This window comes from Rhipicephalus sanguineus, chromosome 5 (genome assembly GCF_013339695.2).
Source record: "Rhipicephalus sanguineus isolate Rsan-2018 chromosome 5, BIME_Rsan_1.4, whole genome shotgun sequence".
NCBI classification, from domain to species: Eukaryota; Metazoa; Arthropoda; class Arachnida; order Ixodida; family Ixodidae; genus Rhipicephalus; species Rhipicephalus sanguineus.
In genome coordinates, this window is record NC_051180.1 from 188,702,730 (window position 1) to 188,991,087 (window position 288,358).

General features: G+C 47.7%; 2 protein-coding genes, 1 long non-coding RNA gene and 1 pseudogene across 4 annotated transcripts; 3 read left to right on the top strand and 1 right to left on the bottom strand.

Moving 5' to 3' along the window:
* Nucleotides 1–19,300: 19,300 nt before the first annotated feature.
* Nucleotides 19,301–24,974, top strand: LOC119395147 (uncharacterized). The gene is made up of 4 exons (XM_037662435.1): nt 19,301–19,679; nt 20,102–20,267; nt 20,365–22,440; nt 24,935–24,974. The coding sequence occupies exons 1-4, from the start codon at nt 19,301–19,303 to the stop codon at nt 24,972–24,974; spliced, it is 2,661 nt and encodes an 886-aa protein (XP_037518363.1).
* A 5,742-nt stretch (nt 24,975–30,716) lies between these two features.
* Nucleotides 30,717–148,245, bottom strand: LOC119394531 (prohormone-3). 2 transcript variants are annotated; one of them, XM_037661854.2, is made up of 5 exons: nt 148,107–148,245; nt 103,745–103,889; nt 98,046–98,201; nt 78,106–78,194; nt 30,717–32,921 (listed from the first exon to the last, which is right to left on the bottom strand). In XM_037661854.2, exons 1-5 carry the CDS (start codon nt 148,188–148,190, stop codon nt 32,778–32,780), a joined length of 618 nt encoding a protein of 205 aa, XP_037517782.1. In that variant the 5' UTR covers nt 148,191–148,245; the 3' UTR covers nt 30,717–32,777. The 2 variants fall into 2 exon arrangements, with proteins under 2 accessions (XP_037517782.1, XP_049271767.1); XM_049415810.1 differs by having other exon boundaries at nt 103,745–103,885; nt 148,103–148,228.
* A 69,626-nt stretch (nt 148,246–217,871) lies between these two features.
* Nucleotides 217,872–219,286, top strand: LOC125758498 (uncharacterized; annotated as a pseudogene).
* A 64,905-nt stretch (nt 219,287–284,191) lies between these two features.
* Nucleotides 284,192–284,830, top strand: LOC119393051 (uncharacterized). Its single transcript, XR_005183830.2, has 2 exons — nt 284,192–284,592; nt 284,778–284,830. It is a non-coding gene; the product is annotated as an uncharacterized LOC119393051 (long non-coding RNA).
* Nucleotides 284,831–288,358: the final 3,528 nt, after the last annotated feature.

Sequence of the window (288,358 nt, forward strand, 5' to 3'; positions counted from 1 at the left end):
GCGATTCGTGAAAATTCCTTGACGAAGCGTCTATAGTAGGCGCACAAGCCGAGAAAACGGCGTACGGCCTCTTTGTCAGTGGGTGGCGGGAAGGCAGCGATGGCAGCTGTTTTCCGCGGGTCTGGGCGAACACCATCCTTGCTGATCACGTGACCCAAAGTCAATAGCTCCTCGTATGCAAAGCGGCACTTTTCAGGCTTCAAGGTGAGGCCTGAGGTCTTGATTGCTTGTAGTACAGCGTCAAGGCGCCGGAGGTGTTCGTCGAGGCTTGAGGCAAACACAATGACGTCGTCCAAGTACACGAGGAGATCTGCCACTTCAGTCCAGCCAGCACGGTGTCCCTAACGCGCTGGAACGTCGCTGGTGCCGAGCAAAGACCAAAGGGCGTGATATTGAACTCGGAGAGGCCGTCTGGTGTTATAAAGGCAGTCTTCTCTCGGTTTCTCTCGTCGACTTCGATATGCCAGTAGCCGGTCTAGAGGTCCATCGACGAAAAGTACCTGGCGTTGTAGAGTCAATCCAGGGTGTCGTCTATTGTGGGAGAGGGTAGACGCCCTTCTTCGTGATTTTGTTCAAGAGGCGATAATCGACGCAGAAGCGTAGGGTTCCGTCCTTCTTCACTAACACCACGGGTGACTGCCACGGACTCTTCGACGGCTGGATGATGTCGTCGCGTAGCATTTCGTCGACTTGTTTCTTTATGGATTCGCGTTCTCGCGTCGAAACTCTGTACGGGCTCTGCCGGAGTGCCCTGGCCCTTTCCTCTGTTATGATGCGATGTTTTGCGACTGGTGTATGGCGGGTTCTTGACGACAACGAAAAGCAGTCCTTGTATTTCAAGAGCAGGGTTTTGAGCTGTTCTTGCTTATGCTTCGGAAAGCTAGGATTGACGTTCAAAGCTGGTTGAGGAGCTTGGTTCCTCGGTGTGGGCTCGGAAAATCGGCGAGGGCCAAAGCATTGGTGGCTTCCACAATTTCTGCATTGTAGGCGACCGTCGTGCCTTTGTTTACGTGCTTATACTCGTTGCTGAAATTTGTGAGCATCAGTGTTGCTTTCCCTCCCCGCAACTCCGCTTCCGAGCCTTCAGGAATGTTCTATTCTGCGATTTCGCGACATTTTGTAGTGTTTATAGATCATTGGAGACGGTTGAATTGTTGATGAGAGAAATAAGCTTCTAGCCTTCAGAAATGCTTTATTTTGCGATTTCGCGACGTTTTATAGCGTTTGGAGACGATTGGAGGCGGTTAAATTTCTGATCAGAGGTATAAGCTTCTATCCTTCTGAAATGCTCTATTCTGCGATTTCACGACGTTTTGTAGTGTTTTAAGAAAATTTATGGAGGTTGAATTTCTGATCAGAGATTCACCACGGAGCCAATGACACGGAGTGAAGCAGACGTATTCATAGTACCTCTGGGGCAAGGCATGTTGTTTGTCTAGTCGGTTCATAGTTTCAAAAAGGTTTTAAACTGCGCGATGAAGACGGGACGACAACAGGGACACGTACACTTGTGTGTGTGTATGTGTTCCTGTTGTCGTGCCGTCTTCATGGCGCCGCTTAAAACCTTTTTGACACCTCTGGGTTTGGCGCACAGTAGTTGGAAAGAAAATATGGCTAGGCGTAGACTTCTTGCGGACGGGGATTAACAGCAGAGAAGAGAATAAGGAGACTGTGGCTTGCATGAGTGCGGATATTAAGGAATTTGGTAATGGGGCCGCAATTATCCTTCTAGAAGACACGAATGCCCTCATACATGACCTTGACGGATATTCAGACACAGGGCGGAGAACTGGGCAGAGCAGAGAACCCTGCAAAGACAGGGTAGAGAACTACAGAGACGGGGCAGAGAGCTGGGCTGTGAATTCACGTTTTTTTTTTCTGTAGTAAGATAGGTCTGATCAAATAGAGGCATAAGGCCAACATAAAAATAAGGAAAAAAATTCGGCAGATCCCACACGCTGTGGGAATTGGTTTCATGCGAAGCAGACAGAGAGTACTTCTACGCTGTATTTTATGGCATTGAGCCAAGCGTTACCAGGTTGATCGACGTCTTTTTGTAAATGTAGTAGCTGTGTGCGCAGCGTGGGCTTACCAGGCACGTCGACAACACTGGCGTTTAAAGGGTAACTCATGGTGCGACGTAACGTGAGCGCTCACGTTAAAATGCATACGTCAGTATCAGTGGCGTAGCCAGAAATTTTTTTCGGGGGGGGGGGGGGAGGGGGGCTCAACAATACTTGATGTATGTTAGTGCGTGCGTTTGTATGTGTGCATGTATATATATGCAAGCAAATTTGAAAATTTTGCTTGCGTAGCCAAGTGGGGTGTTGGGGGGGTTTGAACCCCCCCCCCCCAACACCCCCTTTGGCTACGCCCCTGCTAAATGCACATTATGGTGCAATCATATGAATATCACGCGTAACTTTCGTTAATGTATTCCTCCGCGGTCGAGCAATGCTTCAGTATTGTTTGCTGAATCATAGAATACAAAATGTAATGTTTATTAGCCTGCTGTAAAAGCGGAGCCAACACTGGAACCGCAGACGTTAATCTGATATGACGCCATATGTAGTGTTTATTGCTTTCTTGTAAAATTAGACAGCCAGCACCACAACCACAATTGACGTTCCACCGACATTAAGCCTTGCATAGGCTGTTTTTCCGACCCAGTTTATAGGACCTGGGCGTGGTTCTATGGTAGAATACCTGATTGTCACGCAGAATGCTTGAGTTCGATTCCTGCTGGGGTCCTAATTTTTATTCTTTCCATTCTTCGGTAAACGCTGCCGATGTCGGTTTTCTTAATGCCCTCGCATTTAAATTAGCCAATGTTGAAAAAATCCGTAAACAGGGGTGGGTGCTTGAGCACCCACCCCCTGTTTACGGTTTTTTTTCCTCGCAAGCTTCCATCTTCTCCTTCCTGCCGTTTTTTCAATGTATGTTCTTGCCGTTCCTGGATAGATATAAACTGTCAATCACCTGTGGCGCATACCCGTACACCGGGGCCCGTGGTAAACGGGTATGTGCCTACACGTGTCTGGAGGAAAGGGTTTGACGACGTACGCGAAAGGATTTTCACGCTATTCATGTCATGACCCAACAGTCATATTTGTCATATTTTCTTGCCTTGCATGCCAATTTTGGTCTACACCAAGTTAAGGAGGCGATCATGAGAGCACCCAGATATAGGCGGCTAGATAGATACGTAGATAGAAACGCTGAAAGTGCCAAAGGTTCACTAAGAAATGCTTCGCATTTAATGTCGGTGAAGGCAGAGATCACTGAGATCACTGAGGCAGCTCGCTGATGAAGACTGCACAGCCGTGATTTGAAAGAAAGATTTGTAAAAGTCGACACCAGCTACTGGTTTCAGTTATGATAACAAAGCTCTTCTCTAATAACTACCCATGGTAAAGATGGTGTTTTATGGCTGTGCATTTATATTCTCGCATTTATAGGTTTATACCGTTGACACAATTGACTGCTTCGCGCTGTTTCTTCTATGTTAGCTTTGATACCTGGCCAAAAAAATACAGAAACAAGCGAGTGCCTTCATTTTAAGTGCGAAACATTTCTTATCAAACCCTAGGCACTTTGAGCGTTTCTATCTACGTATCTATCTATTTATCTATCTAGCCACCGACGTCTGGGTGCTCTCGTGATCACCTCCGTAACCAGGTAAGCCCACGATGTGCACACAGCTAGCACACTTATAAAAACACGTCAATCCACCTCGTAACGCTTGGCTCAAAGCTATAAAATACAGCATAGAAGTGCACGCTGGCTGCTTCGCATGAAATCGATTACCACAAAGCGTGGGATCTGCCGAATGTTTCTTTGCTACGCATGGTTTCTCAAGTCCACTCTGCAGGGCCAATGGACCGCCGTTTAGTAGCCAACAGCTACAAGACTTCATCAGCAGGATTGGGTCAAACCATGTTCGATCAAGTCCATTACATCCTCGCTCGAACAGCATGGCCGAGCGAGCAGTGCAGGAGGCTAAGAAGCTACAAAAGAAGTGTCCTTTCGGCTCTGTTGACCTCTGTGCCGCCTTACCAGAGTGGCGGAACTCTCCGTGTGACAAGTGTTTAGTCTTCTTCACAGCGGCTCATGGGAAGGCTGACCACGACTCTTCAACCGGTTCCGGGTGCTCACCTGCAGCATCGGATGATGGAACCAAAGGGCTTCCAGCAGCGACTTCGAGATATCCGTCGTAAGCGACTTACTTTCTACAACAGGGGCTCCTAGCCTCTGCCACCGGGTGCCAGGGTCGCTGTGCATAACGTGCCCTCGGGAACATGGTTGCCCGCTACAATCGACCAGAGAGGTGACAGCCCGCGCTCTCACATACTTGAGGGCGAGGAAAGACGACAGTTCCAGTGGACGAGAGAACACCTCAGGTCATCGGCCGCCCCTCCAGTCACCGGGAGAACTGGAGGGACAGGCATCAGACGCGTCGTCCACCAATGAGATACCCTGAGCCAGAACTTCATTCAACTTTGGGTACTGGCTCAATAAACAAAAAAAAAAATCTACATCCTAAATTATTGCACAAGTTCTTTGCCATACTAAAGAACGTATTCTTGGTTGGCTGGATATCCGACTTTCTTTCGCAGCTTTCACACTATGTGTGCTTCAGCTCTACTAACTCGCCTTCGATGCCTGTTTCATCAGGTGTTCCCCAGGGTTCTGTGCTGGGCCCCCTCTTATTCCTGCTTTATATTAATGACCTCCCCTTGCACACCCCTGTGAAAATACGCCTTTTCGCAGATGACTGCGTCCTATATAATACTGTTAAATCTCCGCTGGATCATGCCACTCTCAACAATTCCTTCTCTCACTTTTGTAGCTGGTCCAAATCTTAACAAATGAATATTAACTTCTCCAAGGCCGTCGTTATGTCCTTTACCCGACGTTCATGCCCCTTGACTTTTGACTATGGTTTTAACAATGTTAGTTTGTGTAGGCTGAACGAATTGAAGTACCTCGGTATCCTTAAGACACACCATCTCTCATGGTCTAAACACATTGATCTCACATGCAACAACGCTCTTAAGAAATTAGGCTATTTACATCGTACGTTATTGTAGGGTATGTGCGCAAAGCTCGGACGAACACAGGAAAAAACGATGTAGATACACCGTTCTAAGATACATCGTACGCTCCGTCTTGCTCCTCAAGAAACCAAACAGCTTACCTACAAAGCTCTCATTCGTCCCATCCTCGAATATGGTTGCGTGGTGTGCAACCCACATAAGAAATGTGACATTAAAAAAGTAGAATCCGTTCAAAAAAGACCTGTGCATTTTGTATGCAAAAGATATGACAGGGATTTTTCTCCGTCGAATTTTCTTCCTCAACTAGGTCTCACTACACTTGCGAAGCGTCGCCACGTTGAATGCCTGAAATTTCTTTGCAACCTAATCAATTCTCCCCGCCTCGACACTCTAGACAGTTATCTTAAGTTCTCCAGACCTTTATCTACGCGGAACAACCACGCCCTTAACATGAGAACTTTTTCATCCGCACTGACATGTTCAAATATAGTTTTTTTCCTGCAACTATAGAAGCCTGGAATTTGTTGCCCGGAAGTGTGCGTTCCTTACCACTCAAAGAATTTCTCGAAGCCTGTTCAGGAATGTTGATTTGCTGTTATTGTTTTGTTTTCTCTTCCCACTCCTGCAATAGCCTCATTGAGGCTGCAGTATGTAAAAATAAACAAATAAAATAAATAAATAAATATCCACGGGGTGAATGATGATGAGGGGGGCGAAGCTCCGGAGACAATCATCGGTAAACCGTGAATACTCCGAGTAATTCGCCCAGTATATGATCAAGTAAACACGTGAGAAACACCGTGTATATATTAAACATCAAACTTTTATTGTGCTGTTGGTTTACGTGGTCCCTTCGTTACAACGGTCCCCCTAGCGTACGTCGCCGCACTAAATCGAACGATTGCCTTCCACCAATGAGACGTGCCATATGTGAATCTTCCGTGAATTCTGTCCAGTACATCATCAACGACGTGAGACCGGGCGCGTTTATACTAAAGGGTCGATGAGAGTGTAGACGTCCGGGGCGTTGGTTGCGTGATGATATTGCGCATTCACAAGTAAAGCAAGACAAAGGCACGTCTACAATACGCCCCGGACGTCTACAAGAGTCATGGTGACTTGCAGCTCACTTTAATTTTACATGTACGCTGTGAATGTTTATTGTTTAATCACGCACAGGAGAGATCTCACACAGGCACAACCTTGGAGGTCAAAATCCAGTGCCTATATATACGGGGTGGTCAGTGAACGGTTGTGCAGCGCGAGCAGTCGGTTTTTTCAATCAAGAAACTCGATAGCAGACGCTGCCTGCGTCGGCCTCGCGAGGCGAGAGAGAGGTGGGGGGGGGGGGGGAGGACTAGAGCACGCATCTGCAACGCAGCGAGCGCGGAGCGTCGGCGTCGTGAGGCGAGAAAGAGGGGGGTGGGGGACTAGAGCACGCATCTGCAACGCAGCGAGCGCCTCCGCGCCATCTGGGGATCCTTCTGAGAACTAGAGGTGGCTACGACAGTGCCATCTAGTGAACACTCCAAGAACTAGAGGTGGCTACCTACTACTACTACTACTACATACTACAGAGGAGGGACAGACCCACACCCAAAGGATCTCCGCCCCTAAACAATTGAGATGCGACGTAAGGATGACGGTGTGCAGAGTTGCGCACACGCTTAAGTGCAGCATTATACGCCCCATGTTAGATGGCTATATAATATAAAGCTTCATGAAATAAAGCTTTCTTTCCACACCCGCACCTGTCTCGAGCGAGCTACACTCCTAACCCTCACATCACTCCTCCTCCCCCTCGCATGTCTTTCACACCCCTTGCTATATTTAACTGTACATGTTTACGCTATGGCTTCCCCTCTCACCTCCTCCTTTTCCTCCTCACTATCACTTTGCCATTTTCTTGCTAAACTATACTTACAAGGCTTGCCATGCGTTAGCCTATCCCCCTCATCCATCCCGAAACTCCTCCTCGCCCTGACTTCCCTTTCCCACCTCTCTAATCTATAACTATGCTATGCTAGGAGCTCCTTTGCACATACCAGCTTCGTGTGGCGCATACCCGCCGATTTTTTGAACGAAGAAACAGCGCTAGAACAGGACGAAGACGAGAAAACAGAAACATGGCTCTGAATGACAGCCATACTTTATTGCTTTGGTATGTCAATATATTCCGGAAAGAACACAATCAATATACTTATCGGGGAACAAGATATCGCGGTAACAAGCCATATCAGTTTTAAAAGATACATAAATTCATTTTTGCTGAGCGATAGTGAAGCTACGCTGTCATAACATTCTCCACTTTTCTAGAGGCAAAAAGTCTCAAAGATTTCAGGTTAGCGTTGCTCTGTATAAGTGCCTACTATTTCGCAATTTTTATAAGCTGGCTCGCAATCGCATTTCTTAAAAAACAAGATGACAGCTCACGGACCCTTTTAGTCAGTGCGCCTGTTCTCGTAACCTTTTGTGGGATGCCGTGTCGATAGAAGGACGCATCCCAACATAAACGTAACAACCGTTTATTAGTGAAGCAGCAGCGGGGTGAGCATACCGACGCTGCGCTCAGTCGGGTAGCGAAGGAAGGAAGGGACACTTCCGAGCTTGGCAGCTTGGTTTTACAGCCACCGTCGGTGACGTAACCCTCCGGTGACGCTGCGGTGGCGCTGTCCCTTATCAGAGGCGTGGTGTAGCATGCAGCCGTGTCACGCCGGGCTAGATAGTGACGAGGCGGAGGCTGCGCCAGTTTGTGCGCAGTGTGTTGCCACATCACCCCCCCGCGGAGTGCAGAGCCCTCAGGGTCTGTAGAAATCTGGGAGGCGTACCAGATGTCCAGAGCGTGTCGTGACCGGAGCGGGCTGCGACGTCGGCGGCTGTGGGTAGACGCCTGTGGGTGGAGTGGCGCTGCCCGGATCGTTCGCAGCGATGTATGCGGGCTTGAGCCGGTCAATCGAGACGCGGACGTCGTTCCCGTTCAGGCGCAGAGTGAAGTTTTTGTCGTCGCGATGGACGACCAGGTAGGGTCCACTGTAGGGTGGCTGGAAAGGCCTGCGGACGGTGTCGTCGCGGAGGAAAGCGTGCGTGCACGATGCTAGCTCCTTGAAGACGAAAGGTGTAGGCTTGCAGTGGTGGGCTGCAGGTGACGGGCGTAAGGCGGCGATGGTGCGTCGGAGCCGGGCGACGAAGTCGGTGGGATCTGACGTCGTAGTGCTGGATGGCAGTGCAGCGAGAAATTCCCCTGGGAGACGGAGTGGTTCCCCGTAGACGAGTTCTGCTGGTGTAGCCTGGATGTCCGGTTTGAAGGTGGCGCGAATGCCGAGGATGACGGCTGGGATGGCCTCGAGCCAGGTTGAGTGCGGGTGGCACATAATGGCTGCTTTGAATTGTCGGTGGAACCGCTCGATCATTCCGTTGGCGCAGGGGTGGTAACTGGTGGTCCTCAAGCGTTCGAAACCGATGGTCAGCCCGAGGAGCCTGAATAGGTGCGACTCGAACTGTCGTCCTTGGTCAGTGGTTACGCGGCGGGGGAAGCCGAAACGGGCAATCCAGCCGGTGAAGAAGGCCGAGGCGACGTCTTCCGCGGTGATTCCCTCGAGGGGCCATGCCTCGGGCCATCGAGTGTACCGATCGATGGCGGTGAGGCAGTAGCGATAGGGTCCAGCCGGAGAAAAGGGTCCTATGATGTCGAGGTGGACGTGCTCAAACCGACCAGAGGGCCGAGGAAATGTTCCGAGTGGTGACGTGACGTGCCTGGTTACTTTAGCGCGTTGGCATTGAATGCAGGAGCGCGCCCAGGTGCGACAATCCCGCTGCATAGAGGGCCAGACGTAGCGGTCAGCCACGAGGCGTGTCGAGGCGCGTATGCCGGGATGGCTGAGGTTGTGGAGCTGGTTGAAAAGGCCACGGCGATGAGACAGGGGCACATAGGGCCTGCTTCGTCCTGTCGACATGTCGCAACAGATTGTGGTTGTCGACCCTGGGATGGGGACTTGTTGCAACTGAAGTGAGGACCTGCCCTTGAGAAGTTGCTGCAGTTCGGCGTCTGTAGTCTGAGCCTCGGCGAGGACGTCCGCTGTTATCTGCACAGAGCTGATGGCTGCTACACGTGAAAGCGCGTCGGCGACCACGTTGTCTTTCCCGCTGACATGTTGGATGTCGGTGGTGAACTGTGAAATGAACGAGAGTTGGTTCTGCTGTACAGGCGGGAGTTTGTCGCGACGTTGAGAGAAGGCGTAGGTAAGAGGCTTGTGGTCGGTATAGATGGTGCAGTTCTGCGCTTCGAGGATATGGCGAAAGTGTTGCACTGCTTCGTATATCGCCAGAAGTTCTCTGTAGTAGGCTGGCAAACTTGTCGGGGCGGTGGTCGTGGTTTCATCAGTGGAACTGGCGGTTGAAGGGGTCGTTTTCCGAGCTTCGAGCTTCTTGGAGAAGAACGCCAAGGGATGCCAGGTGTTGTCCACACGTTGCATGAGGGCGGCGCCGATGGCGAAGCTAGATGCGTCCGTGAAGAGTCCCAAGGGAGCGTCTGGCACGGGATGGGTGAGAAGCGTGGCGGTGCAGAGGGCGGCTTTGCAATCTTCGAAAGCTTTCGCTAACGTCGGTGTCCACGTGACGGGTTGGTTCCCTCGTAGGCCAGCCAAAGCATCATGGAGGGAAGCCTGGTAGTCGGCTGCATGTGGCAAGAAACGCCTGTAGAAGTTCAGCATGCCAAGGAAACGGCGAAGGTCTTTAGCGGTGGTGGGTTGAGGGTAACTTTGCAGGTCCGAGATGCGTTGGGGCAAGGGCCGAGTTCCCTCAGATGAAACTTCGTGGCCGAGGAAGCGGACGACGGAAGCGCCTAGCGTGCTTTTTTGGATATTGACGAGTAGACCGTGCTCATCGAGGCGTTGGAACAGCAGACGAAGGTGCCTGTGGTGTTCTTCGGCGTCGCGGGAAAATACCAGTATGTCGTCAAGGTACACGAAGCAGAAGTCGAGGCCGCGGACGACTTCGTCGATGAAGCGCTGAAAGGTTTGTCCAGCGTTCCTCAGGCCGAAGCTCATGAAGGGAAACTCGAACAAGCCAAAAGGAGTGATGATTGCCGTTTTCGGGACGTCATCCGGATTGACGGGTATCTGTGTGTAGGCCTTCACCAAGTCTAGTACGGAGAACACGTGGCAGCCATGAATGCGATGGGCGAAGTCCTGTACGTGGTGGACGAGGTACCTGTCCGGGATGGTGCGCGCGTTGAGGGCACGGTAGTCCCCACAGGGCCGCCAGCCTTCGGTCTTCTTTGGAACAAGGTGAAGTGGCGAGGCCCTTGGACCGTCAGAGCGGCGGGCGATTCCTTCGCAGAGCATGGCCTCGAACTCTGCTTTGGCTATGCGCATGCGGTCCGGGGCAAGGCGACGGGCGCGGCAGAAAACCGGAGGGCCTGATGTGGTGCGGATGTAGTGCACGGTGGTGTGCTGCACTTTGCGTGGCAGTCCGCTGGGGCGCGTCAATCCAGGAAATTCGGCGAGGATGGCGTGGTACGGCGAATGATTGTCAACACTGAGTACCTTGATGCTTGGCTGTTGGGCGGTCGTTCGCTGGCCTGGTGTGGAATGTCCCGTTGTCGCGTCGATGAGGAGGTCGTTGCGGCAGTCTGGAAGGAGGTTGTAGTGGGCCAGAAAGTCTGAGCCGATGATTGGCTCGGCGACGTCGGCGATGACAAAATTCCAGCAAAGGTCACGGCGTAAGTTTCTGAGCTGGATGTGCAGGCGGAGCGAGCCGTACGTCTTGATTGTGGAGCGGTTTGCCGCACTGAGCTCGAAAGACGTAGGCGGACGAGGACCTTGAAGATGGGATCGCGGGTAGCAGCAAATGTCGGAGCCGCTGTCGACAAGGAACCGCTGCTTCGTGATTTGGTCGGTGACGAAGATGCGACGGCCTCCGGGTTGGCAGCTTGCGGCCGTCTCTACGAGCTGCCGTTGGCGTTTTCCGCATGCCCAGCGCAACACGGTGGTCGACATTGCCGGGCTCTGTCCCCGAAACGTTGGTGGTAGTAACACGGGCCATTATCGGGTTGCCGCGACGAAGTGATGTTAAGGTCGCGGCTTTGCGAGTGGCGGCGCTGGTGCATCGGAAGACGTTCCCCCAGGCGTTGTTGAATGGAGGTGAGCTGTCGATCGATGTCGTCGATACGGCGTGCAAGCTCCGCAGTGTTCAGCGATGCGGCGACAGCCTGGGTGGTGGGCGACAGCTGCGGCAAGGAGACCTCGACGACGCGATCAGCGATCTCCGCAAGTTCGTCGTCGAGGGGTAGCCTAACCTGAGCCTGCAGAATTGCCTGGACGTACGGCGGGAGTCGTTGGAGCCAAAGCGCTCGCAGGAAGGAATCCTGGACTTGCAGGTTGCCCGCGAGCGCACGCATGTGGCGCAGGAGCTGCGAAGGTTTGCGCTCGGCAAGCTCTGCGGACTGAAGTTGTCGCACCTTCTGTTCTTCCGAGAGCGACAGGCGGCGGATGAGTGTGGTCTTCAGATGTTCGTAGAGGCTGGCCGTTGGTGGGTTGGCCAGTATATCCCGGACCTCGCTGGCATAACGCGCGTCCAGGTGGGCGACGACGTAATTGTAGCGGGTCCGGTCTTGCGTGATGCCCGCCAGGGAGAACTGGGCCTCGACCTGGGCGAACCAGACCTCGGGCGAGTCCGCCCAAAACGGTGGAAGCTTGAGAGCGACACGCCAAGTGTCGTATGAGGCAGCGTGCGGGGTGCCTTCTGCAGGGGCTCTGACATCCTCAGCGGCGCCGGCAGGTACGGCCAGGGGTGCGGAGACGTTGCCGGGATGTTGCTGCTGCAGGGCCTGCAGTTGATGTTGAAGTTCTTGAACGTGTTGGCGAAGAGCGGCAAGCGCTTCCAGGTCGGCCATGGCGGTGCGGTGCGTTCGTTTTCCGGGTCACCAGATGTGGGATGCCGTGTCGATAGAAGGACGCATCCCAACATAAACGTAACAACCGTTTATTAGTGAAGCAGCAGCGGGGTGAGCATACCGACGCTGCGCTCAGTCGGGTAGCGAAGGAAGGAAGGGACACTTCCGAGCTTGGCAGCTTGGTTTTACAGCCACCGTCGGTGACGTAACCCTCCGGTGACGCTGCGGTGGCGCTGTCCCTTATCAGAGGCGTGGTGTAGCATGCAGCCGTGTCACGCCGGGCTAGATAGTGACGAGGCGGAGGCTGCGCCAGTTTGTGCGCAGTGTGTTGCCACACTTTCATTATACATCGGCCGGTTTGGCCGATGTAGCACAGTCCACAAGTAAGGGGAATCTTATAAACAATGTTCCCTCGCCATCCAACAAATTGTTGCGCGTACTTCTTTTTGCAAAGAATTTGTGCTTGTTCACCATCAATCTCTCCAGAGGCTGGAAGCTTATGACGTGCGCTGAAAACGATCTTAAGTGCGAATTTTTGTGCCACTTTCTTTAGGTTGTGTTCACTTTATGAAAATATGGAATGATCATGGTACTTCTATGAGGGCCCTCGTCTTTCTTTTGGTTTTTTCGTGATATTAAAGTTGCGGTCATTTGCTGCGAAACATTATAGAGCAAGGTCAATGGAAAAGCTGCTTTAAGTAGCCTCTGCAATTGCGCTTGAAAACTTGCATTCACTTGGTGGTAGCAAGACCGTCAAAGTGCTGCGAACAAACAAGATATTGTGACGCCACGTTTTAGCAATTTAGAATGTGAAGACGTGCAAGGAAGCATACCTACGTGAGTAGCCATCTTGTAAATCACTGTAAGAAATGTGACTGCGAGCCAGTTTTTAAAGATTGTGAAATACTAGGCACTAGCAACGCCAACGTGAAATCTTTGAGGATTTTTGCATCCAGAAAAGTGGAGAATGTCGTGTCAGCGTATCTTCACTATCTCCCATCTTTGCACAGCGCACAAAATAATTGGATAAGTCCGAAGTCGCCCGCCTATCAGTCCTACTTCAGTTCACTATCACTTCGCAAAAAAAAAAATAAAAAAGGCAGATCCCACCGTATTGTGAGAGTCGATGTTATGCGAAGCATGCGGCGGGAAAGTGACTGTGGCGTAACTTTTTTACTGAGCGAAACGTTACAAAGTGACGCTAAAGATTTGTATAAATTTTATACGCACACATATACGTTGAAGAGCGCTCGCATATGTGTTATATAACGAGTTGTTTACAGTTGGGTAACGCTGCCAACGACAACGTGGGTATTACCAACACCAGAAGCAGTAAGCTGATATGTAGTGCTTGTCCTTATGATGGAGAACGTACACACGTTTCACGAACCCGTGTGCATGTGTGGAAGAGCTTCCTTACAGTTCTTGAACAAGGTAATCATCACCGTGGTCAGTGAGCACCAGCAGCTGGTCATGACTTGTTATTGGATCTAGTCGTGATCGCGGTGACGAGGGGCCCATGTGTAGTGAAGTATGAGGTATAGTGCAGCTGTTGGAAATCACGGATGCCTCGGTCATTTCGTCGACAAATTGTCTGTCGATAGAGCCGGCGACATGTCGGAAACTGAAGTCACCCTTCGCGTTGGTGAGGTATAGGTAGTCGAGGATGGTAGGCCTGGATAGTGCTACGTAGACCCACATCAGTGGATGGCGCTTGTCTTATTCGTAGACTACCTTGGCGTATGTGGCCTATGTAGCGTAGTCTACAAAGCGGCTGTCAGTCAATCTGGCATCATCCTTGGTCAGCATGAGGCCATCGCCCAGCCTCGTAAGAAATGATGAGGAGACTGCGCCGTTCTGGCGGACTAAGTGCACTTTACGGTGCGATGCTGTGAATATCACACGTAACTTTCGTTAATGTATTCCTCCGGGGTTGAGTAATGCTTCAATATAGTTTGCTGAATCATAGGAATACAAATGTAATGTTTATTAGACTGCTATAAAAGCTCAGCCAGCACCGGAACCACAGACGTTAATCTGATATGACGCCTGTATCGTAGGAGTATCATGCAGTGTTTATTGCTTTCTTGCAAAATTAGATAGCCAGCACCATAACCACAACTGACGTTGCACCGACATTACGCCTGCATAGGCTGTTTTTCCAAACCAGTCTTTATACCTGGCGTGGCTCTGTGGTAGAATACCTGATTGCCACGTGGAATGCTTGGGTTCGATTCCTGCTGAGATCCCAATTTTCATTCTTTCCATTCGTCGCGTCAACGCTACCGATGTCCGTTTTTCTTAACGCTCTCCCATTTAAGTTACCAATGTTTGTTCTTGCCGTTCCTGAATAGAACCAACCCCTATACATAGCCTTCATAGATTACGAGAAGGCAGTTGATTCGGTGGAGACATCAGCAGTCATGCAGGCACTGCGGAATCAGGGCATCGACGAAGCCTATATAAACATAATGGCAGCAATCTACAGCGGATCCATAGCCGCTGTAGTCCTCCATAAAGAAAGCGACAGAATCCCAATAAAGAAGGGCGTACGGCAGGGACACACGACCTACCTCTCCAATGCTATTCACCGCGTGTTTCCAGGAGGTTTTCAGGGCCCTAGATTGGAAAGAATTACGGATCAGAGTTAATGGAGAGTATTTCAGTAACCCTGCGATTCGCTGATGACATTGCATTGATGAGTGTATATATATATATATATATATATATATATATATATATATATATATATATATATAGAGAGAGAGAGAGAGAGAGAGAGAGTGAGTGAGTGAGTGAGTGAGAGAGAAATGCGGAAGAGCAAGTCGGGCCCCCGCCCCCTCCGGTAAGATGAAAACTCTCCGCCTATGCCCGCTAACGTGAACCATGCAACAAGCACTCAGCCACTGACACCTGCAGCAACACTGGATAGCCTGCCAGGGATAATCACTTGCTTTGTCCTGCGAAACTAGCGGCCATAGTGTGATGGCATGACTTCATCAAGCCACTCCTAAAGCATAGACTGGCCTCCCTTGTTTAATTAGCTTTGAATGCGTTGAATTGTACTGCAGGAGAGGTTTTTCTGGCCGTGGTTCATAGCACCAGCACGTATGTCCTACTGAACAAAACAGACGAAGGTCAAGAAACCGGATAAATTCTTGCGGTATTTCATACGTAATGTCAAGGGGAACCAGACACTCCTTAATTGTGGACAGAATTTCTGCAACCTGACGTTCAACGTCGCCTGAAGCGAACTCAATAAAAAACAAGGAATCATCAACATAACGAAAAGCTTTGCGCACTTTCGTCTGAGTGAGTTTATCGGACATAATGACATCGAGTCGGGATAAAAAAAGATCGCTGAGTACGGGTGCAATGCACAATCCTATACGTACCCCCGTTTTCTGTAGATAAACGGCATCATCCCCTTTAATAAAAGTACACAAGATAAAAGTTTAAAAGCTCCAAAAAATGGCTGCTAGATATCAAGGCGTCATTCTGGAACTTGATGGCACCATATTTAATAGACTGTTCCACTACTTCTAGCAAGTCTTTGTGAGGAATCTCGTGTACCTTTTAATAATTGCTATGGTTTTATTAAATTGCGCCCATGTCTGCTGGCAGTATCTCCCAAGATCAATTAAACCTATCCTGGATTTCAGATCCAGTCGCTCCAAGCTGGTAAAAATAGGCATAGGCACATCATACTTGCAGTCGGCTCTATCGAAATCTTGCATTCACTCCTTGCAAGCGAGCGCGATGTCGCAAATCAAAAGACTGAAAGACGTGGGATATCCCAATTCAGTCATTTCAATGTCTTGTGAAAAAGTTTTAATAAGCCTCAAGTCAGTAGAGTGCGGGGAAGCCATTGCCAAGGTTGATACGAAGCAAGTGGCGGCCATTCCCTATGTTCATGCTCTGTCTCACCGCCTGGAAAAAGTGGCCAGGAATTACAAGGTTGACGTGGTTTTCACGTCGCGTCGTAAATTAGGGACAATTTGCGCTGCAGTTTCTAGAAAAGACCGTGACAATTCATCCGAGTGAACCACATGTAATGTGAAGCACAAAATGAAATTTGTGCCTTGTGAGTGCGGGGTGGTGTATCGCTTGCCCACCAGTTGTGGGAACGCATGCGTAGGCCAAACTGGCAGGTGCCTAAATATAAGATTACGTGAGCATCATAGCTCACTGAAGGGTGCACCGTATTCTCATTTGGCCATGCATTGCAAAAGTTACGGCTGCGTACCGGTCGTGAAACTTCCGTGATCTTTTGTCATAAAAAGCAGAGCGCACGTGAAGTGGTGGAGGCTTACTAGATAAGTAAACATGGAAATTCATGCATCAGCCAGTCGTGTGTGGCACTGTTGCATAATGAAATACACTTGATGGAAAAAGAGTCGGCACGCGCGTGGTGCAGCAAGGTTGTTTGCAAAGGGACACGTCGCCCTGGTGGTGCACTTTCCTCTCCTGTTCAGATAGTTGAATGTGTTGCTCGTTCTTTCATTATCAGGTTGGGTTTAGCCGTGGTTGCTTTGCTTGTTAGTTTCCTAGTGTGTGATTTCTGCGATTAAAAACCAGTTGAAGTGTAGCGCCTGTCTTGTGTCGTTCTCCTCTTTTCCGTCTACGTTTCTTGCGCTTCGCCCACAATGAATCCTCACCATCTAGCCCAATTTACCTTTCTGTTAGGCTATCCAGTGTTGCTGCAGGTGTCAGTGGCTGAGTACTTGTTGCATGGGTCATGTAAGCGGGGATGTCTGCAGAGCAATGGCGTGCCCGATGCTGGAAATACCAGTGTGATACCGTATGTGAATTAAGTATCGCACCATTTGAAGACGATATCCCTGAGAGAAAACGCCCGCGTAATGTTCTCTGCTCCAAAGAAACTAAGTCGACTATGCAAGCTGACGAATCCTAAGGAGGAGTCGCAACCCGCCTTGGCAAAAAAGCACGTGAGGGTTCACGTGTGGAGATCTTTTGGTTGCGGATGTGTGAGGACTGGCTCCCGCTTCTGAAAATGATTTCGGTGTTTTAGTTTGTGCCCAGTTCGACACTTTCGGTACCAACGGACTCGTAAAGTTGTGGCGATCACGTCGATACTCGATTTTTGGAGGTGGGTGAACTTTTTGCAATATTATCGCCCTTTTTCGTCCGGACCATGCCGCTGCCGAGCAAACGCTAACCGCGTTTCGGCTGACGCGGCGAGGTGCGGCTGCGTCCGCCTCTTTTCTCGCTTGTGCGGACACTGAGACTGTGCAGTGATGGAAGTGGAAGTGGGGCTTCTGACTTCCGAAGAGTTTTCCAAGGATTCCGGATGGCAAACAGTAGCTGCCAGGCGCTCCCGAGCCAAATCAGCGCCCGTCGAGCGAGCTGGCGCCATTTCCACCACTGCTAACCCAAACGACGATGTGGCCGCCCAAGGTCGTCGAGACCGCGGCAGAGCTAAAGCCAAGATTGTTCGGGGTGGAAGGATGCCTCCGCTGCCTAAAGACGACGCGAAGATCATCGTCAGGCCGAGGGGAGGTCTGAACATCAGCAAGGTGGGCCCGACCGTTGTGGCCGAGGCCATATGGAACGCGGTCGGCATCGACTCGGCGACGCGGGACTCGGACACAATGGGCCCGAATTTTCAACAAAACATCATGGTCGTCAGTACCCCCAGCAGAGAGAACGCGACCCGTTACGTCAAGGTCGAATGCATCGCCGTTGGCGGTCGGCAGCACGAAGTCAACGCGTACGAAGCGGCGCCCCACTCCACGTGCAAGGGCGTCATCCGTGGCATAGCACCAAGTGACGGCCCGGAGGAGCTCGACCGCAAGATCGTCAACTCGAAGAAAGCGCAGGCCCTGGGGGCCAAACGAATCAAGAACACGGGTACCGTGGTTGTGGTCTTCAACAGCTATAAGGTGCCAAACTACGTCTCGTACGGCGGTACGCTCGTCAGGTGTACCTTGTATCGAAAGCAAGTAGAGGTGTGCTACGCCCGTGGCCGCCTTGGGCATCGAGCAGACGTCTGCCCTTGTCCAGACGAAGCCGTGTGCAGGGGATGCGGTATCGTCAACCCGGACGAACAACACAAGTGCGACCCCAAGTGCAGACTGTGCGGCGGTCGGCCCCTCACCGCCGCCAAGGAGTGCAAGGAGAGGTACCGTACACCGTACCTCGTCAGACGCAGACGCGGAGAGCGATCCCGTGACAACAGAAGCAAGAAGCAAGTCTCCGGCCTTCGCCAAGGACGACCGACAGTTCTCGGCCCACGCCAGTCGCTCCGCGTCCTGCGGAATCTCCAGATCCAGGATTCCCTCTCCGCCGGCTACCTCCGGGCCTTCCGAACGCCGTTCTAGGCCCAGAAGGAGATCCAAGTCCAGGGGCAAATCCGGATCCAGGGGAAAGTCCAGTTCCCGGAGCCGCTCCGTCTCCAGGACCCGATCCGGTTCCAGCGTCGGCCAGCAGAAGAGGAAGTCGAACCTTACCTGGGCCGATAAGCTTCGTGGCGGCTGCGAAGCGGGACCCTCTCGGGGCCCAGGCGACCCGCTCTCAGAGCAAGCTAGGGACGCCGAGGTAATGCGCCTTCAGAAGGAAAACGCAGAATTAAAGGCAATTATCAAAAAGATGGCTAGCGAAATGACAGAGATTAAGAAATTGGTTATCAGTCAAAGTTCTTTGGGGAAAGCGTCGGTGCCCACCACCACCGAAGTACCGATTCCGGCTAGCGACTCAGTCGAGGCCCCCAAGCGCAGGGCACTTTCCAGTAAGGAAGAATCAGGCTCGCAAACTAATGAGATAAAAGGCATGTTGACCCCACTCACTACAAGTGTGCAGCAGTTACAGCAAAGTTTAGCACAAGTGCAAGTCGCCCCAGGGGACCCTAATAGAGGCCTAGGTAAGCTGGCCGATGGCATGGACGCCCTCGAGCGTCTGGTAATCCCAAGTGATACGTTTGCAACTCCAATGCAGGTCGTTGTTCTGGACGCGTCAGGGAATAGAATCAGGGCTACGAGCACATCAGCGCATCAGAGTGGGGGGCACGTTTTACGTGCGGCGTCGCTTACAGTGGGCAGTACAGAAAATCTGCCTAATCATGGATAGTTCCAAAGAAAAATTCAGAACTTGGCAATGGAACTGCAGGGGGTACTCCAACAAGAGGGCTCCGTTGCAGCAATACTTTATATCGCTAGTTAACAAACCACGGGTAATAGCATTACAGGAAACCCTCGTTTCTGCCGCATCCCTTTCCGGTTATCGGGCTGTCTCCGGGCGGCCTGCCGGTCGGGGAGTATGCACGTTAGTTGATAAGAAGCATACGCACTTGTCTCATGATCTGAAGCTGGTCAGTTGCACGGTCGAATATGTCATGTTGGAAGTTCTGCTGAACATGCGACAGCGCAACCAGCGAAGAAACAGCGTGTTTATGCTCAATATTTACAGTAATCCCAGGGACTCCCGACAGCAGTTCAAGACGATACTCAAGAAGTCCGTCGACCTGGCCGGCACCCATCCCCTTGTCGTCGTCGGGGACTTCAATGCCCCGTACGGACTATGGGGCTACGTCTACGACACGAGCAAGGGCCGGCGTCTGTGGCAGAACGCCAACGAAATGGACCTCACGCTCATCACGGACAAGGCGCTCCCGACCCGAATCGGCAACTCAGTGACCAGGGACACCACCCCCGATCTGGCGTTCGTGAAGAACGTTGACGGAGCCGAGTGGAGTAACACCGCAATGGATTTTGGTAAAGACCATTACGTGCTAGAGACTCGCTTCGACGTCGCCCGAAGTAAAACCAGAGTTCACCGTCAGAGATTGGGATCATTTTCGCAAGCTCCGCGACAACGAAAATGCACCGGCTCCCAGAGACCTGGAAGACTGGTGCGAGGGAATCAAGAGTGACGGGGAGAGGTCTACCAAGAAGATCGTCACCGACCTGGAGGTAGAGATGATGGATAGTAGGCTAGCCCATCTGCGAGCGTAGCGATGTGGGCTTGTTGGTGCATAATGGAACCAACCATAATATAATAACCATAATGGTGGTTTGTTTGTTGTTCGAAGCGATCAAGGAATAAACTTTATTGTTGTGAGTAGCGCCCATGTGTCTAGTGTCTCTTCCTTTGTGTCCTCGTCTACAACAGCGCTAAGAAACTGCCTTTCCATTAGCCCATCTGATTGAGGCCAAGCAGGCGCTGCTCCTCCGATGGAAGGGACAAAGGTTCAACCGCAGACTGCGGAAAAAGATCTCAGAGCTCAACAAGACCATCGAAGATCACTGTCGGACCCTGTGCAAGCAGCAATGGGACGAGGTCTGCGACTCGCAAAGCCTCGGGCTTGCTCAAACATCTCCTCGACGAGGGCGGAGCGAGATCCAACCAGAGACACACTCTCGCCAGAGCCCTGCACGAAGCTACCAGATCCTGTTTCAGGGACGAGCTGGTTGCCAAACTCATGGAGAAGTATCTGCCCGTAAAGCACGGCGATGAGGAGTTCCAATTTCCCGAGTACCTCGGCCCGGCCCGTCCGGAGCTGGACGAAGACTTCACCGTGGCGGAAGTCAGGCAAGCCATTTTTGCACTCAACAGCAAGTCGGCGCCGGGTCCCGACGGCATCACCAATAAGATGCTGCGGAATCTCGACGACCGTTCGATCGAATACCTCACCGAGAAGATCAATGAGACGTGGAGAAACGGCAGTGTTCCAGAAAAATGGAAGATGGCCAACACCGTCCTGATCCCCAAACCAGGCAAGGCTCCGAATGTTGATAACCTCCAGCCCATCTCTCTCACGTCTTGCGTCGGGAAAGTGGCGGAGCACGTCGTCCTCAACAGACTACGCAGATATCTCGAAGACAACAACGTCTATACCCACAACATAATTGGCTTCCGAGCCGGCCTGTCGACGCAGGACGCCATGAAGATGATCAAACATCAAATCATCGACCACAATACCAGGGACACCAGGGCCCTGCTCGGACTCGACCTCGAGAAGGCGTTTGACAACGCTCTCTATGCATACATCCTGGCTTCTGTCGCGGACCTCGAGCTGGGCCCCAGACTGTATTACTACGTCCGTTCGTTCCTGACCGGAAGGAAAGCGAAGCTGCGATTTAGCGACTTCGTCTCCGACGAAGTGCTCCTGGGCCCACGGGGTACGCCGCAAGGCTCTGTCATTTCGCCCACTCTCTTCAACATCTGCATGGTCGGACTCTCGAGGAAGCTGGCCCAAGTCGAAGGTATCAAACATACTATCTACGCCTATGACATCACGATCTGGTGCACCGGCGGTAGTGAAGGGCAAGTAGAAAGTGCCATGCAAGAGGCCGCAGACGTCACGGAAGAGTACCTGCTACCCACCGTACTAAGGTGCTCCCCGACCAAATCCGAGCTGCTGCTTTACAGAAAAGAAAAAGGGGGCAGACCCAAGGGCTGGAAGCCCGTCTCCGAAAGTGACATTCACCTGTTCACTCGGAGCGGCGACCCGATACCCAGGGTCGACACGATCAGAGTCCTGGGTATGTTCATCGAATCGCGTGGCGGCAACGGCACTGCGTTGCGCAAGATCATCGAAAAAACCGATAACGCTTTTCGCCTCGTTCGAAGGGTCACGAACAGACGTCGAGGCCTCAAGGAGGACAACCTGCTTCGGCTCATAAACGTCTTTGTGCTGTGTCACTTCACCTACACGGTGGCCATGCACAACTGGCTCAGAGCAGAGCGGGACAAGCTGAATGCCCTCATTAGAAAAATCGTCAAGCGAGCACTCGGGCTGCCCATCAGAACGCACACCGAGTACCTCCTCCGGCTCGGCATACACAACACCATGGAGGAAATTGCCGAGGCTCAGGAACGGGCCCAGCTAACTCGGCTGTCCACCACGCCGGCCGGTAGGCGGATTCTAGAGATCCGACTCGCCCCCACCAAGAACTTGGCTAGCAACACCCAAATCCCCAGAGAAATAAGAGAGAAGCTTGTCGTCGCTCCGCTGCCCCGCAATGTGCATCCTGTGCACAACGCAGGTCGTCGCAAGGCAACAGCGTCAAAGATACTAAAGCAGATCGCCAATGACAAGACTGAAGCAAGCTTCGTGGACGCCGCCGCGTACCGAGACGGCAAGGCTTTTGCGGTTTCCGTCGTGGACACGCTGGGCAAAGTCATCAACTGTGCCTCGATTCGAACGACGGACCCCGAGGTGGCCGAGCAAGTGGCCATTGCACTCGCCATGCAAGATGGTCGGAGAGACAACGTGTATAGCGATTCGAAAGCGGCCGTCAGGGCATTCCAGAAAGGCCGGGTTGCCCGGCATGTAGTTGAAATTCTGAAAGGCTGCAAAAACAGCGACAGCTCCACACACTCCATCTTTTGGTTCCCTGCCCACGTCGGGCCGATCGAAGGGGTTCCTCTGAACCTCAACGAGTCTGCCCACGAGACTGCGCGTGGCTTTACCGACCGCGCTGCCCTCGGATCGGGCGACTTTCCCCCCGGACACAGGGACGCTCCTAGCACGCACAATGAAATTACTAAATTCTTTTACTTAGAGAGAAGGGTCTTCCCGCGGCCTCATTCCAAGCGAAGCAGGCCGCAGGCAGTCACGCTCAGACTCCTGCAAACTGACTCCTACCCAAATCCGGCGTCCCTTAATAGCATATATCCGGAAATTTACCCGAATAGTTCTTGCGCAGCCTGTGGCGAGGCTGCTACTTTATCTCACATGACCTGGGAGTGCTGGTCGTGGGGTCCGAAGTTCACCAAGGAAGAGTGGGACGCGCTCCTACGAAGTCCCGTCTATGAGGACCAAATCCTGGCCGTCCAGCGCGCACGCGATCGGGCCGGCAGGCTAGACCTGTCGGTCCCGTCGTGGGATTAGCCGGGTGCGCGATTAATCGCGTTTTGCTGGACCGCGTTTTGCGGATTAATCGCGTTTTGCTCACTCACTCAAGCACGTGACTAGGTTTGTTGAATGTGCCCTAGCTGTCGTGTATATGTTCTCTCTGTCGTGCGACGCGGTTTACATAGGACAGACGGGTAGGTGTATCAATGACCGCCTGCGAGAGCATTCTTACAATAAAAAACAAGGTTTCCTCAGGCAGCTTCCCGGCTATCCATTGTAAGACGTGTGCATGCACTCCAATGTTTGATCGTTGTGTCATTTTGGGCCGCAGTCGTAATCAATTGACACGTGAGATCATCGAGGCGAATTCTATTGAGAAATGTGCGAAGCTGTGTGTGAGTACGCCATCTATAGCCTTATCTGAAAAAGAGATCGATTTTATTGAGCGTGTGCAGTGAAGTGAGCCATATAATGTGCTGTAGGGCAAGGCTTAAAGTCAGGGGGCGCCGGCCGCCCCTCGGCAGTCCAACGGCGGCACTGCGGCACCCATTTGACAAGTGCTGGAGTTGAATTTTCTGGCAGTAGTGCTTTGTGCGGGGAAATTATACTGTGCAATCTTCCGAATAATGATTTAATCGTGAACAGTTGGTTGCCAAGGTGTCGACGAAACAGAAGAAAACAGGTATCGTCGTACTGCTGAGTGCAATTCACTGAGACACAACACCACGGGCAACGCGTCCTGAAACCACGGATCACCACCCTGTTCGACAGAATGTCTTGGCACAGCATACTGTTTCACGAGGCACCTGAGTGTAAAGCTACCTGCTCGTGAATCAGTAATGATATCACATACCGCCAATATTTGTGACGTCATAAGGTCACGTCACATGATGACGTCACCATATGACATCGTCAGTTTGCAGTGCCTCCCTGATCGGTGGGTCGAACACGGAGGCAATGCAAAACCAGGCGATGTATAAAAAGCTTGTAATGCCTCCAATCCTGGAGGCAGCGCAAAACCACGTTACGTCCAAAAAGCACTCGGAAGGAGGCAGGAAACATCGACTGAACATCGATGAACAAAAAGAAGATGGATTTCGCCTTCGAGTCATCTTAGGCAAATGCATAAGGGACCCTGCGAGTCTTTTCAAGACGATGGTCTTTGTTTGGATACTTCAACGCAGAAATTTTGGTCTGTCTGTCGGTCATTCTGCCTGTCTGTCTGTATGTCTGTCACACGATTCAGCCCTCTGCACAAGCTCATGTTTCCCGACGTATTTCCAGATGACGTCCATATCTCACGCAGCGCCTCCTCTATCGCCTTTCGACGACATTTTCAGCGAAGCACGCAGATACGCAGCCAATTTTGTTAGTACAGTTACCGCATCATGCCCTGTCAGAAGTCGACCGGCGAGAGTTATTTACACTATTTTATTGCAAATACATCTTACTACGACTTTTTATGCGAAAGCTTTGTATTTATCTACGTTAGTATGATTACACTAATTCTGTTCAGCATACTTTCGAACGACCGGGAACGAGTCAGCGAACGTGGATTTATTAACGTATAGGTTAAAATATGCTGCGAAAAAAAAAACTCCGCACAACGTACGAAACATTTTATATCACCGTCGTGCATCTCCTTTTGACGCGTGTCTGAACCTTTTCCTTTCTTGTTTAACTTCAAGTACTTACGACGCGCTTACATGGCAGCTGCTGAAAACTTGAATTTAATCAAAGGTTTTTGACTGTAACGACCATTTAATTTATTTGAATGACATCGCACGTCGCTTATCATGCGCTTAAAACTCCGAACAAAGGAATTGAATTGAAGGAGCAGGCTTGGTAACCGAACACGCGCAGCACGTGGTATACGTATATTGCGCTTTAACGCATACACGGTAGCCGAAGCCCGAACGCTGAAATCAGTGATTGAAAGTGGACCGGAAAGTTATTTTGAGTGCGCCACAGCCATAGGACGGTCGCGAAAAGAAATTGTCGCCGTACATGCAGATATACACATTGATGGCTAGCAGACGACACCGGGAGCAATCCACACTGAACGTGCTCCTGACGACAACTCCACACGACTTCGCTGGGAATTTTGCTTGAACATTCAGTACAAATTGTTTATGAACTTGCCCACTAATGTTTCAATAACTCGAGCAGGACAGGCTCGGCTATCCACACGGCTATCCAGGCACGCTAGCAGAGCCTTGTATAGTATAGTGTAGCAAGGAGGTGGGAAAGGGAAGGAAACATAAGGAGGATAGATGTAATGGCGAGGAGGAGGGAAAGGAGGAGGCGAGAGGGTAAAGCGTACCGCAGAAATAATGAGAAAGAGAAAGAAATGCAGAAAGAAAAAGAAAGACAGACAGAGAGAACATCAACGAAAGAGAGAGAAAAAAAGTCACAGTTTCGCCGCAAGGTCGAAGCAATGAATGCGATAGCAAGCAATTGGAATGTCACACCATAGTATTGAGGGACCATGGTCACACGAAGAACGATCGAGAAGAAGCTCGATAGTTGCAGCGGCTGTCACAGTTGTTACGTCTTTGTGCTTGAGCAACGCGCTGCAAGTGTCGACAATGTAGAATCAGATGCTCTTAGATATTTTGACTCCCTGCGTTTATTGCCACACGGGGGCGTCTGATGCAAGGTGTGCCTAAAGTCTCTGATTTGGATTTAGGTGCTGTTTGTTTTTTTCTTCTTCCACATTACGAGTGGGTACAGAAAATGGCTACTTTGTCGTGCGCGTCTCAAGGGCAGTTTTCAAATTGAAAGAAAATTAGGAGCGTTGCGTCTGCAAGTGTCGAAAATGGAGAATCAGATGATCTAAGATATTTCTTTTTCTTTTAAACTGCGGCGCGTGAAGTGACCCCCTGCGTTTCTTGCCACCCGGGGGCGTCTGATGCAAGGTGTACCCGGTGATCTTTGTTTTTTTTTTTTTGTTCTTACACATCACGAGTGGGTACAGAAAAGGGCCACTTTGTCATGCGCGTCTCGTAAGGGCAGTTTTCAAATTAAAAAAAAAATTAGGAGCGCTGCGTGGTAGAAAGCACGCTCAAGCTCCTCCGATATTTGCTTACCACCAGCGGTAAATTCTGCATATAAATTGCTCACCGCTACTTCGCCGGCGCATGCATGGGGCATGGGTGAGTTGTCCAATGCAGCGGGCTGGGGAGCGAGAGGTCGATGGTTCGAACCCCCGGGCGGGTGCTTCAGAATTTTTTTCTTCAGCTTCATTTTTCTTTGTGCATTTTTATATATATAAATACATATAAATATCCGGGGCATGACGAAGACGGCGACGGCAAAAGTCAGCCGAGAGTGTCTATATAATTGCTATCGCAATAAAACGCCAGGCCTGTGCGGAAAGCGCAGCACAGTCACAGCGAAAGCTGGAAGAGCGATATTTCTAGAGCCCGTCATAAACACTCTTGTCGCTAGTAATACAAGTACACAAGCAGCATACCCACTACACCACAAATCATAATTTTTGTGAAGTTGGGAAGCACCCACCACGGCATTATTCGTCATTCTGCGGAGAAGCGAGGTACCATCTGTAAGGCATTATGTGCACTTTGTTGATGCGACGGCTGATGACGATGAAGAATTATGGCTGAGCACTTTGTAATGGGTGGGAAGCTTTAAACGAACCACTAGTTACGTTATTAGCATTGTGTGAGGCCTGGTCCTTATTCAACTCTCCCACCACGCTTTATAACATACGTTAACGTGAGAAAGAGAGACAGACAGAGAGAGAGAAGGAATTAACTTTATTGAGTCCCTGAGGAAATGAATCATGGGAGCCTTATGGGCTTCCTTGGTAACCAATAAAAGTGCACTTGCGAGGAACCCACTACGCTATAAATCATCATAATTTTCGTGAAGTAGGGAAGCAGCCACTATGCCATTATTCGTCATTCTAGGGAGAAGCGTAGTAACCGCCAAACACCTGTAAGGCATTACGTGCACTTTGTTGATGCTGTGCCTGATGACGATGAATTATGGCCGAGCGCTTTGTAATGGGTTGGAAGCATTCAACAACCGACTCGTTGCGCAATTCGCATTGTGTGACACCTGGTAGTTATTTTGCTCTGCTACCATGCTATATTACATACGTTGTTACATATGTATTACATATGTGGTTCCTTCCCGACTTGAAGCCTGTATAGGGTCCTTTTATAAAGCAGTTTCAAGCACCGGCATGGCTCTGAGGTAGAATACTGGGCTCCCGCGCAGTGGGCCTATGTTCGAACCTCGTTCCATCGTGGAAACTTTTTCTTATTAGCCCTTGTTGTTTTTCAAAATCAGCCCTTGTTGTGATCTCATAACAGCTTTCGCTGTACAAATTTCAAAAGAGGAAGCAAGCATCGCTTCGTCTAGCGACCACATACCGCACCACCTGGCCAAGCCGCGCATGTGCAATAGCTAAGCCACGGCCACCAACGGAGACATGGCGCCGCTCTATTAGCCCCGAGAACGAACACTGGCGTCGCTGCAGTCGCGGCGAAATGACGTCACGGCAAGGACTCGCCTGCTCCGCCCCCGACAGTCGCTTCTTTCTGCGCCCGCCGTGTGCCCACTGCTTCGCTATACGGTGGCGATTACTCCTAAATTTCACGATGCAAATCAGGAAAGGTACAAGGTTGAAGTATTTATTACTAGCGGAAGGTAACTAAGCTGGACAGGGGTGTCAATGCAGGCTAGTTGGTATTTCATTACAGGTTTTTGGGTGTAGCGCCGCGTACGAATTGGTAAGAAAGAAGATGACAGGAAAGAGGCGCACTCGCAACTGAACTTTATTTTGCGTCGATTGCAAATATAAAGCTATGAAAAGCACCACATGTTACCTCTAACACTGCCACATAGTAAAACCAGATAAAACCAGATAAAATGGCCTAACGCACTAATCATCGAGATAGTCTATTTCACATGAAATAGGTCAAGAGACGGCTTGCTGATGCATCTGCTGCCCAACTTGTTCTTCTATATCTTTTAAGTACTCGCGTCTTCTCCAGCTCAGGTGCGCAGTGGGCTAACGCGCACTGTTTTATGCAATGAAGTGCCAAGTTGCTTCCCGTACCACTCTTTAACGTTCGGCTACGTTCGTAGAAAGTTCGGCTAATATAGCTTAGGATGGGCAAACTTCTGTCCGAACAGAAGACCCACTGTGAAAATGGTAATGCAAGACCGCAAGACATTCGTTGTTATCACCGCGTACTCCAAGAAATCGGTGCTAAGAAAATACTAATGCTAAACTTCATTACAGCGATGCATAGACTCCAAGGTTAAAATATCTGGGCCGAAGTATTACAAGTTAGAAAGTTTTTCGTTTACTAACTACGTTGCGGTTTATCGTGCAAGTTAATTTGTCTGCCTCTGCAAATGATTTGACAGAACAGGCTTTCTGCTATACGAGGCTTTACATGCAGGTGTCTGTCGTACACAATCACTTATAATATTTGGAAAATCAAACAAAATAACACTGCCACACACGCAACGGTTTCGGAAATGCCGAGGTGTCGGTACACTTGGATCATATGTTCAGGTTTCTTCTCAAGAGCCGTCAGGGATTATGTAGTCGCATACCCTGATTTGGTCCGCCACGGTGGTGTAGTGGTTACGGTGCTCGGCTGCTGACCTCAAGGTCGCGGGTTCAATCGCGGCCACGGCGGTCGCATTTCGACGGAAGCGAAATGGTTGAGGCCCGTCTACTGTGCGATGTCAGTGCTCGTTAAAGAAAACCAGTGGATCAAAATTTCCGGAGCCCTCCACTACGGCATCCCTCATAATCATATCGTGGTTTTGGGATATAAACCCCGGATATTAATATTATACCTCGATTTACGCGAACTGCTGGTCCGATCTACCGCCGCGTAACAAATGGTAATGTTCACTTCACGTGGGAGCTGTGCTAGTAACCGTTCGCAAAAAAAATGCCAGAAATTTCAAATGAACTGTTTCGATGGTGTACTTAGCGGCGTGAACCACGTGATAATGAAACGAGCTTCACCTCAATGAGGCAACGATTGGTCTCGTACGTCAGGTCCACACACAGGTTGATGCTGCTCAGGGGTAATCAACTGCGAGGAAAATTAATTTATGAGGTGGCTATCTCAACTATACTTACGAGCGTGACAGAACCATTGCTACGATACTTCAGGAAGACAATCTGACAGCAATAATAGTTTCGCAATCACGCGTGCGCGGGGCTTGAAGCACCGGCAAAACGCTCTCCACAGTTGCGCGGATGCGTCCGATACAAATGACACTTGTGGAAGCGAAACCAGCATATTGCTTAAATAATCGCCTGTCAACGACGCATCTCAATAATGCGAATATGGTGTATTACGTGTCAAAACCACTACATGCTATGAGGCATGCTGTAGAATAATTTTTACCACCTGGGATTCTTTAATGTGCTCCTGTATCTAAGCACAGGCATGTTCTTGCTTATCGCCTCCATATGAATGCAGCTGCCGTGGCTGGGAGTCGAACCCATCCTTGGGGTTAACTGCGGGGTACAACAACAAACCTGATCACCCCTTTCAAATTGTTCACGACAGGGCGCGGGCACCGTTGGCGATTGTGCAGAAAAAACGAATAGTTCCTCACTGTTTTACCAGGAACATTATCGCTGCTGTTTTTGTCGTTTATCTTAAGCGTGAGACAAGCAAAAAGCGAACGCTAACAGCGCAACAGCCTACGAAGCGGGCGCGTGTTTTGTAGGCGCGCCACGGCAGGCGACGAAGAGTCCGTGCCGTGACGTCACCCAGGCCGCCCGCCAGGCGGCGCCACTCCAACTTCTCGGGGCTAATAGTGCATATAGCCTGGCTGCGTACTCCCGAGGAGGAAGCCGCGCATCTCGAAGCTAGATGCCTGTGTCGGTCGACGGGGAGTGGCCCATGCTTCGCTGTGCAAAGCTTTGCGCCACTTAGTGCAAACTGTCCGCAATTTTTGCGGAAAGGCACTGGAATAACGTTTGCGGACTTGTAATGGTACGGAAGAACAGTCATGATTTATCAATGATTTATTTATAATGGTACATGGCCAGCCATTACGCATGCCGTTTAAAAACCACGGGTTATTTTATCCGGGCTCGATTCTTTTTAATAATAAAATAATATCTGGGGTTTAACGTCCCAGTACCACGATATGATTATGATTAGAGACGCCGTAGTGGAGGGCTCCGGAAATTTCGACCACCTGGGGTTCTTTAACGTGCACCTAAATCTAAGTACACGGGCTTCACACATTTTCGCCTCCATCGAAAATGCAGCCGCCGCGGCCGGGATTTGATACCGCGACCTTCGGGTCAGCAGTCGAGCGCCATAACCACTAGACCACCGTGGCGCGGTGGGCCCGATCCTTTTTTAATGTCCAGCTTTAGGCCGAGGTTCCGTACTCCCGCCTCCGTAACTGTTAGGGGGCTAAGTATGTCGTTAACAGGTATGTCGTTTTCCGGTCTTTTCCCGTCATCAGTTGTTAACACGGAACAAAAATATTATTTAGAGAATTAGCGCGACCTGGAGGCGAAACTAAGGAATCACTCGGTGACCTTGCTTTGAGGTAGCTCCAGCATTTGCTTGGTGAACTTCTTGAGAAGCCTGTAAGTGTGTTTTTGTAAAAGTGTATATTGCCTGCCTTTCGGTTTCGTGTCTCGAATAGCAAGAGTAAGCTTACTGCGGGTAGTAGACTTGGGTGCAACCTTCCCTGATCTTCTACGACGCTTGACATTGCGCTTGCGCGAATGATATGCCGTGAAATACAGGGGTTGTGCATCCTTGTTTTTTTTTTAGCTTTAGATGGTACTTAGTTCGAGATACAATGAAAAACTATCGTTTTGAATTTATTCTACGGCATTTCAATATCTGTGGTGGGATGTATGTATCATCCTTCAAACACTGCGAAAGACCGTGTAAACCAAAAATATCTAAGAACAACATGAATTCGAATCGGTTTTATTTCAAGGTGCTCTTTTATTGAAATATCGACACAACCGTTTGAAGGCGTGTGAGCGAAAGTGTGCACATCACGAGGCCTCGGGCAAGTAGACACAGTGATGCCATAAAGCCACGAGTTGAATGATTGTCGTATGCGCCCGCATGACCAAAAATACATGCCTTGTGGTCGCACTAAGATCCAGACAACATGAATCGCTAAGAGATTGTACGCCGCAAGAAAAACTTGTACGATGTGGAAATTTGATGGGTTAACAATGGTCGCCGAAGGTCTAGACAATGGGCTCAATAAATAAAATGACGCTAAAGATTGTCTCTGTAAAACACTCGAACAATAAAGCGCAACCTAAAAAGTAAGAGAAGGTGCAATTGTGGATTCCTTAGGTCAAACAGTGCAAAGACGCCGGTTTGGAATAACCATGGCGTTATAACATTTAACCTTCCAACCTGTTGCTGCTTAGTGCATGACAGACTGCGCCATTTTGCACGAGTCCGCGATACTGCTCGCAATAGCACAGCCTTACTTGCAGCCTGAGGGGTTCTGACCTTATCTGACGCGCTGTACGGTCTTGTAAACGTGTAGGGCATCTTTGTCGCTATCTAAAGTTTTCATCAGATATGCGTGTGCGATTGCTGTCGCAGTTGTTCTGCTACCAGATATACCACGAGACATACCATAATTCACTGCAATGCGCACATGTATATTTATAGAGCACGCGAGGGGACAAGGAGTTTAAGAAAAAAAAAAACGCTGCGTTTTGTATTATTATTGCATTTAGCGTAGCGTCTTTAGCGGCTGCCTTCCTGTTCATTTGTGAGCTCACATAATTTAAAAGCATATTGTCCAAATTTTAGATTAATGTAGAGTCAGTTGAAACAATGGGGGGCCTCTCACAAGTACAGTGGATGCGGTGGTAGTTGCCTGAAAATTAGGCGCGGTTCCTCATTTCTCAACACAAGGCAGCAGTTGAGTGCTTTTTCCTCCTGCCATTGGCCAAAATGAGAGCGCTGATTTGAGTAATGTCGTGATCACTAAAAAAAACAGGTGGCCATTGGGAGAAGACACAAACGTTATTTTCTCTGCGACGGTCGCAGTCCTAGTTTGTCTTTTGCGATGAACAAAAGCAAAAAAACTTAAGCAAAACATTAAGCAAAAAAACTAGGCCTTAGTCATCTAAAGTTACACACGTTACATTAAACAATATGTTGTGTCGTTGTTACATGACCTGGTCACCTGACCTAACGTGACAGCGGATTATGCTGCACTTTAATATACGCAGCCCAGAGGCTTAGCGCAATGTTGTCACTCCTTTAGGGAAAGTGCTTCCATTCCAAACATATTTATCAGAGCGAAGACTGCTCGTTCGAATAACCTCGGATGCTGGGTACACTAGAGGGCCTTGGGTTAATTTGCCCCTTCATCTTTCAATCCTCTTGTTAGAGGTTATGTGCAACAAACAAGCCACAGCGCGGAAAAATATAGTTCTAGATGTACCGTCCTGGCCGGTTCTCAGTAGTTATTGCTTATATTCAGTGAAACTCTCACTTATAGAAGTGAAAAAATTTTTTACGGCAAAACAGTTTTTAAACAACCACTCATTGTGCCGGAAGCTATCTGGCTCAAATAAATCTGCGGAAGAGACAGAAATAAGTTTACGACTGCTTCAGCAGCGTTTGCACATTCGTTCAAACTGTGACTGCCTCAGAACGCTACAGATACCTGCAATTTTCTCTCGTTAATGAAAGCCTCGTCTAATTTGCCGTTTAAGCCGAAAAGATTGTAGCAGCCATATGATTTGCGGCAGTAGCATACGCAGAGTGAAGGGCAGGGTCGGCTACGTTAGGGGAATTGTAGCGCAAAACAACAGAAGGACCGACAAAGAACACGGGACTGGCGCTAACATCCAACAAAGTCCCGTGTTTTTTGTCGGTCCTTGTGTTGTTTTGCGCTATAATTTTCGTACAGAAATCATGAACCAACGCCAAGAAAACGTTTTGCTACTCTAGGGTTTTGACGATGAACGGGACATCGGCGTCAGTCTGGTTTAGCCCATACGAGCCTTGAATAACGGGTTGTGAAAAAAACTCATGGATTTGTAAGGCCTGTAGCTCGGCGAGTAGAAGTCCATCATGGGGGCTGCGGCTACACTGCCAATGCAGCTCTTGGGATCCGTGAAGTAGTAGCACACCTGCGAGAAAAAAAAAAAGATATACGTTCAAGCTTATCAACGAACACATTTCATTCACACAATGTTTATCATCCTCGGACGTGCAGAAGGTGGCCAATTCCACGACGAGCGCTTGAAAAGAGCTTGACATCCACGGGAAAAAACTCACATCCAAAGAAAAATACCGGAACACATCTTTCATGCGCTCGCCGCACTTGTTCATGTGAGCACCTTTTTTTTTTCGTAGGGCTGATTGAGTTTGTATAAACTTAAATCACATCATCTCCCGCTAAAGGGGACCATGAGGCGATGCGAAGCAGCGTTTCAAAATGTAGAGCACGAATTTCAGAGGGGGAGTGGAGAGGGGAAGTGGAGAAGGGGAGGGGAGAGGGGAAGTGAAGAGGGAGGGGAGAGGGGAGAGGAGGAGGGGAAAGGGGAGGGGAAGAGAGGAGGGAAGGGAGTGGGTGAGGGCAAATGAGAAAGGGGAGGCGAGAGGGAAGTGGAGAGGGAGAGGAGGTGTGTGGAGAGGGTTTGGGCACGCGCAGTAAGGGTGGTCACGCCGCACACACCACCACCGGATTGAACTCCGCTATAAGATGCTTCACATCTAATATACTGCACAACAATAGAATGTGGCCGCAACAACGTAGTCATTATTAGTGAGTAATAGCTACGCGGCTCAGCGGACCGGCGTGCCAGCGGACGAAGGGAGAGGGCAGCGGAGCGCAAGACGAAGAGTAATAGCTAAGCGTCGCTCTCTCGTTTCAGCGGATCGCATTGCTGCGCCATCTGTTGAACAAGGTTGAAGTTACTCTCGATCGAGCAGAGCCTTTGCTGCGTCACCTGCCGAATAAAATTGAAGTTACTGCGAAAAGAATATTACGAAAGGCATTTTTTTATAACATCGCATGTGTTAAGTAGAAACACATTTTCGTTTTTGTTACATAGCTTGATGTTTGCAGTGGTTAGAATGCATGACGGACTGTTCTACGTTCGAATAAAACAGTCGGCGCTGAAAGGTTGCAGGTGAAGCCAAGCCAAGCAATCAAGTGTGCGTTTTTAGTGGCATCGTTGTTGCAGTGTGTTTTACTAGTTTTGCTCTTCATTGCCGTTAGCGCTATGCCGCGAAGCATACTGCAAGACCATTTGCTTCTCTCTGAGCTAAAATGGTCAGAGATAGAAGATCGACATGGTCCTTCAGGCTCCTTAGCGTGAGCTCCCGGCCAAGCACACGTTTCAAGTTTTCGATCACATGAATCCACTGCAAGTCGTCGTTAAATGGCTTGCTCGCTGCCACTTCTCTTAAAATGGCTAGGTCTTCTTCGGTATTGAAACAGCGCCGGGGCCTTTTCGCCTGCAGCCGAACCTGCGCCGCGCTTGGAGGTGCCGCCGAAGACATGCCGCCGCCGCTTGTGCTGGGGGCTGCCATCTTGAAAACGCTCGTCCGCTCGTCCGCTGGGCGCGCTTCGCTGAGGAGACGAAATGAGCGGGCATGTGAGCGGGTGAGCGACTCTCTCCGTAAAGACGCTCGCTGCCCCGGCGTGCCGCGCATGCGCAGTTCGCCTTTCCGCTCGTCCGCTGGGCGCGCTGGCCCGCTGAGCCGCGTAGCTATTACTCTCTATTGACATTGCTCAGTAACATTCCTTGACTAGAGGAAATTTTGAGGTCCGTGCCCACAGCGACTGTGTCACCGATGGAACCAGCCGCCAAATCAGCCCATCGAGCAATGACTGATATGCAAGACGAGGCAGAGCAGAAGAGAGTAAATTATTCTGATACGGCATCTTCGCCATTCTCCCTCCCCTATTGGTGAGAAATTTTCTTCGAAGAAATTTTAAGTCTACGCTAATTATGCCTGTCTGTTACGCGAAGCCACAAAACGGTGAAAAACAACGACACCAAGCAGACGTGCATGCGCTGACTAGTGATGACGAACAAAACCTACGAAATCGACCATTTCACAGCAGGGCTGTGCCCACTACCGAACGGAATAAAAAAATCGCCCGCAGCTTCCCACGGCGGGAACTCGAGTAAATGCGTCGCACAGTGGTGGGGGTATCGCGTGAATGTTGCGTAATTGGGTATGGTTTGGGAATGCTTAATTGTTACACGATGCGCACACCAAGTACGACTTGAACGGCTCCAGCGTGCACGAAGTTCCGGGTCCACAGCTCGCTTCAAACGCTTGCGTTCAGCGTCGTATGCTCGTCTCTTCGCAGCCTTGTCTTCTGCGTTGCTTGCTGTTGTTGACGCCGACGACGGTCAGCGTGGGGTAAAGTTGCCTTCAACGAATGGTGGGACGCTGATTGAAGGTACTGTTGCTTCCATCGCATCTACTCGAGTCAAGCAAAGCGTCAAGTCAAGCGAAAGCGAAGTAAAGACGCCCTTGACTGAATTCCGAACGCGCGCTCCGCCGCTTATATACACAGCGCCCGCGTTCGAGGGAGCAGAGGGAGGGAGGGAGAGGAGAGGAGAGGCTTGCTGCCGGCACGAGACGAGCCGAGCATGCGCAGTGGGGGTGTGGACGGCGCCGCCGACGCCGCAGGTGCGACTAAGAAATGCTCCGCATTTAATATTGCTGTCAGCCGATCATTTTAGCAGCGGTTCCTCGCAGCTGCTGGGTAAATCCATTTAGTTTCGTACAATTATTAATTGCAGTAGAATTACAACGGCGTAGAGCCATCATTGCGCGTTCTGCGAACTCTTTCTTGCAGAAATTGTGTTTTTCTAACGCAAGCTGCTGCGACCACTGCAGTGCACCGCGCGATAAAAAAATTGAAAGCGAATATGTCGAATATGCGGGCGAACCCTCGTTCCACGCATTAATTCACAGAGCGCAGCCCCATCCTGTCCACTTGATGATGATGATGTTGATCATCATCATCATGATCAGCCTGTCTACGCCCACTGCAGGGCAAAGGCCTACCCCATGTTCCGCCAATTAACCCAGTCCTGAGCTTTGTGCTGCCACGTTATACCTACAAACTTCTTTATCTCATCTACCCACCTAATTTTCTGTCTCCCCCTCACGCGTTTGCCATCTCTTGGAATCCAGCCTACGGAGCATCTACCTCCGGAGCAGAATCCTGGAGACTTACAAAGAGGGTTCAACTTAAATTGAGGACGACGCAGCGAGCGATGGAAAGGAAAATGATAGGTGTAACCTTAAGAGACAGGAAGAGAGCAGAGTGGGTCAGGGAACAAATGGGGGTTAAGGATATCATAGTTGAAATCAAGAAGAAACGGATATGGGCCGGGCACGTAGCACGTCCGCAGGATAACCGGTGGTCATTAAGGGTAACTGACTGGATTCCAAGAGACAAGTAATGTCAGCCACGTAACAAATCACGTCAGAGCAAGCAATGCTATTCATTTTCTAGGAGAGCGCTTGATTGGGCTCTGTAGAGATTGTTGTTCGGTTGTGCTCACGCTTGCGGTGGCGTTGACGCAAATTCAAGCTTTTATAGTTAGTGAGCTCGTGTCGCATTATGCCTTAAAACTTTATATGTTATACGGGTGTTTCAGCTAACTAGCACCAAATATAAAAAAAAAGCAGACGCTACGCGTCTCGAATTGACGCAGTATTGTCCAACGTTTCTAGCACTACTTCAGTTTGAAAACTCGGCTCTGTTGCGCGGCTCCGCCGCAAGCGGAGGCGGCGAGTGGCGCTGTAGTCGCGTCAGGCTAAGGTCTCTAGATAAAAGAAGATTTTATATAGGGACCTTAGTCATGCTTCAGCGAGGTGCACCGGTGCGGCCGCTGCTACATTTGCTACCGTATCGGCGCACCGGGTCAGACGCGTCAATGCGTTGTATGGACGAAAAGGGATTCTGGATTTTGTAATATGCAGCAAAATAGATTACACGTGTTACGCGTTCACAGTGTCGACTTGTTTTGTGCCGGCAATAGGACAGACAAATGACCGCGGCACTCTTGGGCTCAACATGATCAGGCGGGATAAAAGGCTGCCAGACAAATCGGAAGGTAATGAACGAATGTGCTGTGGAAGTTCTGCATACTTGCTGGGCCAGTTCTGCATACTAAACTTGAGAAAACCGCGAAAACACACGAAAACATTAGGTCAGGGCAAATCTGATGCATTATCTTTTTTTTTTTCTTTGTACTCTGCTGAGAGCATATGGTACATGTGTTGGTTGTTTCGATTGTTTGAGGCGAATGTGGTTTTCAAGTATACATCAGTTGTAGGTCCAGCGTGGTGTTGTGATTTCTTCATTAGTGTGTGCGTCTTTTTTCGTTGGTTTTCTCAAGTATCATTATTGAGCAATTCATGAAAGCCAGAATCGAAATGGCTCGTTTTTCATGAAATACTTCATAGATTGGTCTGTAATTAATGTAAATACAGAAGTAACCCGCAAGCATTTCAGTTAAACACGTGACTTATGCGCATTTTTTGACATGCACTACTGTGCTCCATAAATGTACCACGTACTTATCAGTTTCAATAATTGAATTCTTGTGATTCTTTCCAGCCAATTCCGAAGCACCGAGATCGGGAAAGCTGCTTTATTGACAGCAGGGGCTTGGCCAGAAGATATTCCCGAGGAGAGGAAGAGGGGTAGAAATACCGAACACACCCCTGGCTACGCCACTGATTTACAATCAAGATACATGTGAGTAACAATTGCGGGAAATGTTTATTCATTGGCTTATAGGATTTAACGGTTCCAAAGCTACTCAGACTTTATGAGAGACGCCGTAGTGGAGGGCTCCGGATAATTTAATTCGACAACCTGGGGTTGCTTAACGGGCGCCAATATAGCACGGCTCACGGGCATCTAGCATTTCGCCTCTATCGAAACGCGAAGGCTGCGACCAGGATCGAACCTGCGTCTTTGGGCCAGCAGCCGCCGAACAGCTTTAACGCCCAGGAGCATAGTCAGAAACTTTTTTTCGGGAGGAGGAGGAGGGGTGGGGGGGCATTCAATGATACTCTATGTATGTTCGTGCGTGTATATAAACACAAGCAAAACTGAAAATTTTTCGAGGGTCTACACCCCCATCCCCTGGCTACGCCAGTGTTAACCACTATTATTGCGGCGACTTCATTGAATGGAAAGGTGAAAAATTGCAGGTCCTAACGAAGAACGTGCTTTACGATGCTGTTAAGCATACTATGACAAGGAAAAATATAACTAAATTAGTTCAAAGTGTATCATTTCAAAACAGTAAAAATATTATTAAGCTTGAACATAACGGTGCAATTTTAATAGTTTAATGCTTTAAAGAGAATAAAATTGTTTAAAAAGGAAAAACAGTACGTGCACTGAAATTTAAAAACATCTTTATGAAGGATTAAATTATACGTAACATTCGGCACTTAAGTGCGAATTATGTCGTGTGAGCTGAGGGCAGAATCGTACTTGTTAAGGCCATTTTTGATCTCAGCTCGTCGCGGCCGGTTTGTACATAGTTTATATTGAGCGCGACTGGCTCCTTTCCGCAACTTGCACCGAAAGATTTGACCCTGGTCACGCTTTATCGCGATCAAATTTCATCGAGTGACACATGAATAACTTTCTGTACCACGTGCTTTCGAGACTGAAATTTTATAAGCGCGCCCTACAATTACTGGATACTGCTTTATATCGACATGAATAACGCCAACGCACAGCAGCGTTTCCCGGTATTCTTGCCGTTCCTTGGGCACTTCACATAAGTGGTAATCCGAATTGCTATAAAACCTGTAATTGGGCAAGGCAAAGGCTGTCAGAGGAGGGACAGCACGAAGGGATTCCCTCGTGAGCCTCTGACAAAATTATGCAATGACCTATTTGTTTCCAAATACCTACGAGAACATTCACAGATTCTTCCGGTAGTCAGGCAAAAAAGGTTTGTGAAATCAGCTGTACTGGTGTTTCAATATTGCACTTAGCCAGTGAGCAACGCTAATGTCTGTAGGAATGAGCATGAGAGCAGCAGCGACGGCCGTGCTCACGGTGCCTGCTGTCATTCGCGTAACTCAGAACACGAGCAGACCTGGTCTCAAATATCGTTAATGACAATCGTGATATTGAACACTATTACATAAACGGCAAAATAAGACGTTTTCGCAATTCTGTTGATAAGCAATTCAATATTTGCGCGGACAATAGCAGCTGCCGCCGCCTTCACTCGCGTTTCGCCGTGAGCTACGTAGAGACTGTTGCTGCAGTAGCGCCACCTGTACCGGAAGTCGGTTGCGCGCCGTTTTCAGAGTACGGCGGAGGCGGGGAGTTTGGCAACTGAAAGAAGTTCTATAAACGTTGGTATTGTCGACCTTGGTATTGTCATATATGTAGAGAACGTCAGGATATTGTTGTAGCGTTAGCTACACTTGCCTAGCCGGAGCCGATTTCGCGTGGAGGGTCGTGAGCCATGCTGCGCATGCGCGAGGATCAGTGATGTCACACAGCTGGGTCACCGGAGCTGGTATCTCACGCGCTCTCCGACACCACCGCGCGCGGCTCGCCGCTGCTGGTCTGCGCCGCATTAGAAAGGAGTGACGTCGTAGACACAGTGGCGCCGGCGCGCGCGCAGCTATTCGCCTTCGCTGTGCAGTCGCCCTCTCACACTGAGCTGGGGCCGCTTGATAGCGCCTCTGACTGGCGTTTGCAGGTGGGTAACGCCATGGAGAAGGAGAGCGCAAATGCTGCTCGACGGCGTAGAAGCGCCGAGAAGCTTATCTCATCGGATCCCGAAGTAGTTGCCTGGCAATTAGTGGTTCAGCGTACGAACAATGAGCAGAAGAAGACTAAACGTGCTGCGGAGACACTGGAGGAAAGGGAGGAACGTAAGCATGACAATCAAGCTAATCGTACACAATCTGGAAAGCTAAGAATAATCAGCTGAACCTTTGCTAACGCTACGTATATCCTGGCATAGCCGAGCAAATTTTTTTTCCAATCTCCCAAGCATGGTAATGAACTTTTTGAATAGTAACTATAGAGAAAATCTCCAACACAAAACTTGTAGTGCGCGTTCAGAAACATCAAATTTTCTAGCTTATGCTAAGATAACTCCCCTGATTAATTGTTTTCCAGCCTTTCTTTAAAGCGTGCAAAATTTTAAAATACCACGTGACTGTCGCCTAACGAGCGGCGCTTTTAGTGCCCTAAAATGTAAGTTGAACGAATTATCAAAGCTGCTCCGCGCACAGCGGTCGATTGAACAGGCTATCTGGGCATCAGGGCTTGTTGCTGAGCTAGTTGGTTCATTACTTGAGGAAAAACTGGTATGGCGCAAAGAACACGAGGACGAAGCGAAGACACGAACTGACAGACACGGGTACCCGTGTCTGTGAGTTCGTGTGTTCGCTTCGTCCTCGTCTTCGCGCTATACCAGTTTTTCCTCAGATATCTGGACATGGACGTTAAAGGGACACTAAAGGCAAATGTTAGGTCGACATTAATTGTTGAAATAGCGTCCCAGAAACCTCGTAGTGCTTGTTTCGTGCCAAGGCAATGCGTATTTTCAATGAAAATCATGTTTTAGTGGTCCGCACAGCGTTAGCGCGCTTCAAATCGCGCCTCTGAAAGTGCCTCCTGACATAGCATTTGCCTCGCCCAACGTTGCCCGCCTTTACTGCCCGGCAGCCGACGCTGTGGTTTCTGCTCTGAAGGGCTCATGACACAACATCACATAGACATGGCATTTTCTCGAACTCTCCGTTAGAGAGACTATAATGAGCGTGCAAGGCGCACGCAGCAGTACGCTGTAACGAAACACTGAGACACGACCGCGCGAGCGGAGCGCAGCGCGGTGAAAACGGAACTTTTGCACAACTCGGGCCGTTCTCCATTGCAACGTCAAGCTATTTTTTCCATGAATAAACAGATACGCACAAGCAGCATTTTATTACCCTTTGCAATGCTTGAATTGTCCTTTTTTGATCATAAGTAACTTGAATATTTGTGATAATTTGTACTCGGGACCCTTGACGTCATCGGGATTGTTCCAAAACATCCCACCGGTGGCGCATATATATCCTAGATTTGCCTTAGTTTTGAATTAGCAGAGCACCGTTGTTGATAATACTGACGTTGACCTTTTACTCCGAAACACTGACCTTTCACTCCGACATAAATTGTTCTTTGCCTAGCCCTTTCAGTCCTGAAACATTTATTTTAGTTGGAGAGTTTACTTGTGCGTGTTTTCCTAATAGTTAGGACCACAGAAGGTCACAAACAAAAAACTGAACCTGTGGTCCAAGTATTTATGGATTTACAAACATGACGTCAACTGAGGTCATCAGGGCTCAGTGGTTGTGAAATAAGAGAATTACTACTATAGTAGTATTTCTGTCGGTACTTAAAGCATGTGCCTGCGGACCGACATTCGATGTAGCATACAAACATCCCAGTGCACACATTGAGATCCACCTAGAAATGTGTTTACGAAAATACGGTGCTTTTACGCGCCTAAGCGTCACCCATGACTTCGTTCAAGCTTCTACTTTGTGGCTCCCATTTTTGCGCAAAAATGCCACAATGGCACCGTCGATCGCACTCGGGATCCTTGAAGAAGCATTCCCCCAAAATTAGCAGCTTTGGTTTTGGTTCCGAGGTGCTAGGGGAAACTTTGCGTGGTGTCGTGAATTGACGACGCCAGGACCAAAGTAGTTAAGAAAAAAATTCAACAAAAACGCAGCCACCGGAAGGTGCCATAAGAAGACTTTAGTGACGTGTTTCCGTCCCGAATATGACGTTGATAATGGACGAGAAATAGAAAACTGTAGGGAAATATTTCCCCGCCAGGAATCGAACCTCCGACGTCATCGTCCACGACGACAAGCGCTCGGCACTCCACCGACTAAGCTACCGAGGCACATGAACGACACTCCACAAACTCGCCTTATATCTCGCACCATGGAGGAAGGAAAGAACCCAGGAGAGGCCATCACTTGCCGAGCTGCATTGGGAAAAGTGTGGCGGAAGTCACGTGCTTTCGCAAGGGCTACTGGGATTCTTTGGTCACGCCGTCGACTCGCGTCGTCCGCGCCACCACCGATATGACCGCGTTGTTGACAGAGCCGGCTGGAGTTGCGAATTCATATTTACGAAACAGCGCCACGAAGTAAAACAAAAACACGAAGCAGCACACGAAACACAAGCGCCGAACTCTCAAATGAACCTTTATTCACATGCGCGGAACATAAATATTGTTACGTCCACGAACGGGGTTTATTGAGACGCGACGCAGCGGCCTTGAGTTCGCACCGAGGTTGTCGCTATCCCAAGGCACGTCATCTTCCTCCTCACCTCTCTCTAGCCCGGACCCACTACCAGGCCCGTAGCCAGGGGGCGGGGGGGAGGGGCTAGGGGCCCGGACCCCCCTGAAATTTTTGGTGAAGTACGTGTTTTTACCAAAAATAAATAATAAAAATAGGTGTTTTTCTCAAATAGTCAAGGTTTTCAGCAAGTGCCCCCCCCCCCCCCGAAAAAGTTCCTGGCTACGGGCCTGCCCACTACAAACAGGTGCACATACTCAAACTAAGATTGTGACATCTCTCCGCGCGCTGACGAAGCCCACCGGGCGAGTCAAACAGACTCTCTAGGAATGAACAACTTTAAACGGGCAATATGTGAGTGTTCAGCCTTTGCAGCACGTCGGCCATTGGCGTGGAGGTGAGCATCGCGGTAAGTCATTTCGCTTATGCGGTCGAGAACAACACAGGGTCCACATAGTGTGCCAGCAGTTTTTCACATAATCCACGTTTTCTCACTGGTGTCCAAAGCCACACCAAGTCACCGGGTTCATATGTGACGTGTCGGCGTCGCCGGTCGAATCGTAGCTTCGAGCGTTCTTGCGAAGCAAGAGTGCGCAAATGAGCGAGACGTCGGGCCTCTTCCGCACGGCACATAGTCTTGGAAATGCAGAGACCATCGTGGTCTAAATATGGGAAAATCGTGTCGAGTGTATAGCATGGTGGTCTAGCATAAAAAAGAAAGAAGGGACTGTAGCCGGTAGTTTTATGCTGTGCGGTGTTGAATGCATAAGCAATGAAAGGCAAAACATCGTCCCAGATCTGATGCGACGTACAGGGTCGACCACATCTAAGCTGAACACCTCATTAGTATTCAAGACCTCATTGAAGCTGTTGTTTAATACATAATTTGGAAAATCATTACTGTGTTTGTCGACACCATGATTAGACGTTCTATAACGGGCATTGCACTCGTGAAGTGTAAGAAACGTTCTAGTTTTAGCGGTTTGAATACTAATGAGGTGTTCAGCTTAGATGTGGTCGACCCTGTACATGGACAGCATGACCGTGAGAGTTCTGTTTGTGCGTTCAGTAGGACCGTTCGTTCGAGGGTGATAGGGCGTAGAGTGCCGAAAATTTGAAGCACATAGACGAAGCATCTCTTCGACCACGTCTGCCGTGAACTGGCGTCCACGGTCACTAATAACGACTTTGGGAGGCCCGTGCCGGAGAATCACAAAGCGTAGCATGAAGAGGCACACGTCACGTGCAGTAGCCGATGGTATAGCAGCCGTCTCGCAGTATCGTGTCAGATGATCGGTGTATACGACGGTCCAATGATTTCCGTTGGAGGACCACGGAAAGGGACAAAGAAGGTCGAGTCCAACTTGCTCAAATGGAGTTCTTGGTTGCGGCAGAGGGTGTAGTCGACCAAGAGGAGTACTTGTAGGACGCTTGCGACGCTGACATTCGTTGCAGCTAGACACGTTGCGCGGTGTGATGCATCTTGGGCCAGTAAAACCTTTCCTGAAGGCGGTAGAGAGTCCTCGTTGCTTCTAAATGGCCAGATGTTAGATCGTCATGCATGGCTCTCAAAATGTAAACGCGGAGACTCTTCGGAACTACCTGAAGATATCGCGAACCTGTAGTAGAATAGTTCTTGTATAGGAGCCCGTCGTGTATAGGAGCCGTCGCGTACGAGTGGCCGATGAATTTCGTCTGTTAGTAAGAAGTTGCTGTAAAGTACTGTCATTTTGCTTCTCAGTCCTAAATGTATACTTTTAAGGAAATCCTGGCTCCGACGACGCGATGTACCCGTCGAAGTTGTCCGCGTCGCAGTCCGTCGTGGGAAGGGGCAGCCGCGAAAGGCAGTCTGCATCAGCGTGCCGGCGACCACTTTTATATGAAACCGTAAAGTCGTACTCCTGTAGACGAAGTGTCCAACGTGCAAGTCGACCAAATGGATCGCGCAGATTTACCAGCCAGAACAGAGAATAATGGTCTGTTACGACGGTGAAGGGGCGTCCGTAGAGGTATGACCCGAAGCGTTGTACTGCGAAGACCACTGCAAGGGACTCCCGTTCCATAACGGTGCAGTTACGTTCAGACATGCTTACGGAGCGACTCGCATACGCCACGACATGTTCTTTGGTATCCACGCGTTGAACCAAAACAGCACCTACACCAACGCCGCTAGCATTCGAGTGTACTTCTGTGGGAGCCATAGGGTCGAAGTGTCGGAGAATCGGATGGGACGTCAATCGGAATTTGAGTTCACAAAAAGCGGACGCACAATCCGGGGTCCATTCTAACCGTACGCCTTATTGAAGCAGGCACGTCAGTGGGTGCATGATATTAGCGAATGCAGGAATAAAGCCACGGAAGCACGAACATAGTCCCAGAAAGCTCCGTAGTTCTTTGACTGAGCGAGGCCGATTGAAGGCTTCCACTGCAGCCGTCTTCGCTGGATCAGGCCGTATGCCTTCTTTGTCTATCACGTGGCCTAGAACCAGTGTTTGGCGCTCTCCAAAATGGCATTTTTTGAAGTTTAACACCAAACGTGATTTGCTTAGACAATCGAGCACAATGTCGAGACGTGTGTTGTGCTCACGGAACGTGCGCCCAAAGATCACTACATCGTCGAAATAACACATGCAGACTTCCCATTTGAAACCGCGCAAGATGTTGTCAATGAAGCGCTCGAACGTGGCTGGTGCATTACACAGCCCGAACGGCATCACATTAAATTAGAAAAGTCCGCCTGGTGTTACAAACGCCGTTTTTTCCTCATCCTCCTGGTGCATTGGTATCTGCCAATATCCTGACCTCAAATCGACAGATGAAAAGTAAGAAGCCGATGAAATGCAATCTATAGCACCATCGATCCGTGGAAGAGCATATACGTCCTTTTTGGTGATAGCATTGAGGCGACGGTAATCAACGCAAAATCGCCATGAGCCGTCTTTCTTCATAACTAGGATTACTGGGGCTGTCCACGGACTGCGCGATTGCTGGATAACATTTTAGATGCGAAGCAGCTGTTTGACTCACGTGTGTAATGCCGTACGTTACGTGCGTCCGTACGAATGCGCCGCAACGCGTTCCCCTCGCCGTAGGTGTTGGAGCGTTGCCAAGTAGGTCACGCCACAGCTTTGCGTTGACGTCCCGCTCCCCTCGCACGCTTCCCTCGCAGGTGCGCGCTGACGTCACTCTCTCCCTCACCCGCAGCCTGCTCGCCGTAGCGCCCGCAGCTGCCGGCTGCTCCGCCCGCTCGCAACACATCTGAACGTGTCACTTCTCTCTCGCTTCACCCGTGGTAGTCAAGGCGAAACGCGCGCCTGCTCCGGTCCAGCGCCTGTGTCTCGACTCTGAAGAAAGAACGACTACGAAGTCTTGCCAAACACTTTAATGAAACTTACAGGAAACCCAACCCGCCTCCCGTGTCTTAATTTTGCGTTTCAAACAAACGTTTACTCGAGTAAACGCTACATCGAGTTTCGCTTCAAACCGTTCTTCCAGCACCCGCGTCGACGCCCGTTTCAACCGGGTCAACGCCGTGCGCACCGCTGCTGCTTCGCATCCCACCAGGGTTCCCTTCGGGGAGATGGTCCAAGTTTTAAATGCGAAGCATTTCTCAGCGAACTTCTGCGACTTTGAGCGTATCTATCTATCTATCTATCTATCTATCTATCTATCTATCTATCTATCTATCTATCTATCTATCTATCTATCTATCTATCTATCTATCTATCTATCTATCTATCTATCTATCTATCTATCTATCTATCTATCTATCTATCTATCCGCCTACGACTTTGTGCTCTCCTGGCCGTTTCCTTAATCGGATGTATACCAAAATTGGTGTGTCATAACATGGCCCTATTTTTTCTTTAGCGTGACATGAACTTGTTCATGGATAACCTTGCTCTCCGAAGGTGACACACGATATGACTTCTGTCTCATAGGAGGATTACATGCCGTATCAATGCCGTGCTGTATGCGAGGAGGAGGAAATGATAGTGGATCCGCCTTCTGGGCAAAGTCGAAAACTCTGGAGTGTTTCGTGAGAATACTAGCCAATTCACGACGCTGGTTTGTGCTTAGCTCTTTGTTGATCATAGCCATAAGTGAGGAGTCTATATACCCACACATGGCTACACACACATAATTCAAATAACAAAAAACAAACAAAAACCTCTACTCATTCAGGTGCAAGATTTCTGTGTGCTGCAATGCGATAGATGGGAAGCTGACGCATGACTCTTTTTGATTATGTATATTGTCACGGGGTCGTGATGTCGACGAAGGCAGCAGTCGGCGTGTCCAAGTTGGAACTCTTTCTTTGGCCTATCTTGTGGCCGGGAAACGTAGAGTCAAACTACAGCGATACACACTGTACACTGATAGCAGCGAACAGAGCGTCGGCCGTCGATAAACTGAACATCGCTGGTATGCGCCGTCTTTTATACTTCACGCATCGAACTTTCCAGCTTTATCACTGGTGGTCGCGCAAGCTCTGGAATAATCTTGACTATTCGCGTCATGTGCGCAATCTTCACAAAATGATCTACTACAATCTGGAATCTTCCTAGACATTCTTGCGCGCTTTGCGCAAGGCAGCAGCTACACGGCCGGTAACAGAAAACATAAAAAGGAGAGTGTGTGGCATTGCCCCTCTCTGAAAAGGCATCATCCCGATGCTTGTAACAGAACAAGGAAGGGGAAAACAAGTGCATACACAAGGGAAATACTATAATATACCAAGAAAGTACAGCAAGCAATAAGTACAAGCAAAATTACAATAATAAAGTATAAGGTACCGTCCATAGAGTTTTTTCTGTTGTTTTTTAGGCTTTCATGCTTTGACGTTTCTTAAAAAAGCACTGACATCAAATTCACGCATGTCAAGGTTTTTGCATCCCCGAGTAGTTATCGACCTCCTAGTAGCGATTCGCGACCCAAAATGGCACTGAGGGACGAATAACTATCTGTTTTATTGATTTAGATCACCGGTATCTAGCACGATTCAAAACGGCCGGCAAGCCCGCCATTCTTTAGCGCCGGCAGCGCCACCTCCAGACCGCGCCCTAGCAGACCACTGGTCTACAGAAAGGAGTGACATGAGGCTCAGCTGCTCAGCTAACATTTCGTCTGCTAGGCGCACACGTTCAGTCATGCCTTGTCACCAGCATCGTCGTCAAAAATGTCGACTAGTGTTGAAGACGACATTCTGGAACTTGGAATCGCCGCTATTCGCGACTTCGCGGACCATTTTCGCTTTGAAGCTTTGCAAAACAGCGATTAAAAAAATTCGGCAGATCCCACGTACCGTGGGAATCGATGCTATGCGAAGCATGCGCGGGATGGTGACTGTGTCATAATTTTTCACATTGAGCGAAATGTTACGGATTGACGCTAGAAAAATGTGAAAGTGGTATACGCACACTCATATGTTGAAGAGTCGCATATGTATTACATAACCAGTTGTTTACAGTTACGTAACGATGGCAACAGCAACATGGGTGTTACCAACGCCGGACGTGGTAAGCTGATATGTCGAGCTTATATTCTTCAGTACTGGACAGCGCGAATCCCAACGGGACAAAGAAGGAACACAGAGGAACAGGACAGGCGTTACTCACAACTAAACTTCATTCAGGAAAGTTTCCCTAGGTAAATACACAGCCGAGTGGCACGCGCAGACGCGCTACACGTACGTTAGTCACAGTTACAGTTATTACGCTTATACTTGTCCGTTCTGACGGAAAACGCACCCACGTTTCACGAGTTCATGTGTATGTGTAGAAGGGGTTCTTGACAGTTATTGAACAAGGTCATCATCACCGTGATCAGTGAGCACAAGCAGTTGGATCGGACTTGTTAATCGGACCTGTTCACGATTGCGGCTATGAGGAGTCTAAGTGTAGCGAAGTGCGAGGTTAGCGCAGGTGGTGGAAATTCTGGATGCCTCTTACGATGAAATGATCTTAGATGCCTCCTTTCGTGGAGGCGGTAGCGACATCCCAAGCAAACTTGGCCGACCATCGCTTTTTGGCCAATGTCGCCCCTTGCTTGGCTACAGGTGCGGTGCCGACCTAACTGGCCGTGAAAGCATGGCCAGTAGACGGGCCGACCTAACCTGCTGACCACAGCGGCACATATGGCTCACTGCACCGGCACTAGCTTGGTCGCCGACGCTGGCACTAGGTAGCAGGCCGGTGTAGCACCAAGCGCGCGGTTATTGGTCGGCCGGAGAGGCCGTGTGTACGTTGGGCCAGCCTTAGTGGCCGAGCGCGCTTGCGGACTACCGTTTCTTTCTGTTTTTTGTTTTTCTTTCGCTTCGCGGCCGCCATAGTTTCGCCTCTTCGCCTTCTATGCAGCGCGCAAGGACGCGGGCTTGCGATCACGTTGTTGCAAAAGTAAAGGTCTCTCTGGTTTGAAATTTGCAACATGGATCACATGGAGTCAGGTGTGAGAATCACCGGTTCCTTAAACAAATTCTAAACGCATAGTGAGCCCAAAAGTTTAGTCATATTTTTTTAGCCGCGAATAGTTTTCAGCACGATTTCAAAGAAAGAATAGCGGGACGAAACATTCAGTTTGCGTGGCCAGCGCCGCCCGGAAAGTACGACTATTCTTCCGTCTTGGCCTATGACCTAGTACTGGCAACGTGGTATTGAAGTTCCCGCGCATAAAAGACAGAGCACGTCCTCCGTTGCTCAGAAAATGCATACTTCATATACCAAACGAATGTGTAGTGCACAAGTATATTCCATGGCACTATGCCATGCTTTTCGTGCGCCAAGAGCATAGCAGGAAACACATTTGCGTTATCTTAAAGGAGCACTGACACAAAAATTTTGCACCTTGTTTTTTTTTTTTGTTGTTGCAATAGATAGCTTATGATCCACTTATCACGGCTGCAAACCTCGTTTGCGCGAGTGCGCGACGGTTATTTATTTAGAGACGTTTTTAGAGCGCCCAGTCGCAGTTTCGGTTTCAAAGAGCACCGAGCTAGGCAGCATCCTCCGGAGGACGAGCAGACTCAGCTGGCCACGTGAACACGCAAAATTGTGACGTAGGCGGCGCGCGATCGTGGGTGCGGTGGGCGCCGAACATGGAGGAAGGAATACTAAGGAGAGGCTATAGTGCCTAGAATATACTGGCTAGTGTGCTGAGCGCGCGCTTTGGCGTGGCCACCGCGCTGATGCCTTCCCATAGTCACCGCATGGCGGCGCTGCGACTCGCTAAGGTCTAGAGTCACTGGAAAAATTTCAGAGTATCGCATCTGTTTTCCGCGCGCCGCCGCCGACGCGATTGGCTTACTCGCATCACGTGACCTCTCGCCGCCATATCCCTTCCAAGCGCTTTGGGTGCAGGCGCGTTCAATGCAGAGCGTGGCCGGACATTTAGCAGAACCACGGTCCCCAGAAGTACTTCGTTGCTTTTTTAAACGCGTCATGCAGACAGGGGCGTAAGCAGACATTTTTTTCGGGGGGGGGGGGGGCACGGGCCCGGGCCCGGTGTGCCACTCCCTGGCTACGCCACTGCATACAGATGCCAGAAGAGAGTAGCTCACCATCAATCGAATGTTACTGGTGAGCTATAGCACTCTAAGAAAAAATGGAGTATTTGGGGAGTATTTCTGCCACACAACGATAATCGTCATCTGGCTTGCTCGCGTTTCCTTTCTTGAAAACCCGGCTCTCGTCACTTTCCTGTCAAGAATGCTATGTCACGCTGATAACGCGCGTGCCGTTCGTGACCGGGAAGTCCCGGGACCGCGGTGATAACGCGAGGAAAGTACGCGCGCTGGATGACGATTATTGTTGTGTGGCAGAAATATTCCCCAAATACTCGATTTTTTCTTAGAGTGTACTCTGGGAATCTCGTTTGCCGTGTGGGAAAAATTAATGTCAAAGAACGCCGTTCTACGTGGCTGCATAGTCGGCCTGAACGAATTCGCCCCTCTCGAATAACACTCCTTCCTGCAGTGAACTACGCTAACTTTGCTGGAAAAGATCTTATGCGACAGGATACTTCACCTTTTCGGTTCGCTATGGTCAGCGATATTGAAAACTTCATACCTTTCTATTTGCTCGGCTGTTTATATCTCGATCTGTTGAACAGATTACGCATGCTATCCGAGTTATAAGCGTGTCACGCACGAGAGCGATATCGAAGATTTATTAAAATAACTGTTTACTGGTATACCTTGAAGGCAATTGTGGCGTGATCTTTGGCGTTGCACAAAACAGAAGCGTGGAACTCTGTTGATAATCTTGGTATATAAGGCAATGTTATCAAACGTATTTTTAAATTTGTTGCAAAAAATGCTGCTAATGCTGCATGCACCGAGCGCACCCTTAAAGTACTGCATAGTCGGTGAGAAATGAACACAGAAAAAAAAGCAGATCCCACGCATTAAGGGAGTCGATTTTATGTGAGCCCTAGGTCTGTATACATACTGTGTTGCAGTAGCATACGCTTTAAAAATTCCGGGATGTGCTATTTCTGATCAAAAGAACATAAAGCACCGTGCCGAGGAAGTTTTAATAAGAGTGCATTATGAAAAAAAAAGTGCAGCAGTGCAGAAACCGAACCCCAGCTGTTTACGCGCTGGCAACGCCAAAAAAAAAAGAACTGTTGGTCGGAACACAGCAAGATATTTGCAAATTCATTGCAACGTTGGGAATATTAAGGAGACAAGCAATAGGAAATGAAACAATTAAGTAGTGGTGTCAATCATTTTTGATGGCCTATTTTCTACGTATCGTAAGATAAGATGCACCTTACCTACCGCACGCCGATTCGCCCGTACTTTCGGCTGCTGGCATTCCAAATCAAGACGTCGCGCACAACTTCCAATTACCGTACACACACAACTTCTGTTACGCATATCAACCAGTTGAACAGCAAGCACGGTGCGCAAGCAAGCTATGCGTGAGCGATCAGTCGAAGGGCGCAATGTTGAATGTTCTCGATGTTGTTCGATAACGTTCTCGAGTGCAGTGAACCTGAACACCGACTGCAAAGCTAGCGCAAACAGTCAAGATTCAGCAAATGTCGAAGTAAATGGCATCTCGCACGATGTCGCTGCGCTAATGCAACTATGTTTACAGATCCGGACCTAGCGAACACGCCCGGGCCCGACACGAAAAGAGACCGATGAAGCCGCGAAGAGAGTTCGCGAGCACATGGCAAGATTCGCCGTACGTTTCATTAGTTACACCGCTAACCGCGCAGTCGATCCATACATGTCGATGACTCGAAATCACTTCTAATATCCTCTTGAAGGAACACACACACATAATACCGTTCTGCCGAGCGTAACACGGCACTGAGGCTAAAAGATCGGTCACTTCACAACACACGCTAGCAACGCGCCGGACGGTCTGGAAGGGACATGGCCGCCGCCACCCAATGTTGCCTGCGTGCAGCCTACCTTTGCGGTACTCTGATTTTCCAGTGACTCTACTAAGGTCCATCACGCGTCGGCGGCTCCGGCGCTTGCAGCTGCGTAGCATGGCGCTTTCTGCTGCGAATACAGTGTTCTTCGTTCCTTTTATGACAGTCGTCAAAACACTCGATCGGAAGAAGGAAATCTTATTGCCAAATTTATTGCCCGCAGAGAATCCTCAACTGGTTAGGCACTAGAAACCGACGAAGCGTTTCACACGTACCTCACGTCGTCTGCTAGTTTTCGCGACTCTGTGCTTCACCACCAAAGCGAAGTAGAAAAGTCGCAGTTAATATACAACGACACACCCAACTTGCCAGTCGAAAACAATCAGCTAAGGTTGACACGTTAGACGCAAAAAATCTTGAAATCGTGTCATGAGTATGGCTCACGGCAATTGCGATCGCGATCAAGTCCGACTCGGATTCTTCGCTGCTACTCGTGAACATTCGCTGGCGATTTTACTCGCAGCAGGGTGCTTTGAAGGGCCGGTTGTTACATCTTATTCCGTTGAAAACAGCGCGAAGACGGGACGAAGGCTAAGGAACAGCGCTTGTGTTCCTTAGCCTTCATCCCGTGTTCGCGCTGTTTTCAACGCAGCGATTCTACTCGAAGTCGATCAAGTCAACTGCAATTCGCGCCTCTAAGTCGCGGTCATATTTTATTATATTAGCGGCGCATCATACTCGGTATGATGCACCATCATGGACTTGCAGAGTGTATCATGCGCCGTCAGATCGGTGGCTACGATAATTCTCGCGAGCAGATATTTGATCCGGAGCGGGTCGACAGTAATCGCAAATTCCCGTGCTGGTATTACACAAATACAAATATTACACACGCTGGTTTTACGAAAATATTTCTTGCAGACAATTATGACACTAGCTTTTGCACTTTGTTCGCTTCCACAAACAGGATGCATTTTGCTCATCCAGTGCTGCAGATATCAATATATGCCCCATACTTTCGGATCGGTTGTTTCGATGTTTCTGCAGTTCAGCTGTGCCTACTGCGTTGTTGTACTTCGTGAGTAAGTCTGTAGAGCGTCGTTTATACGCAAATGTAGGGTGGGGTGGGGTCACTACCACTGTTCTGCGTTTTCCAGCATGGCATCCGTATTTTCCAGACCACATGCAGTGGACACAAGCCAGTCTGAATAGGATTCACTACTCATGCATTTTATTTGAACGGCACTGCTCACTTCACAAAAGAACATTACGAATGTGTCTGGAGCATGAATTTCATTTTAACAGAAGGAAAGGCAAGTTCAAAGAAACCGAACAGGTGTAGTTAGTCAAGATCGACATCTCAATCAGATAATTTCATTAGTGTAGAATTGTGATGGTCTGAAATATTGCCTGAAAAAATCAAGTGCAAGGCACCTTTGTGAATATGGGCTCTTGTTTTTAACCGCAATGAGCTAACTGTTAAAGGTGGGTTTTTGGTAAAAAAATTCAATTTTGGGATTTCAAAATTATGTGATACAGCATTTATTTATCCTTCAGAAAATATATCATTTCGGCACTCGCCATTTCAAAAAGAATTTTTCGTTCTTTTTCTTTGACACATTGACAGGTAATGCGCGCGTAACCCTACGTTATTTCTGCGTTTTTTTTTTCAATCGAACATTTTTGTAATTTCTGTACCTTTTACTCGAGAACTAGTGGGCTTAGAAAACAAAAATTTCCACGTGTTAACTAATGGCATTTACATAACTGGCAATAGAACCAGTAGCTTATGCGCATTCGTATTTTTTAGTATAAAAAATCAGTCATAAGTGGCAATTTTCATAGATCCACAAACGTAAAAAAACATAACAAATCTAGTTTTTGTTGTACGCTCACAATTTCACTTCCACTTCTGTAAAACCTTTATACAAAATTGCAATGCTCTGCAGATGGCAGATCTTATTTAAAAAGTACATGAGTAGAAAAACAAACAGAAATAAAAAATATTAAACAATTTCAAACTATCTTTGAGCTTTAATGCAACCTGCGTCTACCTTAAAATACCTCGCAACTTTTAGTCATAGCTTTCATTACCACTGCTGTACAGTCAAACTTCAAAACTCACTTTCAAAGTTTGACCCCACCTTAATAACTGGGAATTACATCTGAGCTTCACTATGAAAAATCCCTCTTTTCCACAACTTAACCATCAACTTATCAAACATAACTAATGTTCAAAACACACATATAAATGTGAAAAAACGCTCAACAGAAGAGACACAATACAAATAGTCACAATACCAGTTTTTAAATGAGCAAAACACAGTGGAAAATGTTTAACGGGCAGGGAAATACTCACACAACTGCTTAATACAAAAATATTAGTGAAAAACCTCGTATGTACATCAACAGAAAATGCGATAGCCACTCCGACACAGCGGCACAAGGCATGTTTTCTGCCTGCCCTGATGCTTCACCCGCTGCATCAATACTCTTTGCAGTTCTCATTTACACGTGCGTACACAAAGAGCAGCGCAAACACGATAAAAACAGACAAATTCGGACACGAGGCACGGAGAACTTGTAAAGCTGCGGAGGCACTTAGACGAAGACACGCCGGCCAAACTGGCCAAACCGGCGCGCGGCCTACACCTTTGCGACAAGCGTCGCCGCCTGCCGGCGAAAGTTGGAAGGCATCACCGGCCCTGCCACCTCCTCCCATAGGAAACCCCCTCCGCTCAGCACACTAGCCAGTATATTCTAGGCACTATAGAGAGACCCTATCCTATTTCAGTGCATTGCGAAAAGTATGGCGGTAGTGACGTCACATTTATGGGGCAAACAAACCGGTATGGGGCAAACAAAACAGCAGACGCCCCGCAGCGTGCTCTCCGCGATGGTTAGCTTCTGCGCAGATTTGTAGTCCCGGCGTAAACTTAGCGTGTATTGTGCGGTTCGCACGCAGTAAAATGTTGTAAGCAGACGTTTACAAGGCTGTTCGTGCGTGGCAGGCCCGAGCGCGGCGTGCTTAAATTCTTCGTGGAGCGTTTTTGTGCAACAGTACAGAATACCGGTACGTGCCGTGATCAAAAACGTTCAGCCCCTGCATAATCGTATTCGAACTCACCTAGCAGTGACTTACGCGTTCTGCTGGGCGTTAGGCTTTCCCTTTCTCGTAGCCCGATTTCCCGATCTGTTGACGGATTAGCGGTTCTTTGTTCGTGTATATGGAGTGAGCGTTGTAGTATTTGGCGCAACGCCAACCTATAGTTGACGTAACTTCACGTCGAAAATAGGGCACCGCTGTATTGTATACGCGATGCCAATGCCGCGAATGGCGAAGAACTTCCAACCAGCTGGCGGACTGGATTTGGAACAATATCCGGCCTTCCCTTCCGAAACCCCAGAAGGTCAAGGTAGCTGAAGCCAAGGTGTTGGTCCTGGGCGACGGGAGCATACCGGAGGATCACAGAAGGACGCTGGGTCTGGGACCGAAGTTCGCGCATGAACCACGCCTGAGCCCTCCAGAGCGGTTAGCTCTGACCAGGACAATTACGCGTCTTGGGATGGAAGAAGACAGGTCACGCTTCATTGGTGAATGTGTGGACGTGTTAGAGAGATCTGGAACAAAGAGCTCGCCGGCTAGGTCTGTGAAGGACATTGTGCAATATGCTGTAAGTAATGACCTTCACATTTTAACCTCAGATAAAGAAGGTATCTTTGTTGTAGTGCCAGATATTGTGTATTGTGAAAAGGCAGCTTTTGCAATTAATAAGACTTTCAGGCAAGTAAACCGGAGACCTGATAAAATTAAGGAACGAGCACTGTCACTACTTCGCCGCCATAACCTGGAAACGTTAGCCTCGGCTGTAAGCAAGGCAAAAAAGCTTAATTTGGATATTCGCTGTGAAGACCCATAACGTTCAAGTTCCGTTCCGAACGATAATCACTGAAAGGGACAGCTGGCAATACTGTGTGTCGTCGTATTTGCAAAGACACCTTAAGTCTTTGGTAATTGTGGATCCCTTTTTTGTTCGCAATTCAAATGCTCTCGTTTCTTTGCTTGTTTCGTCTAACCCTGGTCAATGCAATATGTTTAGTGTAGACGTGGAATACTTATAATTTACCGCATGATGCCCTAATGTAAAGTGTAGAAATGTGTATCACTGAAGATAATAATGAAATAGCCTTCGCTAGTGGGTGTGGTGTTTCGGTAGGCACGTTTCTGGAAATTCTGTCCTTTTACTTAACGTCAACGAGTGTAGAATGGAAAGGGAAGTTTTTCATACAAAGATCGGGGGTATGCATAGGATCAAAGGTCGTGCCAATTTTGACCAATATTTTTCTAGGAAGGGTTGACATGAAAATAAAAAGTAAACTGGGTGACAATGTAATCAAGGTGTTGCGTTATGTGGATGATTTTTTTTATTTTTGTTGAAGAGTCCAGCTTCCCAGAGACGGTAAAAAACGTGCTTGATCTTTTTATGGGTGTGGGCGTGGTCTGAATTTCACCTGTGAAGTGCCGCAGAATAAACAGTTGCAATTTCTAGATGTCAGCCTTAGACAAGGCGCAAAACATGTGTGCTGGAAGTACAGCCCAAGATCCGACAAGCCCATGCTAAGTTTTAATTCTGCACACTCGAAAGTTGTAAAAAATGGTATAGCTTTTTCCTGCTTGTTCGCGGCATTGTTTTAAACACGTAGTCATTTAATCTCGGGCAGTTTTTTAACACAGATTGAGCGTCTCAGAGCGTCGGGATTTTCAGATAATGTTCTCAGGATGAGTGTGCAGAAGCTCATAAAAAGAACGAAAGTAACTCGCACCATAGAAATAAATTCAGCGCCGACGAACAAAGATAAATGTGTCGTAATACCTTATGCACACAGACTGTCACATGGTCTAAAAAACGTTGCAGGACGTTTCAACGTTAAGGTTCTCCTGTCAGCTCCGAACAAAATGAAGAACATCTGTGGAATCGTAGATCGGAAATTGCTTGAAAAAAGAACAGGTTATGTCACGAGGCGTATGTCAACTGCATCTTCTATGTAGCTGGTGAAGCTTTCACCTTTTTGTTGAGCACGACTGAGCAGCTGTTGCTCAGCCCGAAGCTTGCGGACGGCGGGGCGACCGAATACCTCTTGAAGTCTAGCTTTGAATGCCGTCCAGGTGGGAAACTCTGATTCGTGGTTGCGGAACCAAACGTTGGCGACTCCGGAGAGGTAGAAGCTGACGAAGCTCAGTTTATCCGCGTCATTCCATTTATTAGAGACGCTGACTTTGTCGTACAATGACAGCCAATTGTCAACGTCTTGATCTTCAGCTCCACTGAAGATGGGAGGGTCTCGTTGGCGTGGCGTACCTGAACAGACAACTGCAGGTGACGCCTGGGGAATATTACTCTGCCCAGCATCGTCAGGCATGGTTGGCACGGGAGGGATCGTCCGGTTTCGGAGTTCCAGGTCTGGAAGTACCCCGCAGCTCCACCAAATGTCACGAGGCGTTCTGGGTGACCAAGCTCTCAGACGGTAGAGCCGAGCAGCGAGAGATGACAATCGGGACAACAGCGAAACGTAGTTTTTGTTCGCCTTCAACTATGGCTCACACCCACTGCGGGCGATTGGCCAAGAAGCGTAGTTTTATGAATAAACTCGTCGTCGTCTTCTCCTTCCAAGCCAGATCCCCACTACCCATTATTTCCAGTATAGTTCAAATAAAAAAACGTGCAAGGTGAAACACATATCTCCGGTAGTCCCATGCAGAGTGGGCGTTGTGTACCAAATCCCATTCTCATGTGGTCACGTATATATAGGCCAAACGGGCCGTTGCCTGAATAGGATAGCTAATGGAACATCAGCGCTCACTGGCAGGCAATCCGTATTCTCATTTGGCTAAGCATTCCACAGAACACGCATGCACACCGATGTTTCAACACACCGTATGTGTCTTCGCGCATGCGGAGCAGGCCACCAGGGAGATTATGGAGGCGTTTTATATCTTCAAAAAAGGCCCTAGTTGTGTAAGTGTGCCGTCTATCACCTTGCATGACAGAGAGATTGCTTTCTTGAACTGTTTGGCTTCGTGACACATTATGTCTACAGTTACACCTTTGAATTTGTACTGTATAGCTGATATGACATCATCGACGTGTGCCCACGTGGGATAGGTTGTGCTTTAAATTGTGTGATTTCGTTGCTAATAAAGTTAGTTGTGAGACAGCGCTGGTGTTCGTGTTCTTTCTTCTCTGTGTATTCGCCGTTTGCGCTGGAAACCACTCATCATGTTCAACGCAATCCAACTCGCCCAAATGTCGGTTCTTCTGCGTATGTAGTTGCACGTGCTGGGGTTTGTCTATTATGCGTGTTTATGTCAAGAGAGCTGCTGAGTCTACATTTTCCGGGTCATAGCGCAAGCAAACTGCGCTTGAACACACTGTTTGCAGAAGTGACTAGACTAACTGCTATGAAATGGGCTAACTGCATCGCAGGAAAGCTAGCTTTACAATCATGAAAAGGGTATATATACGCTATAAGGCGGGCAGTTGGGATAGTTGGTGTATAGTATAAAAGATAGTATCAGCTTCCTTGACCCCTTTGTCCTACAATATATATATATATATATATATATATATATATATATATATATATATATATATATATATGTATATGTATATATATCAAGTGTAAAAGTATATGCGCCTTCATAAAAAACAACTGTTTATTTGTCTACGTTTCGACGGGAGCCCGGTCCTGAAGAAGACGGGGCTCCCGTCGAAACGTAGACAAAATAAACAGTTGTTTTTTATGAAGGCGCATATACTTTTATACTTATAACCTTGCGGCAACCGAAGTTACTCTTCCGTATTTAAGCCATATATATATATATATATATATATATATATATATATATATATATATATATATATATATATATTGTGAAGCAACGTTTAGGTCGTACAACAACTCTTCTTTTTATTCACCGAGAGAGAGCCCCACAACCCCGGCCAGAGTGGTGATGATGAATATATACAGATGAGAAGATGAAGCGCACGAATAATGCTCACACTAATTTTCCTCCCCGCGCGCGAGCGGCCAGCCCGGCCGCGGCTTAGATGGAAAAGGGACGTCGAACGAATGGCTTCAAACGCGAAACATGAACTAGTTCAGCACCACGGCAACGGCGATCCGAAGGAAGCTCGGCGGGAGTAACACGATAGTTCACAGGAGAAGTTTGTTCTATAATTATATATGGTCCAATGAAGCGTGACTGGAACTTGTCGCACAATCCTGGGGTACGAATAGGCGTCCAAAGCAGCACTTCATCCCCAGGACTGAAGGTGACGTCGCGATGAGAACTATCGTAACGTTGTTTGCGATCTTGCTGACTGGCTTCTGTATTGAGGCGAGCACGTTGCCGACATTCGCGAAGTCTTGAGATGAACTGCTCGGATATAGTTGTCGAGGCGTTATTTGGAGTATTCAAGAAAGAGACGTCGATGGTGAATGTCGGTGAGCGGCCATACACGGGGTAGAAAGGAGAGTAACCAGTAGTTCGTTGAACAGCGGTGTTGTGGGCGAACGTCACAAATGGCAAAATTGTATCCCAGTTGTCGTGGTTTGGTCCGATATACATGGATAACATATCTGTTAGTGTTCGATGAAATCTCTTTGTCAACCCATTTGTTTGAGGGTGGTAGGCTGAAGTCGTCTTATGCACTGTGCCACAAGTCCGCAGTAGGTCTTCAATGATGGTGGACAGGAAAGTCTTGCCGCGATCACTCAGCAGGACGCGAGGTGCCCCATGACGCAACACAATGGCGTTTAGAAAGAAATCGGCAACATCTGAGGCAGAACTAGTACGTAGAGGAGCAGTCTCGGCGTACCGTGTCAGGTGATCAACAGCTGTCACGATCCATCGATGACCTGCTGGTGTGATTGGGAGATCGATTCCAACGATGGCGAAAGGTGTCTCGGGACACGGAATGGGCTGTAACAGGCCAGCAGGACACGATGTAGGTCGCTTCCGTCGTTGGCACAGAGGGCAAGATGCAACGTGCTTGGCCACAAAGGTAGAGAGGCCAGACCAGAAGAAACGTCTCCTGACGCGGCTGTATGTTTTGTGGAACCCCAAGTGGCCTGCACATGGGTCGTCGTGAAAGGCTTCGAGGACTTGGTGACGTAGCGAACGTGGAAGAACTGGAACCAATCGGTGTCCATCGGTAGTATAAACGTAACGATGTAGAACATTGTTGTCGAGCTTGAATTGTCGTAGTTGTCGACGCAATCTGGCATTAGGCGGAGGCAATCTGCCACTTAAGCGTTCGATAATGCGATTGCAGTATGGATCATCACGCTGGCGGGAGGCGAATTGAGCGTAGTGATTAGAAGCCAGCGTGTCAGTAACCTCTAGTTGGGATAACGTAAGGGGTGACGCATCGTCGCCACCACGGGACGCGCGATGGACAAGCGTACTCGACGATGGTAGTGGCAGGGGGCAGCGAGAGAGAGCGTCAGCATCTTGATGTTTCTTGCCAGACTTGTAGACGACGTCAAAATTGTACTCTTGCAGACGGAGTACCCAACGACCCAGGCGACCAGACAAGTTTTTCAGAGAAGATAGCCAGCATAAGGCGTGATGATCTGTAATTACTGTGAAGTGGCGTCCGTACAGATATGGTCGAAATTTTTGTATGGCCCAAACGACGGCGAGACATTCCTGCTCTGTTATCGAGTAGTTCTGTTCGGCAGCCGTGAGAGCACGACTGGCATAAGCAACAACTCTCTCTCGTGAAGTGGCATCCCGCTGTAGAAGAACTGAACCGATCCCATGGCCGCTAGCGTCGGTGTGCAAGCAAGTAGGTGCGTTCTCGTCGAAGTGACACAGAACGGGGTCGGATGTTAAGGCATGCTTAAGAGCTTGAAAAGCACGCTCGCAGTCGGCGGTCCAAGTGAAGGCAGATCCGGACGTCAGCAGCTTGTGCAGTGGCGACGCGATGGCAGCAAAATGGCTGATGAAGCGGCGGAAGTAGGACGCCAGGCCTAGAAAACTTCGTAGTTGTTTTTGATTTCCTGGACGAGGGAAGCTCATCACGGCAGCAAGCTTGTCAGGATCCGGCCGAACGCCGTCTTTGCTGACAAGGTGGCCCAATACTTTGATCTTCTTGCTGGCGAAATGGCATTTCTTCGTGTTTAGCTGTAGTCCAGCGTTCGAGATACACGTCAAAACTTCGTCCAAGCGCTCAAGATGCTGACGAAAAGTGGTAGAAAAAATAACGATGTCGTCTAGGTAACAGAGACATGTTTTCCACTTAAGGCCGCGAAGAACTGTGTCTATCATGCGTTCAAACGTGGCAGGAGCATTACATAAACCGAAAGGCATGACGTTGAATTCATACAGCCCGTCTGGTGTTGCAAATGCCGTCTTATCCTTGTCCGCTTCGTGCATAGGTATTTGCCAATACCCAGAACGGAGATCGAGGCTGGAGAAAAATTCAGCACCCTGGAGAGAGTCAAGTGCGTCGTCTATTCGTGGCATCGGGTACACGTCTTTGCGCGTGATTTTATTAAGCGCTCGATAATCGACGCAGAATCGCACAGAACCGTCCTTCTTCCGGACCAACACTACAGGTGATGACCAAGAGCTGGACGATGGCCGGATGACGTCCCGTTTGAGCATGTCGGCAACGTTGTCCTCGATTATTTTCCGCTCAGCGGAAGACACACGATATGGGCGGCGGCGTACAATTGAATTGCCTTCGGTTTCAATGCGATGCACTGCAACGGAAGTGCGGCCCAGGAGCTTTGAATGGATATCAAACGAAGCGCTGTGTTTTTGAAGTAGCGCGAAAAGTGCTTCCTTTTGCGCCGCCGTGAGATCGGGATTTATTGTGGCAGTTAAAGCAGCCGTTGTAGCATGGTCATCGGTACTGGTAGATAAAGATGGCGGTTCGGCGTGGAGGGGCACCAGAGAAAGTGGTTCGGTGTCAGTAAAGCAAGTCACAGAGGTGCCCTGGGGCAGAGCAACAGGCAAAGAAGTAGGGTTAACTGCCGTGACCAACGCTCTACCATCGTGAAACCGCACCAGGCTAGGAGCAAAGGTAAGGCTAGCAGATATGGAACGTCCGCACGGTGCGAGGAATACATCACCATTAATGATCGTATCAGATGTTAGCGTTAGAATATGCTCATGACCTGGAGGAATAAAGCAATCAGCAGCCGTGACGAAGCGCAGGCTATGAGCATCGATATCTGACGAAAGCGCAGTGTCTCTCATGTGAATGACTCTCTGACGGCAAGATATCACCGCTGAAGCTGAGGAGAGGAAGTCCCACCCCAAAATGAGCGCGTTAGTACACGAAGGCAGAACGATAACCTGTATGTGGTGAAGAATGCCCTCAATAAAAACTCGGACTGTGCAAACACCGGAGGGCTGAACAAAAACTGCATTAGCACAGCGAAGGGGAGGACCATCATACGGCGTCTTCATTTTTCGCAATCTAGAACAAAGGTCGACACTAATAACTGAAAGCGACGCACCCGTGTCCACCAAGGCTTCGGTCCATATACCTTCAACACACACTGACAGTACATTTGAGGGTCGTTCCGGAGGAGTTTGATGTAGTCCGTAAGAAGCAGCTTTCCCTCCTAAAGCTGCACTGGTTAGTTTTCCGGGCGATGATCAGTTACCGTGGTAGCTGGACGAAGGGGAGAAGAGGAGCGCCGCATGGGCGATGGAGAGCGGCGACGCGAGGAACGGAAAATACCGGCTGTATCGAAGTTCTGCGGAGATTGTGAGCGACGTGGGTAAAGCTGGTATGAATGGCGATTTTGGGGAACAGGGGCAAACTCGTCCCTTTCAAAATCGTCATAGCCGCGCCTTTCATTTTGTTGACGTCGTCGGCAGAACCTTGAAATGTGGCCGCGGATTCTGCAATAATAGCAAACCGGTCGAGGTGGACGCCAAGCGTTGAAAGACTGAGGCATGGCCCTCGGTGAGAGAGCATTGAGCGAAGCAGCCATTGTTGACCCATGCTGCGTTGACTGTTGGGAAGGTGATGCGAGAGCGGCAACCTGAGCGTAGGTGGGCGTTGGTGCGGGATGCGGGCTCGGGACTTGCATGCACGTCATGGACGCCAGTTCCTCCCTCACGATGTTGCGGAGGTTGCCTCCAGGGGGCGTCGTGCGGAGCTCTAGAGAACACGACGCAGCTTGTAGTTGCAGTTCCTCGCGGATAATAGAGCGAATCAGCGCACGCAGGTCGCTGTCGTTGGTTGCCCTGAGACCAGGCGTGTCAGGTTGCAAGCGTATAAGTTGAAGATCGTCGAGGCGCTGACAGGTAGTGGTGATATCTGCAACTGTGGTGGGGTTCTTTGCAGCGAGAGCGTTGAAGGCCACGGTGTCTATGCGTTTGAGCAGGTGGCGAACGCGGTCATTCTCCGCCATGGAGCTGTCGACACGGCGGCAAAGGGCGAGGACGTCTTCGATGTACGAAGTGTACGACTCACCAGACTGTTGGACACGCTCAGCAAGCTTCCGTTTAGCGATGTCTGAACGGACAGAAGGGTTCGCAAAGATCTGACGGAGCTGCTGCCTAAAGGTGGTCCAGTCTGCGAAATCCAGTTCGTGGTTGAAAAACCAAGTCTTGGCAACCCCTGTCAGATAGAAAGGGACGCGGGACAGTTTCGCAGAAGCGTCCCAGTGGTTAAGCGCACTCACGCGGTCGTACTGCTCCAACCAGTCCTCAACGTCTTCCCCGCGAAGGCCAGCGAGCATCGGTGGATCCTTTTGAGGGGTGGTGACAGTCCAAGAAGGGATTCCCACGGGCGCAGGCGGTGTTGATGGAGTCGCGTTGGTCGGATCGTCTCGAGACATGGCCGAGTGCTGGTTGTATAGGCGGCGACCCTAACGTAGCTGCAGGGATGTTTTGTAGCTGAAGATGACGAGGAACCGCTGGAAGGAGAGGACTAGGGGACCGGACAGCACTCTCCACCACTTGTGAAGCAACGTTTAGGTCGTACAACAACTCTTCTTTTTATTCACCGAGAGAGAGCCCCACAACCCCGGCCAGAGTGGTGATGATGAATGTATACAGATGAGAAGATGAAGCGCACGAATAATGCTCACAATATATATATATATATATATATATATATATAGGTACGGATCACTTCTTTCCGTCACCATTATCATACTTCATCACTATTTTCCCCCGTTGCGTTTTCCCCAGCGCAGTGTAGGAGGCCTGGGCGTAATAGCTCAGGCCACCCTCTCTGCCTTCTAATAAATTTTCTATCTTTGATTCATTGGTAAACAATAATCTTTTATTTGCTAAGGAGTAAAATATAACGGCAATGGGAACCAGTCAAGAGATAAACAACGCATTTTACAATGTGGCACTTCTTGGACCACTGTATAGTGCAGTTAAACAAGAAATAAAATAAATAAAACCGGAGAGTAAATAATGTTATTAATATGTGGGGTTTTACTTCCCAATACCTCAATATGATTATGAGGCACGCTGTAGTGGATGGCTCCGGAAATTTCGACCATCTGGTGTTCTTGAACGTGTGCCGACATCGTACAGTACACGGGCCTCTACCATATCGCCTCCATCGAAACGCGACCATCGCGGCCGGGTTTGAACCCGCGACCTTCTAATCTGCCGTCGAGCGCCGTAACGACTTATCCACCATGGCGGATCTGAGAGTTAATTAAAATAATAAAAAAAAATTGCCGTAGACACTGCAGGTGAAGAAAATTGCTAGTTTATCAAAGGAAAGGAGAGCTGAATTCGTGCGATGACACACGATGAAACAGCGTGGAGCTGAAAACAAACACGAATGAATTAAGCAACTAGACGATGCGTTCGTACGTCTGAAATCTACAGAAAACAACAAACTTCACTGTTGAGCGTTGGTGCACCACCTTGCTGCTTTCATTCAATAAAGCCATAGCGCTGAAAACACAAACACAATTAAGGAAGAGGTCCTGCAAAGAGGACGCAGCTTTTTGAACGAATAACAGTCGAACATCTTGAAACATAAAAATCGCTTGTGTTATTGAAGTGCGACCCGATTTTCAAGATAAGTTACCCAAAGGATCTTGGCTAAGTAGCGAGATATGGATAACTTACCTGAAGAGGCGGTTCGGGAACGGTGTGTTCAAAATTGTAATTTTAGTCATGACCATTTTTCTTTGGAGGACGACTTTTTGGAGGATGACCCTTTGGCACATTAATAAAGTGGGCAAGAAGCAGGTGATATCTAAAGATTTTCCGTCGCTAGCTTCGAGTAATGCTTACCACCTTTATCACACATAGTAGTCGTCGTTTTTTAATCTTCTGTGAACAACGTCCACACCGCGCTCCTCTTGCGATTACTCGTCATTATGACATGACAAAGGAAACATTATACGCACCAAAATGTACTAATAACGCAATATAGCAAGCGAGCATCACGTGCACTTCACCGACGGTTAACCAGCACAGGATAGAAGAAAGGGGGGCGAGAGGAGGTGAATGCAGTAGGCTGTGAGCGATGGGAAGCGGTCAAGTGCATCTCTGCCTCGTCGGAGTGGGGCCGCCTCCTGCCAGGGCTTGGAGCCTTGGGCAGGGCTTGAAGATAGACGCCGTACGCTACGGACACCAGGGCGAGTTCATTTCTGCCTCTATGGAATAGGGCCGCCGCCGGCTTTGGGCTCGTTCTACTAGCGTACAAATATGCGCTGTAGTGAAAAAAACGCCAGGCCTGCGCGGAAAGCGCAGCACAGTCACAGCGAAAGCTCGAAGAGCGGCATTTCTAGAGCCCGTTATAAACTCTCTTGTGGCTACTAATACAACTACACTAGCAACGTACCCACTACGCCACAAATGATAATTTTTGTGAGGTTGGAAGCACCCACCACGACATTACTCGTCATTCTGCGGAGAAACGAGATGCCATCTGTAAATCATTATGTGCAGTTTCTTGATGCGACAGCTGATGACGATGAAGAATTATGACTGAGCCTTTTGTAATGGGTTGGAAGCTTTAAATGACCCACTAGTTACGTAATTCACATTGTGTGACGCCCGGTCGTTATTTCATTCTCCCGCCACGCTTTATAACCTACGCTAACTTGAGAAAGAGGTAGAGAGAGGGAATTAACTTTATTGAGAGCCTCAGGAAATGGATCATGGGAGCCCTATGGGCTTCCTTGGCAACCAATAGAAGTGCACTTGCGAGGAACCCACTACACTATAAATCATAATTTTTGTGAAGGAAGGAAGCAGCCACTACGCAATTTTTCGTCATTCTGCGCAGAACCGTGGTACCTACTAAACACCTGTAAGGCATTACGTGCACTTTGTTGATGCTGTGGCTAATGACGATGAAGAATTATGGCAGTGCCCTTTGTAATGGGTTGGAAGCATTCAACAACTCACTCGTTGCTCAATTCGCATTGTGTGACGCCTGGTTACAGAATTCGCATTGTGTGACACATGGTTGTTATTTTACTCTTCTACCACGCTACATTACATATGTTAATGTGGTTCCTTCCCGACATGAAGACTGTATTTGGTCTTCTTGCAAAACAGTTTCAAGCACCGGCATGGTTCTGAGGTAGGATACTGGGCTTCCACGCAGAAGGCCCAGGTTCGAACCACGTCCCATTCTGGAAATTGTTTATTTCGTTTTTTTTCTTATTTCGATCAATAGTGGTTACGGACACCGGCGGACAACTACGGCGCCAAAAACGGCCCTTGTTGTGATCTCATAACAGCTTTCGCTGTAAAAGGGTAGCTGCGCTCGACTTCTGCGTCTCGGAATCACTCGCCTCGCACTCATGCGCACCGGCCAAGGGGCGGTATTGGGGTGGGGGGGAGGGGTTGCGTAATCGATTAATCGAATAGTTTTAATCGATTAAGTCGATTAACTACAAGGCGGAAATCGATTATGATAACGGTGCTCCTTTAATCGTTCAATCGATTAATCGTTTGTAAGCTGTTTATTGGACGGCACTCGGCGACAATCCGCTATGGCGACAGTCAAGGCAAAAGCACGGGCTCCGAGCGCGAGCGGCGTTTTGAAGAGGACGACCCACTAGGAGCCGCTGGAGAGCGCAACCGTTAAACATCCTTCCGAGTGATCTTGATGAGCCTTCGGTAGTCGTACTGGTGCCCTCTTTTTTTTTGTTTGTTTGTTCTGTGAGCAATAAAGATACCACCACCACCACCACACAGAACCGCACACAACCGTCCTTCTTGGCAACGAGAACAACAGGAGACGCCCATGGGCTGTCCGAGGGTCGAATAACGTCGCGTCGAAGCATGTCGCCGACTTGCTCATTAATTACCCGACGTTCTGTGGCAGACACGCGACATGGACGTTGCCGCAGTGGTGGTTGGGCGCCAGTGTCGATGCTATGCGTAACAGCGGACGTCCGGCCGAGAGAAGTTTGCCCGACATCGAAAGAAGAACGAAATTCTTCCAACAGGCACAGAAGCTGGGAACGCTGGACCGACATAAGGTTGTCAGCAATGGAGGGACCAAATACATCCGCGGGTGATGAATCAGACGTGGAAATGGCACTGATGGTACGGGAACTGGTGCAGTGCGAGTCATCGGGTGCGTCCAGAACTTGTGCGTCTTCGAGGGGCTCCACTCTGCCGAGGCATTCGCCTCGCACCAACGTAACATTGTGCGGGGATGGGTTGGTAACAAAAAAAATCACAGCATATCCACGGAGTGAATGATGATGAGTGGGCGAAGCTGCGGAGGTTCATCGGTAAACCGTGAATCTTCCGTGAATTCTGCCCAGTACATCATCACCGACGTGAGATCGGGCGCGTTTATACTAAAGGTTCGATGAGAGTTATGACGACTTGCAGCTCACTTTAATTTTACATGTACGCTGTGAATTTTCATTGTTTAGAAAACCATTGCTTTAGAAAACATCTGGCGTCTTTCGTTAAACAGCTGGCGTCTTTTCGTTTTGCTTTTAGAAAACATCTGGCGTCTTTCGTTGGTTTATTTCACCAATCAACGGCGTTTTGAGCAAAATTTTCATTGTTTAATCACGCACAGGAGGAATCTCACCAGGCACTACCTTGGAGGTAAACAATGGCTGCTAATGGGAATGAGAGACAGAAGAAGTCGGCTTTTAGCTAACACTTACACTTCTACTTCTACTAACGTTTCCTACTGAAACATGCCAATGGCTGCTAATGGGGAATGAGAGACAGAAGAATTCGGCTTTTAGTTAACGCGCACGCTGCGAATTTTTTATTGTTCAACAACGCACAGGAGAAATCTCCCACCGCCACCACCTTGGAGGTCAAGATCTGGTACTAGCGTTAAGACTGGTTACGCACTACGAGGGACAAACGGGTGCCGCTTTAAGGATCTTCGCCCCTAAAATAGCGGTGCTACCCTGAGTGACTTGCACGGTCGCGAAAGGTGCCGCAAACCTTTCCTGGTGCAAACGCGGTCAGATGGCGAAAGGAGTGCAATGGTGTCGCAGAGACCGGCGCAGTAAACTGGCACGGCCGTCGACGAGTTTGGAGGAACTTTGGTATCGTCTTTGACGAGGATCTTGGTGAATGCCAATGGACTGTCTGCTGGCGTCAAATGTGAGAACGGTGAGAGTTCGAGGGTGGCTGGTGCGCAGTGAATTATGGCGTCGTGGCGGGAGAGAAAATCCCATCCCAGGATGTCGTGGGAGCATGCAGCAATTATGATGAACTCGACGTCGCACAGAACGTCAGAACGCCCTGAATGACGACGCGAGAAGTGCATACTGCTGTAGGCCTAATACTATGGGAGCTGGCGGTACGGAGGGACATCCCTGAAAGTGGCGTTGTCACTTTTCGGAGTAAGCGGCTACGTTTTGCGTCCATAACGGTTACGGCGGCTCCAGTGTCGATAAGGGCAGATGCGCGAACACCGTCCACAAACACGTCTATGACATTCGATGGACTTCGCTGAGGGCTTTTACAGTTCGATAGCGTCGCAGCCCTTGCCGTAGACTGCGACGACTAGTTTTCCTGCTCTAGTGCGACAGAACGTGGCCCCATTGGTGACAGTGAGCGACGTCGTGGAGACGGAGAGCGGCGAGTGGATGGAGCCGAGTGCCGAGTCGCCGAGTGGATTGTCGCCGAGTGCCGTTAAATAAACAACTTAACAAATTGGTGGAGGTGCTGGGCATGACGTCAGTGACATAGCTGGGTCGTAGAATCCATGGCTGGACTGGCTGGTGGCGGGTGACGTGACTCGAGGCGGCTGCACGCGATGGCGGTAACGTGCCACGTGACCGGCATAACCGCATGCAAAGTAGATGGGCCGATTGTCGGGTGTGCGCCATCGGTTCGCCGGGGCAGGTCCCGCCGATGTCGCAGGATGCGATTGACGGGGCAGCTGCTGAAATGACTGCATGGTGGGTTGCAGTCGGGGCGTAGGGATGACGGCAGCATACGTAGCCGGCACGCCCGCTTCGAAGGACGGAGGCCTAGCGGCGGCTTCGGCGTAACTCAACGGTGCAGCCGCAGGGATTGCCTGGTGCGTCCTGGCGACAACTTGAGCGTAACTCTGTGGTGCAGGAGCCGGAGGTTGCTGGTGGTACTCAGGCATCACCTCCGTGATTTCCTGCTCAATCGCTCGGCGGAGGGGAGGAAGAAGGGTCGCCGACGACTGTTGAACGTGCGGCGGGTGGGCGAAGGCCAGGAGAGAGAACTGGCGTACGATTTGCTCGCGCACGAATGACTTCACTTCTGCCAGCAACGTGGCCTGGTCAGGTATGGCCGCCAAGCCAGCAAACTCTTCGTCGCGTGATGGAGAGCGACGGGTCCTCGAACGTTGCCGGCGGAGCCCCTCGTAGCTCTGGCACAGTGTTATGACCTCGGCCACGGTGGAAGGGTTTTTTGGCGAGCAACATGGTGAAGGCATCGTCGTCAATGCCCTTCATAATGTTCCGGATCTTGTCAGACTCGGACATTGTGCCGTTGGCTTTCTTACACAAGTCCAGGACGTCTTCGATATAACTGGGGAAAGATTCACCGGCCTGCTCAGCTCGTTCTCGTAAGCGCTGTTCTGCTTGTAGCTTACGAACTGCAGGGCGGCCAAAAGCGTTGATGACGGCGGTCTTAAAATCCGACCAAGTCACAAAATCGGACGCGTGCTTGTTGTACCACAAGCTTGCAATTCCCGCGAGGTAGAAAACCAAGTTGCTCAACTTGCCTACTTCGTCCCATTTGCTGGGTACGCTCACGCGCTCGCAAATTGCGAGCCAGTCCTCCACGTCGGTGCCATCGGCGCCAGTGAAGTTAGGTGGATTGCGGATGCGTGGGACACCGGGACATGTGGTCGGTGTGGGAGGCGGCGTTTGCTGAGCGGCGTCCTGAGGCATGGTAGATGGCAGAGTACGGGAACGAAGCTCCAGGGGCATCGAATGGGAGCCCAGCACTCTCCACCAATTTGTTAAGCTGTTTATTGGACGGCATTCGGCGACAATCCGCTGTGGCGACAGTCAAGGCAAAAACACGGGCTCCGAGCGCGAGCGGCGTTTTGAAGAGGACGACCCACTAGGAGCCGCTGGAGAGCGCAACCGTTAAACAGTACCAAATGCTTCGCCACACGTTCATCGATTTTACCATCCCTATATGCCAGCGCAACGAGGTCTACGGACCAACTAAAATTCGCTGTTAACGCTACCTGCGTGTTATTTGTTAGCGATGATATTTATCTATACGCTACTCCACTTTCATAGCTTGACGTCCTGTCGGCGTGTACCTCACGTGTAATGAAAAGACACACTCATTCCGCTTTTTCCGCGCTTCCAACAACACAATTCCCTAACATGCTAACTGACGAACACACGTCGAATCACGCTCTTTCCTTTCGCCTGTCTTTTCCTGGTGGTTTGCGTCTTGTAATTTCATGAAATCATTCAAAGCGGCGCTACGAAGGTCAGGCATGAAGAGTGAGAGCGTTTCCAGGCGTCGGCGCCACGATAAGAACACTCGAATCGTCGACGTCATCGCTACTAGTGTATCGTCACTCAGGATGGTATGCGCCACACCTAACACGTCACAGTAATGTCGATGTCGCAGGATGATGAATGCCTCTTTGAGCTTTCGTACGCTCTTTGACCTCGAAATAAAATAACTTCCAGCTGACGCACGCCATTCAAACTTGGTCAAAAATACTTATGACTACCGAACAATCAAATGAAGGACACATCTCGAGCTTGAAATTTGATGTCAGTGCTTTATTAATCAGGTTTTTTGTCTCTTGGGAGAACTTGCCAGTCTCCTGTCTAATAAATGTACCTAGCCTGGTACATGACTGCACCTGGCCTAGGCCTAACATGGTACTCTAATGACTGTACCAGCCGAGTATCTGTCCTGAAGCGAAACCCTGAATTCCTGTACTTTCCCTGTCAGCGCTAGCTCGTTAATTGGCTTCTTGCGTATCAGTTTCTTCCATTCCTTCCTCAAGTCTAGGCGAATTCGAGACCTTACCATTCTATGATCACTGCATCGTATCTTCCCAACCACTTTCACAACCTGCACGATGCCAGAGTGTTCGCACAGTATGGTCTACTTTATTCTTAGTTTCGCCATTAGTGCTCCTCCACGTCCATTTAAGGTTCGCCCGTTTTCAGTAGAAGGTATTCAAGATTCGTAAATTATTGCGTTCAGCGAACTCCCCTCTCTCATTTCTAGAACCGATGCCATATTTCCGCAATGCTTGGTCTCCAGCCTGCTTCTTGCCTACCTTGGCATTAAAGTCAGCCACCAGTACACTATACTGTGTTTTTACCTTGTCCATAGCTGATTCTACGTCTTCATAGAAGCGTTCAACTAAATGGTCATCATGGCTGGATGTAGCCGCGTAGACCTGTACCACCTTCACCTTGTACCTCTTATTAAGTTTAATTACAATACTTGCAACCCTTTCACTAATACTATAGTATTCTTCTACGTTGCCAGCTATATTTTTATGGATAAGGATTCCCACCCCCCGTTTTCTTCTGTCAGGTAAGCCACGATAGCATTGGACGTGCCCGTTTTTTAGCAATGTATAAGCCTCATCTGTCCTCCTAACTTCACTGAGCCCTATTACATCCCATCTCTACTTCTCTCGCATCGCCACACGTACCTTTGACTGTTATGAAATCCCACGTACATTTCGAGTGTGAAATACAAGACATGAAAGCATTTGTGAAGCCACGCCAGTTAAGTCGCATTTCGACGATGCGACACCGAAATTCACACCGACGTAAGTAGGGCGGGACTCGGCGCCATGCTTGTGCAGAGAAGGGACGGTCTTCAAAGACCATTGGTTATCCTACCCGGTCACTCTCGAAAGCCGAAACCAACTGTTTGACGACGGAAAAGGGATGTCTTAGATTATTTTGCCAACGTCAACGTTTCGTCCTTACCTGTACGGCAGGCCTTTCATTGTGGTCAGCGACCATCGCGCCTTTTGTTGGCAGGCAATCATAAGGACCCTTCAGGACGCCTGGCCCGGTGGCGCCTGGGGCTCTACTAACTCGACGTCACCGTGGTGTGCAAGTCCGAACGGAAGCATTCGGATGCCGACTGCTTGTTCTGTGCCCCTGTTGACCCGGTACCTCAAGACGATTAAGATGACACCTTCCTGGGACCTTTAAGCGCCGGCGACTTCGCCGAGCAGCAGCGGAGCGATTCAGGACCGCGCAGCCCTGTGTAGTGCTTGCAAGGCAAGACCGCTGTTGTTCCGATGTATTCAGGCGTCGATTGCTTTCGCTTTGCTGTGAAGACAACGTGCTGGCAAAGAATGTCTTCACAGTTCGCACCAACTACCTTCTCATTGTGCCCTTGGCACTCCGTCCAAAAAGTTATGCAGGCCCTGCGTGACGGCGTGGCTGCTGGTCACTTCGGCTTCTCGCGCTCTCTCACGAGGGTTCAGAAGCATGATTGTTGGGTTTCCTTCAAATACCGCCGTATTGTTCAATAACTCTTTAATATGCAGCGGGATGGTGACTTTAACCCAATGTTCCGCGTTTAATCAGCGACGCTCTTCTCGCTGTCGCGCCGCTTTCTCTGATTACGCTCTCACCGCTAACTACTACAGCTACCACTAAGGTTTGTATAATCATTGATCATGGACGTTAGTCGTCGGGATGTAGATCTGCCACCAAGCGTGAGCGTGGCTGCATCCACGTTAAATGGTGCCAAACACCAATATGCTGCCAAGTGTTGCCAAACACCAATAGACATTGTGCAAGCTCTCTTATATTGTCACGTGGTCTTGACGTAGACGAAGGCAGAAGTCGTTGTGTCGACGATGAAACTCTTTATTTGGCCGCGCTTGTGGCCGGGAAACGGAAAATGAAACTACAGGAATACACACTGTACCCTGATAGCGGCGAATAGAGTGTCGGCCGTCGAAAAACTGCTCATGGCTGGGACGCGCCGTCTTTTATACAGCACGCATCGAACTATCCAGTCGTATCACTGGTGGTCACGCAAGCTTTGGACTAATCTAGACTATTCGCGTCCTGCCGCAATCTTAACAAAGCGATGTACTACAATCGCGAACTTTCTCGAACACTGCGGCGTGGTCAGCGTTGATAACCGTCCTTGCTGATCAAACCCGAATACATCAAAAATAAAACAAGAAGTGGGCGTGGCATTGCCCCCCTCTGAAAAAGCACCGTCCCGATGCTTGTGACAGAACATAGAAGGAAAAAAAAACAAGTGCATACAGAAATAAATTATAATAACAAAGGAAAAAGTAGAGTCCCCAGGTTCACTAACGCGCCAAAAGCGGCTTAAGGCGCACGACATGAACGATTTCAGGTCGTGCGTGGCGTCGCTGGGAGTTCATAATGCCGTCTGCGATGACCTCGTAGTCAAGAGCGCCAAGACGTCAAAGCACCTTGTATGGCCCGAAGCATCGCCGAAGAAGTTTTTCACTGAGCCCACGGCGGCGTATCGACGTCCAGAGCCAAACGCGGTCGCCGGGCTGGTACTCCACGAAGCGTCGTCGAAGATTGTAACGGCGGCTGTCGGTCATCTGCTGATTCTTGATGCGTTGGCGGGCGCGCTGTCGGGCTTCTTCGGCGCGCTGAAGGTAAACAATGGCGTCGAGATTTTCTTCGCCGGGGATGTTGGGCAACATGGCGTCGAGCGTCGTTGTCGGGTTTCTTCCATAGACCAAGTTATAGGGCGCCATCTGCGTCGTTTCTTCCACGGCCGTGTTGTATGCGAAGGTCACGTACGGAAGGATGGCATCCCATGTCTTGTGTTCGACGTCGACGTACATGGCCAGCAAGTCAGCGATTGTCTTGTTTAGACGCTCAGTGAGGCCATTTGTCTGTGGGTGGTAGGCGGTTGTGCGGCGGTGACTTGTCTGGCTGTATCTCAGAATTGCCTGAGTTAGGTCCGCAGAAAAAGCGGTACCTCTGTCCGTGATGACGATCTCTGGGGCGCCGAGTCCTACGCTGCTTGCGTCTGCGTGGATTTCCGTATCGGCGTATTCGTCGAAATGCGCAAGTATCGGAGGCGTCTGCAGGCGTCGTTTCAATTCTTGAAATGCTTGAGCTTGCGCCGTTTCCCACCTGAATTCGACGTTGGTCTTAGTGAGTTGCGTCAGTGGCTCAGCGATCCATGAAAACTCGTTGACGAAACGTCTGTAATAGGCGCGCAAGCGCAGAAATCGGCTTACGGCCTTCTTGTCGGTGGGCGGCGGAAAGGCAGCAAGGTCAGCTCTTTTCCGCGGGTACGGGTGAACTCCAGACTTGCTAATCGCATGGCCGAAGAACAAGAGTTCGTCGTACGCGACGCGGCACTTTTCAGGCTTTAGGGTGAGTCTGGAGGTTTTGATTGCTTGTTGTAGAGCTTCAAGGCGCCGGAGGTGTTCGTCGAAGTTTGAGGCAAACACGACAACATCATCCAAGTACACAAGGCACGTCTGCCACTTCAATCCTGCGAGTCCATAATGCGCTGGAACGTCGCAGGTGCCGAGCAAAGACAAAAGGGCATGACCTTGAACTCGAAGAGGCCGTCTGGTGTTATAAACGCGGCCTTCTCTTGGTCTCTCTCGTCGACTTCAATTTGCCAGTAGCCGGTCTCGAGGTCCATCGAAGAAAAGTACCTCGCGTTGTAAAGTCGATCAAAGGTGTCGTCTATCCGGGGGAGAGGGTAAACGTCCTTCTTCGCGATTTTGTTCAGGCAGCGATAATCGACGCAGAAGCGTAGGGTCCCGTCCTTCTTCACTAACATCACTGGTGACGCCCACGGACTTTTGGAAGGCTGGATGATGTCGTCGCGGAACATTTCGTCGGTTTGTTTCATTATGGCCTCGCATTCTGGCGTCGAAACTCTGTACGGGCTCTGGTTGAGTGGCCTGGCACTTTCCTCTGTTATGATGCGGTGTTTTGCGACTGGGGTCTGCCGAATACTTGACGACGACGAAAAGCAGTCCTGGTATTGCAGGAGCAGAGTTTTGTGCTGTTCTTGCTTATGCTCGGGAAGGCTCGGGTTGACGTCGCAAGCTGGCTGGGGAGCTCGCTTCATCGGAGTAGGCTCGGAAGAATCGGCGAGGGCGAACGCATTGGTGGCTTCCACAATTTCTGCTATGTAAGCGACCGTCGTACCTCTGTTCACGTGCTTGTACTCGTTGCTGAAATTCGTGAGCACCACTCTTGCTTTCCCTCCACGCAGCTCGGCTATTCCTCTTGCGACGCGAATCTCGCGGTTGATCAACAAGTGCTGGACTCCTTTAACGACGCCTTCCAGGTTTGCTGATTTTTGAGTGCCGACGGAAATGATGACACTGGTGGGAGGGGGGAGGGTGACATGGTCTTCCAGCACATTCAAGGCGTGCCTTCCTGGAGGTGTGTGCGGCGGTCATGCTTTTTCTGTGGATAGTGTTATCGATTAGGATCTCAGGTCGATGACTGCACCATGTAAGCTTAAGAAGTCCATACCAAGAATGACGTCTGTCGAGCGAAGCTGTAGCAGAGCGAAGCTCGCGGGATAAATCAGGTTGTTAATGGTGACACTCGCTGTGCAGATTCCCGCCGGCGTTACTAGGTGTCCTCCAGCAGTCCGTATTTCGGGGCCTTTCCAGGCGGTCTTGACCTTTTTCAACTTCGTGGCGAACGGTCCACTGATGACAGAATAGTTGGCTGCGGTGTCGACGAGAGCTGTAACGCTGTGGCCGTCGATAAGAACGTCGAGGTCGCTAGTTCGTCATCTTGCGTTACAGTTAGGTCATGGCGTCGGGTCACGGCTACGTCAGTTTGTTCCACTGCTTCCCCGTTGCGTCGTCAGGTGTTCTTCCGGCCACGCGGTTTTGTCATCAGGGCTCGGTCTAGTTTAAGTCGTGTTGTTAAGGTTTCTTCGTGGCGTCGTCGTCGGCGGCGGAGGATCTTCGGTAGTTCGTCGTACAGCAACCGCACCTCCATCGGTTGCTGCCCTTAGTTTTCCAGATACGGGCTAGGTGACCGGCCCCGGCTTGGGCCAGTGTATGGCCGGCGTTGGGGAGAGACGTGGCGGCCTGGCGATGGCGATCGAGAAGGCCCTCGAGGTGTCCACTGCGCTCCTGCGAGGTAGTCAGCGATGTCGCGTGGTCGTTCACCGCGTTGTGGACCCGGCGCGTCAATGGCGAACCCACGTAGTCCCATCTGTCGGTACTGGCAGCGGCGGTAGGTGTGGCCAGCTTCTCCGCAATGGTAGCAGAGTCAGCGGTGGTCGGGGATGCGCCAAACGTCGGCCTTCCCCGGCGTCTGCTGGGGCGGCGCGGCGTCTTGACGTGGGTGAGGAGGGGGGGGGGGCGTTGCGTCGGGCTGCAGCAGCATAGCTCATTGTTTGCAGCTGCGGCTGCGCTGACTCAGGGATGCCCAGCGAATGCTGGATTTCCTGTCGGACGATGTCTGCGATCGAGGCGTCTTGAAGCTGGCACGACGGGAACATTCGACGAAGTTCTTCGCGCACTACGGCCCTTATGATCTCGCGCAGATCGTCGGAGCCGATAGCTTGAACCGCTGCGCTGTCTTGGACCAAGCGGCGGTTGTATTGCCGGGTGCGCATTTCCAAAGTGCTCTCGATTGTTGTGGCCTGGGAGACGAATTCCTGGACTGTCTTGGGTGGGTTCCGCATGAGCCCAGCGAAGAGCTCTTGCCTTACTCCTCGCATGAGAAAACGGACCTTCTTCTCCTCGGCCATGTTAGGGTCGGTGTGGCAGAAGATTCTGGTCATTTCTTCCGCGAAGATTGTCACTTTTTCGTTCGGGAGCTGGACCCGTGTCTCCAGTAATGCCGCGGCCCTTTCCTTTCGCACGACACTTGTGAACGCTGCGAGGAAGCTGGTCAGGAAGATGTCCCACGTTGTCAGGGTAGACTCCCTGTTCTTGAACCATGTCCTTGCTGCGTCCTCCAGGTAAAAGTAGACGTGGCGCAGCTTGTTCTCGGAGTCCCAGTTGTTGAATGTCGAGACCCTTTCGAACTTCTCGAGCCAGGTTTCTGAGTCATCGCTAGGCGACCCATGGAAGGTCGGCGGCTCTCTGGGCGGCTGTATCGCGACGGCTGCAGGGGACACCGCGGCTGTCATCGTGCCCGTTGTCTTCGTTGCCGTGGCTTTTGGCTTGTCCGGTAGTAGTCCAAATTGAGGGGGTAGTCCTTTCAGTGTGTGGCTTGCTCGACTGTCCCCGACGGTGCCGGTGTCTTCTTCGCGAACGTACCCCGCACCTACACCAGATGTCACGTGGCCGTGACGTAGACGAAGGCAGTAGGCGTCTTGTAGAAGATGAAACTCTTCGACAAAAATAAAAAATAAAACAAGAAGCGGGCGTGGCAATATCAATGTACAGTAAACATTAAACTACTTTTCTAAAGGCACGTTTTACTTTAGTGTAATACCGATTCCTATGACGGAGGGATCAACCATGTTTTTTAAGCATCAGGCCGATGCCTACTTAAAGGGCGAGTAATACCTCGATCACTTTTCATCCTGATCACTTTGCTTGTGATGTGCGTAACTAGTCTGTCTCTGCGCTCCATTGTGAACGCGTGATGAGCCAACTTATCTTCGTGTGATGGTTTATCGGAAACGCATCTCGCCTTTAATTGAGCGCCGCCGTGGTCACCGGGGTAGTTCTTCGGCAACCGCACGGTGGTTCACTTGTTCCTTTCCGGCGCAGGTCAGCCCAATTAAATAAAGGATTATTGCGGCTTGCTCCTCATGCTGTCGTACACGTCCCTTCATCGTCACGGCTGCGTGACAATATTGTGTATAGAAACAAAACACGACGAGAACACGGAGAGTAAAGCATAAAGGAATCACATCTACACACAAAGACAAAAATGACCATAGCTATGCATGCTTTATGTGCCTGACTCGAGCAGAGCACGATTACCAGACAATCTATTGTGTTGTGTCCTAACAGCGCGGAAGCGACACAAAGAAGAGGAACTAAGAGAACACACAAAGCGCTCTGTCTCTTCGGCTAGTTCCTCGTCTTTGTTGGTGTCGTTTCTGCGCTGTTAGATTTCGACGTGTACCACCAACTCGTCCAGAGAATTGATCTCAGCGTGTTAAGTTGACATGCCAACATGTTTGGCATGCATACATACCTTTCTTGGTGCCATGCGGTGTCTTCGCTGCATCTGACAGCACAGACCCCTGGACGCATCACACTCGTCCGAAGACTGGCATTCGTCATCTGTGGGAATGTCTCTATGTCAGTTATTTGCGACACCATGGTAAATGGCCATCGCGGCACAGTATACGTGCACAACAGTAAAGCAATGTAAGGAAAATAGGATGTCGCATAAGTGTATCCACTCAGTGGTATGCATCGCCACGTAAGTTCTTAAGGAAAAGCTTCATTTGAATACGCTGCTGGAAGAATGTCGGGTTTGTTTAGAAGACAACTATTTCCTGCGAATTAAGGTTTGGAGCGCACTCTTAAAGAAGGTAGCAGAAAATGTGCTAACTGCAACATCTACTACCCCCTTGGCACGTTTAGTGTATTTTTCTAACGTTTTCTCTTTTAAAAGTATACGAGAGTAAATATTTTTGTGCCTTTAGCGTGTCATGGTTAATAGAGGGTACAACTTTCGTATGCGACGAGAAGGTAAACGTTACTACCTCTATCCGCTGCCGTATGTTATGCTGTAATTGCAACATTTAGGAAACATTTAGCCAAACTATGCTTTTCTTACTTACGCTGAAATGACAGTTTTCTGCTGCGTCATGACACGAATATCGAAGTAGTATCTGGATCGAGTTCGCTGACAAAAGACAAATACAGTGAAAAGAACGACAACACGGGTGGTAAACTTTCAATTTATTTGTCGCGTTTTCGTTCCTATCATTGTCTTTGTCTTTTGTCAGCGGTGAAGATGTCAAGCAGCAAACACCAACAAGCCAGACTGAAGTCCTCGATCGAGTTTTTCTTATGTAAGGGAATACAGTACATGCTAGCAACAACACTCATCTGTTTCCCCTATTAGCAGCGAAGCTATTCTTGGTCGAGCCTTTCATGTCCGGGATCCGCGGTAAGGCTTGTGGTCATCATAAACGGGTATGTGCCAGACATTGGGTAAATCCCAGTACTCACCACTGGTCCAATAGAAATGAAGGCAACAGTTAGCCCAACAAACGGGTATGTGCCGCAGAAATCTGTGTGGCCTATCAGAAAACTATCATCATCATAAACGCGTATGTGCCAGATACTGAGTAAACCCCACTACACACAACTTCCACTAAAACACCGTAACGTGATACTTTGTGGTTATAATAGGTGGTGGCTATACTACCACCTCAAAGCTAAAAAAAGAGTGTTTAACAAACAGCAGTGATACAACATAACGGATCATCTTAAGCGAAGGCTTCTTTGTAAACCTGTGTATAAGAGTGTATACAATAACTAAACATTGGAGTGAGACTGACACAATAGACCTTATGCGAAATCTGCTGCCATCTAGCGGCCACTGGGCGCACTTCCGCCTTATAGAAGGCTAAGCGTGCTCCGCGTGTTCACACGGAGCGTGCGTATGAACGTGTGGCGGCTGATAGGAACGACAATGCCGGCATACGTGTTGTCCGATTGAGGAAATTGGGATGCCGAAGAGACTGCGAGAAACTAACCTCCATGTTATTAGAGTTTCTAGCAAGTCGTTCGGCTGCTTCCGCTGCTGCTTACAACTAACGCGTGTTCCCGTTCACCGTTCCTAATAGATGCGGTATGTAACACCATAGCTTCATTCTCAATGACGGCAGGCCTGCATGTGACTCGGTCACACATTTATACCTTCGTTCTCGTTGCGAGGCAGTTCATTACACGTAATAGCTGTCAACGCAGTAACTAGGGAATGCCGGTAACGTATACACGCACTTACATTCTCGTGTGACATTTTTATGCCCCTGTTCATTACTGTCAAAGCAGATACAAGCAAGAAGTTACAGCCGCGACAGCAATACGATTCGCACACAAGCCTCCAACATGGCGCCGAATCGGTAGCTTCGTCAAACCTTCAACAGATGGCAGCAATTTTGCATTAGGACTATACGGTTCTAAACGTGCAGCAAGAAAATATCACAACATGGCGACGCATTCTGCGCCTCATTTCTCGGAACACATTAGTTCGCGTACTGTGCGATTTCAAGTGAACCATAGAGAAATCCCATTTGCTGTGTAAACAGCAGTGGTGCAAAACATATAAATGCGTTACCCTGATGAAGGGAAGACCACCGTCTTCGCTGTTTCGTCGGAGGCCGCGACTCGGAGCTGGTTAAATTTCTATCTGGTGTACCCCAGAGTACAGTTCTTGGGCCGCTCCTATTTCAAACCTATACTAATGACCGGCCTTGCACTGTAACCTCAGTAATAAGTCTTTTTCGAAATGATTGTGTACTGTAACACCCTGTCAATAACCTCTCTTACGTCTCTTACCTTCAGGGGAATCTCTTTCATATTCAAGAGTGGCGTGCTGCATGGCTCATGTCCCTGAACACCAATAAGAATGTACACATTTCATTGCACCGTCGACCTAATTACATATCCCTCGCGTATAACAATAATATTTGTACTATGCCTAACATCGTCTCTTTTGAAGTACTTAGGCTTACACCTGACTAAATATTCGTCTTTGACGAATTCAGCTGACAAAATGCTTGATTGTTTTTGCCGTAATTGCTTCATAGCACAGACACACGTAAAATTAGTTGCCTATAAAACACTTCTGCGAACTAAACGTGAATATTACTGTGCTACCGTCGACCCTTACAAGTACTCTCACTAAAGCTCTCGAATCTGTTCAGAACCATTCTGCTGAATACATTTTTTTAGGGGCGAAGCTCCTTAGGGTGCGGGTCGTTCCCTCCTCTGTAGTAGGATGTATGTAGCCAGCTCTAGTATATTGAATTGCTCACTAGATAGCGTTTCGTGTATTTCTTAGAGCTCTAGTTTAATGAATTGCTCACTAGATGGCGTTTCATGTATTTCTTAGAGTTGCTGTTTAAAGATGACAGTTGGCGCTTGTATAATGCGAATGGCGCATGTCATTGGATGCCTGCGATCGTAAAAGGCGCTCGCTCGGATGGAGGCAGACAAGGCGTTCGCTCCTGGCGCGCTTTCTCTTTCGCTCGGGAGCGGACACTTTCCCTGCATTTCATCGATCACAAAGCGGTGATAATGAAGGGACCACGTAAACCAACAGTACAATAAAAGTTTGATGTTTAATATAATCACGGTGTTTCACACTCTTTATATGATGTACTGGGCGAATTTCACGGAAGTTTCATGGTTTACCAATGATTCCCTCCGGAGCTTCGCCCCACTCATCATCATTCACCCCGAGGATATGCTGTGATTTTTTTCAGATTACTAGTATCACGCTCACGTTTCGTCACTAAAATCTAAACTAGAGCTATTACATCCTTCCTCTCGTCGTCGCATCTCTCTCGTATGCTTCTATCATAGGTTTTTTTCATTTGATACATCATGACAGCCAGCTGAGTCATCTGGTTCATCGTTTTCCTCCAACAGGCCGTCTCAACGCAGGAATACCACCACGAGAACGCGCCCCTACTTTCCTGCAGTCATTCTTCGACCAAACTGCCAGTGTGATGGCCTCCCGAGACAAGCTGCACTAATCTGTGATACAGCGCGCTTTAGATCTACTATAGAGCGTCTAGACTCATCTTTCGTAACTGCTGTAACTTGACTTATACTTGTAACCTATTTTGATAAATTCATTATCATTCCTACCTTTCTTTTTATTTATTTTTAGTACTCACCACTGATGTAATGTCTATTGGGACCCTTGAGGTATCAAGAAATAGGTAAATGAATATTAAGTGAATTAAAATCCTCGTCCTCAATATGAAATGTAAGTCTGTCTTGATGGTGAACTCCCGTGTACAACGTGTGCTACCCCAGAGTAGACCTGTGCGCCGCCGCCGCCGCCGCCGCCGCCGTCTGTTCTTGCTCACGCCGCTCGCGCCGCCGCCGAAGTCCCGAGGGTGATCACGCCGCCGCCGGCGCCGAGCAATGATTGCGGCATGCCGCCGTTAGTCTTTTCTTTCAACCCGAACGGGCGACCGGGACAAATACATCAATTCGCCAGGCGACCTCTTCTTGATGTGTCTATTTAATGAACTGTCCATTTCAGCCACCGCTGAATGGTCGGAGCTCGGCGAGCAGCACGCCCGCTGTTTCAGGTTTTCTTCTGCAACGTCATTTTGACGTCACGAAACTTTCACAACTCTCATACAAATGAGCGGGACGGAATGCGCCTCAAGCATGGAGAGAAAAAAAAACAGCTAGCTGAGCTAGTTAGGTATTAATGTTAAGAAATCAGTTTCACCGCAAGGACGAAGCAATGAATGCGATAGCAACAAATTGTAATGTTATATCAAGTAAGGCTGGAGCTAACTCTTTTGGATCTCATCTCGCGTAACTCTACATAACGCTGGTGTAAGAGAATATGGCCACTCCAGGGAGAGCTGCGCTTTCCGCAGTCTCATCGCGTTGAGAACGCAGCACGAAGAAGGGTATACGAGCCGTTCGCTGATGCCTGCCGAGATAGTGCGCGCGTCACGATCGCGACCGCGCCCTTAGAATCAAAGTTCACAGTTGCTGCTCGAGCACCCCCCCCCCCCCCGCGTCCCTTCGTGCTGGTTGAAGACGGGCGGGACGTTTCCTCTCTGCTTGCCCAGGTGAAAATGTGTAACTGGGAATCCAACTGGTTTCAACTGGTATTAACTGAGATCAAATGGTCCCAGTTGGGAACCAACTGGTCCCAATTGATTCCAGTTGCAACTGGTTCCAGTTAGCAGCTGGTCCCAGTTACAACTCAACTGGTTCCAGTTGATTCCAGTTGCAACTGGTTCCGTTAGCAGCTGGTACCAGTTACAATTTAACTGGCCACCAACGGGAACCATCATCAGTTGAACTGGAAGCAGCTGGTCCCAGTTGGAATAACCAGTTATATTGGAAGCAAATGGTCCTAATTGTGCGCTAACTGGAAGTGCGATCAGTTATTCTGGTTGTACGATTCTTCACAGTGAACGAAAAAAATTGAACTCGAATGTATACGACGTAGCATTGCTGAACTTGAGCGAATGGGTTTCATCCAAGAGTTTTTTGTGTCATACTCACAGAAGGGTACCTTATAACTGGCCTAGTACTGTAAGGGGCCGTTATGAACACAGACGATAAGACGATGAGAGAATAAGAAAATAGCGTCTCATGGTTTGCGAATGAATTATCTTTTCTTGTTTAGACGTCATCCTCCTCTTCGCGTTGTTTTAACCCCATTACAATAATATAAATAGTCTTACCTGACCTGATGTGTATTTTCTTAAAATCGTATATTATCGTCGATTATTCCGTTGCGCCAATGCGCAACACAGTGCACTCAAACGTACGCTTGTTTTAGCATCAGTACTGCTGTCATCAGCTGTTGTCAATCTTTTTACGTCCATCGCGGATAGCCATCGCGGATACCCGCAAAGGGGCGCGCATTTGCACTGCAAATGGATATTCCCGAACCTGTTGCACCTGTAGGTACATGCATTCGAGTAGAAACAAAGATGCTTTCACCTTACTATCCATAGTTCTTATGTTTTTGCCGCTGAGGTAAGCGACTTCAAGGAAGGAAGGAAAACGAGAGAGAGGAAAGACAGGGATGTTAACCAGTTTGGCATAACCGGTATGCTACCCATCACAGGGGGAAGGGATGGGGGAAATTGAAAGAAGAGTAAAGAAAGAGAGAAAGAGATGGGAACAAACATGCACATACAACTTCACAGCGCAGAGCGGCAGCCTTGTGCGGTATGCGGCATCATTAAGGGTCTACAGCCGCTCGTGCAAGTCTGTTGTCCTTAGGAAGTCTGTTGTCCTTAGGATACGGCATGATCTCTGCAATAGAGTTCATAGTGTGAATTTTTAGAAGGTTGGTCTGCTGTTTATATCTATTAAATTGATATGGCTATTCGGAAACATGCATGTAACATATATGTTACCTCATATTTTACAGCAATGCTCTCACATTGGTCAGGGCACGGCCGGTCTAGAGGCGCGCGCTCGCTCCTTCCCTTACGGCCTGAGCAGCCGCCGGGAGTACAATGGAACTTTTTCTATACAGTCACGACGGCGCGCTCCGCGTGAGGGCGTCGCGAGCCAACCGCCCAAAGCGCGTTTCGCCGCATGCGCTTCGTGTTGTAAACCAGCTGTGCCCGGCCAATTTCTCGTGCTAATTACTTCTTTCGGTTGTAGCAAGCGGTGAAGGAAGTACAGGTGCGTGTGGGGACAGTCTGCCTTTCTCGGCACTCGGCAATAGAAGACGCACACGCAGCGCTACTAGCAACAACAATATTTTTTAAGACCCGACCACCTTATATTCGATGGAGGCGAAAATGCCTGACGCCCGTGTGCTTAAATTGCTGTGGCTGGAAAATGAATTTTCAGGCTACATTAAGCGCATCCAGGATTCTTCTGTCGCCGCTGGCGTTGGAAACTTTACAGACGAGACGTACACTGTCCTGCTTTTCACCACGAAGTCCACAGTGGAGACAGTCCGATTTCTTCTGAGAAAAGGAGTAAACTATGTGCTCACGAAGAAATTTAAGTGATCCTACAGAGGCATTGTTTGGAAAATCAATGTGCGAGGGCAATGACGCGCCAGACGCAAGAGCCGTCACAGCTGCTTTGACCCACATTGTCAAGGAAAAGGCGCTACCTTCAAAAGACATGGGCATTCGCGACGAAAACATTGAAGAAGCGGCGGTGTCTATTCCGGAAGATGTTATTGAGGAACCTGAAGCTCTTCGAGAACCTCCTCGCAAACCACCGAACTCTGTTGCCTATTCAGGCTTGGTGTATGTAGGTGGTTACATTGCCAAACTCATCACTGATGTCGGTTGCGAAACATGCGCCGTGCTAGTGACGACAAACAAAACGAGCAGTCCTTTGTATCATCTTCTCTGTCAGCAAGAAGCCTATGATCTACACTACTCAAAGCCGGAGTTACTATCAATGCTGGACACAATTGTGACGTTCTTCGAGAAAGCAGTCAAATATCTTCCTCAAACAAAAATCCTCGAGACTCTGCAATTGACTGTTGAGCCATACCTTGAAGATTCCCCACTTCTGGACTGTCCGGAAGGTGTGGACAAGAGTCACGCGAGAGTGCTGGCTCATATTATTTCTGAGAAGTTTCTCCGGATTCTTCTTGTTAACTACACAAAAAAGTTAACATATCAGAATGACAGGCCTTCTGGTTTTATTCACAAGCCCTCGCGGAAGCATATCAGGCTGTGACAGACTTGACTCCTTAAACTGTGATCGTCACTACAGTGTTTTACCAGCAGTGATTTTTTTTTCAGTTCTCCGTGCGCATATCGTTGTAGTACCAACGAAAACATTCTGTTTCCCATTGAAAGGATTCTCTGAAAGTTTTTTTTATGTTTCCTCTTCGTCTGCAGCGTGGCCGTCCCCATTATGCAGTGACTTTCACTTTTTTGCAGTATTTGTTTCAATATTAAAGCCCGAATTAAGATGCCTCCAACAAAAAATGTGCAATTTTGTTATTTTCAAGTACAGCGACGGCCGGCACATACATTTGAAATAAGCATTTCCTAAACCATTATTAAACCGTTTCCTCAACCAAATGCAATGTTCATCCTCTCACTTATTCTCGAAGTTACAGAAACCTAAAAAGAACACAAGGCTGTGTTATAACCGCGTCGATGCTTTGCCGAGCAACAGAAGCGGGTTTATGAGCGGCCTGCGCCACCACTTCTGTAAAGCGGAATTTACCAGAGTCATCATATATACTTGCTACGATGTTTCTATTGCATTGGTACCATGAATACCATATAGAGTAACTTCAGAAAGCGCCACGATAAGTCGGCAGCCGAGCACTCCCAGCGCGCGCTAGCCTCCGCAACGGCCGGGAGTGAGTTAGGGAGCAGTTGGCTCGGAGCGCCCCCACGAAATTGCGGCCATAGGTAGCAACAGCCCCCCGTGCGCAGGCCGTAAAGGAAGGAGCGAGCGCGCGCCTCCAGACCGGCCGTGGTCAGGGGTACGTGAATCTCACGGAAAAAATTTAGGATTGCCGCAAAACACTAAAAAATTACGAGTGGTGTGTAATATGTTTGTAAAATAAACATTTTATGAGTATGAAAGGGAAAATAGACAACCACCCGTTTGTAGCACGAAGCTTCCTTGTGGCTTCGTGCTACAAACGGGTGGTTGTCTATTTTCCCTTTCTTAACCCTTCCGCCACCTTGCGGGTTTCCGCAGAACTGATTTGCATTTTATGAGTATCCAAGGTTGTTTTTTATCTTGCACTGAAGCCCCAGGAAATGAATAGCCCGATCAGGTTGGATTTTTACTGGGACCAGCTTCAGACCACTAGCCAGTAGTTACTAATGGTACAGCATTTGCAACAGGAAACTGGCTCTTATTGAGATCTCAATAAGAGCCACTGGTCCCCGGTGGCACCCACTGCCAACTGGTCCCAATTGCAACTGGAAACAACTGGGACCAGATCAAGTGGTTTATGGCAGGATTCCCAGTTGGGACCAGTTGCCAGTGGGTCCCAGGTGGGAATTCGGTCCCAGTGGGTCCCAACTGGGACCAGTTGGCAACTGGTCCCAACTAGGAATTTGACCATAAACCAGTTGAACTGGTCCCAGTTGGGACCAGTTGTTTCCAGTTGCAGTATTTTCACCTAGGTGAGGAGCATTCCATGGCAGGTCTAACACGCAAGAGGATGCTATTGCATGCGCCCTCCAAGCGACGGAGATTGGCCGGCTCGTTTGATCTCTGCTTCAGCCGCGTTCGTCGCCCCCGCTCACATGATTTTACCCTCGTGTAGAACATACAATGCGCGGAGGGATGTTATCAATTTGGACTTTATACGAAACATGACGGCGACGGCAAAATCCCGCCGAGGATGTACGTATAATTGCTCTCGCAAGAAATGACAGGACGTGCAAACACAGATGCAAGAGAGATGTCAAGAGAGTGAACAGTTTTTGACATGAATTCCACCACGCGCACCTTCTTGGTAGGTATCGCCTCTTTCCTGGGAATGCGCAGATAAGCATTTGTGTCTACCTTTTGCGCCACTGTATGATTTTTCAGTTGCTAGGGGGCGCTTGCGGTGTCGACTGCTCTTGTGTCCGCGTTTGCACGCCCTTTCTTTTTAAGAGACCGCAAAACAGCCTCTGAAAATGCAAAAAAAAATGCGAGCAGTTTGCACTAAGTTGCGCAAAGCTTGGCACAGCGAAGCACAGGCCCGTCGCCATTCGTACTCCTCACTGACCGACATGTCTAGCTTCGAGATGCGCGGCTTCCTCCTCGGGAGTACAAACTTTCTTAGGACGCCCCGTGACTCTCTGGCCACGATCGGGCGCAGCCAGGCTTTGCACTACAGAGCGGAGGTAGCGCGAGTGCGCCGCTTTGCCAAGTGGTGCGGTATCTGGTCGCTAGACAACGCGATGCTTTCTTCTTCTTTCTTTTCTAGCGATCACTACACTGGTCTAGCCGGAGTGGTTTCGCGTGCGCGTACAAGAGCCGCGCTGGGCCGGCACGAGGAGCAGTTATGTCACACAGCTGCAGCGCACCGAAGCAGTGTTGCGGAGTTGCCACTCCAGAATTGGAATGACTCCGAAATCATTCCACATATTCGCGACCCCGGAATAGAATGGGGACAACGCTTGGAGGAATGTAATGGGAATGGAATTAAACGCTTTTGCACGGACTGGAATGGAAGACTTATTCCGAAAATGAAGCACGTTTTTGTCTTCGTGCTGTTTTTCAAACTTCAAACATTAGTAAGTCAGAGCCTCGAATTTAACAATAAAGCAGTATTTTTAAAATGGCTTGGCTGATAACAAGCACGGTACATTTATAAGCAACGCGCCCACTAAAAACCGAGGCATTAGTTAGTGTACCAACAAATGCATTATCCCAGCAGATACTGATGGGAGAAACAAACTACCCCTGCGCGTTGGTTCGCATTGATACCCCCACACGAAAGGGGCGAATACTCTATGCACAGCCTTATCTTCATCTCACGAGCAATTTAGTACCCGGCACACGTAAATAACCGTTGTGACAAGGAAGACATTGCATACCTGCGCACAGGCGAACACAGAAAGTTCTCCTCACCCCATCCATGCTTACGAGGCGCGCTTGACAAGCGTGAGTGCTGACGAGCAGTGCGGCCCAGTGTTCCTTATTCGATGCAAAGGAACAAGGTACCCGAGCGGTGCACTGTTCCAACTAATACCAGGAGATCTAGAGAGTTTTGTTCCCCAATAACCAAATCTTAGTTTCCTCCATATTCACGCGGTGCTTAGTCTTCTTGAATAGTACTTTTTTCGGCATAAAATAAAAACGATGTCGTCATTTGAGCATTAACACAGCTTAAACATTAGTAAAACATCACCATTCGTTCAGAGATTCTGACCATGCAAATACTATGGGTAGCGGAAGAACTGCCCCTATGAGAATAACTAGGGTGGTTGTACTGCACGAGATATGTCACCAAGCTACTATCCCTCGACCTTGGTAACGTGTTTTGCGTACTTTTGCAGTTCTTAATGCATCTGATGGCATCAGCTTTATGAGGCGTTCATTCTTAACTCGATAAAACTATCAAGATGTCTTTCCTACGTTGAGGAATTACAGGAATTGAATTGAACTGCCCGGTCATTCCCAGACTGGGAATGGACTAAGTTTTTTCATTCAGAGGAATTGAATGGAATGGAATTGCGGCATGTTCTAATTCCCCGGAATGGAATTGGAATGGAATGGAGGCTCCCATTGCGCAGCACTGCACCGGAGCATCGCGTCGCTGTCGCGTGTGCAGCGTCGGCTGTCCGAGTGCGTCCACTGCTGCCACTGCATGAACGCGCAAACTGCGCCACGGGCGATAGCGTCTCTCTCCGTCGGGCACGGTCTGTGACGTCACGGAGGGAGTGCGCAGGCCTTCTACCGGGCACGAGACGCTGCCATAGAGACGCTAACGTCTCTATGGCCCCAACGCCGGTGCTGCGCCGGGCGTTGGGGCCATAGAGGCGGCAGCGTGTTACTACTCTGACCACCGAGCCGTCTTTGCGACAAAGAGAAATGGCGTTAGGCAAAAAATAAACATACATGTGTCACATAATGCGTATACCGTGTGCGTGTCATTGAAGCAGCAGTAAGCATGATAATCAAGCTAATCCTAGACAACCAGGAGAGCTAAGAAGAGTCAGCTGAGCCTTAGCTCACGCTACGTATATCCTGGCATAGCCCAGCTAAGCCACTACAAGTTTTTTACCTTTTTTCCTTCTCTACTTGTTTCTCTCTCTTTCATTGATGTTCTCTCTGTCTGTTTTTCGTTCTGCATTTCTTTCACTCTATTTCTCATTCTTGCTCTGCTACACTTTCTCTCTCCTCCTCCTTTCCCTCCTTCGCACCATCACGCTCACTTCCCTTTCCCACCCCCTTGCTACAAGGCTATGCTATGCTCTGCTAGCGTGCCTGAACAGCCGAGTGACGCTCGCCTTCGGATCGAGGCTACGCGAGTTCGACTCCGGCCTCGTAAAGAATTGTTATTGCTCTTTACATCTTTCTCTCCGTCTTTCTGTTTGTTTATCTCTTTCTTTCTCTCCGACTCTCACTGTGCTCGTTTTCTCACCCATCAGGGTTATTACAGGCCATGCCGTAGTGGGATTTGCCCAAACTCTGTGGCACATACTTGTTCACGATGATAGTTTTCGGGCACGGTCAGACAGTTTACGTCGAGCTAGAACACCTACACTGTTAAATAACGAACGTGTTATTGTCCCTTGGCGTTTCTCGTGCTTTTGGCGAACTTAGTGACGCCAGAACGGTGATTCACGTGACATCATTGGGGTGCATACTCTCGATTGGTCCATATACGAGAAATATCACTTGTGAATTGTCTCCAACCCTGCTTTGCCATGCGGTCGCCCACCCTTTCTTCCTTGTCTCGCATGACCATCATGCGCGATCAACTAATTCCGCTCCATTTTGTGCGTTTCCGACTGCGCAAGGGGAGATAACCGGGTGTAGCCGACAAGCAGAAATCCTGATAGGTTGAACGCTTACTGCTGACCTTGTACGCTTGCTTTACAAAAAAAAGTGGCGAGGAGATATCGCCTATAAAGAAGGTAGTGAAGGCGAAAACGAAACCAATCGAAAAAGCGCCGGATTATTTTATCCTTCCAACAGACGAACTCTTTACAGCGGAGACAATGCAGCTCTCCTGGAAAAAGGCGAGCCCGCATCCACGCTTCTGCTATATTTTTTTTTATTACGATAGCAATTACGTTCTGTATGTAGTCACGTTCCGTATGAAGTCCAAATCGATAACATCTCTCCGCGCATCGTATGTTCCATCCGCGAATAAAAGCTGGCGAGCGCTGGCGAGGAACAGGGCTGAAGCAAAGATAAAACAAGCTGGCCATCTCCGCGCACGCAGGGCTCATGCGCAGTATGATGCGCTTACATCAGCTCGCGTGCGAGGACTGCCGTCGATTGCTCCTCAACCAGAAAGGAAACGCCCCGCCCGTCTTTCGCTGGGCGAAGGAACATGAAGGGACGCCGGGGGAGGAGAGTCTGCGTGGCTCTAGTAGCAACTGTGAACATTCACTATGAGGGCGCGGTCGGGAGCGCTGACGCGCAAGCTATCTCGGCAGACATCAACAAACGGCTCGTATGCCCCTCTACGCGCTGTGACCTCACCGCTTCGTGCTTTGACCAATGATTCGACAAATTGCACGAAAAGCACTTTTCTCCCGGGACGCGGCCATATTCCAATGCACCAGCGTGCACCAGTAGGGTTAGGCGAGATCGGATCAAAAAGTTAGCTGCTAGCTACAGTTCGTATAACATTATGACATGTTGCCATCGCATTCACAGCTTCGTTTTTTCGTTGAAACAGGTTGTTTTCGAAATTCAAGGGACAAATTTCTCGCCCCACCAACTCTGTAATCTACGTCCTCCCCCTCCCCCCCCCCCTTAGGCCACGCCACCGCCGATCCGATGAACCCCTTGCCGTTCACGCGCCGCCGCCGATGATTTTGGGTCAAGCGCACAGGTCTACCCCTGTTGGTGATGTATGAGACTCCAGGCTCAGTGATGGTTATTGAAGGGTGTTTATTAGATGTGAAGCACCTTATGGCGGAGTTCAATCCGGTGGTGGTGGTGGTGTGTGGCGTGACTACCCCTACTGCGCATGCGCAAGCCCTCTCCCCCTTTCCCCTCTCCACTTCCCATGTCCACTCCCCTTTCCCCTCTTCACACCTCCTCTCTCGTTACCCTCTCCACTTCCCCTTTCCCCCTCTCCACTCCCCCACCCCTCTCTACTTTCCATTTCCCCCTATCCATTCCCCTCTCGACTTTCCCTCTCCACTCCCCCCTCTGAAACGCGGGCTCGACATGCCGAAACGCTGCTTCGCATCGCCTCATGGTCCCCTTTAGCGGGAGATGCTGTTTAACTACGCGACCCGAAACAGAGGGCCCCAGGCCCGATTGAGTATATAAGCAGTTTTCCGAGCAGCTTGTCTCGTTGGCTGCCGGAGGTAGACTCCCCGTTGCCTCGTCGACGCTCTCCCGCCTCCACGACGATCACGTGACCCGGCCGCCGCTTCCAGACGCCAGCTCCTGGGGTCGAAGGTCGAGCACAGCGACGCTCGGTTCGAAAGCAAGAGGCGCGATGGTAGGCAAACACATCTCGCCTCCCGTAACCATTCGGGGAAAGAGCTGCGGTCTGTTCACCATCAGTTTAACGACCGACGCGGTGACCTGAGGCTCGTGGGGTGCGAGGAAACGGCGTGAAGGCATCCAGGGCAGCAACACCGATAAATCTTGGACGGAGTCCGCGAAGCTGCTGTCACGCAACAAACTCCTCCCCCCCGATGAAGCCCTTCGTCGAGGCTGCTTCCGCCGATGCAGGGTCGAAAGAAGGAAACACGAGTGTATGTTGTAGAAACACTGCTCTTCACACACGCACGAGCACCAACGCACACATTCGCAAACGCTCGGGACTGGCAGCGCACAAACGACCTGGCTGCCAGACAGTTTACGGAGACCTCTTGGTCGTCTTTTTTTCTTATTTTTTTGTGTATTTGGCCCTAGACTATGAAGACATACCATAGTGCAAGGTTACACAAAAACATGTGGCCGTTCCACAGAATTGCCCTCAAGCCACTTAGAAGCCTCTGCTCAAACCATCTGCATTTTTGTTCTCATTTCCCCTTCTGTATTTTACTTCGAAGATGAACTCTTGCAGAATAAGGCTCCATCTCAGTAGCCTGCTGCTTTTTCCAGACATTTCATTAAGCCATGACAGGGGGGCAATGATCCGTCTCTACCGTGAATTTGGTCCCCTCGAGATAACTGCGCAATTTTTGAATCGCCCAAACAATACACAGGCACTCTTCTTCTGACGTGCTGTAAGCCTCTTCCCGCGGGGTCAATTTCCGACTGAGGTACAGCACGGGGTGTTCCTCACCCTGCTCGCTTATCTGAGAACCGCTTACCTGAGACCACGATTACTAGAGCCGCACTAGAGAAGGAATTTGCGACTGAAATTAAGTGAAGCCAAGACTGGTCCTAGGGATATAGCGTTCTTCAATTTCAAGAATGCTTCCTCTTTTGCATTAGTCCAAGTGACCTTTTCCGGTTCCGTCTTCCTCAAACTATCTGTTAGAGGACTCGCGAGTTGGGAGCAGCTCGGTATATATTATTGATAATATCCGGCCATTCCCAGAAATGATCGAACATCTTTCTTCGTCACGGGCTTCGGAAAGTTTAGTATTGCCGCTACCTTCGATTTCATCGGCTCGCGCTTTCCGCGTCCTATCTCGTGATCCAGGTAAGTGACACTGGTTCGCCCCCACTGGCACTTCTCTGCCTTAACTGTCAAGCCTGCAGCTCTGAATCTATCAAGTACTTTCCTCACGTGTTCCAAGTGGGAATTCCAATCATTCGAAAAAACAGCTACATCGTCCAGGTAGGGCAACGCGAACTCACTCAGTCCCTCCAGTATACCCGGTCCATCAGTCTCGAAAAGCAAAATGGTGCGTTCTTCAGGCCAAAACTCATTGTCACCGGTTGAAAAGTACTGAAAGGCGTTATAAAAGCTGCATAGCGACTGGCTCTTTCGGTTAAAGGTACTTGCCAGTAGCCTCTCACTAAATCAAAAGTAGATATAAACCTTGCCTTACCAACCAGCTCCACTCTTTCTTCCTCATCCTTTTCTTATTTTTTTGTGTATTTGGCCCTAAACCTCATCCTTAGTGATCGCATTTAACTTTCTGTAATCCACACAAGGTCGTGGATCCTTGCCCGGTACTTCTACAAACATCAACGGAGAGCAGTAATTGCTGCCTCCTGGCTTGATAACTCCAAGTTCAAGCATGCGAATGATCTCACTTTTCATGATCCCTTGATTCCTTGGTGACATGCGATATGCTTTAGATGTAAATGGGACTTTTGATGTTAGTTCAATGTCATGGGTCACCAAGTGTGTCCGACCCAGCTTCTCCGTGAAGTATTCAAGGGAGTCCTCTGCGACTCTCCTTAAATCCTCAATTTGCTCATTGTTCAGCTCACTGTTATCCACAGAGCACGCGATAATTTGTTCCACAGTTGGAGCCGTTTCCCAGAGAAAGGAAGGCATATCTGTAGTAACCTCCTGAGAGTGGTTCAAGGCAATGCTCACCATTTCCCTCCTTTCAAAATATGACTTTAACAAGTTCACATGATAAACTCGCTCTTCCTGCCTCCGTCCGGGTAACCTTACCACGTAATTTACCTCAGACATGCATTCTATTATCTCAGCCGGTCCGTCCCAGAAGACCTCTAGCTTGTTCTGCCTATTTGGGTGCAATATCATCACCTTGTCGCCAACTTTGTATAGCCTCTTTCTCGCCACTTTTTGCGCTTCCTCCAAGTTGGCCTTTACAATTTGTGGAGTCTCACTTAATCTTCCCATTAGTTCAACTACATACTCTACCACAGTCTTATCGACCCATTTGTCTTCCCAAAGTTCCCGAACTAGCTGCAATGGGCCCCTAAGGTTTCTCCCATACACGAGTTCTGTGGGAGCAAACCCAGTCCCTTCGTGCGGCACAGTGCGCAAAGCGAAAAGCGCGCCTGGAAGACAGCAGTCGCAGTCCCGCTCATTGCCCAATGCTCTCAGCACTTTCTTGAGCACAGCGTGCCATCTTTCGACACTATTGCTTTGTGGGTGATACACGGAGCTGTGTAAAATTTTGATTTCGCATTTCTCAAGAAATGTGGTCGTAAGTGCACTAGTGAAAGTCGTCCCTTGGTCTGATTGTATCTCCGCTGGGAAACCAAGGCGAGAGAACACTGTGAATAGGACATCTACTACCTGCACTGAAGTAGCCTCTCTTAGCGGTATGGCTTCAGGGAATTTTGTTGCTGGGCACAACGTAGTCAATATGTACTTGTAACCAGCCTTGGTCTTAGGTAGGGGTCCAACAATATCGATAACGACCCTTCAGAACGGTTCTGAAATTATAGGCACCATAACCATTGGGGCTTTCCTTTTGTCGTTGGATTTACCCACCTTCTGACACGTCTGACATGTTCGTACGAACTCCTGGGCATCTCTAAAACAACCTGGCCAGTAGAATTCCTGGAGTAACCTGTTTTTAGTTTTGTTCACTCCGAAGTGCCCTGCCCACGGGTGATCGTGGCAAAGACTCAGCACATCCTTCCGATAATCGGCTGGAATTACTATCTGATCAAAGCTTCTGCCGCGTTTTTCTTTGTAATGTTGATAGACCATACCATCTTTTTCCCTGAACTTAATGGTACTTGATGAGACGCCTTCGCCTAGGCTACTGCACACGACCTTAAGCGTTGGGTCGTTTTTCTGTGCGGCCCTTAGTGTATTCCGACTAACATTCATTAGTTTATGTAAAGAAGGCGCAGTTGGTCTTACCAAGGAGCCTTCGGCCTTTGTTTCGGTGAGCCTTTTACGCCAAGCGCCTTTCTGCGGGCGCTCCGCTTCAGCATTAATTTGATATTTTCCCGAACTCACAGGTACCTTGACCTCCGTCTGCTCGGCTATATTTCCATCATTTACTGGTTCTTCCAGTTCAGGTTCCTCTTTTCTGTCTGAATAACGCAACTGCACTGAAAGCTGTCTGGCTTTCGATCGCGTCAGCGGAAGCACCTGTGCATCCCCGTCGGCAAACATTTTTCCCCGCTCATTCAAAAGCGACTCGGATTTATTTGAAAACAGGTACGGATACCCCTCGGGCAACGCTTTCGATACCGCCACCACTGTTTCCAAAGTACCGAATGGCCCCTGAATGTCAACTTTTGCCATTGGCAGGCACACAAAGTCCTCACTGACTGCTTGGCGTATCCAAGCGCATTCAGACAGATAATCCTCACTTGATACGTACTTCGGGTGGACCACGTCCATGGTGGCCGCTGAGTCCCTAAGTACTCTACACTTCTGGCCATTAACAATTAGATTATTGGTGTATGGTTTTAGTAGCTCGTTGTTACTGGGATCACTGCTTATTATCGTCGCAAATACACGCTTTTCCTTTCGGCAATTTCTGGCAAAGTCACCCGCCTCTTTGCAAATGTAACAGATTGTGGGCCATCTCTTTTCAAATTCCTCTGACTGGCTCTCTGGCCCCTTTCCTCAGATTTCCTGTTCTTTGCTCACGCTAGCACTAGGTTGCGATGAATTGAGCTGCCCTTTGCCCTCTCTTTCCCGCATATCCCGCGGTCCTTTATGATAAGGCTGCTGCCCAGGGTGAGCATTTCGATAGCCCTCACTGCTTAGGTTAGTCTCTTTGAAGCCACGACTCGTCACATACTCATCCGCAAGTTGCCCTGCCTTCTTCACACAGACGCCAACTTGCCTGTCTCCCACCCAAAGGCGTATGTTGTCCGGCAAGCACTCATAGAACTGCTCGAGACAGATTAAATTCTGAAGTTTGGCGATGTCGCCCTCTGCACCAGAGCCCTTTATCCATTCGACCGAGTTATCAGTAAGGCTGCAAGCAAATTCAACAAAGCTTTCATTCGCTTTTTTTTCTTCCTGTTCTAAACCTTCTCCTAAACTCTTCGGTGGAGAGCTTATACTTGGAGAGCAGGCTTGACTTCACCAAATCATAGTCGCCTGCTTCACCAGCGCTAAGACAAGCAACAACTTGTGATGCCTCCCCCGGAAGCAACGCAACCAACCTTTGTGTCACAAGGTAAAGACCGATGTCATTCCCCACACTGAACGGCTGAAGCAAACTAGTCATTTTTACATGGTCGGACGAAGCGGCTGCCACACTCGCTCCCGACGCCAATCTCGCTTGCTCGAGCCTTATCCTTTCGAGTTCAATCTGCATTTTCCTCTGTTCTCTCTCAAGCTCTAACTCAGCTTGCCTTTCTTCCCTCTGTTCTTTCCTATCTCTAGCTTCTGCCCGTTCTTTCTCAATGCGGCATATCTTTTCCCATAGGCCTCTGCGATTTCGTCCTCTTCGAAATCAACTTCCTGAATTGCGCAGAGGATCTCGGGTTTCCTCATTTTCTGACTCACCTCCACACCGAGCTCTTCCACCAGAAGCAGCAATTCGAATGCCTTTTGTTAGCTTCCTTATGTCCATGGTAAGCAAGAGCCGACTACACCAACTTTCGAAATAACCACACACCCTGTGGTGGCAAACGAAACTTATTATGGCCGATTGAACCCGGTTCAAATCGTCCGGCAAACAGTAGTCGCTCCAGCGCTCACCGATACCACGAGCGTGCGATGGCCTTGTCTCTCGGAGACGTTCCCTCATCTGCCGATCCCAGATCGACGACTTGCTCGTTGTGGAGCGCTCCTCGCTTGCCTCGTCTGCGTAGTTAAAACCCGATGATCCCGGATCGTCGAAGTTCCTTCTCCTCAGCAGGTGTCCGCCAGTGTTCTTCTTATCCCGCCGCTGCCAACCAGTTTGTGGGGGGTGTACGAGACTCCGGACTCAGTGATGGTTATTGAAGGGTCTTTATTAACTACGCGACCCGAAACAAAGGGCCCCAGGCCCGATTGAGTATATAAGCGGTTTTCCGAGCAGCTTGTCTCGTTGGCTGCTGGAGGTAGACTCCCCGTCGCCTCGTCGACTCTCTCCCGCCTCCACGACGATCACGTGACCCGGCCGTGGCTTCCAGAGAATCCATACGCCAGCTCCTGGGGTCGAAGGTCGAACACAGCGACGCTCGGTTCGAAAGCAAGAGACGCGATCACAGACAAACTCCTCTCGCCTCCCGTAACCATTCGGGGGAAGAGCCGCGGTCTGTTCACCATCAGTTTAACGACTGACGCGGCGGTCTCAGGCTCGCGGGGTGCGAGGAGACGGCGTGAAGGCATCCAGGGCTGCAACACCGATATATCTTGGACGGCGTCCGCGAAGCTGCTGTCACGAAACACCCCATAGTAGGATTATATGTACCTTTGAGTTGCTGTTAGAGTGTATGTTGCGTAGAAACCTTAATGTCATGTGTTTGCCTGTATGATCGCGTGTTCTCAATTATCGGTTGTTCATGCCTCTATGTACACATTATTATACCAGGATGCCATGGTGGTACGTATTTACCGGGGTAATCACATTAAGAGACAATATCATGCTGTCTCGTTCTTGTGTATGACCTTTTTATGGTTGTAAAGTTACCTTGTGTTACTACTGCTATGTAGGTAGTAACTGTAAGTAGTCAGTGTAATGGTAGCACAGTTACTAACTTGACAGTTACTACATTCATTTAATACATAGGTAGTAAATTCCGTGACAAGCGCTCACTAGCTCAAAGTCAGTAAATACTACTAGTTTTTTAAGAGAGCGTGAAAGGTAGTAAATTGCAATGTAAAGAGGCGGAAACTTGAAATCCAAAATCACTCAACTGCTAAGGGCGAAGTACAGTGAAGTTTAGCATATTATATCATTGGTTTGTCTTGACAGTCACCTCGCTCTACAAGCATATGAATGACCAACGCGGCGCTGCACCTAAGGGGCTCACTGAATTGTTTCTTGCGCATCTCCCTGTTGCGCTGCTGGCAGACGCGCCGTGTGGCTCCTGGTCTCGACTGCAGACAGCTCAGGCCTCGCTCACAGTCTGCTTCTTGCTGGCACTTCTCGCCCTCGCGCTGCCCGTAAACAGGCAGGCAGGTACCAACTGCGGTGAAAAGAACATCAAGTACCATTGCCAAAATATGAACTCATAGGAATTATCGCAACAAATAATTTTCATTCTTGTGTAGCAGGAAGCACAAAGATACAATACTCCAAGTGTACACGTTGTTTCACTGTGACACTGCCAATCGCACCTATTTTTTAAGAGAATTGCTTTGACATTTGATTGAAGTCTCGGCTACAGTGCACGATCTCTGGCCCGGCCCGGGCCGGGTAAAGTAGTTTTCACGGCGGGCCCGGACCGGGCTCGGGTCTGAAGCTCCAGACTTAGGGTCGGGCCCGGTTTTGAGGTGGCGGGCTTGGATCGGGCCGTACTAGGACTACTTCCCTCAGTTCTTAAAGGGACACTGTGTATTGGCAGGCAACGAGCTTGCTGATGCTGAAGCAAGAGCCGCTGTCTATAACACCTCCACTGACGTGAAAGTACCGTACACGCGAGGTTATGTGAACTCTGTATTGAGATTGCTCATGCGAGAGTGCATAACCACTTATTGGTCTCAGCCAGACCAGCGTCAGCGGGAAATAGATCCGGAAATGACTTTTCACCTCCCGGTTAGAATGAACCGAGGCAACGCCAGTTTGCTGCACCGGATTCGTCTGGGAGTTGCATTCACTCGCCGCTATGCACACCACATCCGCCGTGCGGACCACCCGAACTATGAATGATGCCAAGTGCATGAAACAACAGCACATATATTTTGTGACTGCACAGTTTACGTGTCGCAACGTAATACGCTCGCTTCAACGTTGGCAGGAATCGGTGTGGCAACACTAAGTGAGACGGGTATTTTGTCAGCTATGTGCGACCAGACAAAGTCACCAACGGCTACCAAGGCTGTGATAGATTTTCTTAAGAGCACTGAACTGGACACAAGACTATAGCGAAACCACTATGTCATGTGGTTATTCTATTATTGCATATACGCATCTCTTTCATCTCCCCATCATCACCCCTCATCACTCCTTTTTTCCCCTTTCCCTTTTCCCCTGTGCAGAGTAGCAGGCTAACGCGCAGTCGCTCAGGCCGACCTCTCTGCCTTCAAATAAACTCTCTCTCTAAGTGAAACAATGAACCGGTTTAGACTGATAAAGTGTGCTCTAAGAAGTCGAATGTCATTAATTTCACCATAAATTTATTAAGAGAGAAGAAAGTCAAGGCCGAAGTTCCATTTCTCAATTTCGCACCGAAATCTCCGCGCGTGACGTCACGAATTTCAAACTGTATTTAGGGAATTTTGGGGACATTGGCTCAACGAAATTTCCTGAAACTTAGTATGTTAAGTATATGGCCCCCTCATATAGGCAATGCCCTCTACAACAGGCAATGTCCTCTATATAGGCTATGCCCTCTACAACGTAACTAAACGCACTTGACCCTCACGTGAGGAGGAGGAGGAGGAATAAACTTTTATTGAGACCAGCGATTTGTTTGGCTGGGCCCAGGCCTCCCACGTGGGGACGTCGAGGTCTTGCCTCTCCGCCGCCTCGCGGGCCTGCTGGGTCACCCAACGTGAATATTAAAAATTTTGCATAATTGATCTTAGTTAATTATAACCCGTTAACCGAAATATAAAATACGCTAACGAGTGCCACGTGACGTCCAATCATATGTTGTTGGTTTCATTCAGTTAAGGTTAACCGCTTTTTTTTTTAATATTTGGTCCTATATATCTTAGAAGAACTTCTTGTTGGGCGAGTTGGTGCATGACTTATTTGACTTTGAACTTCTCTCATGATGCGTATTTCACTTAGATGTTGAGGTCAGAAATAGAAAATTCAGTGCCTATGGAAACTAGCAATAAATGGCTCGTGGGTATGCTCATGAGAAAAACGGAGTACTTGGTATCATAATGGTTCTCTAATCCCTATACCTTTAAGATGTTTGCTTATATTTTCCATTATTATAGTGCAAACTCAATTTCTTGCGCAGGTTTTGCTTGACATGAGGTGGGCATGATTTGTTTGCTTTCTCTCCTTATCCACTAGCCTTGTGACGTTTGAAGGAGCTTACATAAGCTATTTCATGAAAGAATAAATCAGTTGATAGTTTGTGCTCTTTCTGTCTACATCGTTTTTCCTGTGTTCGTCCGAGCTTTGCGCAGATACCCTACAATTGGTCCTATATAGTCGCGTGAAGCACCCTGTATAAACGCGATGCAGGCGGCACCTCTAGAAGCTATGACAATTCAGTATGATGCATCTTTCACTTAGATGTTAAGGTCAGAAATAGAAAATTCAGTGCCTATGGAAACTAGCAATAAATGGCTCGTGGGTATGCTCATGAGAAAAACGGAGTACTTGGTATCATAATGGTTCTCGAATCCCTATACCTTTAAGATGTTTGCTTATATTTTCCATTATTATAATGCAAACTCAATTTCGTTATGTTACCAAGTTGTAAGCAGAAACTTTTGTTACAGTATACTCTATAGGTACGCCTAGATTATTTTATCTTTGTCCTCAACATCGCCTTGGCATAACAGTAAACTCAAGTGGAATGTAGATATGGGAACAGTAAGAATGACGCAGGCAATTAAACATAAGAACAAAGCAGAGAACGTGTTTTAGCAGCAGGCTACAAAAGATCTATTGCACTAAACAGACGGGAAAAAGCTATACAGATGCCTAGGTAATGTATGGGATGCAAACGGAGGACAGCAATGAAAGCGCTTGTGCTAACAATCAAATTATGGCTAAAAGAACTTGAATAATTTAGCAGGAACCACAAAGCTACAATACTCTAAGATATCTTCTGTTAGGTAAATGTCTGTTCTATTTCATCTAGCATTGGCACCGGTTGTGCGAGAGCTGTTAGTGTCTCATTTGCGTAGAAGTCAATACCATCGTATGTAAGTCAAACTTGTATCCACAATATCTTTCTAATCGCTGATGTGTGAAACCCACGATACGCAAAGCAACCCAATTCTTGTATTCTTCGGACTTCGTAACGAAGCACCACGCAAGAGAAACTTCGATAATCTCACTACAGCGACATCAGAATTTTCGCGAAAGACTCCGCGCGCATTGGAGCATGCAGCACAGTACAGTGGCTACGAGCAAGTATCATGGCACCGATACAGCTAAAAAGAAAAGAAAAAGGCCGAGAAAACGAAAGGTCCGATGCGCGCAGACGTTCGCGCACTTGTTTTTGTCGAGATTGCGCGAGCACCACCACATGACCACGTGACTCTGATCCACCCATAGGGACGGGCAAACCTCATCGCCTGCCCTCACTGTAGGCCTCTGGCGAAAAGACCAAAGACAGCACTTAGTTTTATTCTTAGTGCAAGTAGTATCAGCTTCAGAAGCGGAGTTCAGCCCAGCCAACGTTAATTGTTTAACACGGTGGTGTTGCTATAGTAGTATCTTTATATTAAGATACATGATACAATTTTAATGTATCGGAAATACAGATACAAGATACCCGAAGAGTATCTAAGATAGTATCTGAGATGCATGTATCTTCGATACTGCCCAGCACTCTGAGCGACCACCACGCCTTGTGTTGGCAGGGACCGGCGGCAGGTTATCTTTTCGTCCTCTTTAGTTTCTTCACATTTATATTCTAATTACTACAAATAACACCCCCTATACTTTCCTTGGCATTGCTGTCTGTTAGTTCTCAATAATATTGTGTCTAACAAAGAAAAACGAGCCCTTAAAAGTAATCTTCTTTCCTTCTTTAGGCTTGCGTAATATATCCTGAGTGGAGATGTGATGCAAAACGGTAAGTTGGGCGAGTAAGGTGGATATTTGGGCAAGTTGGTAAATCTTCATCTTAACACAGCGCACACACACGAACACAGAAGAATAAGGAAGCGACGACACGAGCGCTGACTATCAACTGAAATTTTTTATTCACCACACACATATAAATATACACATTGAAGGGTCACATGATGAAACATATGCGTATCAGTTTACACTTTTATGAAGGGGGGAGAGGGGTGTATTAGTCAGGCCTCAATTAATCTCCTGGAAAAGGAGATTAGCTTTTTAGATGCCACTTAAGGAAGTGTGATATCTTGTTCTGCCTAACTCGCGCCTAATGTCATAAAAGTGTAAACTGATACGCATATGTTTCATTATGTGACCCTTCAATGCGTATATTTATATGTGTGTGGTGAATAAAAAATGTCAGTTGATAGTCAGCGCTCGTGTCGTCGTTTCCTTATTCTTCTGTGTTTGTGTGTGTGCGCTGTGTTAAGATGAAGTTGGGCGAGTCTCCACCAAAATGAAGCAATGATGCTAGAAACCGAAAATAGGGTTCGGTAGGTGCTTCGCTTCACCCATGTGGGGGAAGAGTTCATTGTGCACCATGTTCTGAAATAGTATCCCAGCAAACGACGTGAACGAGATGGGACGGAGGTTCTGTACTGGTCATTCAATTCTGAGTAATGCCGCAAGGGATAAGAAAGGGAAAAAGTGAAGCCGCAGTGGTAGCCCAGTGATTAAGATAGTCGGCTCCTGACCTGAAAGACGCGAGTTCGATCCCCGCCACGGCAGTCGCATTTTGGTTGAGGTATGCTGGAGGCCATTGTGCTGCGCGATGTCAGTGCACGTTAAAGAACCATGGTTGGTCGAAATTATTTGGAGCCTTCCCCAACGGCATCTCATAAACTGAATCGCTTTGGAACGTTAAACTTTATAAAAGAGCTAACCAAACAAAAGGCAAAATCGCCAGCCAGCCGTTTGTAGAAGAAAGCTGCAAGAAAATCTGTGTAGATTTCTTAGAAAGGAAACTTTCCTACTTAAAGAAAAACTTGTGGTCCGGGAACTGTACCCGAGGCCAGCGTGCTTGCGGAACGGTCGCTCTACCAAATGAGTTAACCAGGAGGCTGGTGCTTGGCAGCCCGAGAACGAATTAGCTAACTCGAAACACATTGACACACAATATGGCAAATCAATATTGTGTCATCCCACAAGGTGGTGAAGGAAAAATCATCGTTCATCCGTGTGTTCAGCAAAGCTAACAGCTTGAAGTTTATACAATATTCTCGGAAAGAAAATCTTGGCTGGCGAAAATATTTTCCTGGTCAGCTCAATTTTTATACAAAAGGAACTGCGGAAGCTAAAAATATATAATCATGACAATCTGCGCAGAGGTGCGCACCAAGGAATTAACCATACTTTAGCAGAGTTGGGCAAGTAGCGCAACAATGCCGTACATTGAGCAGGTGATTTGTACGCACAGGCGACGGAGTCCATTCATTCAGATGGGACTATTGATCACAAGTTGCGTCCAACAAGCTACGAAGTGAGTGACGGATCAATCACCTATAATTTTAAAGTGTACGGGGTAGGGCTCCAGGTGATGGCTATTTCAGGCGACAAGATGTCTCCTAAGGCTTCTGAAAGTATCAATTAGCTTACTTTTTCACGTGTAGATATAGCAGTCCCCACTGTGAGATATTTCCTAGTCAACTGCGCTAGCATTTGTAATATTTGTTGATTCCCATTATCTGCTAGTGCCAGCTACGCCACTCGTGCCACTGCGAAAACCAAATAGTAAAGTTCCAAGCGTACCTTTGGATCCGTCAACGTCGACGCAAACAGAGCCACGGCAGCACTGGTCGTTTGCCACGCACTTGCGGCCGAAGCAGCCCAGCTCGTCCTCCTCCGACAGCCCTGTGTCCAGCAGAACCTCTCCGCCGCCTTTCTTCTGCTCTGCCTGCGTCCGTGCACACATCGCTGTTTAAAGGGATACTGATACGAAATTCCGCTGCCTAGATGGCCGGTGGAATCGATTCCCGTGAACATGCGTATATTACCTGCAAAATATCGACAGCGACTATAGCTTGGAAGGTATTTCATATGAATTTTAAAGTTCGCGTGCACTATCCAGCGCTATACGGCGCACCTCGCGACACTGACACCCTTGAAAGCGTCTCGAAGGCGACCCCTTACTTGCCCGACGTCACCACTGCGGCCGATCTCCGAGATGCCCAGCTAAATAATGACGTCATAGTCGCCATTGCGCTTTTGCCGCGCTTACGCCAGCAGGCTACTATTCGGCGGCTCCTCGCGAGTCCGTGCCCGCGACGAACGTGTGGAAGCCTCATTAAACTGTTGCTAGTCCAAGCGTGCGTGCTCTGTAAAACTTCTTGTGTACGTGTCTTTAAAAGCTGGGTTCGTCGATTTTCCAAGCTATGTACCAACAGGCCCAACGCCAGACTCTTCTCAAGAAAGTCTTTGCCACCAGGTGACGATGATGACGGTGACGGCCACGACATCGCATTGCACATGCATGCCGCATGCGAAAGACCATGCAGACAGAAATGTGACGCGGAAGCGCGTCACATTTCTGTGTGCCTTTTCACACGCTACATGGCGTTAGTTGCAGACGGCAGCTTGTCATTCTCACTGCTATCCCAAACCGAAACTGCGACTGGCGGGTAATAAACAGACTAACTAATTATCTGTCGCGCGCTGCAACAGTCGATGTGCCGTGTTATGACTAATAGTCCTCCAGTAACATATTGCAGCGAAAAAACGCCATACCAAAATGTTTGTGTCAGTACTTCTTTAATGTCGCACAATATGTTTTTTTTTTTAACTTGAAATTCGGCGAGACGGTGAAAAGCGCCCGTCCTGTCTCTCTCGTTCTGGTGAACTGTAATTTTTTGCGCGCGAAATTTCCCATTAATATGTTTTCGACGCCAACTAGAAACGAAAGTTTCCTTATTCATTCATGCATTACCAGCATTAAACATGGATGCATGTATTTACTAGATCTCGTTTACGTAATCGCATCTATCCTATGGAAACAAATTCGGCAGATCCCACGTACCTTGGGAATCGATGTTATGCGAAGCATGCGGAAGGACGGTGACTTCATCAAGACTTCTGTTTGGGTGAGTTGGTTCATTGTAAAGCGAAGGGGTAACAGCGCGAACACACATCCACAAAGAGAGACGACACAGACACACAAGAGCTGGACACTCAGCGCTTGTGTGTCCGTGTCGTCTCTCTTCGCGATGTTTCTCTTCCCTTCGCTGGAGGGATGGTGACTGTGGTGTTTTTTTAATTGAGCGAAGTGTTACGAAATGACGCTAAAGATATGTACAAATGTTGTACGCACAGACATGTTGAACAGTCACATAAGTTTTATATAACCAGTTGTTTACAGATGCGTAATGATGCCAACAGCAACGTGGGTACTACCAACACCAGAAGCGGTAAGCTGATATGTAGCGATTGTGCTTGCGAGGATGCTAGTCCTGGATAGTGCTAAGCAGACCAACACAAGTTCCCTGGATGGCGCTTAACTACAATTGATGTTAACCCGACGTGACGCCTGTATCATAGGAGTACATATGTAATGTTTATAATATTATATGGACAACAGTGCAACCAGAATTGACGTTTCACCTAATTACGCCTCCGTTGGGTCTTTTTCCAAAGCAGTTTCGAGAGCTGGCGTGGCTCTCTGGTAGAATACTTGATCACCACGCAGAATGCTTTCGTTCAATTCCTGCTGGGACCTTGATATTCATTCTTTGTAATCGTCGGGTCAGCGCTGCCGATGTCAGTTTTTCTTGACGCTCTCGCATTTAAATTACCAATGTCTATTCTCGCCGTTCCTGGGTAGATACCCACATACCCGCATACCGCGGCCTGTGGTATACGGGTATGTGCCACACGTGTTTGGAGGAAAGGGTTTGGCGACGTACGCGACGGTACACACCAGCCCGACATATTCGTCAAACCCTCTTACCCTCTCATACTAATTTTGGTCTACACCAAGATAAGAGCACCCAGACGTAGGCGCATAGATAGATAGATAGATAGATAGATAGATAGATAGATAGATAGATAGATAGATAGATAGATAGATAGATAGATAGATAGATAGATAGATAGATAGATAGATAGATAGATAGATAGATAGATAGATAGATAGATAGATAGATAGATAGATAGATAGATAGATAGATAGATAGATCAGCGCGTCTCGTTAATCAGCGTGTCGCCGCGTCACAAAATAGCAATCCATGGCGCTACGCCTCTGTTTGCCGGGAATTTTTGACGGTCATGCGCTGCGCAGCCAGTTACAGTGCCGGCATGGGCGCAGTGAGGACAGCCAGTCAAATCAGCAATGTTCGCACTAAAATGTCTTTTGGACCAGGGAAAGCTATTCTAGAAAAAATCCAGGATGACTTCAGGCGCAGGTGGCTGTTTTGGTCGCCGGTACACGACAGTACGAAGAAATTTCGGGCGAGGGGGGGGGGGGCTGTAGCCCGGTCAGCCACCCCTTGCCTACGCCATTGAATGTGTCATGTACAAATCGTGCCCTAAATGATACATAATTGGCTTTGAAAATAGAATCTGGCGGTTGCAGTAATAAAAGCATTCCAAAGAGTGATCAGAAGCATTGCCTTGGAGATTCGTTACTAGAACTACTTCGAGAAATCTGTTACTTTCGCGTGAATCAGGGCGCCACCTGTTTCATATTTTACACGTAGTATTAGTCAGACATTCCTTTTACATCTTTACTAAATTCATAGTGGTTTTTCATTCGTTTGTTCTCTCATTTTCGCTGTTTGTTGCGAACACCGCTAGGGTACGCTCCCTATTGTCGCGGTTGGTTTCGCTGTAGTTTCGCGTTTGCGGAAACCGGCGGCAAACCTACTATAGTGACACATTTTTCTTCTCGTTCGCCCGGCCCTTGTTCCGTGTGGAAGCTCCAGAACATCACTGTGGCATTCTAGATAATCAACAGAAGTAAGTGTACCTTTTGCTCGCCGCACGAGAGGGTTTTCCATGGAAAGATTAAAACCATCGGCGCCCCATCGCGTTCGCAAATACATCGCCGACTTTGATGCTGTACTTGAGCCGCATTTACGCTAGATCGCCTCGGAAAAATATAGTGAGAGCGAAATTAAGCCACCTTTCAGGACATATAACTCAGCTGTTCAAAGATAATGTTATGCATGCTAACGGGCAGGGTTCTGTTTGGTGTCACAGAAGTCTGGCAACTTGGGGCACACCACGGACGTTGGCAAAATACTGAGAAGCGCGAAGCGGCTCGTGGATTACGTGCGCCCCAGTGACACGGGCACAGACGCACGCCTGCCCCGAAGGGGCAGGTGCGCGGGCTAAACAGCGCGTGGCTGCGATAGCGGCCAGTAGCGCGTGACCGAGACCCTGCCATCCGGCCATTGAGCGTTAGCGAAATGGCCGCACTCGCGCAGCGAGGGCGAAGGCACGATTAGGTTACCGCGCCCGAAGGGCGCAGAGGGCCTACACTGAGCAACAGGGAAAAACTGCCGGCAACTTTGCACGCGTCCGTGCCAGCGTCCGTGGTGTGCCCGTGTCGTATCACTGGGGCGCACTGCCCCAAGTTGCCAGACTTCTGTGACACCAAACAGAACCCTGCCTGCTAACGAACCGTGTTGCGAAGCGTGTGACAGTGAAAGCGCGTGTTCCTCCACCGACAGGTAGTACATGCTAACGCAGACCGCACTTATCGTCGGTACTGAAGGTTTTGAAAACGCACAAATGCTTCGCAAGCTCGCCCTCGGACGTGTGAACGTTGTTAAAGGCACTGCGTGTGTCACTTATAATGCATTGTGCAGGTGGTATATATAACCATTTCGGCATCGCAGAAAGCGTCAAAACATATGCTTCGAAAGTGTTCCGATTTGTCATAATTTCTGAAAGACATAGGGTAAGCTGTTGCACGCACATGCTTGACTGACTTCATTCTGCCATTTGCGTGCAGGATGAAAATAAAATTCCGAGTATTGCCGAAAGCATGATACGATTGTGATACACACCGCTGTGGAGGAACTCGTTGATTTTTCTTACCCGGGATTCCGAAATATACCTCAACTGAAGCGCATTGTTTCGGCGATAGGAACTGTTCAACTGCACTTTCCTTGGGCTGTTACAAGTTTTCTACTGTTAACTAGGTTTTGCTGTTGTACTTGTGTGCACTTATGGTTGAAATTTCCAAAGTATCTTATTGTCGTACTCATATAAGTGCCTCAACTCACTTGGTAAAAATTTTTAGCACATAAGCAACACAAAGCCGAAAAAGGAGGGACAATGTGTGCACTAACTTTCAACAAAATGGTTTATTGCATATGAGGCACTAATAGACAATGGGATGGTGCCCTCAAGCTTCACCAAGGTGCCATGCAGAGAGATATGTCTTCTTCCATTTTATTTTAGCAAAATATACGGCATACTGTAATCACCTCGCGAACTACTCCATGTTCAAGAAAGTAAATGCTTTACTCGAGAAGGACAGTCGCGGAGTGCTAACGAAATTGGTACCCACTTTTGCAATTTTTGCAGCTTCTATTATCAACTTCGTCAGTTCAACTCTGTTAGCTGATAAAACCTTTGTGTTCTGAAAGAAAGGCTCCCACTCACATGCTCTGCATTGTAACGCCAGCCATCCATCGTTGCATTTGTTTACAAGATTACAATGCTCTCTTACAAATGCCATTGTATGTAGCGCAACTAGACGGGACAACAGAAAAGAACAGACGAACACTGTTGTCCTGTCTAGTTGCGCTACTTACGACAGTATTTACTATGTCGAGACACTATACCCAAAATTCAACTCTTTTAAAATGCTCTCTTAACCTATCATTCCTGCAGTGGCCCATTTCCCGACATACTGCATACCGCATAAAAGAGCTATCTGATAAATGACAGCTTCTCTGCATTGCACAAAATCCGTCCTATGTCGTTTCTTGCAGGCAGTCATCGTATTTGGTGCTTGACTGCTGATTCTGCAAATCAATTTCAGCTTGCATGGAGCTGAAAAAATTACCTTGCACATTAGCATGTGATGCCAACCTTTTTATTCTGTAGTTGAATAGCGCAACAACTCAACGGGACACACAGCACATTGCAAAGATTCACACACAACACGTCGCTCAAACAAAGGTGTTAGTCGCAGAGGGCCCGATTAAGAAGTACTACCGCTCCATTGCTCTAGTCAGCTGTTCCAACAGTGATGTCGCTCAAAAAGGAATAGCTGTTGTGCCACACTTGCACAAAATTTTGCACTACATAATAAGGTTGATGTCACTTGCTAATGTACAAATAGTTTTTCCACTCCATGAAAGCTGAAATCAATTTGCAGAATTAGCAGTCAAGCACCGAAGAAGACAACTGCTTGCCAGAAACAACATAGAATGCGGTTTGTGGAATGTGGAAAAGCTGTCGCTTATCAGATACCTCTTTCTGCAGTAAGCAGTATGTCGGGTAAACAAGCAGCTGCATGAATGATAGGTTAAGAGAGCACTGTAATCTTGTAAAGAAAGCCGATGATGGGTGGCTTGCATTGTACTGTAGAGGATGTGGGTGTGAAGCTTTCTTGCAGAACTCAAAGGTTTTATCAACCAAGAGAGCTTAACTAACGAGATTGATAATACTACAAGCTGCAAAAATTGGTACCACTTGTGTTAGCACTCTGTCCTTGTCCTTGTCGGATAAAGAATAGACTTTCTTGAATGTGCAGTAGTCTGTGAGATTATAAGGTTTATGTATACCTTCTAAAAGTGAAACGGAAAAAGACAAATCTCAGTGCATTGCTTCTTGGTGCAGTGTGAGTGCACCGGCATTGTGCAACTGTTAGCCTCGTGAATAAACCATTCTACTGAAAGTTAGTGCGCATGTTGTGTCTCTCAATTTTTGTTCTTGTGTAGGTTATGCGAAAGAATTCTTAGCATGTGCTACCAACTAGGGCGATTTTTCCTTAAACCAATGTCGCCCTCTGCTACAACATTCGTTGTCATTTAACCAAACTAGCCTCTTGGGGTTTTTTTTTTTTGTTATGCTGGTGCCGGTGCGTGCTTGACTGACACATTTTCTTGGTTCATCGTGCCTTTTGTGTGCAGGATGAAATCAGAATTCCAGGTATTTGCAAAACCACAATAACATTGACACACCACTGAGGAGGAACTCTAAATTTTGCCTACCCAAGATTGTTTAACATATCTAAATTTACTTCATTGAGACAAAGTAACCCGTTGAACTGCACCTGTTGGTGCTTACAAATGTTCGATGATTTAGCAAAGTATTGTTGCTGTGCGTGTGTGTTTGCCAAGACAGCCTTTCGATTTTTGTTGTGCTGATACATGCCTGCTTGATTGAGACACCTTCTACTTTACTGTGCCTTTTGCCTGCTCGTTCTTCGACGAAGTCATGAATTCCATTGCTCCAGCCTATGTCAAGTGACCAACATATTGTTTGTAATTGCTACAATAAAGGTTATGCATGACCAACAACATTTGTTGGCATTTCGCATTTACTTTTGGAAGCGCGGCATAACGCATTCCATAAAACACAAGTAATGAAAATGAGCATACATTAAAATGCTTATGTTGTCTTCAGCACAATTAATTAAGCCGATGTCATGCCTGAATAAACAGGATTAACTTATTCTTTGGCCAGAAGAACACCAATTTTGCTGAGATAAAAAATTCTTGAACACAGCGTCTCACTGGAGCCGTTTCGATAAGCGGACTTTTCTTCAAAACTGGAACTTGAAGACAAGTTGGTTTGTCAAAATGTTGGCTTCAGCAACAGGCTAGTCAATTCGTTGCATCATGCCAGCGTTTTGCAATCACGTTTTAGCCGTTCACTGTAAAGCGTTATAGGTAAAGGGATGCCTGCATAATATGGCATCAGATTTATTCGTGGAGCTTCTCTAGCCAGCAGAATTGATAATTCAAAAAAGACAGAAGTTCAAGCGAAGATGGACGCTTAAGGAGATGAGAAATTCTTCGACAAGGGGTGTCGCTGGAGTCAGCGCTTCGACAAGCAAACTTGTCTTCTTCTAAGGTGTGAATTGACAAGTCCGCTTGTCGAAATGGCTCCAGCGACATCCCGTGTGCAATAATTTCTTATCTCTTCAAGCTTCCATCTTCCCCTGAACTTCTGCCTTTTTTGAATTATCAATTCTGCTAGCTAGAGAAGCTCCAGAAATTAATCTGACGCCATATTACACAGGCATCCCTTTACCTATTACGCTTGACAGTGAACAGCCAAAACGTGATTGCAAAACGCTGGCATGATGCAACGAGTTGACTAGGGCAAGCTCCTCAACAAGCTGGTTTGCATGAAAAATAAATGTCTGAAAAAGCTCCTAAAAAGATCTAGCAAGAAGTTTTTAAGAATCCTTGCAAGCAGTTTTCTAGACTTCTAATAACGTGGCGTTAGCACAGCTACAGGAAGTTTTCAAGCTGCTTACGTCTAAATCACATCGCAACTAAACTTGTAACAAACTTTTGGACTTTCCTTTCTAGATGTTTATTAGAAGTTTTCTAGCTTTTCTTGTGTTTCGTAGATAGATAGATAGATAGATAGATAGATAGATAGATAGATAGATAGATAGATAGATAGATAGATAGATAGATAGATAGATAGATAGATAGATAGATAGATAGATAGATAGATAGATAGATAGATAGAAAAAATACACCATCTCCCGCTAAAGGGGACCATGAGGCGATGCGAAGCCGGAGCACTTGCACGATCGCGTTCCGTTGGCGTTCGTTGGGCATGCTACCGACCTCGCGTCGTGGAACGCGAAGAGGGACGCTACGCGCGTCGTATCTTCCATCTAGCCTGGCCGTTAATTCTCACAGGGCGAGCGGGGAACGCGGTCGACAGGCGGGCGAGAGGGGGGCAGCGTAGGAGAGGAGAGAGAAGGGGAGGGGACGCGCATGCGCTCGAGCTCATCGCGGCGTTGCGCAGGAGAATTTCGGCATGTCTAGCCCGCGTTTCAGAGGAAGAGTGGAAAGGGGGAGGGGAGAGGGGTATCGGAGAGGGGAAGGGGAGAGGGTGCGTGGAGAGGAGGTGTGTGGAGAGGGTATGCGCATGCGCAGTAAGGGTGGTCACGCCGCACACCACCACCACCACCACCACCGGATTGAGCTCCGCCATAAGATACTTCGCATCTAATAGAAATGCTCAAAGTGTCTTCTTAGGTTCGCTAAGAAATGCTTCGCATTTAAAAGCCTCGAATACAAAACAGTGGTGGTAATACAGCACAGACACCTTTCATATCACAGCCCCTTTGTGTAGTTAACTCACGGTACGATGCACAAACATGCCCAAACCAAAGTACTCCTCAACCAAAAGATAGAAACGAAATGCAGCCATGACCTTGCACAGACGTCGGACTCGGGAGTTTCTCAAAACGTGTAGGGCCACCTGTCGGAGCGAGATGGAAGGATTTGAGCAGTGCCACGGCCGGGCTAGACCGCACGCTCGCTTCTTTCCTTACGGCCTTCTCACCCGTCGCGAAAGCAATGGGAGAGTTTCTGAGTATGTTTCGCCGCCCGTTGACGGTAGGGGCGCTGCGACCCTGACCTTGCATCTCCTGCGCCGCACGGCACAAGAGTGTTGCTCGATGTGAAACCGCGGAATGGGGGTTCTCGACGGAGAGGGGGGAGGAGGATTATTCAAGAAGTCGGGGGTAGAGGGAGGATCGCCTCCTTTAAAAAAAATTCGGCAGATCCCTCGTACCGTGAGAGTCGATGTTAGGCGAAGCATGCGGCGGGAAGGTGACTGTGGCGTAATTTTGCAGCGTTAGCTACACTGGCCTAGACGAGCCAGTTTCGCGTGGATCCTTAAGAGCCGTGCTGCGCATGCACAAGGATCAGTGATGTCACGCACCGGAGCCGGCAGCTCCCGTGCACTCCGCCGCCGCCGGTCTGCGCTTTCCAGAGGCGTGACGTCGTAGCCTTGGCAGACGTATTGGCGCCGGCGCGTGCGCAGCTATTCACCTTCGCTGTGCAGTCGCTGTCTGACACTTAGCTGGAGCCGCTTGATAGCACCTCTGACTGGCGTTTGCCAGCGTCGTATAGCTACAAAATGACGCCAAGGATTTCTATAAATTTTATACGCACGCATATTTGTTGAAGAGCCGCATATATGTCATATAACCAGTTGTTGACAGTTGGGTAACGCTGCCAACGGCAATGTGGGTATTACCAACACTAGAAGCAGTAAGCTGATATGTACTGCTTGTCCTTATGATGGAGAACGTACGCACGTTTCACGAACCCATGTGCATGTGTGGAAGAGGTTCCTGACAGTTCTTAAACAACAAGGTCATCATCACCGCCGTCAGTGAGCACCAACAGCTGGTCGTGACTTGTTATTGGAACCGGTTGTGATCGCAGTGACGAGGGCTCCATGTGTAGTGAAGTATGAGGTATAGTGCAGCTGTTGGAAATCGTTGATGCCTCGGTTATTTCGTCGACAAATTGTCTGTCGGTAGAGCCGGCGACATGTCGGAACCTGAAGTCGCCCTTCGCGTTGGTGAGGTATAGGCCGTCGAGGCTGGTAGTCGTGGATAGTGCTACGCATACCAACATCAGTGGATGGCGCTTGTCGTATTCGTAGACTACCTCGGCGTATGTGGCCTACGTAGCCTAGTCTACAAAGCGGCTGTCAGTCAATCTGGCATCATCCTCGGTCAGCATGAGGCCGTCGCCCTGCCTCGTAAGAAATGAAGAGGACACTGCTCCGATCTGGCGGACTGACTGGACTTTACGGTGCGATGATGTGAATGTCATACGTACCTTTCGTTAATGTATTCCTCCGGGGGATCGAGCAATGCTTCAATATAGCTTGCTGAACCATAGGAATACAAATGTAATGTTTATTATACTGCTATAAAAGCAGAGCCAGCACTGGAACCACAGACGTTAATCTGATATGCCGCTTGTATCGTAGGAGTACATATGTAGTTTTTTATTGCTTTCTTGCAAAAATAGATAGCCAGCACCCTAACCACAAGTGACGTTGCACCGGCGTTACGCCTGCATAGGCTGTTTTTCCAAACAAGTTTGTATGCCTGGCGTGGCTCTGTGGTAGAATACCTGATTGCCACGCAGAATGCTTGGGTTCGATTCCTGCTGGGATCCTAATTTTCATTCTTTCCATTCTTCGGGTCAACGCTGCCGATCTCGCATTTTCGTAAAGCTCTCTCATTTAAATTACCAATGTCTATTCTCGCCGTTCTTGGGTAGATATAAACGGTCAATCACCTGTGGCGCATACCCGTACGCAGCGGCCCGTAGTAAACGGGTATGTGCCACACGTGTCTGGAGGAAAGGGTTTGACGACGTACGCGACAGGATTTTCGCGTTATTCATGTCATGACCCGACAGTCATATTCGTCAAATCGTCTTACCCTCCCATGAAAGTTTTGGTCCACACCAACTTAAGAAGGCGATCATGAGAGCGCCCAGACGTAGGCGGCTCGATAGATAGATAGATACGTAGATAAAAACGCTCAAAGTGGCAAAGGTGCGCTAAGAAATGCTTCGCATTTAAAAACTAATGATATCAGACGGCTCGCCGCATAATGTAGGTATGCATGTGCTCTAGGATAACACAAGCTGAAACTCAGTAAACTGCGGAAGAGTCGGCTAACGAGGCATAATGCAGAAGGCATAAAGCACTGGCATCGATCAGAGAGAGACAGATAAACAACGCTGCACCTGTTCTGCAAACAGAGAGTACCAAATACCTTTGGCCCTTGGTCTCGTTGGACAACGAGGCCGCAATTAAGAGATGTCGCTTACAGAAATTACGAGCACGCCTTCCCTTTGCTAGCTATTTTCTATTTCTTTATTTTTCCAAATACATTTGGAGTGGTTTTCAGGGCTAAAAGCTGCGGTCTGCAGCTTGACAGCTCTTTGAAACGCGTACGTGAGTTGTATCTCTAATGGTTGAAAATAACTGCGTATAGGGAGAAAGAAAGTAAAAAAACAAGAGAGGACTCTTGCTGCTGAATACCCCTTCGGACTGCACGCCCCGAGAGTGGTGGTGTGCATTGTCAAGGTGTTAACACCACGTGAAACATTAATTCCGGGGACCCCAAGCTCTTTTGCGTTCCTTTTGTTAGCGTCAGGATGGCTGGGCCGTAAAATAAGACACAATAGAACACGCAGCGCACGACACATAGGTAAAGGGGAAAAAGAAGTTTACATTTAATTATTAACAACTTGGTTACAACGCAAAACTCATAACACAAAGTCGCATACGCATATTCGCTCAAATCGCACCGCTAACAAGGCACAACCGCTCAAATCGCTCACACTTCGCAGCTTCTCCGTGTGTCTCGCCCTTCCCGCGCTTTTTGCTCTCGTTTTCCCGACCACAGGTCCGAGCACACAAACGCGCACGTTGACACAAACACGCACGCACGCACACACACACAAATGGTTCCACGAAGTCGGATGGTCGTGTTCTGGGCAGCTGGCGAGGACTCAATTCGACGCATTCAAGGAAACTTAATTGGCGCCGAATGCCGAGCCGGGCAAAAAGGCGCACAGTCGCGTTTCACCCCCTGTGCCAGCGGCACTGGTGTTGTCTCGAGCAATTCAAAGCCGTGCTCACAGTGGCGTACCAACTCGTTCGCGAGTGGGGGGCTGGCGTCGCTCACTATGTACCATGTGTGTGTGTATATATATATATATATATATATATATATATATATATATATATGGTGGGCTGCCGAAAGTGTGTCTGGTGGGCGGCACACACTGTTTCGGAGTGGCCGGACTCGGCCACGCTGGAACTTCACCAGGAAATTTGCCAAAGATAATTTCGGTGGCCGACACTGGCTATGTCGCTGTGGTCGTTCGCTATGCCGCTGTAGACGCTGGGGCTTGACTTGAACCTTTGCGGAACGACATGGACTGTGTCGCGGTTGTCTACGACGTCGGCCACGCTGCGATCTTGCAGGGAAATCTGTCTGATTCTCCCTTGGTGGACCTAGTTGGCAGTTTCGGGGTGGTTGAAGTTTTCTGACATGATGCGGCTTGGCAAGGAGTTTTCTCGGCGACGGTTCTGGCGGGCGGTTCTGACTGTATCGGCATGGTCGCACGTCCATCGCGCAACGCGGGCCTTTGCGCCACATTTTGGACAACAGGGTAGGAAATAGCGTATCTGGTGACGCAATATGCAGCACCGAACGCGGCCGCCTGCGCATTTTGCAGCTGGTCGAGGGACGTTTGGGTGTCCTACAAGACGTCTGCCTCAACGTGGGGTCAGGTTTCTGCGGTGACCTGCGACGTGGCTTGTGCTTTTGCAGCGTTGTCACTTTGGAGCTCCCTGACGTTCTCAAACTTGCAAGTCTTGAAGCCACGTTCGGTGCATTCGGGACGTCCTCGTCAGCAGCCTGCGTGGGCAGGTCCTCGATGAGAATGACCTGAGACGTGTCAGAGAGCTTGGTGTTGTCTGGAGAAACGTGTCTTGGCAAGTTGGGAACGCTCTCACGTTCGGCCAATGAACATGTCGCACGGAGATCCGCTTCCGTCTGGGCAGAGAGGACGTTGGCAGAATCCGCGGACAAGTATGTCTTATCAGGTAGTGATACATCCAGAACGACGCGGGCCGGTGCCTCGAAGTACTCAGGTGATGGCGAGCATGGGGGCAGCTTTTCTGATCGATAGGGATGCGAAATGCTCTCGGCCATTGGCGGGGATGTTCTGGCGTCGGATACCGAGGCAAAGTCCTTGACCTGCGGAGGAGGAGCAGGGCTGCTCCAGTAAGCGTCAAAATCTACGACGCGCACCGTCGATGGACTGCCAGGCAACATTGCAGCCTCAAGGTAGTGGCCCTCCAGAACTCCGTCCTCGGTGGAGGTCTTGGACGCACCGAAGGTACCGGGCATCAGGCCGAAGCAGCAATCAGGGCTGCGCTCCATCCTGCCCAGGACTGCTGTCTCACGCCTTCGTACCTGTGCCACGCCGCGGCACCTTCTCGAAAGGCGGTCTACCGCCATGAACCATTTCTGCGCCTCCGTCCAGGCTTCTCGAGCTCCTAGGGCGTTGACGGTCGCCACCCATTTTTCGGCGTCGTCGTGGAAGCCGTGGAACTCCGGAAGTACCAAGGTACCCTGGGGTGGTGACACGGCAGGCGCGAAACGGTATACTGTGTGCGCGAAGTCACCAAGTTGGATAGAGACCTGGCTGAGGGTAGACCGGAGGCTCTCTACGTTGCTCAGGTGAGCTGGCCTCGAGGTCTAGCGAGGTGGCTACATCCAACATGGCGTTGATGGCTGTCAGTGCCGGAATGATGGGAGGAAACAGCGCAGAGCTCGACGCTGTCAAGGCGTTGGCCGTGACGCGAAGTCGCGCACTGGTACGCCGCAGGTGCGCGGCGGTCTCCGGTGGCTCGCGTACGGAGACAGTAATGCCCGACCAGTAGGCGGTGGTGGTTGGGCCCACGACGGCGGGCTGCTGGTCCGGAGGAGCTCGTACCGCATCCCAAAGCGGCTCAGGTGCCGATGGAGCCCTGAATGAGAGGGTGTCGCCACGGGAAGCGTGAGCGGCATTCCCGGGCAACGGTAGGCCGTGCATTGTCGTGGCGGCGCCGATGTAAGCGTGCCCTTGAGCCACTGAGGAGGCCTGTACGCCGTCCTGGGATGGTCTGATGGGTAGCTATAGCAGTGGTTGGGCCATGGCGTCCATGACCGAGGAAGTGTGGACAGCGTTCCTAGGATGGAGAGCCGCGCTGCCGACGACGCGCGATGACAGGTGGCTTCAGGTGCAAGGTTCGGCTTGCGTTGTAGGCTGCGCCATTGTAGTGAACTCAGACACAGAGACAGCACCCGTTCCTGGGCCGGCTGTTCTATTCTGAACCTCCTCTTCCTCTCCTTCTACCCGCTCTACAGCCCACGCGCCAGAGCCCCAGTGTCGTTCTTGGTCATCACAATATATATATATATATATATATATATATATATATATATATATATATATATATATATATATATTTGACTTGAGGGGATTTTTTATAGTCATAGGGCTGATATCACATGACCTGCTTTGCATAGCTGTTTGTTTAAAATCAAGGAAGAATCTGCACAAACAGATTGTGCAGGCTGGGCCGCCCTATACCGCGACAACACGGCAGTGTTTAGTAACATCTTGGAAATATTACCGTGAAGTTTAAAAAGTACACCCAAATTTAACCTGATCATCTGAGCATTCCATCAGCAAGCTTCCCAGTCTTAGTTTGGCGTTTTAGATACGATCAGTATGAAGAACCTGCTATGACTCTAGTACCTTAAATTCTCACTTATTAGACAAAACATGTGGCTGACAAAGCAAGGTACTTCGCAGAAGTCTTCAGCATAAGCGGAGTGCCAATAGGGGATGGATGGATGGATGGATGGATGGATGGATGGATGGATGGATGGATGCAGGGGCGTAGCCAGAAATTTTTTTCGGGGGGGTTCAACCATACTTTATGTATGTTCGTGGGTGCGTTTGTATGTGTGCGTGTATATATACACAAGCAAAACTGAAAAATTTCGGGGGGGGGGGGGTTCCTTGGCTACGCCCCTGGATGGATGGATGAATGGATGCTATGAGCGTCCCCTTTATAACGGGGCGGTGACAAGTGTGCCACCAGGCTCGACAAAAAAAAACCATTTACTCTTGTTTTTCTTCGTGTTGGCCTAGTGTCTTTACTTCAATTAAAACTATCTTACTCCAGAGAAAAAAAACTTAAGTTTTCAGCTCCGTTCTCTGCCCTTTACGGCAGAATGTCCCTATTTTTTTCCAATATTTATTTTTGTCCTTTCTCTCTAATTTTCTGCCACCAATACTCTAACCGTCTCTTATTTCATTCGTGGGTGTGTTCAGCTTTCCATTGTCTCTAATACCCAAGGCGTCGTGTAGGCTCGTGCCCAAACGTACACCTCGGTGGATGTCTCCACATTTAATCAGAACATGCTCCGCCGTTTCCTTATCTTCCCCTCAGCACGTGCATTGTTCTTCTTCTTTACTGAATCTCGCTTTATAACTACCCGTTCTAAGGCAACCCGATCTCGCTTCAAACAGTAAAGCGCTTCCCCTTGAATTGTCGTAAAATGCCTCCCTCCTTATTTCATTTTTGCCCTTTCGGTAGTTACTCAAAGCCAGTTTTTTCTCCATAGCTGTCGTCCAGTAAATCCTCTCAACCTCTCTGACTTTTCGCTTAACGCTCTTTGTTGGCATACTGCTTACACTACCAGCCGTATATTTACTAGTGAGCCTCCTACTTCTTTTTCTCCACTGTGTATCCACGCTCTTCCTATACAAATAACGGAACACCTTCTCTGCCCATCTACTCTCCTTCATATTCCTTAGCCTTTCTTCGAACCTTATTTTGCTCTGAGCCTCCCTCGCCTCAAAACCTGCCCATCCCATATCGCCCTTTACAGCCTCATTTGTCGTCTTCCCGTGAGCACCCAGCGCGAGGCGTCCCACAGTCCTTTGATCTACATCCATTCCCGATTGCACCTCTGCCCTCATGCACACTACTGAGTTCCCAAAAGTAAGCCCCGGAACCATTACACCTTTCCACAGACCTCGAAGCACCTCATACCTATTGTATCCCCACAACGCTCTGTGCTTCATTATTGCCGCATTCCTCTTTCCTTTTGCTGCCGAGGCTTTTTCCTGTACCTCCATGTACCTGTCACCCTCATTTATCCATACTCCGAGGTACTTGTATTCGCTCACCCTCGCTATTTCTTGGCCCTGTATTGACACCGCCTGATCACAAGGATCATTGAATACCACCAATCCACATTTTGTTACACTAAATCCTAGTCCTAGAGCTTCCCCTTCCCTTCCGCATATATCCGCCAGCTGCTGTATATCCCCTCGACTGTCAGCAAATAAGACAATACATATTCAAAATGTACAGCGCCATCTGTCGACAATCCCATAAGCTCAATCCGCCATGTTTTGTTGGGCGCGAAATCGAAACCAGTCGCATATCGCAGCCTTTCAGTTGCTAGCTAGTGGTTTTTATCTTCGTTCTGCGATGACATCCCAATGCTTCGTGCACTGTTCAGGCAACGAGGGAGCTATGGCGATGCCGGGAGCAAAGTAACACTATTTTTAATCGCATTTATCAGTTACCTGAACGAAGAAACAAATGTACCGACACGAACTTGTTTCGTCAACAAGGTCGGCACTGTGCTTTGGTTCGGAAATTATCGACGCCTGCAAAGCGCTCTTCAACGTCAGTTCTTATTTCTCCGTGCAGTTTAGTTGCGCGCCTGCAATATAAGGTAGACTTGCAGAACAATATCACGATATATGCATTGTAAAACCGACGGACGCGCGAGAGAGCATAATTGATCAACATTAGTTTGTCGGTGTTGAAGATCGACGAAAGCAAGGATTTACGTACGTAAACGTGTGTAAGCAGAGCCACAGACGCTGCTGCGCGCGTTCGCGGAAAATCAGTGCCGCCACACAAGACTAGATCGGCGCAGCGTAGATCCCAACAGGCATCTCTTTGCAAGCTTCGCAAGGCAGCGTGCGCCGAAGTACATAGTCCGCATGCCGCGTCTGCCCTTCACTTTACACCTCCTTATCCCTCCCTTTTACAGCGAAAGCTGTTATAAGATCATTTCACCGGCCGTTTTTGGCGCCGTAGTTGTCCGCCGCCGCCGCCGCCGCCGCCGGTGTCCGTAACCAGTATCGCTCGAAATAAGAAAAAAAACGAAATAAGAAAAAAATTCCAGAATGGAACGAGGTTCGAACCTGGGCCCTCTGCGTGGGAGCCCGGTATTCAACCTCTGAGCCATGCCGGTGCTTGAAACTGCTCTGCAAAAAGGTCCTATACAGGCATCATGTAGGGAAGGAACCACATTAGCATATGCAATATAGCGTGGTAGAAGAGTAAAATAAGCACCAATCGTCACACAACGCGAATTCTGTAACCAGGCGTCACACAATGCGAGTTGCGCAAGGAGTAGGTTGTTGAATGTTTCCAACCCATTACAAAGGGATCTGCCATAAGTCTTCGTCGTAATCAGGCACAGCATCAACAAAGTGCGCATAATGCATTACATGCGTTTAGCAGGTACCACGGCTCTCCGTAGAATGACGAAATATGGCACAGTGCCTGCTGCCCTACTTCTCAAAAATTACAATGATTTATAGCCTAGTGGGTTCTTCGCAAGTGCACTTGTAATGGTTGCCAAGGAAGCCCATAAGCGCATGATCCATTTACTCGGGGTCTCATTAAAATTGCAATGATTTAGAGCGTAGTGGGTTCCTCGCAAGTGCACTTGTATTGGTTGCCAAGGAAGCCCATAAGCGCATGATCCATTTCCTCGGGGTCTCAGTAAAATTACAATTATTTATAGCGTAGTGGGTTCTTTGCAAGTGCACTTGTAATGGTTGCCAGGGAAGCCCAGAAGCGCATGATCCATTTCCTCGGGGTCTCAGTAAAGTTCTTCGCCTCCCCCCCCCCCCCCTCCGTCTCTCTCCCACGTCAACGTATGTTAACAGCATGACGGGAGAGGGAAATAGCGACCGGGCGTCACCCAATGCAAATTACATAACTGGTGGGCCGTTTAAAACTTCCAACCCATTACAAAGGACTGAGCCATAATTCTTTATCGTATCAGTCGTCGCGTCAACAAATTGCACATAATGACTTACAGACGTGTAGCTGGTGCCTCGCTTCTCCGCAGAATGACGAATAATGGCTTAGTAGGTGCTTCCCAACTTCACAAAAATTGTGATTTATGGTGTAGTGGGTACCTTTCTAGTGTACTTGTATTGTAGCCCCAAGAGAGCTTACAATGGGATCTAGAAACGCCGCTCTTCCAGCTTTCGCTGTGACCGTGCTGCGGTTTCCGCGCAGGCCTGGCGTTTATTTATTTTCATTTTGCTTTCTTAGTACAGCGTGCGCTGCGAACACTGAGCCAAGAGTTACGGAGCCGTACAGTACGTGGAGCTGTTTGTCCAATAGATCTAGAATTACTGTATATGCTACCTTTAGGTAGCAGAGTTGCGCATCTGTCTTCCAGCGCCGCTAGCAACCATGCATTGCGGAGAAGCTGCCGCTTGGGCCAATTTTTTTATTTCTCGACGCCTCCGTTGCAGCGAACTGAATTAACACTAGCCATCGACAGCCAATGTTTATCACCGGTCTTCGACACGCCAGACAGGCAAATAGGCGACACGGTAGGCATGTCGCCTGCAAAAACGAAGTGCGACTTCACCGCGTAGCTGTGGTTGCTAGCCGGACCTATGCGCTACTCTGCTACCTAAAGGTAGCATATACAGTGACTCTAAATAGATCTAGGGTGCCTTGACACGGCCGCTGGATAAAAAGCGCACGGTACGGCCTGCCGCGTCGGGCGGTTTTCTATGGGAGAGCGCGTGTTGGCCCTAGTTGCAGTTGCGGCCGCTGCGGCGCGACGGGGCGGGGAAGGGGAAACGGGTGCCGGCGGCTCCGTTGGGGCAGCAGCCGCAGCAAATTAGTTCGTGGTGGTCACAACAGCGATCTCCCTCAGCTCTTCTAAGCGGGTTTTTTTTATCTCATCTATTGCAGTCATAACATATCATGCATTCAGTTGAGTCCGTTCGCGTAATCTGGTTAAATAGCCACTTAAGCTTCCGTGTACGTGCGAAGCTCCTGGCATTTTTTGCCAGGACTAACATTTTGCTTTGTGCCTGAAAGAATATTCCACAATGCGCGTAGCAACATTATATGGCGCTGAATGTGTGAAAAAGTGGTTGTTATATTTATGTGCGTGTAATGAATGCATCGTTTGTTATTTTAACATATTGATTTCCGTGACATTTCTTCAGCACCTTTCTGAAAATGCTTGACAAGTATTTATTTGAAACATCTTACAATACACGTTCATGTTCTTTATACACAGGAAGTGCATGTAAAAACGTTGAATCTTTTTCATGATGTCTGATACATGATACAGTGCCGAAAAGTAGTTCAGCTTCGGATGCTTGATACTAGCGGATTCTACAAATATAATGACGCACTCGTCAGGGGCGTAGCCAAGGGGGGGGGGGGGGGGGGGTTGGGGGGGGTTCAAACACCCCCCCCCCCGAAATTTTTAAGTTTTGCTTGCTTATATATACACGCACACATACAAAGGCACGCACGAACATACATAAAGTATGGTTGAACCCCCCCCCCCCCCCCCCGAAAAAACTTTCTGCTACGCCCCTGGCACTCATCGTAACTTTGTTGAAAATGCTGCGGAATTATATATTCATTAGAAGTGGCTTGCAAATATTCTTGGCAGTTCTTAGCAGGGCAATGTCATCAATTAAATTGATGTATATATAAGGCCGATCAGTGGAGTGGCTAATATCTCGAAGAATCAAGCAACAACTGAAGTTTTCTTTAACTCAAGATACAAAACCACGATATGGTTTTGTATCTTGATTTATGTCTTGGTCTGGAACGCACCCCCCCCCCTCCTCCAGCACACACTTTTTTTTTGTTGTTCTTTACCGCATAGCTGTCAAAAGCGACCCACCTTAACTTTGTCCCTGTGAGTCGCTCGCAATGTGTGTGTTGGCTGCCACGTATATTTGTTTGAAATGAAGTCTTGTCGTCGCCCACCAGCCGCTTTTCTGCACTTTTTTTGTCTCCGCATGTTTTGCTGAGCTAAGTTTGAGTCTGTGCCCCGTATCGCTAATGACCACAGACAACCCAACGCTTTGAATAAAAGGGATACACGTGCTTTTCACGGCAACCAACATCAGTACCACATGGCATTGCGGGGCAACGCACGCCACCGCAACGCGACAGCGTTCGTAAACAATCGGAACCGATGACAAAGGTGCCGCGGGCTGAAAGGCGGGAACTAAAAAAAACGAGAGATAAGAGAAAACGGGAAGGTGGTACGTGTCACGGCTGCTGGATTTCAACAACGTTTGCAACAAGCCGCCGTTTGCAGCTAGCAGGGATGAGCCCTGAATTCATAATAAATAAAATAACTTCTCACATTTTGTCCAGATTTTATGTTCACTGTTGAATTCGTTGCACGATCATGAAAACGGCGTAACGGGAAGATACAGAAATACTGAAAAGCGCAGGAATGCAAGCAGTTGTGTTCGTGTGTTTTTCAGGCTTTTAATCACTCTTTCCGTCTGACCGTTTTCATATTAATTAATCCGTAACAGCTCGCCCAATTGTCAGTATTGAAGATGTAGTCACTGAAATTTCAAAGTGACTCGAATCTCCTCCTATGAGATGGTCGCACATATGATAAGCATTATTTCATGGCAGCTGCATGCGATACCGTACCGTATGTGTACTATAAACATGTTTGGAGGAAGGAAGAAGTTTACCTTATTTTGTGTCAAATAAACAGTGGCCGCTGCAGTTTCTGAGATCACGTTTTTGAAATGAAATGATTAAATCTGAAGCAACATACTCAGAGCCAAAATAAAGATTTTCGATGCATCAGGAAAGGTGCAGCGCCTCCAGGTTGGTTAGTTGTGGTCTTCTAGGATACCAGAAAAATATGCCCACGCGATTACTTCCGCACAAAGCGATCGGTGCGCGAAGTTGCATCTTTGGCAAGGCAAGAACAAAAATTCCCAAGCGCTGCAAGAATGTAATAGAAATATCGGTAATTAACTGATGTGTACCTGCTAGATAAATTTTTGAAGAAGATTTAGGGCGTCACATGAAGACGCACGCGCTCAAGCATAACTGCCGCAACCGCGCCGCGCATGTGATCCCGCGGGCGTCCGCGAAACCCGTCCCCGCCCGGTGGCGCCGCGGCGGTGGTCCGGGAAACTAAGCCCGTCACGCTGGTTTCGGAGCACGCGGCAGGCCGCACCCGTGCGCTTTTTATCCAGCGGCCGTGGCCTTGATGCCCGCGCGCTCCGCTGAGGGTGAGGACAGGCGCGTCGTCTGCTACGACGGCCGCCATTGCGAATCCCGCCGCAGCTCGGCAGCATGCGAAACGCGCTGCACAAAGCGCTTGCGGTGCGCGGATGCGTCCGGAAATAAGTGCACGCTAGTCAGCTTTCTCTTTTTCTTTTCTTTTTTGTAGCTTGAGCAGCATTTATTGCTGTTGTTGCCTAAATGTTTATTAAGGAAACATGTAATTCACGTAACCTGACGGCCTGTGCATGCGTTATGCGCTGAGGTAGGCGTAGACTCCGTTATGTTGAAAACGAATCATCTTCCTTACGCCGGAAACGACAAAATCTAAAGCCTTACTTAATTTTCTCGTAAGCTCTGCATTCCAAATACACAAATAATCGTTTAAAGTATTTGTATACATGTCAGCAGCAGCTGCAGCAGTCTATGTATCTGGACACAAACAATTTGGTGTTGCGAAGCTACCTAAGCGCGATTAAGGTGGCTCATTTTGCTATGTTTGCAAACAATTTACTCGTTTATTATAAATGATATCATACATATTGTACACAGAATAAAGGGCTGAGGGGAAGTATAGTGCGAATATCCTGCTAAAATGAAACGAAAGCTTCTTTACTATTGCTGACATTTCTTGCTCACAATCTGTGGCCGCTATTGCATCGGCACTCGAGTCGTTATCTAAACGATGAATACGTTGTTGTGTAGTATGCCATAAAGCTTTGTATACGCGCAGTATCTGTGTGTCTTTCCTTCTTTTTTTTTGTATCTGCAATTTCTGTACCTGCAGCTTTTCTCTTTTTGTGCATGCCCCTGCATGTACAGTACGGTCCACTCTTAGAGGGAACACGCGAGCGTGTGGCCGGCTGTCCGCCGAGCGCTAACTGCTGGCGAGATTTGTAAATGCTGCGCATGCGTATAGATTCATTGCGGCGGTTCGTGCCCCGCGTCGTCTGCTCCTTCCATGCGGCAGCGCTCGGCGTGCGCTGACCCTTACCGCTTTTGTTTTCGAAGTTAGAAGCAAGTGATACCAACTCTGCCTTCCGCTTGTTGAATAGGCGTTTATTTTATTGTTGGAAGGGCAAGCTTAGCATATATGTTCGCTGCATCATGCTTCAATTGCCTTGTCTATTATCGAAAGTGGCCAGTTGCTGTAGCTGTGTGTGAAATACATATAACTGGCTTGAGCAAGCTCTCGGTGCTGTTTTTCTTGCAGAAGTTGAATTTTATTTTCATTTAAAAGAGTACGGACGTGCACCAACACACCAGCTTTGCATCCTTCAAAAGTATTGTGGCTAGTTCTTGCCCCGTATATCCTCTGTCGCAAAAGTATAATCAACGAGACGTCTCCTTCAATTTTACCGTCAGGTAAAGTTCCGTGCACGCTTTATTTCATTGTGTGCATGTGTTGTTGTAACAGAATAATCTTGTTGTAAAAAATAGTCGATCTTAGGAGCATCTGCGCATGATGCTTTAGCGAGCATAGAAACCAGTCCAGTTAAACCTTGCGAAAGAGCGCAGCAATAACCAAATGCGGATATTTATTTTTCTGGCTGTTGAATGCAGAGTGACGACGGCTAGATAAATCGCACCCCGAAAAAACGGAACCGCTTTCTGGCGCTTTCCAGGAATTGCCTGGCGCATGGGCGCAGAAGTAGCAGACGACGCCGGGCGCGCGCCGCTCTTACAAGTGTATGCGCATGCGCCGCATTTACAAATCTCGCCGCTAGTCAGCGCCGCGCAGGCTGTCAGCCACGCGCTGGCGTGTTCCCTCTAAGAGTGAACTGTACTGTACATATTATCGAGTGTTTCCAATACTGTTTCGAACTTTGCGCGGCAGATGCACGGCGTCGTTTATTTGTCTGTTTTATTAATAATAATATCTGGGGTTTTACGTGCCAAAACCATGATATGGTTATGAGGCACGCCGTAGTGGAGGGCTCCATGAATGTACACCACCTGGTGTTCTTTAACCTGCTCTGACATCGCGCAGTACACGGGCCTCTAGCATTTCGCCTCCACCTAGATGCGACCGCCGCGGCCGGGATCGAACCCGTGACTTTCGGGTCAGCAACCGAGTACCGTAACCACTATACCACCGTGGCGGATGTATTTTTTAAGGCGAAAGCTTAAATGCCTCATCAAATGCGAAATTTGACCGTCGGTGTCATGGGCATCAGACAACGCAGAAATGAATATAGAAAACAAGAAGCCGTCGTGGTTTTCTAGTGGTTATGGTGCTCGACTGCTGACCAGAAGGTCGCGGGATCGAATCCCGGCCGCAGCGGCCCCATTTCGATGGAGGCGAAATGCCAGAGGCCCGTGTACTTAAATTTTGTGCACGTTAAAGAACAACAAATGGTCGAAATTTCCGGAGCCGTCCATTACGGCGTCTCTCATAAGCATATCGTGGTTTTGGGACGCATATTCCCACATATAATTATTATAAGAAAAAAAATTAAGGATATCATCTGCAAACAAACACGCATAATACATTGCATGATACACTTCACATACAAAAAAAAAAAGAAATAGCGAAAGCAAAAATCAAAGGAAGATACCGCATCAACCAAGTGCAGTAAGGCATGTTTATGAAGTAAGGGGCAGGATTCATGTACATGCGAACCAAAATCTTTTAAGCATACACATGATATCAGGGTGTCCATTTCTTACGCAAGGTGGACGCCGGCACAAGTTTTGCTTGCATGTCCATTCGAAATAGGGAATCCAAGCATAAGTTTGGGCACGACGCTCACGCGGCCGAGCTATGCGTTACGGGATAGGCGCTGCAGGCGAAGGCGGTTTGTCGCCGGATTTGGCAGCGGCGGTGGCTAGAACACGTGCGCGCATGCGCTCCTTATTCGGCCCGAGCACTGCTAGTCAGCGATAGTTGCATTGTGACGCACCACAGATGCAATCCGAGAGCTCTGCGCGTGCGCGGAAGCGGTGTGGCAGTGTCGTAGCGAAAGGAGACGCGCCATGTATATTCCCAGTTGCGATAAGAGCAGTGGCGACTCTCGACGTTGCTTTGGAAGCCTATAACGTTTGGAAAGTTCCGCTGCATTTGGATGATGTATTCGTCGGATGTCACGTTTGATTACTTACTGTCCATAGAAGCCTTATTTCCGGGTCCCTTGGAAAACGATACAACTTCCAGCGTTCCTGGAACGATTGGTGCGCTGCGGCACGCAACACCCGGCCATGGTGACGGTAGTGAGCGCAAGAAACTGGACGGGAAACGTGAACCGACCTAAAAACAGCACGCGCGCCACGTACAAGCGACCGGGCGGGGGATTCAAAATGGCGGCCACGCTTGCCGCCAAGGCCGAGGAGGCGGCATCTGCCCTTTCAAAACTGACACCACTTTAAGCGGGGGCGCGCGCATCGAGGCACTCTAGATAGATCACCGCACTAATCTTTCCGCTGATCTCGGGCCCAAGCTGTCGTGGGATGCGAAAGCAAAGAGCATAATATTTTACAAAGATATGTGTATGAGCGCACACGTATAGCGTTTAAGAAAACCAGAATAACAATACTAAATCGGCGCCATAGATTACAACCACAAAATATTATAAACAACCAGTGCGCACGTAAACGAGCATTACTCGGGCCGCTCTCTTTGTATACAGTTGAAACGCGGATGAGTATTTTTGTTTGGTTTGCGGCGCACTGCTCATGCATATTTCCATGCCTTGTTTATTTCGAAAAAACTAGAACACACACTGCGGAGGGTGTAGAGATACTTGTGGCTAAAAAAAAAATGAGCCGAGGAAAGCAGCACAGCGCTGCTCAGGTCGCGCAGAGACAACGCGGTGTCGATATCTGGCGTGTGCTTATGACGCGTGTACATAATCGCCGTGGGAAATACGATGGAGATGTATTGCAGTGCAAGGTTATCTTAGGATCTTGACAGTCACATCTCCTCTGCAACGAACACTTATCTTGGACTCCTACCTCTGATCGGAAGCGTACGCCACTAGAGAACGGCAGTTCGGCTTTGCGAAGCAGTGCGCTTCTTGCAGCTGCCGTCCGGATGAGTTTTTATGCGCGCAGAACTCCGATATTGTGTTCTCGTCAATTTGTGGCAGCAGAGTGAGATCCTCTGACCATTCGGCTCTGGGTGTCCAAGAAAACGGTAGCATTTTTTTTTTTGCTCGAAAGCTCCGCCAACGTCTGCTGTTCAACCTCTCCGTGGCTTTTCCTTATGGAGCCGCTAGCAGACGATTCCGCGACGCCGCCCAACAAAAATGGCGGAAGCGCCCAGTGTTGCCGGAGCACCAAGCATTATGAATATCCCCTATTTCTTTAGTGTTAGAGCCCTCTAATATAAAGTATTTCTTAAGAATACTAAGTTCAGACGATTAATACTTAAGGAAACCACATTGAGCTGGTTCTGTATAATTATAGCATTATAAATGACTACAAATTTATATACTAGGTGTCGTTCCTTGCCCTCCTAATTTTCCCAGCTTGGTTGGGGGTGGACGGAAAAGCGGTGAAGTGGCCCTTTACTCCTCCCCTCCAGTTCCTCCAATTAAATAGCCTACGCAAACTGTGTAAGTTCAAACTTTCCTTGAAAAAAAATTGGGCGATTATAACGTTAAGGTAGGTCACCACCTTCAGAAACGCATTTTTTAAAATGATTTTTGTATTCAACATTTTGAAGCTCCTTGTCTATTCAAGAATATTTAGCAAAAAAAATTATGTAGTTATCTTGAGCCGTTCGAAAGTTATAACCATTTACCCACCCCTCTTAGACGCATTCGAAACCGAAACCTTCAGTTTGTGATTCAACAACATCTGCCATGTCGTCATAAATGTTTTTCCTTATACATATTACGTAATGCTATGTTGTCTAAGTACATTCTAAGGCGTTTGGGGCATGATGTTTAAGATTTATCTGAAAATTTCCACTACACGGCTTCGGCCCTCTGTTGTTTAAGTTGCGCGCGTTTTCGCTCGGCTGTCAGTGCTTTTTCGTACACCACTTCGAGATCTTGGACTTAGTTCTGGTCTTTCATGGAATAAGTTATTGTACTCCATGAAATGTGGCAAAGCATAGGACGAAAAAGAAGCATCAACGCAAGAATCAACATTCCAAGCGTGGCGCACGTAGATGAGAGTCAGCTGGAGACTCAAAACGAGCTAGAAAAAGTACATGCGCGTCAGCTTGCTCAAAATGAGAATGCGCCGCTTCAGAAGAGGTCCTCAGCTATGAACCTAGAGAATTTCAGACATATTGAATGTTTCTTTATTTTATGAACATTCAATTCAAATCTTTAAAGTCATTTTTCTCAAAACAGTTTTTGCATCCTACACTTACGCAAAGTCATAACTTTCCTTCTGATCAAGATTTTCACGCACAATTTTGCGTACTATTTCTTTATAGGTTGAGCTGTGTATTGAAGCATAATTATTGAAAATGAGCAGTAACTTTTTGTAGTATGGTCAATTTTGCGCAAAACAAAGCTGTCAAATATAAACTTTTTCAGTCTTTTTATGATAACGCCCCTTAGCTTAGAGATGGGTTGATCGTGGAAGTTAGATCCACAGAATAGTGTCCTCACTACGTACCTGCCAAGTTGCGTTTCAATCGCTCCAACCATATTGTACTTATGACTGTTGGCACATTTTGATTTTTATAAATTTTGTTTCTTACATTTTTAGCAGTTTCATCACTCTAAAGTTTAAATTTACATGAGCCCTACAAGCCAAAATCATAATTATATCTTTTCCACTACAACTGTACAATTTTTTCTCGAGGGTGGTGACCTACCTTAAACTACACCGCGTTGTTTCCTTCCGTATAGGTCGTTAGCTGTTAATGATTGGTCGAAATTTTCTGCGTCATGTTCACAGCACCTGCTCGTAAAACGACGCAACAAATGACGCGTAAGTGATCCACCGCGTAATTACCACGTGCATGACTGTGTAAAAAATAATAATAATGAACTATTTTCAATACGGCGTATTGTCTGTCATTGGTTCTTCGCTATTCGTCAAAAATTTTCAATGTGCCATAAAATCGCCTCCAATTGTTACGCGACGTCACAAGTCTGCGAAAACTCGAGGCGCTAAAATGAAGTGTGCACAATAACCAACACATTACTGTGCTGAACAATAACTCTTTTTTTTTTTTTTTGAATAGCCAGACAGTGTCTCTTTCTGAACGTAATTTAAGAAGGTTGGCCGCCAATCACATTGGCAGCGGCTGTTTATAGCAGCGGGCGAGATGGATTCATATGTGTATAATAGATACTTTCAGTCGTAGTATAACGATGCTGAGCTCTTTTTGCGCGTGTATTATCAACAGCAGTGTCCTACTTACCGAGTTGGGCAGTTGGGCACGACAACAGTGCCGTGCGAAATACCGCGTTCAGGCGGGTGATTTGAAGTGCGCTAACGTGATGCGGACCACTAAAACGTGATTTTATTTCAAAATAAGCACTTCCTTGGCATAAATGTAGCACTACGAGGTTTCTGGAGCGCTATTTCAACCAGGGTGTCGGAACGAAATGTTTTTCGTTTCGGTTTTAGTTTCGTTCCACCGCAAAAAGTTCCGTTCCGTTTCTGTTCCGGAACGAAAAAATAATGTTCCGTAACGGTTCGTAACGTGTTTTTATGGAAAAATTTGAAGCTAAAGTAATCATAAAGAAAACATTTGATTTCTGATGTAGTTACTTGCCTTCCTCCTAAGAAAGCGGGACAAGGGTAAAACACGTTCTTCAGGAGAGCGGAAGTAACTGTACATATGAATTCCTACCAACTAGCACAAACCAGTATACCCTTCAAAGTCATAGTATTTATTTTTTCCAAATTCAATCACAATTTTAGTGGGCTCAGTGCTTTGTGTCAAGGGAGTGAGCACGATCTCAGAAGCAGCACGTCACTGAGCAGGGGCGTAGCCAAGGGGGGGGGGGGGTTGGGGGGGTTCAAACTTCCCCCGAAATTTTTCAGTTTTGCTTGCGTATATAGGCACGCACACATACAAACGCACGCACGAACATACATAAAGTATGGTTGAACCCCCCCCCCGAAAAAAATTTCTGGCTACGCCCCTGTCACTGAGTGCACTCTGTGATGTGCGAGACCGCTGTTTTGATAAAAAGATTGCCAGGCCTGCGCGGAATGTGCAGCACAGTCACAGCGAAAGTTGGAAGAGCGGACTTTGTAGAGTCCGTTGTAGAGTGTCTTGGGGCAGCTGATACAAGTACACATGCAGGGTAACCACTACGCCATAAATCATCGTAATTTTTCTGAAGTACCGAAGTTCCCACTATGTCATTTTTCGTGATTCTTCGGAGAATCGTGGTAGCCGCTACACATCTGTAAGGCATTATGTGCGCTTTGTGCTGTGGCTGATGACGATGAACTATGGTTGAGCACTTTGCAGTGGGTGGGAAGCATTAAACCACACACTCTTTGCGGAATTAGCATTGTGTGATGGCTGGTTGTCGTTTTACTCTTCTGCCACGCTGTATTACCTATGTTAACACGATTCCTTGCCCGACATGACGCCTGTATAGAGTATTTTTGCGAAGGAGCTAGTTATAAGCACCAGCGTGGCACTGTGGTGGAAGACTCGAATGCCACGCAGGGGACGCGGGTTAAAATCCCATTCGATCCTAGAAATTTGTTTCTCATTTTATTTTTTCTTACTTCACGCGATAGTGGTCACGGACACGGGCGGCGGCGGGCAACTATGGTGCCAAAATCAGCTGTTCTGATCTCATAAGAGCCTTCGCTGTAACAAACTTCAGCGCCGACAATGCCCTCTCCACTTTGGCCTGCGTGACAGGCCCGCAAAAGTCCACTTGCGCTAATATCAACATCTCTGGTTGCCACTGTTTTCGTTTTTCGCACAATTTCAACATATCTTTGCTTTGGAATTGCTGCCTGAGGTACGCGTTAATACTGTACCCTGAGATATGCTCACATTGCATGAGCTCAGTTGTTCCGGACTGCGAAGTTTTCTCGTGAACCGAAAAACGATTGAAAAAATTTCGGTTTCCCTCCGGAACGAAATAATAGATAAAGTTTCCGTTACGTTTTCTTTCCGGTCAAAAATATCGTTTTTTTTTCGTTTTTCGTTTTCGGTTTTCGTTCCGTTCCGACACCCTGAGTCCACTTGCGCTAATATCAACATCTCTGGTTGCCACTGTTTTCGTTTTTCGCACAATTTCAACATATCTTTGCTTTGGAATTGCTGCCTGAGGTACGCGTTAATACTGTACCCTGAGATATGCTCACATTGCATGAGCTCAGTTGTTCCGGATTGCGAAGTTTTCTCGTGAACCGAAAAACGATTGAAAAAATTTCGGTTTCACTCCGGAACGAAATAATAGATAAAGTTTCGGTTACGTTTTCGTTCCGGTCAAAAATATCGTTTTTTTCGTATTTCGTTTTCGGTTTTCGTTCCGTTCCGACACCCTGCCTAGTGTGACCACACGGTCCGGCGACATCGTCGGCAGCAGACTCGTCGGCCGACCGTCTGCGCCTGCCTCGTGTCTGCGGCGGCGTCGTGTCGTTCTAGTGTAAACAAGCCTTTAGGCCCGTGCAGTACGAACAGCCTTTCAGGGGTGCTATGCAGGATGGCCCGAGTTTGGCGAAACTCGGGATCTTTGCGAGCTCTGGCGACACCCCCTTTTGAACGAGCTAACAGTACGAGAAGGTGAAATCCATCCCTCGGCACACGCTCCGTTTCGTTGGTTACGATGGAACGCGGCGTCACGTCAAGGGCGGTCGAGGAGGTTGGGTGGTGTCTTCAAACTAGAGGCACCTTCTTTCATTTGTTTGTCGTTCTACTGAGTACAGAAATGCACCCATGCAAGAAAAGTGACAGAAAGTTCTACTAACTATATTTTTATGCATTCGTGGGCCGTTTGAATACATTTTCAAGCGTTTAATGTCTGCACTAAGTATCCTTTAGAATAATAATCAGCACCGTGGCCTCCGAGAAAATTTCCGACCGAGCGCCTTACAACACCGCGGCTAGAGCTAATTGCCGAGGCCACGTGTATAATCACCATGGTCGGCCTCTACATTCTAGCGCGTTGCTCGGCCGGCGCGCGCCCTCTTCGTCCTAGCTCTTATTAATTGTCTGCTCACTCCCAGAGCAAATGCGGTCGGCTGATTAGCTAATTGGCTGAGCGGTATACCTAGCTAAGTCAGGACATGCTATGACGAAGCTGATTAAGCCAAATCATGCTAAGGCCGAGCTAATTAAGCCACGTCTTACTAAGAGCATGCTAATGAACCGTGTAAAGCTAATACCAACCTAATTAAGGTGATGCTAATTAACAAGACGCTAGTTTGGAGCGCGTAAATAAAACCAGGATAATCAAGACCGTCCTCACTGAGATCGTGTTAATTCTTATAGTGCTAATTAGGATTATGTTAATTACATCTGTACTATTCAGGACCTTGCGAATTAAACCTGGGTTATTATTGTCGTGGTAATTAAAACATTAACGATCAAGACAGGACTATTCAGTATCAGGTTAGTTAACACAGAGCTAATTAGGGCCACGCTAATTAACACGACGCTAATTAGGAGCACGCTAATTCAACCAAGCTAATTAGGAACTTCCACGCCAAGTAAGCGGTAATTATGATCACTATAATCAGCATTACGTTAAGTACATTCGGGCTAGTGAGGACGTTGATAATGAAATCTGGTTAATTAATGCCGTGTTAATTAAACAATTACGACTTAAGACATAGCTATTCACTGTCATGTTAATTAAGGCCTAGCTAATCAAGGTACGAATATTGAGATCGAACTGACACGGTCATTACTCTGAAGCAGGCCAAGCATACTGGGTAGACGAGCCACGTAATAAGCCCGAAGAAGCTAGGTGACCACAAGCTCCTCCGATGGCCCCAGCCTTGCACAAGTAGTGCAAGCTGACCAAATTATTTTACATGCAAAGAAGCTGCTGAGTAGCGTCCACTGCATGAAACACTTGACAGGCATACCGGCACTATGACAGTCCCGAGTTGAACTGGGGCCTTTTCAGAATCAACGAGTTTGTGCCCGAGTTCGCACGTCAATCAAATTGAATGACAGACGCCCGCGGCGAAGATCGGGTCCGCCCAGCGCGTTTGCTCTTGCGGAGGAGCAGTGCTCACGGCGCAACGCCAGCGAGCGGCACGATTAATCTATTAGCTTAATCGCACAGACTATGCACACACGCACGAAGAACTGAAGGTGGCTACGATGTCTCGCATTCAACTTCACCGCGCTCACGATTTATCCCTCACAGCCACGAAGCAAGCGCCCCTGGTGAGATTTGCGGCGAGAAATGTTATTATTTACTTGGTTGTGGAGACATTGTTTTTACCGATACGTTACTACAAAAGTCTTCAGACGTGTAATGTAAGTATAGCACCAACCTGTCCATTTATTAATCTGTAATATTCCAGAGAAGCGAAACGAGCTGCACCAGAGTGCTCCGTGTGCGCATTTGTTAGCTTCCAGTAGAGTGTAATAGGACAGGGGAGTGCTCGGAACGGCCGCAGCAGCCATGTACAGAAAGTGAAGCCCAAACAGGGTCAATCCGCTTGTAGCGCTGCGATCGGTAGTCTGCAGTGTGTCGTCGTTTAAGAGTTGCGCGCGGCTCCGCCAAAGTGGTGCAGGGGTAGAATGCCCGCTTCTCACTTAAAAGGCCCGGGTTCGAATCGCACCTGTGGATGGTGGGTTTTTATTCTTAGTGCTCACCTTTCATAGCTGTATTGGTTTTCCTTTGTTTCTTAAAACTAGCTTCTGTTACTTCTTATTGATACAAAAAGTAACGTAAAATGTGAAATCGCGTTTCGAGTCTCGTATTCGCAAGAATCTAGGAGACTATACTTTACGTTTTTGTTTAATCACGGGCGGTGGCGCTGCAAATAACTGCGCTCACTGTCAAATTTCTTCTATTTTACTTCAGGTTTTGCGTCACTTTTTGAAGCAACACGTAGCAACTGAGGCTTGTTTCAAGAAACAAATGAAAACCAATACAGCTACAACACACTCTAAGAAAAAAGAGAGTCAAAAGAGGGTCATGGCACCGTGACTTTCTTCGGGTGTCCATCTGACCCCTTTTGGAAGGTAGAGGCAGACAAAAAGAGTTCGCATTTGGGAAGGAGTCACTGGACCCTCCTGAAGCGCGTTTCGATTGGCTTCGGACGGAAGAGCCGCCGTATACGCCATACATATCGCACGCTCGCCCTTTGGCGCCGTTCTGGCGCCTTGCTCGGCGACGCAGACGGGGTTGGCGCCGGGGTGGCGCGCCGCTCTCCTCTCTTTGTCGTCTCAGTCAGTCTCAGTCTCCTGGTCTATCGGAATGCGTTGCGTGGTTGCGTTGGTTGCGCGTCTTCGGTGGTGTTGACGCCGGCTCCGTACACGAAGTGACGCTTGGAGGGCGGAATATTCATAGAGCTGCGGACGCCGACGACGGGCGCCAGTTAACGGTGAGTGTACTGCTTTCGTAGGTACTAATTATACAGCTTTAGCTGGGCGTCCGCAGCAGCCTTGCTGAAGTTATCTGCCAGCCATTTCCAACAGCAGCCTGCGTCCGCGGGGCTGTTGCGGATGCCCAACTAAAGCTGTCAGTTAACGAGTTACCACCGTTATGCGCGTTGCTGTACAAGGTCCCATAAAGTGAGCGATGCAAACAATAATCGAGGGTCATTTCTTGCTGATCGCACGTCGTGTCTGCACTACTGAAGGTGCAAGATGTCGTTTTGAGATGCACTTTAGTCTACTTCATAATAACATTTCCATCGACCTTGAGTGTGCAGCGTGCTTCCACGCCTGGGAACGTGAAAAAAAAAAGCTTGTGTACAGAACGCTCAGACGCACTATATGTAATGGGTTTTGTTGGCTTAAAGACGGTAGTTTGAGGTGCAGATATAGTACGGTGGCTTCCAGAATGTACGCGGTAGTCATTCAAGTTGGACACGCCTCGCCGGTAAAGTGAAAAAACCCGCATTTCCCCGAAGGGGAGTATGAGGAAGTGCGAAGCACGGGGTGATGCTATGAGGGGGCGCGCGCGACTAAACTGCAGAGCCGAGCGAAGGAGACGGCAGCGAGAGAGCACGCGCCAGCCGACCCACGGAGGTCTGGCCGTTTTTAAGTGCAAAGCACTTTTACTGATGATGATGATCTGTCTTCCGAACTCGTTCCAAAGAACCCGCAACGCGTTCAACTTGTTGGCGGCGTTGCGCACGCCCGAGATGGGGCTCAGGTTGTTGTCGAACCACAGTCGATCGCACACCGCGCAGCTATATCCGAAGCTGCGGTCCAGGAAGTCTCGCTTGAAGCGCGCGTCCGGCCGATCGAATTCGAGGGCCCGCGCTCGCTCACGCATCGCGCGAACCCGCGCCAGATCGGCTTCGGGGTGCTCGGCTCGCTTCGCACGCTTTCGTTCGGCGTCTCGCCGCCGGCCTTCATCACCACAGGCAATGCGCGGGGCGCGCGCAGCCACGGAGCGGAGGGCGGAGCGCGCGCAGTCACGTGGGGCGTGACGTCGCTGCGCCGTTGCTACAGACGCTCCTCTCCGCTCCTCGCGCCGTTGCTATGAGACGGCGGATTCAGGGTCGCTTATAAAGTGCATTCGCACTTAAAAAGCTCTAGACTTTCGACGGCGCGCGTTGTTGCGGCCGCCGGCGTGCACTCTTTTCCCTCGTTTCTGTTTGCTGTCTTCGTGGTTTGCATACACTGCGATGACGTTGGGCGCTATGACAGAATCGAGTGAGTGTACGTGATTGTGGGAGTTGTGCGCGCTAATTCTAGCATATGACATGTCTGATCTCGACGTAGACGGCGTACGCACGCGATGGGTGTCGTTCGGGCCCTAGTACTCGCATCTGTTTATCTGAGTATTTAAGGATGGGTTACGTTTCTAAAATATGCGGTCAATAACCGCTCACGGCATACCCCTGGCTGCCGGAGGATGTGCTTTGTTGTTTTGTTGTTAGCCTTTATTATGTCTGTGTGAACCACTTATTGTGTAGGTTTTGCAAACCTTTACTGCAGTTTCATTTTCTCATCATAATATCACGTCCTGCTTTTCAGATACCGTTTTTCATGGTGCTCACGCTGGACAGGAGCGACAACCTAGCAAGCCACAAGTCTGATGCCTCAAGCCGTCACCACTTTTTGATTTATTCTTAATCACAAGGAATAAATATGGAAACATGATGGCGATTTCTGCTGTTCATTTAGCACCATATGACACTGTGCACATCACACAGATTTTAGTTGGCTATACTCATAGAAGCATGTAAATGAGGAATACCCAAACTTCTTAATTGGAAATCACAGACCATCTTTTCGCGCTTTCTATATAACATTGCTGGAAAATATGTGTTGTTTTGACGAGTTTTATTAAAATAATGCTAAAACTGAACTATTCTTTTTGTACAGTCGCTGGGCAGAACGGCAAGTATTATTGGACTTGCTTAAAGTGAATACTCCACTATTTTCAACAGTATAGTCGCGCAAAAGTAGAGCAAGGATCAAATGAGTAGCTTAAAATACTTGTGGAGTCGCTTGATGCTTCGGTGTGGGTCCCTTGACCCCCCTAGGAGCGTTACCGGCAAGAGTCGTCTGACTCCCTATAAGTGGTAACGTGATCCTCCCGATGAGAGTCTTTGCACTCTTCCTAGAGGATCAGGGGACTCTCCTAGAGCGAGCCGACCCTGACCCACCAAGAGAGTCACCGTGACTATTTAAAGAGAGTCGTATACGTGGCAAGTCAGAACTCTCCGAAAAGAGTCACGCATACTCTTTTTTTTCTTACAGTGCAGATGACACTAAGAATTAAAACCCGCCAACTGCAGCTGCGATTCGAACCCGGGCCTTTTGGGTGGGAAGCGGGCATTCTACCCTGATTCATTTTGGCGGAGCCGCGCGCAACTCTTAAACGACGACACATTGCAGACTACCGATCGCAGAGCTACAAGCGGATTGACCTTTTTTGGGCTTCACTTTTGGAAGCTCGTTCCGGGCACTCCCCTGTTCTAGTACACTCTACTTCGAGAGTGGAAATTTCCATGCTGCAGGTGGAACGAAAGAATTCTCCGAAAGAGGGCAAACGCCCACGATCACGCCCATGGGAGGCGCGATGATCAGTTGGCAAAAAGATAGCGCGACAATCACGCTGACGTCGCTACACTGTCAAAATGTTGACTGAGTGGCGGCGCTCACGCGTTCGCACGCGGCGTTCCTTTGAAAACCGCCGAAAATGCCGTACATGCATGTGTGACGCCATGCTCGTTCTTGTAGCCGTTTTTATCAACGCTGCTATCGCGTGCTCCGCACTGTCTTCCTGTCATGACCGCCGTAATGCGAGCTCGGAGGAAACTCGTGTGCCCGAGAAGCTCGGGCCATCCTGCATAGCACCCCAGAATTGCCAAAGTTGTTAGTCCGAGGCATCAGTACAAACCACACGTTCGACAGAGGTCTTCTTCACCATTTTAATTCCTAAATGCGCATGGCAGGAACATAGGTTATTCCCTTCGTGTGAAATTATGCTCGGTTTCAAAATTGAATTACCAATGAAGCGTTGTCCACTCTTATCCACTTGTCCTCTCTTATTCAGTAATGAGGCATTGTCCACTTTTTGATGCTAAATCATCTGGTAGCGCACCAAAACAAATATATTGAGAGTATTCGGAGAGGCTTTCTTCTATATTAGACAAATGTCTGATGATAGTAAGTAGCAACCAATGGTGGAAAAGTTCATCACTATGAGCCACGGGTGATCAGCTGTTTCTGCGTTCTATGAACTAGTAGTAGTCACTTGTAATAATATTCGTAGCGCATAAAAACCAGACGCAGACACAAGTAAGGAACACATACACAGGACGGGCGCTAGACATCAACTGATTTATTACTCAAAGACAACCTGAAAAAGCCAAAAACCTTCGCACCATCACACTCCGAGGTGCTTTCTTATACCTGCGTCCCCACGTGTTACCACCTTACATGCGCAAGATTTGCTTTCAGATACTCAACATCTTTACGGGACAAAGCGACCGACGCAACACACATTTTCTTTCGTTCTCGCTTATAGCAAACGCTTCTGGGTGATTCCACGTAAGATCGAACAAACGATGGCTGGTCGACCTCTCAAATTTATTTCAAAATTTTATATATCATTGCTTTATGAGTGGAAAGAAGAGATCCGCAATTTGTTTTGCCGAAAAAGTTTTTTCGAAGCACAGGAAATCAATCATGACGAAGAGGTGGAGTGGAGCCATCATCCGCTCTGCTGTTTTGGCCAACTTTCGCTATGAATTGCACAAAATATATTAAAGTTAGGTAGCTGAAATTTCTTTAACTAAATATATGCATGTTTTTGCTTCTTCTCAAGTATGTTTAGTTTTTATGTGTAATGTAGATGTTTTTATAAAAAACCTCAAGATTGGCCCAGGAAAAGTTATTTTTTTTATTTTGAAGGTCTTTCGCTCAAAAAAGCCTTGTAGCAGAGCGACAAAAATTCCGCGTTACGTTCTTCGCATACTTATCTACCAAACTGCCGAATATTATATTTATATAACTTTTCAGTAAAAAGATACGATCGGGCTAAGTTCAAGAAAACACCGAACAGTGGAAACTTCTGACGACAATTAAAAAAAAACACACCATTTTTCATATTTCTTAAACTTTGTCCACTTATTCTCCTCCACATCAGCTTTCACAATCATTAAAAGCATGTTGCATAATTTCGTTGCACTAATAGTTACGGTCCCTCCAATGAGACCCTTAGGCAAGGATTGGCAATTCCGACTTCTTGCCCAGCAAGTGTATAAAATACAGGCAGGATTGAATTTCTTTTTTTTTAAAGGCCAGCAGTACCGAAACAAGTGTCGGCGGCACTCAAGACGTTAATTTTGTAATTATTTGGTCACTGCAGCGGCCACGAGCGCGGGGCTACCAAGCAGGCGCGCGCGCACCCGAGATGCTCGCTGTGAGAGACGGCACAGTGAGAGCTCGTTTTCGCGTCTTCAGACCGATTGAGTTCGAAACAGCAACACCTCTCGGGTGACTTGAACGCACGTGCACCGGTAGTCGCAGTGATCTGGTTAACGAAGTCGATTTCTTTTTCAGGGGGCATAAGAATGTCATCGTTCAACTGCGCGTTCCGTGAAGATCTTTGATTGCAGTCGTAGCAAAAGCACGCGTAGCACAAGTAGTCCGTCTTACTGACAGTCACTGATCTCGCGGGTGTTAAACGTTCCTTCAAAGCATAGACGTCTAGGTCTGTAACTCTGCGATATTTTGGCTTCTTTAGAAATACTCACAGCTACAGCAAAGAAGAACCTACCAGAAACGTACATCGTTTGGACTCCGGGTCACGAGTCCCTGATGGGAAATGAGGCAGCCGACGCTTCCGCCCGAGCTCATGTTCATCGGGCCTTCCCACAGGACGCACTTAGGAGGAATGATGTACCCAAAAAGCACAGCGACATCTTACAACACTACATGCTAGGCCGAAGAACTTATCCGCCAGCTCTCCCCAGCCTAATTAGGGAAGAGACAGTAACACTCAGGAAGTTAAAAACACTTACGTTCACGGTATATTACTTCGCCGTATCTCAGCGACTGAGCACTCGTACATATGCAAGTACTGTGATGTCTCGGACACTCTATGTCATATGGTATGGGGATGTATACAAAACCTTAGCACCTCTACACTAACCGAAGAGCACTGGGAGGCCAAGCTATCGGACCCAGACCTGAAGAATCAGCGAAGCCTGGTTCAACGGGCACGAGACATGGCGAAAGCCCGCAGCTACCTGGAATAAGAGGCCGCCCAACTTGGGCGCACAGTGCGCTTGCTCAAACTAAACGTTTATTATCTCTCTCTCTTGCAATAATTAAGCTTCTTGTGCTTCGAAAGGTAGTCTCCACAATACACTAACTCAGAGCTATACTTTCTCGCCATGAGACGCACAGGAGGAGTAGAGTAAGAGCAAAGCGCAAGCACTGTCGGCGTCGAATGAAGAGTGAACAGCGGAAGGAACACGCGACCAGTTCAGGCCATCTGCGGCCGACATCTAAGATAGGCAAGCGCATCCGGTTACCGATAGTTTTTCTTTCCTTTCCTTTGACATTCGATATTTTGCTTTGCCACTGGAGCGCCACGTTCATGCTTTCCACTGATCGCAACTAGCGCAGCGCCGTTTCTCTGGAAGCAGCGTGCGTGAAGCGAGCGCTCATAGCTCCCTTTATAGAGTCATAATGTAGCTCAGCGCAAAAAACAGGCAGCAGACGAGCGAGAGGACAAGGACACAGTCTGTTGCCTGTTTTTTGCGCTGAACTACATTGTGACTGACTCGTTCCAACTCGCCCAACAAGCAACGTTGCTAAGTTATATCCCTTACAGAGTTTTCATCTTGCTTTCACCTCCGCCATGTTATCAGCGCCTAGCTGCGATGCGAACAGAGGGTGGATAGAAGAGCGAAGCTCCAGTGCACGTGCGTTCAAGTCACCCGAGAGGTGTTGCTGTTTCGAACTCAATCGGTCTGAGGACGCGAAAACGAGCTCTCACTGCGCCATCTCTTACAGCGAGCATCTCGGGTGCGCGCGCGCCTGCTTGGTGGCCCCGCGCTCGTGGCCGCTGCAGTGACCAAATAATTACAAAATTAACGTCTTCAGTGCCGCCGACACTTTTTTCGGTACTGCTGGCCTTTTAATATAAATAAATTCAATCCTGCCTGTATTTTATACACTTGCTGGGCAAGAAGTCGGAATTGCCAATCCTTGCCTAAGGGTCTTATTGGAGGGGCCGTAACTATTAGTGCAACGAAATTATGCAACATGTTTTCAATGATTGTGAAAGCTGATCTGGAGGAGAATAAGTGTGCAAAGTTTAAGAAATATGAAAAAATGGCTTTTTTTTTTATTGTCGTCAGAATTTTCCACTGTTTGGTGGTTTCTTGAACTTAGCCCGATCGTATCTCTTTACTGAAAAGCTATGTAAATATAAGATTCGGCACTTTGGTAGATAAGTATGCGAAGAACGTAACGCGGAATTTTTGTTGCTCTGCTACAAGGCCTTTTTGAGATAAAGATCTTCAAAGTAAAGAAAGTAACGTTTCCTGGGCCAATTTTGAGCTTTTTTTATAAAAACATCTACGCTACACATAAAAACTAAAAATACCTGAGCAGAAGCAAAAACATGCATATATTTAGTTAAAGAAATTTCAGCTACCTAACTTTGATATATTTTGTGCAATTCATAACGAAAGTTGGCCAAAACAGCAGAGCGGATGAGCGCTTCACTCCACCTCTTCGTCATTATTGATTTCCTGTGCTTCGAAAAAAATTTTTCGGCAAAACAAATTGCGGATCTCTTCTTTCCACTCATCAGGCAATAATATATAAAATTTTGAAATAAATTTGAGAGGTCGACCAGCCATCGTTTGTTCGATCTTACGTGGAATCACCCTTCTATGATTTCTCGCGTTGCCTGATCCTTGCCTTTTTTAAGCACACGTGTAATGGGGAATTCCGGAGCACACCCACACCTGCGGCAATGGTCCGACAAATGTCCCCCCGCTGCCTGCGCATCAACTTCCACACAGTGCTCTCGCAACCTTTCATTAAGACAGCGCCCGGTTTAACGCCATCTAGACCATGTATCGCTACCCCGGACACTTAAACGCAATACATACATTTTATTCTTGATCATACTTGAGATAGACTGGGTTTCGCGAAGGACTGTTTACCCATCCGCGTGTGCTCGGAACTAACACCAACCAAAATCCTTTATCCGCCATCAAATTACACAACTTAGGGACTAAGACAAGTTGTATTCTGTACTAAATGAATTCCATCGCATGACGCATCCACACTTCTGTAGTCGGTGAGTAGCGGTACGAATAACGATTTCGAATCTATATACTGTAGGAGTATTCATTGTCTTTGTGTTCTTTCCACTTACGGATTCCCAGTTCTTGACTATTTCGATACTTCTAGTGAATCATCCACGAGAAGACTGGCCACTCTTACTGACCAGGTAAGTTATTACAGGAACTTTCTCGTACAGCAGTGGTCAGGACTTCATATTCTCTCTTGGAGCTGTCATCCCTATTCGCGTTGTTCCTGTACGTGGATCAGAGCCAAGGGGGTTCGCGCTTATGGCAAGATAGCCTATGTTCGAGTGCGTAAAGCGCAAGAAGGACAGCTGGGAAAAAAAAGACGAACAAAGGGAATTTTATGCAATTTGCGTCCGTCTACTGTTAGTTGCCTTGTCTGTTGCACTGCACATGCTTAGATTGTAATATGGTGCTACTGTATACAGCCCATATACTATCGTGTAAAGCAAGGAAGAAATATATTGCAAAACAATCAATGTTATCAACATCGGATGCACATCATCAAATCACAAGACGCAAACCACCAGAAAAACACAGGAGAAAGGAAAGAGCAGAGTTTTGGATCACATTATAGAGTTGATCATTCACCGAGAAATGAAAAGAAAAGTAAAAGCGTGATATTGACACGAACTGCGTAATTTAATTTACTTACGTACACATTTACATATACATTGATTTACATACAGCATTGCGATTTAAAATTCTTTCATAGTAAGCAGGGGCTCTACCCTTCCCAACCATGAAGGAACATATTCTTTAGTTTTTTCTACCTCGATAAACCGGGCCACACTTTCTTGAAAATACTGTCTTGCTGGTCTTGTATCTGAGTCACAGTAAAATCCAGCCATTCATGAGCGCCATATACTGTGCAAGCCAATGATCATGATTAGGTCAAATGGTAAGCCATCCTCATTGTCTATCGCTAAGTAGCCAATTCCATGAGGGTCTAAAGGAAATTCTTTTACGATTGCCCTCTGCAACACGTCCCATAAGTATACCCCCTCCCAACAGTGAAGAAAGACGTGGTCAAATGCTTCAGGTTGGTTACAGATTAAGCAGTCGGAGCCGCATGGCATATACAAACCTCGCTCCTCTATAAAGGTTCTGACTGGAAGTGTTTCTGGGTGTAATTCAAAGAAGAAAGATTTTGCATTTTATGCAGCTTTCCACCACGCCACGGACGCTCGTGCACGAGGCTGTACAAACGCGCCTTATATCTCTCGCATATGCACGTGGCGCTCTTTGTTGGCGGGGCTATGAACTGAAGAACTGCGTCATCGCACTAACGGGCGCCGATAGACAGCGATTTGGAGAAGATGCAGTTAGAGCGTCTCGATGCCTGCAGCGAGGAGCGCTAGCGTCCAAGAGTCGCCCTAGACGCAGTTATGTTCTTTCGCATTTCGCTTCGCGTTAGCGTGTGACGGCTCCTCGGAGTAGTGCAGCTTCCACGAGCACTAAGGATGTTTCTCTGCCGCCTACCGCATGGAGTGTGATAGTACTGACTATGAAACTGCTGCAATAGGTGACGCAGAAAGGCAACGATGTTGACGCGCGATTGTCGTGGGTTTGTGGAGCGAGACGTAGGCCAGCGCGACGTGGAACACCTTCGCGCGTTCACTGCTCAAGCTACGAATCTCGCCTCCCGTGTGAAGCGCAGTTTGGTGATGTATGCACAGGAGTACTTTACCCAATTTCTCGGGAGCCCACATCGTGCCATGTCTCTCCTCAATTAACGATGCTTTGAAGAAGTGCATATCGAGTACCAGTGTTTATTGTGTGCTGGTTGATGCCATCTTTGCGCGAGATTCACGATATGTTGTGTCCACGTATATTTTAGCAACTTCAGCTACTACTGCGGTTAAGTCATGATCTTGTGCGTTATAGTCGCGATGAAGATGTACCACTATGCGTCAACGTTGGTGCATCCCCGTCCTTCGGTGCTATAGCTGCCAAACACCAATAGACATTGTACAAGCACTCATATATCTATGCACAACAAACGCTCAACTACGTCTGTGGAGACACATTTTACTTTCATGTTATATTGATTCCTATGACGGAGGGATCAGCCATGTTTATATTTTTTCGCTAGTCATAAGGCAAGCATTTTTCACATCAGTGAACCAAATGGTCGTGTGCACATGTGTATGTATATGATGGCGGAAAGAAAACAGCGCAAGAGATGGAGCACAAGAGACAAGGAACCACAAACAACAGCGCACAACGATGCTTTAACCGTCACCACCACGCAATATATGCTAGCGCAGTGCAAAACGAGAAGGGACAATGATAAGCAAAATAAACATGAACAAAGTATCAGTATCATCTTGGGCGTGTCGTACCAACACGCCCAAGGATCCACTTTAGCTGTATCTATAGCACATATAAATATGCAGATACCCGTGTATACGTAGCTCAAAAGCATGTGCACCCAGTCAGTACGTGAAAGGATTTGCTTGCATGTAGTTTTGTGTAATACATGGCTGCTCTACGGAGTGCTGTAGCTACAATGTCAAGTTTCGTTTATGCGTCATTCAGGGCCCCTATTAAAAAAATGTCTTGCGCAAAAATATGCGTAAAAGAAAGTTTTATCCAATCCTGATGCTGGCCAGAAGTTTGTAGGTATAACGTGGCAGCAGAACGCACAGGACTGGGTTGATTGGCGGAACATGGGAGAGGCCTTTGCCCTGCAGTGGGCGTAGACAGGCTGATGATGATGATGATGATGATGATGATGGTCATATCAACCAGGCCAACAAATACGGCACGATACGCATGCACGATACGTTTTGTGAATCCGGCTCCTGAAGTTAAAGTATAGTGTTATATACTTCCCACGTTGAGATTGTTCAATGCCTTCTCAATGGAATGTGTATTGACTGTGTGTCAATTGAGCCTTTCTTAAAGTATGCCAGTTAAGTGTGTAACGAGTAAGAGTCAATACGCGCTTTCTAACCTCCTGTCAATTAAATTTTTAGTTTTTGTACTCATTAGAAATTGGAGTTTAATTGACCATCTACAGTCTCATAAAGGACTTTATACGCAGTCAATTCGAACGCAACGTGCATTTATGTAAGGGCACTGTAAGGGTATTCATCTCCAGCGTCACAACAAAGAAATGCAGTGTTCTTTGCTGCATACATATGTGCTTAATCAAGAGTGGTCATCGCCCACTGTCCACTTGGTGCCGGCACATCAATATTGATCTGGAGCAGGAGTATAACAGCATTTTAATCTGTCATACCATAAGTATATATGGACATTCGTCTCTTTCAGAGGAAGGTGGAGTATAAAGCACATTTCGCGGTCTCGTTTCATACAGACTTGACAAAGCATTACATCCCATGCGATTGTTTGCGAGTAAAACGACGCTCTGAAAACTAACTCGGTACTTTTATTCCTGCGATACTCTACCCAATTTTTAGTGTGTACAGGTTGCAACGCCGGTCATGCGTTCATATCCAGGCAACAATGAAATGTGGCAACGTGAATTGGCAAGGGGCCTCGATGAAAGATCATACTGATCACTGCAGCCAACGATTGAGGGAGTTATACCCAGCCGAAAACAGACCAACACAGAAAACGGTGAAGGAGCATCACTTATTGGAATACGGCTCATACAAACACGCGCGTTACCTTCGAGGGCCGCATTTCTGTACCCTCGCCGCGTATTTCGCGTACGACGCCGCCACCTAAATCTTTGAGTCAAAAGACCTAAAAATCACCGCTCTCCGTGCAGATGGCTAACCCGTGAAGCTGGAACGTTCGGTCCCGGCGCTTATCACTGGGATAATCCCATTAAGTCTTTCTCAGTTATTTCTTACCCCCAGAAATCTTAATTGGTGTTTGCCGCCCTTGTTCACCTTTAGTCGACCAGTGGTGAGTAGTGGGATGAGCCCAATTTCTGTGGCACGTACGTTTTTGACAACTTATTCCTTTTTAGTGGACCAGTGGTGAGTAGTGTCGTTTGCCCAATTTCCGTAGCACAGACCAGCTAGGAATGTTTGCATACATAGGACGGAAGAATTCTGGTTTTGCCTAGTTATATGCAGCTTCGGTGCAAAACAGTAATTTCTAACGGTCTTTCCTTCCGTACATGCAATCTAGCGTAGTTCAAGTTCAATATATTTCTAATGTTATTCTAGTTTTCCATCAGCCAATGAAATATTTCGTACGTGTGAATATATCTTACAACTATTGCTACTTGAATTAGAGTAGAGTGGGGCGTTTCCATTTACGTCGAAAAAGTGCGATCTCGCTCACATTTGTGCCCCTGGAGGCCTCTCCTTTGCGACAGTTAGCTAATGCCGTGCTGAAATAATGTCCTGAGGCCGCGGTGTAAGAAGAAGACCGTAGGCACACTCGCCTGTGAGGATGCGACCCAGCCGCGCGAATTGGTCACAGCCGCCGAGACGACCAGCAGCAGCGCCGTGAAGAGGGTCGCCTGCATGGTGCGATGCGTACGTTGCCGACTCCGCAGCGGGTGCCCGCGCGAGGCTCAGTTTCAAAAAATCGAAGCAGGTCTAATGCGCTTGCGCCAGACGGCGGCCAATGACATCCCTCGCTTGCGCCTGCAGCGGACGCATTCGCCACCAGCAGCGCATTCTGGCAAACCTTCCGAGCGACACTCTCTTGTCCCGGTCAAATGTGTTGATTCCCCACTGATAGAAGTTATCGAGACGGCAATTATTATCGATTGCAATTATCCAGACGGCAAAAGAGGCTTCACTTTACCCGGTCATTTCAGGAAAGACATAAATACAATCGAATAGCAACGGTGTCAGTAAAGGTCACTATGGATCATGCGAGCCGCTTAGAACAATATAACGAAACAGTGGGAAGAAGGACGTGCAAAGGAGCACTAAACGATTATCCTTGAAGGACCCTCGAAATTCCTCGAGCTATTTGCAATCGTACAAGCGTTCTTTCATACATTGCTATGCATCCCCATTTGACGCAGTTTGGATATTTACTCACGAAGAAACAGTTACGCCATACAAGAATTACAGTTGGGTAGGGGTATTTGTAATGAACACGAAGAAAAATGCAGTTTGACTATTTCCGCAAAAGTTTATGCAGTGCTATGAGGCCAGTAGGAGAATTCATACCAAAACACGGACGTAGCAACTGACAAGTTATTAAGCGATAACAACTACGCATGCAGAGTACGCCTGCGCACAGGCCACAAAATCTTTAAAAATTTCAGCAGTGTGGCAGTCTACAAACTCATGTCGCATCACAATCCTATGCTACAAAAGCGCACACATGCAAAATTCTTCTTGCGAGCATCCATCGCATGAACCCGGCGGGCAGACTGGAAGTGCGGTGGTTGCTAATGCTTTGTGCGTGAAGAAAACGCACGTCTACGTACATACGTATTGGTGATGTCGTGGTCCTTTCGTTAACATGACACATACTAGACTGTGCACATACGTATGACGAGCATGACATGATATAGGCATGAATAATAGGGCATCACTCCTTTAGTTGGAACATGCATGATAGCATTAGACCGGACATGCATGCATGACGCGTACACCCATGCAATTTCTAACAGTACCGCGCGAGCGCTGAGCGCGGGGTATGGTAGCGTCTAATATTCTCGAAAGGTAACGAGATATCTCCCGACGATACGCAAGCGCACAAAGCACACTGAACTGCGAGCGCTGTCTGCTACGCTGTTTACTTGAACATATCTTTAAGTAACAATTTGAACAGAGCCGTGCAACGGAGCATATCGGAGAAATGGTCAAGAGTATGCGCATGCGCCCTATTCGCTGCCAAGTGAAAGTGTCCTTGGCTGTGCTGTTCTGCTAGGACCATTCGATACCGGTGCTTTCTCCTGCGTTATCCCTTTGTTTTTGTTTTTCTATGGATGGCATATACACAGCACTTGGAAAGCGTGAGCGTCGAGGAGGCCGAGACACACCCACCGATGTCGCTCTTTTAACCGCGAAACTGTTCAGAAAATCGTTCCTTGTTACCAAAAAACTATCGTCATCGTAAAGAATAAATCCCACTACTCCCCACTGGTCCATCAAAAATGAAGAAGAAAACTACTGTTATCAAATGGATATGTGCCGCTACGGCCTATCAGAAAACTACCATCATAATAAACGGGTATGTGCCATAAAAATTCGGTAAATCCCACTACACACAACTTCCACTAAAAAGGAAGAAGGCAACAGTTAGCCCAACAAATGGCTGCGAAACGACGGCGGCGAGCCGAAGACCACAATTGTGGTGGTTTGGGCGACATGACCAATAAATTCTAAGCGCACATACAGACGAGGACAAAGAACACGTATGACACACAGGCGCTAACTTTCAACACTTTATTGAAGCCAGGGGAACAGAATATATAAGGGCACACGTGACCTTACATGACGCCGGCGCAGCAGGCATAAAATATGGCACCATCAATGACATCGCAGGTAACGCATTTCTTTGAAAGATAGTGCAATCGACGGCTTAGCCACACATGTATCTCCTAGACTATCTATCTTTTCCGCCTCAATTATCTCCCGCGCGAGTTTGCTTTTGTTTCTTGTTACGATTGTGCATTTATTAAACATTGGTAGGCACTTCTTTTCCACACTGTGATCTGCATTACGGTCAGCACTAAAAACACCAGGATGATCACAACCATCACACCTTCCCTGAGGCGACCATTTACACACCTCCCGCTTTGTCCTACATAGGCTTTGTCCTACATAGGGAACATTGTCGGTATGTTAGGGAGAAGTTCGGAGGGTTCTTGGATGTTCACTGCAGAAGGTGTGATGGTTGTGATGACCCCGGTGTTGCCAGTGCTGACCGTAATGCAGATCACAGTGTGGAAAAGAAGGGCCTTCCAATGTTTAATAAGCGCACAGTCGTAACAACAAACAAAAGTAAACTCGTGCGGGAGATGATTGAGGTGGAAAAGATAGATATAGTCTAGGAGATACATGTGTGGCTCAACGGTCAACTGCACTATCTTTCAAAGAAATGCGTTACCTGCGATGTCATTGATTGTGTCGTATTTTATGCCTGCCGCGCCGGTGTCATGTAAGGTCACGTGTCAATCAGCGAAGCCTGGTTCAACGGGCACGAGACATGGCGAAAGCCCGCAGCTACCTGGAATAAGAGGCCGCCCAACTTGGGCGCACAGTGCGCTTGCTCAAACTAAACGTTTATTATCTCTCTCTCTTGCAATAATTAAGCTTCTTGTGCTTCGAAAGGTAGTCTCCACAATACACTAACTCAGAGCTATACTTTTTCGCCATGAGACGCACAGGAGGAGTAGAGTAAGTGCAAAGCGCAAGCACTGTCGGCGTCGAATGAAGTGTGAACAGCGGACGGAACACGCGGCCAGTTCAGGCCGTCTGCTGCCGACATCTAAGATAGGTAAGCGCATCCGGTTACCGATAGTTTTGCTTTCCTTTCCTTTGACATTCCATATTTTGCTTTGCCACTGGAGCGCCACGTTCATGCTTTCCACTGATCGCAACTAGCGCAGCGCCGTTTCTCTGTAAGCAGGGTGCGTGAAGCGAGCGCTCATAGTTCCCTTATAGAGTTTTCATCTTGCTTTCATCTCCGCCATGTTATCAGCGCCTAGCTGCGATACGAACAGAGGGTGGATAGAAGAGCGAAGCTCCAGTGCACGTGCGTTCAAGTCACCCGAGAGGTGTTGCTGTTTCGAACTCAATCGGTCTGAGGACGCGAAAACGAGCTCTCACTGCGCCGTCTCTTACAGCGAGCATCTCGGGTGCGCGCGCGCCTGCTTGGCAGCCCCGCGCTCGTGGCCGCTGCAGTGACCAAATAATTACAAAATTAACGTCTTCAGTGCCGCCGACACTTTTTAGGGGCGAAGCTCCTTAAGGCGGCACCCGTTCGTCCCTCGTAGTGGTCGTAGTAGTGAGTAACAAGTCTTACGCTTTGACCTCCAAGGTGGTGCCGGTGGGAGATTTCTCCTGTGCGTTGTTGAACAATAAAAAATTCGCAGCGTGCGCGTTAACTAAAAGCCGAATTCTTCTGTCTCTCATTCCCCATTAGCAGCCATTGGCATGTTCCAGTAGGAAACGTTAGTAGAAGTAGAAGTGTAAGTGTTAGCTAAAAGCCGACGTCTTCTGTCTCTCATTGCCATTAGCAGCCATTGTTTACCTCCAAGATAGTGCCTGGTGAGATTTCTCCTGTGCGTGATTAAACAATAAAAATTTTGTTCAAAACGCCGTTGATTGATGAAATAAACCAACGAAAGACGCCAGATGTTTTGTAAAAGCAGAACGAAAGAACGCCAGATGTTTTTCTTAAGTGTAGTAGTAGTAGGGTAGTAGTTGCATGTAGCCACCTCGCCCGATCGTCAACGGGCGAGGTGGACCGGCAACGGCGCGAGGACCCTGCCGTACGAGAGTTAAATCACACTAAAAGACATACTTTGCGGGCGATACACTCTAGTGAGCTTTCAACTTTTCGTCTTAGTGTACATGATAAAGAAATTATTTCTACGAAAAACGCAAGGCACACCTTGAGCAATATGTTTGGTTTTGGGACGCTAAATGGAACCATGAGGCGATGCGAAGCCGGAGCACTTGCACGATCGCGTTCCGTTGGCTTTCGTTGGGCATGCTACCGACCTGGCGTCGTGGAACGCGCGTCCTGTCTTCCCTCTAGCCTTGCCTTTAATTCGCACAGGGCGAGCGGGGAATGCGGTCGCTCTTGGCGCTCTTTCGCTCGGGAGTGGACTTCTTCCTTGCATTTCACCGATCACAAGTGATAATGAAGGGACCACGTAAACCAACAGTACAATAAAAGTTTGATGTTTAATATATACACGATGTTTCACACTCTTTATATTATGTACTGGGCGCATTTCACGGAAGAGTTTCACGGTTTACAGATGATTCCCTCCGTAGCTTCGCCCCACTCATCATCATTCACCCCGTGGATATGCTGTGATTTTTTTTCGGTACTGCTGGCCTTTTAATAAAAATAAATTCAATCCTGCCTGTATTTTATACACTTGCTGGGCAAGAAATCGGAATTGCCAATCCTTGCCTAAGGGTCTCATTGGAGGGGCCGTAACTATTAGTGCAACGAAATTATGCAACATGTTTTCAATAACTGTGAAAGCTGATGTGGAGGAGAATAAGTGGACAAAGTTTAAGAAATATAAAAAATGGTTTTTTTTTTAATTGTCGTCAGAAGTTTCCACTGTTCGGTGTTTTCTTAAAATTAGCCCGATCGTATCACTTTACTGAAAAGCTTTGTAAATATAAGATTCGGCACTTTGGTAGATAAGTATGCGAAGAACGTAACGCGGAATTTTCGTCGCTCTGCTACAAGGCTTTTTGAGATAAAGACCTTCAAAGTAAAGAAAATAACGTTTCCTGGGCCAATTTTGAGCTTTTTTAAAAAAACATCTACACTACACATAAAAACTAAAAATACCTGAGCAGAAGCAAAAACATGCATATATTTAGTTAAAGAAATTTCAGCTACCTAACTTTGATATATTTTGTGCAATTCATAACGAAAGTTGGCCAAAACAGCAGAGCGGATGAGCGTTCCGCTCCACCTCTTCGTCATTATTGATTTCCTGTGCTTGGAAAATTTTTTTTCGGCAACACAAATTGCGGATCTCTTTTTTCCACTCATCAAGCAATAATATATAAAATTTTGAAATAAATTTGAGAGGTCGACCAGCCATCGTTTGTTCGATCTTAGTGGAATCACCCAACTAATAAACGTACGGCGAATGCTGCCATGTGCTCGCGAGCTCGCTTCATGGCTTCATCGGTCTCTTTTCGTGTCACGCCCAGGTGTGTTCGCTAGGTCCGGAGCTGAAAACATAGTTGCATTAGCGCAGTGACATCGTGCGAGATGCCATTTACTTCGACATTTCGTGAATCTTGACTGTTTGCGCTAGCTTTGCAGTCGGTGTTCAGGTTCACTGCACTCGAGAATGTTATCGAACAACATCGAGAACATTCAACATTGCGTCCTTCGACTGATCGCTGACTCATACCTTGCTTGCGCACCATGCTTGCTGTTCAACTGGTTGTTATGTGTAATAGAAGTTGTGTGCGTACTGTAATTGGAAGTTGTGCGCGACGCATTTATGTCTGGATTCGGAACGCCAGCAGCCAAACGCATGGGCGAATCGGCGTCCGGTAGGTAAGGTGCATCTTATCTTGCGATACGTAGAAAATAGGCCATCGAAAATTATTGGCATCACTACTTAATTGTTCCATTTACTATTTCTTTTCTCCTTAATATTCCGAACGTTGCAGTGCATTTGCAAATATTTTGCTGTGTCTTGAAAAACAGTTTTTTTTTTTTTTGCGTTGCCAGCGCGTAAACAGCTGGGGTTCGGTTTCTGCACTGCTGCACCTTGTTTTTTTTCATAATGCACTTTTATTAAAACTTCATCGGCACGGTGCTTTATGTTCTTTCCATCAGAAATAGCACATCCGGGAAATTTTTAAAGCTTCTGCAACACAGTACGTATATAGACATAGGGCTCGCATAAAATTGACTCCCGCAATGCGTGGGATCTGCTTTTTTTTTTTTTTTTTTGCTGCGACCATTTCTAACCCACTAAACAGTATTTTAGGGGTACGCTCGGCGTAATGCAGCATTAGCAACATGTTTTTGGCAACTAATTTAAAAATGCGATTAATAACATTGCCTTATACCAAGTTTATCAACAGAGTTCCACGCTTCTGTTTTGCGCAATGGCAAATGATCATGTCACAATTGCCTTCAAGGTATACCTGTAAACAGTTATTATTTTAATAAATCTTCAATTTCCCTGTCGTGCGTGACACGCTTATAATTCGAATAGCATACGTAATCTGTTCAACAGATCGAGGTATAAACAGCCGAGCAAATAGAAAGGTATATATTTTTTCAATATCGCTGACCATAGCGAACCGAAAAGGTGAAGTATCCTGTCGCACGAGATCTTTTCCAGCAAAGTTTGTGTAGTTCACTGTAGGAAGGTGTGTTCTTCGAGGGGGGCGAATTCATTCCGACCAACTATATGCAGCCACGTGGAACGGCGCTCTTTGACATTAATTTTTCCCACACGGCATGCAAAAATTAACGAGATTCTCAGAGTAACTCACCAGTAACGTTTGATTGCTGGTGAGCTACTCTCTGGAATCTGCATGCAGTGGCGTAGCCAGGGGGTGGCACACCGGGGCCCGTGCCCCCCTCCCCCCCCCAATTTTTTTCCTGTGGCATACATAGCACGAAATGCCACTCGACCACATCTGCCTGCCAGGCCCCCACTTCAGATCAAGGAGGTTCCCCCCCCCCCGCTTCCCGAAAAAAATTTCTTACGCCCTGTCTGCAACGCGCGTTTAAAAATGCGACGAAGTACTTCTAGGGACCGTGGTACTGCTAAATGTCCGGCCACGCTCTGCATTGAACGCGCCTGCACCCAAAGCGCTTGGAAGGGATATGGCGGCGAGAGGTCACGTGATGCGAGTAAGCCAATCGCGTCGGCGGCGGCGCGCGGAAAAGAGATGCGACACTTTGAAATTTTTCCAGTGACTCTATGCGGCGCCGGCAAGTAGCGGCACCCCGTGGCAAGAAGCGCATCTCATCCGAACGCTGCTCTCGATTTACGTCGGCTATCGGGCAGTGAGAATGCTATGTCTCCTGCGACGTGAATAGGCAGATCCGCGACGTCAACGGGCAGACGCCCCGCCCACCGACGAGAATGAGAACCGGCCTCTGTTTGAAAAGAGGGCGCCTGAGGAAACGGCGAAATTGCGCTCCGCTTGTGGCCTTGACGCGGCGCGCACGACTGTAATAATTAGCAGAGCAGTACATAGCCGTGTCAGCTTACCGCAGGATGTGTTTTAGGGGCGAAGCTTCTTATAGCGGCACCCGTTCGTCCCTCGAAGCGTAGTATGTAACCAGTCTTACGCTTTGACCTGCAAGGTGGTGCCGGTGGGAGATTTTTCCTGTGCGTTGTTGAACAATAAAAAATTCGCAGCGTTAGCTAAAAGCCGACTTCTTCTGTCTCTCATTCCCATTAGCAGCCATTCTTTACCTCCAAGGTAGTGCCTGGTGAGATTGCTCCTGTGCGTGATTAAACAATAAAAATTTTGTTCAAAACGCCGTTGATTGATGAAATAAACCAACAAAAGACGCCAGATGTTTTGTAAAAGCAAAACGAAAGAACGCCAGATGTTTCTAAAGCAAAACGAAAAGACGCCAGCTGCTTAACGAAAGACGCCAGATGTTTTCTAAAGCAATGGTTTTCTAAACAATGAAAATTCACAGCGTACATGTAAAATTGAAGTGAGCTGCAAGTCGTCATATCTCATCGAACCTTTAGTATAAACGCGCCCAATCCCACGTCGGTGATGATGTACTGGGCAGAATTCACGGAAGATTCACGGTTTACCGATGAACCTCCGCAGCTTCGCCCACTCATCATCATTCACTCCGTGGATATGCTGTGATTTTTTTCAACAAGCCCAAGGGGTGCTTCATGACCCCTTTAACACTACCTGCCAAGGAAACGAAAAACTTCTGTTGTGCTGCACCTCAAAATCGTGTCAGTACTCCTTTAAGCTTTTCGTTGCGCCAGGCAGAGCGAACAGAAATGATGAATTCCTTAATGATTGGCTCACACCCACTCTGGAGGATTGGCCAAAAAACTATTGAATTATATCTAAATGTAATCACATATGAATGATGGACTATTGAATTATGGAATTGCTGGAGTGAATTAAGAGTGCTAATGTAAACTTTTGAAATGATCATCACCGTAAATTGGCACGCGATCTCTTCGTCCTCTTTAATCTCTCAGTCCTCTTCATCTTCTGCTTCGCTTCCAAAACACGTGCGCCGATTCCTCCGGCGCGGCCTGTAATAACTCTGATGGGTGAGAGGAGAGAACAAGTACAGGGAGAGAGAGAGACAGGAAGAAAGATATAAAGAAAACGAAAATCGTGGCAAAAAAAGAGAACCAAAGAAAGAGAACAAAATAGAGAAAAAAACGTGGAAAGAAAAAGGAAGCAAGTGAGAAATAAGAGAGACAGTGAGACATAGGTAGCAAAGAAAGAGGTACAAATAAAGAGAAAAAAAGATAAATGGAACAAGAAAAAGAAAAAAAAAGAAATGCAAATATGCCGAGACAAAAAGACATTGAAAAAAAAAACAATAATAAAGAATGAGAAAACCAAAGCGAAACAGCCGCCCAGCTGCGCACTTCTTTCAGGTTTGGCACCCAGCTGCCTTAACTTTTTTGTCTCTGAGGACACCCACAGTACGCGGGCCTCCATCGAAAGGTGACCACCACAACCGGGATCAAACCCGCGTCCTTCAGGCCAGCGGTCAAACGTCGTAACCACTCTGCAACAGCGGCGGACTAAATCGAAAATTCCGTAGTGTAGTTATCAGTGTGCTTTCTGCGTGGCTTAAATGTCTTGTACGCGCACTGGGGATGGCGTCAAAGCAAGAGATGCTTGCTATAATTAGGTATTATAGTATATTAGAGTCTCGCTTTTCAGATGCTTTGTGCTCGATTCCCTTAACTTGTGGGCACGCGGCGTCAAAGTCATGACACGCATGTCATGTACAGCACGACTTACGTGCCACGCTCATGGGGCGCTGGCGGTCGTTTCGCTAGCTTGATATACACCAAAATTGGTATTGCGCGACGTGACTGTGTGACGAACATAAATAACTGGAGTTAATATGAAAATCATGACACGCATGTTATGTTGACTGACGTGCCACGCTTATGGGGCGCTGGCGGCCGTTTCCCTAGTTTGATATACACCAAAATTCGTACTGGGCGACGTGACTGCGTGACGAACATAAATAACAGGAGGTAACGTGAAAATCATGACACGCATGTCATGTACAGCATGACTTACGTGCCACGCTCATGGGGCTCTGGCGGCCATTTCACTAGCTTGAAATACAGCAAAATTGGTATGGCCTGACGTGACTGTGTGAGGAACATAAATAACAGGTGGTAACATGCAAATCATGACATGCATGTCATGTAGGGCGTGATTTAGACGCCACGCTCATGGTGCGCTCGCGGCCGTTTTGTTAACTGGATATATACCAAAATTGGTGTGGCATGACAGAAGTGCGTGACGAACATAAATAGCAAATCACGCATCGTATATATATACCAGAATATACGTTTCATTAGCATGGCATACACCAAAATGTACATGCATACATTCATGACAAACTTGCGACATATAGTGGACTTGATGTCACGACATGAATGACTTCGTTTGCCTCAATGACAAACTAGACGATGTATGCAGCTCTTTGCTGGCTCCTTCGCATTACATCGATTCCCACATTGCGTGGGATCTGCCCGTATTTTTCCCGTCTTCTTCACTGCAAGAAAAGATCAACAGGAAAGTATGTTTCCAAATATGAGCCGCGGTATCGCTTGTGTAGCGTTCGTAGCTGAAAGTTGACATGTTGTCGTGCGCAGGCAGTGTTGTAAATGAAAACTATGCCGACTATGCCTTCAGTGTTTCATGGTGAACGTATATGTTTCTAAATATACCCGTGTGTCGCGGTACACTGTAAACCACTTTACACCCGTATGTGTGTAACTTGGTGTCTATAACTCACACCCCTACATCCCAAAATATAGGTGTACCAAGCAGGATTACACCTATACAATGGGTGTAATTTCAAACTTTCACCCAATGGGTGTGGTTGGGTGTAAAAGCATATTACAACCAAATGAAAAAAAGGGTGTAGGGTGTAAAAGCACATTACACCCAAACGAGAAAAAGGGCATTAGGGTGTTTATGCACAATTACACCCAAACACCCAGGCAAAAATTCCCATAATTCGAGTGGTTCCCCCCTCCCAGTTGGCTCCCATTGAAACGCTAGAAAGCTTACCCTTTAGCTAGTCCTTTCAAGGGCGCATGACCTATTATAGTGGCTCCTGCCACAGAAGGAAAATGCTGGCAGCAGCACTGATTTTATGGTGCATATGAAGCACGGCATATATGACCCTTACATATACAGGGCAATCGTGACTGAATACAAAGTCATTACCTAAAATGTGTTGACACATATTGCAAGATGTTCACACAGTTATCCAATAGTACAAAATAAAGTCAAGCTTTAATAAATACAGAGCTCGTACATCCGAGACAAATTCTACGGTATTTAATGACCTTTCTCGAGTGTGCGGAGCAGCATCGCGTATGCCGCCAAACAAGGAGCACAAATGACATGGAGCACAAATGACCAAGGCGTTTGTGTCAAAATATGAAGCAAGGGCGTTATTTCCACTTCATAATGAGGAATTCAATTTAACATGCTTCATTCTAACACAGCCGTATAGTGCAGTATGGGTCTTAGAACAAGCTACACCCGTGCGAGTAAGGTGTAATAGATGAAACCGCCCTCGAAAAGGTAGCAGTAGCGAAAAGGTAGGTCCCTTTGGGCGCACCCCAGAATGAATTTTCCCGCTGTAGTTACCCTTCCCAAGAAGGGAAATATTGGTGCCACTTGTTATACCTGCACTTATGCAGTTGATAAAATAAGGTGCCATCGTCTTAAATGGGCTGCATAACATCAGTGTATGTGTTTGAAATCAACTGGAACACACAAGGTACGGTCTGGTCGTTCTCCTGTTAAGGAAATAGTTCAGAAATGTGCAATCCCTTGATGAGAAGGTGATTTGATAAAGTTTCAAAATTCCAGCAGTGCCCACACCATTGTGCCTGTTGTCGACTTTCTTAGTAGGGTAAACACTGCCATCACACAGCTGTAGCTGATACACGAGTAGGGTATCAATGCTCCGTGACAACTCACGCAACATTATAAGGACTCAGAATGTCGTTTTCCACAGCAGGCCTCCATATTATCTCTTTTCTGGGAAAGTACATGAGTGAAATAGAAAACTGTGGACATTGCTGGAATTATGAAATATTTCCCACTTTCTCAAAAGCAATGGATTGTGGCTCCAACACAAAAAAGTGAGCAATCGGGCCATGACGCGCACGTTGCAGCGCATGCTGAATGCGGTAATATGCAGGAAGTGCATAGGAATAGGGACGTTATGACCACGACAGCACTGCAGAAGCATTACCTACATAACAACAGTAGAATCAAATTTTACACGGGCATGTTCAGAGAAATTTAAAGATTATCCCTTTCCAAGCAAAGACAACAGAATCATTGGTAATTGAATAAAACGAGTATTTATTTCTTTTAAAAATTATTGACAAAACTTAAAGCTTGTCATATAGCTCAAAAATAAATTTTAGAACAATATTCGATGCACTGATTTCACTTACATGTACTGGCAGTTTTGTTAAGCTAAAGTTTCAATAGCAAAAGATCTCAATTATTAAAAGTACTGCAGAAAAGTCACAAAGTCCTTTGAATATAAAAACTAAGCCAATAACCACAAAGTGGAATGACCTGCGAGAACATGTTGAAATTGGCAGAGACAAAATGGCTTGTATTAAAATGTCACAAGAAAATGAGCAAGAAATTGAAATTAAATACTAGTACCGCCATAGTATTCGTTTCTGTATAATGTAAAACAAATAACTACTCGTTACCATATGAAAATATAACTTTATGGCTTAAGCTCGAGTTAATCACAGGTGGCGACATACTTTAAGCAGAAGCTAAGGCCTATTTTCTAGGCTTTCTTGAAAATGTTCAGGAGCTTTACTACTTGTGTCCTCGGAGTCATTACCCACTGGCCAAGAAGGAGCCATTCAACAGCGACGAGAACGTTGAACGCCTTGTGATGGCAGTCGATATTTAACAGCCAATGTGCTGCCATGAGTGCAGCTACTCATTCTTCGGCATTGGACACACTGAAGAGCAGTTCTTTGTCAACATGGAGGAAAAGCTTGTTTGCATAGGGATGATCGCCGCCATCGTACACAATGCAAGGTGTTATTGGAACGCTCTCTCCCTGCATGATAAAAAATAAAAAAATCATTGTCTGGAAAGCGCTACGCAGACTTCAATTATTTGTTTCAGTAAACAACAGTTCCTGTACCGTGTACTATTGTGAGTAATATGAGCTCGAACATGCGAGCACGTGGAAAATAGCCTTAAAACTGAGATAGGGTGATACGTGGATGGCGCTGCCTAAACTGTAGGGGAGAGGGGGGGCGCTGTTCCGCTGACTGTTGGTACTCCCGCCTCGCTAGCGTTGCTGCGAGATGTCGGCTGATTGCGTGCCAATGACCGCTAGCAATGATAACAAAATAAATAAATGAGGCGCAGCAAAATCCTCAGCCGACCCCACCGAGATACCGATGCGCAAGCATGGCGTGCGCATCGTGGCAGGCTACGTCACAGCCGATATCTCAGCAGCTACCTAGTCTGATGTGGCTGTTCGCGTTGATGGGAATTCATATCACCGCTAGCGGCCACTGACACTCTCTAAGATGCTGTTTCGCATCAACAATATCGAAGCGGGAGGGTCAACAGCTAGTGGAAGCGCGGCGCCCTTTCCGCTGTTTCCGACAGCCGCCGCTGCGAATCAGCCGACGTAAGGTTCAAGGCTGTGCGCCACGCGCTCGCGTGTTCGAGCTCATATTGCTCACGATAGTATACCATCCAAATATGAAGCTCATAACATGCCCCATATGAAACTGGAGAGAATTAACAGCTTTGCTACGTGCAATTAGCTTGTTTGGGAAAGAGAAAGTACTATTTGACAAATATCATCCGCATTTTTAAAGAAAAAGGAGCATTCTTAGGTGGCATGAAGGATTCCTGCACATCGATAAAAAGCATATAAAACAAAACTATGCACAAGGACTTCTCTTCAAGGCTGCAACTTGCAGCCTTGAAGATGACTGGAGAATTTAAAATATCTTATAAATCATTAGGCTTGTCTTTTACCAATAATATCACTGGATGTGGTCGCACAAACTGCGATTTTTTAATGTTTGTACACGTAAACGTATGTAGCGAAGTTACAACGCCAAAGCGAGGCGAGGCGCATATAACTGTTAATAACCACAACAAAATAATGAAAGCTAGACATAATGGAAACAAACAATAAAATAAATGGTGCTCGAACGCGGGCACTCAGGCGTACGCACGAAGGGGGGCGGAGGGCGCACTCAATTCAGACAGAGGGGGGGGGGGGCGCAAAGTCTGCCCCCATACTTTGACTTTTTAGTAAGGCGGGGGGACGGGGGCAGCAATTAACCTTCCTACTTCCCTCCCCCCTGATGGGGAACCCTGCGCACGTCTAAGTGCACACTGATGCTCGAACTAGCGCTGCACAGTTCAGGTAGTTAAGGCGATTCGGCCACACATAGACATGAAAAATTCATTCGAACACAAGTCAAGTTTAACGAACGGCTCCCCGTGCACGGGTGCCGGCATTATCAGGAAACCTATGTTACGGATGAATTAAAACATCGGTACGAATTTAACGAAAGGGAATGTATTAGCACTTAGGCGAGCTTCGCGCGGCGTACCTAAAACGTAGCAACATGCTGCGTTAAAATGACCCACACGCATCAACCCAGCATCACGGTAGTTTTAGCGCAGAAAACGAACACGGACGGAAAAGAACGACGCGGACACCACGTCGTTGTTTTCTGTCCTGTTTTTTTTTTTTTTTTTTGCTCACAAATGCTCACCGATCGTCAACCAGTTAAGAAAAGCTTAGTTAACGGCATTAGATCGCGCTCTCGGAGTTAACAAAGCGCTGGCCGTAGCAACGTGATAGTGGTACGTACATACCGTTTCAGTTCGAGTGCTCCACGATATGAAGCTGCAGGTCTCCCTTTGAGTATAGTGCATCTTCGTAATAAGCAGCACTGGCAGAAGGTAAAGTACGAGCACAGAGCGCAGGCACACTTCAAGCAACCGAAACACCGACTGCAAAACTCGACCGATCGGGAGGCGACACACGCAGAGAACGATCGAGTCCGGCGGCGTGTCTGAGCGCGTTGCATAAGTCACGTGGTGATAGAGCTGTTCCGCGCGCTGCGCACGCGCGGCGGCTGCGCCGGCCGAGGAGGTGGCGCGTGGCGCCCCGGCCGTTGTTGGGTCGCCTGGGCGCAGCTTTCTTTCTGCGGCAGTGTTATATTTTGTTATGCTTTACACAGTGCATTCAAATCGCAGTAAGCATTGCGACGACACAGTAAGGAGGGGGGGGGGGGGGCTCACAAAGCGGCAATATATATGTATATATATAATCTCAAAGAAAAGATCGCCTAGCAGCGATCTTTTCGCCGCTAAACTGATGCTGCTGTGGTCTCAGCGGCTCTGCTACGCGCAGATCGTGGGTTGTTGGAACGCGGTGCCAGCTGTCATAGCGAAGAATAAACGCAGGATTTCTCGATATATCGGTCAAGATCCACTTTCGCGGTCGTATTATCCAGTTTGGGCAAAAATGTGATGGTATTAAACGCATGAAAATGCATTATTTTCAAGGGATGTTGGCAGGAAATAAAAATGAAAACGTATTAGGCTGAAAAACGTATTATGCAGAATCGTGTCAACGAGATTTCACTGTATATGTATGCTATAGATTAAGCGTTAGGAGAGGTGTTTGCGATGATCACAGTGCAGTGAAGCCAACTGTCTCTAAACTGAACAAATGCTTATGAATGCTAAACAAATACATATATTATTCCGAATGTATTTCGGGCATTCATTCAACGTGTCAATCCAATCAAGCAATAAATGAAATTATTTCGGAAACGATTTCTCAAAAATAAATCGGGATGTAAAGGCTTAAATATATGTGAGCTCAAAATAAGTAACATCAGTTGACTCACTGCATTCAGAACCTCAGGCAAATTGCTATATTTTATTTTCACTACCACTTGCCTAATAAAGTATGCAAAATACATGCGTCTTTGCAATTACAGTAGACTTGTGATGCACAACTAAAAGAATGAAAATTGAGTGGCAAGCTTAGCAGACCAAGGTGAACCATTACTGATTCACGAGCAGGTAGCTTCACACTCAGGTGCCTCGTGAAACAGTATCCTGTGCCAAGACTCTCTGTCGAACAGGGTGGTGACCCGTGGTTTCAGGAGGCGTTGCCCGTGGTGTTCAGTGTCTCAGTTAATTGCATTCAGCAGTACAACGATACCTGTTTACACCTATGGGTCAATTCACTGCGTGAATTGACCCATAGGTGTAAAATTCAAAGAACACCCATGGGTGTTTAACAGAACATGCACCCATTGTACACCCAAAAATAAAAACGGGTGTGCGAAGAAGACATTACACCCTTTCGGATAATATTGGCAGAAATAAGGGTGTACGATAGGTGTTTTATCGCAAATACACCTATAAGGGTGTGAAACGGTTTGTAGCTGCTATAGGTAGCGGGTTGGCGTGCTTCGCGGGCTGTGATGTGCATGAAAACCATACCTTGAGTGTTTCATGTGTTAGTCACCAAGAAGTGTATGTAGTGCACGTGTCAAGCTCTGAATTACGAGTCTTTTTTGCTTGTTAATTCGTAGTGTCGTACTTGTGTTATAATGTCAAAATTTATTTCTCACAGTCATGTTCGGAAAAAGGCCCGTTGTGAGGTGGACAGTTTGTTTGAAGCTTTAGCAGAGCGTGACTCCGTAACGTCACATCCACCGTATCTCCAGCATCAAGCACGAAGCGAAAGTTGTGGCAAAATACGCAGCTCTCGCGTAACTATGCCTATGCAGTATTCATTGGGAAGCGAATCGAGCGAAGCAGGATCGAAACTCGATTGCGGTGGTGACTTTGATAGCGAGTGCGCAGTTTCGGTGGACGAGGTCGATGGAGGCCTGGAACATGAGGATAGCGTTGGACGAGGAGACTGCAACGTTGAGCGCTGTGCGTGGTTGATGTCTGGGTTGTGGGTGTGTGGGTGTGTGAATGTGTCGTGTGGTTGCGCTCTAATTAACTTTTGAAAATGCAACGTTCTCAATGTCTTTCCCGGGTCTAATGCTTTGGAATCGCGAGGAACGAGAGATTGTGACGTCAGCAGTGATTCACCTACCTTCGCGAAAAGTGTGGCTAAGTGGGCGGTGGAACATAACATAACTCAGCGATCATTGACGCCTCTATTGCGGCTCTTAAGGTCACATGATTGCTTCAGTGGCTTATCAAGCGATGCTCGTAGTTTGTTGGGAACCCCCGTAACACTGTTGTGGCAGGTATTGTAGAACTGTCTCCTGGAACCTACTGTCTTATGGGCTCAGGAAAGGGCTGGAACACATTTTGGGCTCCGCAGAGCGTGTCCCAGATGTAGTACCCCTTTGTTTTAATATAGATTGGCTTCCTTTCGCAAAGAGTTCGAAGCAGCAGCTTTGGCCAGTGCAGTGCTGTGTCCGTGGCGCAGACTTGGCTGATGATTTGCAGAAACCTTTTCTTGTAGGTGCATTCGTGGGTCCTTCAAAGCCAGACTGTGCTAATGACTTCTTCAAGCCATTTGTTTCCGAGCTGAAGGAGCTGCTTCAGTCTGGTATATCGGTGTCTGGGAAAGTAGCAGAAATCAAAGTCAAAAGCATCATCTGTGATGCGCCGGCTCGGGCTAGTAGGAACTTGTCGTAAGTAAGACTGGTGATGAGCTCCAAATGAACCGCTCTGACGACTGCACATGTGAAGATGAGTATGTACCTCTTTTTCGTAGCTTCTCCATTATCTTTTCGTAGAAGGGGTCCCGCAAAATCTACACCACAGACTTCGAAAGGTGGAGAAGGCTGCACACGGTCTGCTGTTAGGGGTGTGGAAGGCTCCGAGTATTGCTTGCAGGAATATCGTCCGCAGACGGTGCATTCGTTTGACTTTTTTTACAACCTGTCTGGCTCTCAGTATCCAGAATCTTTCTCTCAATTCCGTCAAGAGGAAACTGAATCCAGCGTGTAAAAGTCGTTGATCTTCTTTCGTCACCAACAATTTTGTGAATGTGTCTGACGCAGGAAGCAGAATAGGCGGGTGCTTGGAACTTTCACGGAGGTTGCTGAACTGAATTTGACCTCCCAAGCGAAGACTCCCTAATTCGTCGTGATAGGGACTGAACCACTGAAGTGCAATGTTCATTCGGCGTACATCTGGCCCAAATACTTTATCTTGCGTTCGACGTATCCAATAAATTTCGGCCTGTTGTAATTCGGTTGCGTCTAGAGGTCCTTCCTTTCTGGCGTCTGTATGTCGGCAATTCCTAGTGAAACGTTGTATCCACGCAGTTGTACGCATCAGTCGTGTATAAGAGCTGTAGTCATCGGTGTTTACAATCGTAGGTTCTGGTCGTACAGCTGCATTGAAACACTTCGTTTCCTCTTCTACGTCGACTGTATCCTCGCTGTAGCAGGGTTCGTCGAATGTCGTCTCAGTGTGGAGAAAGTTTGGTCCTTTCCATCAAAGCGAACTTTGTAAGAGTTGTTGCGCGGTGGCACCTCTATACACCAAATCGGCTGGATTTTGATCACCTGGGCAATGTCTCCACATATTCATTGTATGCTTCCATATTGCTAGCGAGCACGCACAAAGGACGACATAGAAAGAGACAGGACAACCGTTTCTACGTCGTCCTTTGTGCGTGTTCGCTAGCAATATGGAAGCATACAATCAATACCAACTAGCCCAGCTTAATGCGTTAACGAGATCCACATATTCACTTCGGTTAGGGAGAGTATCTCCGCAACTCTGTTTGCTACGAACTCTTTCCAGCGCTTCGTTGAACTTCGTAGCCAATGAATCACCATCATAGAGTATGTCCATATAACTGTTTCAACGTCCGCTAGGTTTAGGCCACGTTTCACTTTTGCAATAAGTCGAGCTGCAACAAGCGCTCCCATAAGCTCTAGTAGTGGGACAGTCATATTTTGTAGAGGTGCGACTCTCGATTCGGCTATCAGTAGCTGAACGGTTATGTCCCCATTGATGTCTCGTATCTGAAGGTAGAGCACGGCGCCGTCCGCAGCAGGGCTTGCGTCGGTAAAGGCATGGATGGTAACCCGAACATTCTTGTCCAGGAGGAATTGACCAAAATGTCTCTTAATTCCAACTGATTCCAACTGAATTGGGAGGCCTTTAGTCCACGCTGTCCACTCGAGTAGAATAGACTTGGGTATGGGAGCATCCCAGGTGCATTTCTGTATCCACCGCCTTTGTACTAATAACTTCACTACCAGAACGAACGGCGCCAAGAATCCGAAAGAATCGTACATGAGTGAGGCAACGCCTAAAATCTGTCGCTTCGTAACCTTTGGCTCGCTTAACGATTCAAGCATCTTGTTTATCGATGTCTTTAAGATGTCTTTGTCAGTGTCCCAGACAACTCCAAGAATCTTTTTTCTGTTTCCTGCATCGAACTGTATCTTCATGTCTTTACTGTTGTAAAAGTTTCGTAAGTGTCCATCATTTGTCGTCCACTTTGTTAGATGCATCCCCGCCTCTTCCAAAATACTGAAGCAATCGTTGACGACTTGCTGTGCTTCGCCTTTGCTCTGTGTTCCGATGACCAAATCATCTACGTAGAAATGATCCTTCAAAAGTTTGGAAGTCGAAGGGTATTTGTCTTCCACGAGTTGAAAGTGGTGTCGCAGAGTTGCCGCAAGGAGAAAAGGACTGCTGCAGGCGCCCAAAGGAACCCTTGTCATGCGCACTTGTACAAGGTTAGTGGACCCTTCCTCAAACCAAAAGTAGCGAAACGCGTCTCGGTCGTGTTCAGCCAGTGACACTTGAAAAAAAAGCTTTTTCAATGCGGGCGGAAATTCCAATCTTGAAGCTGCGAAACTTCAGTAGTAAAGGTGGCTTTTTGGGCGAGTTGGTTATATGCTTAACGAGGTTATATGCTTCACGAGGAAGAGACAACAGGACAGGCGTCCGTGTGTGTTAGCGCGATGTCACATTCTTCAGTAGTAAGTCAAGTATGTTGGGACTGAAATTCGGCCCTGTCCACAAGACATCGTTCAGTTAAGGAGAGCCCCAAGCGCTAGATGAGGCGTCGAACACCACCCGTACTTTTGTTGTAATTCTGTCACGTCTCACTACCGCTCGGTGTGCCATGTAGTACGTGACATGCCCGCTCGTACTGCTCGGTGTGACCTTCTCAGCAAACCTATTGTTATAGTAGCTCCTTATCGCAGTGTCATATTCCTTGTGAAACTCTGGTTCTTGACACAGCTTTCTTTGTAGAGACTCCAGCCTCTTCAAAGCGACATCGCGGTTGTCTTTAAGCTCGGAATAATTGCTGCGCCAAGGGAGTTCAACCTCGTAGCGTCCATTGGTTTTAACAGTTGATTCCATGAAGTTCTTCAGGACGTATTCGTCATCTTTCGAATGTCTTTCTTCGTGGGCGACTCCCAGATGCTCCACTTCCCAGAAAGCCCTCAGTTGCTGTGAGACGACGGTTTCCATCAGGTGTATGTTGAAGGTCCTTACGGTTTCTGGCTGGAACTTCGGCAAACTTCTGGTATCTCCATGTACCCAGTAAACCACGAATGTCCATGGTACGTAGCGATATAATCCAAACATCTAGGACGAAAGATGTCTTATTTGCGTCTGAAAGATGTTCAATTTTCGCTTTGCGCAATGTGGACGTCTAGAAGATATACAAAGGCTTATTGTAACGGACGTACAATGCACATGTACGCTGTGTGAACGACGGACGTATTTTGGACGTCAGTGACAGGCGGTGCACATTTGTGCCTATTTTTCACAACACACCGACATTCAAGGAATTAGAAATAATGAACGAATGCTGCAACGGCACTAGATCGGCGCATCCACTGAAGTCTGCCATTTAATCAAACGAAAATATTTTATTCGTGCAATACAGGTTTGAGGAGAGAAAATACAAATTCGGTTGCCAAGAGACCGGTCGCGTTTACATATGTTGCTCCCGTTCCGCCGTATACGTCACACGGAGCGTGGACGCGGAGCGCGTTCGGACACGTTCGTTTCTTGCTCTGTCGCCGCGCATTCATTCAACACCACCTATTTTCTTAGGTGGCATTGATTCCTCGCGTTAGCTCGCAGAAACGGATGCAACAAAAGAGAAAGAAGAAGAACGGAATAAATTGGGCGTCTGCTGATGAAAACACCGCTGTCGTCTGCTCGTCAACGCTGCCAAAGGCGCGCGCTGCGTGTTAACGCGGCGGTCACGTTTTTTTTTTCTCCCGTCCCTTTTTGGTTTTCCTTCCTGCGTGGCCTCCGACATTAACCGGTGGTGCACGCGCTTGCCAATCTCGGAGGCCATGCTCCCTGCACCGTGGTTGCGGCTCTGCGCCGCAAGGTGGTGGTGGTGCTATCAACTTTATTTGACTAAGAGTCAACTGACGCCTCAGGGTGGCTCCACGCGGGAAGTGACTCTTTCGGCCCAGGAAACGATGGCCAGCTGTTTCTCCCGGTCGGGAGTTCTGATAAGTTCATCCCATGTTAATTTTGAGGGAGCTGGTAGGAGCGATTTTGGAGGGGGAAAACCGCCGCATCCCCACAAGATGTGATCTTGGGTAGCTAGTGCATTTTGAGTACAATTTTGACAGTTTGGTTCGAATTCTCCGTTCGTGATAATTGCCAGTATATGAGGACTGGTGAAAGAGTGCGTTTGTATGCGGCGTAGGACTGTGGCCTGCGCTCTCGTGAGGTCGTCATCTGGCGGAGGGTAAAGCCTCCGTTCGTTTGCGTAGTACTTAGTGACGTCATTATAAGAAATCAGTGCCTCACCCGGGAAAACAGGGTCCGAGGGTCGCACCTCCCGGTTAGTTAGACCTCGGGATACACGATGCGCCTCCTCATTCCCCGGGTTCCCCGAGTGGGCAGGGACCCACACAAGCTCGACGGTTGCTTCTCCCCGGTCTTTTTTAAGGGTCCTTGCCGCAGGGACGGCTACGCTGCCTTTAGCGAAATTCGTTATTGCTCGTTTAGAATCGCTTATGACCGTCCGAGCGGAAGTGCTCGTGATGGCCAGCGCGATGGCAGTTTCTTCCGCCTCCAGAGTGGATGGGACTTTAACAGAAGCAGCGTTTAAGATTCGCCTCTCTCCGGTAACTACACTCACGACGTATAGCTGTTCGTTCTGTTTTGCTGCATCTACGTACACTGCAGTTTTGTCGTTGTGATACTTGTCCTGTAGGTAGTGATGCAGAACTATCGGTAAATTGACTATCGATAGTATCGATAGTTTTTTTGAAACTATCGATAGTGTAAACAAACTATCGATAGTGCTACTATCGACAAACTATCGATAGTGCCATCTTTATTATTACTAGCGATATTACTGCCACGCGTGTTTATTGCTTTGTTTTGACGTATTCGTGTTCAGTTACCCACAAAGACTGTTAGCAACGTTTGACGCAGACCGTTATTTCGAGTATTTCAAGACCGTGCCGTAATGTTTGAGAAGCTTCGCAATTTTTTTAGATAATTCTGTTAAGACTACACTCTAAGAAAAAAAAGAGTCAAAAGAGGGTCATGGAACCGTGACTCTCTTCGGGCGTCCATGTGACCCCTTTTGGTACAGGCAGAGAAAAAGAGTTAACATTTTGCAAGGAGTCACTGGACGCTCCTGAAGCGCGTTTCGAATGGCTTCCGTCATGAAAGAGCCGCCGTATACGCCATACATATCGCGCGCTTGCCCTTTGGCCAGGCCCGAGGCATGATGGCAGTTTGGCGTCCGGGCCATGGGGCGTCGCTACCGTCGAAACGATTGCAGCGAACCTGGTACGGGCGGGGAGTGAAGGCCTCAGTAAGCCTAATTAAAATAAAATAACGCGGCCACGGTAGTACACAGTAGTAAATAAAAACGTGCTTCTGCATTAAACTATAACCAGCCACGAGTATTACAAGGCAAAGTTTTAAAGAAGTTTTGTAAACATGACTGTGCGTGGCTCCGCTAGGTACCGCCGCCATCACGCCTGCGCAGCGCACAAGCAGACGACGCGCAAGCACGAGAGCGCATAGAAACGCAAACTTTACCACCGCAGCAAGGAGCAGCGATGTCGCACCTTTATTGCGGCGTGAAGTGGTGCGATTCCTCGGGGACTGAAGGCGAACACTTCTTCAGAATCCCTGCTGACCACAGGTATTTATACTTTCACTATTATATATTTCCCAAGATGTTCGCAAAGTTTTGATTTGACTGTCGTTGACCGTTATGATTTGAAACTGCTGAATGAACAGCGAATTTTCTTGCTGCCATTCGTTGCTGCAGCTATCTGTTTGAGAAATGGTTACGATAATAAGTTAAAATTAGTGGGCGGGCTGCAGTTTGTGGCTCGACGCGCGTCACCTCTCAAAAGCGGAGCTGTTCGCTAGTTATGGTTGCTCACGTTAATATATATGTGCGTGCCTCACTGCCTGACGTTACCTCTACTATCTCATGAAATCTAACCAATTCGGATTACCGTGTCATGCAACCGTGTCTTCAGGGTGTTTTGTTACGTGTTACTTTAACTTATGCGTGCTAGTAACATTAACGGAGTGGGATAGTTGTTGTGCTCGCTGCAGCTGTTTTTTTAAGCGCTTTAATGCGTGCGTATACATCATGTCCGTGTAGTTTATGGGTGGTGCTCGCAGCCGACGAAAGTATCGCTTGGGAACCATCGTTAAAGGCGCAACACCACACAACACCGGCAGCCTGACAGTCATGGGAGGAGCTTCAGTTCCTTCCAATATTAGAAATATTCTAGAGAAGGGTCCTAAGTTTGGACTAGAACCGTGTGTACCTCCCCACGAACTTGCAGCCTTGAACCGAAGAATTTCAGAGAGAGCACCTCAGGAAGATCGTGAACGCTGTCTTTTGGAAGGAATTGACTGTCTCGCCAAGAATGTAGCAAGTACGGATCCAAGGGGTGCTAAAGACAGTTTGAAATGTGTGGTGAAGTTCTTTAAAGACAATGAGTTGTGCGTCTTGCAGGCAGACAAGGTGGGCGGTTTCGTTGTCATGCCCAAAACACTGTACCATGTAAAAGCTGCTGTGGCTGTCAACAAGAATTTCTTTTGCGTGAAGAAAGGCAAGGCAAGAGTTAAATGTAAAGCAGTAGAACTTTGCAAGCGCTTAGATCTTCTTAAGCTCGCCCGAGATATCACAAACAGTGATAGTGCTGCGCTGAGCGTTTTCTTTAGCGTTAAGACGCATAAACCCGATGCCCCATTTCGTACCATTGTGAACGAACGGGGCACGTGGCAGCATTGCGTCAGTAAGTATCTGCTTAAAACCCTGAATTACCTCGATATAACTGATCCGTTCCTCACAAAAAGTTCCGTTGATGTAGTGAACTTTCTTGAAGGCAACAATGACATTGGTTTTGCGTTTTCTGTCGACGTGGAAGAGCTCTTTTACGCGGTGCCCCATGATGAACTGTTTCTCGCAGTTAAAGACTGCATTGATGAAAATGGTGCGGTTGCTTTCCAAAATGCCGCAGGCATGTCAGTAGGAAACCTTTTAGCCCTTTTAGAATTTTACCTCCAGACCACTTTTATCAAATTTGACGACCAGATTTACCTTCAAAAGAAAGGCATCTGTATTGGTTCATGCATCGCGCCTGTGTTGTGTCATATCTTTTTATCATCCATCGATCGCTCTTTACACGATCGTTTTAATTCTTCTAACAATGACAAGGTCCTTAAAGTTTTCGTTATGTGGACGACTTCTTAGTTCTTTTTAACAAGTGCTCATCCTCGTATGAGCATGCGCAGAAGTGTGTGCTAGAAGATTTTAAACATCATGGGAAAGGGCTAACCTTCACTTTTGAACGTCCGGAAGAAAGTAGGCTTCAGTTTTTAGATTTGCAATTGACGTTCAACGAAAGTCATGTTTGCTGGGCGTACTCTCCGCGTGCACAAAAAGAGCTCCTTCCGTACAATTCAGCTCACTCAAAAACGGTAAAGAGAGGCATCGCTACTCTCTGTTTAGATTCAGCACTTCGGAAGTCGTGCATTCACAAGGTGCAGGATAGTTTTAACCTTCAATTGGGGAGGCTCTTTTCAGCCGGCTTCCCTGGGTCGGTCGTCTTGTCTGTTGCTGAGACGCTGCTTAAGAAGTTGAAGCACCGTTGCTACTCAGATGCCGCGAAGCCCCTGGTGGGCTCCCAGAGGCCAGAAGTGGTGCCGTACATGCATAAGGTCACACATAGCCTGAAAAAAGTGGCTAGCCGGTTCAACGTGCCGTTGGCTTTCTCGGCCCCCCAGAAGCTCGCTCAGCTGAGCCGTCGCACCACCTGTGCGGAGGAAAAGGGAGGCTGCAAAAAGAACCATGAACGACGTTTCGTTCAGTGTGCCAGCAACGTCGTGTACGAGATTCCCCTGACCTGCGGCAAAGTATATATCGGCCAGACGGGGCGCTGCCTCAATGACCGGCTCAGGGAACACGCAAGAAATCTAATTAACAAAGAGCGAAGCCATCTTGTCGACCATTGCATGACATGCCCGAATTGTGAACCACGTTTCCGATGCGCAAAAATTGTAGGTAGAAGCAGACAAAAAACGGCTCGTGAAACGTTAGAAGCGTTTCTAATCAGGAAAGCAGTTGAGGCGTGTGTCAGCGAAACTTCCATTGCGCTTTACAAAGCTGAAATTGATTTTCTTTCGCGATATTTTTGATGTTTTCCGAGGATTGTTGTGACGTTGCGCCTGCGCAGCCTGTTGGTATATATGCCTGGAGATCTGCCTTCAATAAATCAGTTGTTAGTTTGCGCCTGTGCTCGTCTGGTCTTCTCTTGTGTTGTGTGGTGTTGCGCCTTTAACGATGGTTCCCATGTCTGAACACCAACTAGCCCAACAGTCAACTCTCTTAAAGTATATTTCTTATACATCGGGCTCCTCTTTCTATGTGTGTCGTACTGATCTTCATGATGTCAACTGGCTCCTGGCCAACATCGTCGCAGCGATCTGCCGTTCAAGGTACCTTGGATTCTGCATTAGGAAGAGCATCACCCCTCCGGAAGTAAGTGCCCTGTTTGGACCTGTTGCGCCTTCGTGGGGACATGTGAAAAGACTGGTTAAAATTTTACGATCCGAACTTTGGCGGCAAGTGCGTTTATACTTCGACTGGCTTAGGGTGGCTACCTTTACTCGGTACCCTGGAGGTGTGGCGGAAAGGCAGTTCCACACTCTTAAACGGGAAGCCATGCGAATTACGGAATTCTGGTGGAGCTACAACCTTAGGTGGATCCTTGGCGCTGTGGCGAAGCCTAAGGACCCGGAACGTCGTACCGGCAGCCTGACAGTCATGGGAGGAGCTTCAGTTCCTTCCAATATTAGAAATATTCTAGAGAAGGGTCCTAAGTTTGGACTAGAACCGTGTGTACCTCCCCACGAACTTGCAGCCTTGAACCGAAGAATTTCAGAGAGAGCACCTCAGGAAGATCGTGAACGCTGTCTTTTGGAAGGAATTGACTGTCTCGCCAAGAATGTAGCAAGTACGGATCCAAGGGGTGCTAAAGACAGTTTGAAATGTGTGGTGAAGTTCTTTAAAGACAATGAGTTGTGCGTCTTGCAGGCAGACAAGGTGGGCGGTTTCGTTGTCATGCCCAAAACACTGTACCATGTAAAAGCTGCTGTGGCTGTCAACAAGAATTTCTTTTGCGTGAAGAAAGGCAAGGCAAGAGTTAAATGTAAAGCAGTAGAACTTTGCAAGCGCTTAGATCTTCTTAAGCTCGCCCGAGATATCACAAACAGTGATAGTGCTGCGCTGAGCGTTTCTTTAGCGTTAAGACGCATAAACCCGATGCCCCATTTCGTACCATTGTGAACGAACGGGGCACGTGGCAGCATTGCGTCAGTAAGTATCTGCTTAAAACCCTGAATTACCTCGATATAACTGATCCGTTCCTCACAAAAAGTTCCGTTGATGTAGTGAACTTTCTTGAAGGCAACAATGACATTGGTTTTGCGTTTTCTGTCGACGTGGAAGAGCTCTTTACGCGGTGCCCCATGATGAACTGTTTCTCGCAGTTAAAGACTGCATTGATGAAAATGGTGCGGTTGCTTTCCAAAATGCCGCAGGCATGTCAGTAGGAAACCTTTTAGCCCTTTTAGAATTTTACCTCCAGACCACTTTTATCAAATTTGACGACCAGATTTACCTTCAAAAGAAAGGCATCTGTATTGGTTCATGCATCGCGCCTGTGTTGTGTCATATCTTTTTATCATCCATCGATCGCTCTTTACACGATCGTTTTAATTCTTCTAACAATGACAAGGTCCTTAAAGTTTTTCGTTATGTGGACGACTTCTTAGTTCTTTTTAACAAGTGCTCATCCTCGTATGAGCATGCGCAGAAGTGTGTGCTAGAAGATTTTAAACATCATGGGAAAGGGCTAACCTTCACTTTTGAACGTCCGGAAGAAAGTAGGCTTCAGTTTTTAGATTTGCAATTGACGTTCAACGAAAGTCATGTTTGCTGGGCGTACTCTCCGCGTGCACAAAAAGAGCTCCTTCCGTACAATTCAGCTCACTCAAAAACGGTAAAGAGAGGCATCGCTACTCTCTGTTTAGATTCAGCACTTCGGAAGTCGTGCATTCACAAGGTGCAGGATAGTTTTAACCTTCAATTGGGGAGGCTCTTTTCAGCCGGCTTCCCTGGGTCGGTCGTCTTGTCTGTTGCTGAGACGCTGCTTAAGAAGTTGAAGCACCGTTGCTACTCAGATGCCGCGAAGCCCCTGGTGGGCTCCCAGAGGCCAGAAGTGGTGCCGTACATGCATAAGGTCACACATAGCCTGAAAAAAGTGGCTAGCCGGTTCAACGTGCCGTTGGCTTTCTCGGCCCCCCAGAAGCTCGCTCAGCTGAGCCGTCGCACCACCTGTGCGGAGGAAAAGGGAGGCTGCAAAAAGAACCATGAACGACGTTTCGTTCAGTGTGCCAGCAACGTCGTGTACGAGATTCCCCTGACCTGCGGCAAAGTATATATCGGCCAGACGGGGCGCTGCCTCAATGACCGGCTCAGGGAACACGCAAGAAATCTAATTAACAAAGAGCGAAGCCATCTTGTCGACCATTGCATGACATGCCCGAATTGTGAACCACGTTTCCGATGCGCAAAAATTGTAGGTAGAAGCAGACAAAAAACGGCTCGTGAAACGTTAGAAGCGTTTCTAATCAGGAAAGCAGGTGAGGCGTGTGTCAGCGAAACTTCCATTGCGCTTTACAAAGCTGAAATTGATTTTCTTTCGCGATATTTTTGATGTTTTCCGAGGATTGTTGTGACGTTGCGCCTGCGCAGCCTGTTGGTATATATGCCTGGAGATCTGCCTTCAATAAATCAGTTGTTAGTTTGCGCCTGTGCTCGTCTGGTCTTCTCTTGTGTTGTGTGGTGTTGCGCCTTTAACGATGGTTCCCATGTCTGAACACCAACTAGCCCAACAGTCAACTCTCTTAAAGTATATTTCTTATACATCGGGCTCCTCTTTCTATGTGTGTCGTACTGATCTTCATGATGTCAACTGGCTCCTGGCCAACATCGTCGCAGCGATCTGCCGTTCAAGGTACCTTGGATTCTGCATTAGGAAGAGCATCACCCCTCCGGAAGTAAGTGCCCTGTTTGGACCTGTTGCGCCTTCGTGGGGACATGTGAAAAGACTGGTTAAAATTTTACGATCCGAACTTTGGCGGCAAGTGCGTTTATACTTCGACTGGCTTAGGGTGGCTACCTTTACTCGGTACCCTGGAGGTGTGGCGGAAAGGCAGTTCCACACTCTTAAACGGGAAGCCATGCGAATTACGGAATTCTGGTGGAGCTACAACCTTAGGTGGATCCTTGGCGCTGTGGCGAAGCCTAAGGACCCGGAACGTCGTACCGGCAGCCTGACAGTCATGGGAGGAGCTTCAGTTCCTTCCAATATTAGAAATATTCTAGAGAAGGGTCCTAAGTTTGGACTAGAACCGTGTGTACCTCCCCACGAACTTGCAGCCTTGAACCGAAGAATTTCAGAGAGAGCACCTCAGGAAGATCGTGAACGCTGTCTTTTGGAAGGAATTGACTGTCTCGCCAAGAATGTAGCAAGTACGGATCCAAGGGGTGCTAAAGACAGTTTGAAATGTGTGGTGAAGTTCTTTAAAGACAATGAGTTGTGCGTCTTGCAGGCAGACAAGGTGGGCGGTTTCGTTGTCATGCCCAAAACACTGTACCATGTAAAAGCTGCTGTGGCTGTCAACAAGAATTTCTTTTGCGTGAAGAAAGGCAAGGCAAGAGTTAAATGTAAAGCAGTAGAACTTTGCAAGCGCTTAGATCTTCTTAAGCTCGCCCGAGATATCACAAACAGTGATAGTGCTGCGCTGAGCGTTTTCTTTAGCGTTAAGACGCATAAACCCGATGCCCCATTTCGTACCATTGTGAACGAACGGGGCACGTGGCAGCATTGCGTCAGTAAGTATCTGCTTAAAACCCTGAATTACCTCGATATAACTGATCCGTTCCTCACAAAAAGTTCCGTTGATGTAGTGAACTTTCTTGAAGGCAACAATGACATTGGTTTTGCGTTTTCTGTCGACGTGGAAGAGCTCTTTTACGCGGTGCCCCATGATGAACTGTTTCTCGCAGTTAAAGACTGCATTGATGAAAATGGTGCGGTTGCTTTCCAAAATGCCGCAGGCATGTCAGTAGGAAACCTTTTAGCCCTTTTAGAATTTTACCTCCAGACCACTTTTATCAAATTTGACGACCAGATTTACCTTCAAAAGAAAGGCATCTGTATTGGTTCATGCATCGCGCCTGTGTTGTGTCATATCTTTTTATCATCCATCGATCGCTCTTTACACGATCGTTTTAATTCTTCTAACAATGACAAGGTCCTTAAAGTTTTTCGTTATGTGGACGACTTCTTAGTTCTTTTTAACAAGTGCTCATCCTCGTATGAGCATGCGCAGAAGTGTGTGCTAGAAGATTTTAAACATCATGGGAAAGGGCTAACCTTCACTTTTGAACGTCCGGAAGAAAGTAGGCTTCAGTTTTAGATTTGCAATTGACGTTCAACGAAAGTCATGTTTGCTGGGCGTACTCTCCGCGTGCACAAAAAGAGCTCCTTCCGTACAATTCAGCTCACTCAAAAACGGTAAAGAGAGGCATCGCTACTCTCTGTTTAGATTCAGCACTTCGGAAGTCGTGCATTCACAAGGTGCAGGATAGTTTTAACCTTCAATTGGGGAGGCTCTTTTCAGCCGGCTTCCCTGGGTCGGTCGTCTTGTCTGTTGCTGAGACGCTGCTTAAGAAGTTGAAGCACCGTTGCTACTCAGATGCCGCGAAGCCCCTGGTGGGCTCCCAGAGGCCAGAAGTGGTGCCGTACATGCATAAGGTCACACATAGCCTGAAAAAAGTGGCTAGCCGGTTCAACGTGCCGTTGGCTTTCTCGGCCCCCCAGAAGCTCGCTCAGCTGAGCCGTCGCACCACCTGTGCGGAGGAAAAGGGAGGCTGCAAAAAGAACCATGAACGACGTTTCGTTCAGTGTGCCAGCAACGTCGTGTACGAGATTCCCCTGACCTGCGGCAAAGTATATATCGGCCAGACGGGGCGCTGCCTCAATGACCGGCTCAGGGAACACGCAAGAAATCTAATTAACAAAGAGCGAAGCCATCTTGTCGACCATTGCATGACATGCCCGAATTGTGAACCACGTTTCCGATGCGCAAAAATTGTAGGTAGAAGCAGACAAAAAACGGCTCGTGAAACGTTAGAAGCGTTTCTAATCAGGAAAGCAGGTGAGGCGTGTGTCAGCGAAACTTCCATTGCGCTTTACAAAGCTGAAATTGATTTTCTTTCGCGATATTTTTGATGTTTTCCGAGGATTGTTGTGACGTTGCGCCTGCGCAGCCTGTTGGTATATATGCCTGGAGATCTGCCTTCAATAAATCAGTTGTTAGTTTGCGCCTGTGCTCGTCTGGTCTTCTCTTGTGTTGTGTGGTGTTGCGCCTTTAACGATGGTTCCCATGTCTGAACACCAACTAGCCCAACAGTCAACTCTCTTAAAGTATCGCTCGCAAAGTTATTGCGGAGGCCCCAGTAGCGAACTCGGGACACTGCCCTCAGATTCGAATGTGCTGCGGTGTTGCACAAGTGAAAACCACCGCGTTCCTCATCTGTGTGTCTGTTTACACACCGACCGCCTGCTCGGATTTTTGTCGCCGTAAATTGTCCGCATTCCTTCCCTTCGGCGTACCTTGCCGCGCTGCTCGACGGGGGACCTTGAACCAAGCGTGATACCCACCTGCCCCTTTTCGCTCTCGGGAAGCTACCGGAAACAGTTTCGCTTATCTCTTCATTACTCCCTCGTGATGCTTCCAACGGGCGAAGGCATGGCCAAGCTCGGTTTTGGATGTTCATGAAACAGGCCGCGCTTATCGCGCGGGGCCACTTTTTTTTTCCCTCTCTAATCTGGACCCATCCCCACCGCCACCCTTTCACTTTTCTGTATTTTTTTTCAATGCGCTGTTTGCGCTTAGCGTTTACACACCATAATTCCTTATAAGCTTTCAATATCGTTTCGACTCGCAAAAGCAGTGGAAAAACAAGAACTCGATCGAGTTGTGTTTCATATATCAAGTTTTAATTCAGAGAATATTGTCGGGATATATGTAATTATCTGTAATTAAAATTTAGTGGAGATTAAAAGCAAGCACATTTATTAAGCTTAGTGCCATGCCTTTAAAAGCTTGCAAGTGTATTTACTCTACCAGCTGTTTTTTCACCGTAGGGTGACTAAGTTCGAGTACTTTAATTGCAGACAACCAGTTTACTGCAAGCGAGTTGCCGTCCCTGCTGCTGAGACTGCCCCCCTAGTGTGGAAGGTAGGTGTACCGAACAAGGATCTGTTTCACCTTTCTGCTTGGAATGAAAGGGTACAGAATATTTGGTTGGTGGTGCCACTGTAATACTGCACGAATAGCTTGCAAAAAATAAAAACAAAGAGCGGTACTATTTTGTATTCTACACCTGCACACTCGAGCAGATTGTTCTCTGAAATTAGAACAGTAGGTAGAAATGTCACAGCTGTTTTTCAATTACCAGTGCTATGAGAACAATTGCTGTACGTAAACCTTAAATGCAGGAAATGTACTCTAGGGGAAAAAAATGTTGTTTGCTTGCACTCATAGAGAAGCATTTTGCATGCTTTCCAGTAAAAATGTCTGAGTGCACTGTTTACATGGTATGGATGAACTGATAGCATGCTGCACAAACGCAAAATGAAGAAACAGGGAGATAGAGCAGCGAAAATGGCTTTTGGCATCTCACAGTATAAATAGTTTGTACTCTGTCCTGTTTCCGTCCTTACTCCTCTAGTGTTTGTGGAGCTCGGTATGAGTTCACAACAAACCAACCTCCCTGCAAGAAAACTTTGTTGCGTGGTATAGATATCTTTTCTTTTTCTACATCAATGCATAGACTCAGTGCTTTCTTTGTTGAGCTCATTCCACAGAGATGAAAACACTGAGTAGTTTTCCTCAGGCACATGTGAAAATTGCTCCATAAGTCTGTTGCTCAGTATTCACACGTGCAATGCAAAGTGAGGGTATTAAAATACCTGCTTGCCAGCCTTTTATAGCATATTTATTTCTTTTTCAACAGCCGCTTCGCCAAGCACAACCACAAGAAGGCCCACACCACCTTCACAGGTTTCACCAAGTGATGGTAAGTGCAAAAAGTGAGAGAGAGAATTATTGCAAAGTACACATCCTGCATCTGCATAAGGAAGTATGGACCAGTAGTCTTGATGTTTTCCTAGTAGATATGGACACCTAAGCCTGTGTAATATTGTCACAACCTATAATGTTGACAAAACCATACATATAGTTCAGGGCCTGCAACCCGTGATTTAGTTCACGCAATTATTTATATTTCAAATATAAGGTGGGTGCAGTTGGACCTACATAGTTCACACTGAAAATTGTGCTGTCCGATTTGTTGTGATGAGCGTAGCTCTGCGAGATAGGCCAGCGGAATATGATGCACAATCAAGGTGTGCATTCATGTAAATGTGGCTTATGCAGCCCAGATAGCTATTTATGAGATGAATAATTCAAAATCCTCCACTTTGTAAATGTCATTGCCTCTGTTCAGCATTTCATGAAATGTTCATTTTTGCAATGTTTTGTGATATTTCCTTAATCATGGATGATTCTTTGAAGATAAAATGCTTGGAATGTATAAATCAATTATGATTCCTGTCTCAGTCGCAGAATACACATTGCTTCCAATGAATAGTGGCGTGGCAGCACATAGTGGTCCGTATATTAGTAGCCCTGTGATTGCGCCCTGATAGCTTAATCGTGATTTTTTTTTTCTCTACAAGACTGATGAAAGCCTATACCTTCGCATTCTTCCATGTCTTTTTTTTTCAGCTGAGCCTAGTCCGAGCGGCCTCCAATTTTCCAAGGAGGGCAGCAGCGCGGAGCAGATGCAAGAAACGCCAAGAAAGTGGGCGAAGAAAACGCAGTTCTGTGCACACCCTTCGCACCAAAAAGAAGCTGCTAACACTTCACTCACGAAGTGAAATGTACCGCAAGGCAGTCGGTCAGATGAAAAAAAGGGACGAGGCGAAGCGAGTAACGCAGCAGGACGTTTTAAACAAGCTTGAACCGGATTTGTCAAAGGACCTTTTTTGAACTGCTTAAAGCACGAATCAGGCTTGGTACATTCCCCCCCCAAAAAAACATTGGTCCAAATGGATGAAACAATTCACTCTCAATTCACGCTTCCTCAGAGAAATGCTTCACTTGCCACATGTGCGGACACTCAGGTGCTGGCTGGCAGACATCCCAATCACACCTGGTATCATTCCAGGCGCCATGGATGCAATAGAATCAATCATTAAAGCTTGGCCTCTGCAAGACAAAGCATGCTGTCTTTTATTCGATTAAATAGCCTTGAAAAGACATTTGATGTACGATCAATCAAAAGATATAGTGATTGGCCACACATATGATGGAAACACAAGGACTTCTCGTGTGGCAAATGCAGCCATTCTAATGGCTGTGTCTGGCATATCGAGAATTTGGATGCAGCCAGTAGCCTTTGCAGTGTCCCGCAATGCAACGTCAGCTCTTGCAATGCACAAGCTGCTATTAGATGTAATTATGCAGCTTGAAAAAAAAAGGTCTTTTGGTAAAAGTGGTCATCTATGATCAAGGGTCAAACAATGTCAGCCTGTCAAGAATGCTGATCCATTCTCCTCATGAACCATGTTTAACTGTCAACAACTGCAAACTATACTTCATGTTTGACATCCCACACCTGATAAAATGCACGCTGAATAATTTGAGAAAACACAAGCTCACGATTGGCTCCGAGGTTGTTGACTGGGCGTACATTGAAACCTTTTACAAAAATACTCGCAAATCACGCCTCTAACACACCAACTGAACATCTAAAAAAGAAAGATTGCTAAGGAAGCTCAAAGAGCAACATATCTACAAGATGCCCTTTGCTGACACACGGCCGCTGGATAAAAAGTGCGCTTTTTCATCCAGCGGCCGTGGCTGACATAAGAGTGAAGTATGCCACACAAGTATTCAGTGAATCTGTCTCTGTGGCACTCCCCACTCTCATTGCCATTCAAGAGCTTCCTCTTGATGCTAAATTTACAGCTCTGTTCACAGAAAGAATGGATAAGATTTTTGACAGCCAGAACAGTTCGACCCCAAAAAATCAGGATGATAAGTTGCGGTATGCAATGATTGATGGGTCGGAACACCGTGCTTCCCTTGAGTCATGCATCAGTTGGATTGCCCAATGGCACTTTGGTAGTCCTCGGGACAAGCAGCCGCGCACTGTTAAAGGTTGGCAGATTAGAATCAAAGCCTTGTTGTTGCTGTGGACTGGTTTAAAAGAGGACTTTGATTTCACTCATCTTTTCACACGTTGATTGCAGCAAGATCCCCTAGAAAACTTTTTTGGAATCATTTGTCAAAAACATGGCTGCAATGAGACACCAAATGTGTACCAATTCGTGGCGGCTCTAAAACATATTTGGATTGGCAAGCTCTTCAAGCTTTCTCAAGGAAACTGTGAGATGACAACAATTGCTTTCCTCAACAACTTGGAGAGTGCATCTGCATTGTTGTCAACTATAGCAGCACACCAACCACAAGCCACAGCACGCAGCAGGCCTCTGATTCATCTGATGTGCAGGCATCTTCACAAGATGCGACCGACATGGTGTATGAAAATGTTGTGTACCATGTCGCTGGTACTCTTGTGAACAGCTTTCTTGAACTGAGGACTAGTGAGTGCATATGTGAGAGAACACTCCTTGAAGTGGATGGAGGCTCTCTCCATGGACGACACCAATTCTTTGCACTACTCAAGGAAAGTGGTGTACCCGAGAAACTCCTCGGTTCCATTGCAGTAACCTCTGAATCATGTCTGAATTACATAAAGGAATTAGATTCGGCCTTCAGACATGAAATCAACGATTGTGCACATTTTTCCAATGTGTGCAAAAATCTGGTGGAAAGGATGCCAATCCGGCAAGCTATTTTCTGTTCAGTTGGCTGCACTGAGAAATTTCTTAATGTTCTGCCGCACAAGGCTACATTGGCACATTACATTTGTAAACAAAAACACACGAGAAACAAAGTCAAGGCACAGTGCTTCTGCCAGCAATAACGTAAAGTAGCAGGCTAAATTTATCCTGTGCCTTTCTAGAACATGATTATGTAAATTGGATTTCTAGTGCAGCCTTCTGCACCCATTTCCTATCCATTTTTTAGATGTGTTGCACTATTTCTTTTTTTATGTGTATATGTACGTATTTTTATGTATATATGTATATTTTATGTAGGTATATATTTATATATGTGTATTTATAATTCTGCTGTGGTTGTATGTAATGCATTGACTACTTTTGCTCCTGCTGCGTTACTTTTGTATTATACAAGTTTAACCGACTAACTTTTTTTTTGAAGCCTTGTGTGCCCCTATCAGCATGAGTATTACAACCAGAGGTTCTGGATTGCTTTAGTATTGGGAAATGCCAACACTTCCCAAAATGCACTGGAAAACCCTGCTCGTTCTGCTTTCTTTCTGTTTGATTGACATGGTTTGGAAGGCAATCAAACATCCAGCCTCCCAAAAAATGCCAAAATTTATATAATACTGACGACTCGTTTTACACTGAAGCAGTCTTTACAAACAGTAACAGTGTGATTAATTCACAATGAACGTTGCAAAAATAGGTTGATTAATAAAAAATGTGGAGGTTTTATGTCCAAAAACCATGATACGAATATGAGGCATGCAGTAGTGGAGCACTTCATATATTTTGAGCACCTGGCGTTTTTTTAACGTGCACCTAAATCTAGGCAGATGGGCCTCAAGCATATTGCATCCATTGATATGCAGCTGGGATTCAATCCCACTACGTTCGGGCCAGCAGTTGAGCACCGTAACCACTAGACCACTGCGACGGGCCACGAAGGTTGAAGCATGCATGAATTCAGGTGCTCACCAAGTCCAAAAGATTTTCAGCACCCAGGGGCTCTGTCACTTTTCAATTACAAACCTCTGGTCATGACTGTTGTGCCACTGCAAAGAACTGATGGTGTCAGCTATTCACAGGCATAAAAGATACATTGATGAAGTGCTCAGCTCTGTGAGGATTCCAGAGGGGTTTGTGCAGAAGCTGCGACTCGGTTGACATGCATGTTAGTTTGAAATAGAAGCATGCATCCATACTCACTGAAACTATTCACAACGTACTGTTTGTGTAGAGCAACTGTGTTTCTTGTTTAACTAAACTCTGCAAACTCCGACATTCCACTTCCTGAACCAACGAATGACAAGCGATGCAGTTTTAGTTAGTGACACATTATGATGAAACTGTGCAGCGTTCCCCATCTGCAATTTAAGTACTGCTCAGAAAATCTTCTGACATTGTGATGGATCCAACATGATACCTGGTAGAAAAATAATAGGGAAGCTGCGTTCAACTTTGCACTTTACTCTACTTATTTCTTTGATAAGATGCTTATCTTCGTGTATATTTCATGTTACCTGTGATCATTCCTGTTATGCACCAGTCACAACCACAATGTTTCCACAAATTTCAAAGGTCACCTCTGCAACTGAGTCTAGACCACTCTTTGTTGCGTTCTTCTCCCTTTATTACTTGAAAATTAAAGCATGCTGTGTCCTGTTCACATCACGTGAGCTTGCCTACAACACATTTACCTGGAGGAAAACATGATCAGAGATAGCTGAGCCAAATGGTAGATTTGTCTCACTGCTTTTACAAAATAATATGCTGTAGCACTGCAGCATATTATGACATTGATCTACTTATGCTCCATGGGTTCGTCTACATGAGCCAAAGGCTATGACTGTTAGGTGCACTTTCTGTGTACATATATGCAAAAGTATGTGTGTGTGTGTATGTGCAAAAGGGAGTGACACAACGCAGGGCAATAAAAAAAAAGTACAGGAAAGGGTGTTTTTCCTATACCCCTTGTTTTCTTCGGCTTGCGTTGCGTCATTATCTTTTGCACAGTATGCACCAACCATTCGAACAACTTGTTTTGTTATGATATATTTCAATGCCCGGGATTGTTTCGCTTCATGCTGCTAGTCGTAATCTGTAAAACTCGTATGTGTACACTTATTTACGCTGATGTAGCACTTTATATGCTTACCCTGCTTATGTGATTGTATTATGCTGTATTATGCGTTTTCGTATCCTATTTATATTGTACGCGTGCTCGATGTACGCATTCCTGTATTCAGGTTTTACCACAGCAGTAATTCGAATCTTTTTCGTTTTCTTTTGTTATTGTTACCGATATTATAGCCCAAATATTGCCTAAACGTGCAGCAATTTACGTTTCCTTCAATAAAATGTCATGTGAAGAAAGTTATATGCGCTTTTGGCTTCTCGAGCGAGCGCCGAAAGCGGCTGCTATGCAGCTGCGACGGCGCCGCTCGCCACCATTCGCCATGCTACCACAGAGGCTACAACGAAGCAGAAAAACAACTACACACATTACGTACGTACATCGGCAATAAAGAGAGAAGACAGTGCAGTAGCAATTAGTGCGCAAACGCTCGAACCGACGTCGCGGCCGCGGGGCCGGCGGCACCACGAGCGAGGAAGCGACCGCAAACGGGCGCGGCCATATTGGATTTTTTCCTTTCGGATTGGCTCGCCTCCAGCAGAAATCCAAAATCCAGTCAACTACCGCCCATCCCAGGAACCGCCACCGTCGCCGGAAGCGGAAAAACGTCCCCATTGGCCCTATGGGTATGTCCTAGAGGTACATTTACAGCGCAAAAGTAAAGACACACCACAAAGAAAGAAAACGACACACACAAGCGCTGACTATCAACTGACTTTATTAAGGCGATTGTCAATGCATTTATACCTCCAAGGCAGACTTACCGCACATGCGCCACGCAATCAACATAAAAACAAAACTGAAACAAGGTGGAAACAAAGAATCGGTGTATTACATACGTGATGAAATGAAATCAAACTCAGATGAGTGCAGAGACAGAGACGTGTCGCTTATGCAAAGATGAGCCCTTTTTCTGATATGATAGGCTTCTAATGCCAGCCGCGCATGCTCATTGTGGCTCCTGCCAAGGATCGACGTCCCTTCAAATCGTGCCTCACAATTGCAGCAAGCGTTAATGTGAGCCACAAGATGGGCTCCTTTATCTGCATTCTTGTTAATCTTTTGCGCGTGTTCCCTGAGCCGCTCGTTGACGCATCTTCCAGTTTGACCGACATAGGTCTTACCACACGAGAGCGGGATGGCATAAACCACGCCGACGGTACACGGGACGTAGGTCACACCGTGTCGTATTTGGCATCCTTCTCTGCTCAAACCGCAGGAGCGGGAGCATAGCTTGGAAAGCTTGTTCGGGGCAGACAACGCCATAGAGACACCATGCCTGCCTGCCACTTTCTTGAGCTGATGGGTGATCCGGTGCATATACGGGACCACCACAGGCCTCACTTTGTCCCGAACGGCTTCCGCCCTCTTGGTGGTTTTCCTTTTCTGGATTAGCGTTTCAGCCACTGCAGTCAAGAGCGACTTGGGGAACCCTGCAGTGTTCGGCGTACGTTGTCCTTTCTGAGAGCTAACGACCTCTGCCTCATGCAGGCTGATAAAGAGGGGGGTTTTGTTGTAGTGGAAAAAGGAATTTTTAACGAGAAAGCGCTGCAGGCGGTGTCAAAAAACTTTGTTCCTGTTGGGAAGCGGGAGGTTCGAGTCAAATCAAAGTTTGTAGAGTTTTGTAAGAAATTGGAATTAACGACGCTTGCGAAAAGCATAGAAAATAGCAGAGGCAAGTCGTTGACAGTGTTTTTCACGGCCAAGACCCACAAGACAGAAGTGCCTTTTAGAACCATCGTGAGCGAATCAGGGTGCTGGCAACACAATGTTAGCACGTTTTTACAGAAAAAGTTGAAGTCGCTAGTGTACAGTGATCCCTTTCGTACAAAAAATTCAGATGATGTGGTGCAGTTCTTGCGCGCGGAAACTAATGTGGGATATGGTTTCTCAGTCGACATAGAAGATTTGTTTTATTCCGTACCCCAGCATGAACTTATGTCTTCAGTGCAAGCATGTATCGAGGGCTATGGGGTTGTGCCTTTCCAGAATTTTGTCGGTGTTTCTGTGAGCAATTTTTTGAGCCTTTTAGAGTTTTATCTTAAGGTCACTTTTATCGTTTTTAATGACCAGCCATATTTGCAGCGTAATGGCATATGTATTGGTTCCTGTCTTGCTCCTATCCTTGTAGATATTTTTTTGGCAAACGTGGGATGCTCCTTAAGCAAAGGTTTTAGCACGAAGAAGATTTTAAAGGTTTTTAGGTACGTCGACGATTTTTTGGTTTTATTATCTCTAGACTCCTCCTACCAGGACTCGGTGACTAAGATTTTAGATGATTTTAACCGACACGGACGAGGTCTTGTTTTTACATTTGAGCTCCCGCGGAATGGTGTTTTACAGTTTTTAGAACTAAGGCTTGAATTTTGTGAAAACCATGTGTGCTGGTCTTATCAACCACGGGCTAATAAGGACCTTTTACCTTTTAAGTCTGCTCATTCTAAAATTGTAAAAAGAGGAATTGCGATGTCTGCTATGGAATCGGCTCTTAGAAAATCGTGCACTCACAAGATGCAAGATAGCTTCACTGATCAGATCAGCCTACTTTTGGCTGCAGGGTTCCCCAAGTCGCTCTTGACTGTAGTGGCTGAAACGCTAATCCAGAAAAGGAAAACCACCAAGAGGGCGGAAGCCGTTCGGGACAAAGTGAGGCCTGTGGTGGTCCCGTATATGCACCGGATCACCCATCAGCTCAAGAAAGTGGCAGGCAGGCATGGTGTCTCTATGGCGTTGTCTGCCCCGAACAAGCTTTCCAAGCTATGCTCCCGCTCCTGCGGTTTGAGCAGAGAAGGATGCCAAATACGACACGGTGTGACCTACGTCCCGTGTACCGTCGGCGTGGTTTATGCCATCCCGCTCTCGTGTGGTAAGACCTATGTCGGTCAAACTGGAAGATGCGTCAACGAGCGGCTCAGGGAACACGCGCAAAAGATTAACAAGAATGCAGATAAAGGAGCCCATCTTGTGGCTCACATTAACGCTTGCTGCAATTGTGAGGCACGATTTGAAGGGACGTCGATCCTTGGCAGGAGCCACAATGAGCATGCGCGGCTGGCATTAGAAGCCTATCATATCAGAAAAAGGGCTCATCTTTGCATAAGCGACACGTCTCTGTCTCTGCACTCATCTGAGTTTGATTTCATTTCATCACGTATGTAATACACCGATTCTTTGTTTCCACCTTGTTTCAGTTTTGTTTTTATGTTGATTGCGTGGCGCATGTGCGGTAAGTCTGCCTTGGAGGTATAAATGCATTGACAATCGCCTTAATAAAGTCAGTTGATAGTCAGCGCTTGTGTGTGTCGTTTTCTTTCTTTGTGGTGTGTCTTTACTTTTGCGCTGTAAATGTACCTCTAGGATTATGAACCAACTAGGCCCAAAAGAAGTTTTACTGAAGTTCCTATGGGTATGTCACTCCACTGCTTTGGCGCCGTTGTGGCGCGTTGCTCGCCGACGGAGACGGGGTTGGCGCCGGGGTGGCGCGCCGCTTCTTGCTTCTCTCTCAGTCGTCTCAGTCAGTCTCAGTGTCCTCGTCTATTGGAATGCGTTGCGTGGTTGCGTTGACAGCCCGGGTTGCGTGTCTTGAAGTTTCATCAGTTTCATGTTCATGCGCGTCTTCGGTGGTGTTGACGCCGGCTCCGTGCACGAGGTGACGCTTGGAGGGCGGAATATTCATGGAGCTGCGGATACGGACAACGGGCGCCAGTTAACGGTGAGTGTACTGCTTTCGTAGGCACTAATTATACAGCTTTAGCTGGGCGTCTGCAGCAGCTCTGCGGAAGTTATCTGCCAGCCATTTCCAACAGCAGCCTGTGTTCGAGGGGCTGTTGCGGATGCCCAACTAAAGCTGTCAGTTAACGAGTTGTCACCGTTATGCGCGTTGCTGTTCAAGCTCCCATAAAGTGAACGACGCAAACAATTATCGAAGGGGATTTCTTGCTGATCGCACGTTGTGTCAGCACTACTGAAGATGCAAGATGTCGTTTTGAGATGCACTTTAGTCTACTTCATAATAACATTTCCATCGACCTTGAGTGTACAGCGTGCGTCTTCGCGTGGGAACGTGAAAAAAAAAAGAAAGCCTGTGTACAGAACGCTCACACGCACTATATATAATGGTTTTTGTTAAAGACGGTAGTTTGAGGTGCAGATATAGTACGGTGGCTTGCAGAACGTACTCGGTAGTCATTCAAGTTGAACACGCCTCGCCGGTAAGGCGAAAATGCTAGAGACTTTCGACGGCGCCCGTTGCGCCCGCCGCCGTGCACTTTTAACACGAAAGTGTTTTATGCCGGGGTCCACCAAGTACATCCGTCACGGATATGACGTTGATAAAATGGACGCCAACGGGTGAGAAAGAAAAAAAAAACAAGAAAAAGATACCGCGCTGACAATCGAACCCACGACGTTGCGGCCACGACGGCAAGCGCCCGACGCCCTACCACCTAAGCTAACTCGGAAGATGTCACACAGGGCGCGAACGCGCCTTATATCTTTCACACACTCTCTTTCGCGGCGGGCGGAGCGGGGCGGTGCCGCCGTCTGTGAGATGTGAAAAGAAGTAATGCTTCACGATCGATACTTACTAGCGCTTACTCCGAGATTGCACGCGATGTCGGAGGTCATGGTTAAAGCGTCTCGATACCAGAGAGGTAGACTGGCCGTGCTGGCGTCGCCGAGGCACCCTTGACGCAGTTACGTTCTTTGCCTTTGGCTTCGTGTTAGCGTGCGTCGGCTCATCGGAGTAGTGCAGCGTCCACGTGCACCAACGGGATTTCTCTGCCGCCGACTGCTTCGATTGCGAGAGCACCGACTAACAAAACTGCTGCAATATGCGTTGCAGAAAGGACGCGATTTCGACGGGCGAATGTCGTGCCTTGGTGGAGCGAGAGCAGCGCCTGCGAGACAGAGGCCAGCGGGACGCACGCGTTTGCGGCTCAGGCTACGAACCTCTACCTCCCGTGTTGCTGAAGCGCAGTGTGTGTTATGTATGCATGAGCACAGGCGTCGGCTACCCATTACTAGAAAGCGCACACCGTGCCGTTTCGCTCCTTAATTGACGACGCTTTGAAGAAGTGCATACCGGGTACCAGTGTTGATTATGAGCTTGTTGATATCATCCTTACGCGGAATTCACGATTCGCTGTGTCCAAATATATGTTCACACCGTCAGCTACCACAACGGTTTAATCATGATCATCGGCGTTAGTCGTCGCGATAGAGACATGCTGTCAACATGGGTGCATCCATGTCAAACGGTGCTATAGCTGCCAAACACGAATAGACATTGTACAAGCTCTCATATATCACTACACAATAAGCACTACTTCTGTGAAGACACGTTTCACTTTCGTGTTATATCGATTCCTATGACTGAGGGATCAGCCATGGTTTTTTTTCCTTCGTTACTGTTCGCTGTTTTCATGGTTTGCCAACATCTGCGATGACGCTATAACAGAATCAAGTGAGTGTACGTGATTGTGGGAGTTAAGTGTGCTAATTCTAGCATATGACATGTCTGATCTCGACGTAGACGGCGTCCGCACGCGCTGGGTGTCGTTCGGGCCCGCGTACTCGCATGTGTTTATCTGAGTATGGGTTACGTTTGTAAAACATGCGGTCAGTAACCGCTCACGGCGTGCCCCTGACTGCCGGAGGATGTGCTTGGGTGTCGGGATAAGCCGGCGCAAAACCGTGTATTTTCTGAAACCAAATTTTGAACCGATTTCTCAGAAAAGAAGTGCTTTCATTCGTGTATAGCCAGTGCGTATTGCGACACGAGGTTCCCGCTGCCTCTTACGTGAAAATTTGTTTTCGTTGCGAAATTTGAACGAAACACTCGTGGCAGATGTGTGTACAATAACGGTGTGTTGAACAAAGGGTGATTTTAAATACAAATAATGTGTGTGTTTTGGTTATTCCCAGAATCCCGGATCACTTCTGCCGCCTCTTCACTCCAGTTGACAGCCACACTCGGGGAAACGAAGGTGCCCCGTTGGTCTGGCGCCTCACCGCTCGTGATGGGAAAATCAACAGCGGCGTTCGCCGTGTCAACGAGGCAGTCGGTCCTACATTTCTTTTGGTTGGACAAGACGACGTCGGAAAAGAGGTGAGTGGCACTCACGCAAAGGAGCCTAAACCAATTTCGTTTGTTGTTTAAAAGAGGCTCACATCATAATGTGCTACAAGTTTGTCGCCAAGTGACGTGTTACAAAAGGTACTATTTGCAAGTTGTGTTTTACACGATAACGGCAAAAAACTTGGCTCCTTACCATACGTGTTTGCATTTGTTGTTTTGTTGTGAGCTTTCATTGTGTCTATGTGAACCACTTATTTTGTAGGTTTCGCTAACCTTTACTGCAATTTCATTTTCTCATCATAATATCACGTTCTGCTTTTCAGATACCGTTTTTCATGGTGCTCACGCTGAACAGGAGCGACAACCTAGCAAGTCACAAGTCTGATGCCTCCAGCCGTCACCATTTTTTTTATTTATTCTAAATCATAAGGAATAAAGATTGAAACATGATGCCTATTTCTGCAGTTAATTTTGCACTATATGGCACTATGTACACCAGTCACACATTTTAGTTGGCTATACTCATAGAAGCATGTAAATGAGGAATACCCAAACTTCTTAATTGGAAATCAAAGACCATCTTTACGCGCTTTCTATATAACTTTGCTGGAAAATATGTGTTGTTTTGACGAGTTCTATTAAAATGATGCTAAAACTGAACTATTCTTTTTTGCAGTCGCTGGGCAGAACGGCAAGTATTATTGGACTTGCTTAAAATAAGTACTGCACTATTTTCAACAGTAGTCGCGCAAAAGTAGCGCAAGGGTCCAATGAGTAGCTTAAAATACTTGTGGAGTCGCTTGACGCTTCGGTGTGGGTCACTTGACCCCCGTAGGAGTGTTACCGGCAAGAGTCGTCTGACTCCCTATAAGTGGTAACGTGATCCTTCGGATGAGAGTCTTTCCACTCTTCCTAGAGGGTCAGGGGACTCTCCTAGAGCGAGCCGACCCTGACCCACCAAGAGAGTCACCGTGACTATTTAAAGAGAGTCCTATACGTGGCAAGTCAGAACTCTCCGAAAAGAGTCACGCATACTCTTTTTTTTTTCTTAGAGTGTACGCGCAGAACGCGAATAGTCAACTTTATTCGAGAGCTTAGGCGAGCACCAGCAATAAAGCTGGAAGGTTTGATGTCTGATGTATAAAGGACGACGCGTTCCACCGATGATCAGATTACTCAAAGGCTGACGACTGCTCCCGCCACTATCAGTGCGCAGCATGTATCGCTTGTATTTTGAGTTTTGATTTTCTGAGCACAAGTTCGCCCAAATAAAGAGCTCCGTATTTCCCAGTCTTGCTGCAGCATTCTCCACAGTCACAACCACTTGACAATACTATCGATAGTGGTGTGAATAATGATGATGTTGCTGGCCGACCATATTGCCAAAATATTTGCGATAGCCTACTACCACCTTCGCTTAATTTGTGAACAATTTTTGGCAAAGAAATTAATTATTTCCGCCGTGAAAATGGCGGAATATATCCATCAATAAACTCGTATCCAAAAGCAGCCAGCTACACCTTACAATTAACTTCTTGATATTTTTTTATTTTGAAATCCGAAAATACAATATCAATTTGAAGCCGCGCAGTCCCACCACATGTAAAGGCTTCCTTTCCGCTACAGCTGAACAGCCTGACTTTATGATCATGTGTGAGCAAAGCACTCTGGTGAAGAACACAATCATGTCCACTTTCTTGCCCTTCAGCCTGCTCCTACGGCTACACTATGTACCACGCGCGCGGCGAACCAAGTTTATTCTGCAGGGAGTCCGCGCTGTTGATTTTATACTATCGATAGTACCATCGAATTTCTTACTATCGATAGCGCTATCGATAGTATTTTTCACCATCGATAGTTCGATAGTGACTCAGCTATCGATAGTATCGATAGTACCATCGATAGTTCTGCATCACTACCTGTAGGGCCCTAGCTCTGGCAGACCGCCTTCCCTCATGTCTACCAGCTAACATGTTCTTTGGAATTGGCTTCACTACCAAACGACGCCTAATAGCCTGCCACAATGGAATTCTTCCCGCTGATAAGGCGCCGTTAATTGAAGCAATTGAAGTGCGTCTGTCGGTACAGTATGAGTTGTGCACACTGTGCCATCGGCGCATTTTATTTGTGTTATTTTTGTGATGTTATCTGGCCATCCACGGACGCCCGTTCTAACGGGAGAGTGATATTTGTTGATCCCGGCCCACATCTTGAAGCCTACACTTTAGATCTCAAAGGCTATGCTTACTTCCGTTTGCAACGCAAATTACGTCATGGCCGCCATGATTTATACAAAAAAAGCATTACTTTTTGTAAAAACTTTGTACAGTTACTTTTAAATATAAACTGAACGGCAATATAAAGCATGAATTTGTACATAACTTTTTCCCTTAGTTGTGACACGCGTCGACGTCGTCATCATCACCGCCATCGCCATCACGTTTTCTTTCGCACATGTACGCACATGTATGGACCGGTCGTACCGTCGTGGTTTGGTTTTGAGGTTTGGACCTGCCAGGGCCAACGCTGCCAGCAGCGACGTTTGTCCGCCGCTTTTTATCTGACGTATGTGTACTTACGTTGACCGCTGTTGGGTGTTGTGTGCATGGTAGATGTTCTCTGGCTGTGTCGCGTGCAACAAGAACAGTAGAAGAGTTTCTGAACTCCGGCCGCCTCGGCAGTGGGCCATTGGCCAGCAAAGGTACGTAGTACGTATACATACGTTCTCTTATGCTTTCCTTTAGTGAATAAGGCCGTTGTGTGATGCGTGAATGAAGGTTCTTGTTTCTTTTCGCAGTCGCGTTTTCCTAAACCCATAGTTCCATACCGTGTCGTCTGGCGTGGACGTAGACCACTGTTGGGTGCTGTGTCGCGTACCACGAGAACCGTGGAAGAATTTCTGAACCCTGGCCGCCCCGGCAGTGGACCATTGGCCAGCAAAGGTAGTACGTTCTCTTATGCTTTCCTTTAGTGGATAAGGCCTTTGTGTAATGCGTGAATAAAGGTTTTTGTTTATTTTCGCAGTCGCGTTTTCCTAAACGCACAGTTCTGTATCGCCGTGCATGCCTCAGTGAAATCGACATCATTACTTCTGCTTCGTTTCCTTTATGTAATGGTTTGTAGCTGCCAGAGTAGCCTTGATAAGCTTAGTTTAGCGTGTCCTTTTGTAGTACTGTGCATTTGTTAGCGTTGTTTTTCGTGGTATGTCGTAGCTGTAGTTCTGTTTTTATTTGTTTAGCGTTGTGCGCTTTCTTGTCTCTTTCCCTATAGCATGCCAAAGCTTAGTTGGAATAAGCGCCATGCTCAAATCAGCCAATGGTGGAACTGTGCACAAACACGCTATGATTTGTGGACTAACACATCATTTGTCGAGAGAAGAGGGAGCAATGTTTAGGTGACTTTGAGAATTGATTGTACAGTCCAGGCCACGTGCTGCGCTATAATATTTGGCTTGCGTGTTCTCGGGAGCCTCGACTGCCGATTGGCAGCGCTTTCTGACCATGCTCAAAAAGTATTGCAGGGCCCCTGTAAGGTAGTGATACCGGCTAGGTGAACTGATTAGCTCCTATATTGAGGATTAGAAAAGGGAAAAAGTACAGTTTGCCTTCATAGAATGGGGAAATTCTCTTGCAGTTCATTCCAGTAAGTGATCCAGTTCCTTAATTCGCTCCTGATTCCTGAATACTGCTGGATCGCATGCTTATTCAAAGGCTGTTACCTAAACAATCTCCACGGACCTCATCGAGGTTGTGTGCAAGCTAGTATTTGGAAATCTGGATATATATATATATATATAATACTTTTTCAATTTACGATAGTTTATGGTGCCCCCTCAAAGTCATAGAATTGGGGCTCCATTGATGTGTTTTGCAAGCCGTCTTTAGCGCATAACATACCTTTCCTTTCATGTTAGCCATTTTAATAAAAGCAGCGCTTCATTGTTTGCACCTGATTGGGAACTAATGCATCACACACAAGGCTTAGTCGTGTCCAGTATGAATGTTCTCAAGCTCGCAAGAAATGTTCTCCGTCACCATTTAATGATGATGACACCATACTTGACACCCTTGATGGAAAGCCGTTTGTAGCAGGTTTCAGCTTTGTACTTGACTCGTCACTGCAGTTAATGTGCTGACTCATTTTATCCTGGAGAAAAGACATGTTAGATTGGATAAGAATTATCTTTCACCTCCTCCAGTAAATAATTAGCTGCCATGTTTTCTTAAATAATTTAATCTACTTTTCTTGAAGCAGTGCGCCTTCATGTCGCATTTTTTTGGGGAAAGACCGACAGTCTCTGCGTATCTTAATACTTTTTCAATTTACGATAGTTTATGGTGCCCCCTCAAAGTCATAGAATTGGGGCTCCATTGACGTGTTTTGCAAGAGAGCCACTTTAAGGCATAAAATAGAAAGAGCAATGTGACAAGTTTCTAGTTCAAGCAGTTTCATGAACTCTCGAGTCCTTTACTGTACCGGCTTTCTTTTTTTTTTCACCTGCCTTTCTACTTGAATCCAGGCACACAGCGATCGGACTGAGCATATCAAGTAGCCCCTCCTGTGACCCACAAGCCCATACTAATTCGGCCGAGGAGCCTGTCTGGACTTATGTTGGGACTGCTGGCGGACATTTTCGGTTTTAGTCTTCAGCTGGTGCACAGTTCACTTTTATCATACCGCCTCATTTCTTTTGAGTGTATCTGCGTTCTCTAGACATTGAGCCTGTGTTGTTACACGTTGAGAGTAGTCTTATGGTTTACAGTGTTGCTTTACTCATAAACTTTTGTGATACTGCCTTGTTGCTTTTGACTCACTTCATTCTCTTGTCATTTCGCCAGTATTGAAACACTGTTACGGTTGTATGTGCAGTAATCTTTCAGGGCAATGCATTGTACTCATTGTGTGTAACAAAACATTGCAATAGCCTGAGAAGAGTATTGCACATTTGATGTGTTATCAGATGTGTTATGTGCTATATACCTAAAAGGAACAATGTGAGGTATGCAGTGTGCTCTGCATAGAAGGCAGTGCAATACAACTGCTCTTTTATGCCGAGACACCTACACCTACTTCCAAAATTATAAATACTAAAATTTACAAAATAGTGATTCGCAACAGTTACTTTCAGGTTACAACAGTACATATAGCGAGCACTCAAGTGAGCGAAAAGTATTGTGGCCTACAGTCTGTCGAGCGTTCATTTTTGAGAGCCATAATTAGTGCACCTCACAAGCCGCTAGACGTCATGTGGATGCGACTTTAAGGAATGAACATCTTTTAATATGTACTGATGGGCTAGTTGGTGAGCCATGATTTTCGAATAGGCAGCGCACAAAAGGGCAACAAATACGCACACATAAGACTCAAACACAAGCGCTGTCAGCGCTTGTGTTTGTGTCTTTTATGTGTGCGTATTTGTTGCCATTTTGTGTGCTGCCTATTCGAAAAACATCTTTTAAATGTACAGAACATCCAGCCTTGATATCCATAGAACGTACTGACAGCGTGACCCGGGTGCATTTTAGATGATCTATAGTACGTCTGTGAAATGTCATGTGGAGAATTGTAGATATCTAGAAGATGTACTGAATATCCCGAGACTAGCATTCTATAGATATCTAATGGACATTCATGGTTTACTGGGATAGTGTCCATCCCATGATTGTTTAGATGGCGGTTAAGGAGTCGTCCAGTCGCTGAATTTATCCGCTGACGAGTTGCCAGTAATAGTCAGCTCCTATAAGCACGCATATGCCAGGCTCATGTGAGACCTGGTATACCAGCCAAACGTAAATCACGGTCTTTGACCCTTTCAAGCACGTTTGTCTCTGTCAGTGCTGTCACTGCATACTCTTCTACAGCCTCTATTTCAACCGAGTTTGCGTCGTACTGACTATGCAGCGTAACGCGTACTCTCCGATAATATTTCCGAGGTGCAAAAACGTTTCCGAATCCAGAGATGGTGAGCTCTTCTTCCGCTGCCACGGTGGCTTTCAGCTTCCTAGACAGCTCTTCCGTGATGAAGCTGCGTTGACTGCCACCATCAATTAACATTCTTACAAGGTGTTTGTCTCCAGTGCCCAAAGCCCAAACTTGGGCGGTCTGCACAAGTACTGTGCTCTTTAGCGAGTTTGTAGAAGAGCTGGATACTGTGGTCTGCGTTTCGTTATTCTTCTGTGTCCATTTTGGGCCGCACATCTTTGTGATGTGTCGTCCCTTGCATTCTGCGCAGCTTAACCTCTTCCAGCTTCTGCATTCTTTCGCTCTGTGAAATGGTTTAGCGCATCGGAAGCAACATTCCAACTTGCGCAGTTTCTCTTTTTGCTCATTTAATGTTATCTCAGATGGGCAGTAATCAACCGAGTGATCTTTGCCACCACATAGCCCACAACTCTCTGGATCAAGTTTTACGGCTAACATAGACGCAGAACCTCGGTTATGGTCGTTAGATTTTGGTTTTCCGGTTAAGACTCGTTCTCTGTGGTCATCCGTCAGCAGCAAAGCCTGTTCCCGGCTTCTTACTTCGAGGCTTAAGAAGTCTAGACGAATAGACAGTTCATCGAGTTTGTCACTAGTACCGATTGTGTTTGTCGAAGACAAGGTGCGCTGAGTATAACGGAGCACCATTTCTTGTGGAAGGTATTGCTGGTTTCGGTAACACTCCATACTCTTTTTCTTCGACTCCAAGGTTACGAAGGGATCTCACGCGGGTTTGTACCTCTTCATACAGCCTTTGAAGCCCTTCAAAATCTTCGCATGAGCGGACTTTACGAAGGTTTAGAAGCCGGCGCATGTGGTCGCTAACAATCAGCGACTTATGGCCGAATCTTTCTTTGAGAAGATCTATAGCTGTGCTATAACTTTCGTTAGTTGTGGCCAGGCCGCTGATGACACCTTCCGCTTTACCCGACAGGTAGCTCCGGAGGTATTTCAATTTGCCCACGTCTGCGAGATGGCGGTTCTGATCAATAGTTGACTGACATTGATCCCAAAACTCAGGCCATCTAATTATATCTCCGTTAAACTTTGGTAGATCGAGCTTAGGTAGCTTAATCTGCGCACGTGCTTGATGAGAATCATCGTGAGATGCGTGCGTATCTACAGCTTGAGGAGAGGATAAAATGCGTTGAGCGTGGGACTTTGCGAGGACGATAGAATCTTGATATTGTCCGACGCTGTTAATCTCATACTCAAAGTTATCGTCAGTGACATGCTATTCTATTTGGTTTTCAAGTTGCGTGAGCATCGTTTCCTTTATCTTTAATAGGTTAAGATGATCGGTTAGCTCACCAGTTGGCGTTGGTTCCGTCCGCATAAGAGTCGTCATGTCGTTGATGATCCTGGTGACCGAAGCTCGAACGGTAGCATGTTTCCGTCGTAGCCTTTCCATGTCGTCACGTCGGGAATCGAAGGGCTTGTGATGACGAGGATCGTTCTTCGTTTCTCTCCCAGCGTCGTCGCGCTCATCGCGTCGATCGGCCGTCCTCTTCAGGTAGCTCGCTTCATCGTCAGGGGTCTTCAATTGTTCTTCTTATCCTGGTCACGGCACCATACTGTTGAACACCAAGCGGAGCCGAAGTGGAGAACGTTTTGTGTCTTGACGCTGAGTAGAAAAAACTAAAAATGGAATGCGGGCGCGCGCTCGGGCCCACGTTCGCTTGTCACTTCTTCGTCTACTCTCCTCTTGACAAGCATAATATTTAACAGGGAGCATCATTCAATCTAAAAAGCGATTTTGACCTCCATATGCTGCCGTGTGCTGCGCTGCTGGAATACCAAGTGAGGTGGCTATGGTCAGCGATGAACGAGTGCAAGACGAATTTATTTATTTATTTATTTATTTATTTATTTATTTATTTATTTATTTATTTATTTATTTATTTATTTATTTATTTATGTCATTGACCTCCAGGGCAGCGGGCATTACCGAGGGTAGCGGGTTCCATTCGTAACATACGACATACGTGAGGCTCAAAAAAAAGAGAGAAAGGGTTACATTCTCACGAGAAAGTGAAAGAGCAATGAATAGAGCAATGAAAAGAATACAAGAAGAGGGAAAAAGACAGTCGAGAATACAAAGCATGAAAATCTTTACGGAAAGAGAACAAGAGAAAGAAAAATAACGCTCACAGCAGAAGCATGTCCCTACCAACCAGGGCTGGGCAAAGATACTTTGAAATTGTATCGCGATACGATACAAGATACTCAGGCAAGAAGTATTGGAGATACAGATACAAGATACTGTCGCAATGATTGTATCCGATACGATACTGGGCAATTGTATCTTAAGATACTTCGATACATTCTCAAATTAGTTTTTATAGATCCATATAGGGTACCAGGAAACGCCTATACACGAAAATGTCTGCCTGAAAATTTCTTGAATGTGATCTATTTTGTTTCATTTGAATGAAATGTCTGTTAGTATCTCAAAAGTTTTGCCCTTCTTGCTCAAAGTGAATTAGTTTCCTCCCAAAACAACTTATTGGGGCTTGTTTTAGCTTCTTCACAGGACAACTCTTTATACACTTCGTTGACAGCGGTTCTTGCTTGTCATTTTTGCAATGAATGAGAGTCGCTTCTCAGCTTGCCGACCAGCTAGCGGGTTTGCCATATCATCACAATAACGTCAATAAGAAGCCTTCGCACGACGGCGCAAATACCGGTGTGGACTTTTACCTTGTCCGTAAAAGACAGTTTGCACAATACCGTACCGAACAGGTGTACAGCAGCAACAACGCTGGTAGCGACTTCTTTTTATTTTTTTTTTTGGGGGGGGGGGGGGGTAACTCATGGTGTATACGGGGCTTGAGACCGTTAGCTAGCGGCCCGGCCGGCACACATGGCCGTCTCCGCCCTATTTGTTTTATATTCTAAATAAGTATGTTCGTGAGCTACACAGACATAACTGGTCTCAAACATTTCTTTCGTGAGGAAGATGTGGTCACCATGTGCTGAAACATAACCGTGAAACAAAAACTCTATATTTCAATCGGCGTCCAGATTTCACTCGTAGTGTACATCGGCATCGATGTTTCTCTGACTCCAAATCCCCTTCAGAAATGACCTATATATGAGATATGGGAAAGGCTTCCTTTCAAATGGCAACGTCAATTTGTTCAAACTCTCTCCGACCCCACCATCTTCACTGTCCCGGCCCTTGGAGCTAAATTTCGCGACTGCGGCCCGAGACCCCTGGTGTATACGTAGATGACGTAAAACTGCAATCAATTTACATGTTCTTAGCTGCTGGCGTAAGGGATTATTTGTTGATATACTCACTAACGTGCAATCCTTTAGCAACTTTTCTTCAACGAGAGAACATGCGCAACACGGATATGTCTCAGACGTATTGTATAGTTGCACAAGGCGTCGCAGGACACCGCCGCTATTCGCGCTATTGCCACTTGGAGCTCCCATTACGTGGCGATTAGTAAAATGAAAAATATTGTCACGTGGTCGTGACGTCGACGAAGACAGCAGTCGGCGTTTTCAAGATGGAACTGTTTATTTGGCCGAACTTGTGGCCGGGAAACGGAAAGGTAATTTACAGCAATACACACTGTATGCACGGATAGCGGCGTACAGAGCGTCGACCGTCGATCAACTAACAAGCCCTTGAACAAGCGGTGAAGCGCGTCGGCATTTAAACATGTGCCATCGAATATTCCAGCGTTATCGCTGGCTATCGTGCAATTTCTAGAATAAGCTCGAGTGTGCGCGTCTTGCGCGCAATCTTAACAAAACGATCTACAATGATCGTGAAGGTTCTCGAACAATGAGGCGCGGTTCGCGCTGAGCGTTGCTGGCAGTCTTTGTGGCCGATAACCGAATATAGCAAAAGTGATAAAGAAACGCACGTGGCAATGCCCCCCTCTCAAAAAGGCATCGTCCCGATCCTTAAAAACACAACATGAATACATGCAATACTAAAGAAAACTAAAAGAAAGCAAACATTAGAGTCCTCTGGTGCGTTTAACGTGCATAGTACGGTTTAAGGCGCACCACATGCACGACCTCGGGTCGAGCTCGGCGCCTCTGAGAGTTCGTGATGCTGTCGGGGACAACCTCGTAGTCGAGTGCGCCGAGACGTCGAAGTACCCTGTACGGTCCGAAGTATCGACGCAGAAGCTTCTCGCTCAGTCCGCGTCGTCGTATTGGTGTCCAGACCCAGACACGGTCGCCGGGCTGGTACTCCACGAAGCGTCGTCGAAGATTGTAGCGACGGCTGTCGGTGTTCTGCTGGGCCTTGATGCGCAGGCGGGCAAGCTGTCGAGCTTCTTCGGCACGTTGTAAGTAAGCGGCGGCGTCGAGATTTTCTTCGTCGGTGACGTTCGGTAGCATGGCGTCGAGCGTCGTCGCCGGGCTCCGTCCGTAGACCAACTTGTATGGCGTCATCTGTGTCGTTTCTTGTACGGCCGTGTTGTACGCGAAAATCACGTACGGAAGGATGGCGTCCCATGTCTTGTGTTCGACGTCGACGTACATGGCCAGCATGTCGGCGATGGTCTTATTTAGACGCTCGGTGAGGCCATTGGTCTGCGGGTGGTAAGCGGTGGTGCGGCGGTGGCTCGTCTCGCTGTACTTGAAGATCGCCTGAGTTAGGTCCGCAGTAAAGGCGGTACCTCTGTCTGTTATGAGGACCTCTGGGGCGCCATGACGCAAGACGATGTGCTCCACGAAGAACTTGGCTACCTCGGCGGCACTACCTTTGGGCAAGGCCTTTGTCTCGGCGTAGCGGGTGAGGTAGTCAGTCGCCACGACGATCCACTTGTTTCCGGTAATGGACGTCGGGAACGGCCCCATAAGTCCATCACGATTTGCTGGAACGGCCGTCGAGGTGGCTCGATAGGCTGTAGAAGTCCGGCTGGCCTAGTGGGCGGTGTCTTGCGTCGCTGGCAGTCCCGGCAGGTCTTTACGTAACGGGTGACGTCGGCGGAAAGGCGCGGCCAGTAGTACTTCTCCTGTATTCTTGCTAGCGTGCGAGAGACACCCAGGTGTCCAGACGTCGGGTCGTCGTGTAGAGCCTGGAGGACCTCTGGCCGTAATGTCGAGGGTACCACGAGAAGGCAATCGGCTCGAAGCGGTGAGAAGTTCTTCTTCAGGAGAACACCGTTGCGCAAGAAAAACGACGTCAGTCCCCGCGTGAATACCTTCGGAACGACGGTGGTCCTGCCCTCGAGATAATCCACAAGGCCCTTCAGTTCCGGGACAGAGAGGCCTTGCCCCTCCGCCGCGTCGCGGGCCCGATGGACAGCCCAGAGCTGGGAGCGGCCCGCTGCACGCTAATCGCGCGCACCGAAGGACTAAAATAAAGTTGTTCATCCATCCATCCTTCAGTTCCGGGTCGGCTCGCTGTCGTTCGGCGAGGTCGTCGGCACTTATGGCTCCCAAGAAGCTGTCATCATCCGGGTCGTCGGGCGGTGGTGGGTCGACAGGGGCACGAGACAGGCAGTCGGCGTCGGAGTGTTTCCTTCCGGACTTGTACACGACGGTAATGTCAAACTCTTGAAGTCTTAGGCTCCACCGTGCGAGGCGACCTGAAGGGTCCTTCAAGTTAGCTAGCCAACACAAGGCGTGATGGTCGCTCACAACTTTGAAGGGCCTGCCGTAGAGGTAGGGGCGAAACTTTGACGTAGCCCAGATGATGGCGAGGCACTCCTTTTCTGTTGTGGAATAGTTCGCCTCTGCCTTAGACAGCGACCGGCTAGCATAACTGATAACCCTTTCCAGTCCACCCGTCCGCTGCACAAGGACGGCGCCGAGTCCTACGCTGCTTGCATCGGTGTGAATTTCCGTATCGGCGTATTCGTCGAAATGCGCAAGTATCGGAGGTGTCTGCAGGCGTCGTTTGAGTTCATGAAATGCTTGGACTTGCGCTGTTTGCCACCTGAATTCGACGTTAGTCTTCGTGAGAAGCGTCAGTGCTTCGGCGATCCGTGAAAAGTTTTTGACGAATCGTCTGTAATAGGCGCATAAGCCGAGAAATCGGCGCACGGCCTTCTTGTCGGTGGGTGGGGCGAAGTCGGCGATGGCAGCTGTTTTCCGCGGGTCTGGGCGCACTCCAGACTTGCTGATCACATGACCCAGAAACAGGAGCTCGTCGTATGCGAATCGGCACTTTTCTGGCTTCAGGGTCAGTCCAGAGGTCTTGATTGCATGAAGTACTGCCTCAAGCCGCCGGAGATGCTCGTCGAACGTCGAGGAGAACACGACGACGTCGTCCAAATACACAAGGCACGTCTGCCACTTCAATCCGGCCAGTACGGTGTCCATGACGCGCTGGAACGTCGCAGGTGCCGAGCAAAGACCGAAAGGCATGACCTTGAACTCAAAGAGGCCATCGGGTGTTATAACAGCGGTCTTTTCTCGGTCTCTTTCGTCTACTTCGATCTGCCAATAGCCGGTCTTGAGGTCCATCGACGAAAAGTACGTCGCGTTGTGAAGTCGATCCAGGGTGTCGTCTATCCGTGGGAGGGGGTACACGTCCTTCTTCGTGATTTTATTCAGGCGCCGATAATCAACGCAGAAGCGCACTGTCCCGTCCTTCTTCTTCACTAACACCACGGGTGACGCCCACGGACTCTTTGAAGGCTGGATGATGTCGTCGCGTAGCATTTCGTCGACTTGTTTCTTTATGGCCTCACGTTCTTGCGTCGAAACTCTGTAGGGGCTCTGACGAAGTGGTCGAGAATTTTCTTCTGTTATAATGCGGTGCTGAGCAAGGGGCGTTTGTCGGACCCGCGATGACGACGAGAAACAGTCCTTGTATTGCAGGAGCAGGTTTTTGAGCTGGTCTTGCTTGACCTTCGGAAGGCTCGGGTTGACGTCAAAATCCGGTTCGGGGCCTCTATTCGTCGAAGCAGGTTCGGCAGCATCGAAGAGGGCGAAAGCATTGCTGGCGGCTACACATTCGTCGATGTAGGCAACCGTCGTACCAATGTTGAGGTGCCGATATTCGTGGCTGAAGTTCGTCAGCACTGCCTTTGCTTTACCGTCACGCAGCTCGGCTATACCTCGTGCGACGCATATTTGACGGTTCAGGAGTAGGTGCTGATCGCCCTCGATGACGCCTTCAAGGTTCGCAGGTTTTTCGGTGCCGACGGAGATAATGACGCTGGAGCGTGGCGGAACGGTCACCTGCTCTTCTATCACATTCAATGCATGCTTCCCTGGCGTCGCATGGGGCGGGAGCGCTTTGTCTGAGGTTAGTGTTATCGACTCAGACCTCAGGTCGATGACGGCGCCGTGGTCACTTAGGAAGTCCATTCCAAGTATCACATTCCTGGAGCAGTTTTGTAGGATTACAAAGCTCGCAGGATAAGTCCGGTTTTTGATGGTGACTCTCGCCGTGCAGACACCAATCGGCGTTATCAGATGGCCTCCAGCGGTCCGGATCTCGGGGCCTTCCCAAGCAGTCCTAACTTTCTTCAACTTTGCTGCGAACGGCCCACTGATGACGGAATAGTCGGCTCCAGTGTCGACGAGAGCGGTGACGTTGTGGCCGTCGATCAGAACGTCGAGGTCGCTAGTCCGCCGTCTTGCGTTGCGGTTACGTCGTGGCGTCGGGTCACGGCTACGTCGGTTTGCACCGCTGTTTCCGCGTTGCGTCGTCAGGTCTCCTTCCGGTCGCAAAGCTTCGTCTTCAGGACGTCGTTCGGCGTGCGGCGGGGGCTCGGAACTTCGTCGCGGCGTCGTCGTCGACGGCGGAGGATCTTCAGCATTTCGTCGTTCAGCAACCGCACCTCCATCGGTTGCTGCCCTTAGTTTTCCGGATACGGGCTAGGCGACCGGCCCCGGTTTGGGCCAGTGTACTGCCGGCGGTGCGGTGACATGTAGCGGCCGGGCGACGGCGAGCGGGAAGGTCGTCGTCCTTGCCACTGTGTTCCGGTGAGGTAGTCGTCGATGTCGCGAGGCCGTTCGCCTGGCTACGGGCGCGGCGCGTTGACGGCGAATCCGCGTAGCCCCAGCTGTCGGTACTGGCAGCGGCGGTACGTGTGGCCGGCCTCCCCGCAGTGGTAGCAGAGCGGGCGGTTGTCAGGGGCACGCCAAACGTCGGTCTTTCGGGGGGCACAGCGTTGTCCTGTCGGCGGGTGGTATGGCGTCGGTTGTGGTGGCGGCGGTGCCTGGCGGCGAAACTGCTGCGGCGGCGCGGCGTCTCGACGTGGGCGAGGAGGAGGGGCGTTGCGTCGGGCTGCAGCAGCATAGTTCATGACTTCCGGCTGAGCCTGCGGTGCTTCGGGAATTCCAAGCGATTGCTGGACTTCCTCGCGGACAACGTCGGCGATTGAATCCACTTGATGCTGCGGCGAAGGTAACAGTTTGCGCAGCTCCTCCCGCACAATCGCTCTGATGGTTTCGCGCAAATCGTCGGTGGCCAGCGAGTGCACTTCGGAATAGGTTGCAGACAGCGGAGAGCGGTTGTATTGTTTCGTCCGCATGTCAAGTGTCTCTTCGATAGTTGTGGCCTCGGTGAGGAATTCGGTGACTGTTTTCGGGGGGTTCCGCACCAATCCTGCGAAGAGGTCTTGTTTCACTCCCCGCATAAGGAAGCGGACCTTTTTTTCCTCAGGCATGGCAGCGTCGGCCAGGCGGAAAAGTCGCGTCATCTCTTCCGTGTAAATGGTGACGCTCTCATTCGGTAGCTGCGCTCTTGTCTCCAGCAAAGCAGCAGTCTTTTCTTTGCGGACGATGCTCGCGAATGTATTAAGGAACGTCGTCCGAAAGAGGTCCCAGGTTTGAAGGCTCGATTCACGGTTCTCGAACCACGTCTTCGCGGCGTCTTCTAGGTAGAAGAAGACGTGGCGCAGCTTCTCTTCAGAATCCCAGTGATTGAAGGTGGCGACTCGCTCGTACGTCTCCAGCCAGCTCTCCGGGTCTTCAAGCGACGATCCACGGAAAGTCGGTGGCTCCTTTGGCTGTTGCATCACGACCGTTGTAGGCGGCATGGGGGCTGTCATCGTCTCGGCGGTCGATGTGACGGGCTTGGGCTGCCTAGTGTTTTCGGGAAGGAGCCCGTACTCTGGGTGTAGTCCCTTCTGCCGGCGGCTGGTACGACGATCCGGGTTGTCTGTAGCGTCGTCTTCTCCGCGGCTTGGGCTTGGGTCAGCGCTCCGCGGTGGCGTCCGGATCATGAAGCAGCACCTCCACCAGATGTCACGTGGTCGTGACGTCAACGAAGACAGCAGTCGGCGTTTTCAAGATGGAACTGTGGCCGGGAAACGGAAAGGTAATTTACAGCAATACACACTGTATGCACGGATAGCGGCGTACAGAGCGTCGACCGTCGATCAACTAACAAGCGGTGAAGCGCGTCGGCATTTAAACATGTGCCGTCGAATATTCCAGCGTTATCGCTGGCTATCGTGCAATTTCTAGAATAAGCTCGAGTGTGCGCGTCTTGCGCGCAATCTTAACAAAACGATCTACAATGATCGTGAAGGTTCTCGAACAAGGAGGCGCCGTTCGCGCTGAGCGTTGCTGGCAGTCTTTGTGGCCGAAAACCGAATATAGCAAAAGTGATAAAGAAACGCACGTGGCAATATTTAAGAAGGCCGAAAACAGAAAAACAAATATTAGTAAAATAGAGAGGTGGTTGTGTATCAAACATTCACATTGAATGAGTACAGAAACACAATACAGACGGCGCCCTTAATATCTGTGAGCATTAAGTATCGTCAACTTACCTGTTGAGACAATAGAAAATTCAGTGCCTATGGAAAATTGCCTGAAACGGCTCGTTGGGACGCTCCTGAGTAAAACGGAGCATTCAGTAAAACAAAAAGCGTTTCTCGAATCGCCAGAAGGTGGCTCCTAATGATTTTCATTATTATTCATTATATTCATTTCATTATATTCAATTTCGCTATTTTCTTAAGCAGTAAGGAGAATACTTTTTACTGTATACTGAAGACACGCCTACATAATAATATATTTGTTTTCAAAATCGCCCTGGCAACGTGTGAATGTGTAAACAGTAGTAGAAATAAAGCAGGCAGTTAGAAGAATAAAGCAGAAATCTTATTTTGGGAGCGCTTTACAAAAGACATACTGCAGTAACCAGACCGGAAAAACAGTGCAGAGACCTAGGTAATGTATGTGATGCAAAATGACAGCGAAGGAAGCACTTGTTGTAATAATCAAATTATGATTTCATAAATTCTTTGAATAAATGTAGATGGAAGTGAAACATACGGTACGCCAAGATATTTTCTTTTAGGTAAACGCTTGTCCTATTAGGTCTAGCATCAGTACCAGTGGTGCTAAAGTTGCTAGAATCTTATTTGCATATAAGTTAATTCACTGCATGCAAGTCAAACTTACATCCACGAGACCCTTCAAATCGCTGATATGCAAAATCCACGCGACGCAAAGCAACCCCATTCTTGCACGCATCACATTTCGTTACGGAGCAAGACGCAAGGGAACCTTCAATAACGACACTGTAACAACATCAGATTTGCGCGATAGACACCGCACCCAATGGAGTAGCCGGCGCAGGACAGTGACTAAGAGCAAGTGTCGCGGCATTGGCGCAACTAAAAAGAAAATAAATCGAGAAAACAAAAGGTACGTGGGCTGGGCGTGTGCTTGTCTTCCTGATCGATCGTCTACCCTCACTAGATGACTCTGGCGTCAAAATAAAATAACGTCACTGCCCTTAGACTTATTCAGATGGCTTAGTGGCACCAGTACCAGCTTGAGAAGCGGAGCTCCTCGAGCGATTATTGTTTCGCACGGTTGTATTGCGACAGATGTATCTTGTATCTTAAGATACACGATACATTATCGAATGTATCGGAAATACAGATACAGATACTCGTTTTTCTAGACGTATCGCGATACAGATACAAGATACCCATAAAGTATCTAAGATAGTATCTAAGATGCATGTATCTTCGATACTGCCCAGCACTGCTACCAACCAATGAACATATCGTTGCTAGGCGTTTCTAAAATGTGACGTTTTTTTGTTCTAAAAGAGCCGAAGGCCTTTCAACTGGAACTGAGAAAAACGCACTTTTTTGCTACTGCTAATAGGTCGGGCCTGCTCCGACAATTTTTTGCTAGTGTGTTCCTGTCCCCTAAATAAGTCAAATCTGTCTTGCGGCTAATATCTATATAGCCCACTATCGTAGGTATTCAGAAGTAAACTTTGTATTTGGCTCTCATAGATTGCAACATTTCATTTGGGCTTGAATTAGCTCGTAAAAGAAGTCTAAAACGATTGGAATGTACGGTATAGCAATATTTTGCGATAAAATTAACATCATCCTTGTACTTCTGTTGGTGCCATCCTCCATCGCATGCGAGTAATGGCGATGACTCCACCGGCACCAATCAGCGCGCGACCACGGCCTACGGACTTTGCTTCTCTGCGTATCTGTCGAGTGACCTTTGTGCCAGCGAACGGAGAAACTTTGGTAGGGAGTGCCTAGTAAAAACCATGCACAAACAGGTGGAAATTTTAACTGTTATCAACCGGACCAGCTGCACAGACAACCGTACACTAACACACGGCTTCACGCATCAAAACACAGCTGATGTTCTCTGAACAGCGCGTAGCTGGCTTAGGTTGGTAGATTAAAACTGATTACTACCGTCAAATATAGCGAGCGTCTCAGGGTCTGGCAACGCTGGCAACGATCGTTTTGTTCCATCATGGCGGAACCCATGCGGTTATAGGTTTCAATGCATGGGCTCTATGGGTACTTGAACTGGTATAGCGCATTACGGGGAAGAAGAAACGGCCGAGCAGACCGACACAAGAGGACAGAGCGCTCTGTCCTCTTGTGTCGGTCTGCTCGGCCGTTTCTTCTTCCCCGTAATGCGCTATACCAGTTCAAGTACGACGAACCAACTCGCCCAATCTTCAACACTTGTGGGCTCTATGGGGAGCTTTTCCTCTAGAGTCAGTATATTAACTCTATGCCTGGCTTCGCCTGTCTTTCTGCTTCGCTCACGCGGTCGCGTCTGAGTGGTAGTTTCGGTATCGCGTACAGCCGCATGTGTTTTGCACGCTCGTGAAAGTCGCTCTGACAAAAAGTTCGACAAAATACCGCATGCATGTGATGTTGCCGGATGCCCGAATGGTGCACGCCGCCAGTGCACGCCGCCGCGCAGTAAAGGCGGGCATCGTTGGGCACAGCAACAGTGACGTGCGAAATACCCCTTTCAGGCGGGTGACTTCAAGTGCGCTAACGCGATGCGGACCACTAAAACATGATTTTATTTCAAAATAAGCACTTCCTTGGCATAAAAGCAGCACTACGAGGTTTATAGACCGCTATTTCAACAATCAACGTGGACTTAATATTTGCCTTTAGTGTCCCTTTAAACAGAGGCATAACCTCGGATGAAGGCTGTCTGCTTTGTTAATGGGCTCTTGCCACTGAAAGTGCGCTGTTAACAATAAGACTGCTTTCTCTTTTACAGGACCATCTACTACCTTGATGAGACCTGGGTGAATGCCGGCCATACAAAGGGGAGAGTTTGGACAGACACCAGCGTGATGACTCGGCAAGACGTATTTCGTCAAGGGCTCTCAACTGGCCTCCGTGCACCGAGCGGTAGAGGAGGACGCCTAATCGTTTTGCATGCTGAAAGTGCAGAAGGCTTTTTTGATGGCACGAAGGTTTTCCGGGCCAAGAAGGGCGCTGGTGATTACCACACAGAAATGGATGCTTCGCGTTTCCAGAAATGGTTTGTTGAACAGCTGCTACCGAACATCAAGACACGCAGTGTGATCGTGATGGATAATGCATCGTACCACAATGCTCAGGTTGAGGAGCTACCAAGCTCATCATCCAGAAAAGCGGAAATCCAATCCTGGTTGATATCGAAAAATATTCTTTTTACAGCGAAAGCTGATCATTTCACCGGCCGTTTTTGGCGCCGTAGTTGTCCGCCGCCGCCGCCGCCGGTGTCCGTAACCAGTATCGCTCGAAATAAGAAAAAAAACGAAATAAGAAAAAAATTCCAGGATGGAACGAGGTTCGAACCTGGGCCCTCTGCGTGGGAGCCCAGTATTCAACCTCTGAGCCATGCCGGTGCTTGAAACTGCTTTGCAAAAAGGTCCTATACAGGCTTCATGTCGGGAAGGAACCACATTAGCATATGCAATATAGCGTGGTAGAAGAGTAAAATAAGCACCAAGCGTCGCACAACGCGAATTCTGTAACCAGGCGTCACACAATGCGAATTGCGCACCGAGTAGGTTGTTGAATGCTTCCAACCCATTACAAAGGGATCTGCCATAATTCTTCATCGTCATCAGGCAGAGCATCAACAAAGTGTGCGTAATGCCTTACATGCGTTAAGCAGGTACCACGGCTTTCCGTAGAATGACGAAAAATGTCACGGTGCCTGCTGCCCTACTTCTCAAAAATTACAATGATTTGTAGCGTAGTGGGTTCCTCGCAAGTGTACTTGTATTGGTTGCCAAGGAAGCCCATAAGCGCATGATCCATTTCTTCGGGGTCTCAGTAAAATTACAATAATTTATAGCGTAGTGGGTTCCTCGCAAGTGCACTTGTATTGGTTGCCAAGGAAGCCCATAAGCGCATGATCCATTTCTTCGGGGTCTCAGTAAAGTTCTTCTCCGCTTCTCCGCAGAATGACGGATAATCGCTTAGTAGGTGCTTCCGAACTTCACAAAAATTGTGATTTATGGCGTAGTGGGTACATTGCTAATGTACTTGTATTAGTAGCCACAAGATAGTTTATAACGGGCTCTAGAAATGCCGCTCTTCCAGCTTTCGCTGTGACTGTGCTGCGCTTTCCGCGCAGGCCTGGCGTTTTTTTCAGATGACCAACTGAAAAGCGAACTGCTGCAGCTCGTTAAGCAGAACAAGCATCTTTTCCATGCTTACCAGGTTGACAAACTTGCCAGTGCCGCCGGGCATGGGGTTGTGCGTTTGCCTCCTTACCACTGCGAGCTAAATCCTATAGAGGTTGCATGGAGCCAAGTCAAAGGTTATGTTGCTTCAAGGAACACAGACTTCAAGATTGAATCTGTCGTGAAGCTGCTGCAGGAAGGAATCGCTAGTGTGATCCAACAGAACTGGCTCCATGACTGCACTCACGTGATGAGGCTTGAGGATGAGGCATGAGAGCGTGATGGCATTATAGACAGCCAAACAGAAAACCTCATTATTTCTTTGTGCACAGACTCAAGTTCTTCAGATGAGTCGAGCAGCTCCGACATGAGTGGAATTGATGAACTGCCGTGGCACAGCCATGTGTACCTTGCCAATGCTTCGAGCAAATGATTGCACATGTACCTAGAACTCTAATATTGCTTTTGAGGACTATCGGTCACTGCTGTTTCTTTACATTTTTATCGCTTATTCACTTTCCTCTTTCGTCGTTGTTTTTCATCTTTCTAATATTTTCGTCTTTCTAATAAAAGTTCACTTGTTAGTACGCGCTTGTGCTGTAGCCTTCTTCGTCTTGTCCTTACGTTTTTTCGCGCTATTTTCTTTCATCATGAATTACCAACTCGCCCAACAGTCAATTATTCTAAGTTATTCACTTCACTCTGATTTTACTGCTGATCTCTTTTGTTGCACTTCGTGCATGTTCTGGTTACGTTATCGTGATGTGACATGACTTCTGGGATTTTGTGAAAGAAAACCACGTTGTGATTATGAGGCATGCTGTGCTTGAGGTTCTACAGATTTTGACCTCTGGGGTTGTTTAAAGTGCATCCAATATATAAGTACACGGGCATCTGGCATTTCCCGTTCATTGAAATGCGACATGCTCAAACATGAGCCTTTTGTGTCAGCAGCCAGGTTGTCATGAGTAAATGGGCACGGGGCGCGCGCCGGACAGCGCAAGGCGTCGATGGTGTGCGGGGAATGGAAAAGTACCCGATGGTGTGCACCCCCGCCACGTCGACGCAAGCCATTGGCCGGAGAAAGGCGCGTGCCACGCGACCCGAGCCGTCGAGAAAGACCACAGGAGAAGAGAAAGTCATTGTTCGGTGGAGTTGTCGAGGAGCAAGGTGGTGCAGGCCAGCGTCGCGTCCGCGACGGGAACAGCAGGGCTGAGTTCTGGAGGCAGCGTTGTGCATGCCCCGGGAGGGTGGCCGTCGACCTCGGGGTCTACCGAGCGAGGCGTCCCGGGCTTGCGGCAGCCTCATCACGCAGTTCTCGAGGCACCTGCGGCACTACCACAGCTCGGCAAGATGACGGCGACCCACCGACAATCACTGGTGACACGTCGACAGTTCGAGCTGGTGGTACTCAGGAGAGGCCGACAGTTAGGCCTAACTGGGAGAGACCGGTGTTCTCCGAGAGGAAGGAAGCATCGGCGAGGAAGACGATCAGCGAGGCGGATCGACGACGACGACCCCAAGACGTCAACAGTAGCTGCGACGACGGGGCCAAACGTCGACTTGGGACCACCAACCGAGTCAGCGGACACCGCGAACCGTAAGAACGCTCCATGGGTATCGCGAGTGACTGAGAGGCCATGGTGGCCAGACTCTCGGGTTGAGAGGAGCCAGGCATAGCTCGAAGGTTTTGCGATTGTCCGTTAGTGGTTGCGCAATAGCGTCGCATTTCCTAATGTTACATTTTGTTGTAAATTTTGAGTGTTCATTCTTGTGTGCCGTGGTGTGGTAGATAAAGTTTTGTTTGCAGTGCCACCACGGTGTCTCCCGAGTCGCTCTTCTCTCTCTCTCCCAACTCCATTCCGACATTGCAAGCGCTCCCGAGATACGTGACACAGGTACTGTAAGCCCTGTCGTCGCGGTGGCTGGGATATGATTATCTTGGTCGTGAATGTTAATATTATATGCTGCATCAGCTTAGTTGCTTTGTTGAGACTTGAAATGTTCAAAATAAGGTTCCTTTTTCTTTTTGATCTCGTGTCATTAGCGCCTGCTGCCTTGTTTCATTTCTGTCGCAATGGGACCTGAAATTGTGCTACCGCTTGTCATTTTTGTGTTTTATTTACTCATTTACTGGGTTATGGTACCCTGGCCTTCCTTGTTATCAATGTGTTCCTACACTTGCGTGTTTAGATTTGTTTATTAGAAATGGTTATTCTGCATAGCAATACCAGCGAACATTGTGATAATTCTGATGCATCAGTGGAGCATCTCCTTATAGAATGCCCCAAATATGAAGAACAGCGTGTTCGACTTAGCAATCGACTCAAGAGACTTGACAAACGACCACTCTCAATTTGCAAGGTTTGGACCATGGCTAAGTCCTGACCATCAAAGACGGGCTATGAGTGCTCTTTAGGATTTTTAAATTGATACAGACTTAGTGAACTGCTTGCAATTATCATGGTTCTTTACTTTCATAGCATTGCATTATTGAGAATACTTTCTAGTCATATGTCCTTGTATGGGAGACTGGCTGTGTGGACTGCATCCGAGGTGTTATGTGACACAACCCTCTATGTGCTAGACTCTGCCCTTAGACTCTGCAAGTGCTAAGTTGTACGACGCATGTTGCATATGTGCATAGTTCAGCTGATTGTTTTACAGCGAAAGCTGTTATGAGATCATTTCACCGGCCGTTTTTGGCGCCGTAGTTGTCCGCCGCCGCCACCGCCGCCGGTGTCCGTAACCAGTATCGCTCGAAATAAGAAAAAAAAACGAAATAAGAAAAAAATTCCAGGATGGAACGAGGTTCGAACCTGGGCCCTCTGCGTGGGAGCCCAGTATTCAACCTCTGAGCCATGCCGGTGCTTGAAACTGCTTTGCAAAAAGGTCCTATACCGGCTTCATGTCGGGAAGGAACCACATTAGCATATGCAATATAGCGTGGTAGAAGAGTAAAATAAGCACCAAGCGTCGCACAACGCGACTTCTGTAACCAGGCGTCATACAATGCGAATTGCGCAACGAGTAGGTTGTTGAATGCTTCCAACCCATTACAAAGGGATCTGCCATAATTCTTCATCGTCATCAGGCAGAGAATCAACAAAGTGCGCATAATGCCTTACATGCGTTAAGCAGGTACCACGGCTTTCCGTAGAATAACGAAAAATGTCACGGTGCCTGCTGCCCTACTTCTCAAAAATTACAATGATTTATAGCGTAGTGGGTTCCTCGCAAGTGCACTTGTATTGGTTGCCAAGGAAGCCCATAAGCGCATGATCCATTTGTTCGGGGTCTCAGTAAAATTACAATAATTTATAGCGTAGTGGGTTCCTCGCAAGTGCACTTGTATTGGTTGCCAATTAAGCCCATAAGCGCATGATCCATTTCTTCGGGGTCTCAGTAAAGTTTTTCTCCGCTTCTCCGCAGAATGACGGATAATCGCTTAGTAGGTGCTTCCGAACTTCACAAAAATTGTGATTTATGGCGTAGTGGGTAAATTGCTAATGTACTTGTATTAGTAGCTACAAGATAGTTTATAACGGGCTCTAGAAATGCCGCTCTTCCAGCTTTCGCTGTGACTGTGCTGCGCTTTCCGCGCAGGCCTGGCGTTTTTTTCTTTTTCTGTTTTTTGTTTCCATTTTACTTGTTATGGCCTCTTTCTTTTTGTCAGTGAAATAGTAGGCTCTAATGTAGCCTACCTCCTCATGTTATTTTTTTCTATTTAAATAAAAGAAAGTTTGAGCTCGTGTGATTCTGGTCAAGAAAAGCTTTAGGTAGTCCGGATGAGGGGAATTTGAAGAGTCTGAGTCACAGCGAGCTCTCGAAGCAAAATATTTTATTGCGGTAGCAATTATATGGACAGTCTCGGCTGATTTTTGCCGTCGGTGGCCGCCGTCATTCACCGTATATGTATATGTGCGTGTATATATATATATATATATATATATATATATATATATATATATATATATATATATATATATATAAGCTACAAAGAAAAATAATTCAGAAAATCTCTCCGACGCGCGGACTCGAACGTGCGACCTCTCGCTTGCCAGCGCGCGGCGTTAGACGTTAGGCCACCAACAGCAACGTCTTACAGCCTGCTAACGGCGAGCTATTTATATACACCACCTACTACAGCATGCTTTCTTAGTGAACACATAGATGGCGCGACGTGCGCACGTGGCGCGCTTTAAACATCGTCGCCCCGCTCCTGCGAACGCCGTTACTGTTCGCCCTACAGGGCGTGGTCGCCTTCGTGCGCTTATCTCTAGGAAAGAAGGGGCGGCCTCTAGGGTGAAGCGGGGGGCACGAAGGTTACTGCGCTCGCTGCAGCGGCCGCGTTTGCGAAGGGAGTGCGCTGTTCAAACAGAAATAAGTAACAACTGTGACAATTAGTTCGCGTTCGTCTTGTGTGTACCTGTTCGTTCGTTTCATGCGTCCTGCGTTATGTTTGAGCAGTGCGCTTCAAGTGTCGAGCTGTGACGCATTAGTTTGCGCTCGTCCTGTATGCGTTTTTTTCGTGCGTCCTTTGGGCTCGAGCGACGCGCTGGCAATTTCGAGCTGCTTTCCGTTCTTCGCGTTGCATTCCAATTTATTGCTATCGCATTCAATGCTTCGGCGAAACTGACTTTTTCTTGAGTAAGCGAGCTCCAGTTTTCTTTTTTGCCACCTAAACGTTGTTATGGTTATGTTCGAGGTGGGCTCGGTGGCTACGCCACGGAACAGTCATCTAACCCGCTCCTGTTTGCCATGCAGGTGTACGTGGTGCTTGCCATTCACGCACTTGCCTCTGCTTCACTGGGCACAGTGCCTCACAGACCAGCAGCCTGCGAGCCTTTGTGGCTCGAAATCAGCGCGGATACGCCTACCCAATGCGGCTTCAACATCGATGCACTGGCCTGTCAAGCGGCGCCCCCACCTGAGGAACCAAGGTATATGTAAACTGGTAGCGTAACTTCCGTAGAAGCCCACGTGTCAAGCCGGTGGCTAGTTGTTGCAACAGTCGCCATCTATGTGAGGAGGGGACAAACAGAATTTAAAAAAAAGAAAAAGATGACGTCACAACCGGAAGCGGAAATGACGTCACGTTTTAACGCGATGGGCGCGAAACTATGAAATTTTTTGACAGGGCGCCGCTTCTTACTTTTTTTTATAGCTGCATGTTCTTTTTCTTATCACTATGACGGCTCTATAATGGAAGCCTGCAAGATAACGGGAAGACGAAAAAGACAGATTTGATAAGGTGTATTTTATTGGTGAAATATTGCAGTTGAACAGGATATTACCCCAAAATATATAACACAGAAATCAGCAGTAGGATAACAATTCAACGTGCACACTGTGATGGTGTAATGTGGGCCCAGGATCCGAAATAATTCAACCCGCAGTCAAGTGATTCCGTACACACAACACAGACTAACACAACCGATAACTCTGACGATTCACACACAACACACTACAGCATTCCTTATTTACATCCTAAACGTCCTACGCGCCTCGCACACAAACTGCCCTACTCGCCATTATGAACTGTTGCCACTGCGGCGAGGTCGGTCGTCACCGGTACTCCTTGGGCAGTCAACAGTCACGCTGCCTTGACCGTGGCGAGGTGGTAGTCGTGGTGATGATGGCACTGCAGGCCGGTAGATCACCAGGCCACTGCAGCGCAGGTTAGCTGCCCGTCGCCAACATGAGCCGCGGCCACCTCGTGACACCACTCGGGCCCCAGGACCTCAGGCCATGGACAGACTAGGCTGCCGGTCTCTGTGTCAGCACCGGGCACAGAGCGGGAATCAGGCTCACCAGGTCCACATGGCTGCCGGACGCCTGGTTAAGCGATGTCGCGACCCGAGCCGCCGACCAGCGGCTGCCGTTCCAACCGTGTCGCGCTCCAACTTCTCGAGCCGCACGCCCCGCTCGCGCTTCCTTTTCGTCGTCTTCCCCTCCAAGGCGTACCGCAGAGCAGAACTGTCGTTCCCTCTTCGCCCCGTCACGGGCCACACAATCCACATCATCACACACACAAACCTTGCACACGTGTTGCTTTTGCATCCGTAGACAGCGCAGCGTTTCTTCGCGTGGCGTGGCGGACTCATCGTCCTGAAGGGCGACAGCACGCCGGCCGTGCGCTGGCAAAACACAGTCACTGAAACGGTTCCCGATGGCTGCGATGGGCTATATTACCTTCTGCCAAGTACCACGACTACAAAACAACGCTTATGCGAGGAAATCACCTACGGACGACAGGCACAAATCTACTGCGCAAAAACGAGCGACGCCTTTTGCATCTCAAAATGCGCAAAACCGTTGGCCCATGTTACCAGACTGCCTGCATGTGCCCGCTGTTTCTGAAAATAAACGAAAAAAATTGGCCACTCAACCACATACCCAAGACTAAAGTTTGATTAAAGTAATCTACTAATATAATTCGTGACAAATAAAATTAAAACTAATGAAAATAAACGCTTAATTAATTTTTTGTTTTCATTATTTGTCCCCCCCTCACCTAGTAGCGCTTTAATCGTCACGCGGGTGTTGATGTTTGTCGCAATAGGTTTCCGACCACTTTTCGTTCCGAGTTTCGCGACCTATTTAGATTGACCTTGGAGGAACTATGGATTCAGAAGCCACTGGCAGGCCAATCTTCATCAGCATCACCAACAGCTATAAAGCCGGAACATCCCCGCGCGGCGCGCTGTGGGCTCGGTGGCTACGCCACGGAACAGTCATCTAACCCGCTCCTGTTTGCCATGCAGGTTGGTGGAAAAAGCTCTTCGTTTTCAAAAAAATCAAGTAATTACTGTCTGGTCCAGCTGCCGAGCCCGCAGTACTGTGTATGCCTTGCTTTTGAATGTATCGATGCCATTCACTGTTTATTACTGCTACTGTCAGGGGACATAGAAACCAACCCAGGGCCTACTGATCCTGTAATTCTTGCTGAGCTGAAAAAAATATCTACCGGGCAGTCTGCACTCCTTTCCGAAGTGCAAGACTTAAAAGTGCAACTGCATACTACGGAAAAAAACTATTCGTGGCCTAAGTGATAGAATAGCACAGTTGGAGGAGCACTACAAAACCCTTTCAACTGTGCAATCAGAACTCGTGACATTACAGACGAGTACGGCTGCCACCAGCCGTCACATTGAAACTTTAGAGGCCCGGTTTGAGGACGCTGAAAATCGCTCGCGACGCAACAACCTGCTATTCCACGGACTTCCAGATACTAACCGCTCTGAAACTTTCTCGGAATCGGAAGGATTAATTATGAACCTCTGCAGTGAGCACTTAAACATAAAAATTGACCCGAAGGAAATTGAAAGGGCGCATCGGCTCGGCCGCTACAAGGCTGGCCTGCAGCGTCCAATCATAGTAAGATTTACATCTTTTAAAACTAAAGAAGTGATCCTTTCTAACGGCAAAAAACTGAAAGGTACAACTTACGCAATCAGGCAGGATTTCTCACGTTCGGTCCAAAATGCACGAAAACACCTTATAGTCTTCGCTAGAAACAAGTCGACCGCTTTTTCATGCCCTTACAAAACGTTGTTTCTTGGCTCAAAGCGGTATGCCTTCGATGAAGTATCGCAAACAGTCAAAGAAATCCCATAGCAAACCAGGCAGTATCGCCAACTGCCACACCGCCCCCGTAATGACGCCCGAGCAAATATCACTACTTCCGTGGGCTACAATAACGTGCGCAGCTTTCTTTCAAAACGCGAGGAAATATGTAGTCTTGTCTCGTCATCTAGCAGCAATATAGTCGTGCTCACCGAAACGTGGCTTTCTGGTGACGTCACAGACGACGAAATCCTGACCGATCTCCCGAACTTCGACGTTTTTCTTAACGATCGTAAAGGCGCCCATGGGGGAGGTGTTCTAATCGCCACTAGTAAGCTACTCTCGTGCTCAGTCGTCGACATTACGACTGACTTAGAAATCCTATGGCTTCTCATTCGTTCTACGCCACTAACTTTGCTACTTGGAGTGTGCTATCGGCCCCCGCAAAGCAGCCCAGACTTTCCACAGAAGTTTAACAACATATTGAACCATCTCATTTTGAAACATCCCAACGCGCGCGTCCTAATTTTCGGCGACTTTAACTATCCCGACATTGATTGGCAAGACCAGGCAGCTTTGTCAGGAACAAGTGCGGAAGCAAAAGAATTTGTCAATATCTGCCTAAACTTCAACCTCACACAGCTGGTGTTGGAGCCAACCCGCGTGACAAATAGTTCAGCGAACATATTAGACTTGATATTAACAACACATCCTGAAAGTTTATCTTCGCTTACATACCTGCGCGAAATCAGCGACCATAAGGTTATACACTCAGTCTTCAACTTCAGTCACTTTCCCAGCCAGATTCAATCGAAGACTATCAGTCTGTATGATAAAGGGAACTACGAGGCAATCAACATCGAGCTTCAGGGCTTTTTATCAGACTTTGAAGCTCGTCTTTCGAGCAGAACGGTGGAAGACAACTGGACAATTGTCAAAAACAAAATAGGGGAGTTAGCAAGAAAGTTCATACCTACAACTACATTTCGCACGTCTTCCCAGAAACCATGGTTCTCAAAAACCTTGAAAAGACTAGAAAATAAGTAAAAACGGTTATTTCGGGCTGCCAAGCTAAAACACAGTGCTCACAATTGGGAAAAATACTATGCTGCTGAAAAAGCATATTTGCTCGCCTTACGCAGCGCCAAGCACTCGTTTATTCACACAGACCTGCCCAAGATACTTACTAATAACCCCAGGAAATTTTGGAACATAATTAATCCGCAGGTAACGCACAACATTACATTGAAAAGTGAAGTGGGAGACGATATTGGTAATTTTGAGAGCGCTGAGCTATTCAATACTGCTTTTTCATCTGTGTTTACCCACGAAACCCCTATGCCATTCCCTGTGTTACCGAATTGTGTCCTGTCTTCTATGTCGCGTATAACATTTATCCCAGAGGGTATAATGTCTGTCATTGAAAAATTGAAACTGTCTTCTTCGGCAGGTGTGGACGGAATTAATTCCAAGATTCTTAAAAACACTAAATGCATTTCTTCAGTGATTCTGTCGCTGATATTCTCACAGTCACTTCACACCGGCCACTTACCAGCCGACTGGAGGATGGGGAAGGTCACTCCGGTCTTCAAATCAGGTAACAAAGACAGCCCTCTAAACTATCGCCCCATTTCTTTAACAAGCGTACCCTGTAAAATCATGGAACACGTCATCTTTTCCCAAATCATTCATTTCCTTGACGGCAATAACTTCTTCCACCCCGCGCAGCATGGCTTTCGTAAGGGTTACTCTTGCGAAACCCAATTAGCCCTCTTTGTTCAGGATTTGCATGCCAATCTTGACACTAATCTGCAGACGGACGCAATATTTTTAGATTTCTCGAAAGCGTTCGACACGGTGCCTCATAAGCGGCTCTTAATGAAACTTAGATCTTTAAATATACATCCTGACATAGTAAATTGGATTGAGGAATTTCTAACTAACCGCTCGCAGTTTGTCTCCATCAATGAAGTACACTCTAGTCCCGTTCCAGTAGCGTCAGGTGTCCCCCAAGGCTCCGTTCTCGGGCCCCTTCTCTTCCTGATTTACATAAACGACCTAGCTTCATGTGTCTCCCCCTGTATCCGTTTATTCGCCGACGACTGCGTAATATATCGCCCAATCACCAACCCCACCGATCAAGCCGCTGTCCAAGATGACCTAAACCACGTGCAAGAATGGTGTGACCTGTGGCTCATGAAACTTAATCCCAACAAATGCAAGACCGTTTCATTTTACCGCCGCCACAACCCCTTTCTGTTCCCTTATGTAATTGCTAGCGTTACCCTCGAACACGTGCAGTCATACAAGTATCTCGGTGTAACCATATGTAATGATCTGAACTGGCGCGCGCATATTACTAACATTATATCATCAGCGAACAAATCTCTGGGTTTCCTGAAACGTCACCTCCGGCACGCACCTAAAAATGTCAAGCTACAGGCCTACAAGTCCCTTATCCCGTCCAAATTGGAATACGCATCTGCAGTCTGGAGCCCACACCAAGCCTATCTGATCGACTCACTCGAGGCAGTTCAAAGCCGTGCCATCAGGTTCATTCATTCTTCGTACTCATACAATACCAGTGTAACATCGCTCAAAAAAGAATCGGCTATTTCAAGCCTCGACGTCCGCCGCCGCATCTCTAGTCTCAGCCTTTTTTCATAGGTTTTTTTCACAGCACGCTTCGTCATCCCTACATCGCTCCACCGGCCCGCATATCTCACCGCACGTGGCACTCACTTCAAGTTGCCCGGCCGCGGATTAAGACGACCACCTTTTCTGAGTCCTTCTTTGTACGGACAGCAAAAGACTGGAATGACCTTCCCCATGATGTCGTCACCACTGAATGCTCATCATCATTTTTTGATCGACTATGTGTCCATTTTTCAAGATAAAAACTTGTGACAATAAAAAAAATTATATGTTAACCCACCCCTTATGTAATACCCCCTCGGGGGTCTTTAAGGAAAATAAAGTTAAGTTCTGTGTCATGAGTCATGACTCACACGTGTAAAATGTCATGTTGACATCGAGTGCCAGAAAAAGGTTGTAATGGTTATCATGATTATGTGACAAGTGCATTAATGTTATGAGTGTCAGCAAAAAGTTGTTATCGTTATCACGTTCTGTGCCATAAGTGCAAATAATATGTTGACACAGAGTGCCCAAAAATATTGTATTCCCCACTGCGGAAAAGCTTCCTTATTTGCGCTTGAAAGCCTATGTAGAAATGCTTTTCGTTGTCGGACATAAAGATTCTTTAAAAAAAATGTAAAGTGATTTGTGAATTAGACAAGATTGATTTGTTAACGAAGCGTCTGGAAAATCCTGATTTAGAGCAACAAGAACTTTTGGTCTTTTTGTTCGCAACGTGCCTTCTTATGCTGTAAAATATAATTACTTGCCTTTTGCTTTCGTGCTCTTTCAAATCACGCCTGGATGCAATGCAATAAAAGATATGAACGCTGTTATGCTTTATTTTAGGGGCGAAGCTCCTTAAGGCGGCACCCGTTCGTCCCTCGTAGTCGTCGTGGTCGTAGTAGTGAGTAACAAGTCTTACGCTTTGACCTCCAAGGTGGTGCCGGTGGGAGATTTCTCCTGTGCGTTGTTGAACAATAAAAAATTCGCAGCGTGCGCCTTAACTAAAAGCCGAATTCTTCTGTCTCTCATTCCCCATTAGCAGCCATTGGCATGTTCCAGTAGGAAACGTTAGTAGAAGTAGAAGTGTAAGTGTTAGCTAAAAGCCGACTTCTTCTGTCTCTCATTGCCATTAGCAGCCATTGTTTACCTCCAAGGTAGTGCCTGGTGAGATTTCTCCTGTGCGTGATTAAACAATAAAAATTTTGTTCAAAACGCCGTTGATTGATGAAATAAACCAACGAAAGACGCCAGATGTTTTGTAAAAGCAGAACGAAAGAACGCCAGATGTTTTTCTTAAAGTGTAGTAGTAGTAGTTGTATGTAGCCACCTCGCCCGATCGTCAACGGGCGAGGTGGACCGGCAACGGCGCGAGGACCCTGCCGTACGAGAGTTAAATCACACTAAAAGACATACTTTGCGGGCGATACACTCTAGTGAGCTTTCAACTTTTCGTCTTAATGTACATGATAAAGAAATTATTTCTACGAAAAACGCAAGGCACACCTTGAGCAATATGTTTGGTTTTGGGACGCTAAATGGAACCATGAGGCGATGCGAAGCCGGAGCACTTGCACGATCGCGTTCCGTTGGCTTTCGTTGGGCATGCTACCGACCTGGCGTCGTGGAACGCGCGTCCTGTCTTCCCTCTAGCCTTGCCTTTAATTCGCACAGGGCGAGCGGGGAATGCGGTCGCTCTTGGCGCTCTTTCGCTCGGGAGTGGACTTCTTCCTTGCATTTCACCGATCACAAGTGATAATGAAGGGACCACGTAAACCAACAGTACAATAAAAGTTTGATGTTTAATATATACACGATGTTTCACACTCTTTATATTATGTACTGGGCGCATTTCACGGAAGAGTTTCACGGTTTACAGATGATTCCCTCCGTAGCTTCGCCCCACTCATCATCATTCACCCCGTGGATATGCTGTGATTTTTTTTTCTACCATGCGACACTGCCTGTTACATACTGCATGTAGTCCAAAAAACGGCAGGAAGTGGAAGATGGAAGCTGTGATGAAAAAATCCGTAAACAGGGGGTGGGTGCATGTAGCACATACTGCATGTAGTACATATGGAAAAATATCGGCGGCCGTTACGTTCTGTGAAGGTGTGTGACTAACGAAGCTTGATAAAATAATCTGCGTCAGTCTCTTTTTAATTAAGCGTGAGCTCTCTTTAAATCTAAACCCAATTCAGTGGCATCATGGTACTTGCACTCCGTATTTATTCGAATGCAATGCGAGCTTTTTCTCAAAATATTTGCTACTAAAGTCGCCCCTCGCGTTACAACCGTGATCGCGTTACAATCGAGCAAACACCGTATTGAGGCTGCGGTGTGCGCTTGGCGGCGTTCATCATATTCCCATGTGTCTTATTTTGTTGTCTTCGGTCTTCACCCGCAAGGACTGTTTGGAATGCTCCGCACAGACCGCGATGCGATGTTCCAGAAGCGTCACGATTCTTTTAGATCTTTCCTTTAAGATTGCGCGCGGTACGCGAATAGTCTAGAGATTGCATTATTGCATTTTCATAAATGTGAATCACAAAAACTGTTCATCAGTTTAACTCTAGGCTGAAAAGGTAACAGTATACTCTGTCTTTACCTTACTCATTGCTGATTCTACGTCTTCGTAGAAGTGTTCAACCAGTTGATCATCATGGCTGGATGTAGGCGCGTAGGCCTGTACCACCTTCATCTTGTACCTCTTATTAAACTTAATTACGATGCATATCACCCTCTCATTAATGCTATAGTATTCCTCTATATTGCCAGCTATATTTTTATGAATAAGGAACCCCACCCCTAGTCCTCTTCTGTCAGCTAAGCCACGATAGCATAGGACGTGGCCGTTCTTCAGAACTGTATAAGCCTCCTGTGGCCGCCTAACCTCACTGAGCCCTATTACATCCCATTTAACACCCTCTAATTCCTCGAATAGTACAGCTAGACTCGCCTCACTAGATAAAGCTCTAGCGTTATACGTAGCCAAGTTCAGATTCCAATGGCGGCCTGTCCGGACCTAGAGATTCTTAGCACCCTCTGCTGCGTCGCAGGTCTGACCGCCGCCTTGGTCAGTTGCTTCGCAGCCGCTGGGGACTGAGGGCCGAGGTTTAATTAGTGTATTCATGTGGGAGGTAGTGGCCAAGTACTACACCAGGGTGGCCAATCCTGCTCTGGTGAGGGAGTGCATTACTGGCTGTGGTCGCCAGTGAGGCTGCACCCCAGGCCTTTTTACACAATTCCAACATCACGCGGATTTTTTTTTGTACTGTACTGATGGGCGACTTTAATGCAAAGGTAGGCAAGAAGCAGGCTGGAGATCATGCAGTTGGGGAATATGGCATCGGCTCAAGAAACGCCAGAGGGGAGTTACTAGAAGAGTTTGCAGAACGCAATAATTTACGCATCTTGAATACCTTCTACAGAAAACGAGCTACTCGTAAGTGGATGTGGAGGAGTCCTAATGGCGAAACTAAAAATGAAATAGACTTCATAATGTGCGGCCACCCGGGCATTGTACAGGATGTGGAAGTAGTTAACAAGATCCGATGCAGTGTCCATAGAATGGTAAGATCTAGAATTCAACTAGACGTGAGGAAGGAACGGCAGAAACTGATACGCAAGCAGCCGATTAATGAACTAGCTCTGAGAGGGAAAGTAAAGGAATTCAGAGTTTCACTTCAGAATAGGTACGCGGCTTTAACCGAGGAAACCGACCTTAGCGTTGACGCAGTGAATGATAATCTGACTAGTATCATTAAGGAGTGTGCAGTAGATGTCGGGGGTGCAGTCGTTAGACAGGACACTGGCAAGCTATCCCAAGAGACGAAAGACCTCATTAAGAAACGTCAAGCCATGAAAGCCTCAAATGCAACAGACAAAATAGAGCTGGCGGAGCTTTCGAAGTTAATCATTAGGCGTAAAGTAGCCGACATAAGCAAGTACAACATGGAGATAATTGAGCATGCTTTAAAGAACGGAAGAAGCCTCAAAGCTATGAAGAGAAAACTGTGCATAGGCAAAAATCGGATGTATGCATTAAGCGACAAGGAAGGCAAGGTCACAACCAATATGGATAGGATAGTTGAGGTAGCGGAAGAGTTCTACAGAGATCTGTACAGCAGCCGAGACAGTCAGGATGATAACGTAAGAAGCAGTAATAGCCCAGAGGAATCTGACATCCCACCAGTATTGACGGGAGAAGTAAAGAAAGCCCTAATATGAATGCAAAGAGGCAAAGCCGGTGATGAGGATCAGGTAACATCAGACCTGTTGAAAGACGGTGGAGAGATTATGTTAGAAAAACTGGCCACCCTGTATACGAAGTGCCTCTCGACGGGGAGGATACCAGAATCTTGGAAGAATGCCAACATCATCTTGATCCATAAGAAAGGGGACGTCGAGGACCTGAAAAATTACAGGCCCATCAGCTTACTGTCCGTCGTCTACAAGCTATATACAAAAGTAATTGCTAACAGAATTAATACGACATTAGAGTTCAATCAACCAAAGGATCAGGCAGGATTTCGTACAGGCTTCTCAACAATAGACCATATTCATACTGTCAATCAGGTGATAGAGAAATACGCGGAATACAACCAACCCCTATACATAGCCTTCATAGATTACGAGAAGGCATTCGATTCGGTGGAGACATCAGCAGTCATGCGGGCACTGCGGAATCAGGGCATCGACGAAGCCTATATAAACATAATGGAAGAAATCTACAGCGGATCCACAGCCACTATAGTCCGCCATAATGAAAGCGACAGAATCCCAATAAAGAAGGGTGTACGACAGGGAGACACGATCTCTCCAATGCTATTCACCGCGTGTTTACAGGAGGTTTTCAGGGCCCTAGACTGGGAAGAATTAGGGATAAGAGTTAATGGAGAGTATCTCAGTAACCTGCGATTTGCTGATGACATTGCATTGATGAGTAACGCGGGAGACGAATTACAGCTCATGATTACTGAACTGGATACGGAAAGTAGAAGAGTAGGTCTTAAAATTAATATGCATAAAACTAAAGTAATGTGGAACAATCTCGGCAGAGAACAGCGCTTTGCGATAAGGGGCGAGACACTGGAAGTTGTAAAGGAGTACGTCTACTTAGGACAGGTAGTAACCGCGGAGCCGAACCAAGAGAGTGAAATAACTAGAAGAATAAGGATGGTATGGGGCTCATTCGGCAAGCACTATCAAATCATGAATGGTAGTCTACCACTATCCCTCAAGAGGAACGTATATAACAGCTGCATCTTACCGTTACTTACCTACGGAGCAGAAACCTGGAGACTTACAAAGAGGGTTCAACTTAAATTGAGGACGACGCAGCGAGCGATGGAAAGGAAAATGCTAGGTGTAACCTTAAGAGACAGGAAAAGAGCAGAGTGGGTCAGGGAACAAACGGGGGTTAAGGATATCATAGTTGAAATCAAGAAGAATAAATGGGTATGGGCCGGGCACGTAGCACGTCGGTAGGATAACCGGTGGTCATTAAGGGTAACAGACTGGATTCCAAGAGATGGCAAACGCGTGAGGGGGAGACAGAAAATTAGGTGGGTAGATGAGAATAAGAAGTTTGTAGACAAAACTGTGCCTATGCACAGTTTTGTCTTCATAGCTTTGAGGCTTCTTCCGTTCTTTAAAGCATGCTCAATTCTCTCCATGTTGTACTTTCTTATGTCGGCTACTTTACGCCTATTGATTAACTTCGAAAGCTCCGCCAGCTCTATTTTTTCTGTTGCATTTGAGGCTTTCATGGCTTGACGTTTCTTAATGAGGTTTTTCGTCACTTGGGATAGCTTGCCAGTGTCCTGTCTAACATTATTAAACTGCTCAGCGCAAAAATTTAACAGGGTACACATACAAACGACGAGGACAAGTGCGACAGTTGTCCTCGTAGTTTTTATGTGTACCGTGTTAAATTTTTGCGCTGAGCAGTTTAATAATGGAATACCAACTAGCCCAATCCCAAACTTTACTCCTGTCTAACGACTGTACCCCCGACTTCCACTGCATACTCCTTAATGATACTAGTCAGATTATCATTCATTGCGTCAACGCTAAGGTCGGTTTCCTCGGTTAAAGCCGCGTACCTATTCTGAAGTGAAACTCTGAATTCCTGTACGTTCCCTCTCAGAGCTAGTTCATTAATCGGCTTCTTGCGTATCAGTCTCTGCCGTTCCTTCCTCACGTCTAGTTGAATTCTAGATCTTACCATTCTATGGTGACTGCATCGGATCTTGTTAACTACTTCCACATCCTGTACAATGCCCGGGTGGCCGCACATTATGAAGTCTATTTCATTTTTAGTTTCGCCATTAGGACTCCTCCACGTCCACTTACGAGTAGCCCGTTTTCTGTAGATGGTATTCAAGATGCGTAAATTATTGCGTTCTGCAAACTCTACTAGTAACTTCCCTCTGGCGTTTCTAGAGCCGATGCCATATTCCCCAACTGCATGATCTCCAGCCTGCTTCTTGCCTACCTTTGCATTAAAGTCGCCCATCAGTACAGTATACTGTGTCTTTACCTTACTCATTGCTGATTCTACGTCTTCGTAGAAGCGTTCAACCATTTGATCATCATGGCTGGATGTAGGCGCGTAGGCCTGTACCACCTTCATCTTGTACCTCTTATTAAACTTAATTACGATACATATCACCCTCTCATTAATGCTATAGTATTCCTCTATATTGCCAGCTATATCTTTATGAATAAGGAACCCCACTCCTAGTTCTCTTCTGTCAGCTAAGCCACGATAGCATAGGACGTGTCCGTTCTTCAGCACTGTATAAGCCTCCTGTGGCCTCCTAACCTCACTGAGCCCTATTACATCCCATTTAACACCCTCTAATTCCTCGAATAGTACAGCTAGACTCGCCTCACTAGATAAAGTTCTAGCGTTATACGTAGCCATCTGTAGTACGGCTCCGTAACTCGCTCCGTGTTCGCAGCGCACGCTAACCGAAGGAAGCAAAAGAAGAATAAAATCTGAGGGATAATGTGGTGTAAAGCGAAGGGCAGATGCGGCGTGCGGACTATGTACTTCGGCGCACACTGCCTTGCGAAGCTTGCAAAGCGATGGCTGTGTGGATCATTGCGATCGGGTCTCGAGTAGCGGCCCTGATTTACCGCGGACGCGCGCAGCAGCGTCTCTGGCACTGCCTACACACGTTTATATACGTAAATCATTGCTTTCCTCGATCTGCAACACCGATAAGCTAATGTTGGTAAATTATGCTCTCTCACGCGCGTGCGACGTCGGCCGTCTGTTTTAAAATGCATATATCGTAATATATTGTTCTGTAAGTGTAGCTTATGTTGCAGGCGAGTTACTAAATTGAACGGAGAAATAAGGACTGAGGTTGAAGAGCGCTTTTGCGTGCGCCGGTCATTTCCGAACCTAAACACAGTGCCGATCTTGTTGAGGAAACAAGTTCGCGTCGGTATTGGCGGCGAGGAGTTACAGAGTCGCCCTTATCAGACGCGCTTCGATTGCGTGCTAGGCAGGATGCCGCCGGCGCGCGCCCCATAGGTTTTGCTGTCAGCACTCTAGAAGATCACCTCGCGGAAGCCCTCCGGGACATTTCAGCAGGTACTTTCCAAAAGAAATATGTTCTTTTCTGTCAAAGGAATAATTTACGACGAACAGAAAGCGCAAGATAGTCTACAGTCGCTGTCTCTCTGCAGAAAACCGAGCACCCGCTTCACGCGGTCACCGCGTTGGACACCCCTGAACCGGCCTCTTGCGTGAAAGGTAGTCAGTCGCTGAGTGCAAAATATGTGAAATATCTCGTTAGAGTAGACTGCCTGTATAACCAAACGGAGCATAACAGAAAAAAGCCTCAAGCCAGCGATCGCACGGGTTCGCGACGACTGACGGTGTCTCTGCATGTATGAGCGTCTGCATACATGCTCGTATACTGATGGTTTCGCTTTTGCTACGAGCACGTTTTTGCACCGCGCTGTGAACTTTAGACCGCAGAATATGAGAATTTGTGAGTACACAAACAACTACTGTTGCGCGGACGCTATCAGAACAGTTCAAAAACAATTACGTTACAACTACGGCTTCGGTGCGCATGGCAACTTTTTGATGTTGCGTCCCGACGATTCGGTTTTTTTTTTTTTTCTGTCTAAATTCGTGTACGTTTCAATGTCATTTGACAAGTTGTCTCGCACTGCGTATTGATCGGCCTTCTCAGCGGGCAAATGCCGCTGGTTCTGTTTCTTTATTCAGTGCATTCGTTTCGTTTGGTGCTCACACAAAACGTGAGCAAATGCGACGCCTTTTTTTAATGCTCCTTAATTATCGTTCCATTTGCATACCAGTGAACTTGCCGCTCTCTGTCATCAACAAATTCGTAGACCAAAGCTTCACCGCTTTGAGATTGCTGGTGGAAGGAATAGTAGTCTACGAGATCGAGCATGGCAGTCAGGGGCGTAGCCAAGGGGGGGAGGGTTGGGGGGGTTCAACCCCCCCCCCCCCCCCCGAAATTTTTCAGTTTTGCTTGAGAATATATACACGCACACATAAAAACGCACGCACGAACGTACATAAAGTATGGTTGAACCCCTCCCCGAAAGAAATTTCTGGCTACGCCCCTGATGGTAGTAGCATGCAACGTCAAGGAAAAGACAGAAAATACAGTAACGTTCGCCGGACTTGTTCTGCAAACGTCGGCTGTGAACTGGGACCCACGTGAACTTGAAATAGCGGTGAATAAAATAGAAGTTATTGCAGCAACCAGCAGCCGCAAAACAAGATAGTAAATATTTGACGAGTACCCCAGCAATTTTGGCAGCAGTGTCATCTTTAACGCCAACAGGGTGGCATCTTTCCCACGTAAATAAATTAGGCTCCAAGAAAATACATGGGGTTGGAGAGGCCCAACGTCAGTTTGAGAGTGATACAAATAAATTTGGGACATAGTGCAAGGTCAATCTGAATAGGTCGCGAAAGTCGGAACGAAAAGTGGTCGGAAACCTATTGCGACAAACATCAACACCCGCGTGACGATTAAAGCGCTACTAGGTGAGGGGGGGGGACAAATAATGAAAACAAAAAATTAATTAAACGTTTATTTTCATTAGTTTTAATTTTATTTGTCACGAATTAAATTAGTAGATTACTTTAATCAAACTTTAGTCTTGGGTATGTGGTTAAGTGGCCAATTTTTTTCGTTTATTTTCAGAAACAGCGGGCACATGCAGGCAGTCTGGTAACATGGGCCAACGGTTTTGCGCATTTTCAGATGCAAATGGCGTCGCTCGTTTTTGCGCAGTAGGTCTGTGCTTGTCGTCCGTAGGTGATTTCCTCGCATAAGCGTTGTTTTGTAGTCGTGGTACTTGGCAGAAGGTAATATAGCCCATCGCAGCCATCGGGAACCGTTTCAGTGACTGTGTTTTGCCAGCGCACGGCCGGCGTGCTGTCGCCCTTCGGGACGATGAGTCCGCCACGCTACGCGAAGAAACGCTGCGCTGTCTACGGATGCAAGAGCAAGACGTGTGCAAGGTTTATGTGCACGTTGAATTATGCTACTTCTGATTTCTGTGTTATATATTTTGGGGTAATATCCTGTTCAACTGCAATATTTCGCCAATAAAATACACCTTATTTATCAAATCTGTCTTTTTCGTCTTCCCGTTATCTTGCAGGCTTCCATTATGGAGCCGTCATAGTGATAAGAAAAAGAACGTGCAGCTATAAAAAAAAAAGTAAGAAGCGGCGCCCTGTCAAACAATTTCATAATTTCGCACCCATCGCGTTAAAACGTGACGTCATTTCCGCTTCCGGTTGTGACGTCATCTTTTTCTTCTTTTTTTTAATTCTGTTTGTCCCCTCCTCACATAGACGGCGACTGTTGCAACAACTAGCCACCGGCTTGACACGTGGGCTTCTACGGAAGTTACGCTACCAGTTTACATATACCTTGCATAGTGTTTGCGTCAGGGGAACGCAAGCTTGACTGAAAAAATGTTATTGCCAACACAAATGCAGCACACAGCCGCAGCATTTGACTCTCTCGCTCTGTACGTCCACCAGCAAACGTCGCGTAGCTTATGAAGGCGAAAGCCAGATGCCTCTTCAAACGGGAAGATTGACCGTCGCGGCGTCAAGACGAGTGACGCAAAAAATAATCATCACGTGATGAGGTCAACATATGACATCATCATGACGTCACAGACCTGCTAAATTTGTAACTTCATTATGACATCACCATGACTTGACATAACGTGATGTCACATGAGGAAGTATTCACACGACATGGTCCCTTTGCATTGCCTCCGTGATCGGTGATGGCGTTATCATATGACGTCATCATGACGCCACAGTTCGCCGAAATATGTAGCGTCATTATGACGTTACATAACGTGACGTCACATGATCACATATTAAACGTCATGGTCGCTTTGCATTGCCTCCGTGATCGGTCACGGAGGCCGTGCAAAAGCGCGTGTGCAGAACGCTTTTGGAGGGGGGCGCGGGAGAATGAATACATCGAGTGACAAGAAGAAGAAGATGGCTTTCACCTTCTAGTCATCTTTGGCGAATGCATAAGGGACCCTGTGAGTTTTTAAATTCAACGTATCTGAACGATTACTTGCGCATCTGCAGCCGATTTGGTGGATGCTGAGCACAAGGCCGGAGATCAAGAGGTCGCGCGGGAGGGTTCTGAGATGGTATCGCACGTGGTCTTTTCCATCCTGTTGCAGATAAGCATCATTTGCCGGCGGGAAGCGCGCGTGAGCCATCGTCTCAGTGCGCGCTGTCTGCTATACTCACTGAACATCGCAGGCCCGACGCAGTAACGAAAGTCTTCGCGGAAGTGCTTGTTGCACACAAGTCTCGTAGCCGATGGCTACTTCCCAGTTCTTAGCTTTACAACCCATGCTTCACGCAGTTTCTTGTCCCGCCGTTAGCGGTGCAGGCTGACACTGGGCTCCGTTGCGTAAGCCCGGCACTGCGGCACCGAGTGGTAGAGCCCCATGTTCGTCGCCTTCGGAGGCAGCCACTCTATTAAAATGGTTTCAATTGAGCAGAATATGTGAGAAAACTCCCGTATTTGAACAGACCGCAGCGCATGTGGTACTTGAAACTCGTTTTCAAAGCACGCGACAGCGCTCCACAAGCAGCCGACGCGGCCGCTCAGACCACGTGATCCTGCCAAGCATGTCACGCCGACGGTGGCGCCGGCGTTTCCAGTGGTGGGCCTCGAGGCCAATATCATTTTTCTTCGTTCATTTAACTGATAAATTCCATTAAAATTAATGCTACCTTGTTCCTGGCAATGTCAGGGCTCCCTCGTTGCCTGAACAGCGCACGAAGCATTGAGAAGTCATCGCACAACGAAGATAAATAATCAGCAACAAGCACCTGAAAGGTTGCGATATGCGACTGGTTTCGTTTTCGCGCCCAACAAAACATGGCGGATCAAGCTTACTGGATTGTGGACAGATGGCGCTGTACATTTTGAATATCCCCTATTCCAGTGGCTTAAATCCACTTACATCACAAGGGGAAACGCACATCCTGCCATGGCGGCCATTTTGTTTTTATTTTTATTTATATAAAAATTAAAATCATGCTTTGAAATAACATTTTGAAATATGAGCGTGGTTTCCCAGCTCATGTAATTGCATTGCTCTATTGAGTCTTCTCCTAAAGCGGCCAAGCGGCAGTTGCGATTTCAATAGTCTCACACAGCTGAAGGGTATTGAACACAGGCCTACACACTAGAGCACTGCACGGACCGTGAGTTTCGGCCCGGGCCCGGCCCGGGCCCGGAACTCGCTCAAGTTTAACCGCCCGAACCCGGCCTGGCAACTCAAAGCGAGACCCGGGCCCGACCACACATCAGGCCCGACTGAGGCCCGACCCGGTAATCTAGGTGGTGTTGCCCGAACATGGAATCGACAGCAAGATGTTTTTAAGTAGCACATATCTACGCTTTGTTGGCGCATGTTGCGCAAACAATTATACTTTAACCTACGGTAATTTCTTGTGAAAATGGGCTGACGGTGAAAACAGTTGAGGACATACTGGGTACAACGAATGTTTGTTCAGCAGTGGTATACTGTACCCATTTTTTCTGCAAATACAATGGGGATCATCAAAAGCGTTTTGTGTAGGGTATTGCAGCAAGGAAAGTGATTTCCAGCATGGGTTCAATTTGGATAGGGATCGCAGTAAAAACAGAGGAGCCAGAACAGAACGCACTCTTCACTTTTTTTTTATTGCGCTCTATTGAAATGTAAAGCATGCTCTTAACGCCAGAGCCAGTCGTGCACCCTCCCAGATATGTAGCACCTGTCTTCAGCATATTAGCACCTTGCCACTGCAAAATAATTGGAGGAAGAAAGCCAAATTTAGTGCCTTGTTGTAAATACACTAACTTATATAAAAGTTATAACGAACCGCGTGCACCGCGTGTACAGCCGGCCAAGTCTTTATCGTGCGGGAGCGCCGACTGTTTTGTGCGTCAGCGCCGTACGAAGGAGCCAAGTTGCAAACAGGGCGAGAGTAAGCGCCCCTCTTACAAGGAAAAAAACGCATTTGCGTCGCCAGATAACAACTGAACGATCCACATTTGTCAGCTTATCTCATGCGCGCGGGCGTGTGACGTCTGCTGATTTCATTTTCTCGGTCGCTTGCTGATCTTCGGAATATAAAATACGAGCAAGACGCGCTGCCTGTTCGTTTGAAGTGAGTTAATGCAGCGTGATGTTCTCACGAAGGAACAACCAAGCCGACGATGGGCCCAGCTGAGCGCGCTTCGTGGGCAACTTGGCTCCGTCGTGCGGCGCTGAGGCACAGAAAAGTTGGCGCTCGCGCACGATAGTTAGGCCGCCTGTACTCTTATAAATGCGTATAGGCATGCCGAAAGGAAGGAAAAAATATTTGTCATAGCATTCTTTTCATATATCACACCCATGCTGGTGCATACAGCTTATAAGTAGAGGCCGCATTTTTAGGCACCAAAAAAGATCGTTTTAGGCGCCAAAAATAGGCCGGCAAAACAATATTTTAGGCTCACAAAATCGTAAATATAGGCACAATCAATTTTCACACAAATGCAAATGATTTTAAACGAAGACGTGCGCGACCACTATCTACGACAGGAAAACAAATGTTATTGCTTAAGATGGCACAAAGGCGCCAACATTTGAACATAGCGTGCTTTGTCCCGCACGGTTCGCACTCCCGTGTTCTGGACAATGAGCCAAGTGTCCACTGTCGAATCACCACACTCCTGAGTGTCTTTGCGGCACGACTGAGAAGTGCAGAGCAGGAGCAGACAGCCAGATTGCTAAAAGACCAGAAGGGAGGGATTCCTCCTATTGGCCGGGTCGAATTGCGTAGAGCGAATTTCTCCCCTGGCAGTGAACCACTGGTGTAGCCAGCGGTGGGGGGGGGGGGGGGGTTCAACCTTCCCCCCTCCCCCGAAGCTTTTCAGTTTAGCGAGTGTGTATATACACGCACACATACGAATGCATGCACGAACATATATAAAGTATGGTTGTCCCCCGTCCCGCCCCCATCCTGAAAAAGATTTCTGGCTACGCTACTACAGTGAACACCTTAAAAAGTAAATTACAAACAAAACATCAGCTGCGTGCACACTACATTTTTCTTTCTTTTTTTGCTCTTCCCTCTCCTTTCCGCTGACGGCTCTCCGCGGTTTCGCATTCTCCAACCGCTCAGGCCATGTCAGCGCGGTGGCGAAAGCTCGCCAGCCTGTCCCGCTTCACTGTTGCTAGCGGTTGTTGGAAGGAAGGAAGGAAGGAAGGAAGGAAGGAAGGAAGGAAGGAAGGAAGGAAGGAAGGAAGGAAGAAACAAGCGGAAAGACAGGAAGGTTAGCCAGTTGCGGTTGTTGGTTGGTTGAACTAGAGGACTAGGCTGAACCCCATAGTGCCCAACAGTCAATCTTAAGCATTAACATGAATAACGGTCTCAAACAGCACTCGGGAGCGAAACTTGAAGCTAAATAGCGTTCATATAAGCGCCAATTTTTAAAATATGCATTTATAGGCATTTGTAGGCATTTAGGCACGAATGACAAAACTAGGCATTTATAGGCACTATAAAAACACTATAAAATACCTTCTTAAACCTCTAATTCATGCTCATATATCAAAATGGCGCGATAGGAGCGCCAGGAACAAAATAGGCATTTGCCTAAAATCCGGTCTCTACTTATAAGTTCTTTGCTGCATATTGTATAGTTTTATTTCTTCACATGTCACTGTGCAAAAAATCAAATTATCAAGAGATATCGGCTATAAGCACGCCATGCGCTCTTGCATCACATAGCCGCGCTAAGGCTTATCGCACTGCTCGGTGTCGGCAGTCGTTGTTCTTAACTTCCGCCATTGGAGCAAGTGTAGGATGCCTTTGGGGAGCTCTGTAGAATGTATATAGCTGTCCAGCTCATCCCTTCATTTCTCTCGTTCCCGAACGTCAGGCCACTCTTCAATGTCATCTCTAAAACTTCTTTTTGAGGGCTTCTCCTTGCAGTTTTCAGCAGTGTATGTTACGCGTGGTTTGCACCGTGCTCTTTTTTTTTTCATATTATAATGGTACATGCCTTCCTGACCTATGTTGTACTGGTAGAAGGTGAACATTGGACTACGTGGGTAGGACCAGCAGGAGGTGAACGAAGCGATTTTGACCTATTTTTTGGTTTCGTTCCAGTGTGGTAATAAAGGCGCGAATAAGCTTGTCGACGCTTAAGCCCTTACCACACGTACGCGTTACAACGCGCTGACACGTTGTGACGCGTACGTGACGTTAGGGCTTTACTCATTCGATGCATATGGTTCGCGATAAAGGGACATCACCTGGCACGGAATTCGTAATTGTCTTCTTTCAAGTCAGATATTTCGTCAAGCGAATGTACTTTGCCTCACGGCTTGGTTAATGGACCTTAACTATTCCTGCACATTCCAACGCTGTTGCGGCAATATCATGTAGCTTTCGCACTATATAGCGCAGGGGTCTCCAACATGCGGCCCGCACATGGTTGTCTTCGTCCCATTTTTCGTATTTTCATTATAAGTACGTCATTACGCTACGCAGGCATGACAGGTCTAAAACCTTTTTATTGCGATAGCAATTATATGGACAGACTCGACGGGTTTGTGCCGTCGCCGTCATGTCCCGTGAGAAGTCCAAATTGATAAGATTCCCCCGCGCATCGTATGTTCTACCGTGGGTAAAAGCGCGCGAGCGGGGGTGACGAACGCGGCCGAAGCAGAGATCAAACAAGCCGGCCCACTTCCGTCGCTCGGTGGGTGCATGCGATAACATCACGCCGCTCGGGAGTCCTGGCGCCGAAGCAGGCAGGAAACGCCCCGCCCATCTTTAACGAGCCACGGCCGGTCTGGAGGCGCGCGCTCGCTCCTTCCTTTCGCGAAAGGAGCGAGCGCGCGCCTCCAGACCGGCCATGAACGAGCATGAAAAGACGCGAGGGGGGGGGAGTGGGGCTGTCGCGCGAGCAGCAACTTTGAACTTTGAATCTAAGAGCGTGGTCTCAATCGATGGCGCGCGCGCTATCTCGACAGCCATTACAGCGGGCGGCTTGTAGACCCTTCTACGTGCTGCGATCTCAACGCGAAGTGACTATGCGGACAGAGCATCTCTCTCTGGAGCGGCCATATTATCTTACACCAGCGTTTTGTACTTACGCGAGATTTCGCGTAAGTACAACGTGCGTAGATTTCAACGTGCGTAGATCTACGTGCGTAGATTTCAGCGCAAAATTTAAAAATGGAAATTTGAGCTTGATTTTCTCCTCTATTCATAAACTTGTGGTGGTGAAATGAATGACATTCGAGTTCTCAGAGTACATTTTATCAGTCTAAACCGATTCAGTCTTTTCACTTTAGTGGCCCTTTAAGAACTGAGCAAAGTCCAAGCCCGGCCCTGCCCGAGCCCATCACTTCAAACCCGGGCCCGACCCTAAGCTCGGAGCTTCAGGCCCGAGCCCGGCCCGGGCCCACCATGAAAAGCACTTTACCCGGCACGGCCCACGGGCCGGGCCGGGCCCGGGTTTTCGGGTAGGCCCGAGCCCGTGCAGTGCTCTACTACACACAATACAAAATGAACAGGCATTAACAAAATACGTTATTGCACAATAGTTATCTCTCAAGCAATATAAATGTGTGGTGTTAGCAAGATACATCTCAAGGGGGGACAGTGCAAGAGGTGTCCCCCCCAGCCTGAACACAAGGGGCGTCAGGACCCCCCTGACCTCCCCGTGATTTACGCCAGTGCCCAAGTTCAAGGGACTTTCAAATCGCTACTGAAGCTTTCTCATGGATGTAAAGCAGCATCCCAAGTGGAAGCTTTTTGCAATAACAATGTTTCCAAGCGAATAGTTAGCTTTACAGATTAAGAATATAAAATTGGTGTCAGGCTTACACGCAGCACTTTATTACTGCTTTGGCTGCATAAAGACAGCGGATATTGTTTGAGCTAGAACATATATATAGTTTCACTTTGTGTGCTACCTGCATGACATTTCCGGAGCCCTTCACTACGGCGTCTCTCATAATCATATGGTGGTTTTGGGACGTTAAACCCCAGATATTATTATTATTATTATTACCTGCATGACAGAGTTAGATAGAGAGGATAAAAAAAAATCACACTATCTCCCACTAAAGGGGACCATAAGGCGATGCGAAGCAGCGTTTCGGCATGTAGAGCCCGCGTTTTAGAGAGGGAGTGGAGAGAGGCAAAGGGGAGAGGGGAAGTGGAGAGGGGAGAGGGGAAGCGGAGAGGGTGAGGGTGAAATGGGAGGGGAAATGGGAAGTGGAGAGGGGATTGGAGAGGGAGAGGAGGTGTGTGGAGAGGGCTTGCGCATGCGCAATAAGGGTGGTCACTCCGCACACCACCACCGGACTGAACTCCGCTATAAGATGCTTCACATCTAGTAGCATAAGTGCTGGAAGTGAAGTCAAGTCACCAGGAGGAAAGTTGAGAGAAGGTAGACCAGGTGAGGAAATGAAATGAATGGTAGGAGATGAATGGTGATGAAGGCAGGTTCAACACAGGACGGGATCCATAACAGGAGCACGACATGTGCCCTCGAAGTTGGCCTGATCGACGTTTACCTACACATAGCAGCTGCCATAGTCAATATTAGACACCATATGCAAAGGAATTGAAGCATTTTATTGCGATAGCAATTATATGGACACTTTCGGCGAATTTTTGCCGTCGCCGTCATGTCCCGGATATGTATATGTATGTATATATATAAAGAAGGCAAAAAAAAAAATAAAGGAGAAGAAAAAATTCTGCAGTACCCGACTGGGGATTCGAACCAGCGACCCCTCGCTCCCCAGCGCGCTGCGTTAGACAACTCAACCACATGCCTTTTTTTTTATCATGGTATTTAATAGAATGCGTATGAAAATAGAACACAGTATCACAACAGTAGAGTTACACTACTACAGACACTTAGCGACAATGAAAGTACAAGCACTTCCACAAAACTGGAAGACTAACTTATAGTCCTTCATTCCAGGGAGAGTTCTTCATCAGGTGTTGCACAGAAAAGGTGGCGAGGCTAAGCACCTCGCCAATATTGTGTACCAGTCCGGTCTGAAATCAAGTTCGTCGTAAACTTCTTTTAAATTAATAACCATTCGGGTGAAATGTATACGTGACGAGGTGATCGGCTCTGCGTTACGGTCCTGCATTCGCGTCTTCCACAAACTGTGCATACCAATAACAAGGAACATATCGTACGGCACTTCATCAAGAGGTGTTGGCATCAAATAACGAATAGTGTACGAATTAATTTCAAATTCTTTCTGCAGAGTTCGCTGAAGGACATCCCAGAAAAGAATCGCATCTTTGCAGCTCACGAAGCAATGCTCTATTGTTTCAGGTACATCACAGAGACGGCAGTTGACCGAGGATACAAAAATGCCTTTTGTTTGTAACCATGTTTTTACGGGGAGTGTTTCAGAATGGAGTTTATAGAAGAATGTTTTTGAATTGGGAGATATATACATTTTTTGCACTCGTTTCAACACATCATGGCCTGGAAGATCAAAATATGACGTAACTGCGTATACCAGACTACAGGGAGGCTCTTGTGCTCGCCTTGATCGGATTTACGTGTCATCATCACTTATCTCTCGTGAATGGTCATGCAACACTGAACCGGTTTCGTTCTCAGATCATTGCATTGTTATTGGACAAATGGGTGCCAACCGCCGAAATCAATTCCGACCACAATGGGCGCTCTGGAAGATAAACTCAGAGCTTCTACGCGATCAGGAATTTATTTATCGAGTTAGAGCGGCGAAGATGAAATCGTTTTCTATGGGGTTGCATATATTCGCTGCTTGGGAATTGTTTAAACAAGAGGTTCGCTCAATAGCCATCGAGATTGGGTCTGTGAAATCTTACTACAGGAAGAATGAGGAAAAGACACTTCTTAAAAGCCTCTGTAACTTGTATGAGATGGAATGTGAAAAGCCAGGCGAGTACACCAATGACATCGAAAACATTAAGTGTCAACTACAACATTATGAGACTATCCGCTACAGAGGGGCACGTGTTCGATCACGAAACAGGCGGACACTAAATTCTGAGCAACCGACACGTCAAGCTCTGCTAGATGAACGTAATCATGCTAATTCTAAAGCAATTCCTGATCTATATGCTAGCGGAACTCTGATAACAAACACAACAGACATAATTTTTCAGTTTGAAAGGTACTATGAAGCTTTGTTTAGTGCCATTTCATGCGATTCGGATGTCGACCTAAAGGCTACTTTTGTTTCTCTTTTGAACCCATTGAATGACGATGATTGTGCTGCCATGAACAGTCCAATTACAATACAGGAAATTGAACAGGCAATAGATCAACTACCTTTATCGAAGACACCTGGCCCTGATGGAATTTCAGCCGAGTTTTACAAAACGTTTAAAACTACTCTTTCTCCGATTTTGCTGGATATCTTCAAAACAAGCTATGACATGGAGACGCTCCCACGGTCTTTCTGTAAAAGTCATACGGTCTTGATACCAAAAAGCTCTGATAAAGAAAAACTGCGTAGTGTTGAGGGTTACAGACCAATATCGTTATCAAATGCTGCTTACAAAATCTTTGCGAAAGTCCTATCAAATCGGTTGCAATTTGCGATGTCGCTTCTTATTGGTCCTCATCAGACATGTGGAATTAGAGGTCGCTCCATACAAAATAATATACACGTCATGCGTACAGTTCTTCAGTACTGCTACAGTTGTCAAAAACAGCTGGCAATGTTGCAGGTAGACCTCGCAAAAGCTTTTGATCGTGTGAGCCATTCATTTCTTTTTTCTCTCCTTGAACATGTCAATATTGGTTCCATAGTACTTAACGGAGTCAGACTTTGTTATAACGATTCTTCGACTCGTCTAATTGTTAATGGTCACCTTTCAAAATCAGTTGCTATTGGCTCGTCTGTAAAGCAAGGATGTCCAATGTCACCACTTTTGTTTGCCCTTTATCTTGAACCACTGTGTTTGAGCATAGTACAATCGAGTCGTATCCGAGGATTCAGTATATTAGGCAATGAAGTTAAAATATTAGCTTATGCAGATGATGTAGCGATCATTTGCACCGATAAACCAAGTGTTGAAAATGCGATATCTGAAATTGAGAAATTTGGCATTGTTTCTGGAGCTCGTTTAAACTCCTCAAAAAGTTTAGGATTATGGTTTGGCTCATGGGGCAGTACGCCGAACCAGTTTGCAGGGGTTAACTGGACTCGCATTCCACCAAAGTACCTTGGTGTACCACTAGATGCGTATAGATTCAGTGCACGCTATTGGAAAGAACGTGTCCCTTTGATTGAACGGCAGGCCCAGGCATTTGTTCCATATCGCCTTTCCATTTTTGGGAGAGCCGAAGCTTGTAATACTTTTTTAGCAACAAAGCTTTACTATGTGCTGCAGCTTATTCATTGTGCTAGGTCTTACGTGCAACGCTTCCATCGCATATTTGCAACGTTCATATGGTCTTCGACTTTTGAGCCCATGCGTCGTGACAACATTTTCAGACAAGTTAGTGACGGTGGTTTGGGTTTAATACATTTGTATCTATGGCAAACAGTTTCACGCTTCTTCTTTTTCTGTGACAATTCCCATCCCATCATTCGTTCGTTCTTGCAAGTTAACTTTGTTAATTGTTTCCCTGACTTGGTTGTTTCCTCAAACTTCTCCGCACGCCCATGCCTGTGGGGATTTATGGAGGAAGTTTACTCTGCTGTTCGATTTCTTAAAGCCCGATTTTCAACAGAATATTTGTATACTGTATCACGCAAAACACTATATAAGGACTTAATATATATGCTCTTCCCACCTCCGCTGTATCAACCACATGCCTTCTTTTTCTTTCATGGTATTTATCACACTGAGTATTACAGCGCACAATAAGAGCACAAATAAAGCAAGCAAAAGTACAATCACATAGCGACAATAAGCGCTCAAGCGTTACTAAGTGCACACTCGATGGCTAACACAACGTGCAGTAGAACGGTGAGAGTTCTTCACATCGTGTTATACTGGAAAGGTGGTGAGGCCGAGCACCTCACCAAGAGGGGGTACTAGTCCGGTCTAAAGTCCAGGTCGTCATAAATGTCCTTTAGCTGAAAAGTCATGCGAATGAAGTGCATGCTTGAAGAAATGGTGGGTTCTGTGTTACGGTCCTGCATATGTGTCTTCCATAAGCTATGCATACCCATGAGGAAAAACATATCATATGGCACTTCATCAAGCGATGTTGGTATAATTCAAAAACATTTTTCTATAAACTCCACTCTGAAACACTTCCGGTAAACACATGGTTGAAAAGAAAAGGTATTTTTGTTTCTTCTGTTAACTGCCCTCTATGTGATGTGCCGGAAACAATAGAACATTGCTTTGTTAGCTGCAGACGCTATTCTGTTCTGGGATGTCCTTCAGAGAGCACTGAAGAAAAGTTTTGTCATCAATTTTCACACCATACGTTATCTTATATCAACCACATGCCTCGTATGCGCCGGCGAAATGACGGCGAGCTATTTATCTTCATCATTTGGGGGTACGCAGGTCTCGGAGGAGCTTGAGCGCATTTTCTATAACGCAACGCTCCTACATTTTCTTTCAGTTTGAAAACTGTCTTTGAAACGCGCACGACAAAGTGGCCCCTTTCTGTACCCGCTCGAGATGTGGAACGAAAAAGTCACAGTTTCGCCGCAAGGGCGAAGCAATGAATGCGATAGCAAGAAATTGGAATGTCACACGAAGAACGAGAAGCAGCTCGATACTTGCAGCGCGCCGCTGAAGCACAAAGAAGGACGCCCGAAAAGAACACACAGGCATGCACAGGGCAAGCGTGAACAACTGTAGCAGTTGTTACGTCTTTGTGCTTGAGCAACGCGCTGCAAGTGTGTCGACAACAGAGAGTAAGAATTGGGGACCCAAGACGGTGGGTCCCTAAGCTGCGTTGTGCAGCCTGCTCTTGCGTTCGGATGATCAGCAGAGTTTGAGAATTGGGCCAAACGCAGGCTGCGTTGGGTCAAGCGCACTGAGCGCCACACGTTACAAAATTGAACTATGAAACCGTTAAGCGCACAAAGAAGGGAACAAGAAGACGACACAAAGATCGCTCTGTGTGTCGTCTTCTTGTTCCCGTCTTTGTGCGCTTAACGGTTTCATAATGGCAATGTACCAACTAGCTCAGACCCAGCCTCTGAGACAAAATTGAAATAATGCGAGACGCGGGCCATACTGCGCCGTGGCCCGCGTTGCGTCTGTCTTCTCGCTGGTGACCCAAGACGCCTTGGGGACCCACGCTAGTTTTCGATTTTTGCGTCTTTGGTCAACGCGAGCGCAAGAGCCCAGGAGTGGCTTGGGTCATGTGCATGCGCCCCGGTGGCTCGCAAGCTTCTTAACTTCCCAAGCTCCTTGGGGCCCCAATTCTCAAACTGTGTAATATAGGGTTTGAGAGTAATATAGAGTAGGACCAGAAGCTGTACCGGACTTGTTAATCGGATCCATTCGTGATCGCAGCAATGAGGAGTCTAACTGTAGTGAAGTGCGTGGTATTTGGCGTGGTATTTGGCTGACGGAAATCCTGGATGCCTATTACGATGAAATAATCTATGATGGCTCCTGCCGTGGACGTGGCAGCGAGGTCTTTTGATGCCCTCTCAACAACCAATCCGCCTTTCACGCAGTATAAGGACCAAGCGTTGTTGGGTCTTGATAAATAAATGTTGAAGTCACTAGTAATGGTGAGAGGCCTGGTTCTCTCAGGAGATTTATTCTAGGAAGCATTCACGCCGGTTTTTGCGTAATCTACATGGTCCACGTTCTAAAGAAGGCTATGCCACTGGCGATGCCAGTGGTACAAATGAACACCTTCTAGACCAAACATACCTGTCTGCTTTGGTTCACTTTTTCGTTATTTTTTTTACTGAAGACACAATTGGATTAGGGCTTTTCCAAATGCCAGAGAGTTGAACATCTTTACAAAGACCTTAACGGGAAGACTGGACAAGGATTCAAAGCAGCTTCCAGACATTGCTATCGCATTGCGACTGCAATGATCTCTCAGTCATGAAGTATTGGACAGAAGATGAAATTCCTGCATTTCCGCAATGATCCGCTCACCCTATATCATTGCTGCTGACTTTTCTAAAACAGGAAATTAAAGGTCATCATCACTACCATACAGTGACTCATGACAGTTTATTTGATCCCAGGGTCATTGATCCATGGAACAGGGTTCAACGTCCCTGTCTGAACACTGCTAACGCACTGCCGCTGCAGCATGACAGCACATAGCTGCAATGGTCCCTCAATGACGAAGTATTGGACAGAAAAGCATGTTCCTGCATGTTTACAATAATCCACTCACCCTAGAATATTTTATATTTTATAGTTTATTAGTTATCGTTGTAGGCAATTAAGTGTAGTTAGATGGTCAATGAATTATTAGGACGATATCACTGTAATACATCAAATGAAAGCATAGAGGGAGAGGCTGAATACATTTAGAATGTCTTGCTCATTGGCAATTAAGGGCTCTGCAGCACAATTACAATTTTTACAGCAGAGCTGTTATGCCCACCCTTTGTCCGACTCGCGATGTCGACAAACAATCATCATCATGCCGGCGTGTTCAGCATAACTGTGCCTAGTTAAGCCAAGTGAATCATAGCCAATCCTAATTAAGCCTAGTTGAGGAGGCAAAACCACATTAGCCGGGCATAATTAAGTCAAGGGCTAATTAGCCATATTTAAGCCGAGTTCAGGTTCTAGTGTGCGTAGTCATGCCGCGCTCGACAAGACGTGCCGAGCAAATCCTAATTAAGAGAAAATAATGCTGAGCCTATTTATCCTTAAATAGACCAATTAGCTAATTAAGCTTAGATTGACTTCGAGTGCAAGCAAGTCGAGACCGAGCCTCGAATGCGTGCGTTAGGATAATTAAGCTAATTAAGCTATAATTAAGGCTAGTCTGACTTGGGATGCACCTAATCGAGACCAAGTCTCGAATGTGCCACTGAGACCTAATAAGCTCTTGCTTGTCGTAGGGCTAGTTGGTTTGGTAGCACAGTAACGAAAAAACAGCGCGAGAAAGAGAGACGGAAGGGGCACACACACGAGCCTTTTGTGTGTGCCTCTTCTGTCCATGTCTTCTCGCACTGTTTTTCCCGTTACAATGCTATTAAGCAATTTTTTCTAATTAATCTACTGAAGCGAATTAACTTACTTGGTGTTGTGGTTGCCAAGCGATACCCAATCGAACCCGATCAACACCTAGTCTGTACTCGCGATTTACAATGTGATCCCTGAACAATTCGTGAATTGGCGTGCGAGTGGACGTGGCGACACTTGGCTGGTCAAACCAGGTCCAGCCAAGTGTCGACCAGCTCAGTGCAAGCTGCACGAATTTTTAAAATTAGGTTAGCCAAGCAGAATTCACATTAAGAATAACTCACTAATGTTGATCTACATTCGCACCTTGGCATGCAGTGCATTACTAATGAATGGCGACAATGAATTCAACATATTTTAAATGTAGGGGTGACAGCTGCCAGTGTAGGACATAATTGAGATAGATAGCTAGTATCTCAATCTATGCAGTAGTACGATGGCGGGAAATAGTAGAATATTGTTAATTATTACCAGCGATAAATATCATTTCCTAATCAATGATAATTATTAGCTTAACACAGATGCGATTTATCACTGACATGTGCCACATAAAACATTTACGAGATGTCACCATTTAAAGGAGTACTCCGTTGAAAACAGCGCGAAAACTGGACGAAGGCTAAGTAAGAAAAAACAAAAGCGCTGGCACACTGATGAGTTATGCAAAACAGTGGTTGCGAAAGAGCCTGATGTAAGAGAAACAAATTGCCGAAGGCTGTGTTGAAGGGCCAGTTGCTACATGTTAATGCGTTGAAAACAGGGCGAAAACGGCACGAAGGCTAAGAAAACAAAGCAACAGCGCTTGTGTTGTTTGTTCCTTACCCTTCGTCCCGTTTTCGCGCTGTTTTCAACGCAGTAACAGGCATACCAACTGGCCCTTCAATACGCCCTTCTGCAATTTAAAGGAGTAATTAATTGCACTGATAGTTATAGGCAAATAATGAAGTGTAGATATATAATGAAAAAAATCACAGCATATCCACGGAGTGAATGATGATGAGTGGGCGAAGCTGCGAAGGTTCATCGGTAAACCGTGAATCTTCCGTGAATTCTGCCCAGTACATCATCACCGACGTGAGATCGGGCGCGGTTATACTAAAGGTTCGATGAGTTATGACGACTTGCAGCTCACTTTAATTTTACATGTACGCTGTGAATTTTCATTGTTTAGAAAACCATTGCTTTAGAAAACATCTGGCGTCTTTCGTTAAGCAGCTGGCGTCTTTTCGTTTTGCTTTAGAAACATCTGGCGTTCTTTCGTTTTGCTTTTACAAAACATCTGGCGTCTTTCGTTGGTTTATTTCATCAATCAACGGCGTTTTGTACAAAATTTTTATTGTTTAATCACGCACAGGAGAAATCTCACCAGGCACTACCTTGGAGGTAAACAATGGCTGCTAATGGGAATGAGAGACAGAAGAAGTCGGCTTGTAGCTAACACTTACACTTCTACTTCTACTAACGTTTCCTACTGGAACATGCCAATGGCTGCTAATGGGGAATGAGAGACAGAAGAATTCGGCTTTTAGTTAACGCGCACGCTGCGAATTTTTTATTGTTCAACAACGCACAGGAAAAATCTCCCACCGGCACCACCTTGGAGGTCAAAGCGTAAGACTGGTTACGCACCATGACTACTACGGCTACGACTACGAGGGACGAACGGGTGCCGCCTTAAGGAGCTTCGCCCCTAAAATTCGGCAGATCCCACGCCTTGTAGGAATCGGTTTCATGCGAAGCAGTTAGCGAGTATGCTTATTTTATGGCTTTGAGCCATGCGTTACGAGGTGGATCGGCATTTTATTGCGATAGCAATTATATGGACAGTCTCAGCTGATTTTTGCCGTCGCCGTCGCCATCGCCGCCGTCATGCTGCGTATATGTATAAGTATGTATATATGCATCAATATCCCAAATAAAAATAAATCAGAAAAATGCTTCCGAAGCGCGGAATCGAACTAGCAACCTCTGAATTCGCAGCGCGGTGCGTTAAGCACTACTCCACAAAGCGTACATCCCTCAGGTAGCTAACGGCAAGTGTTATATACACACCCTTTACCGTTTGCAGTCCTCCGAGACGCAGGCGCTTATAAGCGTTTCTTCATTACCAGCGAGATGGCGCTAAGAGCGCGACGGGCGTAAAGCCCCTTGATCTAGGAAAGTAACGACACTCTCCTCCGCGCGCGAGTTTCCTCCTCGATTCTCCTCGCACGCCACCGGCGCGCGCTGCGCACGGCACCATTTTTCGCCGGCGCTCCCGCGGGCGCGCCGTAGAAATCAGCGGAGGCGCGTGATGTCGGGCCACTTTCCCGCCCCGGTGCTGTAGAAAACTTTGAAAAATGGTGATAACAAGATCGAGAACACTCAAATGAACGTTCAATGAAATATTAGTTTCTTTCGAAAGCCGTGTAAATTGGGCATGCTAATTTAAAAAGAGCTTTATGCAGCGTTCCATCATGCAGACGTCTTTTTCTGCCACATGATAACATGCTTTACACTTACATCTGAAATAATTTAGCTTGCGTGATGCCCGCCTGTGTCTGGATTTTTTGTCTCTTTCCTGTGCGCGCATGTGCAACTGAGGCACTTACAGCGTCGCATCTTGAAATGACATCGTGGATAATACATTGTCCATCCATGTGTTATCTGACGTGAAAGTAGACTTGCGCGGTGGTCTCCAAACTGAAGAAGACGCTTGCGCAGTGTCAGTACGATCAAGCGGCGCCAACAGCAACTCATCTACCGCAATAACAGAAGCGTGGGAGAAAGATTTTTCAGAATAGTATTTTGGCGTTCCTGTCAAAGAAACTAGCACTCGGTTTACCTGTGAGCGGAGACATTCCGCACGAATGTCAAAACACATCGATGCGATGATTTGAGCTCGTGTTACATGAACAGAAAGAAGCTCTCCGAAAAACAGAAGAAGGGTAATTTTAAAACATTTGCTATCAGAGCGAGAATTTCCGGCCTCTGCCTCGAAGCAGATATCGACAGCAAGCGAGCGTGATCGGTAGAACACCCCCTGCACGTCGTCTCCGCGAGAAAACCAAATTATGATCGTCTCCCAGTTATGCGTGCGTGGCATCAAAATTAAGAAGCAAACTGACGAACTGAAAAAAAAACAATGTTAGCTAGCTGGCGCTGCTCATGTACAGTACCGTGGGCCTACATTCTCTCATTTCATTCTTTCATTCATTTGATTTTTCAGGGCCAGCATTCGTTGCATATGTGTGGCTGAAGCGCATATCAAAGTAAGCTGGAAGAATAACGCCTTTACAAGCCGCTGTTCGAATTTTCAGTAAAACAGACAACGTATCCTGCAAGAACGTTACAGCGCGGAAAAAGAAACGAACGGGCGAGTAGAGGCCACACGGATAAGCGCTGAATTGTACCTGAGGTTTATTTGGGAAAACACGCATATTAGTAGTCACAAATGCAAATCTGAGCAAGGAAAATAGGAAAGCAGAAACACGGCACGGAAAAAAACTGATCACTAAAGTGAGTCGTCATGTAGAAGACAACAAAGCAATACCGGTGTAACAGGGGCCCTTTTGATCGCGATCAGAGCCGTTCCAGATCAGGTGCTGCTACTATATCACTTATAATCGCGATCAGGCCCAATCGGGATCAAGATCAACGCGATCTGCTCATCGATATCTGGCTCCCAGATTGCAATTTGACTGACGTTTGCGCTAAACTCGATCCAGATTAGTTTGGACCGAATAGCAGCGATGATTGTTGATCGCGATCAAGAAATCCGACCCGGACTGATTCTGATAGCGATCAAAACTACCCGTGTGAGACCGGTATAAGAGGTAATCTAGTTTTTCGTTGGTGAACGGAAGACATGATAATGCAGGCATGACTAAGACGAGCCATTTCGGTCGCGGCCTGCTAGATAACGGCTTACTTGCGCTATCAGAGTGTTATTTGTTGTGCGTTGTGCTTGTGTGTTTCTTTTGTTCTTGCGACTGATCGCATTTCTGTCACAATTTTTATGCGTGAATTCTCCCCCCCCCCCCAAAAAAAAAAAAACCTCATTTGGGAACGAGCGCCAGTAAGCGTCATCTCTATTCATCCATTCGTTTGTTTTTTTTCCACCAAACATTCACAATAAACGGAATCTAACAATCACGACAAGCGCGATCGAGAAGCTGTATCATCGCGCGTGATCGTTCGCAGCGGAAAGCAGATCCTATAGCTGTGCACTTTAGACTGAATGAGAGTTACCGCGGTGAGAGGTGATGGACTCTCAGCTGAATATTCAGCATATTGAGGACAACCCCATTTTTAAGCAACGCGCAAATAGCCTACGAAAAAAAGACGTTGATGAGCAGGCCGGAACGATATTTAAAATGTAGCATTCGGCGATGCTTTGATACGAGCAATAGGACAGGCGCCTTACCTCGCAAAGAACGCTGTTCTTTGTCGGAACAAAGTTTCTTTGGCCGATGTTTTGCAGCCACTGCTTCTTGCGCCAGCCATCACGCTTACCATGGGGAATCGTAAAAAGTGCATAACCGTTTGCATTCTCATTGTGGCGGTTATAGGTGCAACACAACGGCATAGCGCCCACGCAAAGCACAGAAAACAAAGCGCGCGCAACGTTTGCTACGCGGAGCCCCGGCGTAAAATGGCGCGAGCGAAAAAGAAAAATACCAGCAAAACGCAAGATCCGCGCGTCTCCAAGGGCAACGGCGAAGGAGACCAATCGTCGGCGCGGAAAAGCGGCGGAGAACGGGGGGGACGCGTAAGGGGCGAGGAGGGAGAGAGAAGGACGCGCGCGCGGCGGCGAGTACACTGAATGGCGGTACTTTCCCAAGATCAAGGGGCTTTAGACGGGCGTAAAGCCCCTTGATGTTGGAAAGTAGCGACGCTCCTTTATCCACGCCGGCTCATCCTCGCCGCGCCGTCAACCTCCTCTTTTTTCACCCTCTCTTTCGCGGAGCCGGCGCATCCGCAACGCTGAATGGCTGCGATGCGCGATAGCTCCCAGTCAGGTGACCCTGACGTCACGAGAAGCGAGCGCAAGCAAACTTCGCGCGCTTTCAGCTGCTCACGCCCGCCATGAACCCTCCAGGCGTCAACCCTCCAGGCGTGTGTGTACGGGTGTGTGCAGGTGTATGCGTGTTTGTATGCGCGCATATGTGCGCCTGCGTTTATATGTGCGTGTGCGCACGTGTTAACGTGTGAGTGCATGTGCGTGCGTTTGTGTATTCGCGGTGTTTGTGCGTGTACGCACGTATGTGTATGCGAGCGCCTGCGCGTGCGTGTCTGTATACTCTGTATCACTTGTGCATGCGCGTGCGTTTCTGTATCGCTGTGTATGTGCGTGTGTGTCTGTATCGCGTGTGTATGTATGTGCGTGCGTGTCTGCATAGCGTGTGTATGTATGTGCGTGCGTGTCTGCATTGCGTGTGTATGTATGTGCGTGCGTGTCTGTATCGCGTGTGTATGTATGTATGTGCGTGCGTGTCTGTATCGCGTGTGTATGTATGTATGAGCGTGCGTGTCTGTATCGCGTGTGTATGTATGCATGAGCGTGCGTGTCTGTATCGCGTGTGTATGTATGTATGAGCGTGCGTGTCTGTATTGCGTGTGTATGTATGTATGTGCGTGCGTGTCTGTATCGCGTGTGCATGTATGTATGAGTGTGCGTGTCTGTATCGCAAGTGTATGTATGCATGAGCGTGCGTGTCTGTATCGCGTGTGTATGTATGTATGAGCGTGTGTGTCTGTATCGCGTGTGTATATGTGCGTGCGTGTCTGTATCGCGTGTGTATATGTGCGTGCGTGTCTGTATCGCGTGTGTATGTATGAATGAGCGTGCGTGTCTGTATCGCGTGTGTATGTATGTATGAGCGTGCGTGTCTGTATCGCGCGTGTATGTATGTATGAGCGTGCGTGCCTGTATCGCGTGTGTATGTATGTATGTGCGTGCGTGTCTGTATCGCGTCTATATACGCGTGTATATGTATGTATGTGCGTGCGTGTCTATATCGCGTGTGTATGCGCATGTCTATGTAAGTGCGTGCGTGTCTGTTCGCATGTCCACGCACGTGTGTCTATAACACGTGTGTACGCGCGTGTGTATGTATGTGCGTATCTATATTGCATGTGTATGAGCGTGCGTGCCTGTATCCCGTGCGTATGATCGTGTGTACTATGTGTGTGCATGTCTGTATCGCGTGTGCATGCACGTCCGTGTGTGTACGTATGTGCGTGTCTTTATCATGTGTGTATAAGCGTGTGTGCATGCATCGTGTGCGTGCGTGCGTCTCTGACAGCGGCATTGACACAAAAAGGCTTCGGGCTCACTCATTTGGCCCAATTTAAGTAAACCACCACATTCCTTCTTGGGTGCCTTCTTTTAGCTCATCAAGACCACAATTATGAAAAAAAATCTCGCCTATACTTTAAGCTGGTTACATTATATGCGTTAATACACCGTGTTAAGGACAGCCGAGGCGGCGACGGGAAGGTAAACCGCTCAGCCGCCAGTTGATATACTCATTTTTTTCGAATATACGTAAGCGTCTTTAAAAATATATTTGTCACTTTGTTCTATCGGAAGCCCACTTTCGTCATGACTATTGCTTAAGAAACAGGTTCTCATTTGACGCTTCAAGGGGCCGATTAAACAAGCGCGCGCATTGATTTTAATGCGGCTGCGGCGAGCCAGTGGAGGGTTCAGCGTGCCGTGCGCAGCGCGCCGGCCAGGGGAGGGGAGAAATCCGAGGAGAATTGAGGAGGAAAACGCGCGCGCGGAGGAGAGTGTCGCTACTTTCTAGATCAAGGGGCTTTAGACGGGCGTAGAGTGACTCTAGACGGGCGCACTTAAAGGCGTCGGCCAGCTCTCTCGCTTCTTCTTATATTTGCGCAGGGAGAACCTTGCCCTTCCGCTGTCTGCTCGCGCGGGCGCTCGAACAAGCTACCGCAGTGTTCATGATTCTCAGCAGACGGAGCTACGTGGTAGCTCTCACCGCGCGTCGCGTACGTGTAGCTAAAAGCGTTTCAGATGTCGTGCACGTAACGTACGTGTACTTTTCACGTTTGCGTATGAGAAGTCCCTATGTACGTGAAATTAAAACTGTCTAGTAGCTACCGGGTAGTGGTGGACGCATGGTAGTTGCAGCGCGTCCATCACGATCCGCTTTTCTTGCTATCGCATTCATTGCTTCGCCCTTGCGGCGAAACTGTGACTTTTTTGTAAGTGTAGTAGTTGTGTGCACATCGTGGGCTTACCAGGCACGTCGACAGCACTCCGGCGATTTTTTGGCCATGTCAAAGTAATGGTGCTTTTATATTCCTGAGACGCTCCTGTCACGGGTCCGATGGCAGAAACACTCGGCAAATTCGAGAATAATTTTAAATAAGCAAAAAAGCGCAACACCGAAACCGAAACCCAACCGAGCATACTGTCTTCGCGTGACGTATAAGTGGTTACAAAACCGGAAATCATGCAAGGCATGCCGGTCCCGCCAGCGCGTAGTATGAAAGTTGCGAAAGCGGCGAAGAGCAGACGCTCAGTTGAAAGGTGACTCCGTCGGAAATCTTGTGTGTGACTGACCGTGTCACGTGCACAAGCTGAGCTGTCGGAAAATGGCAGCTGCGATTCCAACGCATTTGGAGGCCAACTGTAATGGCCATTCCTCTTCGATGAAGTGGAACATACCTCTTTAGCTCTTTCCTTGCCTGGTTGCACATTCCACCGCCAGATGGCACCACCTGTCCAGGCAGCTCAAGTTTGTGGGGCCGTGATCGGGTAAAATGCTATCGCTGAGAAGTTCATGGACTAAGTAAAGCTTCTGAATATTGCTATGGGAAGAGTGCATAAGTTTGGTAATAGCGACGTTCAACATCGCGTTGGTACGGCCGAAGGAATTTAATATAAGCCAACTATGAGCCACCTTTCGCACCATTAGGTTACGTCGTTTCGCACGATGCGCAGCTCACCGTATATATACCGATAGGCCCGGTCACGGTGCACCCTATATATGCTACGGAAAGTGTTTCCGTGGTGTTCACGCATGTGCATTCTTTAGCCGGTACGGTATTACCGTACTTTCCTGGCGGTAAACCGGCATTGCTAGCTAAAACCAGCTAAAACTCTCTAATATAGAGACGCAGGGTAATCGTTAGGTGCGAGTGTTTCGTGACTGCCAGCGGAGAATCGTGTGCAGCCCACAACGCGACACCACTTGCCACCCATCGCACGCACTACCACAAGGAACTGAAATTCACACGCCCAGCCAACGAAGCGCTCGCCGAACACTTGCGATTGTTGCCTTGCGGATAGCAGACGCTCTAGGGGCCCCTCGGTTCCGTCACTTCCGCTTAGCAAAAATGACGTCACGCACCCAATGTTGCCAATGATTTTAGGAAGCGAGGTGGGGAGAGTCGGGGCAATGAATAAAATTCATTTGCAATGAATCTGCGTATGTCTCCAGCTTGTAATTTGGCATAAATAACGGGAACGTGAAAAGGAACGTACCCAGCGAATTTTATTGAGATCCATGCACCTCGAAAAATCGCCGGAGTTGGCCTTTAAAGAGTAGCTCATGGTCTGACGTAACGTCAGCACTAACTTTAGAGCACAGTCGTGAGTATTATCGAAACTAAGTGCATTTTATGGTTCAATCATGTGAGTATCATACTATCATACATAACTTTCGTTACTGTCAGGGCTGGGCAAAGATACTTTGAAATTGTATCGCGATACGATACAAGATACTCAGGCAAGAAGTATTGGAGATACAGATACAAAATACTGCCGCAAAAATTGTATCCGATACGATACTTGGCAATTGTATCTTAAGATAATTCGATACATTCTCAAATTTGTTATTATAGATCCATATAATGTAGCAGCAAACGCCTATGCACGAAAATGTCTGCTTGAAAATGTCTTAACTGTGACCTATTTTGTTTCACTTGAATGAAATGTCTGTTTGTATCTCAAAAGTTTTTGCCCTTCTTCCTCAAAGTACATTAGTTCCCTTCCAAAACAGCTTATTGGGGATTGTTTTAGCTTCTTCACATGACAACTCTTTGTACACTTCGCTGACAGCGGTACTTGCTTTGCACAGCTCGCCGACCATCTAGCAGGTTGCCATATAATCACAATAACTTCAATAAGAAGCCTTCGCACGACGGCGCAAATACCAGTGTGGACTTATACCTTGTCCGTAAAAGACAGCTTGCACAATACCGTATATCCGAACAGGTGTACAGCAGCAACAACGCTGGTAGCGACATTTTTCTTTCTTTTTTTTTGGGGGGGGGAGGGGGGGGCGCATGGCGTATACTAGGGGTTTGAGACCTTTCGCTAGCGGCCCGGCCCGCGCACATGACCGTCTTCGTCTCATTTGTTTTTATTTTCTAAATAAGTATGTTCGTGAGCTGCACAGACATGACTGGTCTCAAGCATTCCTTTCGTGAGGAACATGTGGTCAGAATGTGCTGAAACATAACCGTGGAACAAAAACTCTATATCTCAGAATCCGCGTCCAGATATCAATCATTCTGTACATCGGTATCGATGTTTTTCGAATTATGACTCCAAGTCCCCTTCGAAAATGGCCTATATATGAGATATGGGAAAGGCTTCCTTTCAAACGTAATTTTGTTCACTCTCTCCCATCATCTTCACTGTCCCGGCCCTTGCAACTAAATTTCGCGACTGCGGCCCGCTGGCTATAAGCTCAGTTTGAGACCCCTGGTGTATACGTAGATGATGTAAAACCGCAATGAATTTTCATATTCTACTTATCTGCCGGCGTAAAGGATTCTTTGTTGATACTCACTGACGTGCAATCTTTTTAGCAATTTTTCTTCAACGAGAACATGTGCAACACAGAAACGTCTCAGACGTATTGTATAGTTCCACAAAATGTCGCAGGACACCGCCGCTATTCGCGCTATTGCCAATTATAGCTCCCATTACGTGGCGATTAGTAATGCGAAAAATATTTAAGAAAGCCTAAAACAGGAAAACTAATATAAGTAAAATAGAGAGGTGGTTGTGTATCAAACATTCACATTGAATGAGTACAGAAACACAATACAGACGGCGCCCTGAATAGCTATGAGTATGAAGCATTGTCAACTTACCTGTTGATACAATAGATCATTCAGTGCCTATGGAAAATTGCCTGAAACGGCTCGTTGGGACGCTCATGAGCAAAACAGAGCATTCAGTAAAACGTTTCTCGAATCCCCTTCCTAACATCTTTAGGATGGCTCCTAATGATTTTCAATATTATAATGTACACTCAATTTCGCTATTTTCCTAAGCAGTAAGCAGAATGTCTTGTACTGTTTACTCAAGGTACGCCCACATAATTATATAATTGTTTTCAAAATCGCCTTGGCAACGTGTAACTGTGTAAACAGTAGTGGAAATAAAGAAGACAGTTAGAAGAATAAAGCAGAGATCTTATTTTGGGAGCGCGTTACAAAAGACATACTGCATTGACCAGACCGGAAAAACAGTGCAGAGACTCAGGTAATGTAACGGATGCAAAATGACAGCTAAGAAAGCACTTGTGCTAATAATCAAATTATGATTTCATAAATTCTTTGAGTAAATGTAGCAAGGACTGAAAAATACGGTACGCCAAGATATTTTCTCTTAGGTAAACGCTTGCTCTTTTAGATCTAGCATCAGTACCAGTGGTGCTAACGTTGTTACATTCTTATTTGCATATGCGTTATTTCATGGCATGCAAGTCAAGCTTACGTCCACGAGATCCTTCAAATCGCTGATATGTAAAATCCACGCGACGCAAAGGAAACCCAGTCTTGCACGCATCACATTTCTTTACAGAGAAGACGCAAGAGAATCTTCAATAACGACACTGTAGCAACATCAGAATTTACGCGATAGACGCGGCGCAGGACAGCGACTAAGAGCAATTGTCGCGGCATTGGCGCAACTAAAAAGAAAAGAAATCGAACAAACAAAAGGTACGTGGGCTGGGCGTAGACGTCCGCGCGCTTGTCTTTCTCATCTTTTGCCCTCACTGGGGTACTCTGGCGGAAAAATAAAATTGTGTCACTGCCCTAAGACTTATTCAGATGGCTTAGTGGCATACCAGCTTGAGAAGCGGAGACTGGCCAGCGATTATTGTTTCGCACGGTTGTGTTACGATAGAAGTATCTTGTATCTTAAGATACACGATACATTATCGAATGTATCAGAAATACAGATACAGATACTCCTATTTCCAGAAGTATCGCGATACAGATACAAGATACCCAAGGAGTATCTAAGATAGTATCTAAGATACATCTATCTTCGATACTGCCCAGCACTGGTTACTGTATTCCTACGGGGTCGAGCAATGCTTGAATATAGCTCGCTGAATCATAGGAATACAAATGTAATGTTTATTAGACTGCTACAAAAGCGGAGCCAACACTGGAACCACAGATGTTAACCTGATATGACGCCTGTATCGTATGAGTATATATGTAGTGTTTATTGCTTTCTTGTAAAATTAGATAGCCAGCATCGCAACCACAATTGACGTTGCACTGTCATTGCGCCTGCATAGGCTGTTTTTTTTTTCGAAACCAGTTCATACACATGGCGTGGCTCCGTGGTAAAATACATGTTTGCCCCGCAGAATTCTTGGCTTCGATTCCTGCCGGGATGCTAATCTTTATTTCCATTCGTCGGGTCAATGCCGCCCATGTCAGTTTTTCTTAAGGCTCGATCCGCAACGAACTGATATTTACACTGACTCTAGATCCGCTGCTAGGGAATTCGCTTCTGGGTCCGTCTGCAAGGAAGCTTTTAGAATTCTCGCTCACAAGGAACTTACACACCACACAATTACTTGGTTCCCTGCTCATCTTGGCTCGAAGGTCGGGAGCCTTTCCAATGTCAACGAGCTAGCCCACTCCAAGGCGCGAGGTCTCCTTACCGCGCCGGGATTTGCGCGACTCCGATGGAGGAATCAGCCCCCAGCCTCCATTTTAGGGACATTTTTGACTACTTTCAATGAGGTCACAAAACACTATCAAATGGGCCGTAGGTCTTTCCCACTCCCGCACGAAAAGTTGTCTAGGCCACAGGCAATCTCTCTTCGCATGCTTCAGACGGGGACATACCCTAGCCTTTCCAGTGTTAGTCATTACTCCGACATTTCAGCACTTTGTCCGGACTGTCAAGATCGCAGTGATTTTAGACATATGCTCTGGAGGTGCCCCTCTTTACAGGGAAGGCATCAAGACTTCTCTGAAGAACAATTTTATTCTATGATAAAGAGCCCGGTCCTACTACAACTCCAGGCTGTCCAGAAGGCCCACGACGCGGCGGTGAAGCTCGGCCTCCCCGTCCCTACGTGGGAGCGGCCCGCGATCCTCCCCCTATAAAACGGGGGTGGATTCCTTCAGGACCTAAATAAAGTTTTTTGTCTATCTATCTATCTATCTATCTATCTATCTATCTATCTATCTATCTATCTATCTATCTATCTATCTATCTATCTATCTATCTATCTATCTATCTATCTATCTATCTATCTATCTATCTCGCATTTAATTTACCAATTTCTGTGCTCACCGTTCCAGGGTAGATATAAACTGTGAATCACCTGCGGCGCATACCCGTACACCGCGGCCCGTGGTGTACGGGTATGTGCCACACGTGTCTGGAGGAAAGGGTTTGATGACGTACGCCACAGGATTTTCAGGCTATTCATGCCATGACCCGACAGTCATATTCTTCAAATCCTCTTACCCTCCCATGCCAATTTTGGTGCACATCAAGTTAAGGAGGCGATCATGAGAGCACCAAGGCGTAGGCGGCTAGATAGATAGATAGATAGATAGATAGATAGATAGATAGATAGATAGATAGATAGATAGATAGATAGATAGATAGATAGATAGATAGATAGATAGATAGATAGATAGATAGATAGATAGATAGATAGATAGATAGATAGATAGATAGATAGATAGATAGATAGATAGATAGATAGATAGATAGATAGATAGATAGATAGATAGAAACGCTCAAAGTGGCAAAGGTTCGCTAAGAAATGCTTCGCATTTAAAATTAATTGAGGGATATGATTGCAAAGCATCAGATGATAGCCTAAAGAGAGAGGGTGAATGCCCATTGGGAGATTCTTGCTAAGAAATCTTTTCAAGAAATCCCAGAACGCCCCACGGGAGCGTGAAGAATATGGGAAAAGTGTGGACATCGAGCGAGCCAGCCGTTCGGTCGCCCGCTGCTCGTTGGCGCCGTGAGAGCACGAAACAAAAAGAACACGTTGAATATTCTTACATCGTAAAACACTTCCCATATCCCAACGCATCTGCATGTATCTCTGCTAACTGTTCGTTGTCCGCAAGCTATTTACAAAGATAATAGCTAACAGAATTAGGACAACATTAGAATTCGATTAACCAAAGGACCAAGCAGGATTTCGTACAGGCTACTCCACAATAGACCATATTAACATTATCAATCAGGTGATAGAGAAATGCGCGGAATATAAGCAACTCCTATATATAACCTTCATAGATTACGAGAAGCCATTTGAATCGGTCGAGTATCAGCAGTCACGCAGGCTTTACGGAATCAGGGCGTCGACGAACCATATATAAAAATACTGGAATAAACCTTAGATTTAGGTGCACGTTAAACAACCCCTGGTGGTCAATAATTCCGGAGCCCTCCACTACGGCGTCCCTCATGATCATATCGTGGTTTCGGGACGTTAAACCCCGACAATTATTATTATTATTATTATTATTATTATTATTATTATTATTATTATTATTATTATTATTATTATTATTATTATTATTAACACTTGATACTGGTAGAGCGCTGGTTTATGTAAATTGTATTACCAAAAATGAAAGCTCTAAGCCTTTATGTTCAACCTGGTTGAATGTTTTCCCCACAGTCCATTGGTTTCAACCGCACTCGTCCTAAGCGTCTAGCCAGGCACATAGGCAAGGAAGGGCCCCCTCCCCCCCCCCCCCCCAAATTCGTGCAGCCTTCTATATTTCCGGGCAACATTTTTTTCTTTTTGCCATGGAAAGACAATATCGAACAATTAGGCCTTGCCCCCCCCCCCCCCCCCCCCCTCATAAAAATCCTGACTACATGCCTGCGTGTAGCCGTGTTTTGGATTTCTCAACTTGCAATATAACTGGGAAAAAATACAAAGACCAGGAGAAGCCATTTCTTGACTTGTACCTTGTGAAAATACACTATGCGCTGTAGCTTTTCGGTTGCAAAAGCAGCGCCAGAAGACGGCCTAGCGAGCAAAGCAAGCAAAACTAGACGTATATCATAACCTTCTCCCTTTATATATGGATTTTTTTTATGCCGCAAGAGCATCCGTAATTCCGCATTGTCCACGTGCGCATTCACTTGGATACTTGCGAATTATTAATAAGCAGATGACAGAAAATGCACAACATTGATTTAGGCAAAACTTGGTGCGTGACACTCTCGCGTTAATAAAGAAGCGTGCGTACGGGGTTGTTTTTCACGTATTATTTCTGTTTTCCCCGAGCGGCGCATGTAAATAATAATAATTTAGGATTTCTTGACGGACAGACGAGCCGTTCTCGTGGCAGGAGACCTCGAGCTAGCAGAGCAGACGTTGGGAAGCACCGGCACCCCGCAGGGATCGGTCATCTCGCCCACGCTCTTTAACCTGGTCATGATCGAGCTCGCGGCAAAAAACTGCAAGAACTGGAAGACGTCCGGCACACAATATACGATGACGATATTACCATCTGGGTGCACCAAGGCAGCGACGGCCACGTCGAAACGGCGCTACAACTAGCAATCGACACTATAGAGGACCATCTCGTGGGAACAGGGCTACGATGCTCCCCGAAAAAGTCTGAACTCCTACTCTACCGCCCCACGCAAAGGGGTAAACCACTCGGGGGCGGTGGGAGGGCGGCGACAATTAGGCGAGAATACGAAGAGATCAGGCTGCACACGAGCACCGGAGCAACCATCCCGATAGTAAAGAGAATAAAGGTCCTTGGCATGATAATTGAGGCCAACGGCGTCAACGGCGAAACGATTGCTAAACTAAAGCACAAGACGACTAACGCCATGAGACTCCTCAAGAGGGTTACAGCAGAAAAAGCGGAATGAGAGAAGAAGGTCTCATACGACTTATACACTCTTTCGTCATGTGCCACATTGCGTACGTCGCGGCATTCCACAACTGGTACAAGGCAGAAGAAGCCAAGATCGACGTCCTCATCCGCAGGGTGTACAAGATAGCTCTGGGGCTACCCGAGTCTACCAGCACGCACCTGTTGCTTCAACTTGGGCTTCACAACACGCTCAGCGAAATCGCCGAGGTGCAGCGCACTTCACGACTAGAAAGACTATCGAGCACGAGAGCGGGACGCCAGATCATGGAAAGTCTCGGCATCCGTCACCACACACAACAAGGTCAGAAAGCCGCCGTTCCAGACACGATCAGGCAAACGCTAAGGGTTGACCCGATTCCACGGAACGTTCACCCGAAGCACAACCGAGGCAGAAGAGTGGCCAGGGCCAGAGTTCTCCTCCACACTTACGGAGAAGAAATGGGGGCGCGGTTCGTTGACGTCGCTGAATACGCAGAACAGCGTGAACAGCGAACTTATTGACAAAAAAAAGAAAAACATTAGTGAAAGGTTGCTCAGTTTGCCCCGAACAGCTTTCAGTGTAATCCGAGGTTCGACAAACATCGTCTGGAGATGTGCTACATTGTCTTACGGTAAACACACGAAACAGGGAATAAAAATACAGTGAAACCTCGGTGATACGAATCTCACGGGACCACCAAAAATATTTGTATCATCCGAAATTCGTATCACCAGAAAGCATGTTAAATTAGCATGCGACAAAAGAAAGCTAGCGTACATTTTCATGTATTGTTTTTTAGGGCCGCAGCAACGTCAGGAAGAACTCTGAATGATTGTCAGTTAAGTTTGTTGATGTCGGCAATCATACCAGCACTCGTAAATATACGGTCTGTATCATCATCATCATCATCATCATCATCATCATCAGCCTGTCTAGGCCCACTGCAGGGCAAAGGCCTCTCCCATGTTCCGCCAATCAACCCGGTCCTGTGCTTTCTGTTGCCACGTTATACCTACAAACTTCTTAATCTCATCTACCCACCTAATTTTCTGTCTTCCCCTCACGCGTTTGCCCTCTCTTGGAATCCAGTCAGTTACCCTTAATGACCACCGGTTATCCTGCCGACGTGCTACGTGGCCGGCCCACATCCATTTCTTCTTCTTAATTTCAACTATGATATCCTTAACCCCCGTTTGTTCCCTGACCCACTCTGCTCTCTTCCTGTCTCTTAAGGTTACACCTATCATTTTCCTTTCCATCGCTCGCTGCGTCGTCCTCAATTTAAGTTGAACCCTCTTTGTAAGTCTCCAGGTTTCTGCTCCGTAGGTAAGTACCGGTAAGATGCAGCTGTTATATACCTTCCTCTTGAGAGATAGTGGTAGACTACCATTCATGATTTGATAATGCTTGCCGAATGAGCCCCATCCCATCCTTATTCTTCTAGTTATTTCACTCTCATGGTTCGGCTCCGCGGTTACTACCTGTCCTAAGTAGACGTACTCCTTTACAACTTCCAGCGTCTCGCCACCTATCGCGAAGCGCTGTTCTCTGCCAAAATTGTTCCACATTACTTTAGTTTTATGCATATTAATTTTCAGACCTACTCTTCTACTTTCCGTATCCAGTTCAGTAATCATGAGCTGTAATTCGTCTCCCGCGTTACTCATCAATGCAATGTCATCAGCGAATCGCAGGTTACTGAGGTACTCTCCATTAACTCTTATCCCTAATTCTTCCCAATCTAGGGCCCTGAAAACCTCCTGTAAACACGCGGTGAATAGCATTGGAGAGATCGTGTCTCCCTGTCGTACGCCCTTCTTTATTGGGATTCTGTCGCTTTCTTTATGAAGGACTATAGTGGCTGTGGATGCGCTGTAGATTTCTTCCATTATGTTTATATAGGCTTCGTCGATGCCCTGATTCCGCAGTGCTTGCATGACTGCTGATGTCTCCACCGAATCAAATGCCTTCTCGTAATCTATGAAGGCTATGTATAGGGGTCGGTTGTATTCCGCGCATTTCTCTATCACCTGATTGATAGTATGAATATGGTCTATTGTTGAGAAGCCTGTACGAAATCCTGCCTGGTCCCTTGGTTGATTAAACTCTAATGTCGTATTAATTCTGTTAGCAATTACTTTTGTGAATAGCTTGTAGACAACGGACAGTAAGCTGATGGGCCTGTAATTTTTCAGGTCCTTGACGTCCCCTTTCTTATGGATCAAGATGATGTTGGCATTCTTCCAAGATTCTGGTATCCTCCCTGTCGAGAGACACTTCGTATACAGGGTGGCCAGTTTCTCTAACATAATCTCTCCACCGTCTTTCAACAGGTCTGATGTTACCTGATCCTCTCCAGCGGCTTTGCCTCTTTGCATTCCCTTTAGGGCTTTCTTTACTTCTCCTGTTAATACTGGTGGGATGTCAGATTCCTCTGGGATATTACTGCTTCTTACGTTATCATCCTGACTGTCTCGGCTGCTGTACAGATCTCTGTAGAACTCTTCCGCTACCTCAACTATTCTATCCATATTGGTTGTGACCTTGCCATCCTTGTCCCTTAATGCATACATCTGATTTTTGCCTATGCACAGTTTTGTCTTCGTAGCTTTGAGGCTTCTTCCGTTCTTTAGAGCATGCTCAATTCGCTCCATATTATGCTTTCTTATGTCGGCTACTTTACGCCTATTGATCAACTTCGAAAGCTCCGCCAGCTCTATTTTGTCTGTTGCATTTGAGGTTTTCATGGCTTGACGTTTCTTAATGATGTTTTTCGTCTCTTGGGATAGCTTACCAGTGTCCTGTCTAACGACTGTACCCCCGACTTCCACTGCACGGTCTGTATGCGGGTAGTTAATTAATGAACCAGGTGCGTTGTGACCCGCGACAGAAGTAGCCCCTTCCAAATTTTAGTATGCTTTTTTTCATGACACCGGAGTACTGCAGCGAAAGTAACAAAAGAAGCGCTTTGACGCAATGGATAAAAGCCACAGCATTACAGAACCGCGATCCTGTGTTATGATTTTGTTGTCGCGGAGGTGTTGGGGATGTTTTTTGGGAGATTTACCGCCGTTCCCGCACAAGTGCGGCATCAACGGTCGCGCATGTTGACGTTGTGAGGCCTGACTCCTTCGCCAAGACGGTCCTCGCCTTCTTTCGGTCCTCGTCCACCTTTAATAGGATGTCTGATGCACGAGGCAGGCACGTGTAAACACAGTACAAAGACAGCAGCCCGCGTCGGCGCGTTAGAAGAAAAAAGCATGGCCCTAATGTCTTCTGTAGTCGAAATGCAAAGGCACACGGAGGCACATAAGAGCCTCAAAGATTCGCGCGCACAATCTCGAAGGCCGCAACGCACCTCTGAAGGTTTATTCTGACCTTAAGAAAATTGTTTTTTTTTTTTTTTACACCGTGATTCTGACGATTTGGCGGTGCGCCGCGTATGCCCACGCTTGCGTACGCCCCCTCGCACCTGCTTGGCGTGTCTTCCGCGACAGCGCGGACAGCACCTCCTCGCACGTGGGCGGTGAGCGTACGTTCGTATCAAGCGTCGCTGGGTGAAAATCGGCTCGCAACAACCGTGCTCCATTACACTGCAGGCCAATGGGCCTTGGCCGGGACCAACTAAAAATTCGTATCACCCCGAAATTCGGATGAGCTGTGATCGTATCAGCAAGGTTTCACTGTAACATGGCTTTTCGAGAACTTTCAAGGTCCCTTGCTCACATAAACGAAATATTTCAGCTCGTAATTAATATAATAATTGGGACCTAACTAGGGGCCTTTTAGCGAACTTTACCATGTAAAAATAGAAACGCGTTATTTTGTCTCGAATAAAACAGGCTGCAAGAGCCTGGTTTCAAGTCGCGACCTCCTACAATTCTGCAGACCAGCATAGGCAGTCACACAAGAAGGCGGGATCAATCTAATCTGTTTCATTACTCTTTCGCCAACACTTAGCAGAGAGGAAAATGCGGCCTGTGTAGCATGTCATGCGTATAATGAAGTTAGTGCTTTCCGACGTCTTTAGTTAAGTTATTCAGAAACAAAAACGCGATGTTGAAACTAAAGCGACTTTGTTAAAACCATTCTTTTTAAGAAGTTCATCGAACTACATTCTGCTTACAAAGGTATTCTTCCTTTACTTCTGCTGCTTATTGAGCTTTAAAGAAAAATGTATGTGGCAGCCAACGTAACACGGCCAGGCGTCTTCACATATTAATGCAAAACATTGATTTTATAAATTAAGGCCAACAGAAATAAGGGCCGTCAAGGCTCTGTCCGCACATTCAGAGACCCGCGATCGTCATAACCACCTCCCAAGCTTACATTATTTTCTGCAAGTTAGCTTTTTCACATTACAAAAACAGCAGGGTTAAGGGACGTTCTTGCTTTCTTTTAAGAAACTCGTTGGAGCCAACAACAATATCATCGTACGAAATATTTTGAAGAGGCAGGGGATGAGAAGAAGGGCAGCGAGCTCTTTCTAGAGTTCGTCGTTATCGAGCACAGCCAAGCGACTTGTGCGTGTGCACCCTTTCAGTGCAGCAGAACTGCTGATTCTAAATCGAGCAGCCCAACCGGCCGCTCGTTGCATGCGTTGCGGTTATCGCTCGGCGACGGAGGTTCGCGCTCGCTGGTTGTAGTGTATATCGTCACCGTGCTTTTCTTTTATTGCGGTGTTCTCAATTCGCGCGATTACGGCAAGCGTCATCGCGCGAATTTTGAACGTTGAAGGTCCGTACGCCACGTGGTGTGAAAAACGGTCAACTAGATGCGATGTCCCGAATTCCTGGGTATGGTGTTTGAAATTGAAGAGCGAAATTCACCCTCCTGCACCATTCTCCTGGCTCGTCACCTTCACTATCAGCGCACCGTTGAGTCTGAGGAAGAGGCCCAAGAGCTTCTGGTGTATGCAGAAAAACGCTCTGTGTGTTGTGAAGTTAGAAAGATCAGTGAGTTAAAGCGATTAGATGTGTCTGACTGCACAACATTGTCAGCAAATGGCCTGTTCTCCGCTGTGTGTGATGGATCTGTGTCACAAGGTATGTTGAGTTTTGGTACATACCTCTTGGGCATCACAACTGTGAAAGATTATTTCATCTACTTCACATGTCGCCCATTTCGGTGTTTCTCCCCGGTATGCCGGCCCATGTGCCTCAGCGGTGTTCAAGTGCAGAAAAGTGAGGCGCCCTGTGTTATGTAATGTTTTAATGCACTGTTTCCAATAAACGTGTATCAAGCCACTAGTCTTGTAGTCTTGTACTTTATTCCATTCTTCTACCGCACTGCATAAAAATAGCATTGACTTCCGCTATTTAAAGTACTATTACAATCTTTTAACAAATCTGCGAGCGACACACGCAGGGTTGTTCCCACCTGCTGGTCTGCGGCAGGGATTCCTCTAAACTACTTTTCGCGTGACAAGCGCGCCCACCTCGCCGGAAGTGGCCGCCAAACCCGCACTCTGTATCGGCTGCGTGGTCGATTGCGCTTATAGGTTACACGCGAAATTATAGCGCTGAACCATTTCATAAAGTTTCTCGACGTCAACAACATCAGTGAGAACACTACAGCGGTCAAACAGCGCGGTCGAACCATTTGCCCGCCCAGAGGCAAGCAGATGACGTGAGAAAAGCACATGGATGGATGGATGAATGCTATGAGCGTCCCCTTTATAACGGGGCGGTGACAAGTGTGCCACCAGGCTCGACAAAAACAAAAAACTAGGGGTGTGCGAATATTCGAAAGTTTCGAATATTCGTCGAATATTATATTCGAAATGTTCGTATTCGATTCGAAAATTGTGTATTCGAAAAGTTTCGAATATTCGATAACTTCGAATATTCGAAAAATTCGAATGTGCGATTCGATTATCATGCATAAAATAACTCGTCTTCCACATTTCTGCTGCGTTCCTATCGCTACAAACGTTGCCGAGAGGAGCGATAAACATCGTAAGTACACGGAGGCACGATATCTGTCTGCGACGAGCGCCCCAATACGTATGATTTATTGCTGGTGCATCTCCGACGTGCAGCGCTGTTGGTAATCATGTAACCGTGCATTTTCAATATTATGCGGCCGTAACGTGCCGCACTACCACTCGTTCACTATGCGGGACCACTTCTGAAGAAAGACAGTGACCCACGTGACTGGTGGCGGACTGTAGGCACCTTCAGATACCCCAGTCTGGCAAAGCTTTGCCCCATGTACCAGCCACTTATGTTCCAAGCGAGCGTGCCTTTTCAGTGGCAGGGGGGGGGGTGTCTCTGTTACAAGGGAGCGCCTGCTGCCTGATCATGAGGAGCAACTCATATTTCTTCATGATAACATGTAGTCATTACATTAATTGTGCCGTGATATTTGCTGGTGTTTTGATGTGCATTGTGCTAGCCTGGACATTGTGTTCTAGAGATAGCAGTGTATGTTGTGTTGTCAGTCAGGCTGTTAATGTTTTTTTTTTTTAATAGCTACATGTTAAATAAAATATTGTTACTTTGGAGGCATCTTTCCTTTGATATTCGATATTCGATTCGATATTCGAAGGTGGATATTCGTATTCGATTCGTATTCGAAAAATTTGATATTCGCACACCCCTACAAAAACCCCTTTATTCTTCTTTTTCCTAGTGTTGTCCTAGTGTCTTTACTTCAGTTAAAACTATCTTACTCCACAAAAAAAGCATAAGTTTTCAGCTCCATTCTCTGCCCTTTACGGCAGAATGTCCCTATTTTTCCCAATATTTATTTTTGTCCTTTCTCTCTAATTTTCTGCCACCAATACTCTAACCGTCTCTTACTTATTTCAATCGCGGGTGTGTTCATCTTTCCATTGTCTCTAAAACCCAAGGCGTCATGTAGGCTCGTGCCCAAACGTACACATGGGTGTATATCTCCACATTCAATCAGAACATGCTCCGCTATTTCCTTATCTTCCCCGCAGCACGTGCATCGTTCTTCTTCTTTACTGAATCTCGCTTTATAACTACCCGTTCTAAGGCAACCCGATCTCGCTTCAAACAGTAAAGCGCTTCCCCTTGAATTATCGTAAAATGTTTCCCTCCTTATTTCATTTTTGCCCTTTCGGTAGTTACTCAAAGCCGGTTTTTTTTTTCTATAGCTGCCGTCCAGCAAATCCTCTCCGCCTCTCTGACTTTTCGCTTAATGCTATTTGTAGGCATATTGCTTTGTAGGCATATTGCTTACACTACCAGCCGTATTTACTGGTGAGCCTCCTAGTTCTTTTACTCCACTGCGTGTCAACGCTTTTTCTATACAAATACCTGAAAACCTTCTCTGCCCATCTACTCTTCTTCATTTTCCTCAGCCTCTCTTCGAATCTCATTTTGCTCTGAGCTTCCCTCACTTCAAAACCTGCCCATCCCATATCACCCTTTACAGCCTCATTTGTCGTCTTCCCGTGAGCGCCCAACGCGAGGCGGCCCACCGTCCTTTGATTTACATCCATTCCTGATTGTACCTCTGACTTCATGCACACCACTGAGTTCCCAAATGTAAGCCCCGGGACCATCACACCCTTCCACAGCCCTCGAAGCACATCGTACCCATTGTATCCCCATAAAGCTCTGTGCTTCATAATTGCAGCATTCCTCTTTCCCTTTGCTACCGATGCTTTCTCTTGTACCTCCATATATCTATCCCCCTCATTTACCCATACTCCGAGGTACTTGTACTCGCTTACCCTCGGTATTTTTTAAATGCGAAGCATTTCTTCGCGAACCTCTGGCACTTTGAGCGTTTCTATCTACGTATCTATCTATCTATCTATCCAGATATCTAGCCGCCTACGTCTGGGTGCTCTCATGATCGCCTCCTTAACTTGGTGTAGACCAAAATTTGCATGGGAGGGTAAGAGGATTTGACGAATATGACTGCGGGTCATGACATGAATAACGTTAAAATCATGTCGCGTACGTCGTCAAACCCTTTCCATTGGACACGTGTGGCACATACCCGTTTATCACGGGCCGCGGTGAACGGGTGTGCGCCACAGGTGATTGACAGTTTATATGTACCCCAAAACGGCGACAACAGACATTGGTAACTCGAACGCCAGAGCGTTAAGGAAAACCAACATCGGCAGCGTTGACTCAACGAATGGAAAGAATGAAAATTATGATCCCAGCAGGAATCGAACCCAAGCATTCTGCGTGGCAATCAGGTATTATACCACTGAGCCACGCCACGTCTATAAATTGGTTTGGAAAAACAGCCTACGCAGGCTTAATATCGGTGCAACGTCAATTGTGGTTGTGGTGATGGCTATCTAATTTTATAAGAAAGCAATAAACACTACATAATACTCCTACGATGTGTACTCCTACGATACAGGCGTCATATCAGATTAACGTCTGTAGTTCCAGTGTTGGCTCCGCTTTTATAGCAGTCTAATAAACATGACGTTTGTATTCCTATGACTCAGCAAGCTGTATTGAAGCATTGCTCGACCCCGGAGGACTACATTAACGAAAGTTACATATGATATCCACATCACCGCACCGTAAAGGGCACTTCGTCCACCAGAACGACGCAGTGTCCTCTTCATTTCTTACGAGGCTGGGCGATGGCCTCATGCTGACCGAGGATGATGCCAGATTGATTGCCAGCCGCTTTGTAGACTAGGCTACGTATGCCACATACGCCCAGGTAGTCTACGAATACGACAAACACCATCCACTGATCCTGGTCTACGAAGCACTATCCAGGCCTACCAGCCTCGACGGCCTATACCTCACCAACGCGAAGGGTGGCTTCAGGTTCCGACATGTCGCCGGCTGTGTCGACAGACAATTTGTCGACAAAATGACCGAGGCATCCACGAATTCCAATAGCTCTACTATACCACATACTTCACTACACATGGACCCCTCGTCACCACGATCACGACCGGATCATATAACAATTCATGACAAGCTGCTGGTGCTCAGTGATCACGGTGATGATGCCCTTGTTCAAGAACTGTCAAGAACGTCTTGCACACATGCACACGGGTTCGTGAAACGTGCGTGCGTTCTCGGGACACGTATAAGCACTTCATATCAGCTTACCGCTTCTGGTATTCATATTGCCCACGTTGCCATCGGCAGCGTTACCCAACAGTAAACAACTGGTTATAAACACATATGCGGCTCTTCAACATGTATATGTGTGCGTATAAAATTTATACAAATCTTTAGCGTCATTTTGTAACGTGGCGCTCAGTAAAAAAAAGTTACGCCACAGTCACCTACCCGCCGCATGCTTCGCATAACATCGACTCCCGCGGTACGTGGGATCTGCCGAATTTTTTTATGGTAATACCTGCAGCGCCATCTCGCCTCGCTTTATTGCAGTTCAGTACGCCGCCGCTACCCTTATTTCCATACTTCAGCCAAAGGTACAATTTCTCTTCTCTAATGTGGTAGAGTAGATCGCACCACTATGGTGCGATCTTGTACGCATTACAAATAAGCACGGAGGCGTGGCGTTACATATCTAGCCGCACGCGAATGGCCAATGTGAACTGCGACAGACGTCACCACCCTGCATTGACCAATCGCGTGCGGCTGGATGTAACGCCACGCCTCCGTGCTTATTTGGAATGCGTACAATATCGCACCATAGAAGTTCTCTGGTAGAGTCGTCAGGGTTACCAGATTGGGCTATTAATAGCCAAATTGGGCTACGTTTTGTTCGAGTTGGCGTCGAATTTTTCTCTTTGGCTATGTGGCTATTTTTGGACTACATTGCTATCGACTAGGCAAGAATTCCAAAAAGCTACAAAATGTAGATAATTTTAGTATCGGGGACCCCAAATGGCTTACGCACGTACGCTCTTGCGTTCGTTCGTACATTCAGCCTTACAAGTGCCCCCCAGCTGCTGCACCCACGGAGAATACAAAGGAAAGCAGGAGCGTGCGTACGCGAGCGTCTGGGTGTCCCCGGCACTAAAATGCTCGGGGGATAAAGGCGGAGCCTAGTGACGTCAGCTCGCGAGGAGGTCTCCACAAATGCCCCCCACTCACACGGACGAGGCGAACGGAGGGGGAGACCAGTGTTACTAGACTACTCTGGTGGCTTGCACCACCCGTTTGACGAGCTGCTGACGACGAGGTGCAGACGACCATGTAGCTGCAGACTGTACACCCGCTGCCGCTCTTTGCAGGAGCAAGTGCAACAATGTGGCCAAACAAGAGCCCGAAATTCCGCCATATCCCCCACCGCCGGGGGATCGTTTGTCCTTTCGGGGAAAAGGTCCACGTCTCCCCCGAGGAGGCGCGGGGGGGGGGGAGTCACGCCCACTCGCTAATCCGTGACGTCGCGGTCACGTGATCCGCAATCCCCTCGTCTCCCCCGAGCATTTCTCCCCCGTCTGAATACCCCTTAACTCGCGGACAACTTTTCTTGGCAATGAAGGGAAGGCTACGGGAGCGGAGCTACTGCACATGTACTGCTCCACGAAGTAGTCCGGTTCGGCGCGCGTTTCGAATTTAGTTTTGGTTTGTGAACCTTCTGTACCTCCTGTGACGGCCATTTCATTATTCGAGCGGCCGTCACAGGCTTACACAGCCATTTGTTAGTGAAATTCGTCACAAGCTCCCTCGGCGAGTCGTCGGGAAAGCTGGAGGGTGACGAGCGCTCACCTGAAGACGAAGGCGCCATTTTGACACTGTGAGGTGCACGTAAAAGGGGCGACGTTTTCACAGGTGCAAAAACGCGAAATGACACTGCATAAATCAAAACAAATATAAATATCTCCTTGGTGCGCGCTGACCCTCTCTTCAAGCAGCGCCCCGTAGAAAATAAAGCAATGTTGTTGTTTTTATTCTCACGCAGAAAACACGGACGCAGCGCTTGGTCCGTCTCTTTCACTGTCCCGTCTGTCGCGCTCTTTCTCGTATCGTCGGCTCTCTAGCCTTCCCTTCATTGTCAAGAAAAGTTGTCCGCAAGAGTAACACCTCGTCCGTGTGAGTGGGGGACACTTGTGGAGACACGGGCGGTCTAGAGGCGCGCGCCCGCTCCTTCCCTTACGGCCTGAGCAGCCGCCGGGAGTACAATGGAACTTTTTCTATACAGTCACGACGGCGCGCTCCGCCTGAGGGCGTCGCGAGCCAACCGCCCAAAGCGCGTTTCGCCGCATGCGCTTCGTGTTGTAAACCAGCTGTGCCCGGCTAATTTCTCGTGCTAACTACTTCTTTCGGTTGTAGCAAGCGGTGAAGGAAGTACAGGTGGGGACAGTCTGCCTTTCTCGGCACTCGGCAATAGAAGACGCACACGCAGCGCTACTAGCAACAACAATATTTTTTAAGACCCCACCACCTTATATTCGATGGAGGCGAAAATGCCTGAGGCCCGTGTGCTTAGATTGCTGTGGCTGGAAAATGAATTTTCAGGCTACATTAAGCGCATCCAGAATGCTTCTGTCGCCGCTGGCGTTGGAAACTTTACAGACGAGACGTACACTGCCCTGCTTTTCACCACAAAGTCCACAGTGGAGACAGTCCGATTTTTTCTGAGAAAAGGAGTAAACTATGTGCTCACGAAGAAATTTAACAGTGATCCTATAGAGGCATTGTTTGGAAAATTGAGGGCAATGAGCGGGGGCAATGACGCGCTAGACGCAAGAGCCGTCACAGCTGCTTTGACCCACATTGTCAAGGAAAAGGCCCTACTTTCAAAAGACATGGGCATTCGCGACGAAAACATTGAAGAAGCGGCGGTGTCTATTCCGGAAGATGTTATTGAGGAACTTGAAGCTCTGCGAGAACCTCCTCGCAAACCACCGAACTCAGTTGCCTATTCAGGCTTGGTCTATGTAGGTGGTTACATTGACAAACTCATCACTGATGTCGGTTGCGAAACATGCGCCATGCTAGTGATGACAAACAAAACGAGCAGTCCTTTGTATCATCTTCTCCGTCAGCAAGAAGCCTACGATCTACACTACCCAAAGCCGGAGTTACTATCAATGCTGGCCACAATTGTGACGTTCTTCGAGAAAGCAATCAAATATCTTCCTCGAACGAAAATCCTCGAGACTCTGCAATTGACTGTTGAGCCATACCATGAAGATTCGCCACTTCTGGACTGTCCGGAAGGCGTGGACAAGAGTCACGCGAGAGTCATATTATTTCTGAGAAGTTTCTCCGGATTCTTCTTATTAACTACACAAAAAATTGGGACATATCTCACGTACCGCGGGAGTCGATGTTATGCGAAGCATGCGGCGGGTAGGTGACTGTGGCGTAACTTTTTTTACTGAGCGCCACGTTACAAAATGACGCTAAAGATTTGTATAAATTTGATACGCACACATATACATGTTGAAGAGCCGCATATGTGTTTATAACCAGTTGTTTACTGTTGGGTAACGCTGCCGATGGCAACGTGGGCAATACGAATACCAGAAGCGGTAAGCTGATATGAAGTGCTTATACGTGTCCCGAGAACTGCACGCACGTTTCACGAACCCGTGTGCATGTGTGCAAGACGTTCTTGACAGTTCTTGAACAAGGGCATCATCACCGTGATCACTGAGCACCAGCAGCTTGTCATGAATTGTTATATGATCCGGTCGTGATCGTGGTGACGAGGGGTCCATGTGTAGTGAAGTATGTGGTATAGTAGAGCTATTGGAATTCGTGGATGCCTCGGTCATTTTGTCGACAAATTGTCTGTCGACACAGCCGGCGACATGTAGAAACCTGAAGCCACCCTTCGTGTTGGTGAGGTATAGGCCGTCGAGGCTGGTAGGCCTGGATAGTGCTTCGTAGACCAACATCAGTGGATGGTGTTTGTCGTATTCATAGACTACCTGGGCGTATGTGGCATACGTAGCCTAGTCTACAAAGCGGCTGGCAATCAATCTGGCATCATCCTCGGTCAGCATGAGGCCATCGCCCAGCCTCGTAAGAAATGAAGAGGACACTGCGTCGTTCTGGTGGACGAAGTGCCCTTTACGGTGCGGTGATGTGGATATCATATGTAACTTTCGTTAATGTAGTCCTCCGGGGTCGAGCAATGCTTCAATACAGCTTGCTGAGTCATAGGAATACAAACGTCATGTTTATTAGACTGCTATAAAAGCGGAGCCAACACTGGAACTACAGACGTTAATCTGATATGACGCCTGTATCGTAGGAGTACACATCGTATGAGTATATGTAGTGTTTATTGCTTTCTTATAAAATTAGATAGCCATCACCACAACCACAATTGACGTTGCACCGATATTAAGCCTGCGTAGGCTGTTTTTCCAAACCAATTTATAGACGTGGCGTGGCTCAGTGGTAGAATACCTGATTGCCACGCAGAATGCTTGGGTTCGATTCCTGCTGGGATCATAATTTTCATTCTTTCCATTCGTTGAGTCAACGCTGCCGATGTTGGTTTTCCTTAACGCTCTGGCGTTCGAGTTACCAATGTCTGTTGTCGCCGTTTTGGGGTACATATAAACTGTCAATCACCTGTGGCGCACACCCGTTCACCGCGGCCCGTGATAAACGGGTATGTGCCACACGTGTCCAATGGAAAGGGTTTGACGACGTACGCGACAGGATTTTAACGTTATTCATGTCATGACCCGCAGTCATATTCGTCAAATCCTCTTACCCTCCCATGCAAATTTTGGTCTACACCAAGTTAAGGAGGCGATCATGAGAGCACCCAGACGTAGGCGGCTAGATAGATAGATAGATAGATAGATAGATACGTAGATAGAAACGCTCAAAGTGCCAGAGGTTCGCGAAGAAATGCTTCGCATTTAAAAAGTTAACAGATCAGAATGACAGGCCTTCCGGTTTTATTCACAAGCCCTCGCGGAAGCATATCAGGCTGTGACAGACTTGACTCCTTTGAACTGTGATCGTCACTACAGTGTTTTACCAGCGCGCCTCCAGACCGGCCGTGGTGGAGACTTCTGCTCGCGAGCTGACGTCACTAGGCTCCGCATTTATACCCCGAGGATTTGTCCCCCGTCTGAATACCCCTTTGCGTGACCCCCCAAAAATGCAGTACCGAGGCGCGACGACGAAGTCGAGAGTTTGGCGGAAACCCGCCTGGCCTCGCTTTTGTACTTCCATGCAGAAGCCAAGAAAAGTGGCGATCGTTCTCTCTGTTAAAAAGCTCTACACAAAGAACGCCAAGGATTACCTGCGCACGCCGCTAATAGGTCCCGCCATCAAAACATTCCAGTGTGTTGAACGATTCTTGCACCTGGAGACGTAGCCCAAGAAAAGGCTTCACGTGTCGTCAGTTTGAAACGCGGCGTGTTGATGGCTCACGTTTTCTCTAAACTTTCTTGACTTCTACTACTGTAAAATGCCGAGCAAGCAGCCACTCCCCCCTTCCCCCACCACATAGTGAAAGAAAATAAGAAAGATGTGCAGGGGGCCCTCTTTCTGAGACCGTCCGCTTCGTGGCCTATCCTCCGGAGTGGGTTGCGCCAAAGTACTGAGAAACCAACCAACCCATTAAGAAATACTCGAATTCCGTTTACACGCAATGCCTGTGCGTTGTTTTGTATTGTATTTGCATTGTTTTGTTTCGTATTTTATTTATCTGTAAACACATACAGGGTGTTTCAGCTAAAAAGCACCAAGTATTAAAAATATTAAACATAGGTGCTACGCGTCTCCAATTAGCGCAGTATTGTTCTGAGCCATATAAAGCACGTCAGAATATTGTTTACAATCCGCCAAGCTCGGTAATAAACAAAGATTGCTTAATGAACTTTTTAAATACTAACTCTAGAGAAAAAAAAAATTCAATACAAAAGTTGTAGCGCTTGTTCAGAAAAATCGAATTTTTTAATCTGTGCTAAGATAACTCCCCTGCTTAATTTTTTTCCGGCCTTTCTTTAAAGCGCGCGAATTTTAAAAAATACCACGTGACTACCGCCAAACGCGGGCCGCTTTTTGTGCCCTCAAATGTAAGTTGAACGAATTATCAAAGGCTGCTCCGCGCATGAAGGTCGATTGAGCAGGCTGCCGGTGACTGCGATGGACGCTAAATGATGATAGTGGCGTACAGTCTTAAAAAAAAATCTATGGAAGAGAGGCCGCCACGTGTGAGTGAATCATTTATATCGGTCCTCCATGACGCTGTCACCCTCGCCCTTTCCAATGCGTTTCTTCATTGGTCCGAAAAAAATAAAAAATGCCTACGCTGCATAAAATACTGCCTACGGTCTCATGTGGCATTTCCTCCGTGGCTGCCGCTTTTTCGTTGAAGAATTCTTTGTTGTTGTTGAAACGTTATGCTCACTTTGTCGCTTAACGTCCATCGCAGTCACCGATAGCCTGTTCCATCGATTTGCGTGCGTGAAGCAGCCTTTGATAATTCGTTTAACTTACATTTGAGGGCACTAAAAGCGCCGCGCGTTTGGCGGCAGTCACGTGGTCTTTTTTTTTAAATTAGCGCGCTTTAAAGAAAGGCCAGAAAAAAATGAAGCAGGGAAGTTATCTTAGCATAGATTGAAAAATTCGATGTTCCTGAACAAGTGCTACAACTTTTGTCTTGAAAACTTTTCTCTAGAGTTACTATTTAAAAAGTTCATTGAGCAATCTTTGTTAATTGCCGAGCTTGTCGGATTGAAAAAATATTCTGACGTGCTCTATACGGCTCAGAACAATACTGCACTAATTGTAGACGCGTAGCGCCTATGCTAATTTTTTTAATACTTGGCGCTTTTTAGATGAAACACCCTGTATATATAATTTACTCGCCTGAGTGCACTTAGGTATCAATTGCGTTCCTTCGTGAGTGGCTCTAGGCCCACACCCTTATGCTTTCCATCACACTTATGCATTGTTCAGCGCTCACAGGTTGAAACTGCAATTTAAAGCTAAGTTATGAATGCAATTTCATTTCTAGCATCTTCAGTTCGTGTCGTATTGGTGTAAATTCAACACCCTCATATCAGAGGCAATGTTACTTTTGGCGGCTGCATTTGTAGCAACATAACGCACTTAACTCGAGTGATTGTGCATACCAGTCGTTATTCTGACGCACACTTGGGCTAGTTGGTGATAGCTTAACTTGGGCATCTGAGCAAATTTATGTAAAGGAATGCTCGAGTAAGGAAGATACGTGGACGCCCTTCCTGTGTACGTGTCTCCTCCTTATTTGAGTGTTGCTTTGTGCTTGTGTTAATGTCTGCCGTGTTTCAATCTGTGAGCACTTTACATTCAGGCACAACATACGTATAAGGTCCATAATATGTCCATGACAGGATCCCGTTCTGGATATCCGGTGAATCTGCAAAAATGTTTTTTTTTCAACATCTGTCGGACCTCCGATTGAACTCCAGCGGAGATTTACGGATCTCCAGTGGATATCTATTACAGCCGAAACGGATATCTATTGGATTCCTGAGGGATATCTGTGGTTGCTTGGGTTTCGATTTCGTGCATCGTTCATTCAGTGCTTTTGTAGAGTCAAGATGTATTTCAACAATGGAATCTGTGTATCGCCTACGCCAAACCAGAGTCGACGATCTGGCAAAGGGTACCCACTCCGTAACCGAATTCTGCGTAAGCGTACAAAATGCAAAACATGTTGCCGGGAACTCGATGTTTCCACTGATGTCTAAGCTGGCGCTCTCTTTGCTGTCACTACCAGTGTCAAACGCTGCTGTTTAAAGAGCCAGGTCACACTTACTAAAACCGACATTCGAAACAGGATTTCTAACGAGACCTTAGAAGCGCTGCTCCAAGTAAAATTTGCTCTGGCCAGGAACGCTGGCTGCTGCAAAGATTTCAAACCGGGAAAAGAATTTTTGTCGCGTTTCAACTCCTCCGTTTTGTATGGGCCTAGCAGTGCCTCGGCGCCTCGGCCTCTAAATAAAGTGATCATGTCTAAGTTGTTCTTTCGCTTCTCCACTTTCATCTCTTCTGTCGTATTCTCTATTTCATGAGTTTTTGTATATATCTACTTTTTGTAAACGCTACCTTCTTCTCTTCTTTCTACTTCTTGTAAATATGCTTCTATATTTCTTTTTGATTGCATTCATTTGTATGTTATCAAGTGGCAATAATCTTTTTTCTAGATACCGCAGCCATCGCTCAATCATTGTGGATTGAAAATCAGTTCTGCAGAATCCCGCAAGGTGGCGAAAGGGTTAAGAAAGGGAAAATAGACAACCACCCGTTTGTAGCACGAAGCCACAAGGAAATCCATACGGATTTCTCAGAAATAAAGCCTCTTAGTCGCCGAAAAATTCGTCCTGGTCCGGGGACCGCCCCCGGACCAGGACGCTCTGACTCAGATTGTTACGACAGCTGGGAAGCTCGAGATCGGAAACGGAGAAAGGTTTTCCGAGCCGAACGTACAGCGTCTCGCTGGAGCAACCAGAAACCGAAAGCGGAAGTAAGTATAAATGAGACGTAAAAACCTTGCGAAACGGCTAACGTGCTGATAATAAGAAAAAAACAGTTTTGTACTTTTGTTTTCTTTTTTTTGTAGTTTATTTTGTGGTATTTATTTCATTTCATTACTTACCTCCTTCTCGGCATATGTCCGGACTGCGCTTCCAACATAATTAATGACTTTAGGTATCCTTTTCGGAAGGTCGAACAGTTCATCAAACATGTCTTCGCAAACGCTACGGATGTCGTCGGAGCCGCTGCTGCTGCTACCGTCGTCGTCGGCTTCCATGACAGAAAGGAGCACCGATGGCATGGCTATAGTGCCTAGTACTTACAAGTGGGCCGACCGCTGGCCTCGCGGTGAAAAGAAGAATGATGCCTTCCACCGGCGGCCACCAGACGGCGATAGCCGTAGGGACCATGCTATGCCGAGCGGCGTCTCTAGACGACGCGCGCGCCTGTGAGAGACGCCGACGGGCTGTCCCAGCCAGTTTTGCGCTGCGGAACGTTGGTTGGGGTGCAAAGCGTAATCGACGGAACGTAATTTCGTAGCACTGACAAGCGATCGTACGCACAGTTATCGTTAATAGCCTGCGCGATACCGGCTGTTTCTTCGAAAAATACTATTATATGCGACACATGGCCACAAATGCTAAATTCACGGCAATTTGTAGCTAATTACCATACGTTTACTAATGATCTGTTTATTTACCTAAGGACACATATTTTACTAACTATCTATTTAGTCAGCTAACGACACATATTTTACTAATTATCTATTTAATCACCTAACGACACATATTTTACTAATCATCTATGTAATCACCTAACGACGCTCAGTGTAGTAATTATTGAAGTGTTTCTCACAAACGACAGCCGCCGGAGTTAGTCTTCGATTTGTGCTCTTTATATTATTCTCCCACTCGGCTAAACTTAATTAAATTTCTGTGTCCACAGGAACGCTGAATAATGAGACCCGCTCGTTGTTTGAGCGGTAGCCACTCGTACAATACGGGACAAAACAGGTGCTGTCTTTACGCCTCGTTTTCTGCGACCACATCGCGGTTCTATAAACGGAAACAAGTGCGAAGCGCGCGCACAGAAAAGAGACCTAGCAATGACACAGAAAGCGACAACGCCCCACAAGTTTACCGCACCGCAACGGAATTTTTAACTCCATGATCACAATCGACTGCGCTTAAGGCCCGAACACACGTGCGCGTTGCAGCGCGTTGCAGCAACACCACCTAGACTATAGTCTAGGTGGTGTTGGTTGCAGCGCGTCAACGCGTGACGACTTTTTGACGCGGCGCCGCGCCCTCTCCCTACGGAGAGAGAGGGCGCGCGGCTACGCGAAGCTGCGCGCCCTCCCTCTCCATAGGGAGAGGGCGCGGCGCCGCGTCAAAATATCACGCGTTGCAGCGCGTCAGCGCGTGACTTTTTGACGCGGCGTCACGCCCTCTCCCTATGGGAGGAGAGGGCGCGCGGCTACGCGAAGCTGCGCGCCCTCCCTCTCCATTGGGAGAGGGCGCGGCGCCGCGTCAAAAAGTCACGCGTTGACGCGCTGCAACGCGTACGTGTGTTCGGGCCTTTACGAACGGGCATCCGAAGCGCAATTGAGCGACGCGCGTGCAACGCGCGCGCTTGGCTTGATGCGTCGCTCGGTTAGCATGGTCCAAGGAGGTTAAAATAAAATTTGCTGGAGTGGAGGAGGCGCCCCTCAGCTATGGTCACCATACCTCAGCTGAAGCCGCGTGCCGCCATCTTGCCATAGGCAGAAAGCGCGTCTTCCGCAACGCACGCTGCAGCGGCCGCATAGATGTTCTAGCTGTTCTCTGGCGTGGTGGCGTCCGGACGTTGTTGGATACATTGTGCGTTGCGTACGGCTGTATAAATCGAGCGAAAAGGTACTCTGGGATGAAGTTTCAGTTGTAAGCAGAACATTTCGAGCTCGATGAAAACTTCTCTATATGCCAGAACATATGCTGACAGCCCGCAATCTGTCTCTAATTTCACATCTGACGGTCATTCTTTTTTCCTAACCGGTTTCGTAAGGACTCAAATGTTCGAAGCACGTCGGGGCAGGCTGTTTGACGGGAAGTCTGGAAGCGAAAAGACGGCGATCGCATATGTTAGAGGCACTTTTCGCCAAATTGTTTCGACCGGACAAGGCTGCGACCTGGGAGTTCTTCGACTAGCTGTGCTTGACGCATTTGTAAAACACTTGCAAAACCCAGTGATACACATTCTTGTGCTTGTTGATACCACTGGTGCGGGCACGAATAGGAAAATAACGCACCGCTTGCTATTCATTGAAATTATATAAATAGACGAGATTTCGTTATCGGTTGCCCTGTTCGTGCTAAAGGGTAGCTCGCAACTACGAGGTTAAGTAACATCATTTGGGCAATATACAATGACCTGTTTTTTTCTTACATTCGTGCATTTTTTTGTTATATTTGTATTCGCTTTATGCAGTGCAGCGAGTAAAACCAGCAGGTCTGAACTGTGCAGTGCTCTTTCCAGCTGCAAATAAAGCGACCTAACCGATCGCCCAGGGGTACTCCGGCCGTTGGATGCGTTCAAATTGAAAAAAAGTTGTTGAAGATGTGACAGTTGCATCACCTATACGGCAGCATTACGAAGAAATGCTTCATCTTTTCCAAGAAGAGATAAAACAGCTCAAGGTGAAAATTCTGCAGCAGAAAAATTGCACACTAACCAAAAAGAGCGAGGCTCGATCCTGAAGCGATAATAAAGGAGATCAAGGATCAAAAGCTCATGTCTGAGTAGGGCAGGGCGATGTTCACTGCAGCCTTCCCCCGTACATACAGCAACCCCATAGGGCACGAAAAGACCAGAAAGGCACATATTCCATCCGAGCTGCGGGCGTTTTCGTTAACGCTGCACTTCTATTCTCCATCAGCTTACGAGTAAGTACGCACGAAGTTTAATCGCGCACTGTCAGCAGAGCGCTCTATACGAGAACGGTGTACAGAATTCCATCAAAGGAAATGCTGGCTTCACAGATGAGTCACTGTCTCGAAAAAGCTAGCCCAATGCCGCACAAAAACTCTACTGTACTTTAATTGTTAATGACAAAGGAGAAAACATGTTGAGATTGTGGGCGACTAAGCGGTTAGATATGCGGACTTCGGGACTGGAATACATGATGACAGACTATGCTCGTTGGCTTAAACTTATGACTTATGCCACTTGGGCGTTTTATTGCGATAGCAATTATATGGACACTCTCGGCTGGATTTTGCCGTCGCCGTCGCCGCCGTCATGCACCGTATATGTATAAGTATGTATATATATATAAAGGCCCCAAAGAAAAATAATTCAGAAAAATGCTTCCGAAGCGCGGAATCGAACCAGGGACCTCTTGCTCCGCAGCGAGCGGCGCTATCCACTACGCCACGAAACGCAGATCCTCCACGTAGCTAACGGCGAGCGTTATATACACACGATTTAGCGCTGGACGGACTCAGAGACAGCAGGCGATAATAAGCGTTTCTTCATTACCAGCGAGGTGGCGCTAGGAGCCCGACGGGCGCATTTAAAAGTCGTCGGCGAGCTCGCTCGCTTCTTCTTATATTTGCGCATGGGAGAAGCTTGCCCTTACGCTGTCTGCTCGCGCGGTTTTCTCGTGGCGAGGGGTAGAGGAATGTTTCACGCTCTCACCTTGATGTCCGCGCTCATGTTACGGCGCGTACGAATGTCACTCGAGCTCAGGGACGCCGCTAAACGAACAAACAGAAGATGAGCGCGAACTATCAAGTGTCACAGCTCGGCACTTGAAGCACGCTAGTTTCCTTCGCTGCTTCGGCCGCCTTTGCAACAGAAGCGCTGTTCAAACTGAGAGTATCCATTGGCGAGCCTCACTTCGTATAGCATTAGTTCCTTGCTATCGCATTCATTGCTTCGCCCTTGCGGCGAAATTGTGACTTTTTTTTAATTGATTCATTGACAGGGTAAGAGAGAGCGGCCGAGCCTACGAAATAGTATCGAAAAAGCTGTATCTATTGAAATAGTGTCGACTGCAAGCTGAATGCCCTTGAAGCACGTCCATGCAAACAGACAGACAGACAATGAACTTTATTAAGATAGTCCTGAGGAGCACCGCAGCCGTTCAGGGCGGCAGCGCCGCGGGCCGCTCCCACGTGGGGACGGGGAGGCCAAGCCTCACCGCCGCGTCGTGGGCCCTCTGGACGGCCCTTAACTGGTGTAGTAGATTCGAGCTCCTTAGCTCGGCGCACCACTGTTCTTCAGTGAGGCGTTGAGGGCCCCGTAAGGAGGGACACCGCCAGAGCATGTGGTCTAAATTGCTTCTCGCGCCACAATCGTGACAGTTCGGTTCAAAAGCATCCGTGTAAGAACTTAGGGTTGATAGACTAGGATAAGACCTGGTCTGCAGCATTCGAAGCGTGGCTGCCTGAGGCCTGGAGAGTTTCTCGTGCGGAAGAGGAAACGTTCGCCTAGACAGCTGGTAGTGCTTAGAAACCTCGTTGAACGTGAATAAAGGATCTCGAAAGACCTCCCGACCAGTCCCCGAGGTACCGCCTCCGTCCAACCCGGCGCGGTGGGTTAGCTCGCGCGCGCGGGTGTGGGCGACCTCGTTGAGGTTAGTCAGAGAGGATAAGTGCGACCCGAGATGAGCCGGAAACCACGTAATGGTGTGTGAGGAAATGACTTTGTCGCCTAGGATGTGTGCAACCTCGGCGGAAACGGAACCTGATGCAAAGGCTCTGACAGCCGCGCGAGAATCGGTGTAGATTTGATGCCTATTCTCGTCAAGTAAAGCGAGAGCCACCGCGGCATGCTCGGCTCTAGCCTGGGTGGTATTCATGAGAGATGCAGAGTTGAGAACTGCGCCATTGTGGTCCACTAGGACGGCCGAAAAGTTTGCCGATCTGCCGTACTGCGCGGCGTCCACAAAGCATGCGGAGTGCGGGTCATCGCGAACTTGTTTTAGTAAGGCCTCGCCTCTGGCCCTTCGCCTGCCTGCATTGTGCTGCGGATGCATGTTGCGGGGAAGCGGGAAAACAGTTATACTGGCTCGCTGCTCCTTAGGAAGGCTAAACTTGCATTCTTCCTCAAGAGATGGATTACATAAAAACCGCCAGAATCTCCCTGCCAGCGGGCGAAGTAGACAGCCTGGCAACCTGAGCCGTGTGCTGCGCCTCGATAATTTCGTCTAACGTGTTGTGAACCCCGAGCTGCATTAGCCTCGTTGTGCTGGCATTCATCGGAATACCCAGCACCCGTTTGATGCTTTTAAAGACGATAGTCTTTCTTGGGGAACTTAAACGCAGAAATTTTGGTCTGTCTTTCTGTCTGTCTTTCTGTTTGTCGGCACGTCCCTCGATTCAGCCACTCGGCCGAAGTTGAACCACTTGCACAAGGGCCAGCCATCGTGAACGGCTCACTAGTTTCATACTTGTGTACATGGTTGATCAAAAAGCAAACATTACGCATATCTGAGGCGCAATATCACTAGGTAAGTATTAGGTGGTGTGTTCCTTTAATAGAAAATACATAGATACGTAATTTTAGAGACCCTAGTTTCTTAAGCTGCGCTGAAAATGCGACTGCGCCGAAACTTGGCTTCCTCCGTGCCCTCTGCGCGAGCTCATTGTTGTGTTTCGGTTTCAGTTCAGTATTGCACTGTACGAGTGCCATGGGGCGCCGCTCTGGCATTCCTGCTTTACCCAGGCAACGTGAATATAAAAGAGTGTGTGGAGAGTACTCGTTGAGTGCGGACGTTTCTTCTGCTTCGGCGCTTCGCGCCAAACCGCGTGTTCGGGCTGGCTGGCGTCCCCGCCGGTCGCGTTGGTCACCGCCGGTCTTGCCTGCTGCTGCGCCGGGACTACCAGCCCGCAACACAGCATTCACGCTTCCCGACGTATTGCCAGATGGCGTTCATATCTCACGCAGCGCCTCTTCTATCGTCTTTAGACGACATTTGCAGCGAAGCACGCAGATACGCGGCCAATTTTTCGAATGAGTATATTAAGCTTCGCCTTTTCGCGATTCTGCCAGGAGTGCATGGCCGCCACGTATATGACGTGACTCATCAAGAACGCGTGGAATAGCTTCAATAAATTGTCCTCCCTGATTCCACCTCGACTGTTCGAGACCCGAGTAATTAACTGTACCATGCTGTTCATCTTCGCTGTAATTTTGGCGATGGTATGCCCGTTGCATCCGTTGGATTCAATTAGCATACCGAGAACCCTGATAACCTCAACTCTGGGAATGGAGTGTCCTTCGCTGGTGTGGAGTACAATGTTGACCTCCGACAGGGGGACCCAGCCCTTAGGCTTAACCCCCCTTCTACTAGGTCGGTAGAGAAGGAGCGCCGACTTGCTCGAGGAAAGGCGAAGCCCCGTCCCAACGAGGAAATCCTCTGTGCGATCCAGCGCTTCCTGAAGGGCTTCCTCCACCCTACCCTCGTTGCCTCCGACTACAGTGTAGTAGAAGTATTGGGTAGTGGCCGGAGCGGCGGCCTAGGCGCGATGCGTCCTGCATAGAAGGTCGCCAGATGGCGCGCAAGCTCGTTTCCCGAGCAGCGGCTGGTCGCTCCCCCATTCCGTGGCTTCACCTTTGCCGCCTATGCGTTGGGAGTTTCCACTCCAGCATTTTTTTAAATCCTCGTTTACACACAAACGCGTTGTATGAAGTGTAGTGCGCGTGAACAGAACTATCGTGCGAGCGGTGGAACGCAGAATGCATCTCTCGCTCCTCTTGAAAGTTAACTGACCGGAGCGTTTGCCGTCGTTTTGGAGCAAAGTTGAGTCCGCCTCGGCAAGACGCGCTCATGAAAAACGCGAAATGTATGCAGTTCCTTGCACCGTCTCGGGGAGCTACATCTGCGCGAGGCTGAGCGTAAGTGACGCTCAGCTGAAAGTGTCTAATAGTTCATTCCTCCTCCTCCCGGCTGGCCGCCACGAGCGAGTGCATCGTCGAAAGGTTATAATAATATCTGGGGTTTAACGTCCCAAAACCACCATATGATTATGAGAGACGCCGTAGTGGAGGGCTCCGGAAATTTCGACCACCTGGGGTTCTTTAACGTGCACCTAAATCTAAGTACACGGGCCTCAAGCATTTTCGCCTCCACCGAAAATGCAGCCGCCGCGGCCGATCGTCGAAAGGTTTTAGAATGTCATGTTCATTTTTCCTCGTGCCAAATATGTCACTTAAAAGACAGCAGGATTGGGCGTGTTGGTACAACATTATTAATAGTGTGTAGCAGCGCAAAACGACAGGAGGAGACAGAAGAGAAGAATCAGAGCGCTGATGTGTCTTCTGTCCCCTCTTGTCATGTGCGCTGCTACGCACTCTTAATCAAGCATTTCAGCAAGGTGTTATGTAAGCAACCCTAAGATCTGTAACATGCGATGATAGTACATGGCGCTTACCTGCAGCAATATCTGATCGGGATGCATGCACTTCGTGCTGCTGCAGCAGAACGCATCGAAATTTAGCTTTGTGTTTATAAACTTTGTGCTCCGTCCCGTTCGCGCTGAAAAGTTTTCGAAAAGCCTCGAAGACGCATGAAGTTTGTAGCTACATGACACTACACTGCAATGTACAAGTGAAGCTGTTGTTTTAGGGGCGAAGCTCCTTATAGCGGCACCCGTTCGTCCCTCGTAGCGTAGTATGTAACCAGTCTTACGCTTTGACCTGTGCCGGTGGGAGATTTTTCCTGTGCGTTGTTGAACAATAAAAAATTCGCAGCGTTAGCTAAAAGCCGACTTCTTCTGTCTCTCATTCCCATTAGCAGCCATTCTTTACCTCCAAGGTAGTGCCTGGTGAGATTTTTCCTGTGCGTGATTAAACAATAAAAATTTTGTTCAAAACGCCGTTGATTGATGAAATAAACCAACGAAAGACGCCAGATGTTTTGTAAAAGCAAAACGAAAGAACGCCAGATGTTTCTAAAGCAAAACGAAAAGACGCCAGCTGCTTAACGAAAGACGCCAGATGTTTTCTAAGCAATGGTTTTCTAAACAATGAAAATTCACAGCGTACATGTAAAATTAAAGTGCGCTGCAAGTCGTCATAACTCATCGAACCTTTAGTATAAACGCGCCCGATCTCACGTCGGTGATGATGTACTGGGCAGAATTCACGGAAGATTCACGGTTTACCGATGAACCTCCGCAGCTTCGCCCACTCATCATCATTCACTCCGTGGATATGCTGTGATTTTTTTTCATGTCTCAAAGGGTGCTTTTTCCCACATAAAAAAAAATTAACAGCACAATGTCGCAGAACAAGTTAAGTGCTTATCTTCTTTGCTTACTGTTCCTGAGCAAGATCTGCTGAGAACAATGCCGTATGCAATGTCTACGGAGTGTTTGAGGTGGCATGTGATATCCTTGCTGTAGTTGTTGTCAATTTCTGCTTGGTCCATGGCACCCTTGCAAAGAAAAGCACTATCGGAGTATCTAAAAGTCTCTGCCGCTTCCTTTACCGATCTGATTGCAACGTCCTTCCTCTCTTTTCCGCGAAAGTATAGGCGGGTGGTAACTGTGTCTGCGCAGTCCGTTGCAAACATCAGCACTCTTTCGTGAAGAAGAGCAAATGGTTCTTTTTTTACACTTGTCGTGGCGAACACAACACCATCAAAGTCCGAAGCCTCAAGTCGCGCCCACCCGTTCGGGACACTCACAGTGTTCACAATCGTATGAAGATCATGCCGGGGCACCATCCCATCCAGACTGTCGTCGCCATCCGCACCCACATCTGGGGATGACGTATCAAGAACATCGCGTCGAGACAAGCGCAGCTTCTTCGTGCTTGTAGCTGGGCACGCAGCAACGCGTTTTCTCTCTGGTCTTCGCTGACGCGTCTCCTTTGAGAGGTAGGCTGGGAAATCGGGCAGAAGAGTAGCGACCGCGTCGTCGGTCAGCGCCGGCTTACCTCGAGGAATCTTTACTTCCTGACCGTTGACGACGTGCACATAGTCTCGCAAAATAAAATGCTCCTCAAAGTGCCTCTCGCACACAGCTGAAGTCTCGGAAAGTGTCTTGTCCTTGCGGTGAAGATTTCTGTCCCAATTTCCGCCGTTCATTGTCCTTCGCCACCCCAAAAAGAGACAACGTGCGTCCATTTGCTTCTCGAAAACCAGGATACCCGCTCTTGCATCCGGGTGCATAGCAATGCGTATCCGTTTTTTTCTTCTTCCTTTCCATTAGCCTCAAAGCGTCATTAGCACAGCGTCGAACACAGAAAGAGTCACGGCTTCACTTGCAAAAAACACGCTGACCCGTCGCAACAACACGCGGTAAAGTAAGGCGGCAAGCGCTTGCAGCCGGCATGGTCTCCTCGGGAAAAGCACACCCGCGCCCCTAGCGGGAGTTTTCGCTCTTGGCTTCACGCTGCCTACGGCCGCCGCCCTCCGCTCCGGCCACTATCCAATACTTCTAGTACACTGTACCTCCGACGCACCATACGGTGATGTCGTCCGCGTAGAGGGTGTGATTGATGCCCTCGACCTCCGAAAGCCTCTGAGACAATTTGGACATGGCGATGTGGAACAGGAGCGGAGATACCACCGAGCCCTGCGGTGTGCCCCTCGAGCCGAGCTCGATGGGCCCTGACCGGAGGTCCCGAATATTTAGTGCAGCCTTTCTGTGTCTGAGGAACGAGCCGACAAATGCGTGGAAGTTCTGGCCTAGACCGAGGTCTGAGATGGAATCGTGTATGTGGGCGTGCGAGACATTATCGAAAGCCTTCTCTAGATCTAAACCCAGAATGGCCCTGACGTCCCTCGCGTTTCTATCGATGATCTGACGTTTTATCATCTTCATGGCGTCCTGAGTGGAAAGGGAGTGTCGAAAGCCAATCATGTTATATGGAAAAAGACCGCGGTCCTCAATGTGCTTGGATACACGGTTGTTAATCACATGTTCAGCCACTTTGCCTATGCACGACGTGAGTGAGATCGGCCTGAGATTCGTCATGTCAGGAGCGCGCCCCGGCTTCGGAATTAGGACGACCGACGCTAGCTTCTACGATTCTGGAACCGCACCTTCCTCCCAAACCCGATTTATTTCGTCGGTTAGGAATGCGATCGACTCGTCGTCCAAGTTGCGAAGAAGTCTGTTTGAGATGCCATCCGGACCCGGAGCAGAACGACCATTGAGACCTTCGAGGACCTCCTTCACCTCAGGGACGCTAAAGGGCTCGTCCAAAATGGCCATCGGAGGGCCCTTGTAAGGCGGATAGACCACATCATGCGCAGTGGCTAAAGGTAGATATCTTTTGGCGAGCGACTCTAGTATTGCCGTATCGGAGTTGTCCTGGCGGGCCAAATGTAGAATCTTATCAGTGGCGCGTCTCTGATTAGTCCTGGAAGCGGATTCCTTTATCAAATGCTTGAGCAGGTTCCATTTACCGCCAGTTCGCATCTGTCCGTCGACCGAGTTGCAGATTTCATTCCACTGTTGCTTGGAAAGCATTTGACAGTGCATGAGAAGAAGACGAGTTTCTGATCTGTTGCTGTTTCTGTACGACTGTGATTTTTTATTGAAATTTACTCGTACCGACGCCTCCGTGGCGGGTACGACGTCGAAAGCAATGACGGACGCTCCACACCCTCTTCCGTCAAGACCAGGGGGCGACCTGCAAGCTTCAAATCGGATTGGTGCTCCTGGGCATCTGAACATGGCTCTGCCAAGGTCATCGAGCTGCTCTGACGTGGATGACATGGAATCCGAAGGTGGAT

What these genes read in the sequence shown, in the direction of transcription:
- LOC119395147 (XM_037662435.1), top strand. Translation starts at nt 19,301, where the DNA reads ATGTTGGAAGTTCTGCTGAACATGCGACAGCGCAACCAGCGAAGAAAC. An exon ending in TGCGACTCGCAAAGCCTCGG is followed by an intron (nt 20,268 to 20,364) that starts GCTTGCTCAAAC and finishes ATCCTGTTTCAG; the next exon opens with GGACGAGCTGGTTGCCAAAC. An exon ending in CACAGGGACGCTCCTAGCAC is followed by an intron (nt 22,441 to 24,934) that starts GCACAATGAAAT and finishes TAACTCGAGCAG; the next exon opens with GACAGGCTCGGCTATCCACA.
- LOC119394531 (XM_037661854.2), bottom strand. Translation starts at nt 148,190, where the DNA reads ATGCAGGCGACCCTCTTCACGGCGCTGCTGCTGGTCGTCTCGGCGGCT. An exon ending in GCTGGGTCGCATCCTCACAG is followed by an intron (nt 103,890 to 148,106) that starts GCGAGTGTGCCT and finishes GCACGGACGCAG; the next exon opens with GCAGAGCAGAAGAAAGGCGG. An exon ending in GATGCGCAAGAAACAATTCA is followed by an intron (nt 78,195 to 98,045) that starts GTGAGCCCCTTA and finishes ACATTCCCACAG; the next exon opens with ATGACGAATGCCAGTCTTCG.